The 263,808-nt window shown below is 51.3% G+C and overlaps 9 protein-coding genes across 21 annotated transcripts in view; 4 read left to right on the forward strand and 5 right to left on the reverse strand.

Moving 5' to 3' along the window:
- Nucleotides 1-11,547: 11,547 nt before the first annotated feature.
- On the reverse strand, nt 11,548-21,397 carry LOC138815958 (dual specificity protein phosphatase 7). Its single transcript, XM_070005372.1, has 3 exons — nt 20,653-21,397; nt 18,287-18,721; nt 11,548-13,643 (listed from the first exon to the last, which is right to left on the reverse strand). The coding sequence occupies exons 1-3, from the start codon at nt 21,188-21,190 to the stop codon at nt 13,336-13,338; spliced, it is 1,281 nt and encodes a 426-aa protein (XP_069861473.1). The 5' UTR covers nt 21,191-21,397; the 3' UTR covers nt 11,548-13,335.
- Nucleotides 21,398-29,638: 8,241 nt separating this feature from the next.
- On the reverse strand, nt 29,639-76,961 carry LOC138815961 (POC1 centriolar protein homolog A). Of its 4 annotated transcripts, none has more exons than XM_070005376.1 (11): nt 76,734-76,948; nt 73,086-73,170; nt 72,042-72,213; nt 70,840-71,019; nt 69,466-69,573; nt 68,637-68,752; nt 63,133-63,266; nt 56,346-56,414; nt 53,573-53,671; nt 39,914-40,054; nt 29,639-29,771 (listed from the first exon to the last, which is right to left on the reverse strand). In XM_070005376.1, exons 1-11 carry the CDS (start codon nt 76,749-76,751, stop codon nt 29,673-29,675), a joined length of 1,221 nt encoding a protein of 406 aa, XP_069861477.1. In that variant the 5' UTR covers nt 76,752-76,948; the 3' UTR covers nt 29,639-29,672. The 4 variants fall into 4 exon arrangements, with proteins under 4 accessions (XP_069861477.1, XP_069861480.1, XP_069861478.1 ...); XM_070005379.1 differs by lacking the exon at nt 29,639-29,771 and adding an exon at nt 30,615-31,068 and having other exon boundaries at nt 76,734-76,957; XM_070005375.1 differs by lacking the exon at nt 29,639-29,771 and adding an exon at nt 32,419-32,890 and having other exon boundaries at nt 76,734-76,961.
- Nucleotides 76,962-95,424: 18,463 nt separating this feature from the next.
- LOC138815959 (5-aminolevulinate synthase, non-specific, mitochondrial) lies at nt 95,425-110,515 on the forward strand. 2 transcript variants are annotated; one of them, XM_070005373.1, is made up of 11 exons: nt 95,425-95,507; nt 97,594-97,813; nt 100,399-100,629; nt 102,938-103,087; nt 103,995-104,217; nt 105,525-105,709; nt 106,216-106,395; nt 106,727-106,891; nt 108,386-108,654; nt 109,523-109,685; nt 110,197-110,515. In XM_070005373.1, exons 2-11 carry the CDS (start codon nt 97,615-97,617, stop codon nt 110,355-110,357), a joined length of 1,926 nt encoding a protein of 641 aa, XP_069861474.1. In that variant the 5' UTR covers nt 95,425-95,507; nt 97,594-97,614; the 3' UTR covers nt 110,358-110,515. The 2 variants fall into 2 exon arrangements, with proteins under 2 accessions (XP_069861474.1, XP_069861475.1); XM_070005374.1 differs by having other exon boundaries at nt 103,995-104,149; nt 105,529-105,709.
- A 5,628-nt stretch (nt 110,516-116,143) lies between these two features.
- LOC138815962 (toll-like receptor 9) lies at nt 116,144-120,463 on the reverse strand. 2 transcript variants are annotated; one of them, XM_070005381.1, is made up of 2 exons: nt 120,381-120,463; nt 116,144-119,195 (listed from the first exon to the last, which is right to left on the reverse strand). In XM_070005381.1, the coding sequence occupies exon 2, from the start codon at nt 119,056-119,058 to the stop codon at nt 116,284-116,286; it is 2,775 nt and encodes a 924-aa protein (XP_069861482.1). In that variant the 5' UTR covers nt 119,059-119,195; nt 120,381-120,463; the 3' UTR covers nt 116,144-116,283. The 2 variants fall into 2 exon arrangements, with proteins under 2 accessions (XP_069861482.1, XP_069861481.1); XM_070005380.1 differs by having other exon boundaries at nt 116,144-119,373; nt 120,381-120,459.
- Nucleotides 120,464-122,340: 1,877 nt separating this feature from the next.
- On the reverse strand, nt 122,341-135,081 carry LOC138815963 (twinfilin-2). The gene is made up of 9 exons (XM_070005382.1): nt 134,948-135,081; nt 129,078-129,155; nt 126,951-127,129; nt 125,962-126,057; nt 125,690-125,794; nt 125,462-125,587; nt 124,147-124,297; nt 123,917-124,038; nt 122,341-122,959 (listed from the first exon to the last, which is right to left on the reverse strand). Exons 1-9 carry the CDS (start codon nt 134,970-134,972, stop codon nt 122,792-122,794), a joined length of 1,050 nt encoding a protein of 349 aa, XP_069861483.1. The 5' UTR covers nt 134,973-135,081; the 3' UTR covers nt 122,341-122,791.
- A 227-nt stretch (nt 135,082-135,308) lies between these two features.
- On the forward strand, nt 135,309-144,861 carry LOC138815964 (protein phosphatase 1M). 2 transcript variants are annotated; one of them, XM_070005384.1, is made up of 10 exons: nt 135,309-135,352; nt 140,125-140,245; nt 140,580-140,834; nt 141,720-141,832; nt 142,436-142,520; nt 142,645-142,763; nt 143,085-143,148; nt 143,250-143,357; nt 143,457-143,605; nt 144,117-144,861. In XM_070005384.1, the coding sequence occupies exons 2-10, from the start codon at nt 140,228-140,230 to the stop codon at nt 144,250-144,252; spliced, it is 1,047 nt and encodes a 348-aa protein (XP_069861485.1). In that variant the 5' UTR covers nt 135,309-135,352; nt 140,125-140,227; the 3' UTR covers nt 144,253-144,861. The 2 variants fall into 2 exon arrangements, with proteins under 2 accessions (XP_069861485.1, XP_069861484.1); XM_070005383.1 differs by lacking the exon at nt 135,309-135,352 and adding an exon at nt 138,458-138,684.
- A 2,221-nt stretch (nt 144,862-147,082) lies between these two features.
- On the reverse strand, nt 147,083-167,556 carry LOC138815965 (WD repeat-containing protein 82). Its single transcript, XM_070005385.1, has 9 exons — nt 167,319-167,556; nt 160,020-160,117; nt 156,913-156,979; nt 153,771-153,870; nt 152,822-152,938; nt 152,402-152,557; nt 151,982-152,051; nt 150,419-150,561; nt 147,083-149,669 (listed from the first exon to the last, which is right to left on the reverse strand). Exons 1-9 carry the CDS (start codon nt 167,477-167,479, stop codon nt 149,640-149,642), a joined length of 942 nt encoding a protein of 313 aa, XP_069861486.1. The 5' UTR covers nt 167,480-167,556; the 3' UTR covers nt 147,083-149,639.
- A 9,850-nt stretch (nt 167,557-177,406) lies between these two features.
- LOC138815966 (glycerate kinase-like) lies at nt 177,407-185,460 on the forward strand. 7 transcript variants are annotated; one of them, XM_070005389.1, is made up of 5 exons: nt 177,407-177,529; nt 180,814-181,230; nt 181,935-182,086; nt 182,847-183,022; nt 183,662-185,460. In XM_070005389.1, the coding sequence occupies exons 2-5, from the start codon at nt 180,854-180,856 to the stop codon at nt 184,535-184,537; spliced, it is 1,581 nt and encodes a 526-aa protein (XP_069861490.1). In that variant the 5' UTR covers nt 177,407-177,529; nt 180,814-180,853; the 3' UTR covers nt 184,538-185,460. The 7 variants fall into 7 exon arrangements, with proteins under 7 accessions (XP_069861490.1, XP_069861491.1, XP_069861493.1 ...); XM_070005390.1 differs by lacking the exon at nt 177,407-177,529 and adding an exon at nt 177,580-178,069; XM_070005392.1 differs by lacking the exon at nt 177,407-177,529 and adding an exon at nt 178,811-179,741.
- Nucleotides 185,461-230,968: 45,508 nt separating this feature from the next.
- Nucleotides 230,969-263,808, forward strand: part of Col6a6 (collagen type VI alpha 6 chain) — a 56,895-nt gene continuing 24,055 nt past the window's right edge. The window contains exons 1-21 of the mRNA XM_070005293.1: nt 230,969-231,047; nt 233,059-233,655; nt 235,164-235,784; nt 237,031-237,591; nt 238,466-239,023; nt 242,175-242,750; nt 245,201-245,770; nt 247,103-247,446; nt 247,550-247,628; nt 249,514-249,671; nt 250,696-250,788; nt 251,551-251,604; nt 253,638-253,709; nt 253,806-253,832; nt 254,375-254,419; nt 254,527-254,580; nt 255,808-255,870; nt 257,801-257,866; nt 259,735-259,788; nt 262,369-262,404; nt 263,147-263,209. Of these exons, the coding sequence (XP_069861394.1) occupies nt 230,981-231,047; nt 233,059-233,655; nt 235,164-235,784; nt 237,031-237,591; nt 238,466-239,023; nt 242,175-242,750; nt 245,201-245,770; nt 247,103-247,446; nt 247,550-247,628; nt 249,514-249,671; nt 250,696-250,788; nt 251,551-251,604; nt 253,638-253,709; nt 253,806-253,832; nt 254,375-254,419; nt 254,527-254,580; nt 255,808-255,870; nt 257,801-257,866; nt 259,735-259,788; nt 262,369-262,404; nt 263,147-263,209 (4,758 nt within the window). The 5' untranslated portion in view covers nt 230,969-230,980. The remainder of the gene's footprint in view (nt 231,048-233,058; nt 233,656-235,163; nt 235,785-237,030; nt 237,592-238,465; nt 239,024-242,174; nt 242,751-245,200; nt 245,771-247,102; nt 247,447-247,549; nt 247,629-249,513; nt 249,672-250,695; nt 250,789-251,550; nt 251,605-253,637; nt 253,710-253,805; nt 253,833-254,374; nt 254,420-254,526; nt 254,581-255,807; nt 255,871-257,800; nt 257,867-259,734; nt 259,789-262,368; nt 262,405-263,146; nt 263,210-263,808) is intronic.

A 263,808-nucleotide genomic window follows, 5' to 3' on the forward strand; every position in this document is an offset into this window, starting at 1 on the left:
CTGTGGCTCAAGTGGTAGAGTGCTAGCTTTGAGTAGAAGAAGCTCAGGGATAGTGCCCAGGCCCTAAGTTTTGAGTTCAAGCTCCAGGACTTGAAAAAAAAAAAAAAAAGACTTTCCCTGGCTGACTTTGAACCGTGATCCTCAGATCTCAGCCTCCTGAGTAGCTAGGATGACAGGCGTGAGCCACCGGCACCAGGCCTGCCCCTTCCGTGTTGTTCTAGAAGCTTTGCTTTTGGCCACCTGCTCAAATATCTGCTCCAATCTCTGCTCACTAGACTTGGGAAAAGCTCTCCCGTGATGCTTTGATCTCTGTTCTGGGCCATCTCAGAGTTGCTGGTGTGATTTCCAGGAGACAGGTAAGAGAAGAGACAAAACTCAGAGCCAGCCGGGGGTGGTGGCTCACGCCTGTCATGCTAGCTACTCAGGAAGCTGAGATCTGAGGATGGCAGTTCAAAGCCAGCCTGGGCAGGAAAGGCCATGAGACTCTTATCTCCAATGAATGACCAGAAAACCGGAAGTGGTGCTGTGGCTCAAGTTGTAGAGCGCTTGCCTTGAGCTGAAGAGCTCAGGGACAGAATTCAAGCCCCACAACCCACAAACAAATACCCCCCCCCAAAAAAAGAAAACAACCTTAAAACTGAGAGCCATATCAACCATCCCAGCTTCCTTTGCTCAGACCACTGATTAGCTATGTGGTCCTGGATGACTCCAAGCCTCAGTTTCCCCTTTTGCAGAGAGAGCAAAGAGGGAGAGAGAGAGGATCGCTGTCCACACCCATGGCAGAAATTGGCTTGGGGACTCAGCTTATGGTAGCACTCAGTAAGGCCATCTGATCTATAGAACCCCAATGTGTCTGTCAGGTAGGGGCTGATCTTAGCATCTGCTTAGCCCCATGTGTACCCCACAAATCACTCCTTCCTGAGCTCTAGTGAGAACACTAACTCTCACACTGAGCCCTGCCCCTCCTCAAAGCCCATTTGAATTGTACACAGGGATGCTCACCAAATGAAATACTAATGGCTTGGGAATATCTCTATCTATATAGATCGAGGTAGATAGATATATTAAGAAAACAGTTTTTTTTTTCCTCTTCGAGGGGAAAACACGCAGGAGCTATAATTAGCTAGGAAGAGGAAAGCAGAATGGAGCGTGTGAATCACCAGCCCCAGCGACAGACAGATGGATAGAGCAAAGCAGAAGTTTTTACCATCCCTGTGTGTGGGAGGTTTGGGGGGGCCGGGGTGGGGGTGGGGGGCTGCTGTCCTGAAAGGTGGAGGGAATCCCTGGACCCTAGGCAGAGTACACGGACCCTTTTGGTATCATCTTCTCTCTCTTTTTTTTTTTTTTTTGTCGGTGGTGGGGCTTGAACTCTGGGCCTGGGCACTGTTCCTCAGCTCTTCAGCTCAACGCTCTACCACTTGGGCCACAGCACCACTTCCAGCCTTTTCTGCTTATGGGGTGCTGAGGAATCGAACCCAGGGCCTCATGCATGCAAGGCAAGCGCTCTACCACTGAGCCACCTTCCCAGCCCCTGGCACTAGTATTTTTATAAACATATATACACACACAGCCGGTTTCCTGCGCACTCGGCCTTGTCATCTTGTATGTGCTGCTTGGCCTTGACCCATGTGGCAGTACGAGAAGCAAGGCCGGACAGACAGGCAGCCGGGCTCAGCATATAATGGCCACCCCCACGGTGTTATGTGTCTGGCCCTTTAGACAAGAATTAGACACACCCAGATCCAATCTCTGACCTTGGAAGTTCAAGGTCTAGACACAACCAGGCCTAGTAAAGAATTCCTGTCCTTCACTATAGCAGCCAGCAAGATCCTTCCCAACCTACCTCCCCCCCCTTCCATGTCACCCATCCGGCCCTCCTCCACCTCCGCTCCCTCCCCCCTGCAAACCTACTCCACATTCTCAGGTTTTGATGGTCCCTCTGGCTATCTGGTGTTTACCCAGGATTTTTTCTCTTCCAGGAACATGTTCTTTTTTTTTTTTGGTCAGTCCTGGGGCTTGAACTCTGGGCCTGGGCGCTGTCCCTCAGCTCAAGACGAGTGCTCTACCACTTGATCCACTGTGCCACTTCCAGCGTTTTCTGCTTATGTGGTGCTGAGGAATCGAACCCAGGGCCTCATGCATGCAAGGCAAGTGCTCTACCACTGAGCCACCTTCCCAGCCCCAAGGAACATGTTCTTAACCAACCCTCTTCTACCTGTTGCCTCATGCTTACTCTGAAGAGCCAGCTTTTCCATCCCCCTCACGACCTCTTCCGGGGGCCCTCAAGACTAGGACAGGGCCCCCCCGAACCCACTTTGGTAGAGTGTCAATCCAAGTACCTGTGGAAGAAGAAGGAGGAGGAGGAGGAGGAGGAGGAGGAGGAGGAGGAGGAGGAGGAGGAGGAGGAGGAGGAGGAGGAGGAGGAGGAGGAGAAGAAGAAGAAGAAGAAGAAGAAGAAGAAGAAGAAGAAGAAGAAGAAGAAGAAGAAGAAGAAGAAGAAGAGGAAGAGAAAGAGGAGGAGGAAGAAGAGGAGGAGGAGGAGGAGGAGTAAGAGGAGGAAGAGGAAGAAGAGGAGGAGGAAGACAAGAAAAAGGCCAGTGGCTCAAGCCTGTCATCCTAGCTGCTCGGGAGGCTGAGATCTGAGGATTGAGGATCAAAGGCAGCCTGGACAGGGAAAGTCCAGGAAAACTGCCTCCAATGAACCACCATAAACCGGAAGTGGAATTGTGGCTCAAGTAGTAGAGCCTTGAGCAAAAAGAAAAGCTCAGGGACAGTGCCAGGCCCTGAGCACAAGTCTTGCTCAGAACTGACAACACACAAAATAAAGTCAGGTGGAAAGTAGCAGTGTCCTGAGGAGCCAAGACTGTGTTGTGATTGTGTTGGCATGGAGCTCTCTCTCTCTCTGTCTCTCTGTCTCTCTGTCTCTCTGTCTCTCTCTGTCTCTCTCTCTCTCTCTCTCTGTCTCTGTCTCTCTGTCTCTCTCTGTCTCTCTCTGTCTCTCTCTGTCTCTCTCTGTCTCTCTCTGTCTCTGTCTCTGTCTCTCTCTGTCTCTCTGTCTCTGTCTCTGTCTCTGTCTCTGTCTCTGTCTCTCTCTCTCTCTCTCTCTCTCTCTGTGTCTCATGGGTTTTGAACTCTGGGCCTGGGCGCTGTCCCTGAGCTCTTCAGCTCAAGGCGAGCGCTCTACCACTTGAGCCACAGTGCCACTTCGGGTTTTCTGTTGGTTCATGGGAGATAAGGGTCTCACAGACTTTCCTGCCTAAGCTGGCTTCGAACTATGATCCTCAGATCTCAGCCTCCTGACTAGCTAGGATGACAGGCGTGAGCCCCTGGCACCCAGCCCGCTCTCCACTTTAGATCAGGGACCCCAAGGGCCTTAAGCAGCAAGATGGATGCTAGTGTAGGACAGAAAGCCTTTCGGGAACCCGAGTCCCTGTCCCTAGGTCCAAGGCCCTAGGATCTTGCATCTCCATGCTGACGTGAGCAGACCCAGGGCTTTACAGAGCTATTCCTGGACAGATCGCCAAGCCCTGAAGGACACATTGACAACCCTCTCCACCCCCCCATCCCAGCAGGACACTGGGCCATTTAGCAGGGAGATAAGCAGAGGGCAGGCTGGTGAAGGAGCTGTCTGCGGGAGATAACTTGGGATCATTCAGAGGGCACCCGAAGGAATAGCACCCACCCACCCTGCCCCATAGATACGCTGTCTCTAGGCCTACTGGCCATAGACATAGCCCTACAGCAATCAGCACTGTCTGTGGGATACTGAGCCACTGGTAGAGTGGAATTAACCAGATTATAGATCCAGAATCCTTGGAATGATTTTTTGTTTTGTTTTGTTTTTTGTTTGTCGGTCGTGGGGCTTGAACTCAGGGCCTGGGCACTGTCCCTGAGCTTCCATTGCTCAAGACTAGCCCTCTACCACTTGAGCCACAGCGCCACTTCTGGCTTTTTCTGTGTCTGTGGTACTGAGGAATCGAACCTAGGCCTTCCTGCATGCTAGGCGAGCACTCTACCACTGAGCCACCTTCCCAGGCCAATGCCTGGCTTCTTCTACAGGGACTTTATAGGGGCCTGAGACACAGCACCTAGCTGTCCCTTGAACCAGAAGCCAGGCTCGGGTTCCTGTACAGCAAAGCCCACCATTAGGAATGGATGAAGGCCTAGCACCCTGTGCTGAGAGAACGGACAAGTCACATGACCCTCCTGACCACATGACAGTCACCAAAGCTTCAGAAATAACCTCTCCTTCTATTCTGCCCTGGCCCGGACACTGACTGAGCTCTGCTTTCCTACAGCACTCGCTCTGGTTTAATTAATTCTGGTGACCCCCTGAGGTTTGGACAATTATTAATCCCCGTTGTACAGGGAGGCCCGTGGGGGCTAAATCCCTCACCAGCCCTTCAGAGCCTCGCTAATCCCTGAGCCTAGAGCATGCCCTAGGCCAGGCTGATGCACTCTAGGGCGATTTCTCCCTTGCTCTCGGTGCACCTCTGGCCAGGAGCTTTGTTCTAGAAGAATCCTGGCACCGGTGGCTCATGCCTAGTCATCCGAGCTACTCAGGAGGCTGAGATCTGAGGATCGTGGTTCAAAGCCAGCCTAGATAGGAAACTCCGTGAGACTCTGATCTCCAATAAACCACTCAGAAAACCAGAAGTGGAGCTGTGGCTCAAGTGGTAGAGCACCAGCCTTGAGCTGAAGAGCTGAGGGACAGCGCCCAGGCCCAGAGTTCAAGCCCCATGACCCACCACCCCATGGTTCATTGGAGATAAGAATCACATGGACTTTCCTGCCCGGGCTGGCTTTGAACCGCGATCCTCAGATCTCAGCCTCCTGAGCAGCTAGGATGACAGGCGTGAGCCACCGGCGCTTAGGGAGCCTGTTTTACAGAGGTGTCCTTTGTGTTCAATGTTGGGATGTCCATGCCTGCTTGACAGAGCTCGGAGGCTTGGTTGGGGTGGGGGCAGGGGAGGAGGGTGTGTGGGGATAGAATTGAGCAGCCCCCACCAGCTCTGCAGGGGTGTTCATTATCCTCAGCACCTCAACTAGGACTTGGGATGAGGCTGGGCAGAAGTTTCAGCAGCAGGCGGGGGGGTGGGAGGGAGATGGGGGGGGGGAGGGAGGATCAGCTTTGCCTGGTCCTGGCAAATTCTGGGCAATGACTCCGGGCTGTGTCGGAATTCCAGGCACATGGGGAGACACCAGAGTGTGTGTGGCCGGCCTGGGGGTGAAGTTGGGGTGGGGTGGGAGGGGGGAGCAAAGCAGATACCCTAGCCCCTCCCCTGTGGGATCCCAACTGAGTTCAGGGGGGTCAGGAGGGGCGCACGTCTATGGATGGATGGGCAGGTTTCCTTGTTGGTTTTGTGTGCTGGTACTGGGGCTTGAACTCAGGACCTCATACTCTTGCTTGGCCAGTTCAGGGCCTGGGCGCTGTCCCTGAGCTGCTTTTGCTCAAGGCTAGCACTCTACCACTTGAGCCACAGCGCCTCTTCTGGTTTTTATCTGTGTCTGTAGTACTGAGGAATCAAACCCAGGGCGGCTTCATGCATGCTAGGCGAGCACTCTACCACTGAGCTACTTTCCCAGCCCCCCCAACTTAACTTCTTTTGCACTACCACTTGAGCTATAGCTCCACTTCTGGTTTTTTTGGTGGTTCATTGGAGATAAGAGTCTGAGGGAACTTTTCTTCCTGGGCTGGCTTTGAACCGTGATCCTCAGATCTCAGCCTCCTGAGTAGCTAGGATGACAGGCATGAGCCACCAGCCCGTTGCTTAGCTTCAGCCTTTGATGGCCAAAAACCAGGTGCCGGTGGCTCACGCCTGTCATCCTAGCTACTCAGGAGGCTTCGGTCTGAGGGTCCCGGTTCGAAGTCAGCCCTGGCAGAAAAGTCCAAGAGACTCTTATCTCCAGTGAACCACCGAAAAGCTAGAAGCGGAGCTGTGGTTCACATGGTAGAGCGCCAGCTTTGTGTGAACAACTTAAGGGCCAGTGCTCAGGCCTCGAGTTCAAGCCCCAGACCAGCACCAAAAAATTTAAATTAAAGAGACAGAGAGAGTGTGTGTGCTGGGAAGGTGGCTCAGTGGTAGAGTGCTCGCCTGGCATGCATGAAGCCCTGGGTTCCATTCCTCAGCACCACATACACAGAAAAAGCCAGAAGTGGCGCTATGGCTCAAGTGGTAGAGTGCTAGCCTTGAGCCAAAGAAGCTCAGGGACAGCACCCAGGCCCTGAGTTCAAGCCCAGGACTGGCAAAGAAGAAAAAAAAGAAAGAAAACTGAAGCTAGAGTCTGCACGATTGGCATCTGGGATAGAGAGGAGCAATCGACCAGGCTGGTGCGGGGCGGGAGGGGATACCTCTCCCACATTCTCCCTCAACCGCTGAATACTGGCCCACCCGGGCCCCGCACCCGCCTTCTTGTCTTGCGGTCCAACAAGCTTCTAAGTGCTCCTATGAGCAATGCCAGGGTAGCAGGCTCCGGGCCCAGGGTGCCAGGGCTCTGTTCCCTCGGGGCTCATTCTTCAGTCTGAGTCAGAGGAAGTGAGGCCGGGCAAAATGGGTGTCCCGGCTGCCACACTGCCAAGCCTGCTGGGAAGAACACAGCTAGCACCCCATCCTCATGTGTCCCAACCCCCACCTTAACCGGAGGAGCTGGGGGGGGCAGAAAGTGACTGCATGTGGTGAGGGGGGGTTGGAGGGGGAGTGGTCTCTGAATAGCCAGCCAGGTGTCTGGATCTGGGGTGGGGGTCTGAGGCTAGCCCAAAGGTAAGGTCTTAGGCTAGCTCATATTTGTAGAAGGTCTGTGAGAGGGGAAAGCTGGCCCAGGGCTGAGCTGAGGACTCTGAGGAATTGATCTCTTCTGTGATTCCATTCCGTTAGCACAAAGGGTGTGTGTGTGTGTGTGTGAGAGAGAGAGAGAGAGAGAGAGAGAGAGAGAGAGAGAGAGAGAGAGACTCATATGAAGCCTGGCAGCAGATGGAGGCCCAGGAACAGAGGCTGGCATCCTCTAGGGCTGGAAAGGAAGGGAAGGAAAGGGAAGAAATGAAGGGAGGAGCCAAGCATCGGTGGCTCACGCCTATCCTCCTAACTACTCAGGAGGCTGAGATCTGAGGATCGTGTTTCAAAGCCAGCCTGGACAGGAAAGTCTGGGAGACTCTTTTTTGTGTTTGTTTGGTCGGTCGTGGGGCTTGAACTCAGGGCCTGGGCGCTGTCCCTCAGCTCTTCAGCTCAAGGCGAGCGCTCTACCTCTTGAGCCACAGCACCACTTCTGGTTTTCTAGTGGTTTATTGGCGATCGGAGTCTCACGGTCTTTCCTGCATGGGCTGGCTTTGAACCATGATCCTCAGATCTCAGCCTCCTGAGTAGCTAGGATGACAGGCGTGAGCCACCTGCGCCTGGCTTTCCATGAGACTCTTCTCTCCAATAAACCACCAGAAAACCAGAAGTGGCGCTGTGGCTCAAGGGGTAGAGTGCTCGCCTTGAGCTGAAGAGCTGAGGGACAGCGCCCAGGCCCAGAGTTCAAGCCCCACGACCCCCCCCCCAAAAAAAAAAAAAAGCAAAACACACACACACAGAGAAGCTAAGCTCAGGAAGCACAATCCCTGAGACTCTGATCTTCAATGAACCACTCAGAAAACCAAAGGTGGTGCTGTGGCTCAAAGTGGTAGAGTGCTGGCCTTGAGCACTAATAGGACAGTGCCTAGGCCCTGAGTTCAAGTCCCACCACACACACACACACACACAGAAATTTAGGGAAGAAAGGAAGGGAAGGAAGGTGTCTGGGACTGATGTGGCTGGTCCATCTGGAGAGATGGTTCTGGGCTGTGACCAGGGCTGGGCTGTGGGCCTCCCATTGGTGGTAGGCTGGCGGGGCCGGGCGGGGGAGGTGAGGGGCAGGGGGGGTGGCTGGAGGGCCGTGGTTATAGCTCCACAATAATGAAACAAGGGCCTTTGTCCCGGGGCGCCAAAGTTGCTGTGACTGGAGGAGGCGTGACGTGAAAAGGCCTATTCTTCCCACTCGGGCAGCTACTCAGGGAGCGGGAGGACAGGTTTGGGCCTGGAGCCAAGGCCGCAGACTCTGCTTGGGTGTTCTGGGTTCTGAGCCTCCCACTCCCTGAGGGCTAGCCTGGGAACAGCTGGGTACAAAGGTTCCTCCCCACACACATCCTGTTTTCTGAATCACAATATGGCTGATCCTGAAGAAGGGGGGGGGGGTTGGGGGAGTTGGGCTAGGCAGGATGCCTGTGGATGTTATGGAAACCTTGGGGTGGTAGCCAATCTGAGCTACCTCTGGCCTGGAGATTTTGGGGTGTGGCGTGTTCAGGAATGGCTGGGTCTAGGCACAAGCTGGAGGCTTCTGCTCCCCATCCAAGTAGCCCAAGTGGTTCCCAATCCTAGACCTCTTCTCCCCCCTGGGATCCCACCTGCTCTTAGGAGCCGGTATCAGGCTCCGTGTGATCGGGGCTTAGTTGAAACTTTCCTCTTGGTCTAGTGGAGGTTTTTGGCTCTGTGCTAGATTTTTCTGTTTTCCAACCTGCTTCTTTGCTGCACCTCTCTGGAAGGCTGCGGCTAATTAACTGAAAGGGTTTAATGAATCAATTAGCATGGCCTCGGACCCCTCCACTTAGCCGAGTCATGGCTTTCTAAACAGGAACGGCCAGACCTTTCTCTCTGGCTGGAAAACAGCCCAGTGGAGGGCGGCAAGCAGGGTGGGCAGAGGTAGTAAGTGGTGGCCCCCAGATCCTCAGGGGAGAGAGTAGCTAGGGGACACAGTAAAGGAAGGCTTCCTGGAAGAGGAGGCTCAGGGAAAGAATAGACATGTAGGGGCTTGAATGAATGAATGAGTGAATGAATGAATTTAGGTGCCAGTATTGAGGTTTGAACTCAGGGTCTCCTTCTCTTGATTGGAGATTTTGTTGTTGTTATTTTGCTGGTCATGAGGCTTGAACTCTGGGCCGGGGCGCTGTCCCTCAGCTCTTCAGCCCAAGGCGAGCGCTCTACCTTGAGCCACAGCGCCACTTCTGGCTTGTTTCTGCTTAGGTGGTGCTGGGGGATCGAACCCAGGGCCTCATGCATGCAAGGCAAGCGCTCTACCTTCCCAGCCCTGATGGGAGGTTTTTGTTTTTTAAAGTCTCATGGACCTTCCTGCCTGGGCTGGGCTTTGAACTGAGAAAATCAGATCTCAGCCTCCTGAGGAAACTAAGAGGACCGGTGTGAGCCACCTGGTGACCTTTGCTCCTGGAAGAGGAAGGGCTATGCACACAAGCTACAGGTTCATCTGCACGGGAAGATGTCCGGCCTCTCTCCATCACTCCTGGCTTAGGCCTTTCTACCCAGGTTTTCCAGGCTTGTTCCCAGCTCTCCTCCTCTACCGGCCCCCCACAGATGCAGCGAGAAGCAAGCTTTCCAGGGGCTGGCACATTTGGGAATCGAGAGTTTGGGGGAACACAAATGTAAAAGCTCCAAAGGTCCCTTTAGTGTCTCAGGCTTGGAGGAGTTGAAAATAGGGGGGCTCTGCCAGAGAGATCGGGGCTCAGATCAGCAAGATCGGGGCTCAGCCAATGTGACCCACCCCCCACCCCCTTCCTGACAGGAGCCTTCCCTGCCGGCCTCAGCTCTGTAACCTCCCAAATGGAGGCAGCTGCCAGATGAAATGTTTATCATGCAGACACTACAGGAGCAAGGGCTGTGTTGGTCTTCTCATGACTCTAGCTGGCGTTACAGACACAGAAGCTGAAATGTCAGCGCAACTCCCAGGCAAAGACCAGCCACGAGGCGGGTTTTGTGGCCCAGGTAGAAGCTCAGATTAAGGAGGGGCAACTCGGAGTGGGATAAAGGGGTGGGGTCCCCCCAGGATGTTGCTGGACCCTCTCTCTCTCTAGTAGGTGCCAGGAACAGACAAACACTCAGCTTCCCTAAATCAATGACAGGAATAGTCCAACAGGAATGGCACATAGTCCCGGTTTTGCCATTTTGGAAACCGGGCTAGAACAAAATGGAGCACAGGTGTTTGCCCCAGAAATGCCAGTTCTGGGCATAAGGCCCGGGGGAGGGGGGGGCGGGGAGGGGGAAGAGGCGGAAATAATTCGAGATGCAGGGAAAACTTCAGAGGCACTGAAGGAGATAGTGACAATACCAGAGTACCAGTGACTACTCAGGAGGCTGAGATCTGAGGATCGAGGTTCAAAGCCAGCCCGGGCAGAAAAGTCCGTGAGACTCTGATCTCCAATGAACCACCAGAAAACCAGATGTGGTGCTGTGGCTCAAGTGGTAGAGCACCCGCCTTGAGCTGAAGAGCTGAGGGACAGCGTCCAGGCCCAGAGTTCAAGCCCCACGACCGACACACACACAAAAAAGCTGGGTCTGGGGCTGGAAAAGAGGCAGATACAGAAAGGGGAGGGGGGGTAAGAGAGGGTCAGGGGGAAAGGGACAGGATTTAGAATGCAGAGACAAAGCAGACACAAGCTGGGATGGACTCTGGGTGCTCAAAGCACAGGGGACACTAGCAGTAGTATCGTGGTCATTTGTCTGGTGTGGCTTGGTCCAGGGCCCAAGATGATAAATGAACAGGAACTCAGGGTACCCCCCAGGTAGGGACCCTGGGCAGGAAAGCCTGTGAGACTCTTACCACCTGTGAACCACCAGGAAACGGGAAGTGGCGCTGTGGCCCAAAGTGACAGAGCTCCAGCCTTGAGCAAAAGCAGCTCAGGGACAGCGCCCAGGCCCTGAGTTCAAGCCCAGCAATCGACAAATAGAAGAAATTCCTAGATGAATACACTAGAAAAGCCTGACTCCATATTGCATCGGAGGTACAGTGGGGTGACGTTGGCCCCCCCTGCTTCATGCACCCCCAAACCTCTCCCCGGTTCATGTGAGGAGTCATCTGAGGATATGACTGGTACTCCCCCCCCCACTGGCTTGTACTTGGGCAGGCTGGCACTGCCTGGCACTTACTCGGCCTATCAAAGGCCCAGCACCCGTGGGTTTCCCCAGCCTGAGCAAGAAGGAGCAGTGGGGGAAACAAAGGCTCAGTCTCTGCCTGCCCAGTGACCCCCACCCTCTTGCCCACCCCTGGCACAGAAAGACGAGGGAGGGAGGAAGCCTGGGTACAGAATCAGTACCCTGCCTCTTATCCCCACCCCCACCACACACTCCACTCCCCCCGCCTCTCCCCTGCATAGCCACGCCTCCATTCTGAGTGCTACACCAAGGCCTAGAGCTGGCATCATTCGGAGGTAGAAGAGGGGAAACTGAGTCAGCACCCAGATTGCTATCACCCCGTGATAGCAGGAGTCTCTGATGCCCCTGGGGTACGGACACTAGCCTCTTCCCCAGAGGTAGCCCCAGACCCCAGTCTCTCCCTCACCCCACTCACGCCCCGTACCTGCCCAGACCCATACCGAGCTGGCTGTGTAAGAGTAAGTCACGGTGATCTACGGAAGTTAAAGGTTTGGCAAACCCTCGGTTGGACTGACCTGTGCCCCCACAGAGGCAGATTCTGGGGTGCTAGACCACAGCACTTCCCCCTGAACTTGAATACCAGGACTCGGTGTAAAGAAAAAATAATATTTATTTGCAATATAAACAAAGTCCCGCCGCCGCTGGTTCGGGATATAGATAGATGTGTGTGGTGTGTGTGTGTGTGTGTGTGTGTGTGTGTGTGTGTGTGTGTACAGATGGAGGGTCACAAATTTTCCTTCATTCAGATCACAAAGCAAAACTGGCCACCCTGATAGCATAACCTCATGGATCCCATGCCGACGCGTCTTTCTGGGATTTTTCATTTTAAAAATAAAAGAGAGGAGAGAGAGAGAACCATATACAGCGTGGAAGAGTCTTGTTCACGTCTCAATGGTGGCAAGATTTGAACCCGTGGCCCCCAAAGGATCCCTGAAAAACCACACCTGGTGTGAGGTATGACGTGGTAGGGGCAGGATTTCCGTGGCCTCTGCTGGCGTGCTGAGTCCTGGGCTTGCCTCAGGGAACCCTAGCTCAGTGCCCCCCCCTTTACCTCCCCCCCCACAACCCCAACCCCCCCCCCAGGTCTCTAAGACCGCTGGTGACAGTTTGAAGCTGGAGGAGGAAACTTATGGAGGGGGTGTAAACGGAATCCGTGGCTTTGTGTTGTGGGAGGGCTGGGGTGGGGTGGGGTGGGGGGGACAATCACCCCACCAGCCTGTCTTTTTACTTGCTCTACCCCCTTGGGCTGACATGGGGAGCAGCCCCGGCCCAGTTACCAGCTCCCCTTCTGCCCCCTCCGACGCTTAGCTCTAGAGATGGAGATAGAATCTGTGGATACGGGTGTCAAAGGACCCAGGGCCACTGAGCCCCCGAGGATTCATGCTACTGTTTTGGCAATGGCCCCTCCACCAGGACATGGCAAAGGATGTCTCCGCCGCCATCTTCTGTCCCAGGGCAGGACTCCCAGCAAGAGGGAGAGATCAGACCATGCCAAGACCATCAGTCCGACCCATAAGCACACAATCAGCACATGGCCAAGGCTCGGCCAGGCCCAGTGGGGAAGAAGCCAAGAGTGATCAAGCTCGTTCTTCCAGAAGGATCTGCCGGGAGGAAATGGAGGCTTTCCACACATGTGCAAAAAAAAAAAAAACCAAAAAAAAAAAAAAAATACATTTGGTCAAGATCAACACGGGAGTTTGTCTCTTCCATGAAGAACAACATCATCATCAACAACGACAAAAAAACCCAAGACAAAAAAAAAAAAAAACAAAAACACATCCATCACCTTTTGTTTTTTTTTCCCAAAATGAGGAAGAAAAAAAAATAAGAAAGAAAAGAAAGAAACAGAAGAATATTCTTTCTCTCTCTCCTACATCAAGAAAGGGATGAAATACTGGGGTAATATAATCCGATGTAGCATGGTGCCTGGAAAATAATACTTTTTGTTTACAAAAAAAAAAGAGAGAGAGAGAGAGAGAGAGAAAAGGGAAAAAGAAAAATCTAGAAGAGTTCGAACACTCCTTGGGCTCCCCAGAGCTTGAGATTTTTTTACCTGCCAAAAGTAAAAAGTAAAACTCCCATCTGTGGATATGTCTTTTTTAAAAAACAAAAACAAAAAGAGCCAGATTTCACTGGCCTATCAGCAGAATGCAGGTGTCCTGGGTAAGAAATGGGGGTCCCCTTTCTCTGGCTCCCTCAAAACCACGTGTCATCTGAGGGCCACGGTGTCTTTGACACGTCCGGCCGATGGTCACGCTCGCTGACCAGTGAGCTCAGCCTTTGCGTGGGCCTGGTCTCTTGGAGCATAGGCCGATCGATGTGTGTGGGGTGCTTTCCCCTCCCTCCCCCCCCCAAAAAAAAGCAGGCCGGGGTGCGGTCCTCACGTGGATTCGAGCGTGTTGAGGGGGAACAGGTTGTGGTTGGTGGGCGTGGAGAAGTAGAGTTGCTCGCTGGGCGCGTGGTTATCGCAGGGACTGCTGAGCCCCAGTGTCCGCTCAAAGTCCAGCAGCTGTCCCATGAAGTTGAAGTTGGGCGAGATGTTGGATTTTTTCCTCTTGACGAAATCGTACGCGTCGTTGAGGGAAAGGTTCATCTTCTGCATCAGGTAGGCCACGGTGACCGTCACCGAGCGGCTGATGCCGGCCAGGCAGTGCACCAGGACCCCGCACTTCTTGGAGCGGGCTTCGTCTGAATGAAGACACGTGGGGGGCGAGGGTCAGGGGGATCGACACGCGTGGGCACAGGGGCCACCGATCGCGGCCTGGTGCCTCACTCCCCACCCTACCCCCCATCTTTTTCTTTTGTCAGTCCTGGGACTTGAACTCGGGGCCTGGGTGCTGTCCCTCAGCTCTTCGGCTCAAGGTGAGTGCTCTACCACTTGAGCCACAGCGCCACTTCTGGTTTTCTAGTGGTCCACTGGAGATAAGAGTCTCCTGGGGGCTTTCCTTGCCTGGGATGGCTTTGAACCTACATCCTCAGATCTCAGCCCCCTGAGTAGCTAGGATGACAGGCGTGAGCCATCAGCGCTGGGCCTGACTAACTCTTGTGTGATATATCTGGTCAAACCCAGGGTGGTAGAGCTGGCAACTTGGGGCTCTGCCACACTTGCCTCAGTTTCCTCATCTCTGCCTGTCCCGAGCATTTTTTAATAAGGTAGGTTGTGGGGCTTGAACTTGGGGCCTAGGCACTGTCCCTGAGCTTTTGTTCCTCAAGGCTAGCATTCTGCCACAGCACCACTTCCCGTCTTTGAGTGGTTCATCGGAGCCGGGTGCTGGTGGCTCACGCCTGTCATCCTAGCTACTCAGGCTGAGCTCTGACGATTGCAGTTCAAAGCCAGCCAGGGCGGGAAAGGCCTGGAGACTCTTATCTCCAGTAAACCACCAGAAAACCAGAAGTGGTGCTGTGGCGCAAGTGGTAGAGCGCCCGCCTTGAGCTGAAGAGCTGAGGGACCAGTGCTCAGGCCCAGAGTTCAAGTCCCACGACTGACTAAATAACTAAATAATTAAATAGTCTCACTGGGACTTTTCTGCCTGGACTGGCTTCGAACCTTGATCCTCAGACCTCAGCCTTCTGAGTAGCTAGGATGACAGGCGTGAGCCAACCGGGTGCCCGGCTCTCCTGAGCTTATTTTTGCACGCGGCCCTCCCTCACTGAGTAGCAGGAGCCCGTGGGCCTGACACTGTCGCTGCTAATCTACCGGTGGCACAAGCGACGTACGCACGGCGCTGGTGTCACCCACACATCCTTCTCGGGGTCCTCTGTCCCAGTGGCCAGTAAAAGCCCAGAGACAAAGTGACAAGTCTCAAGGCCACAGCCAACTCAAGCACCCACAGCCTGGTGGCCGGGGTGGGGGAGGATGCTTGTGTTCTTGATGTGGTTCCCATGGGATTCTCCCAGAGTTCCCTGGGAAGGGCCCCCCTCCCCCTCCCCCACCAGGCTGCTGCTCCGGAAGGAAGTGGGGCAGGCCTGGCCCTGCTTTCTGGCCACACCAGCATGTGTGCGCTGCCCCTGCCCCGATCTCCAGGGAACAGGATGTTTGCTGGCCATGCCTGAGGTTTGTCAAGGGGCCTTGCTTAAGCCCCGCCCACTTGAGTGATGCCTGGGCCGGCTCCCAGCATGGCCACGTGGCTCTAGCCAGTCCTGGATCCTCCTCCTCCAGCCTCCCCCCCCCCCCCCCAATGCTGTCCTAGGATACAGAAGCTCAGTGAGCACTGTCTGAGCTGCTAACCCCTCCAGGACCTGGCTGGATCAGGATGGGACAGCCCGATTTCTTTTGTTAGTGTTTGGTGCCGGTTCTGGGGCTTGAAGTCAGGGTCTAGACGATGTCCGCTCAAGGCTGGCGCGCTACCACTTGACCTTCACCTCCACATTGGGGTTTTTTTTTGGGGGGGAGGGAGATAAAAAGCGTTTCCCAGACTTTCTTGCCCAGGGCTGACTTCAAAGTGACATGCTCAGATCTTTCAGCCTCCTGAGGAGCTTGGATTACAGGGGTGAGCCACCGGGGTTCTTGAGATCTTCACGGACTCCAAGCCCGCTGGGAGCCACGCACACAGTTGGCACTCCATTAATGCTCTCCCATAAGATGAGGCTGCAAAGGCTCGAGAAGAGCATTTCTCCACATCTCCGCTCATCCCAGGCCTAAGCACATAATAGTTGCTCAATGTACTCTGAGGGACTGAAAGGTGTTCCCATGGCAGAACTGGCAGAGGAGAAGGCAGATCGGCCCTAGGTGGAGGCCTGCGGGTCTGACCTTGAGATCTGGGATGAGGTGGGAGGGAGGGATGGAAGGGGGGGTCCTGGGGAGAGGCCTGGGGGAAGGGGGCTGACACAGGGAAGCAGGCAGGCTAGCCCCTAACCCCAGTGGATCTTTTCAGGGTGTGGCTTGATCCTGTCTCCTCTATCTCTGCATCTTGTTCAGTCATTCATCTCTCCCCACCCCCCATGAGAAAAGAACTATAAAAGCAGCCAGGAGTTGGTGGCTCACGCCTGCATCCTAGCTACTCAGGAGGCTGAGATCTGATGATTGTGGTTCAAAGCCAGCCCGGGCAGGAAAGTCTGTGAGACTCTGATCTCCAGTTAACCACCAGAAAACCGGAAGTGGTGCTGTGGGTCAAGTGGTAGAGCGCTGGCCTTGAGCTGAAGAGCTGAGAGAGAGCGCCCAGGCTGAGTTCAAGTCCCACAACCAACAAAAAAACAACAAGCTGGATGCCAGTGACTCACACCTGAATCCTACCTACTCAGTAGACTGAGATCTGAGGATCGCAGTTCAAAGTCAGCCCAGGCAGCAAAGTCCGAGAAACTCTTCTGTCCCTCAGCTCTTCAGCTCAAGGCTAGCGCTCTACCACTTGAGCCACAGCACCACTTCCAGCTTTTTCTGCTTATGTGGTGCTGAGGAATCGAAACCAGGGCCTCATGCATGGGAGGCAAGCGCTCTACCACTGAGCCACCTTCCCAGCCCTGCCGTGAAACTCTTATCTCCAATGAACCACCAGAAAATCAGAAGTGGCACTGTGGCTCAAGTGGTAGAGCGCTGGCCTTGAGCTGAGGAGCTGAGGGACAGTGCCCAGGCCCAGAGTTCAAGCCCCACAATTGACAAAACAACAACAACAACAACAAAAAGAGTGGCTCACGCCTGTAATCCCAGCTACTCAGGAGGCTGAGATCTGAGGATCACGGTTCAAAGCCAGCCCGGGCAGGAAAGACCATGAGACTCTTATCTCCAATAAACCACCAGAAAACCAGAGGTGGCGCTGTGACTCAAGCGGTAGAGCGCTGGCCTTGAGCTGAAGAGCTAGGGGGACAGTGCCCAGGCCCAGAGTTCAAGCCCCATGACTGACAAACAAACAAACAAAATCCGCCTTCCCCCCCCCAGCCCGTTCCCCCCCCTCCCGCCCCCCCCCCCCCAGCACAGCTCAGATGCCTCTGGCTGTACTCTTACGGCAGGGTTGGAAGCTCTAAGCAACCCCAGTGGCGTCCCCTCCCCCAGACCCCAGCTTCCTTCTCTCCCCTGCCCCCCCCTGCCCCAGGCACCTCATTTTGCTTCTCAGTAAGCGGATGAGGCTAAGGAAGCCTCCCACTTCCTGTTATTAAAGCTAGCCCGGCCCAGCTGACACCAAATGCCCTCCGCTGGACACGGCCAGCCAGCCGGCCGCCATCAGGAAGAGGCTTGCTCTCAGGTCACCCCTACTCTGCCACAGAAGGCTGGACAGAAGCACTGGGGTACCAGGCCCGGGGAGGAAGGGGTGCACGCTTGGTCCTGGGCCTGCGTCCCTTTCCCCAGAGCCTCAGGAACCCCACAGGCCAGGGGAGATGGCCGAACCGCCTTCAGTTGGCCAAGAAGCCAGCTGAGGCTGGGAACCCTAACTGTTCTCAGCCTTCCCCGACTTTCTCCACATATCACCCCCCCAACCCTGCCCCTGACTCTAAGCAAGGCCCACAAACTGCTAAGCCTAGCTGGGGTCCTACAGAGAGAGGGGGGGATGGGGGGGCTACCTATTCCCATCGATGCCCACTGGGGTTTCATTTCTAGCAATTTCCCTCAGCTATAAAATGGAGCCCCAAGCTGGGCAACGGTGGCTCACGCCTGTCATCCTAGCTACTCAGGAGGCTGAGATCTGAGGACCACAGTTCAAAGCCAGCCAGGGCAGGAAAAGTCCATGAGACTCTGATCTCCAATGAACCACTCAGAAAACTGGAAGTGGCGCCGTGGCTCAAGAGGTAGAGCGCTCGCCTTGAGCTGAAGAGCTGAGGGACAGCGCCCAGGCCCTGAGTTCAAGTCCCACGACCGACTCAAATCAATCAATAAGATAAAATGAAGCCCCAAAGAGAGATACCACGCCAGCCCCCATCCTGCAGAGAGACGCATACATATACATCCACGGAGGCGTGATGCACACTGCAACCAAGCAAGCAAACGAACGAGACCCGTGTGAAGTCCCCCCCCACCTCCCCACCACCCCCAAACAGTAACAAAGCCAGGAAAAAAACAAAAACAAAAACAAAAGCAGAAGCTGGACCACTGAGCGGCCATGAGGCATCTCCCCACAGCTGGAAGGTGGGGATCCCAAGGCTGCTCATGGGGAAAAGTGGGGAAGGGGGGAGGGTCTGGTCAGGCCCCAACAGGTAGAGGCCTGAGGGCTTGTGAGTCACAAGAAGCGCACACCCACCCACGGGGGCGCGTGCTAGCACATGCCAGGGGCACACAGGTCTAGACAGGCTCGCAGGTAACCCAGATGGGCAGGGGTGACACCCAGCAACTCTGCACACACCTCGACGCCCACCCACCCACCCACCCACCCACCCAGCCCAGGCACACCCCGCAGACAACCTACCAATGAAGCTGATGGCCTCGGGGAAGAATTGGGAGAGATTCTGGCTCCAATGGTCAGAGATGGGAATCTGCTTGTAGGTGAACTCGCCGCCATGTTCGAAGGCGTTGGGGAGATTGGGGGTGACGTTGAGGATGTACTTGATGCCGTATTTGCCTAGCACATCCAGGTTGGTGGAGTCCTTAGCGCAGCCAAGGTAGAGGTAGGGCAGGATCTGGACGGGGAAGGCCGGCTGGCTGGAGGGCACGGGGCTGCCGTCCGACTCGGTGGCACTGCTGGGCAGCTCTCGGTCTGACTCGCCGTCCGAGCAGTCTGAGCTGATCCGGAGGCCCCCCAGCCCCAGCACCGAGGTGGGCGGTGAGCCGCTGGGCGATGATGAACTGTCCACGTTGGTCTCGCAGTGCTCTGAGTACTCGTTCTGGAACTTGTTGAAACCACCTGTGGCCAGGGGAAAAAAGATGGATGGGTCCCCGGGGTGGGGAAGAGGACTGGTCCAAGTCTAACTTAGGATGGGTGGCATGAGGTTACCCGGGGCCAGCGATCTCCTGTAGAAACCCCTCCCCCTGACCCCCTCCCCACGACCAGGGCCAACCAACGGGGGGGGGGGGCTTCTCAGTGTGTTCTGTCCATCGAAACCATGCCCACATTCCAGATGAGGAAACCGAGGCCTGAAGCCCGGTGCCTCGCTCCCATTGCCACAAATGCCCGGCTTCAGGGCATTTGAGGACAGGGCCCAGCTCTCTCTCTCTCTCTCTCTTTTTTACACACACACACACACACACACACACACACACAACACCTGGCAGGCTGCAAAGGCCTCTTCCAGATGAGACACATCTGGATCAATCCGGGAAGGACTTGGGGGGGGCCATGCCCATAACACACCCCTGAGAAGTTGGGGGGGGAGGAAGGGACCGTCTGCTCCCTTTCCCCGGAGCAGCAGTGGGTTTGTGACATTCATCCCATAGCTCCATTTCTTCACACTCCCTCACCCTCCAGCCCCTAGAGGAGGTTGGCCATGGCCGGGAGTGTGTGTGTGTGTGTGTGGGGGGAGACAGAGAAGATGGGGAGCGCCCCAGCTAGGCACGGGCCCTGGCGGCTCCCCCCTTGCCTCCTGCCTGCCCTGCTTGGCTGCTGCTAGCGAGAGGCCATTTTGGAATGTTAATTGGAAACACCGGCTGTAGCCATTCGCCCCCGGCCCCATTCCTGGTCTGTTGCCTCTCCCACCCCCCCCAACCTCCCTCCAACCCCCTTTTCCACAAGCTCCAGAGCAACTGAAAATCTGAAGGCCACGAGGAAACCTGGGCCCGAAGCGACAAGGGGGGGGTGCCCACTGGGGCACTGTCTAGATCCTTCTCAAGTGCCACTAAACAGGAGCAATCCCTGGGGCTGTACGGGGAGGACACAGGCATTGGGGACGATCAGAGAGAGGGGGGGTGGGCACCACCACCTTTTAGGGGGCACCACTTCCAGATTAGACTTTTTTCTTTGGGGGGGGGAGGAGAAGGAGGAGGACGGGGATGAAGGGAGGTCCCTGATGGTTGGGGAAGGTTTACAAGAAGAGGCCTTTCCCCCCCACACCCCCTTCACCTCTCTCCCTCTTTAGAAGAGAGAGAGAGAGAGAGAGAGAGGAGGGGAGGGGAAGGAAAACCCTGCAGGGGAGAGGGAGGAGGAGGAAGAGGAAGAGAGGGAAGGCGGATGCCCAGCCAAAGGGGCGACGTGGCCTGGTGGTGGTGGTGATGGTGATGGGGGGGGGGCTTGGCCTTGAGCACTGGGAAAACCTCCAATCTAGAGAGAGGTGGAGGTGGAGGGGGGTGTGTGTGTGGGGAAGGAGGTGGAGGGGGTGTGTGTGGTAGGGGGTGGGGGGGAAGGAGGTGGAGGGGGGTGTGTGGTGGGGGGAAGGAGGTGGAGGGGGGTGTGTGGTGGGGGTAGTGGGGGGGGGAAGGAGGTGGAGGGGGGGGTGTGGTGGGGGTGTGTGGTGGGGGGAAGGAGGTGGAGGGGGTGTGTGGTGGGGGTAGTGGGGGGGGGAAGGAGGTGGAGGGGGGGTGTGGTGGGGGTGTGTGGTGGGGGGAAGGAGGTGGAGGGGGTGTGTGGTGGGGGGAAGGAGGTGGAGGGGGGTGTGTGGTGGGGGGAAGGAGGTGGAGGGGGTGTGGGGGGTTGGAGGGGGTGTGGTGGTGGGGGTGGGGGGGAGGAGGTGGAGGGGGGTGTGTGGTGGGGGTAGTGGGGGGGGGAAGGAGGTGGAGGGGGTGTGTGATGGGGGAAGGAGGTGGAGGGGGGTAGTGGGGGTGTGTGGTGGGGGGAGGGGGTGGAGGGGGCAGTGGGGGGTGTGCTGGAGGGGGGCAGGAGGCAGGGGGATGCGGGGCGCTCACCTTGGAGGTAGTAGGCCTGGCAGCCGTCGTCCCGCAGCTTCTGCAGGAGGAGGCCGAGGACCGAGGCGGGCGCGCCGGGCTCGGGCTGCGGCCAGTCGGCCGTGGCCTCGTCGTAGAGCAGCACGGTGGCGGCCTTGCAGCGGGTGGCGAAGCGCTCCTTGTCGGCGTGGTTGGGGATGATGGAGCGGATGGGCAGGTTGCCCTTGCGCAGGCGGCGCAGCATGAGGCCCGGGATGGCCAGGTTGATGGCCGTCTCGATGTGCGACGACTCGAACAGCTCGTGCGGGCGGCAGTCGAGCAGCAGCAGCGAGGCGCCGCCGCGCGCCTCCAGCTCCGCCTGCAGCCACTCGGCGCTCTTACACGGCATGGCGGCCGCGGGGGACCCCGACCCCGGCCCGGGGCCGCCGCCGCCGGGGCCCGGGCCCCCCCCCAGCCCGCCGCCCGGCTCCGAGCCCGCCCGGCCCTCCCCGATCCCCGCCGTCCCCGAAGCCGACATGTGCGCCGCCCTCCACGGGGGGACGCGGAGCTGGTTTTTCATGGAGGGAGGAGGAGGAGGGGGGGGATGATGATGATGATGATGATGATGATGATGATGGAAGGTGTGTGTGTGTGGAGGGGACAGACAGACAGACAGACAGACACCCGGCCCCCCCTCCCCCCCCCGGGAGGAAGGGAAGGGAGAGCCGGGGAGGAGGGGGGGGGAGAGGAGGGGGGGCGCCCGGATCGCGGTGGGATTCTGACTCTCTCCCCCCCCACCCACCCACACGCACCCCCTCAAGCCCACCCCACCCCACCCCGAGCCCTCCCGACCAAGCTCCCGCACCCGAGCGCGCGCGCGCGCGGGCCGCCCCAGCCTTCCCTCACCCCCCACCCCCCCTCCACCTCCGCCAAGGCGCCCGATCCCCCCCCCTACCCCACCACCACCACCACCCCTGGCTCCCCTCCCGACCCCGGCCTCCCCTCTCGGTCTCTCCCCGCGCGCCCGCGCGCCCCGCGCGGCCTGACAGCCCCGATTCAACCGCGGCCCGGCCGGCCGCGCGCCCCGGCGTCCTCCACGGAGGGGCGGGGCCTGCGGGAGGGGCGGGGCCTGCGGGAAGGGCGTGGTTTGCTGCCAGGGGGCGTGGCCTCGCCGGCGGCACCTCCTCCTCCCCCCCTCCCTCCACCCGCCGGCCTTAAAGGCGCCGCCCGCGGACTGTCTTCTTTGAAGATTGTCCCCCTCACTCCCCACCGCTCCCCACCCGGGGCGGGAGTCATTAGGTGGCGGGGAGGGGGGGATCCAGCCTCACCCAGCAGCAGCCGTCCCCTGACTGGCTGGGACTCCCCCATATCCCTACGGGGAGGAAGGGAAGGGCCATCCTCATTCATTCTTTTCAAACCGGTGTTCATTCAACAAAATGGAAAAACTGAACGCCTACTACGTGCCCGGCACCGTTAAGGTGACCCCCCCCCCATTATTCCAGGCGGAGCGCGAGCCCTTTAAGAAAGCTTTACCAGCGGGTGAGTGTGTGTGTGCGCGTGCAAGTGTGTGTTCATTATAATCAGCTTTCCTTCTCCTGACCCACCTCCTCGCGGTGCCACCAATCACTGTCCTCGGTGGGCGGGCACGCGCTGAGCAAATAGCCAATCACAGTCGGAGGCGATGAGGTGGGGGGAGGAGGCGGGGCCCACCGTGGGTTCCGCCCAGCGCGGGGAAGTGGGCGGGGCCTCCTCCAGCCAATGCGGTGTCTGGACGGCTCCAGCGGGGCGGGGCCGGGCCGGGCCGTGGAGGTGAATGGATCCCGCAGGTAGGCCTGCGAACAAAGCGACTCAAGTGTAGTGCGCGTGCGCAGAGCTGCCCTGCACTCTTCCTACCCCCCCCTCACCTTCCTCCTCCTCCCCAGCCATCCCCACCCAGGGTGATCGCCCCTTGGGAGGGGGTTATCTACCTGGTCCTCTTTCCAGGTGGATGGAGGGCTTGAAGATGGTGAGGGTCCCTCTTCCCCCTCTTCTTCCTCTCCTCTTCCTTTTTTATACCAGTCCTGGGGCTTCAACTCAGGGCCAGGGGCTGACCTCTGAACTCAAAGGTGCACACACACACACACACACACACACACCCTCCAATCTAAGGATGGAGGATGAACTCAAAGGTGCACACACACACACACACACACCCTCCAATCTAAGGATGATGAACTCAAAGATGCACACACACACACACACACACACATGCGCGTCTTCCAATCTAAGGATGGAGAATGAACTCAAAGGTGCACACACACAAACACACACCCTCCAATCTAAGGAGGATGAACTCAAAGGTGCACACACACACACACACACACACCCTCCAATCTAAGGATGATTAACTCAAAGGTGCACACACATACACACACACACACACCCTCCAATCTAAGGATGGAGGATGAACTCAAAGGTACACACACACACACACACACACACACACACACACACACACACACACACACACACACACACACACACACACACACACACACACACACACACACACACCTCCTTCCAATCTAAGGATGGAGGATGGTGGACTCCCTAATCATCAAGGTTGAGGCAGCTGGGTTGCTGGTGGTTCACGCCTGTCACCCTAGGCTGGGATCTGAAGATCCTAGTTCGAAGCCAGCCTGGACAGGAACGTTTGACTTTTTTTGTTGTCGATGGTGGGGCTTGAACTCAGGGCCTGGGTGCTGTTCTTTTGGCTCAAGGCTAGTTTGTGCTCTACCACTTTGAGGCACAGCGCCATTTCTGGTATTTGCTTGGAGATCAGAGTCTCACGGACTTTCCTGCTGGCTTTGAACTGTGATCTTCAGACCTCAGCCTCCTGAGTAGCTGAGGGTGATGGGCATGAGCCACCGGCGCCATGGTCAGCCTGGGGCAGGTGGACCGGTGGGCTTAAAGGCCTTCAGGTAAGCCACAGCCATGGCACCACGTGGTCTCACAGCCTCAACTCTGCCTTGGCCCTCCTGCCCCAGTAGGCCAAGCCAGAGCTCCTTCAGCTGACCCTTGTACAGATGGGAAAGCTAAGGCCCGGGAAGGGAAGTGCCTTGCCCCAGGGCCTGGCTTTGGGCCCAAGTCAGTTACCAGGCCTGGGGTGAGTCACTGTGGTCCAGGTGATGGAAGGGAAACACACAAACACCGCAGGTGGGGAAGGAGATCTAGGGGAGGTGGAGGCTAGCCTGGGGCTGGAGTGAGGAGTTCCCACACATCCCATGGGCCTGCTCACCAGGTGCTGCTTCTGCTCTTTCCTTTCTTTTTTCTCTCCTTTTCTTTCCTCCTCCTCCTCTTCTTCCTCCTCCTTCTCCTCTCCTTCTTTTCCTCTCCTTCCTCTTTTTCCCTCCTCCTCCTCCTTCTTTTCTTCCTCTCCTTCTCCTTCTTCTTCTTTCCCTCTTCTCCTCTTCTCCTTTCTCCATCTCCCCCTCCTTTTTCCTATTCTTCTTTTCCCTCTTCTCCACCTCCTCCTCCTCCCTCTTCTTCTTCTTTCTCCTCTTCTTCTTTTCCTTCATTTTTTTTTTTTTTTTTTTTTGCCAGTCCTGGGTCTTGAACTCAGGGCCTGGGCACTATCCCTGAGTTTCTTTTGCCCAAGGCTAACACTCTACCACTTGAGCCACAGCACCACTTCCAGCTTTTGCTGTGATTGTGGTACTTGGAAATCAAACCCAGGGCCTCATGCATGCAAGGCAAGCACTCTACCACTGAGCCACCTTCCCAGCCCTCTTCCTTTTGTTGTGCCAGTCCTGGAGCTTCAACTCAAGGTTGGGCACTGTCCCTTACATTTTTTACTCAAAGCTGGTGTTCTACCACTTGAGCAACAGCTTCACTTCTGGCTTTTTTTTTTTGTCGGTGAATTGGAAATAAAGGGTCTCACAACTTTCCTGCCTTTGGTTGGCTTTGGATCATGATCCTCAGATCATACATAGCCTTCTGAGTAAGTAGCTAGAATTACAAATGTTGATTACAAATGTGCCCAGCCTACGTGAACCTTCTTATCTTTGTAAAGCCACTTGTGCCAGGAAGGGTCTGGAAGTCCATATGCGCTGAACAGCACTAGTGGGGAGGTAGGAAGGGGAGACCCCACAACACATACTCTCTCAGCCCAAGCAATGGCTCACGCCTGTCATCCTAGCTACTCAGGAGGCTGAGATCTGAGAATCACGGTTCAAAACCAGCCAGGGCAAGGAAAATCCATGTGATTCTTATCTCCAGTGAACCACCAGACAACCGGAAGTGGCACCATGGCTCAAGTGGTAGAGCGCTCGCCTTGAGCTGAAGAGCTGAGGGACAGCACTCAGGCCCAGAGTTCAAGCCCCACAACCCCCCCCCCCCCACACACACACAAATGCAATGGAGTTGGGGGTAGGGATACCTTGGTTCTATCTTTGTGAACCTTTACTGCCCCTAAGCTTTAGGATTCAGAGAGGTGGAAATTAAAAGACAAAAAATAATAAAGGAAATCTTGATAATGAAATCAGTCCAGGCTTTGAGGCCGGGTGAGTGGAGGAAGACAGGAATTCCCAGGACACCTGGCAGGCGGATGTGCCCGGGGCCTGGGCTAGGCCTGTCTCTGATGGGCAGGTCTCTGGGTAGCTGCTAGGGGCTTACTTGCCTCATTCATATCCTGCTGCTGCCTGCCTGGGCCTGTCTGGTCCCCTCCCTGCCAGCCCACGCAGCCCTGTTTTTCAGGAATCCCTCCTGTGAGCTCGTGACAATGACCTTCTTCGTGATGGGATTGCTGGGGAAATAGCCTGGGAACCAAAGCTTGGTGCCTCATCCCCTACAACCCCAACTCGAGTCTCACACCCAGTGCCATCATCCCACACAACCATCACCACTGTCCAGCTACTAGGATTCACTATGAACGTTTGGGGGGGGGATGGAGGGGTCCCCTGTTCTTGCTACATGCACCCCAAGGCTTTTCCCCCCTGGGAGAAGACTGAAGTGCTATTGGATCCTTGAGGGAGGGGTTCTGATGGGGGAGAGGGCCTCTGCTGTGGGGGCAGGGTACATAAGAGGCCAGATCTGTCAGATATCTCCTCGCCTCCTCTTTTGCCCCTCACTTTCTTTTTGGTCAGTTGTGGAGCCTGAACTCTGGGCCTGGGCGCTGTCCCTCAGCTCAAGGCCAGCGCTCTACCACGCGAGCCACGGCACCACTTCTGGTTTTCTGATGGTTCGTTGGAGATCAGAGTCTCATGGACTTCGAACCACGATCCTCAGCTCTCAGCCTCCTGAGTTGCTGTAGGATGACAGATTGAACAAAGATCTGACCCTCCAGTGGGTGTGTGCCCCGTCTTCCAGGCAGTGCTGGGTGGCAGGGCAAGATGGTACCATGGAAACTCCCAACTTCCTGGGCCTGCCTGGGCAGGCCCCACTGTATGGGAAAGGCCCGGGCCTCTGGCCCTGCCAGCTCAGCCACCTGCCTGTCTGACCATGAGGAAGAAAGGAGGTTAGGGACCAACTTGCAGTCATCAGCATCCCGCCAGATGGTGATCTGCTTCATATTCAATTCCCACTTTGCCTGGGAAACCAGCAGACAATTTGTGCTCAAACCTTTGGGGGCGGGGAGGGTCTGGACAATCGTGGGTCTTGAACTCTGGGCCTGGGCGCTGTCCCTCAGCTCTTCAGCTCAAGGCCAGCGCTCTACCACTTGAGCCACACACTGCACCACTTCCAGTTTTCTGGTGATTCATTGGAGATCAGAGTCTCACAGACTTTGCTGCCCAGGCTGGCTTTGAACCACGATCCTCAGGACGCTTGCTCTGGACATCCTTCCCATTCTCGCTTTCCCCCACCAGAGATCGGAGCTGGGAGGGGCCTGGCTGTCTGCTTGGGGCTCTTTTCTAGCAGCAGCGCCCATCGGCTCTTGCCCATCACCAGCAAAGGGCCGGGATAGAGGCTCAAAGGGGTAGGCAGCCACGTCTCAGCATGGGGGTGCTGTGGACAGGGCCCCCTCTCCAAGCCCAGGCCAGAGTTATGTTACGGGCCCTGAGGGTCCCCCCCTTTAATGACTTCCACATGCGCACAGATGCCTCTGAGAGGAAATGGGAAAGGGGCCGGGGAAGGGGAGAGGGGATTGGAAACATGTGCAGGGAAGAGGGGAGGAGGGAGAGGCAGGCCAACCAAGGCTTTCTCCCCAGAATCTCTGGGCAACCTCCCAGTATGGCAGCGACTCCTGAGGCCCCTCCCTGCAGGAGGCCCCCGGTCATTGGCCAGCTCTGGGGAGGGGGGGGGTAGATAGGCGGGGACAGGAAAGAGGCCCCTTTGAGGCCTGTTGCTTTCCCCCAAATCCTGGCTCTATGTGGCTGAATTCTGAATCATGGTGGGGCAGGGCAGGGCTGGGCAGGTGGGAGTCAGGAGATCAGCCCTCCACCCCCTCCCCCCAACCTGCTCCCCCCTCCCCCAGCTTGCAGATGGACAGGAAGGCTGGGAAAGTCGGGGGGGGGGCTGTGTGTACAGAGGCTCCTGGGTCAGCTTCTAGTGGCTAGACATCTCCTAGGGGAAAAGGTCAAGCAAAGCCGGGCATCGGTGGCTCAGGCCCGTCATCCTAGCTACTCAGGAGGCGGAGATCGGAGGATTGTGGGTTCGAGGCCAGCCTACTCAAGAAAAGGCCGTGAGACTCTTCTCTCCAAGGAAACACCAAAAGGCCATTAGTGGAGGTGTGGCTCAAGTGGTAAATGGTGGTCCACTGAGAGAAATTGGGGAAGCAGAGTCTGAGCGTGTCACAGGTACAACGGACCTCCCTCTCCGAAGCAATGGGAGTACCTACTTCCTGGGCCAAAGGTCACAGCCCTGTGGCGCCAAGAACAGCTCTGGAGCTAAGTGAGAATTGTCTCTGATCTTCCGGCAGCCCTGAGGCACCCCGTGCTATCAGCTAGTACACCACACCTCCCAGGTGAAGTCTCGCATTCCCTGCAGCAGAAACCGCAGGTGCAAAGGCCCTGGGGCGGGAAGAGTAAAGAGCTATTGTGGCTGGAGTGGAAAGGGTAGTGGAGGGTGAAAGTAGTGTCTAAACGTTAGGGTAGCTTTCAAAGTGGAGACAAGCTTTTTTCTTTTGTCGGTCGTGGGGCCTGAACTCTGGGCCTGGGCGCTGTCCCTCAGCTCTTCAGCTCAAGGCGAGCGCTCTACCACTTGGGCCACAGCGCCACTTACAGAAAGAGGCTGACAAGAGGAAGTTGTAGGAAGCACCACTTCCTTTCTGCCATAGTTTCGGGTCCTAGCACAGATTTCTCATGGCTGGCAGGGGTGAGGACAGAGGGGTCCCCGGTGGCCTCCTGGGCTTGCTCTACAGATAGGATCCTAGGAGGGTTCTTGTATTCTGACCTTTCATGGGTCAGGAAGAAGCTTCTAGAAGACATGATCCAGAAAGGCTGAGCCCACAGTGCCCAGGGAAACATGACTGGGGGCTTGGTGGGGACAGGACAGGGTCAAGGGGAAGAGGGGGGACTTTTGAGAACCACCGGGAAGCTTCTGGTCCCTTCTAAATGGCTACACACGAGTGGTAAAGGCTGGAGCCGGCGCAGGTGGGGAAGAGAGGGTTAATGGGGGAGCCGGGGCCGAGGCTGGGGTGACTCATGGGCTTTCTGGATTGCTCAGTGGGCTGGGTTTCCGGGATTCAGGGTAATCACTGACACCTACCCCCAAGTCTGTGCTGGCTCCAGGGACAGGGTTTGACAGCTCAGGTAGTTCCCTGTCTGTGCCAAGGGGTCACCGACCCATCCGTCAGGAGACACCAGTACAGGATGCCCTTAATCTGGGCCTGACGAAGCTTGGGGGGAGGGGGCGAAGGGGGGGGTGGCGGGGAAGGGAACCAGCCAGATGAGTCACATACAAGAGGCCCCAGGATCGGCAGCCTGGGCTTCCTGACAGAGACCCTTGAACAGGCCAGCTGTGGGTGGGCGTGGCCACTTGGGGAGGAGGGGTGGGGATGGGCTGTTCTCCGCCCCCCCCCATGTGTCTCTTGAAGCCCTTAAGATCTGGCAGAGGACTTGGTATCAGCAAGTTAAACTGGATATGCATATATGTATATTCTAACGTTAAGAGTTTTGTTGCTTTTGGTCCGTAGTGGGGCTTGAACTTAGGGCCTGGGAGCTATCCCTGAGTTTTTGTTTGTTTTTTTTTTAGCTCAAGGCTAGCACTCTACCACTTGGAACCACAGCTCCACTAGTGGTTCAACGGAGATTAAAAAAAAAAAAAAAGTCTCATGGATTTTTCTTGCCAGGGGGGCTGGCTTCGAACCACAATCCTCAGATCTCAGCCTCCTGAGAAGTGGTTTAGTGGTAGAGCGCTCGCCTAGCATGCCTGAAGCCCTGGGTTGGATTCCTCGGTACCACAGACACAGGAAAAGCCGAAGTGACGCTGTGGCTCAAGTGGTAGAGTGCTAGCCTTGGGCAAAAGGAGCCCAGGGACAGCGCCCAGGGCCTGAGTTCAAGCCCCAGGACTGGCAACCAAACCAACAAAAACAATCTTCACGCTGCTGCTCTGCCCACACAGCCTAACAGCAGGCCCTGGGGACAGTGGTGAGGTCTTGCTCAGAACCAGCCATTCTTGCAACAAGATCCGTAAAGTCCGTTTTAATGTCCACCTTCCGTCGCCAGGCCCCACGGCACGCACAGGGGACAGCAAGGCCGTGGTGCGGGGCTCCAACAGACTCCACTGGGATGGATGGGCCCACGGGGGTGGGGCTTTGTCAGAAGTGGAGCTAACTTGGCCCATCCTCCAGACAGAGCCGTGGGTTCTGCAAGCCGTGGGAAAGGCCAGGGGGCAGGGCCGGGAGGCGCGTGGGAACACAGGCCAATGAGAAGCCTACGTCCAGGCACGGTCCCGCCTCCAGCGTCCTTTCTCCAGGGCCAGGCAGAGCTGTGGGATCCCGGGCGTGCAGGTGATCCTCTCAGAGCCCATTCCCTTTGTTCTTTTACCCCAATCTCCTGGTACAGATCCCTGGCCGGCTGCCGCCCCCCCCCCCCGCCCTCCCCCAATCGAGTGAACTCCTGATTCGTGCCCTCCCCCCTGCCCCATCACGGTGTTTCCTTCTGCATGATTAGCTGCTGGTTCTGTAGACACTGCTTCAGTTTGTCTTCTGTCAGCGTCAGCCGCTGCTCCAGGATGGACACTGTCTGCAAGACAGATGGACATCTGAATCAGGACCCAGCTTCTCCCCCCCACCCCCCGCCAGCTTTTCCTCCCATCACATGTCCTCCCCCCCCCCCTTCTCTTTCTTTGGCTTGGACTCAGGACCTCCTGCTTTCCCTTGGCTTTCTTTTCTGAAAGCTAGTGCTCTACCACTTGAGCCACAGCTCTACTTCCAGCTTTTTGCTGGCGAACTGGACCTAAGAGTCTCTCAGATTTGTCTGCCCGGGCTGGCTTTGAATTGTGATTCCTCAGATCACAGACTCCTGAGTCGCTGGGATGACAGGTGTGAGCCAATTTGGGTTCTAAACAGGATGCTAGGGGAAACCTTGGCCTCTGCTCTCCTGGTCTCTAGGGGGCAGGGCAAGAGAAAGCAGGTGGCAAGCCCCTCAGCCCCTGGTCATTCCCTGGCATTAGACTGGCACAGATCCAGCTTTTTTGTTGTTGTTGGTTGTGGGGCTTGAACTCTGGGCCTGGGCGCTGTCCCTCAGCTCTTCAGCTCAAAGGGAGGGCTCTACCACTTGAGCCACAGCGCCACTTCCAGTTTTCTGAGTGGTTCCATTGGAGATAAGAGTCTCACGGGCTTTCCTACCAGAGCTGGCTTTGAATCGTGATCCTCAGATCTCAGCCTCCTGAGTAACTAGGACGACAGACTAGAGCCACTGGCGCCCGGCCAGAACCAGCTTTTTTTGTTGGGTGAGTAACTGGAGACCACGTGTATCCCAGGGTATACGACTCGGGCCCACATACACTTCCAGGCTGGGCTCCGAGTCCCCTGAGCCCAGTGAGGTCTCTGCCATCAAAGGCCAACCATGCCCAGGTGGAAGGTGCCCACCGCACATGCCTAGCTGGGCCAAGCAGCACTTCTGGAAGTTTCCACTAGCTGCTGCAAAACTCACAAGCCAAAATCACTCTCCACCCAGCCTCTCAGATGGACAGATGGTGGTTGGATGGACAGACAGACAGACAAAGGACTCGAGGCTGCTGTGAGGAGCTCAGCCTGTGGCGTTTCTTTTCCTCTGTGGTATTTTTTTTCTTTGTTGGCCATGGGGCTTGAACTCAGGGTGTAGGTGCTGTCCCTGAGCTCTTTTTGCTCAAGGCAAGCGCTTTACCAAATTGAGCTACAGCACCACTTCCGGTTTGTTTGTTTTTTTTTGTGTGTGTGGATCTTTGGAGATGAGAGTCTCAGGGCTGGCTTTGAACCATGATCCTCAGATCTCAGCCTCCTGAACAGCTAGGATGACAGGCGTGAGCCACCGGCGCCCGGCCAGTGCCAGATTCTATCTGAAAAAAAAAAAACAACAAACAACTACAGGGAAAGTAGTGGAGCACCTGCCTACCAAGTGCAAGGCCCCGGGCTGAAACTCTAGGGTCCCCCAAATATAAAGGACACAGGTAAACACGTGTCCATACCAAACCAGAGGACCAGGGCAGCCATTGATCTCCCCAGGGCTCAGCATGACCCAGGGGTCCCAGCCGGGCCTCAAAATGTCAGCTGCCCCTGACTCTCTTCCCCTCCCCTTTTAGGTACCACCTAGGGAATTCTGCCACAGGCCTTCCTTGCCCTGTGCTGGCCAGGCTGGAGAGCCTGCCATTCCTGCACTGTCCAGTCAGGGGGAACTTTCGAGAAAGGCCCTTCTCCAAGTGGCGCCCGGGAAGCGCCCGGGTCAGAGTACAGGTGCCAATGCGGAAAGCTCATGCCTGGCTGGGTTTGGCTTGTATACCAGGGTCACAGCCCAGAGCACAGGGTGGGTGTATGTTGGGGAATCGGGGGGAAGGGGAGCCCAGGGGGGCCCTGCACAAAGGAGAGACTGCTCTGCCCAGATGAACTCCCAAGATGGAGGAACTGAGGAAACCTGGGAGCGTGGCTGGGCAGCTCCAGTGGTCCATGAGCTGGGGGCCGGGTGGGGCTCCGTCATGACTCATCCTGAGTTCCCGCGAGACCCCCACCCTCCCACCCCCCCGCAGTGGCAAAACATAGCATGGGGTTATTCTGACCCACTCTGCCCTGCACCCCCTTCCTACACCGGGTCATGAAGGATTCTGGGAACCAAGCCCAGCTCCTGCCCGGTGTTGGTCCCAGCTAGCTGGTACCGGGCCTGGGATGCGCTCTCTCTACACGTCACAGGGAAGGGGACAAGGGTCCAAAGCTGCTGGGTACCTGTGGCTCATGCTAGCTGCTCAGGAGGCTGAGGGCTGAGGCTCATGGTTTGAAGCCAGCCTGGGCAGGCCAAGTCTGTGAGACTCTTATCTCCAATGAACCGTCAGAAAACCCGAAAACTGGAAGCGGTGCTGTGGGTCAAAGTACAAGGGCCTTGAGCGAAAGAGCTCAGTCAGGAACAGCGCCTAGGCCCTGAGTTCAAGCCCCAAGACTGACCCCCCCCCCCCCAAAAAAAAAAAAAGGGACCGGCACTGGTGGCTCATTCCTGTCATCCTAGCTACTCAGGAGGCTGAGATCTGGAGGATCGCAGTTCAAAGCCAGCCTGGGCAGGAAAAGTCCATGAGACTCTGATCTCCAATGAACCGTCAAAAAACTGGAAGTGGCACTGTGGCTCAAGTGGTAGAGCGCTCGCCTTGAGCTGAAGAGCTGAGGGACAGCGCCCAGGCCCAGAGTTCAAGCCCCAAGCCTGACAAACCAAAAATCAAGTCCAAAGTCAAATCAGCAAGTTGGTTACGCTGGGGTCTGGGGGACATCCACCCCCTGGGCCTCTCCGCTGAGCTGCCCCGTGGTCCTGCTGGCTCACTTCCCTCAGACCTCAGCAGCTGCTTCCCTTCCTGCCTGCGCTGCTTCCCAACCCTTTTGAGTCTCACCTGCTCCTTCTGACGCTTCGGTGTGTGGGGAGGAGGTGAGGGGAACAGAACCGGGTGTGTGTCAGGCCCATGGGGACTGAGCCCCCAACGGAGCTCACCTGCTTTGGGGTGGCAGATCAGCAAAGTGCCACCTCCGGCAGCAACAGGGACAAGGCAAGGTGGGTGGATCGGAAGTGGGTTCCCAGGGACGGCAGGTACAAAGGCCCTGAGGGCAGTGTGGTTGGCCTAGCGTGGCTGGGCAGGGAAAGATGGTGGAGGAGAGGCTGCTCAAGCACCTCTTAATGGTGAATGATGTCTTAGGGGAAAGACAGAAGCCAAATTACTAGGAATTGAGATCCTGGGCCACTTTGGACACCCAATTAAATCCTCACAAATACTTCCCTGTGTGCTGGTTTTACCTCAACCCCTCCCCTTCCCATGTACCCCCAACTCCCGCCCAGGCCCAGGGCAGAACTTCCCAGCAGCCCCTGCTCCCCTCCTTCTACCCCAGGAGGGAAGATGGCATGGAGGTAGACGGGGTGGCCGGGCCAGGGAGCTGACATCCAGACACATGTTCACGAGGATCTGGCTGGGGGGCAGAGGCATGGCGGGGGGGGCTTTCCAGCTGCCTTGGGCTGGCACAGACCGCCTAGGCACAGTTCTGATGGTAAGCCAGGGAGGGGCCTGGGAGAGGGCAATGGTGGAGGTGGGGCTCTGCCGGAGACTCCTTGCCTCATTGGGCTACGTCTGGACACCCGCTGTCCAATCAGCACGTGAGCTGGGAGGCTGCCCTGTCAGTACCATGTGTACCTGCTGCCTGCCCTTCCACCTGGGTCACCTCCTTTCCTGCTGTCTGGGCAAATGCTGGGCACTGAGCACTCTGGGAAGGCAGAGAACACACATCCCCCCACTCCCCACTCTGCTTCTTCTGTGTCTTCTCCCCTGTCTTGTCCAAGTCAGACTCCCCGACTGATCTCCGAAGGGCCCACTCTGGCTCCCCAGCCCCCTCCCCCATGCCCCCTGTACCCTAGCCCATGCACGGGGCCTGGGAACACCCCCCCCCTTCCCCAGCACGGGCACGAGACCTCAGAAATGCTGCCAGAGCAATTCTTAGTGGGCGAGAGCTCACGCTCCATGGCCTGGGTTCAAATCTGAAGTTGACTATGAACCTAGCAGACTCAGCCCTGGGCAAGTTTTTTTTTTTTTTTTTTTTTTTTTTTTTTTTTTTTTGTCGGTCGTGGGGCTTGAACTCTGGGCCTGGGCGTTGTCCCTCAGCTCTTCAGCTCAAGGCGAGCGCTCTACCACTTGAGCTACAGCGCCACTTCCGGTTTTCTGGTGGTTTATTGGAGATAGGAGTCTCACGGTCTCTCCTGCCCGGGCTGGCTTTGAACTGCGATCCTCAGATCTCAGCCTCCTGAGTAGCTAGGATTACAGGCGTGAGCCACCAGCGCCCGGCAGCCCTGGGCAAGTTTTATCTGGCCTGTCTCCAGTCTCTTTTTTCGGAGCAACTGTGGGCAACGGTGACGCCCCCAGCTGTTGCCCTGGCTGTGCTGAGATCTAAGCTAAAGGGGAAAGGCCTGGGCATAGACAGGGCTCACTGAAGTCCCTAAAAGGGAGGCCTGTCGTCCTGTCGGAGGGAGGGTCTGAACCATTGGGGCACATGGTGGTCTGGCTGCTTCTTAGTTCTCTGGTGATGGAAAGTTGCTGTTAATCATTTCCAGGACTGTGGCTGATTTGAGCCTCCTGGAGGAGCTGGGGTCTGCCAGCTCCCTTCCCCACAAACACAGGAAATCAAAGTTCAGGGAACAAAGGGTAGGGGCCCCCCCAAGTGCTCTGGGTCAAAGGGAAGGGATACAGTCACCTTACTCCACCACTGGGGAACACGTCCCTGGAAATGGCCATGGGCTCAACATACTTATCTCCATGGTGCTTTGTGCAAAGCCTAACTTGCGTTTGGCTTCACTGCAAAGAGGGGAAAATGTGGAATCCATCTCCCTCGTGGCTTGGTTTTGACTTCACTCGGATTCTAAAGATCCAAAACAGATGCACGAAAAGGGGAGTCTCTTGGCTGGTGGGGTCTTGGGAGCTATCAAGACATGGCAGTGGATGCTTTGTCCCCTGGTGTATGCGCGTGCACCAGTGTGCGCGCCCAGTGCTGACGGACGGAACGCTGGGGCCTGAACACCTGAACACTGCGGGGGGGGGGGGGAGGGGTGCAGAGGATAAGTAGAGAGCCTGGCTTCTGAGGAGCAGTTACCCTCACTGAGGCCAGGAGGCACCAGAGCCGGACAGCTAGCCTTGGGAGGGACCAGGCCCCCTGGCTTCAGCCGGAAGTGCAGATCAAAGTGGGTTGAGAATGGAGAAGAGCCCTGGCCCCGCCCTTTCCCATCTCAGGTCTGATTTGACGACGGATCCTGTACACTGACAGAGCCTGGGAGGGCACCCATCTGGGCCACACAACGGAAATATCTCGAGAGATTCCTTGCAATCCTGGGGCTCATCTTTAAGCATTCCCTAGGAGCCCGCAGTCGGCTGGACAAAACCCGAAGGAAGCTTTGTGCTCCTTGAGCTTGTGGGTCCCAGATTCTGTTTCCCATTATCTCAGGGAGATAACATTTCCCTGCCATTTCTGCCTCCCCAGCCCCCTCCTCCCCCGGGCTGAGGATTAGTTCTCTTTGGGAAGTACATAAAACAGTATTTTCTACCAGTAGATTACTACCGGATTAAGGAATCTTGGCTAATTTGCCTTCTTTATAAATCCTTTTTTAAATAAATAAGCACAGCTTGTATAGCACACTGCTTTCCTTAAAAGGAGAAACTGGTGTGTGTGTGTGTGTGTGTGTGTGTGTGTGTGTAAAAGCCAGGTGCCAGTGGCTCACACCTGTCATCTTAGCTACTTAGGAGGCTGAGATCTGAGGATCATGGTTCAAAGCCAGCCTGGGCAGGAAAAGTCCGTGAGACTCCTATCTCCAATAAAACCACTCAGAAAAACTGGAAGTGGTGCTGTGGCTCAAGTGGTAAGAGCGCTCGCCTTGAGCTGAAGAGCTGAGGGACAGCGCCCAGGCCCAGAGTTCAAGACCAACCACGGGCCCCCACCCCCCCCCCAAAAAAAATGTGGGACCGCACCACCACTTGTAACAACCAGAGGCTTCTGGAACCTGCGGAGTGACAGCTCATATTCAGAGAGGACTTGAAGCAGGCCACGGCCAACACAGGCCTGAGAGCTAGCCAGGTGTGTGACGGGGAGACAAGTGTGTGATGCTAGTGTTCTGCGGTGTTCTGATTCTAGAGCTAAGTGTGGGGTGACAATCCCACACCACCTTCTGCCTCCTGTTCTTTCTGTTTAGTTTGTTGGTCATGGTGCTTAAACTCAGGACCTAGGCACTGTCCCTGAGCTTTTTTCTCTCCAGGTTACTGCTGTATCGCTTGTTTTCTAGTGGTTCATTGGAGAGAAGAGTTTCACGGACTTGGCTGCTTTGGCTGGCTTTCAACCATGATCCTTAGCTCTCAGCCTCCTAAGTAGCTGGGATGACAGGCGTGAGCTGCTGGTACCTGGCTCTGCCTCCCATTTCTTCAGAGGCTGATCTCATGAACCATCCACACCAAGACCCCAAGGAACATGGTTACCCCAGGCCAGACAGCTCGTCCTAGGCCGGGGGACACCTGTGGATCTGAGCAGATATGGCTGCTGCCTTCTGCTCCATACAATCAGCACAGGCCTCCTCTGCCCTGCTAGGTGCTCTGTGATCCAGTTTTCTGGAATCACCAGCTAGGTCTAGATTAGAATTGCTCCCCCAACTCCATGCTGTGTTAAACTCAATAATCCTGCTCTCTTTCTTCCCTTCAGCCAAGGCTGATGTGGGTTTGATGAGCATCTATACCCGCAGGAGTGCTTTCTGGATCAGAGTGAGCAGAGGGAAGTTCAGGCCTGACTTGGCTGTAGGTGCTTGATTGAGGGGAGCGGGAGGGGGGGCAGGGGGGGGAGAGCACCGGGCCTCCTAGGCCTGTTTGGGGGCCACCCGTAGAGGTACTCACAGGCCCCTTGTGATCTCTTGGCACTTTCCTAGAGTTCCCTCACCTCAAGTTCTCACAAGTGAGTTGTTCCTGTATGAGCCTCATTCCACGCCCCCATCCTCCAGCACCCACCCCCCTCCACCTCCAGTAATCTCCAACGACCCACCGTGAATATTCCCAGGCTCCAGAGGTAACCGCGGCTGCTGGGGCCCAGCTGGAAGGCGGGGGCTTGGTTGGAGGGGGTGGAGGTGGTGTGCTTCCCGCCACACAACCGCAGACGGGGTAGAAAATGGAAAGCACGAGTGTTCTGCCAGATTCCCCCGTGGGAGCCGCCACCCGGCCCCCGTGCAGTAGCAAACGAGCCGGCTCTGGAGCGTGGTGAGCAGGGGTGGCCACATGCTCCCCTGCCCTGCTACTTGGGAAGGTACAGCTTCCCATGTACCTCTCTAGGGCAGAGCCAAACGAGCCCGTGCATAAGATGCTAATATGGAAGCGGTCTCTTTGATAAAGGGGAAAATCAGTCATTCATCCCTACACCCCAAAGCGGGAGGGTTCTGTGGCTGTGAACTTGACTGTGGCTGACTGGCTAAGTTCACTCTGGATGGAGGCGGTCCATCCCAGCTAGCAAGTGCTGATCTGGACACAGGGCTTTTTTTCTTTTCTTTTTCTTTTCTGGGTGCTGGTACTGGGGCTTGACCTCAGGGCTCGGATGCTGTCTCTGAGCTTCTTTTGCTCAAGGCTATAGCACTCTACCACTTGGGCCACAGCTCCACTTCTGGCTTTCTTTCCTTTTTTTTTTTTGGCAGATAATTGGAGATAACAGTCAGATGTTCATGCCCAGGCTGGCTTTGAACCGTGATCCTCAGATCTCAGCCTCCCAAGTAGAGAAATGGGGAAGGCCACAAGGGGGGACTTATCCTATATGTTTTGGTGCACCTCGGAGGGTCAAAAACCGGGTATTACTTTAAAATCTGGAGTGTGTTTCCATAGACAATGGCTAGCCATGGGCTGGAAAGGTGGCTCAGTGGTAGAGCGCTTGCCTTGCATGCCTGAGGCCCTGGGTTCGATTTCTCAGCACCACAGAAGCAAAAAGAAAAAAGCCGGAAGTGGCGCTGTGGCTCAAGTGGTAGAGTGCTAACCAGGAGCTGAAATGCTGAGGGACAGCGCCCAGGCCCACAGTTCAGGCCCCACGACCTATAGTAAATAAATAAGTAAATAAAACAATGGTTATGCTGGCCTGGCATAGGACATGAAGAGCCCCAAGTAGTGGTCCCCAGCTTGGCCGCAGCTGCCTGGGGTGCAGCAATCCCAGCTTCCCCATTGATGGGGAGCTGGCTACCTCGCGTGGGCAGCCCCCTTCTAATAGGGATACTGAGAGAATCTCAGAAAGGGAGGCAAAATCCTTGACCTTGATCAACTATGTCAACAGAGCTTGGTGACCTAGACATTTGTTAAAGAGACCCCCCCCCCCAACGAGGGTGGGCTTTGTTGCCACTCCGTGAATTTCGAGTCCCAGAGCCCAGAAGTTTCCATGAGTCACAGGAGCCTGAATGTGACATCACACGCAGGCTGGGGCCAGCCTGAAAAGCGCTGGGTGCCATAAAAAAGCAGTTGGAGCAAGGATTTCATGGCTCAGTATTTTTTAAAAAGCAAGCAAGATGTGAAACCGGAGTCAAAAATAACTTTGCTGTGGGCTTTGGAGGCCAAACCGCCAAGCTGCTAGCTGGGTCTGCGCCAGGCCCCACGGCGGCCTTCGGGGCTCTGGGACACTGTCCACATTGCCACACTCCAAACCTTCCCGTTTAGGAAGGCCTAGGACCTTTCCAGTTCGCAGACACCACCAGAACCGGTCACTCGTGAGGCAGAAAGGCTGGCCTCTGACCGATCATGGAGAAAGCCGCGGAAGACGACGATGGGGAAATGAGCTTATGCAGAGAGAGCAGCTTAGGTAGCTTGCTGGCTTTCTAGCATCTATGAAAACGACCTCTGTCTAGATTGCTTGGTGGCACCCAGCTACGCCTGGGTTCAGCCTGGAGCCACAATACAGGGGCCTTGTCGTCTGGGTTCAAGGCAGATGGGATGGGGGGCCAAGGGAAGGCCTGGCCCTTCCTGAGATGCTTGACCTACGCTGATCTCACGAGATCATGATGACAGGTGAGTGAGGGGGTGGGGATAGTCGGGTGTGGGGTGTCACAGGAGAGTCTTGGCTGAGGCCGAGACACGGGCTGCTTGCAGTTACTACCATCCTAATTGCTAACACATAACAAACCTTCCCTGCGCCGCCCCCCCCGCCCCCCCACCAGCGACAGGAAATGTGTGTTTCTTTTCTTTTTTTTTTTTTTAAAGTCTTATATATTCTCTCTGGATCCAGTGAAGCTATTTTTAACCTGTCTTCTCAGACTTAGTTCCCAATTTTATCCTATAAAGTTCTAATTGATTCCACCTTTCTTGATCTGTCACTTGACGAGGCTGTGAAGAACACTGGGCGGCTTTCTGATGGGTTTCAAGTGGGGTTTTTTTAAAAAAGTCTTTCCATGCTGCTCACAAGCTCTCCCTTAGCACAGGCTCCCCACCCAGGGGTTCACAGGCTTTCCAAAATGGTGGGACCTCATTCCCTGGAGCCTTCCCCCTCCCACGGCAGCCCCCCTTCACCGACACTTGGCATCTCCCCATGGGCTCCATTCTGTGGGACCCTGGACAGGCTGCTGACCTGTGATAGGGGGCAGGAAGTCTTCTCACTTAGCCCCAGCTCCAGGGACTGCTGCATAGGATGAAGAAATACAAGCTGGGTGTGGTGGCTCACGCCTGTCATCCTAGCTACTCAGGAGGCTGAGATCTGAGGATCAGGGTCAAACCCAGCCAGGGCAGGAAAGGCCTGTGAGACTCTTATCTCCGATAAGCCACTCAGAAAACTGGAAGTAGCGCTGTAGCTCAAGTGGTAGAGCGCTAGCCTTGAGGTGAAGAGCTCAGAGACAGCGCCTAGGCCCTGAGTTCAAGCCCCATGATGGGCCAAAAAAAAAAAAAAAAAGAGAAATACAACCAGGATTCCAGAGATAAGCACTGCTAGTTCATTAAATTCAGCTGGAAAATAAGTCCAGGGTAGTTAGGTTTGTAAGTAATTCTAGAATCTGCCCTGTGTGGTGCTGTACACCTATAATCTCAGCCCTCCAAGAGACAAGAGGATCAGGAGTTTCAGGATGACCTGAGCTACACAGTGAGACTCTGGCTGGAAACTAAAGCCAGCATCCAACGGGTCACCTTCCAATGGTCCAGATGCTGTCGACGGCCGGGGTGGGGGTGGGGGACGGCTCACATGGTGGCCTACCTGAGTGAGAACGTCCAACTGGCCCACAATGTGCTCCAGTGTGCTGGTCAGCGTCTGGGGCATGCTGCTGGGCTCCTGGGGTTTGTGTACCGACTCTAGACTCTTGACTCTGCCTGACGGGGCTGGCAAATCCACTTCTGGCTGAGGAAAAACAACAACAACAAAGTCCTTCGGTCTATTCAAATCCTTGAGGATAACATAAAAGAATATCCTCTCCAAAAGATGACCTAGAAAGCCACCAGGAAAACTTGAGAAAACCACGCACGAGTGATAGCAGTGTGACAAGTTCCCCTTAAGGCCAGATCCACGTGACCCAACCTTTCAAAGCCCATGTGTGAGGAGGTGGAATCGGTACCTGGCAGCCCAGGTTAGAAGGGGTCTAGGATGGGGGGCGGGGGGAGATGAGCTGCTGGGCCCATGGGTGCTTCAGAACCCCGAGATGTTTGCCTAAGGGGTGCTTTAGAACCCAGGGAAAACAAAAGATGTCTGGGGAATGTTCCTGGTCGGATGGTGTGGTAGGAGCGGGAATCCACAGCTTGGGCCGTTGCCAACAGAACTCCAGGAATGTGTGACACCTGGTTGTTTCGGGCCCACAGCTCTTCAGCTCCCCCAATCACCAAAGCTGCACTCCCAAGCTTACAGGAGAAAAGTCTCTCCTGATTTGCAAGCTGAGCTGAGCTTGGGGCGGGGCCAACAAGATGCCCAGGTTCTGGTTTTAGAGGCCACAAACTCCTTTGTGGGTTTGTTTCCTATCGGGGACGTCACACTCCCCAGCTAGCACCAAAGCCTCGAGGGACCCCAACTTTTTAAGGGGACTAGGCTTTTAAACCACTATGCCTCATGAATGGGTATTCCAAATGTGATGCCATGGCTAGCCCTGCCAGTCCCTCGGGGCTCTCTCTACCACCTTTCGGGGGAGAACTTGAGCCTTCTGGCAAGACACTCGGATCCAGCTGGCCCTCCCATCCAGATCTCGCACGCCTCTCCGTGGGCTGCCTTCCTCTCCCTGCTCCAAGCATCTGGCCCTCTCCTCCCCTCCCTCTCTCACTACTCTTAATCAGTGTTCCTCTGTGCCCCTATCTACCTGAGCCTGGCTCTCCAAGCAAAGGGCCAGGACACGTGACCGCATGAGTCAATGCTGGCCTACGGACCAACCCGTATGCATGTGCAAGGCTCCTTTCCTCCTCTCTCTGCTCACCACTCCTCTCAATTCCAGGGCTCAAACACTACCAACCACCCATGCGCCACAGAGGTAAGGATCCTTTAACTCTGAAGCTCCGAAGCCCCCCAGTGCCATGGCTGGTGAACTGTACTGGCTGTAACGAGCGCCTAGCTAGCCCCGACCCAGATGGCCTGCATCTCCTCTGAATCTCCCAGCTCTTAAGATGGATCCAGGAGCCCAGCGCTGGGTGGATGCTCTGCTGTGGGCATGCTCACCTTGGCCACCTCAAGAGTCTTGAAAAGGAGATTCCCGGATGACCGTGGCGGAGTGCAAGGCAGACTTTTAATCTCATAAACCACAAACTCTCAAGGGCACACTGACTTTGAACTTGGGAAAAACACAGGTCCTGATGGCTAAAGGAGAACTTGACTATGAGGTCAATGTGAGACTCAGGTAATTAACACTTGATGGTCCTTTAAAATAGGAGCTGGGAAGGTGGCTCAGTGGTAGAGTGCTTGCCTCACATGCATGAGGCCCTGGGTTCGATTCCTCAGTACCACATAAACAGAAAAGGCCGCAAGTGGCGCTGTGGCTCAAGTGGTAGAGTGTTCGCCTTAAGCTGAAGAGCTGAGGGACAGAGCCCAGGCCCAGAGTTCAAGCCCCCAACAACAACAACAACAACAAAAAAGAGGGATGGTTAGCAGGGTGCTGGTGGCTCCTGCTTGCAATTCTAATCACTTAGCAGGCTGAGATCTGAGGATCACGGTTCAATACCAGCCTGGGGCAAGAAAGTCTTTGAGACGCTTATCACCAGAAGAGGAACTTGTGGCTCAAATGGTAGTATTAGCAAAAAAAAAAAAAAATAATAATAATAATAAATTAAAAAATCTTAGGGACAATACTCAGGCCCTGAGTTCAAGCCCTAGCACTGGTGCATGCACACACATTAGAAGCTTCTCCTGAAGTAGTCTGAGGGTGCAGTTACAGCTGCATCTAGAAGCCTAGTTATAGCCGCCCTAGATGCCTACCCACTTCTGCTACTCTTGAAAAACACCTGCCCTTAGGGCATTTCCAGTGGGCCAAGCCCCAGGCTGAAGACATAGGCAGAGCGGCCTGAACCACTCAGGTACATGGCTGGACACTGACCATACGCCGTCATGAGCTGATTTGACGTAACACCCACTCCGGTGGGTAGAGTAGATAGATGCTGATCAACACTCAAGATGGAAGTTTCTCTCTTCTTTTTTTTAAAATCTCTAACTCTGGACCCTGGTCCTCTGCTCCTAAAACAGAAACTCTGGAGTTGATACCAACTATTGGCCAGCTAGGTGCCAGTGGTTCACACAACTGTAATCCTAGCTATTCTCAAGAGGATGAGATCTGAGGATCGTGGTTTGAAGCCAGATGATGGGGCAGGAAATTTCCTTGAGACCACTGGAAAAAAAAAACCAGGAAGTGGAGCTGTGGCTCAAGTGGTAGTGCACTAGCCTTGAGCTGAAGAGCTGAAGGACAGGGCCCAGGCCCTTTGACTTGTAGCCCCAGGACTGACACACACGCAAAATTCATATTGGAAGTGACTGGTGGATTGAATCTAGGCCAGAGATGGGAAAGAGAGGTGGGCTGGGGCCGCGAGGCTGCCGCTCCCCTGCTAGCCAACCGAGGCCTTGCTGAGCAAAGTGGGCAAAGGACACGGCCTCACATTCAGCTTCTCAACAGGAAGAGGCGGGCCCTTTTCTCAAATCAAAGCTCCCAAGAATCCCCGGGACTGGACTCCCCATACATATTTGCAGACTAAATACACTACCAGTTTTATTTGCCCTATAATTTGGGGTTCCGGTTCTGGAATCCAACATGAGGAAGAAGAAACTTCTGCTTCTAAACATAGCCTCAAGCCCAACCAGGAACTCTGGCTTCTCAAAATCGCCTAATTGTTTGGCAAACGCTATCACATTCTCGCCAGCTGGCAGGGGAGGCTGTGTCTTGCTTTGGACTGGGCTTGCCTTTGATCTTGGGGTATGAACATCATAGAGAAGGGCCTCTCTCATTCCTGGTGAGGATGAGGTGGTGGGCCAGTGCGGTAGTGGGAGCCCAGGGCCACAGACAGAGCCTGGGACCACAGCTGGCAGTCTCCAAACTCCAGTCAGTTACCCCACACCACAGATCGCAGGCCCCAGGGCTGCCCTTTGACCCTGGGAAACTGATAAGGCATCCTCAAGACAAGAGGAAGAGTGACCTACCACCATGAGGGTCCCAAAGCCTACAGGCAACGTGGGCAGGGTCCTGGGACTTGAACTCAGGGCCCGCGCACTTTCCTAGTGCCTTATTTTTATGTTATTTTTTAAATTTTAGGGTAAGGCTGGTGCTCTACCTCTTGAGCCACAGCCTCGCTTCTGGATGCTTCCTCCTGCCTCACGAACTAAATCTGTGCTTCACTGGCAAGCATTTCCAAGATACACACAGACACAGACACACAGACACACAGACACACACACACACAGACACACACACAGACACACACACACACACACACACACACACACACACACACACACACACACACACACACACACACACACACACACACACACACACACACACACACACACCGATTCTTCAAAAGAGCAAAAGGAATGTGCTGGTGGGCAGGAAATGGAAAGTTATTCTATGTCCACATATGCCCTCAGGAAGGGCTGGGAGGGAGATGTGACTTAGTGAAAGGGTAGAGGGATGGAGGAGGAAAGCCTGGGAAGAGAAGACAGCAAGACCATAGAGGGAGTCAGCTCCCTCTGCAGAGGGACCTCTGGCCCTCTTCCCTGGAGGGTCTCAGTAATCAGGAAAGCCACCACCACGTGGCAAACGTAGCCTTTTGGGACTGGAGCCCTCCAGACCACCACGTTTGCCATAGCCACAATCACACACTGAGAGCAGCAAGGCAGAGCAGGGGGGTGGGGTAGGGCCAGGATTGGGGAGGGGGGGTTGTTCTAGGACCACCCCCCCCCCCGCCACCTGCTCTATAGAAGGCTGAAGAGGAAGGATGGCCAGCAGTTAGCCCTGCCCTGGAAGAGGGGGGGATTTGGGAATGGCTCTTACCCCCAGGTAAGAGGAACAGGCTAGGGCTTCCCAGTAGGGAGGAGTCTGGTGTGGTCCAGTTCCACAAACCTTCCAGACCAGCCGAGTGTGTCTGAGTATCTGCCCTACCCAGGCCAAAAACAAACACACAAACAAAAAACTGACCCCCTTCCCCTCCCCACAGCAAACACCTTACCCAAGATAACAAGGGAGGGAGAAGATCAAGGATTCTGATTAAAAAACACAAAACAAAACAAAACAAAAAAGCCCATCAAAAACAACCACCCAAGGGTTGACTGTAGATTAAAAAAAAAAAAAAAAGAACCGCTTGGAACTAATTTTAGACTTGGAGAAAAGTAGCAGAAAATAGTACAGAGAATTTCCATATCTTCCTCCTCCCGTGTTAGTGTCTTACATAAGCAGAGGACAATGATCAGAAATGAACACTGGGAAATACCAGCAACCAAGTACCCTATGTGAACTTCTCTCGGTTCTTCCTGCCAGAGTCCGTGGGACTGTGGGGATCCAGAAGCCTACTGGGGGTTCATTCACATTTCACTCCAGATCTGGCCTCTTGTAGTGTATTTGTTCCTTTGTCCTTTTTGTTGTTGTTGTTGGTCGTGAGGCTTGAACTCTGGGCCTGGGCGCTGTCCCTCAGTTCTTCAACTCAAGGCGAGCGCTCTACCACTTGAGCCACAGCCCCACTTCCAGTTTTCTGGTGGTTAATTGGAGATAAGAGTCTCCAAGGGCTGGAAAGGTGGCTCAGTGGTAGAGTGCTTGCCTTGCAAGCATGAGGCCCTGGGTTCGATTCCTCAGCACCACGTAGGCAGAAAAAGCCAGAAGTGGCGCTGTGGCTCAAGTGGTAGAGCGCCAGCCTTGAGCTGAAGAGCTGAGGGACAGCGCCTAGGCCCAGAGTTCAAGCTCCATGACTGACAAAAATAAATAAATAAAGTCTCATACACTTTCCTGCCAGGGCTGATTTTGAACAGTGATCCTCAGATCTCCTGGGTGGCTAGGATCACAGGTGTGATCACAGGTGGCACTCAGCAATGACTTCTATACTCTGGAAGAATACTGATCTGTTAACTTTGTCAATGGAAAAGCGATGTGATGTGCAGGATCTCATGGGGTGCAGGCAGGCAGGACTTACTGCTAGGGGTGTGGCCTCGAGCCAGGGATCTCAGCCAGGTTTTCCCCCCAAGGTAAAGCTACCCTCTTTCCCTGAGGGCTTAATATTTGGGGCACTGGATTTTTAAAGGGGAATGAACACAGTGCCCGCTGCCCCTACTCACTCCCTCCGCAGGTCAGCCTAGCTTGCGAACCAGCGGCTGAGCGATGTCCCGGGGAGACTCCGAGGCTCTGGGTGACGAGGAGGAACAGTAGCGGTTTATTTATAGATCCACTTGAAGACAGCTCATTGTAACTACTGGAGTTGAATTTTGAAAACCCCGGGGAACAAAGGCCGGCTATTTTAAACTCTCCTTGCTCTTGGTTCAATGGAGAGGGTTAGAAGCCCACGGGGCTGTACCCTGGGCATCACTTCTGAAGCTCAGTAATTCATACTCTTGGGTCAAGACAGGTAGCCAGATTGGCTCTTGCCCAACTTGCCAATTTGAGGCCTGTCCTCTTCTTGTGACCCTTTGCTTTCCCAGGGACCAGGCTGTAACCAGGGGGAGGGGGGCAGGTGGGGGGAAAGGAATGTCTCACAGCCTCTTTTCTGGAAGATGCGGCTGTGCAAAAGAACTATGGGGCTGGGAGAGGGGCGGTTGGCACAGGTGACAGAGTGACACACACCTGCCAAAGCTTCTCCTGTGTTTATTTGAACAAAAAGCACAAAATGACAACGTTGACCCCATGTAGGCAAAGGTGACTACCATATATGCCAGTTATCTGATATGAAGCAATTCCTAATTCTTTTTCTTTTGGTCAATCCGTCCTGGGGCTTGAACTCAGGGCCCGGGCGCTGTCCCTCGGCTCTTTTGGTCAAGGCTAGTGCTCTAGCACTTTAAGCCACAGTGCCACTTCCGGTGTTCTGGTGGTTTATTGGAGAAGTTTCACCGACTTTCCTGCCCCGGCTGGCTTTGAATCACAATTCTCAGATCTCAGCCTCCTGAGTAGCTAGGATGACAGGTGTGAGCTACCAACACCCGGCTTGAATTGTTCATTTTGCTGGGAGGGATAAAATGCCTTGCTATTATATAACCAAGAAAAATCCTTATCTAAGGTAAAGTGATGTGTCTGGAATAAAAACAAAACAAAACAAAAAAACCCCAACACCACTAACTTCTAAAAAATGTGGGGAAGAAAGATGGAAATAAGACTGGGAAATGTGTGAGGAGTATGTGGTGGGTTGTTATATTTTTACTTTTTTTTCCTCTTCAAATTAATGCATATTTATGTTTAAAGCCTCCAGTATGTAAGGCATTATTGGCTGGTTGGTATTCAATACATCTCCCCCAAGTCTATCCAGGGTCATTTACACATTCTACATTTATTCTGCCTTTCTAAAATTATTGCTTTTTGTGCTAGTTTGAACATCTTTTGTTTGTTTTTGGTTCTGTTTTAATAAAATATGCTTTCCCAGTGACTGGAATGAGCCACGCTAGGGAGACCCCCAACAGGAAGCTGAGCCCCAGGGTCACTGGGGAACCTCCCAACACAGACGGCAGATGACTCCCCAAGTCCCCAGCCTTTGGCTGCCACCGAGAGCCCCTTATGGCAGCCACAGTGTTCATGGAACCCTCTAGCAATGTCCGGACCTTCAAAGAATCTAATTGTAAGATAATCTCCATGGAAACCATCTACTCTGACTTTTTCCCCCCTCATGGTAACCAGTGAGAAGATAAACACAAGTGTTATCCAACACACTTATGCCACATAGGCCTTACTTCTATCCAATCTGGAAAATAGAAACTGCAAAGGGTTTTTTTTTTTTTTTTTTAATTTTCCCCCATTTCAAATGAAAAGAAGTTCTGGAATTCTAGTCCAGACATGCAGATTTTACTACCCTTTGTGGCCTGCCCGCTGCTCTATTTCAGGGGCTGCAAAACTGACATGTGAAAACAAAACAAAACAATAACAACAACAAAACCCTAGGAGCTGGGTGCTTGGTGGCTCAGGCTTGTAATCTTAGCTACTCAGGAGAGGCTGAGATCTGAGGATTGTGGTTCAAAGCCAGCCCAGGCAGGAAGGTCTGTGAGACTCTGATCTCCAGTTAACCACCAGAAAACTGGAAGTGGTTCTTTGACTCCAGTAGCAGAGTGCTCACCTTGAGTTGAAGATCTCAGGGACAGTGCCGAGGCCCAGAGTTCAAGCCCCACAACAGACCAAACAACAACAAACACCTAGAGTCAGAGCCTGCCTCTCAATCTGAGCATCCGCAGAATTTGGCCCATGTCCTTTGAACTAATTTTTTTTTTGCCAGTCCTGGGGATTGAACTCAGGGCCTGTGCACTATCCCTGAGCTTTTTTTTTTTTTTTTTTTTGCCCTACCACTTTGAGCGACAGTGCCACTTCTGGCTTTTCCTGAGTAGTTTATTACAGATAAGAGACTCAGGGGATGTTCCTTGCCTGGGCTGGCTTTGAACGTGATTCTCAGATCTCAGCCTCCTGAGTAGCTAGGATGACAGGCGTGAGCCATGGTGCCTGGCTTTGAGCCCAGGATTTTCTGAGCACCCTGGCTGCCAGGCATATGTGAACCCATAAAACAGAAAAGGCCCCGAGGATGTAATGCAGGCCGACAGGGAATCACAACTCCTCCCACTTGCAGTGGCAGGAGAGCCGCTTTGCACTGGGCTGGCACCACTCAGCTCAGCCCAGCAGGCTGAGGGGCCTATGTAGCTCTTGTGGACATTCTTCAGGTAGCTTTCAGAGCCAGAAGTGTCCCCATCTTCCCATTCCTGGTGGTGTTGTCACCACTGACTGCCTCTCAGTGGGACAGCAGAGGAGACAAAAAACAACTAAGGAACATTTTTAACATATCTACAGCTTGGTGAGTGCTTCCATGTTATGTGCCAGGCATCATGCCAAGTACTGCTCTGGCATGCCACTCGTGAAATCTCATGAAGGAGGGGGCCGGCTTTTCTCCCTATTTGAGTAGAGGAAACCGGGGCCTGGGAGACTTAGCCGGGGGGGGGGGGGGTCAACAGGCCGCATGGGTCTGGGGCAGGATTCAATCTCAGGTTGGTCGGAAACCAGAAGCCCAGCTCTTTTAACCACACGTGAGCTCTGCTCCTTCAAGCTCACTGTTGAGGGGAGCCAAAGAAAAGCCCTCAAGGTTAATGTCGGAATAGGAGAACGGCCAACCCTGAGAACTCAGGAAGTGGTTTTGGTCCTTTTTTTTTTTGGCTTCTTCTTCCAATTTCATTGAATTACCTAGAACTCGGCGTTCTTCCTCGTCCGCCCCGCCCCGTCCAACCTTCCTGCCCAATTGCATAATGGGCCACAGGCCTCAAATAAGAGCACGTCACAAATAAAAGCAGCTTTGCTAAAAGTGCTTCCTGTGGTTGATAGAAATCTGACCTCTGTGTGGTGAGGTTTTGGGTGGGATGTGAACTCCAAGGTCAACCAAGACGTTGGGGTCTTTTTGGTTTCAGGGGTGCGCCCCCCCCCAGCAAGGCACAGACAGCAGGAGAAAGGATTTAGAGGGTCAAGCAGCAGACTCTGAAAACATCCGTTCAAGCACCTGCTGCACACTGGTTGGCGTGAGCTCTCCACCTCCCTGCTCTACTTACATCCCTAAGCAGCCCTTCCAACCTTCCTCCAGCCTCACCACCGGTGTGTCCCCCGGGAGTAAATGTGGGGCTCCCCCCCCCACCCCCCCCACCCGCAGCCCTGCGAGCAGAGAAAGTTCCTGGCCACAAGCCTTGCTCCGCCAGGAATAGAGGGAAAAAATGGAACCCATTATTCTCGTTCTGAATGGCTGGGGGAAATGGCTTTTGCTTTTCAACACGAAATGTGCCTAAAAATAAGCCTGTGAATCTCAAGCAGGAGTTGAAAATAGCTCGGCAGTGAGCAGACCGTGCCGAGTGGGCTCAAGGGCAGCCTTCAATCCAAGATCTGAGAGCTGAAGTGTGTGTGTGTGGGGGGGGGTAGGGGGGAAGAGGGGTCAGGGGCTGGGAGGTTTCTGGAGAGAAGGGGCTGTCAAGGCACACAGGGTCACCTCTGCCACGGCCGCTGGTGAGTGAGCACAGTGGGAAGGGGGGAGGGGGGGCATCCAGGAAGGGCTCTCCCTTCTAGCCTATTTCATGGGCAATATTGGGATTTGAACTCAGGGCCTTGGGCTTGCTAGGCTGGCACTCAGCCTCCTTTATAGCTAGGATTACAGGCGTGATCCACTGCTTCCCTATGGCTCTGTGCGCCCCCCCCCCCTCCCCGCCACCACCCCTCCGTCCTGGAGCTTCCATTCAGGCTTGGGTGCTGTCCCTGAGCCTCTTTGTACTCAAGGCTGGTGCTCTACCACTGGAGCCACAGCCCTACTTCTGGCTTGTTTCTGAGTAGTTTACTGAAGATGAGTGACTCTCAGACTTTCCTGCCTGGGCTGGCTTTGAACCCTGATCCTCAGATCTCAGCCTCCTGACTAGCTAGGCTGACAGGCGTGAGCCACTGGCACCTGGTCCCCTCTAGCTTTTTTTTTTTTTTTTTTGGGGGGGGGGTCCAGTCATGGGGCCTGAACTCTGGGCCTGGGCGCTGTCCCTCAGCTCTTCAGCTCAAGGCTAGCGCTCTACGACCTGAGCCACAGCGCCACTTCCGGCTTTTTTCTTTTTGCTTAGGCGGTGCTGAGGAATGGAACCCAGGGCCTCATGCATGCGAGGCAAGCGCTCTATCACTGAGCCACCTTCCCAGCCCCCCCGCCCCCTAGCTTTTGATGGCCATGGCGGAACAAGTTCTTGGCCATGAATTGAGCACCCCATGGACCTCCTAAAAATCTCGAAATGCCTAAGCGTGCTGTGTGAGGCTTCAGTGCCAGAGGTCCGGAAGGAGCTGAAAGGGCAGAGAGAGACATCCATACCCATGAGTTTGGGGTCATGGGTGTGGTGTTCAAGGGCTCTTTGAGAAATCAGGTGATCCTGGGTCAACCACTAGACCTCAGATGCTATCTGTGAGCTTGGGGCACCGCTGGGCAGCAAGGCAAAAACACACCCCAGCTTTCAGTGAAGAAAACCCAAGTCCTGAAGGGTAAACTTGCTCCAAGTATATACATCAATTGCAATTGTCATGGCAACCTCGCACTACTAATAGATGCTAAGAAAACTGTAGTCAGGTGCTGGTGGCTCACACTTGTAATCCTAGCTGCTCAGGAGGCTGAGGTGTGAGGATCATGGCTTGAAGCCATCCTGGACAGGAAAGTCCATGAGACTCTCATCTCCACTAAACTATCAAAAATGCTAGAAGTAAAGCTGTGGCTCAAGTGATAAGAGTGCTAGCCTTGAGCAAAAACAGCTCAGGGACAGTGCCTAGGCCCTGAGCTCAAGCCCCAGGACCAACACACACACACACACACAAAACAAATTCTCAGTCTGGGAGGATGAAAGTTCTAGATCTGGTTGGTGACAGTTGCATCTGCTTAAGGTCATGCTGAACAATGCCCTTAAAAATGGCTAAAATGGAGCTGGGCACAGGTGGCTCACGCCTGTTACCCTAGCTACTCAGGAGGCTGAGATCTGAGGATCATGGTTCAAAGCCAGACGGGGCAGGAAAGTCCATGAGACTCTTTATCTCCAATGAACCACCAGAAAACCGGAAGTGGCGCTGTGGCTCAAGTGGTAGAGCGCTCACCTTGAGCTGAAGAGCTAAAGGACAGCACCCAGGCCCAGAGTTCAAGCCCTACGACTGATCCCCCCCCCAAAAAAAGGCTAAAATGGCCCATTTTATATTAGAGTTATGTATATTGACAACAAAACATAACATAGAACACACCCCTAGCTCTCTTTCCTCTTCAGAGAGTCTCACACAATGTATGTTTGGCTGTGGCATGTCCAGAGGAGCCCCGCACATCCACTCAGGCCCTTCAAAGGGCCAGGGTGATGGTATGGTAGTGCACACCTGTATTCCTGGCACTTGGGAGGCTGAGGCAGGAGGATGGCAAGTTAACGACCCCTACAGCCTACCTATCATTGACAGCCTGTTTCAAAGAATAAAACAATACACGGAAAGACAAAGGGGTTTATGACAAACAAGCAAAGAGCCCCGACGCCAGCCCGGAATGACTGCAGGAGTCGCGGGTTGCTTGGGAGGCTGCAGGGGTGGCAGATGTTACATAGACATGAGGTCCTCAGAGCCTGCAGACACTTAGGACTGAGTGGGTACTTTGGGGGTTTTTTGTTTGTTTTAGCCTGAAATCCGGGCCTGCGCGCTGTCCCTCAGCTCTTCAGCTCAAGACTGGCGCTCTACCACTTGAGCCACAGCGCCACTTCTGGCCTTTTCTGCTTATGTGGTGCTGAGGAATGGAACCCAGGGCTTCATGCATGTGAGGCCAAGCACTCTACCATTGAGCCACCCTCCCAGGCCCGAGAGAGAGAGAAAGAGAGACAGAGAGAGAGAGAGAGAGAGAGAGAGAGAGAGAGAGAGAGAGAGGGTACTTTGCAGGGGGGCACATGGCAGGGTTCAAACCTACTTCCCGGACTCCAGAGCCCATATCTGGTCCCCCATTTAAGCCCTACACAGAGATGCTCAGTTGGCAGAGTTGTGACGCTGGCTCTGATCTGGGTCTAAAGGGGACAAATGGCTGTTTCAAGGCCAGCTGAGCTGTTCACACACCCACGCCTTAAAGCCCATCCTCTGCTCACCCCACCACCCCATGACTTCATCCCGACTTTCTGGACCCCAAAGCTTCTGAGACACAAGGATGCCCCAAACCCCATCTCGGAACCAGTACTGAAAGAACAAGAGGCAAGTCATGAAAGGTTATTTCCCTAGAAACTGTAAGGAAAAGAGCATGGAATTTACCCCACCTGGTGTTTGCTAAGCACTGCCAAGAGGCAGACATTAGCGCATGCTGCCACCTGCAGTGGGGACTTTGTTCAGCCCTGTTCAGGGGGGCCAGCACAGGTGTTCCCCACCCCCCCACCCCCAGAGACTGGAGCTGCATCTTATCCATTCACTACGATACAGGAGGAGCGGAGGAGCAGCACAGGCAGGCGGCTCTGCCGTGCCTGGCTCCGCTCAAGTGCCCCACAGACTAGGAAGTGTAGGGGAGAGGGCGGGGACGCTGGAAGAGCCTAACCTTATGGTTGGAAAGGCTTCTGCAGGTGGACGATGAACTGGCAGCAAGATCACCGCGCAGGCCCGTCATTTCAACAGACACAGAAGCCGAGGGCTAATTAGCAAGTGCCAAGGATGAATAAACCCTCCCAACGATGGCTGTCAACTAGAAGGCCCAAGCTTGGACATGGCTCTAAGACCCATCTGGATCTATTCCTAGAGGCAGCCCAGGGCATGGAGGAAGGGCAGGCTGAGGAGGCTTCCTTGCTCTATTCTGGGCCACAGCCTTGACTTGCTGGTGGATTTGGGCGGGTCACTTCCTGTTGTTCAGGCCAGTTTCCGCCTGTGGGGGAGGCCAGGCTGCCCGTGAGGTCCAATAGGGGAGAGTCGCAGACCACAGCCGGAGACCACATACACTTGCCACTCTCAGGGCTCTGCCATCGCCCCTTAACATTCATTTCAGCTACCGACGAACGTGACTTTACGTAAGGAGGCCGTACCCATGAGCAACTTTCTTAGATATTTGTCAAAATATATTCGCCGTTTGAATTCAAGAACACTGAATGTCCTTCTAGCAAGAGAGGGTAACTAAAAATGGCTTGCGGCTGAGGAACTTCCTCTCCATGGTTTTAAAAGGGAGAAGTAAAAGCAAAGGGGGGTGGGGGGAGCCCTTTCTCCTTTCCCCTGACAGTGACTAGGCCCTGAACCCTCTAGGAACCCCCTGCTCAGGTCCTGTGGCTTGGCATTGTTTTCCTCAGGTCTAAATGTTGTAACAGATTGTGCCACAGAAATACCGCCCCTACCCAAATTGGGGACAGGGGAGTTCCCGCTAGGTCCCTGCCACCCTTTTTTTTGTTTTTGTCTCTCGTGGGGCCTGAACTCAGGGCTTGGGCGCTGTCCCTCAGTTCTTCAGCTCAAGGCGAGCGCTCTACCACTTGAGCCACAGCGCCACTTCTGGCTTTTTCTGCTTATGTGGTCCTGAGGAATCGAACCCAGGGCCTCATGCATGCGAGGCAAGCACTCTACCACTGAGCCACCTTCCCAACCCTCCTTCCCCCCACCCCCCGCCAGCCTTTTATGTCTCCCTTGTTCGTTCTAGATCCAAATCAAGCACAAGGACCCAAATAGTATTTGGTACGTGATTAGATCTTACCAGTAACCAGTCCAAGCCTCCGGTGCCCACCCAATCACAGAGCCCAAGGTAACATACCAGCCAAACTACTTACCAGATTCCTTGCCGAGTCGGCCAGTGCAGCTGGGGGCCTCTGCCCTTTTATGATTTCTCCATAATCAACAACATCAAAGTTACTCTTCCAAACCATTACCTGCCAAGGTACAGAGAATAAGGGGAGAAAAATAGCCTTTTAAAAAGTGGTACAAAACTGGCAGAGCATCAGTGGCTCACACCTATAATCCTCAGCTACTCAGGAAGCTGAGAGCTGAGAACCACGATTCAACGTTAGTCGAGCAGGCAAGTTCACGAGACTCTTATGCTCAATGAGCTACCAAAAGCCTAGAAGCGGAGCTGTGGCTCAAATGGTAGAGCACTAGCCTTGAGCACAAAAAACTTGCCATGAGCTGAAGGGCTGAGGGACAGCGCCCAGGCCCAGAGTTTAGGCCCCACAACTGACAAAATATAAAAAATAAAATAAAAATAATAATGGGTTTAGCCTGGGAAGGTGGCTCAGTGGTAGAGTGCTTGCCTAGCATGCACGAAGCCCTGGGTTTGATTCTTCAGTACCACATAAACAAATAAAAGCTGGAAGTGACACTGTGGCTCAAGTGGTGGAGTGCTAGCCTTGAGCAAAAAGAAGCTCAGGGACAGTGCCCAGGTCCTGAGTTCAAGCCCCAGGACTGGCAAAAAAAAAAAAAAAGGTTTAATCATGACATTTTCATATAAGTGTACAATGTACTTTGGGTGTATTTCACAAACACACCACCATCACATTCCCCTCTCTTGCCTGTTCCCCCTGCCCCAACAAAAAGAGTCCCTCTTGCCGGGCACCAGTAGCTCACACCTGTCATCCTAGCTACTCATGAGCCTGAGATCTGAGGATCATGGTTTGAAGCCAGCCGAGGCAGGAAAGTCTGTGAGACTCTTATCTCCAATAAACTACTCAGAGAAAGTGGGGAGTGGTGCTGTGGCTCAAGTGTTAGAGAGCCAGCCTTGAGTACAAAGAGGTTCTCGGACAGCGCAAAGGCCCTGAGATCAAGCCCCAGGGACAGCGGGGTGGGGTGAGGGGGAAGGATTCCCCTTTATGCTCATGTTTCTTGTTTTTGCTGTTTGTTCAAGATTCCAATGACTTATTTCATTGGCTGAGGCCCTGGCTGCACCACCAGGATGGCATGCCCCTGTGAACACCTCTAGCCTCAGCTCTGTCTGGGGTGGCACAGATAGCGGTTATTTGCACCAAGTCAGTACATCGTCCCTGTCAACGGGGGAGGTGGTGGACACCAGACCAGATGGGTTAAGGTCCTGGCTCCATCCCTTACTGTGAGGCCCTGGCCAAGGAACTCGGCCCCATTGCCACAGAGCCCTCTTTTGTGAAAAAAGGATCCCAAGTCCTACTTCACAAGGGGCTGGGAGGGCCCCAGGACCCAGCGTGGCAGAGACCTGGTATCCTAAGGCTAGTTAGTATGCTGAGCCATAAACACCCCACTCTTGAGTCGCTCGAGTCTCCTCCCCAAGAGCTGCTGGGAGCCGCCCTGCTGGGGAGCAAGAGCACCCCCTGCTGGAGGCTTGGGGCCATGGCCAGCGGGGGAACTTGCAGGACCCCTTCCAGGACGGCTGCCTTAGGCCATCAACAGGAGTTGTGGACTGTGGCCAAGCAATCGTGGGAGGCCACAGCAACCCAGAAACCTACTACTCCACGTGCCCTGGCCACCATCCCTGAGACTGCACAGCTAACCACCCTCCCCAACCCCCCCCCAGCAACCAGAAACACTGTTCAGTGCCAAGCACCCCAGAAAAAACAGCCACCTAGGGGGGCTCTCATTTGTCACTTTACAAAAGAGCACATTGGCATACACGTACACTGTGCAGAACGAAGGCTGAATAAATTCCTAGCCACAGAGTGGCTGGCATGCATGTGAAGGAGTAATGCCCAAAGTCACTCCAGAAAGCTCTGGAAGCAAACTAACATAGGCAGCCAGGAGGGCAGGGGCATAGCTCAAGGGGCAAAGCACCTGCCTGGCAAGTGCAAGGCCCCAAGTTCAAATCCCAGAACCATAACAAATAAGTAAACAAGCTGGGCGCCAGTGGCTCACGCCTGTCATCCTAGCTACTCAAGAGGCTGAGATCTGAGGACCGTGGTCTGAAGCCAGCTTGGGCAGGAACTTCCCTGAGACTCTTATCTTCAATGAGCCACCAGAAAACCGGAAGTGGCGCTGTGGCTCAAGTGGTAGAGCGCTTGCCTTGAGCTGAAGAGCTGAGGGACAGCGTCCAGGCCCAGAGTCCAAGCCCCATGGCCAACAACAACAACAAAAAAGAAAATGCTGGCCTTCTGACCAGTTCCCCCGAGGGCTGGGGAGCAATGGAGCTGCAGGCAGGTGCTGATCCTAGCAGTACCACCTGCTAGGACCCAATTTCCTCACTTGCAGAGTGAGGAGATGAGGGTTTGTATCATAAGGCAGTCAGGAGCATTAAGTAAGGACATGCTGACTGTATTACCAAGCCTGAGGGCATAGCCAAAACCTTATTTGTTTATAATCAGGAAAAAAAATAAACAAAGAAGTAAAAAAAAAAAAAAATTCGGCTTTTTTTTTTGTGGTAACCACAACCCAGCCTCCTTCCCATCTATTGCTGGTTTCAACAGGAAAGGCTCCAAGACACTGTTACCAGGCTGCGGGAGACCTGCTCTGGGTAGCAAAGATACTCCTACCCCGAACTCCAACGGAGTCACAGAGAGCCAGTACCGCCTGCCCCACCCCCAGGCAACCTCTAGTCTTCTATTGGGTCCTCAGCAGCATCAGCTCAGATTCCTTGACGTTTTTTCTTACCTGTTCATCAGAGCCTCCAGAAGCAAAATACTCCCCTGTTCTTGAGAAGGCAACAGTGGTGGCAGGTCCCTAGCAGAAGATACAAAAGTGAACAGGTAGGTTAGTCTACTGCCGAATGGCTCATTCAGAAAGGGGCAGCAGGGGCTGCGGCACCGGTGGCTCACGCCTGTCATCCTAGGAACTCAGGAGGCGGAGATCTGAGGATTGAGGTTCAAAACCAGCCTGGGCAGGAAAGTCCATGAGACTTTTTTTTTTTTTTGGTCCGTATTTTTTTTTTAATTGTAAATATACTGTACAGAGGGGTTACAATTACATGGGCAAGATAATGAGTACATTTCTTATCAAGCATTGTAGCCTCCTCCTTTGTTTCCCCTTCCCATCCTATCCTCCCTCCGCCCCCCTCCATGAGACTCTTCTCTCCAATAAACCACCAGAAAACCAGAAGTGGTGCTATGGCTCAAGTAGTAGAGCACTCTCAACAGCTCAGTGACTGGCACCTAGACCAAATTCAGGCCCCACAACTGACAAACAAGAACTAGAATGTTGCTGGGCACTCAGGAGGCTGAGATCTGAGGATAGTGGTTCAAAGCCAGCCTGGGCAGGAAAGTCCAATCATCTCTCCAATTAAGCACAGAGAAAAAGCTGGAAGTGGAGGTTTGGCTCAAGTGGCAGAGCACTACTCTAGAGCAAAAGAGCTCGGGGACAGTACTTAGGTTCATAGTTCAAGCCCCAGGACCGGCCCACACAACGTGGAATGTCAGAGATGCATACCAACTTTGCCAAGAACGCAGCCCTGAGAGCAGAACTCACCCTTTGACTCAGGACCAATACTTCCCTACTGCTGGCAGACCTCAGAAGCCAATGGTTCACGGGACAAGGTACAATATGGGGTAGAGGTGGCAGGAAGGTGCTGAGCAGTGGACCAATATGACAGAGTCCCGTGACATACATGCCATTTTCCTTGTAATCAGGCCTTGGGGGTGGGGGGAGGGTAAAGGTAAAATGTGCCTATCTGAGCCGGGCACCAGTGGCTCACGACTGTCATCCTTGCTACTAAGAAGGCTGAGATCTGAGGATCAAGGTTCAAAGCCAGCCCAGGCAGGAAAGTCCATGAGACTCTTATCTCCAATGAACCACCAGAGAACCAGAAGTGGAGCTGTGGCTCAAGTGGCAGAGCGCTCGCCATGAGATGAAGAATTCAGCGCCCAAGCTCCACAACCTACCCCTCCGCAGGGGCTCAGGACAGCATGACCATCTGAAGAGGAGTGCTAGAGCCAGTAAGCATGTCCCGACTGGGAAGGGAAAGCCATTTCTTCCCCAGAGGAAATGAAACCCATTCCAGAAAAATGCCCCAAGCAAGAACTGGCCACCCCTCCACGCCTGTACCCCTCTTTTCCTCCCCGTCAAAATTTCATTATAAGCAGTGGCCGGCATTCCCCAGGACAGATCAGGAGAGCTCTTTCTTAGATGAGGGACAGCACCACTACTGTGACAAAGAGCAGGACAGGGAGAGGCAAGGGCTCAGAAGCCCACAAGGTGGGTTCCAGCAAGAGAGCCGGACCTGGAGACAAGGGGAGCCCTGGGAAGCTCCTGCACAGAATGCCAGAAAGGACCCGGTCTTGGCTTGAGCCAGAAAAGGGACGTGGAGGCCAGGGAACAAAGGCAGCTTCTGCCAGCTCTGGAGCAGGGCAGGCGGAGAGGCATCGCCTGGGACAGGAAGGCACATGCCCGCCCATGCTTCTGGAATCCAGCTATGCTCAGAACAGGATGACAAAGAAGACACAGTCAACACCACTTCGCCTGCAACTAATCCACCTCATCGGAGGCCAATTCGTGCGGTTAGTCTTCATGAATCGGGGAACAGAGCCGTGGGCCTATGCCTGCCTGCCTGCCTGCCTGCCTGCCTGCCAGCTGCCGCCCTTCGACGTAGGGGGAGCCCCAGGCTTGGGCACGCCCCATCCTAGCAGCCCCAGGAATCTTAAGCTGCCATTAACTAGGATAAAGTGGATCCACTTTTACTGGTGGAGAACAATGCCGACTAAACATCAGTGAGAGTCAGATACCAGATACCATGCGCCATGTGACTCCCTTTGCGTAACACTAACACTTGGGCCAGGGCGTGGGGCAGACACCCTTGCAGGTGGACAATAAAGGCCGGACAGATGGAGGAGGTGGAATCTCAGGTAACTTTTACTCGATTCCTGGAAATCTGTGTCATGCTCAGACCTTAAGTTTTTTGGTTTTTTTTTTTCTGGTGGTCCTGGGACTTGAACTCAAGGCCTACGTACTGTCTTTGAGCTTTAACTGCTCAAGGCTAGTGCTCTACCAGGTAAGCCACAGTTCCACTTTTGGCTTTTTTTTTTTTTTTGAGTAGTTTATTGAGACTCTTCTCATGGACTTGCCTGTCCTGGCTGGCTTTGAACCATGACCCTCAGATCTCAGCCTCCTGAGTAGGTACGATTTTCAGACATGAGACACTGGTGCCCAGCTATCCTTTAGCTTCTTAAATGAGTATATGGCATTATATTAAGACAAAAGCAAAACAAGCCAGGAGCTGGTGACTCATGCCTGTCATCCTAGCTACTCTGGAGGCTGAGATATGAGGGTCTCGGTTCAAATCCAGCCCAGGCAGGAAAGTCCAAAAGACTCTTATCTCCAATTAGCCACCAAAAAACCAGAAGTGGCACTGTGGCTCAAGTGATAGAGCCCTTGCCTTAAGCTGAATGAGAGTGCCCAGACCCAGAGTTCAAGTCCTACGACTGACAAAGGAAGGGGGGGGGAAGAGAGGGAGGAAGAGAGGGAGGAAGAGAGGGAGGAAGGAAGGAAGGAAGGAAGAAAGGAAGGAAGGAAGGAAGGAAGGAAGGAAGGAAGGAAGGAAGGAAGGAAGGAGAAGGAAGGAAGGAAGGAAGGAGAAGGAAGGAAGGAAGGAAGGAAGGAAGGAAGGAAGGAGAAGGAAGGAAGGAAGGAAGGAAGGAGAGAAAGAAGGAAGGAAGGAAGGAAGGAAAGAAGGAAGGCAGGCAGGCAGGCAAAACAACAAAATGATTTTAACCTTGAGGAAAAATAGAAGAGGAACAAAGAGAAGGGAAGAAAACCAGTATATAAGAGTTTCAAAAAAGATGGCCCTTTGCCTGTCTGTCTTTATGGAGTAAACTAAGACAAACAAAAGTGTTCTGCACAGACCCCACCCCAGCAGCCTAGAGCACTGAGAGGGCAGCAGTAAAGAGCAGTCTCATCGGATCGGATCACCAGTGTCCTTGTTACCCTCTGTTTGTACAAGTACTTGCTATGATGTTTGCCCAAGGATGAAATCACCCCATGACAAATTTCTTAGAGCATGTCAGCTTTGCTAAGCACTGCATGACTCTACAGATTGGACTCTCCAATGGTGACGCCTTTGAAGACCCAGATAAGTGAGGCCCTTGTCCACCTGCTCTTCTCTCCAATGCTCCTGCCCACCAGACGGCAGGCACATGGGCTTCGCAAAGGTCTTCTCTTTCTCCGGGCTCTCTATGTAGTGTCCGCCTCAAGTGAGCTCTTAAGTTGGTGATTTTTTGTTGTTGTTGTTCTTTAAGTACCTTCATTTAAGGCTATAAATCATCTCTGATTATGACTTCAGACCCAAGAAGTTTCTACGATGCAATGTTAATACATCAGGTCTCTGCTTCGGGCAAGGATGTTGCTGAATGCCTAACCTCTGACAACAGTGACCACAACAGCCACCCTGGCACAAGCCCAGCGAGGTGACCTCACCCGCCAACTCCTAACAGCTGGATGCCAGCAGCTCACACCTGTAATCCTAGCTACTTAAAGAAGCTGAGACCTGGAGGATCATGATTCAAAGCCAGACTGGCCAGACAAACTCTTGAGACTTTTGTCTCCAATTAACTATCAAAATGCCATATGGGTGGGGACAGGAGGGAAAAACTGGGAAAAGAGCAAGGGAAGGGGAGACATGGTTCAAAGAGATTTGTAAGCTGGGTGCCGGTGGCTCACGCCTGTCATCCTAGCTACTCAGGAGGCTGAGATCTGAGGATCGAGGTTCAAAGCCAGCCCGGGCAGGAGAGACCATGAGACTCCTATCTCCAATAAATCACCAGAAAACCGGAAGTGGCGCTGTGGCTCAAGTGGTAGAGCGCTTGCCTTGAGCTGAAGAGCTGAGGGACAGCGCCCAGGCCCAGAGTTCAGGCCCCATGATCGACAAAAAAAAAAAAAAGCTTTATGTTGATTTACACACACACCCTGCCAACAAACAGGATGTCACACATATGCCCCTGAGTCAGAGATAAAAGCTTAGTGACTATCAGACCCATGGGAACATGTGCTCAGACTGCTTCCTCTTCCAGCCCTAGAGGAGGCTCCTGCAGTTAACTGGAGCCTAGCAGGGCCACTGCAATCCCATGAACACAGAATGGCAGTGCGGGCTGCCCCGGGACAGCGCCTGGGCTGCCCCAGCAGCCCAGGACACTTGCTCCTAGCTCTTGACTCTGTGTGCGTGGCAGGAGACAGGGGGAAAAAATGAGTTCTTCTCTCTCTTCTCATCCCTTACCCTTTTCCAAGAAGAGCTCAACCATGTAGACTAACTCTCACTCTGCTGGACATCAGAATAACCCTCCAAAATGAAATGATAGAATAAGAACTCAGGGGAGAGGAGGACAATGGAGGAGAGACCGGGAACTAGTGACTCACAACTATGATCCCAGCTACTCTCAGGAGGCAGAGATCTGAGGATCACTGGTTCAAAGTCAGGTTGGGGCAGGAAAGTCCATGAGACTCTTTATCTCCACCCCCAAAAAAGGCCAGAAGTAGAGCTGTGACTCAAGTGATAGAGCACTAGCCTTGAGCACAAAAGCTCATGGATGAGCCGGGCACTGGTCCTCATGCCTGTCATCCTAGCTACTCAGGAGGCTGAGATCTGAGGATCATGGTTCCAAGCCAGCCTGGGCAGGAAAGTCCATGAAACTCTTATCTCCAAAGAACCACTCAGAAAACTGGAAGTGGCGCTGTGGCTCAAGGCGTAGAACGCACACCTTGAGATGAAGAGCTGAGGGACAGCACCCAGGCTCAGAGTTCAAGCCCCACAACCGACCCCCCCCCACCCCCCCCAAAAAAAGCTCAGGGATAGTGCCCAGGCCCTGAATTCAAGCCTCAGGACTGGCACAAGAAAAAAAAAAAAAAAGGCAGAGCCTACCCACAGTCACCCAACACACCAAGAACCACATTTCCCAGCCTCCTAACTCATGGCACCCTGCCCGCAGCTCTGCTGACCTCTTCATGGAGTTTCCTACTGCCTAGGCCTTGAGCCTCAGGCATAGGTACTTGGGGTCGGATGATTCCAAGGAGCCATTTCCTGTTCTCCATACCCCCCAAACCCTTAGCTGTCCCTCAGTCTAGTCCTCACATGTCCCGGTTTAACAAGGAGAGGCTCCTGGTCCCCATTTCATTCCTTTGTCATTGCTTTGTCTTTACGCGCTGAGTAATGCACCAGAACACCAGGAATGATATTTTACAACCCACAGGGAAGGGTCCTTGGGCTAAGAGGGGCATCAGCTGTTTAAAGGGCCCTCATAAATGAAAAGAAAAGAAAAAAACAAACACATACACAAAAAGACCCTCACAAAGGGAGGGAAAGTCCTGGGTGATGGCTCGACATGCACCTGCTAGCAGATTTCTCAGAAGTGCTTTTGTTCTATTCAGGGGAGGCAGAAGAGGTAGCAGCATTCACAAGGTCTGAACTGCCCTCCTGGTTCTAAGTACAAAATTGACTATGTGTCAATCTAACTCATCAGTCGGAAGGACTAACAGAAGTAGCCCTCAGGCGGCCGCCACAGTCACCCCAGCCCAGCGTGGCTGCACTTTGCAGCTGGATGTGCTGGTCCGGAGAGAACACCCTTGAGATGCTCCAGACTCCAAGGAAGCAGAAGAAAAGGTCCCGCCCCCACCCCACAGGTCTGGCCAACCAGCTCTCAGTTCCCTAACTCAGAAGGCCACAGAACCCCAAACCATACATGGCTCACAGAGGCTGCTGGGCTCAGGACACACGAATACTCCCAGGGCCGCCCTCAGCTCTTGGCGGCCTGACCTGCTCTTCGTGAGGTCTGTCTCCAGGTCACAGGTGGAGGAAGAGACAAACCTGAAATCTCTGGGTTCCACTCCCCCTGCCCTACTTGAGTGTGGTGATTCTATCCCAATGGGACACGGGCCTGATGACCCTGGGAATAACCAGTAGACCAAAGGATGCCTGGGCCTCTGGAGGAAGGATTAATCCATGAGAGAAAATTTGCTAACCATGCTCAGACCCCTCCCAACTTGACTTCCTTATTCCTCTCAGCCAGTCCAGCCAAGGTCACCAGCCAAGGTCATGGGAAGACCTCCATCCTCCCTGCCTCTTGGAGGTCACATCTCTGCACCTCCCTCTAATGCCCAGGCTGTAGAGGGCAATGGCAGGTAAAAGGGACAACCCTCGCTGAGCACCGGTGGTTCACGCCTGTCATCCTAGCTATTCAGGAGGCTGATCTGTGGATCATGGTTCGAAGCCAGCCTGGGCAGGAAAGTCTGGGAGATGTTTATCTCCAACTACCTACTAAAAGGCTGGACATGGTACTGTGGCTCAAAGTGGTAGAGCAAGGAACAGCCTTGAGCACAAGAGTTAGGGGCTGGTGCTCAGGCCCCGAGTTCAAGCCCTAGGACTACAAACAAACAAAAACCCATCAGTTGGAGCTCAGCGATCACACTGGCCTGGAGGCCGTGCCTGGCTCTGTGCCACTCAGCACGGGGCAGTGCCGCTCACCTGATGCCCGTGGAGCGTGTAGAGGAGCCGGCCCTCCATCAGGTCCAGGATCTTCAGGGTTGAGTCATTGGAGGCTGTGATCAGGTAGTTTCCCGATGGGTGGAAAGAGAGGGAATTCACGGCTGCGCTGTGCACTGGAAGGGTGGACAATGGGGTCAGGTGCTGGCTGAGGCCCCTCAGGTGATGGCAGATGTGGAGACAGGCAATCGGAGCTAACGGGCCCTTGGCACACGTCTGTCAGGGTTGCTCAGAAGAGTTGTGGGGAGCCCCAGGTGGATATCCCAGCAGAAGAACACCACCAAGGGTTGGGAGAAGACTGGTCAGCAGAAGGCAGGCAGAGGGAGACAAGGGGATGAGGACACAGATGTGCAAGCCAGGGGAAATCGGGGGATTTCTTCACCCTTTCCCACAACGCTGAGCAGTCAAGCTGGAGGGGCAATTACCCCAACATTGCCGAGACATGTCATTTACGTTGGCATTTTAGGAAAACTAGATGCTCAATGGTAGCATTGGCCTTCAGGAAAGGAGGCGTGAGGGACAGGGTGGCCAAAGGCTAAGATGCTCTCAGAGCCAGTCAGGCCTGGGTTCCCACCCCAACCTCCTCACGGGCTCACCTTAGGAGGCCTTCAACAAAACCCTTGACTGAGGCTGGGAAGGTGGCTCAGCGGAAGAGCATGCTTCGCATGCAGGAGGCCCTAGGTTTGATTCCTCAGCACCACAGAAACAGAAAAGGCCAGAAGTGGCACTGTGGTTCAAGTGGTAGAGCGCTACCCTTGAACTGAAGAGCTCAGGGACAGCGCCCAGGCCTAGAGTTCAAGTCCCACGACCAACAAAAACAAAACCAAAACCCTTGACTGCAGTGAGCCTGTTTCTCCACCATGTTAGGGGTGCTGTGTGCATGCTACCAAGTTAAACTCACAAAGTGAGCCCTAAAACTCAGTACCAGCATGGGACGTCCCTCTCCCTTCCCCCCTGGAGCTGTCCCATGCAACCTGAAATCTTTTCATTGTTTTGTTTTTAATTTTATTTTACTGTCAGGATTGAAATCCTGGTTGTTATTGTTGGTCGTGGGGCTTGAACTCAGGTCTGGGCATGGTCCCTGAGCTCTTTTTGCTCAAGGTTAGCATTTTACCACTTTAAGCCACAGCTCCAATTCCGGTTTTCTGGTGATTCATTGGAGATAGTGTCTCAGACTTTCTTTTCTTCCCCGGGCTGGCTTTGAACTGAGATCCACAGATATCGGCCTCCTGAGTAGCTAGGATGACAGGAGTGAGCCACCAGTGCCTGGCTGCAACTCTAAGTCTTGTTACAAACCCATTAAACCCATCTCCCCACCCCCACCCTCCCCACCCCCACCCCCCACCCTCCCCCCCCCACTCCCCCCCCCGCCAATTCCTGGCCATCTATTCTGGAGTTCCTCATTTTCCAAGACATGGCCATCATCCCAGTTTTGTGGGTTCTCCCAGCCTGAAGCCTTTTCAACCCCTTGGGTCTAAGTGCCTCCCTTGCCCCCCTGTCCCCTGACCGTCTGTTCTTCTCCCAAGGGAAGAGGCGCTTCCTGTGACCTCCCTCCTGGCTCGCCCTTCATTAGTCCTTGCAAAGCACCCCAGCCTCCCACCAAGTCACTCTCCCACGGTTCAGTGAAGCAATCACATTCACGCCTGCGTCACCCACAGAAGCGTGAGCTCCATCAGGCAGGGGCTTGGCACCGACAGGAGTGGGATTCAGAAAGTAGTTGGGGAGGGCTGGGAAGGTGGCTCAGTGGTAGAGCGCTTGCTTTGCAGGCATGAGGCCCTGGGTTCGATTCCTCAGTGCCACACACACAGAAAAAGCTAGAAGTGAGTGCTGTGGCTCAAGTGGTGGAGCGCTGGCCTTAAGCTGAAGAGCTGAGGGACAGCGCCCAGGCCCAGAGTTCAAGCCCCACCACTGACAAAAAAAAAAAAGAAAAAGAAAGTAGCTGGGGAGCACGTGCTGCTGCTGGGTACCCACAATCTCCCGTGGGCTCCACAGCCTTTCCTCAGGGCCAGGGGCCTGTTGTGTGCATGGAATGGGGCAGACCCCTGCAATCCACAGGGCATAGCGCTGTACCACCGCCAATCTGTGAACCTGCCCATCGCAGCCTTAGCGCTGCTGGAGCAAAAGATCCCAGGGCCTTTGTATCCACTGGCACAGGCCTGGTTAGGGAAACCAGTCTGGCTAAGGGTAACCGTGACTTCTGCCAAGCTGGCACTACCACGAAATGTTAAGGGCAGGCCCCAAGCCTTCCGCCTAGCAGCGAGATGCTAGACCAAGCACTGCGGGACCAGTAAACAGTGCTCAACAGAGCCCTACAGGGGTGCACGGAGCCCCACCGACGCCGACCCCGCTGGGTTTTGGGTGAGTGTGGAGATGTGTTCCCAAGGACACTCAGCAGAGCCAGCCAAAACCTGATGTAACACGGTATTTATATCTGCACAACCAGTTCCCATGCCAGCAGCTTCAGAAGGCAGCCAGGAGACGCTGCGAGGGTCTCCGGCTCCTGGAGGAGGCAGAACGTGGGGACCCCGCAGCCCGCACTGCGGTGACAGCCAACCCCCTCCACTCACCAGTAAGACCAGGCTAACAGAGGAACATCCAAGGAGCTGGGGGTCGGGAGGGAGGGCTCTAGGAGCCCCAGGATTTCCCCAGCACCACCAGGGAGTCAGTGTGTGGATACCACACTGGCCTCGCAGCTGGGCAGGCCCAAACATGGAGAAACTTTCCCTCTGAAGGACCACAGAAACCCTACTTGATGGGCTGGGAATGTGGGTTGGTAGTAGAGTGCTCGCCTAGCATGCATGAAGCCCTGGGTTTGATTCCTCACTACCACATACACAGAAAAAGCCGGAAGTGGCGCTGTGGCTCAAATGGTAGAGGGCTCGCCTTGAGCTGAAGAGCTGAGGGACAGCGCCTAGACCCTGGGTTCAAGACCCACAGCCAACAAAAAAAAAAAAAAAAAAAAAAAAGGAGGAGGAGCTGGGAAGGTAGCTCAGTGGTAGAGTGCTTGCCTTGCATGCATGAGGCCCTGGGTTCGATTCCTCAGTACCACATAAACAAAAAAAGCCAGAAGTGGTGCTGAGGCTCAAGTGGTAGAGTTGCTAGCCTTGAGCAAATGAAACTCAGAGGCAGTGCCCAGCCCTGAGTTTAAGCTGCACGACTAGCATTATATTTTGTTTTGTTTGTTTGTTTGTTTTTTGGTTAGTCATGTGGCTTGAACTCTGGGCCCAGGCGCTGTCTCTCAGCTCTTCAGCTCAAGGCTAGCGCTCTACCACTTGAGCCACAGCGCCACTTCTGCCTTTTCTGTTTATGTCGTGCCAAGGAATCGAACCCAGGACCTCATGCTTGCAAGGCAAGCACTCTACCACTGAGTCACCTTCCCCGCCCCCCATTCCACTATATTTTAATGTTCCTGGCAGTACCAGGGTTTGAACCCAGAGCCTAGTGCTGACCAGGCAAGCATTCTACCACTTGAACCGCACCTCCAGCCCCTCCATAAATGCCAAGAATATCTCTGGGACTTGTTACTCCTAGCTTGCCACACTTTGCCACTGGCTCTCTTTGCCCCCCGGCTTTCCTCCCTGTCTCTGTAGAGATGTAGAGAGGGACTGATTGGGGAGAAGAGGGTCCTGGTCTTTTTTTTTTTTTTTTTTGCCAGTCTTGAGGCTTGAACTCAGGGCCTGGGCACTATCCCTGAGCTTCTTTTGCTCAAGGCTAGCACTCTACCACTGGAGCCACAGTATCAGTTCCGGCTTTTTTCTGTTTCTGTGGTACTGAGGAATCGAACCTAGGGGCTTCATGGGTGCTAGGCAAGCACTCTACCACTAAGCCACATTCCCAGCCAGGGGGTCCTGGTTTTAAAAAACCATCACTGCACAGTACTCCCACAGGGGTTCCACCGCCCATGGGTGGGGAGGGGAAGGGACTAGTCTGTCTTTGTGTTTGTTTTGGTTTTTGTCAGTCATGGGGCTTGAACTCTGGGCCTGGGTGCTATCCCTGAACTCTTCAGCTCAAGGCTAGTGCTCTACCACTGGAGCCACAGCTCCACTTCTGGTTTTCTGATTGGTTTATTGGAGATAAGAGTCTCAGGAACTTTCCTGCCCGGGCTGTTTTTCAACTGTGATCTTCAGATCTCAGCCTCCTGAGTAGTTAGGATGGGAGGCATGAGCCACCAGTGCCTGGCTTAGCCTCCTATCTTAATATCCTGAACAACCTACTTTCCATTGGATGCAGAGCTTTCTGGAAACCCAGAGCTTCCATTTCCAAATCAAGCTTCTAGAAAAGACTAAGCCAAGCCTGCAGAAAAGCCAGCTGAGAGGAGACTGCCACTCCCAGAAGCCTGGGGAAAAGGACGTTCAAGGTATAACAATACAGGCAACTCCCGTGTGAGAATGATGGGCGGAAGAACAGACTCAGAGGCCCTGAGCTGAAGACCCAGATTCTTGGCTTCCCAGAAGCCTGACTGGGCAAGCCTCGTATACGCTGCTGGTGACGTGGGTGGGAGCCCTGCTTGCTGGCCACTGGGCCTGTCACTGGATCATGGACCCATGAGAGCCTGTCAGCCACAAAGCATTCTGGGTTCTGGGACGGAGGCTGCTGCTCAGATGTTTGAACAGTCTTAACGTGGGCTCAGAGCATATGGAGCCTAACCCACCTCTGTGGGTTAGGAAATCACGAGGATTCTCTACACAAGAAGCCAGAGCCAAGAAACACCCTGCTTGGGAAGACCCACTGCTCAGCCTTAGACAAACAAATGGTACCAGCCATGCCTCCGCTGGCATGGAAGGGGGGAGGCGAGGACACGCACCACCCTATCATCAACTAAATGCTCACATTAGAGCCCAAGGGCACTAGAAAGCAGTTGGGAAACAAGTGCCCGGTGCCTGTCCAAATCACCGCCAGAGTCCTTCCTGCTTGGAACCCATCCAATGTCACCAATCGATGCGCCTGATCCCCACACGGGACCAGGACCAGGGTAGAGTGGCCTGTAAGCCTGAAGGAAGAGACAGGCCACGGCCTCTCCAAGTGGAGAGGGTCTCCCAGGCTATTCTGTTCTGCAGCCTCTTCAGAGCATGGGGTGACCCAGGGCGGAGGTCCCCATGTGGGAAAGACCTGCTTCTGGTAGCTGGGCCCTGCCACCTGGTGGTGGTTGTCAGGAACTACAAGTCTGGACCAACCTGGGACAGCAGAAAATGGAGGCACAGCATTGCCCCCGGTTAACAGGTACCTTGTTCCCACTTTGTGCCAGCTGCTCTCTGTTCTTGACAAGAACCAACTCACAGACACCCCCCTCTCCCCCCCCCCGCCATCACCATCCTAGGAGTGACCTGCCAATGCCACATTCAACAGAGCCCATCTTCTGCTCCATGCTGGATTTTTCTCCCCGGCCTTGGAAAGTCGGCCCCAGGCTCCTCCCCGCTTAAGGCCCGTGGTAATGACCCAAACGCCTGGCACATGCGCAGTGCCCCCGTGGCCCTTTTGACACTCACGCTGGTAATGCTGCAGCAGCCGGTGAGTCCTGACGTCCCACAGCTTCACTGTGCTGTCCATGCCCGCGGACGCGATGCACGTCCCGCTCGGGTGGAAATCCACGTACGTGACGAAGCTGGAAAGACAGCCTGGCATCAGTTTAGGAGGTCAGCCCCAGCTCAGGAGGGACACACATCCCCCCACCCCCGTCCCCACCTACACACACACACCCATGGGTCCCTGAGCCCTGAGCACCCCCTTTCTGCCATGTTGCTTTGCCAGGTGGGCGATGGAGAGCAAGAAGCTGGTGAAAATAGTGGGCAGTAGCTAGCAAAGGTGGATTTACTATTCATTTTAAAACAACAACAACAACAAAAATCAGGTGGAAAAGTTGGTCTTCAGACCTACAAGTCAGAGGGCTGCTCTGGGTTCCAGAGCTGCTGGCCCCATCTACCTCCAGACAGGCCAAGTGCCCTCCATGGGCCCACAGGAGATATTCCCAGGAGGACCCTGGCCTGTGGGTCGCAGCCTAGATAAGGAGGGCAGAGCCTGGCATCCACTTAGGAACCCAGGAAAACGCCTTCCCTTTCTTGTTGAGTTCAACTGCTCATAGACAGACACCCGCAGCGCTAAGAACTACAAAGCGACGAGGTGCAGGGCATGAGATGGCTTAACGCTGAGCATCCCTGTTATCTGTGGATACAGATGAGGGATGAACTCTCCATCCACAGAGCTAACGCGCAGCAGGAGCCGTGGCTGCCACCCCCACAGTTCCAGCCCCGAAGGCTCCTGGGACTCCTCACACCGGTGCTGGTCACCTGTGGAGGCAGGGGCGCCTGGGAGACTCACCCGCCATGCTCACAGTACGAGTAGACACATTCCCGGCTCGTCTTGTCCCACAGCTTGACCGTCTTGTCATCACTAGCAGACACGATGAGCCGCCCATCAGGAGAGAACCTGAGCCGATGGTCACACTGCCCATTAGCCGACTCCCCCTTGTCCCCCACACCCCTTTTCCTCAACCACCTTCCCTTGGCAGGCCCAGTGCCAGCCTCACTCACAAGCTGGGGTTTGACCCCTGGCTCTGATGCCCTGAGTGCACAGGCGGCTTTTCTGTCTATGAGACAGGAAGGCAGCAGTGGCTACCCTACGGTAAGCATGGACTAGCACAATGTACCCCAAACCCCAGCAGGCACAGCAAGTGGCAATACCTAGCCAGTACCACCTGATGGCAGTATCAGCCTGAGGTCCTCCATCTACACCTGTGTCCTCCATCTACACAGGAAGAGGCCAAGCTTAAGAGCAGAGGGGTGTGGCTGTCACCCCCAGCCCCGGGAGGCATGGAGATCCTGGGGACCCACCACTCAAAGCCTGCTGTGGGCCTATCACACCATTCGGAAGCCTCAAGACATCTCAGGACTAAGGAGCTATGTAGGCAACAATGAGCCTGACCTGCATCTCCAAAGAAGACAGCTCAATAGCCCCCCAAACCTCTGGCTCCCCAGGACATCGGAACCCCCCTCCTCTGGAGCAACGAGAATGGACACAAAGAAGCTCTGTTGAAGGAGCTGGAATCGCTGAAGTAGGCTTATCTGTGCAGGCAATTTTGGGACCTTGAAAAGTCCTTTGGACACACACACACACACACACACACACACACACACACACACACACACACACACACACACACACACACACACACACACACACACACACACACACACACACACACACACACACACACACACACACACACACACACACACACACACCCCTCTGCTGCTGACATTTTACAGATAAGGAAACCAAGGATTGGCATGATTAGAGGCCAGCTAAGGGACAGCCTCAGGTCACAAGCAGCTCCTTCCAGGGTCTCCAGACAGGGCAGCGCTCACTGGAATCGCTGAAGTAGGCTTATCTGTGCAGGCAATTTTGGGACCTTGAAAAGTCCTTTGGACACACACACACACACACACACACACACACACACACACACACACACACACACACACACACACACACACACACACACACACACACACACACACACACACACACACACACACACACACACACACACACACACACACACACACACACCCCTCTGCTGCTGACATTTTACAGATAAGGAAACCAAGGATTGGCATGATTAGAGGCCAGCTAAGGGACAGCCTCAGGTCACAAGCAGCTCCTTCCAGGGTCTCCAGACAGGGCAGCGCTCACCTGGCACAGCGGACCCAGTTGATGTGCTGGCTCAGGGAGAAGAGGAACCTCTGGCGATGAGTGGACCACACCTTGACTGTCTTGTCATCGGACGCTGTCACCAGGGACTGGCCGTCACCGCAGAAGTGGACGCTCCTCACTGTGGCTGTGTGTGCACGGAACACGGTGGACTCGCCCTTGCTACAAGGATGGAAACTCGTGGTGGTGACCAGACACCCAGAGACTCATCAAAGCTCTCCCCACCCTTGCGAGCCCCTCCCAATGTCAGTCCAGGCCTAAACCCCTGAACGTCCCCAGGGAAGCCAAAGCACCTCCCACAGAGCCAAGCACCAGGAAGCAACTGGAGCCAGCCAGAATCCCTGTCCCCAGCAGAGAGGAGGGCCCCCACTGAAACCCCGGCCTCTGGAGGCACCTCTTTAGTGGTAGGGCGCATGCCCTCGATCTCGCTGCAAACAGCTCTGGCCCCAAGGTCCTAGACAATGATCAAGACCCTCACAGTCTTTTATTTTGCCAGTCCTAAGGCGCTGTTCCTTAGCTACTTCTGCTCAAGGCTAGCACTCCACCACTTTGAACCACAGCACCATACTGGGTTTCTGGTGGTTCACTGGAGACAAGAGACTCACAAATTTTCCTGCCTGGGCTGGCTTTGAACCATGATCTCAGCCTCCTCAGTAGCTAGGATTTCAGGGGTGAGCCAGCATTCGGCTCCCCTGAAGTCTTTTTTTTTTTTTTTGTCAGTTGTGGAGCATGAACTCTGGGCCTGGGCGCTGTCCCTGAGCTCTTCAGCACAAAGTGAGCGCTCTACCACTTGAGCCACAGCACCACTTTCTGTTTTCTGGTGGTAAATTGGAGATAAGAGTCTCACAGATGTTCCTGCCCAGGCTGGCTTTTTTTTTTTTTTTTTTTTTTGCCAGTCATAGAGCTTGAACTCAGGGCCTGGGCGCTGTCCCTGAGCTTCTTTTGCTCAAGGCTAGCGCTCTACCCCTTGAGCCACAGCGCTACTTCTGGCTTTTTCTGTGTCTGTGGTACTGAGGAATCGAACCCAGGGCTTCACGCATGCTGGGCAAGCGCTCTACCACTGAGCCACCTTCCCAGCCCCCAGGCTGGCTGTAAAGACCGACCCTCAGATCTCAGCCTCCTGGGTAGCTGGGATGACAGGCGGGAGCCGCGGGCGCCCGGCTCCCTTGAAGTCTTTAACTCACACGTTGGGTACCCAGATGCGGACCGTCTTGTCCCGGGAACCTGAGGCAAGCAAGTGTCCGGAGGGGGAGAAGTTTACACAGGTGACGGTGTCCTTGTGGCCGGTGAAGCGGTAGGCACGGGACTGGGGCTTCATGTGCCAGACCATAAGGCACGAGTCCATGGAACTGCTGGCTGAGGAGAGTGGGAGCTGCCATGACTCTTGGCTCTGGGGTCCCCGATCTCGGTAGAACTCTGGGGACAGCTTCACTAGGCTTCCACAGGGCGGGCCACAGGCCCCGCTCCACATTCCCTGGGGGCAGCCCACTTCCGGTGACACACACACCCCCAGTCCGACACCCAGGAAAACACTCATGGGGGGGGGGGTGACAACTGATAGCAGGAGAACACAATTCTCTTGTGTTCTCCCAACACCCTGAGCCAGCCTGACCCAGAGGGCCTTGTACCACTAAAAAAAAACTAAAGTAAAAATGGCCCAGTCGTCTGTCAGCAGCTGGAGAGCACCCAACGCAGAGCAAAAAGCGACTTTGCTCCCCTCGCTGTCTACAGCCGATTCCAGATGTGGTCTGCCTCTGGCTGACCACAGAGTAAAGGGGTGAGACTGAACTAGGGGAACCAGAAAGCCGAGTATGAGCCTTCCCATGGTCAATAAAGGGGTGCCCTTCCCCCAGCCACAGCCATAGGATGTGGGGGGAGGGGGGAGGGTCCTGGGTCTTCCCAGCATCCTGCTCGCTCGCTCGGTGCCACATTCACTGTGGGCAAGGGAATCTATGTGGCCACTGGACAGCCCACGCCACACCACACCTTTCCCTTACTGCCCAAGGCTGTGTGACCTTCGCGGCATCCCTGATCTCTCTGAGCTTCGCACTTTTTTTGGTATACAAAATGATGCCCATGAAGGCCAGTGCCCCGAGAGCTGGCAGGTGGAAACAAGATGAGATCTAGACAAAGCACCAGGCTCTGCTCCCCCACACCACGCCTCCCAGGGAGAGAAACTATCTTCTCAGCTCCTAGCCAAGGGCCTGGGCCAAGATGCCTTCTCTTACCCAGCTGCTTCGTGTTGAGACTGAAGTCCACGCAGGTGACTGCATCGCGGTGGCCTTTAAAATGTCTCTCCAGGGAGGGGTCCTCCTGCAGGACAGCCAAGGTCAAATGGAAGAGGACAGGGCTTTCCTAGGGTCAAGACTCTTCCTCCAACAACCAGGAGAGGTTAAAAAACCGTTCAAGGTATACTAGAGGTGACAACACAGATGCCTGTAAGCCCAGCAGTCAGATCCCATGCCTTAGGGCAAGGTTACATGGCAAGACTCAGTTTCAGAAAAAAGGAAGTTCCATGTAAGCTGGGCCATCTGTCATCCACGCAACTCAGGAGGCTGAGATCTGAGGATCGCTGTTTGAAGCCAGCTCAGGCAGAAAAATCCCCATGAGACTCTTATCTCGTATTAACCACTGCAAAACTGGAAGTGGCACTGTGGCTCAAGTGGTAGAGCACTAGCTTTGAGCTCAAAGAGGCTAAGGGACAGTGCCCAGGTCCTGAGTTAAAGCCTCCCAACCGACAAAAGGAAAAAAAAAAGTTCAACATGTGATCTTATATATAGAAAAAGCCTAAGGATCCCATTAAAAACTGCTAGAATAGGGCTGGGAAGGTGGCTCAGTGGTAGAGTGCTTGCCTTGCAGGCATGAAGTCCTGGGTTCGATTCCTCAGCACCACATAAACAAAAAAAAAGTGGCGCTGATGCTCAAGTGGTAGAGCACTGGCCTTGAGCTGAAGAGCTGAGGGACAGTGCCCAGGCCCAGACTTCAGGACCCACGATGGACAAAAAAAAAAAGAAAAAAAAAACTGCTAGAATAAATGAGTTCAGCAAGGCAGTAGGATATAAAATCAATACAGGAAATATGCAGTAAATTTCCATAAATTAGCAACGGGTGACATGAAAAATGAAAGTGAGGAAAACTACCCCATCTATGATAAATAATAAAGTACTCAGAAGGCTGAGATCTGAGGATCACAGTTCAAAGCCAGCCTGGGCAGGAAAGTCCGTGAGACTCATCTCCAATAAACCACTAGAAAACTGCAAGTGGAGCTATGGCTCGAGGGGTAGATTGCTCACCTTCAGCTGAAGAGCACAGGGACGGCGCCCAGGCCCCGTTCAAACCCCATGACTGACAAAAAAAAAAAAAAGTACTCAGGTTGGGCAGGATGTCACCTCCCTGTAATCCAGGTAGGATTACAGGACTGTAAATTCCAAGCCAGTCCCCCTAAACCAAGTAATAATAATAATAATAATAGTAATAAAAATATTGGCAAAGATGAGAAAAAAAATGGGCTGGAAATGTGGCTTAGTGGTAGAGTGCTTGCCTAGCATGCATGAAACTGTGGGTTCAATTCCTCAGTACCACATAAACAGAAAAAGCTGGAAGTGGCACTGTGGCTCAAGTAATACAGTATTAACCTTGAACGACAACAACAAAAAATCTCAGGGACAGTGCCCACACCCTGAGTTCAAGCCCCAGGACTGGAAAAAAAAAAAAAAAACTAAACTAAAAATAGAACTATGCACATGATTCCCCAGCTCTATGGAGGCCTCTGGTGACATCATCCTTATCTTTGGGCTCTATCCAAAGAGAAACAGTAGACCTGTTAGAGAACACTGCTTAGGAAGCCAACAGACAGAACATTCCAGACTCTCCCATTCACCAAAAGCTTGTATTTCAGCCCTTTAGGAGTTATGACCCCCAGCCATACAATGATCTTCCGCAACCTCAGAAAATGGTTTCCAGAGAACCCAGCAACGATTTTTCTTGAGGGTTAAAAAAAAAAAAAAAAATCCCTGAAGCAGAGCAAAGCCACTGTCACTCCATCCAGAGATTGCAATGAGAACAAAAGCTCCCTGGGCCCTCCACCCAGCCCCACCCCCTAACACCTGCAGGAGTCCCGCCCCTCCCTCCCCAACAGCAGGTGGAGCGGCAGGTGTGCAGAGAGGGCTTCCAACAAAACCACCAATTCCCCATTCAGCTAAGGAGTGCAACAGGGTGCCAGCTCTAGGCTCAGTGGGCCAGAAGCAGGTTCAGGTCCAGGATGTTTGCAACAGTGGTCTTCTCTCCGGAGTTCCCTATTTATGGACCTCACCGATGACTCCCCACTCCCCAGCGTGCAGAAGGACATCAGTCTAACAGTCAAAAAAGGGTGGGGGGTGGGGTGGACCAGAGGACTCACGCCTGTCATCCTAGCTACTCAGGAGGCTGAGATCTGAGGATCACGGTTCAAAGCCAGAAAAGTCTGTGACACACAGGCCCCCACCCCCCCCCAAAAAAAGGCCAGAAGTGGTACTGTGGCTCAGGTGGTAGAGCTCTCCCCTTGGGCACAAAAGCTCAGGGACAGTGCTCAGTCCCTGAGTTCAAGCCCCAACACCAGGGGGAATAAAAAAAAACAACAAACAAAAAGTCAATGATCTCTGGCCCAGGTTTCCCAGAAACCTAACAGGCCCACGGAATAAAAACCAAACTCTCCTAAAGGTGTTTTCTTTTTTTTTTTGGGGGGGGGGAAGGGGGGAGCTGGGAAGATGGCTTCGTGGTAGGGTGCTCTTCTCGCATGCGTGAAGCCCTGGGTTCGATTCCTTGCTGCCACACAGGTACACACGGGGGGGGGGGGGGGGGGGGAATCCAGAAGTGGCTGGCCCTGTGGCTCGAGTGGTGGAGCGCTAGCCTTGAACTGCAAAAGCAAGCTCAGGGAACAGGGCCCGGGCCCTGAGTTCAAACCCCAGGGATGGCAAATATATATATATATATATATATACACACACACACATATGTATATATGTGTGTGCATATATGTATATATGTATATGTGCGTGTGTGTGTGTTTTGGGGTTCTCTCCTCTCTCCCCCCCCAACTCCTTCCCCTCTGACCTCTCCCCTCTGACCCCTCCCTTCTGACTGGCAAGTGTGGTGTGTGTGTGTGTGTGTGTGTGTGTGTGTGTGTGTGTGTGTGTTTTGGGGTTCTCTCCTCTCCCACCCCCCCAACTCCTTCCCCTCTGACCCCTCCCCTCTGACCCCTCCCTTCTGACTGGCAAGTGTGGTGTGTGTGTGTGTGTGTGTGTGTGCGTGGGTGTTTTGGGGTTCTCTCCTCTCTCCCCCCCCCAACTCCTTCCCCTCTGACCTCTCCCCTCTGACCCCTCCCTTCTGACTGGCAAGTGTGGTGTGTGTGTGTGTGTGTGTGTGCGTGCGTGTTTTGGGGTTCTCTCCTCTCCCACCCCCCCCAACTCCTTCCCCTCTGACCTCTCCCCTCTGACCCCTCCCTTCTGACTGGCAAGTGTGGTGTGTGTGTGTGTGCGTGTTTTGGGGTTCTCTCCTCTCCCACCCCCCCCAACTCCTTCCCCTCTGACCTCTCCCCTCTGACCCCTCCCCTCTGACCTCTCCCCCCCTCACCCCACCCCTCTGAAGGGGGCCTGGCACTCAGAGAGGGAGGGAGGCTGGAGGGTTCCAGGCCCACCTCCATCCCAGCCATCCCCCCCCCCCCCCGGCCCGGGGCCTAACCCCGATCCTGAGGCGCACCAGGCCGCCCTGGGCCCGGCCTCGCCCGGCCTCGCCGCCCCGGGCCGCCCTCACCCCGCGCCACCGCTCCCTCCCGCGGCGCTCCCAAGCCCCAAGACCACGACGAAGGCCCCCGGCGACCCGGCCCCTCGGTGGCTTACCTGACCCGGCGCGGCCATGACGGGGCTGAGGGCGCCGGAGACGCCGCCGGGGGACGCCCGGCCGGGCGGCGGCGGCGGCGGCGGCAGTTGCGCCGGTTCAGTTTCCGCGCCCCCCCAACCGCCGCCAATAGCAACGCGGGAAGCGCCGCTTCGCCCCGCCCACCGCAATTAAAGGAGACGTGCCTTCGCTGTGTTTTGGGCCTCCGACGGGAAACGGAACACCTAACAGCGGACACTCTGGCTTCTGCACCCAGCTACGCCAAGCCAGGAGATACACAACCTGAGAGGCTAAAGGCCTCTGCTCGCTGTCACTCATTTCTTTCTGAGAACTTAATTCACAACAACCACAAACCCTGTTGAGGGTTTCACCCAACCGGCGCGTCGCCCTACTTACGTCATGGGGAGCATAGCCTTCTGGGAAATGTAGTCCCTGTTGTCCACACGCTGGAGGTCCAGTCTTGTGGAACTACATTTCCCGAGATGCCTCGGGAGGGGGGCTGTGGAGGGCGAGAGTGATGCTTCAGCGTTAAAGGATCCGGAAGATGTGGGGAACACCCAGGGTTACTGAGGAGCGTTCCTTTGAATCCGACCCGTCCAGAATCTCAACCATGGAGTGGGGAAGAGGTTCGAATCTCAGTTCTCGCCTGATTTCCTGGCACTTCCGGGATGAAATGCCTCTGCTTCTGTGGACCAGTTTGCTCCTTTGTGATCTGAGGGAATACGATGCAGCCCTGAAAAACTTACAAATGGTATGTCCAAAAGAAGGACAGCCAAGGGGCATGCCTGAAATCCCAGCAACTCTAGAGGCTGAGGCAGGAGAATCATGATGATGATCATGATGATCATGATGGAGGAGGAGGAGAAGGAGAAGAAACGGTCCTGGTTCTGGGGCGGCTCAGTGGTAGGATGGTTGCCTTGCATGCATGAGGCCCTGGGTTCGATTCCTCAGCACCACATAAAGCAGAAAAGGCTGGAAGTGGCACCATGGTTCAGGAGGTAGAGCGCTCGCCTTGAGCTGAAGAGCTAAGGGACAGCGCCCGGGCCCAGAGTTCAGGCCCCACGACCGACCAAAAAAAAAAGGACCTCCCATCACTCATCCTGGCCAGGCTGACTTGTCCCCTCTCCAACATTGATTAGGATCTAGACAGGCCCTCCCTGAAATTTCGTACCACACACATACCTAAGCCTCACCACAAACTATGTTTCTAGATGGGCGAGCCCCAACCAGGTAGGTATGGTAAACTCAGAAACTGGAACGTGGGAAGAGCTGGTATGGAAGAAGACTCTCTCGTGTGGAATTAGAATGTGAACAGATCAAAGGAACAGGCATGCCCAGTTTAATCGTGGTTTGGCACACAATTGGTTCCTTTGTGTTACAAGTGTTCTGGCTAATTTACCTTCCACATTAGAGAATCCTTAAAACTCGACTGCAGTTGTTCAACTCTATTCAAAGGACAGTGTTCAAGTTTTGCCACCAAACTTTCTTTTTGGTTGGTCATGGGGCTTGAACTCAGCGCCTGGGCACTGTTCCTGAGCTTTCTGCACTCAAAAGGCGAATGCTCTACCACTTGAGCCACAGCACCACTTGCAGTCTTCTGGTGGTTTATTGGAGATAAGAGTCTCACAGACTTTCTTGCCCAAGCTGGCTTTGAGCTGTGATCCTCAGATCTCAGCCTCCTGAGTAGCTAGGATGACAGGCGTGAGCCCCTGGAGCCCAGCTATCCATTTAACTTGAGTTGTTTTATTGTGAGGTGGGGTGTGTGTGTGCCACGTCATGCTGGCATTAGACACTCCTTTCATATCAGCCAGGTGAGGAACTGGTATCATTTGTTAGTCTGGATCGTTTGATAAGCTCATGGGCTTGGTTTTTCTGATATACTTGGGGATGGAGCTGGTACTAAGGGCTTGAACTCAGGGCCTGGGAGCTGCCCCTTAGCTTTTTTTTTTTTTTTTTCTTTCTCTCTCAAGAATGGTACTCATCACTTGGTTCAAAGCTCTACTTCTGGCTTTTTGGTGGCTCACTGGAGATAAGAGTTTCACCGACTTTCCCACCTGGGCTGGCTTTGAACTATGATCCTTCAGATCTCAGCCTCCTGAGTAGCTAGGATGACACACCAGTGCTTGGCTCAGATATTTTGATTGGCCCGTATATTCTTGTGTTTCTGATCCAATTTGACAAATTCATAGTAGTAATCGTTTATTTGCAGAAATAAGTTGTTGTTTTCAGTCTGTCTCATGGTATATGCTGGACACACTGTGGTGGTTCGCCTGCATAAATAAGACATAGAGCCAGGCATCTGTGGCTCACGCCTGTAATCCTAGCTACTCAGGAGGCTGAGACCTGAGAATCACTGTTCAAAGCCAGCCTGGGCAGGAAAGGCTGTGAGACTCTTATCTCCAATAAACCACCAGAAAACCAGAAGTGGTGCTGTGGCTCAAGTGGTAGAGCTCTCACCTTGAGCTGAAGAGCTCAGGGACAGTGCCCAGGCCCAGAGTTCAAGCCCCACTACTGACCAAAAAAAATGTAGAAGGGCTGGGGAGGTGGCTCAGTGGTAGAGTGCTTGCCTCACATGCAGGAAGCCCTGTGTTTGATTCCTCAGTACCACATACACAGAAAAAGCCAGAAGTGGCACTGTGGCTCAAGTGGTAGAGCACTCGCCTTAAACACAGAGAGGCTCAGGGACAGAATCCAAGCCCTGCATTCAAGCCCCAGGCCTGGGGTAAAAAAAGATATAGTGTCATTCAAGTCTTCCTTCATGACGAAGGGGGCTGGAAGGGGAGCTGCGTTTTCCAGGGAAGTTTCTCTCCCCTGGCAAAGCTCACAGGCGGATATGTTTCCCTCTGCACAGGCAACCAAAGCAGAGCACACAACATGGAGTAGGTTTGGTTCCAGGTACAGCCCCCTCTCCACAAACATCCCTGGTCTCAGGAGCTTATACTTTTAGAAAACTGAATTTTAAGCCAGGCACTGGTGGCTCACGCCTGTCATCCTAGCTACTCAGGAGGCTGAGATCTGAGGATCACAGTTCAAAGCCAGCCCGGGCAGGAAAGTCTGTGAGATTCTTATCCCAATGAACTACCAGAAAACCAGAAGTAGAGCTGTAGCTCAAGTGGTAGTACACTGGCCTTGAGCTGAAGAGCTGAGGGACAGTGCCCAGACCCAGAGTTCAAGAATCAAGACCCTCCCACACACACAAAAATAAAAATAAAACAAAGTCAGCCCAGGCAGGAAAGCTTATGAGACTCCTAACTCCAATGAACCACCAGAGAAAAGAAGCTCAGGGACAGAACCCAGGCCCTGAGTTCAAGCCTCAGGACCACACACACATATAGACACACACTTGTTTGTGGGATATAGTGGTGTCCCCAGCTCTTGTTCTGGGATGTGCCCATTCATGGGGTGGCAGTCATATACCAGCCCCTGGGCCAGGTTCACACGTGTGTGTGTGTGTGTGTGTGTGTGTGTGTGTGTGTGTGTGTGTGTGTACCCCAGGCAGATCCAGGAAGCAAAGCACCATGGGTACTGGGTCACCTGAGTTCAAAATTCAATCTGCTGTCCACTTGGCTGGACCTCTCCAGGTTCAGAGCCATGTCAAATTCCTACGTGGAAAAGGCCATCAAGGTCAAACCAACCGACCCTGGTACATCAGAAAATTCCTGGCAACCTCAAGCAAGGCTACTACTGACATCATACGTAAATTAAACAGGGCACCCGAGCGTCTCCGTACCCAAGGCTATTTTACACCGCAATTTTGGCACCATAGGGGAGGGCTGTGTAATACAGCCAACATGGCCACTTGTAAGGAGGGAGAGAGCTGGGATCAGGATACAGGATCAAACAGGTTTGGGGGAACCTCAGTGAAGATTTGGGGCTCTCAGAAGAATGGGTAACTTTGTGTGTTTGCCAGTCCGGAGGTTGAACTCAGGATTTTTTTGTGTGTGCTCAAGGTTAGTGTGGTACCATATGAGCCACAGCTTTACTTCTAACTCTTTTGCTGGTTAATTGGAGGTAAGTGTGCTACACACACACACACACACACACACACACACACACACACACACACACACACACACACACACACACACACACACACACACCAAGCTAAGCCTTGAAACCCAAAAAGATTGGGAGTTTGGAAGGTCTCCTCCCCATATGAACTCTCCGAATACTGAGAGTTTTCCTGAAAAGGTCTTATCAGTCCTGGTTTGTTTGATAGGAATTCAGATTTCTATCCTGGATGTAGGCTAATTCTACCCCAGACTTTTTGGGAGCTTTGGAATGGACAAAAAGCCTATGTAAATTATATGTCATTTACTGCTTACATCTATCTGTTTCTTAAGATAAATCAGTTATTTAAGGCTGGGAAGGTGGCTGAGTGGTAGAGTGCTCGCCTTGCATGCATGAAGCCCTGGGTTTGATTCCTCAGTACCACATACACAGAAAAAGCCAGAAGTGGCGCTGTGGTTCCAGGGACAAAGAACTAGCCTTGAGCACAGAGAGGCTCTGGGACAGAGGCAAAGATAAAGAAGTTATTCATCACTTGATTAAGGTTGTGCCTCATGATTGGTGCTTGTGACTTCAAGGATATGGTGACCTCTCTTTCTGCTGCAGTACCCTACTCAATAAATACCTTGTAAAATGGAACTTGGGGACCTGAAGCTAGAGCAAGGCTTCAGGCCCCTGGGGCCCCAGACCTCAATCCCACAGTCTGGTGTTCATTACTAGCTTGTCCCCAGTAGCAGTGGGTTGTATGCGACAGGGTAGAATCTCATGGCTGGGTGCTGGTGGCTCATGCCTGTACATCCTAACCTTGAGCAAAAAGGCTCAGGAGACAGAACCCAGGCCCTGAGTTCAAGCCCCACAACTGACAAAAAAAAAAAAAAAAAGAACTATCCTGCTTGGGCTGGCTTTGAACCTTGATGTGATTGTTAGATCTCACCCTCCTGCGTAGCTAAGATGACAGGAGTGAGCTATGGGTGCCCAGTGTTCTTCTTTATAACTCTGAGGCATTTGGAAATCGGGCCCCAGACCCTTGGAAGGGGGGTTGGGGAGGGTAGACCTACCCTTCTCAGAACCTTCTAGCTTCGGTCATGAGATAACCTAGGAAGCCCTCAGGGTCACCTGATGCAAAGCTGGGTGAGTTGAGTTCATCCTGTTCTGCCTTGACCTCTGAATGGGGAACAGGACGTGCTCAGGGCAGGTCTCTCAGTTCAGCACTGATAACATTCTAGAAGACTATAGGCCCACTCCTCTCTGCCTCAGTCGGTCCTCAGACAGAAGGGTGCTAGTTCTGGCGTGGGACCACAGTGTCCCCGCCCCCTTTGCTTTATCCTGTGCATTTGTCCCGGCTACTCAACCCTGAGAGGCCCCCACCCATTGAAAAAGCATTTCAAGCCCACAGTCAACAAGATGAAGTCTTTCTGCAGGGAACAGAGACGAAGAGGGGAGTCAGGACGGGACTAGGGGCTCACCCCTATCATCCTAACTCCTCACTGAGGCTAAGATCTGAGGGTCATGGGTTCAAAGCAGACAAACCCATAGGGGAGAAACTTTTCTCTCCAGCTAGCCAGCAAAAATGCTGGAAGAAGTGTGTAATTCGAGGAGTAGAGCTCCAGCCTTGAACTAAAAGAAAAAACAACACCAAGAATGCAAGGCCCTGAGTTCAAGCCCCAGTACCAGCACACACACACACACACACACACACACACACACACACACACACACACACACACACACACACACACACACACACACACACACACACACACGGGCCTCCAGCTGCTCTGAAATAGGATCAGTGATCTCTTGAGTGTAGAACAGAACAACCTGAGAAGTTTTCATTAGTCAGAAACCCTGGGGGTGGACATTAGAGCTATGAGGTAAGGACCTTTCATCCCCCAGTGATCGCTCACAGGACATAGCAACAATGCTGTGGTTTTTATTTGGTTTTTGTTTGGTTTATAGTGCTAGGAAGCCAGGGTATCACTTACACATGGTCAACAAGCACCACTCAACTATAATCCCCAACCCTCAAGTGCTTCTAGAAGACACAAACCCTGTCAGACCCCACCAAATGCTCTGAGAAGAACTGGTTTTGGGGGCTGGGAAGGTGGCTCTGTGGTAGAGTGGCTTGCCTAGCATGCATGAAGCCCTGGGTTCGATTCCTCAGTACCACAGAAACAGAAAAATCCAGAAGTGGCACTGTGGCTCAAATGGTGAAGAGCCAGACTGACCCCATCTTAAAGATTAGGCGCCATTCTGTGGGCATCACCAGAGAGTGACCCCGTGTGCAACTATAAGTTCCCAGAAAAAAAAAAAACACAAAGAACTCACCCCAGTAACAGCAAATTAGCAGTCAGGTGGAAAGTCCCCAAAGTTTCAGATGTTCCTAATAGGTTGCAGGTAGGCCCAGGTCCATAGCCAATAGAGACCAAGCTAAGTTTACTTGGTAAATATCAACCGATCATAAATCTGAAAACCCCTACCCTTGATATATGGGCAATAAAAACCCCTCCAAATCAGAAGTCGGGGTTCTCAACTCTGACCTACTGCGTCGGTGAAGGTTGTAAGTCCAGGCTCGAGCCTGCAATAAATGACTCTTTTGCTATTACATCGATTCTGGTCTCTGGTCTTCCAGGGACTCAAGAGCGACCACAACATTTTGGGGGGCTCATCCGGGATACCCTCCTAAGCCCACCCTGACACCATGGTCAGAATCGGGAACCGGCTGGTGAGTAGGTGCCCTTGTCCCCTTTTCGTGTCTGTGTGTCCTGCAGGATTGGATTTTGAGTTGGCATAGAAACCTTGGCAGATGCACTATAAGGTCGCCAACGGGGGTCTGTGGGAGACATTCCCAAATCTCCTGGGAACCGAACCGCCCTAAAGTATTGACAAGTAATGATTATTTTTTTATTCTCCTCTTATTCTTCTTCGATTTGACAACACAGGAGGAACTAACTATGAGAGTAGATCTCCCTGGGTGTCTGTTACTTTTGGTTTGGCTTTTAATGTCATGTCTCCGTGTGTCTTTGCTGTTTGTCAAATTGTACTTGAGGCGACTGTTCAGACTGATGTAATCATGGGACAGACTCAAACTACCCCCCTCTCCCACCTGGTAACCAATTTCAGGGATGTGAGGGAAAGGGATCACGATTTCAGTGTTGAAATTACAAAGGGAAAAACGTATTACTTTTTGTAGGTCTGAGTGGACCACCTTTGAAGGAGGGTGACCCCCGCAGGGCACTCTAGATAGAAATACCATACTGAAAGTTCAAACAAAGGTCTTTTTTTCCAGAATGAAGTGGACATCAGGACCACATTCCATATATTTTGATTTGACAGGGCCTGATAGTGGAATCACCCTTGTGGCTGACCTCTTTTTTGACCCTACAGGCATCAGAAACAAAAATCTTGGTGGTTAAGGAAGCCAAACTACTGGTACATCATCCCTCTGCTCCTCTGTATCCTGTTTTACAGGGAGGAACACTGGGGGAACTTTTCTTCACTCCCCCTCTATGTCAACCACCTCCCCCAACCCCTCTTGAGCCAGGAACACCTCCCTCATCAGATGAAGGAGTATCTGCAGGAGGAGGGAGTTTGCAGTGGCAGGGGAGGGGGGACTAAAGGGAGGGCGCAACGGGCCATTAAGTCCATCACAGGTTGATCCAACCATGGCCTTACCACTGGAGGAGATCGGATCCCCCCCACCACCATGCTACCAGCAATCCACAGCTCCAATACTGGCCCTTTGCTACCAGTGACCTGTATAATTGCAAAAACCAAAATGCCAGATTTTCAGATAACCCAAAAGATTTACTTTCTCTCTTAAATAGTGTTATGTTCGCCCACCTGGGATGACCCCCCCTTTGAAATTCTGTTTGGAATTCCCCCTTCTATTATCTCTAACCTGCAATCCCACCTGTTGACTGAGTACGCTGATGATGAACTTTTATCTTCCCTCCAAGTCCTGCAGTGGTCCACTAGGAGATCTGGCCAAAACTAAAGGCCCTTTACAAGACTGGGACCTTGACCAGAGCCTCACCGCTTCCCACCAGGAGACTGGGTCTATGTGAAGCGCCATTGACAGGGAAACCTGGAAGCCCATTGGAAGAGACTTTATTTACATCATGGTGCTGACAATGCCCACCACGCTCAAGATCAACAGAGTTTTGCCACCTGGATGCACTTCACTCGCGTCAAACCAATGGACCCTTTCCCAGCGAGAGAAGACTACCTATCTCAGTGGCAGATTAGCTGCAATAGAGACCATCCTTTAACCTTAAATTATGCCACAGAAAAACTTAGAATGCTAATGTTGTTGATAATAGCTATGCTCCTTGACTACAGCAGTCCTAACCCCCACCACCCATATAACTAGACTTGGACTGCCAGCAATCCTGAGACAGGAAACAGATTGATCCTGGCTTCTAAAATAGGGCTATTGCTTTGGTTTCCTGATTTGGTTTTTGACTTATGCCAATTAGCAGAGGGATCTTGGTCCTGCACTAGCTGGACTAGACAAGACTCCTACCCAGAGTGTAGATGGAGAAGCTGGTACGTATATCCGGGGTGCGGGGGGGAGGGGAAATGGACGGAACAATGCGGGGACCCCACTGATGATTACTGTAAGAAATGGGGGTGTGAGACAAGTACATATACCTATTGGGCCAGGGAAAGGAGGAGACCTTGTTATTTTTACCAAACCCAACGCTCAGGACTCCAAGATCAGAGCCCAATTTACATCCAAAGCAAAGAGTACTGGAGGATGGGACCTAGGAATATCTTGGGGGACTCAGGCTACACAGACCTGGTGGTAACCACAAAGGGATCCTCCCGACTCTTTAGGTTTTTTTAAATTACCAAGTCATGCCCCAGCCGTGGTAGGCCCTAATATATTGTTGGAGACCGCCTCAGATAGAAAGCCTGAAAACTCAGCCCCCCTACCCACGGCCCACGGTTACCAAAAACCTCTGACACTCAAGCCCGAACAGGCCTGGAGACATAGGCCAGAGCTTGAAAATGAGCCAGACCAACCCTTGGGGTTCCCTGTATGGAAGTTGTTAGTTAATACCTATGTGGTCCTAAATCAGACTAGCCTAGACAGCACGGAATCCTGTTGGATGTGTTATGATGTACAGTTCCCTTTATCCAAGGTTCTGCATTGGTTAAGGAACGGGTAAATACTGAGCAATTAATGGTTCTACGAACCCCATATCAGCCCCTGCAAAATGAGAACCTGAAAGACTCCTATTCAGACATAGAGATGCAACCACAGGGCCCATGATTGGCTCCTAAGTAACATAAGAGAAGTGGGGGGGGGGGAAGAAAAATCAGACTGACCCCATCTTAAAGATTAGGTGCCATTCTGTGGGCATCACTGGAGAGTGACCCCGTGTGCAACAATAAGTTCCCAGAAAAAAACACAGAATGTTCTACTAACAACCCACCCCAGTAACAGCAAATCAGCAGGTGGAAAGTCTCCAAAGTTTCAGATGCTCCTAATAGGTTGCAGTTAGGCCCAGGTCCATAGCCAAAAGAGACCAAGCTATGTTTACTTGGTAAATATCAACCAATCATAAATCTGTCAAACTGAAAATCCCTACCCTTGATGTACTAGCAATAAAAACCCCTCCAAATCAGAAGTTGGGGCTCTCAACTCTGACCACTGCATCGGTGAAGGTTCTAAGTCCAGGTTCGAGCCTGCCATCAATGACTCTTTTGCTATTACATTGACTCTGGTCTCTGGTGGTCTTCGGGGGTCTCGAGAGTGAGCACAACTGTGGTTGAGGGCTAGCCTTGAGCAAAAGAAGCTCAAGCACAGTGCCCAGGCCCTGAGTTCAAGCCCCAGGATTGGCCAAAATTAAAAATTAAAAAAAAAAGAACTGGTTTTCTTGCCGTTTTGTTTATACCTAGAATCCTAGCTACTCAGGAGGCTGAGATCTGAGGATCATAGTTTGAAGCCAGCCCAGGCAGGAAAGTCCGTGAGACTCCAATTAACCAGCAAAACAACAACAACACTGCAAGGCGGGGGCTGTGGCTCAAGTGGTAGAACTCCAGCCTTGAATGCACTTAAAGGACAAAGCTCAGGCCCTGAGTTCAAGCCCTAGTCCTGGCAGGCGCACACACACACACACACACACACACACACACACACACACACACACACACACACACACACACACACACACACACACACACACACACACACACTTCAAGGTTCAGCTGCATATGTGCATATGAACAACCAGGCATATTCAATTCGCTCATTCACTCCCCGCTATACCCCTAAACGTTCCCCTGCACACAGCCTAAGACTCCTGCCAAAAGCCACACAAATAAAACCAGCTCTCCTTTGTCCAGCCCAGGTGCGTTACATAATATACTTTCCGAACTTGATCATGGAATGCTCTAGAACACTCTTAGAAGGATCTGGTCGCGCTGAACAGATGCCAACTCAGAATGTTTGTGTGTGTTTGCTTTGGCTGGGGTACAGTACCATACCGTCCCGGGCACTGTGTGGCCCCCTCAACCACTGTCCTTTGAAGAATGTCCACATCTCCCCTCCTCCACTCTATTGCAGAATTAGCTTGCGTAATTTTCAAACCAACTGACCTTTTCCCCAAACTCTGGAGGGACTTGGCTACGGGCCCTCAAATGCTGACACTCTGAAATGAGAAAGGGAAGCCTTGATCTTAACCCAACAGGGGATATCTCGGCTTGAACTCAGGGTCTTAGCGCTGTCCCTGAGCTGTTTTGGCTCAAAGCTGGTGCTCTACCACTTGAGCCACACCTCTATCTCCCAGTGTTTTTTTTGTTGTTGTTTTTGGTGCTTCATTGGAGGTAAGAGTCTTAAAGACTTTCCTACCCAGGCTGGCCTCCAGTGGAAATCCTCAGATCTCAGCCTCTTGAGTAGCTAGGGTTACAGTTGTGAGCCCATGTCAGGCTACAAGACAGCTTCTCTCTATCTCTGTCTCTCTCTCTCTCTGTGTCTCTCTCTGTGTCTCTTGCTCTCTTTTTGCCGGTTCTGGGGCTTGAACTCAGGGCCTGGGCACTGTCTTTGAGCCTCTCTGTGCTCAAGGCAAGTGCTCTACCACTTGAGCTACAGTGCCACTTCTGGCCTTTTCTGTGTATGTGGTACTGAGGAATCGAACCCAGGGCTTCATGCATGCTAGACAAGCACTCTACCACTAAGCCACCCTCCCAGCCCAAGATACCTTCTCTAGAAGGCATTTTTGTTTTTGTCTTGCCTTGAGATCTATCTTGCAGGCCGAGCTGATAGGTCATTTACAGAAGCTTTGGGTGAGTCCTGAGGAATTGAAAATAGTTCATTTCCTTTGCCCCAAAACATCTGGCTGCAGTCCTGTTTTAGTGTCTAGAAGAAACCTGGAACCACCAATTCCACGGCCCTGTTGACAAGTAGAGAGCCAGGCACCAGTGGCTCACACCTATTATCCTAGCTACTCAGGAGGCTGAGATCTGAGGATCAGGGTTCAAAGCCAGCCCAGCCAGAAAAGTCCATGAGACTCTTATCTCCAATTAATCACTCAAAAACTGGAAGTGATGCTGTGACTTAAGTGGTAGACTGCTATCCTTGAGAGGCTCAGGGACAGCACCCAGGCCCTGAGTTCAAGTCCCACAATCAACATCAACAATAACAAAAGAGAGAAACTGAGTCCCAGAAAGGAAAAAGGTCAAATTGACTATTAATACCGCTGGGTCTATACTGTAGTTAGTTTGGAAGTTTTGTTTTGTTGGTCATGGGGCTTGAACTCAGGACCTGGGCACTATCCCTAAGCTTTTTTGCTCAAGGCCAGTGCTCTACCACTTTGAGCCACAGTACCACTTACTGTTTTCTGATGGTTCATTGGAGACTAAGAGTCTCATGGAAAGCTGGGCTCATGCCTGTCATGCTAGCTACTCAGGAGGGCTGACAGACAGCCCTGAGCAGAGTAGCTACAGAGCAGGCAGGGAAGACAGACAGATTTTTCAGATAGCATAGAGCCTATGGGTGCTGCTGGCTCATGCCTATGATCCTAGCTGCTCAGGAGGACTGAAATCTGAGGATCTTGGTTTGAGGCCAGCAAACTCTAGAGACTCTTATCTCTTATCTCCATCAGTGAAGGCTGGAATTGGGCCTGTGGCTCAGTGGAGCTTCAGCCTTGAGCAAGAAAGATAAAGCAAAGCGCATGATGCTCTGAAAACAAAACAAACAAACAAACTCTTGGAATGTTTTCTGCTCGGGATGACTTCAAACCTCGATCCTCAGGTCTCAGCCTCCTGAGTGGCTAGAATGACAGGTGTGAGCCACCACGCCCAACCTAGGCTCACTTCTTTATATATTGATTCCTGCACATTCTGCAGGTAACTTTCATGCCTTCGTTTATGCATTCAGTAAGTGCTCTTTGACTCCTTCTGTGGGGTTCACCAGTCCTGTTGACCTCTCTTTGTTCCCCAAGTCAGAGTCTCAACAGACCTCACGTGAACGGCTTCATCAAAGAGGAACCTTAGGCCCAGTAGGCTGGTAGCCGTTAACTAGGGGGGGGGGGGTGGAGCAGAACTTGTGTCACAACCAGGCTACTGCACCAAGCCGGATGGACTCTCAAAGTTGGGTAAATCTGTGGCTGTTCACCACCAAAAGAGACTCCAGGAATGGATCCCATCATCTTCCAGCAGAAGCCCAAGATTGAATCCCCAGATCTCAGAATGGTCCGGGCATCTCAAACCCCACAGAACGTCAGCCTACCTCTTGGCTGGCTCTCCCATTTCTTCCTTGGTCCCACATTTACCTTTTGCTGTCCTCTGTTTCCTTTCCACCAGCCATGCGAGATTCTGCGATCTCTGAGGCCAGAAGCTTGGTGCTCCCAGGAACCTGCCACCCCACCACCTCCCCATGTGCATTCTCCCCAGTCTGACTCCAAGCGTTTAGCTTGCTGAAGACTGCAGGTTAAGGAAACCCAAAGGTTAAAGGTCACGACTAGCTGGGTGCTGGTGGCTCACACCTGTCATCCTAGCTACTCAGGAGGCTGAGATCTGAGGATCTCAGTTCAAAGCCAGCCCGGGCAAGAAAAGTCTGTGAGACTCTTCTCTCCAATAAACCACCAGAAAACCAGAAGTGGCGCTGTGGTTCAAGTGGTAGAGCGCTCACCTAGAGCTGAAGCACTCAGGGACAGCGCCAAGGCCCAGAGTTCAAGACCCACAACTGACACCCCCCCCCCAAAAAAAAAGTCATGACTTAGCTAATATGTCTTATTTAGTTTTGTGCCAGTCCTGGGACTTGAACTCAGGACCTTGTGCTCTTGCTTAGCTTTTTTGTTTTTTAATCTCTTCTTCTGCTAAAGGCTAGCTAGCACTTGATGCATTGGAATCACACCTTCACTTTCAACTTTTTTGCTGGTTCATTGGAGATCAGAGTCTCTAGGATTTGTCTTCTTCAGGCTCCAAACCTCAATCCTCAGATCTCAGCCTCCTGAGTAGCTAGGATGACAGGCGTGAGCCACTGGTGCCCAACCACATTAGCTATATTTCCAAGCCCGCTTTAGGACCATGATTATCTGAGAACAGTTGGCATGTCTCAACCAACTGCTCTTGCACAAGAAGCTGGGCCTCTTGTCTTGCGTCCTGCACTAGGGCCTAAAGGCTTTCATTAAACCCAAAGGAAACAGAAATGGGGGTGGAGGAGAGACATTCATGGCTCACTGGATACTTTGATCAGGAGGCAAGGAGACAAAGATGCAGTGAGTGGTTTGGACGTGGGAAGGCTGGCTTGGCTTGAATCCTGACTCTGCTTTGAAACTTTGCAAGAATCACTTTTGGGTTTTTTTTGGTTGGTTGTAGGGCTTGAACTCTGGACCTGGGCACTGTCCCTCAGCTCTTTAGCTCAAGGCTAGCACTTTACCATTTGAGCCACAGAGTCACTTCTGGTTTTCTGAGCAATTTATTGGAGATCAGAGTCTCATGGACTTTCCTGCCTGGGCTGGCTTTGAACTGCGATCCTCAGATCTCAGCCTCCTGCGTAGCTAGGATTACACCATGAGCCATCAGCATGTGGCCTGTGAGACTCTTATCTCCAATGAACACACCCACACCCACACCCACATACAAAAATGCTGGAGGTAGAGTTGTGGCTCAAGTGGTAGAGAGCACTAGCCTTGAATGAAAAAGCTAAGGGCCAGTGCCCAGGCCCTGAATTTGAGAACACACACACGCACACACGCGCGCACACACACACACACACACACACACACACACCATGCTAGAAATAGCTTTTGTGGAGCAAGGCTTGACATTTTCCATCTGCCTTGACTGACCAGCTGTGACCGAGATGATGACGCAGACCGGATGAGAGGGAGAAAGAACCCACAGTATCATTCCTAGAAGAAGAATAACCTTGATTGAACCCCAGTAGTTTGGACTCCCCTGCCCAGGGTCAAAGAGGCAATCAGATGAGTTTATAGCTCCAGTTCTGAGAGGGGAGGGAGGGAGGGAGGGAGAAACAGAGAGGTGAAGAGAGGGAAGGAAAGGGAGAGGAAGAAAGAAGACAGGAGGGGAAGGAGAAGCAACAGTCCTGGGAGGGATTGCAATTGGTCCCTACATACCTCTCCCCTCTCAGTCTTCAAGAGAGGAGACTCACAATGCTCCTTCCAAAGATACAAGGTCTGGGGCTGGGAAGGTGGCTCAGTGGTAGAGCGCATGCCTTGCATGCCAGAGGCCCAGGGTTCGATTCCTCAGCACCACATAAGCAAAAAGAAAAAAGCCGGAAGTGGCGCTGTGGCTCAAGTGGTAGAGCACTAGCCTTGAGCTGAAGAGCTGAGGGACAGCGCCCAGACCCAGAGTTCAGGCCCCATGACCGGACCCAAAAAACCAACCAAACAAACAAAGATACAAGGTCTAAGGGGGACAGGGTCATTTCCTCAAGATCCCAAAATATAGCAGAGAGCTGGGCAGGTGGCTCAGTGGTAGAGTGCTGGTCTAGCATGCATGAAGCCCTGGGTTCCATTCCTCAGTACCAAATACACACAAAAAGCCAGAAAGGGGGAAAACGGGGGTGGGGAGAGTACAGTTGTGGAGGTGGGAGGGAAGGGATGGTAGGGGAAAATCAAAGGAGGAGACAACAATGCTTGATAGGAAATGTACTCATTACCTTGCTCATGTAACTGTAACCTCTCTGTACAGTGTATTTACAATAAAAAAATATATTAAAATTTTTAAAAAGCCAGAAGTGGCACTGTGGCTCAAGTGGTAGAGTGTTAGCCTTGAGTTCAAGGCCCTGAGTTTAAGCCCCAGGACTGACATAAAAAAAAAAAAAAAAAGATACCTTACCTTTACTATACCAGAAGAAAAGTAGTATGGGGAAAATATAGATTCCAGGGCCAGAATAATAAATGCATGGCCCAGGAATCTGCATTTTTAATCAGTCCTGAGGCTTGAACTCAGGGCCTAGCCACTGTCCCTGAGCTAGCACTCTACCACTTGAGCCACAGCGCCACTTCTGGCTTTTTCTGTGTATGTGGTACTGAAGAATTGAACCCAGGGCTTCATGCATGCTAAGCCAGCACTCTACCACTAAGCCACCTTCCCAGCCCCGAATCTGCATTTTTGTATGCTGGTACTGGGGTTTGAACTCAGAACCTGGGTGTTCTCTTCCATTCAAGGCTGGTACTCTTACTGCCTGAGCTACCTCTCCACTTCTGGATTTTGTTGATCATTTGGAGATAAAGAGTCTTACAGACTTTCCTGCACAGGCTGGTTTTGAACCATGATCCTCCGATCTCATTCTCCTGAGTAGCTAGGATGACAGGTTGAGGTACCAGGCCACAGTACCTTGGCTGGATGTGTACCATCCTGGCAATGGTTCTGTGAGTTCAGGACCAGCCTGTGTTACTCATGTACTGCCTCTCTGGTCTGACTTCCTGCCCCAGCTTCTGGCTGGATTCCTTTAACTCAGCTGTTGAAGCTGACTCATTCCATCCCCTACTCCACCCTTGCAGACCTGGGCCTTTCCCTCTCCACACAGCATCCAGAAGTTTCCCAGTGTTATTTGGATCCACCCTTCCAGCCAGATAGCATCCGTATCTTTTCTGGATGTCTTCCCTGGTTAGCATCTCCCTCCGGAGTTCTTGTTAGAGAATTTCATCTGCAGTTGTTTCCCACATTCGATTTCAGTTTCCTTTTGAGTCGGACTTCTCCCCACCCCCAGCCTTTCCCTACAATTAAACAGGAAATTCCCAACGGGTTGGAGACATCAACAATAAGATTCTGTAATCGATGACTTCATCCTGCCGGTGACCAGTGAGTGACAGGTCTGGGAGTGGTAACTTGCCCAAGCAAAATCTAATGTTGACTTTTTTTTGCCAGTCCTGGGGCTTGAACTCAGGGCCTGGGCACTGTCCCTGAGCTTCTCTGTTCTCCAGGCTAGCGCTCTACTACTTGAGCCACAGTGCTACTTCTGGCTTTTTCTGTGTATGTGGTATACTGAGCAATTGAACCCAGGGCTTCATGCATGCTAGACCAGCACTCTACCACTGAGCCACCTTCCCAGCCCCTACTGCTGACCTTTTACATCTCATGTTCCATATCACTTCAGTTGTTGAGTTCTTTCTCTTTCTGCTTTGTTGATCATCACCCATAAAACAGCCTTATAAGGAAGGTAGCCGGATATTAAAGGCCTCATTGCCCAGATTCAAATTTAAAAAAAAAAGCAGCCTGGAGTTGATGGCTCACACCTGTCATCCTAGCTACTCAGGAGGCTGAGATCTGAGGATCTTGGTTCAAAACCAACCTTGGCAGGAAAGTCTATGATGAACCTCCAATGAACCACTAAGAAAACTGGAAGTGGCACTGTGGCTCAAAGTGGTAGAGCACTAGCCTTGAGCAAAAGAGCTCAGGATCAGCACTCCATCCCCAAGTTCAAGCCCCATGTCTGACAAAAAAAAAAAAAGGCACAGAGCAGAGCATTCTACACTATCCTATCTTGTTCCCACTTCTAGCTGCTTTTGAGTCTGAGCTCAAGTGGTGACCTTTGCCTCCTTTCTCCTCCCCTCTGGTGAGTGGTGACTGCCCAGGACACTTTCGAAAGATGGGGGAGGGCAATGGTCTAGACTTCCACATCCTTCATCCTGGACCGATCTCAGTGTCACTGTGAACCTCAGGGACCTGCTCCACAGGTGCAGACTCACCTTGCCAGCTTTGCGGGTGGCTGGAGTTCAGAGGGAGGGGATCAGGAAGGACTTGGGCACTTGATCTCCATTACATTGGACTTTGTTCCTCTTATTTAATGCCTAGCCGAGGAAGGAGACAATCTGAACTCTCTCTTTTCTCCAGGTGGAGGAGGGCAGTTCTGAAGCCTGGCACAGGCCCAATCGAGCCCAGTCTGGGCCAAGCTGGGAAGGGTGTGAAGCAAGAAGGCCAAGTTTGGCATTCCTGAGAGGGGTTTGCCAGGCCCTACCAAGTCCAGGTATGATCTTGGAAGACTCCCAAGAAGGCCTGGGCTCAATTCTGAACTCTGGGTTGGAGTTCTAAGCTACCTCACTGGTTCCCGGGGTAGCCAGCAAAGACTTTGGACAACGAATGATAGAAAAGAAAAATAATATAAGTGTTAAACTGTAGGGATGCATGCCGCCACCCCACCCCCAGCTCAGAGCAGTGGGTTCCATCTAGCTGTTTTCCTTGATCCTCTTTGTATATCTCAATTTTGGACCAGAAAATACCAAACCTAGGGCTCCTGGCTCTTCTCCTTCCACAGTCATTATAGTCAATGGTGTAAAACTGGAATTATATAACTTGAGGGTAGTGGAGGGGATGGGGAAAAGGTGGGGGAGAAAGATGGAAGGGGTGATATGGATCAAAATGCATTATACTCATCATATGACTCTTAGAATTGAAACCCCTTTGTATAACTTGACTTTAAAAAGTTAGCAAAAAAAAAAAAAAAAAAAAAGCCAGGCTCATGCCCATCATCCTAGCTACTCAGGTGGCTGAGATCTGAGGATCACAGTTCAAAACCAGCCTGGACAGGAAAGTCCGTGAGTCTCTGATCTCCAATGAAGCACCAGAAAACCAGAAGTGGCGTTGTGGCTCAAGTGGTAGAGTGCTCACCTTGAGCTGAAGAGCTGAGGGACAGCGCCCAGGCCCTGCGTTCAGCACCCGTGACCAAACAACAACAAAAACTACCAGGACCACTCCATTCTCAGCACATCCAGCAGCACAGAAAAAGACCCTGGCCAGGGAACCTGTTGCATGTGCAAGCCATTTTTTCTTTTTTGCCAGTCCTGGGGCTTGAACTCAGGGCCTGGGCACTGTCCCTGAGCTACTTGGTGCTCAAGGTGAGCATGGTCCCCTTTGAGCCACAGCACCACTTCTGGCTTTTTTTCTGTGTCTGTGGTGCTGAGGAATCGAACCCGGGGCTGCATGCATGCTAGGCTAAACCCCTCGATCACTGACCCCGCCCTTCCCAGGCCTCGGCTACATTCTGAAAACCAGAATCTGCTGGGGGTGCAACACAGCTCCGAGCTCCCAGCCAGCCAGCCAGCCAGCCAGCCCCGCCCCGCCCACTCGGCCCGTGGCGCCGTGCGCAGGCGCAAAGCCGGGCCCCGCCCACAACCCCCCTAAGCCTGTTCCTCCCTCCTCCTCTCTCCCCCCGCCCACCCGCCGCCGCGCATGCGCAGCCGGTCGCCCCGGGTTGTATATTAAGGCGCCGGCGGGGTCGCGGCCTGAGGAGGCTTCTCGAGGACAAGGACGAACGGTTGGGTCGTCCCGTCGCCGTCTCAGCCGTGCAGGTGAGAGGGGGGCGAGGCACTTCCTACCCCGGGGGGGTGGTGGGTGATGGAGAGGAGGAGGGGGGGGAAAGGGATAGCCTGAGACACATCCCCCCCCAGCCCGGACCCCTCTGTCCCCTCCCCCCACCCCATACACCCCGGGATCGGGGGGGGGACCCCACCCCCCATCCCGCCCCGGACCCCCCCCTCCCCAACGTCCATCCTTCCCCAGCTCCCATTCCCCCCCTCCCCTTCTTCCTGCCTTCCATTCCTGGGGAGCCCCCCCCCCCACTCCCCTGTCACCCTTCCTCCCCCCCCCCCATCACCTCCATCCAGGCTCTCCTGAGGGTCTGGGGGTCCTTCACAGCCCCTGGATGTGTCCGATGAGCCACAACACGTCTCCCTCCACCCTTCTCCCCTCAACCTGGCCTTTTACCTGACACCCCTACATTTCCATCGCCCTCTTCCTGCCCTCCCCTACCCCCCCCCACCCTGAGCTTAGGGGCTCAGACCTCTCTCTAGACAAGCCTCAGGGACTCTCCCAGGGTGGAGGGGGGGGCAAAGCATGGTGACCCTGGAGAATGCCACCCCTTCCCCGACACCCCCCCACCAGTACCTGGTCCAGCCGCCTGGAGGGACATTCACACTGCCTTCTGGGAAACTGAGCCTCACTTCTGTCCACCTAGGTGTGTGTGTGTGTGTGTGTGTGTGTGTGTGTGTGTGTGTGTGTGTGTGTGTGTGTGTGTGTGTGTGTGTGTGTGTGTGTGTGTGTGTGTGTGTGTGTGTGTGTGTGTGTAAGGGTTCTTAACTACACTGTGCATCTCGGCGGGAGCCTCTGGGCTCCCAGACCTGTTTCTGACTTGTCCTTTGTCCCTTCTACCTCCCCTTGGGGGGGAAGGTGAATGGTCCATATCGACTTGGGGACATTATATTTGCTTATATAAGTGTATTTATTTATTTTTGTGCAATCCTGGCCCTTGAACTAAGGGGGGCCTGGGCGCTGTCGCTGACAGGTGGTTGTTCTCCAAGCTAGTGTTTGACCACCTGAACCCCAGCTTCTCATCTGGCTTCTGGTGGGACATTTAGAGATAGTCACACAGACTTTTGTCTGCACACTGTGATTCTCAGATCTTACCCCCCTCTGATTAGCTGGGTGCTCAGCTGTCAGCTTGAACTCTGGGCCTGGGCACTGTCTTCAGCATTTCAGCTTAAGGTGAGCACTCTACCACTTGAGCTACAGCACCACTTCTGGTTTTCTGGTAGTTTATTGGAGATGAGTTTCACGGACTTTCCTGCCTGGGCTGACTTTGAACCTCGATCCTCAGATCTCAGCCTCCTGAGGAACTAGAATTACAGGTGTGAACCACTGGCACCTGGCCTATAGGAGTTTTTATTTTCTTTTTCATTTTTTTTTCTTTCTTTATTTTTCTAGTCCTGGAGCTTCAACTCAGGGCCTGGGCACTGTCCCTGAGCTGCTTTTGCTCAAGGCTAGCACTCTACCACTTTGAGCCACAGCACCACTTCTGGCTTTTTCTGTGTATGTGGTGCTGTGGAATCGAACCCAGGGCCTCATGCATGTGAGGCAAGCACTCTACCACTGAGCCACCTTCCCAGCCCTATAGCTGTTTTTCTATGGAGCAGGAGAATGAAGTTGGTGAGCTAGGTAGAGGATAAATCACCATGCCCTCACTGAGGTAGATATCAGAGCTGTCCTTGATTGATTGATTGATTTAAGTGCCATGTTAGTTACATTGGATATAAAGCTGCCAGAGCCATCAGAACCTTGAAACCTCTTGTGGTGGTGTTAGGCCTGGTTATTAATAATCATGGGCTGGGTTAGGCACCAGTGGCTCATGTCTGTCATCCTAGCTACTCAGGAGGCTGAGATCTAAGGATCACAGTTCGAAGCCAGCCTGGGCAAGAAAGTCCATAAGACTCTTCTCTCCAGAAAACCAGAAGTGGCACTGTGGTTCAAGTGGTAGAGCGCTCGCCTTGAGCTGAAGAGCTGTGGGACAGCACCCAGACCCAGAGTTCAAGTGCCAGGATTGACCAAAAAAACAAAACAAAAATTGTGGGCTGTCATTCAAGATCTTTCCTCTTTCCGCAGGAACGAACACATTTTCTGGAGATGGAGACTGTAGTTCGCCGGTGCCCCTTCTTATCTCGTGTCTCTCAAGCCTTTCTACAGAAGGCTGGCAAATCGCTGCTGTTCTATGCCCAAAACTGCCCCAAGATGATGGAAGTTGGGGTCCAGCCAGTCCAGAGGGCCCTGTCCACTTCAGCAGTACAGGGCCAGCAGATCAAAGAGACTCATCCGACTAAAGACAGTAAGTAGTGTTGGCAGCAAAGGATCAAGGGGAACTTCATTATTATTATTATTATTATTTTTGGTGGCAATGCTGGGTTTGAACTCAGAACTCTGTTCTTGCTAGGCAAGTACCACTTAAAGCCATGTTCCTAGCCCTTTTTGATTGTTTTTTAGATGGGGTCTTGTGATTTTTTTTTCCCCCCTGCATGGGCTTCTGACTACACTCTTAACTCCTCCCAAATAGCTGGGATTATAGATACATATCACCACATACACACACAACACACACCCAGTTTGCTTTTTTGAGATAAGTTTTTGTTTTTGTTTTTTGCCCGGGCTGGTCTCTAACCAAGATCTTTCTTTCAATTCCTTCTTCCCAAGTATCTGGGATTACAAGCATTCACTACCTTGACCGGCTAGACCTTTGCTTTGAAAATACTGTGGGAGTTGTTTTGTTTCTTTGTTCATTTTTTTTTTTGTTTTTGCAATACTGGGATTTGAACCCAGGGCCTCATGCTTTCTAGGCAGAGAGATTTGTTCTGGTTTTCATTGCAGTAAAAAAAAATACACACAACAAAAAATCTTTTCATCTTAACCATTTTTTAGTGTATCATTCCACCACCACCATTGCCAGCTCTAGAATGTTCTGTGTCTCCCCAAACTAAGACTCTACACATTTAAACATTAACTTCCATTTTCTTTCTTCAGTTCTTTCCACCACCGGGGTCAGGGAGAGGGGCTTCCTGTAAATTGAATCAGTGTCTGGTTGTTTGTTTTGTAAGTCTCAGGGATCAATTTCATACATTAGCTCTTTTGTTTGTTTTTAATAAGCAGATCAGAGGGGAATTGTCAAGGTCTGGTTCTGCCAGGAAAGGAGGTGTTTCCTTTTCCACTTAATCCCAGAGAACATTTCATGTGACAGACTTTGCTTAGGTGTGGGCCTGTAAGAAAGGGGTGTATTTTTCTTTGAAGTAGGAAGGACTTATTCCTGGGTTAGGAGTAAGTTGTTTTCAGAGGCATGCTTGCAATGGTGCTGTGTTAAATCCTAAGACTTTGTTTTTTTTGCCAGTCCTGGGGCTTGCTGAAACTCAGGGCCTGAGCTTCTTTTACTCAAAGCTAGCACTCTACCACTGGAGCCACAGCGCCACTTTTGGCTTTTTCTGTGTATAAGTGGTACTGAGGAATCAGACCCAGAGCTTCATACGTGCTAGGCAAGCACTCTACCACTAAGCCACATTCCCAGCCCAATCTAAGACTCTTGTGTTGCTCTTTCTCTAGTGAATAAGTATCTAGTGAGTATGGAACTTCCATTAGAAAATTAGAAAAAAAAATAGGAAAAACTGTGTTGAATCACCTTGAAGAAAATTCATGAGTCCACATTGTAAGAAAGGCAAGCCAGTGACTCACAGGTGGATTCTAAAATGACAAAAGACTTTTCTAGAAGAAAGGTGAACAAACCTGCTTATTGGAGAGGAGAGGAGACTCATGGAAACTAGAAACATAATTACCAGGCAACCTTCTTAGTAGAATTGAGGGAGAAAGTAGGGTGGTGTGTGGATATGATTTACCTGTGATTTTGTGATATTTTTTTTTCTAGTATACCAATAGTTTGAACCTTATTAGACAGGAATCTAAAGATTAAGTATTAGTCTGATTTCTTTCTTTTTTTTGGGGGGGGGGGGTCCGGTTGTGGGGCCTGAACTCTGGGCCTGGGCACTGTCCCTCAGCTCTTCAGCTCAAGGCTAGTGCTCTACCACTTGAGCCACAGCGCCACTTCTGGCTTTTTTCTTTTTCTTATGTGGTGCTGAGGAATCGAACCCAGGGCCTCTGGCATGCAAGGCATATGCTCTACCACTGAGCCACCTTCCCAGCCCAGTCTGATTTCTTTTGTTTAGAAGAAAACTAGTAGTTTCTATGTTAAGCAACACCGAGCTTTATTACTCCATTTAGAAAGCATGATCAGAGGGGGGAAAAAAAAAAAGAGTGCAATAAGTACTTTTAATTACTTAGTGACTCAGGAGGCTGAGATATGAGGATTGCAGTTTGAGGCTAGCCCAGCCAGGAAGGAAAGACTATAAGACTATTATCTCTAATTAACCACCAAAAAACAGGAAGTGGAGCTGTGGCTCAAGTGGCAAAGAACTAGCCTTGAGCAAAGAAGCTCAGGGACACCACCAAGTCCCTGAGTTCAAGTCCCAGGATTGGCAGACACACATGGGGCTTGAACTCTGGGCCTGGGCGCCATCCCTCAGCTCTTTAGCTCAAAGCTAGCGCTCTACCACTGGAACCACAGCGCCATTTCCGGTTTTCTGAATGGTTTTATTGGAGATTAGAGTCTCACAGACTTTCCTGCCCCAGTTGGCTTTGAACCATGATCCTCAGATCTCAGCCTCCTGAGTAGCTAGGATGACAGGTGTAAGCCACCGGTGGCTGGCTAACCTAAATATTTTTGTTAGGTTCCCAGAACCTAATAAAAGTAAACAATGGGTCGTGATCATGGGTGGAATAGATGTCAAGTTTATCCATGAAGTCAAGAAGAGAGTAAAAAAGTCAGTGTCCTGTTCACCCAGAACTGATGGCTCACATTTTCCATTTCTCCCTCAGCTGACAAAACCACCAAAGCCAAGGAGCAGCCAGCTCCTGAGGGATGCCAGCTGAGTGTAGACGGCCCACAGCTGCCGTCCGGGCACCCCTTGCCTGCCCCGAACCAGGGCTCTGTGAGCAGGTGCCCGTTCCTGGCAGCCCAGATGAAGCAGCAGGGCAGCAGCGGCGTGTTTCGCAGAGCCAGCCTGGAGCTCCAAGAGGACGTGCAGGAAATGCATGCCGTGAGGAAAGGTAAGCCCAGGAAAGACCCACAATCCCCTGGGCCCCCTAGGTCCCTCAGACTTGTGTGAGGAGCTATTATTAGGGCGGTAGTTATGTAAACGCCTTCCCCTTTGCGGGCCAACGGGCAAGATCCCCAAGGGAGAGCTAGCTGGATTGCAAAATGTGGGACTTCCCTTGTTCCCTGGGTAAGATGTCACCTGCTTAATGGCTGAAAATACCAGCAGCCTTGAGCCGCCCTCTGGCCCTCCAACAGGCCAACAAGAAAGGCAATAATGGGCCGGGAAGGTGGCTTAGTGGTAGAGTGCTTGCCTAGCATGCATGAAGCCCTGGGTTCAATTCCTCAGCACCACATAAGCAGAAGAAGCCAGAAGTGGCGCTGTGGCTCAAGTGGTAGAGCGCTAGCCTTGAGCACAGAGAGGCTCAGGGACAGCGCCCAGGCCCTGAGTTCAAGCCCCAGGACTGGCAAAAAGAAAAAAAAAGGAAAGGGGAATTGGGAGGAGAAAGACAAAGAGGAAAAAAAGAAAAACGTAGCAATAAGTAAACTAAAAGAGAGTACTCAGTTACAACTTGCTTTAGTCATAAATCATTTTTTTTTAAATGAACTAGGTGATAAGCCTTCCTTCTTTGTATTATTTCACTTGCCTTTTTGTTCATTTTTGTTTTTGGACAAGGAAGGTCTCATTGTGGCATTCCCATACCCGCGTACAAGGTACCCCAGTCAGCCTCCCCCTGTCCCCCTTCCTCTCCCTTCCTTCTGCCCCCTTTTCTAAAACAGTATCAGTAGGTTTCATTGTATTTACGTCCAGGTGAATAGACTCCTTTGATCCTATTTATTCTCATTCACCCTTCTTCTGCTGGTACTACTCTTAATAGAGCCTGCTTTACTTTTCTGTTTGTGTGTGTGTGTGTGCACGCACGTGTGTGTATTGTACCAAGGGGTTTTACTATGGTATTTTAGATATGCTTTTTTTTTTAACCAGTCCTGGGGCTTGAACTCAGGGCCTGGGCACTGTCCCTGAGCTTCTTTTGCTCAAAGCTAGTGTTCTACCACTGGAGCCACAGTGCCACTTCTGGCTTTTTCTGGGTATGTGATACTGAGGAATCAAACCCAGGGTTTCATGCATGCTAGGCAAGCACTCTACCACTAAGCCATATTCCCAGCCTTTTTTTTTTTTTTAATTGCAAATTGGCCTCAAATTTGAGATCCTCCTACTTTAGCCTCTTAACTGTTGGGATTATAGGTGTACACCATTATGTCTGGCTCTAACAGGCCATTTGTGTGTGGATGTGGTGTGTAAGTGAGATGTATGATGTGTGCATGTGTGTGCATAGCTGATCTTGTGGCCTGTCCATGAGCTTTTTTGTTGTCATTGTTGATCGTGGGGCCTGGGCGCTGTCCCTCAGCTCTTCAGCTCAAGGCGAGCACTCTACCACTTGAGCCACAGCGCCACTTCCAGCTTTTTCTGCTTATGTGGTGCTGAGAAATCGAACCCAGGGCCTCATGCATGCAGGGCAAGCATTCTACCACTGAGACACCTTCCCAGCCCCTTTGTTTCCTTTTTGGTGTCATTCCTTGGGCTAGAACTCAGGATCTGAGCACTAACTCTGAGCTCCTTTTGCTCAAGGGTAGTGCACTACCACTTGAACCACACACTCCCTTAGAGATAAGAGTCTCAGGGACTTTACTGATGGGCTGGTTTATAACACAGTGCTCAGATCTCAGGCTCCTGAGTAGCTAGGATTACAGGCCACTAGTGCCTAGTGCCATCTTTTTCTTTTAATACAGTCATCTTTATTCCTTTTATTTTTTTGGTCGGTCATGGGTCTTGAACTCTGGGCCTAGGTACTGTCCCTCAGCTCTCCAGCTCAAGGCGAGTGCTTTACCACTTGAGCCACAGCGCCACTTCTGGTTTTCTGGTGGTTCATTGGAGAGAAGAGTCTTATAGATTTTCTTGCCCTGGCTAGCTTGAACTGTGATCCTTAGATCTCAGCCTCCTGAGTAGCTAGGCTGACAGGCGTGAGCCACCAGTGAGCCACCAGTGCCCGGCACTCAGCTTTATTTCAATGCATACATTTATTATTTGATCTCAGAGTTGTGTATACCACATGTATTTTCAGTAGAAAGCGCAAGCGAGCTGTCTGGGATCCCTATGGAGATGTAGCTATGTGTCTATATGATGACCATTTACAAATAGGACTGGCAAGGCCACTGGCTCCTTGAGGCTGCTAATGAGCTATTTTTGACCCCCTGCCTGGAAGGTATTGTGAACTCAGAATAGACGTCCATCTCATTTGCCTCCTGTCATTTTGGTTACAGAAGTTGAGCAAGCCTCTGTGAACACCGATGTGGTCTCGGTGAAGAGTGAGGGAGAGGATCCGAGTGGGCTGTTGAAGAACTTTCAAGATCTGATGCGAAAGCAAAGGCCGGAAAGAGTGTCTCACCTCCTCCAGGACAACTTGCCCAAGAGTGAGTCTCCCTGTTCCTTGCCTGAGGCAGGTGATAGGCTGTCACTGAAGCGTTCATCCAATCAAATAGAAGATTCATTGTGAGTTAACTTGAAACCACGCCCCCTGCTTTACCAAGCAGGTGCACTTAAGTCTCGGTGACTATAGCTGCCCTAGATAGCTGGCCTTTCTCTTTATTTTTTTGGTCCAAGACTTGAACTTGGTGCCTAATGTTTTTTGCTCATTGCCTGGCGCTCTTCCATCTGAGCCACGCCTCCAACCCTGGGCCTTTTCTTTTAATACTGTTGGCCTACATACTGGGCCTTGTGTCAGGTACTTGACACGTAATATGAGGACATCAAGGAACTAGTCTAAAGCCAGGCTCCAGTGACTCATGCCTATAATCCCAGCGTCTCAGGAGGGTAAGGTGTGAAGAGCCAGTTAGGACAGAAAATGACTGAAGACTCAAAGCTGGAGGTATGGTTCAAGTGGTAGAGTGCCAGCCATGAGCAAGAAAAACAAGAGCACAAGACCCTGAAAGGAAACAAAACAAAACAACAAAGAGGGAGAGAGAGCCAGGTGCTGGTGGCTTAGACCTGTAATTCTGGCTACTCAGGAGGCTGAGATCTGAGGATCAAGGTTCAAAGCCAGCCTGGGCAGAAGAGTCTGTGAGACTTTTATCTCCAGTTAACCACCAGATAACCAGAAGTGACACATTGGCTCAAGTTGGTAGAGTGCTAGCCTTGAGCAAAAGAAGCTCAGAGACAGTGCCCAGGCCCTGAGTTCAAGTCCCAGGACTGGCAAAGAAGAAAAAAAAAGAAAAGAAACTCCCCTAGACTCCCCCTGCTAGAAAATGGCAAAGCAAAAAATTAAACTTAGGCTCATCCTTCCCCAATAATCATCCCTACCGGCTTTTGTTTGGTTTTTAGCCATTTCCACTTTTCAGTATGATCGTTTCTTCGAGAAGAAAATCGATGAGAAGAAAAATGACCACACCTATCGGGTTTTTAAGACGGTGAACCGGAGGGCACACATCTTCCCCATGGCGGACGACTACTCGGATTCCCTGATTACCAAAAAGCAGGTGTCGGTGTGGTGCAGTAACGATTATCTAGGCATGAGTCGCCACCCACGGGTGTGTGGGGCAGTTGTGTAAGTAGTGCTTAGCTTTCACATATAACTAGCATGGTGTGGCAAGGCATGGATGATTTATATGGGTCGGCTCTTTTATGGGGGTTATATTGAGCAAGGAAAGTGTGCAATCGCAGGGCTGGGAAGGTGGCTTAGTGGTAGAGTGCGTGTGATGAAGTGCGTCATTTCCCGTCCCTCAGTACAACCATGAATGTGCTTGAACAATATGCAGCCTTGTGCAGATGTCTGGGGTTGTGGCTGTAGGTAGAGAAAGACAACTGTAAGCTGTCTCAGGAAAAGCTACTAAATGGGACATGTTAAAAAGACCATTGCCAGCCACCGGTGGCTCACACCTGTCATCCTAGCTACTCAGAAGGCTGAGGGCTGAGGATCACGGTTCAAGGCCAGCCTGGACAGGAAAGTTTGTGAGACTCTTATCTCCAGTGAACCACCAGAAAACTGAAAAGTGGCTCTGTGCTCACCTTGAGCTGAAGAGTTCAGGGACAGAGCACAGGCTCAGAGTTCAAGCCCCACAACCGACAAAAAAAATACATTTGAGGACTGGGAAGATGGCTTAGTGGTAGAGTGCTTGCCTAGCATGCATGAAGCCCTGGGTTCGATTCCTCAGTACCACATACACAGAAAAGGCCAGAAGTAGTACTGTGGCTCAAGTGGTAGAGCATTAGCCTTGAGCAAAAGAAGCTCAGGGTCACTGCCCAGGCCCTGACTGGCAAAAAATAAATAAATTAAATTAAATTAAATAAAAAGACAATTGAAGTTGGGCACCAGTGGCTCACGCCTATCATTCTAGCTACTCAGGAGGCTGAGATCTGAGGATCGAAGTTCAAAGCCAGCCCAGGCAGGAAAGTCTATGGGAAAAAAAAAGTCTTTTTTTTTGGTCAGTCATGGGGACTGAACTCAGGGCCTGGGCGCTGTCCCTCAGCTTCTTTTGCTCAAGGCTGGCACTCTACCACTTGAGCCACAGCGCCACTTCTGGTCTTTTCTACTTACATGATGCTGAGGAATCGAACCCTGGACCTCATGCATGGGAGGCAAGCGCTCTTACCACTGGGCCACCTTCCCAGCCCCTTCTAAACTCTCGATCTTGCTGGTCCCTAGAGATTCCTCTCCCGTGGGCGGTAGCTCCTCTACCCAGCCTGACGCTGAGGTCAGCGGCCATTCCTGCCCTCCTGTCTCACAGTGAGCGGGGCTGGACCATGCCCGTTTGCAGTCTTCTCTATCCTACACAGCGGAGCCATTCACCCATTCAGAACTATGAGTTGGAGTTTTATGTGTTTTTTTTTGTTTTGTTTTGTTTTTCCCAACAGGGAGACTTTGAAACAACATGGTGCTGGAGCAGGTGGCACTCGGAATATTTCTGGAACGAGTAAGTTCCACGTGGACCTGGAGCAGGAGCTGGCCGACCTCCATGGCAAAGACGCGGCCCTCTTATTCTCCTCCTGCTTCGTGGCCAATGACTCTACCCTCTTCACCCTGGCCAAGATGATGCCAGGTAAGGAAGCCTGGTATATGATTGTCTCGGGGGGCTTGGGGTTCTTTATGGTGACTAATCATGAGGGCCAAACACCACCTCAGAGATGAGAGTAATGATCTTGTCTGGGTGCATATCCCTTTTATTTATTTATTTATGTATTGTGGCAGTCCTGGGGCTTGAACTCAGGGCCTGGGTGCTGTCCCTGAGCTTCTTTGGCTCAAGGCGAGCGCTCTACCACTTGAGCCACATCACCACTTCCAGTTTTCTGGTGGGTTATTGGAGATCAGAGTCTCATGGCCTTTCCTGCCCAGGCTGGCTTTGGACCACGATCCTCAGATCTCAGCCTCCTGAGTAGCTAGGATGACAGGCGTGAGCCACCGGCATCCAGCAAGAAAGCTTTTTTTATTAGTGAACCTTTTTATTATTCAAGGCAGTACTGTCAGGAAAAAGGTCTGTTGTCTCTGTCAAGAAAAGTCAGTCGTCTTTGACGCAGATGGCAATAAAATAGCTTTTCCTCACATCAGGCTGTGAGATTTACTCGGATTCTGGGAACCATGCCTCCATGATCCAAGGAATCCGGAACAGCCGGGTGCCAAAGTACATCTTCCGGCACAATGACGTCAGCCATCTCAGAGAACTGCTGCAGAGGTCCGACCCCTCGGTCCCCAAGATCGTTGCGTTCGAGACTGTACACTCAATGGATGGTAAGCCACTGCACCGCTTCCAGTTTTCTTGAGTGGTTTATTGGAGATCAGGGTCTCACGGACTTTCCTGCCCAGGCTGGCTTTGAACCGGGATCCTCAAGATCTCAGCCTCCTAAGTAGCTAGCATTACAGGCGTGAGCCACCAGCGCCCAGCCTGAGCTTCTTTTACTCAAGGCTAGCACTCCACCGTTTGAGCCATAGTGCCAATTTCGGCTTTGTCTGTATATGTGGTGCTGAGGACTCGAACCCAGGGCTTCATGCATGCAAGGCGAGCGCCCTACCACTGAGCCACCTTCCCAGCCCCTGGGATTGACGTTTGGTCTTCCCTCAGGCGCAGTGTGTCCCTTGGAAGAGCTGTGCGATGTGGCCCATGAGTTTGGAGCGATCACCTTTGTGGATGAGGTCCATGCGGTGGGGCTGTACGGAGCCCGAGGTGGAGGAATCGGCGACCGGGATGGAGTTATGCCAAAAATGGACATCATTTCCGGAACGCTTGGTGAGTATAGTTTGTTCCCTTCGCACAGCCAAGGACACGCCGTTCTGATCGCCATCATGTTCAGGGACCATAAGCCCAGGCCTCTTTGTCTTTGGGTGAATTTTTCTTTCTTTTTTTTCTTTTTTTGATTGGTCTTGAGGCTTGAACTCAGGGCCTGGATGCTCTCCCTGAGTTTTTCTGCTCAAGGCTAGTTAGTGCTCTTCGAGCACTTTGAGCCACAGCACCACTTGCGGTTTTCTGGTGGTTCATTGGAGATAAGAGTCTCCTGGACTTTCCTGCCCAGGCTGGCTTTGAACCACGATCCTCAGATCTCAGCTTCCTGAGTATCCAGGATGACAGGCGTGAGCCACCGGCGCCCAGCTCTCTTGGGGTGGATTTTTATGCCCCAGTGAGTGGTTAGGCCATCCTAAGCAGAACCTCTTGAAATGAAATGACAGTAGTAACTTACTGCTGTCTAGCTGGTTTCAGACGTAGCTCTGGCTCTAACTTCATAGGCTGGGATAAAAGTCTCTGATTGTCCTCTTGAACTAAAAAGAAGCAGCCAGTACTCATCTGCCAACACAGTTGCTAAATCCTAATATTCCAGATCCTCCTGCTTTCCTCTGCTCCCGTGTCTCATGGTGACCAGAAGCCGTCCTGCGGCCTGAGCGTACCCCTCATGCAGGCCACACCCCCACCCTGCGCCCTTCAACTGGTAGTTAATCTCTCTACACCTCTGTTTCCTCATCCGTCCACTGGGAAGAGCCATCAGATCTACATGTGAATTCTCATTAAGAAGATAATTAAATGAGTCATCCGTACATCATTACTCTAGACATCGCCTTGGCCTGTTAGAACCCCTAAAGAAATGTAAAAAGGTGCTTGTGGCTCACGCCTGTCATCCTAGCTGCTCAGGAGGCTGAGATCTGAGGATCGCAGTTCAAAGCCAGCCCAGGCAGGAAAGTCCATGAGGCTCTTTATCTCCAATGAACCACCAGAAAATTGGAAGTGGCACTGTGGCTCAAGTGGTAGAGCACTCGCCTTGAGCTGAAGAGCTGAGGGACAGCGCCCAGGCTCAGAGTTCAAGCCCCACAACTGACAAAAAAAAAAAAAGCTGAGGCTGATATGGCTCTCGTACTTTGTTTGCTCAAAAAGGCTGGGATGAATTTTCCACTTGGGCCCACATGAATTGGTCACTAGAGACGATCATGTGGGACTCTCTTGAATTTCTTCAGTCATTCCTCTTGAAACCCGAGATACACATTCTATAAGTGAAAAACAACTGTAGCTCAAGACCAACTCTGAACAGGTTCAGTTTTCTTCCTTTGTGCCACTCCTGGGGCTTGAACTCAGGGCCTGGCCTCTGTCCCTGAGCTCTTGTGCTCATGGCTAGCACTCTACCACGCGAGCCACAGCGCCACTTCTGGCTTTTTGGTAGTTCTTTGGAGATGAGAGTCACTGGGACTTTCCTGCCCAGGCTGGCTTTGAACCTACCCCACCGCTGTCTCCCCGCAGGCAAAGCGTTTGGCTGCGTGGGGGGTTACATCGCCAGCACCCGCTCTCTGATCGACACGGTGCGCTCGTACGCGGCCGGATTCATCTTCACCACGTCGCTGCCACCCATGTTGCTGGCCGGAGCCCTGGAGTCCGTGCGGGTCCTGAAGAGCGCCGAGGGCCAGACACTACGCCGCCAACACCAGCGCAACGTCAAACTCATGAGGCAGATGCTGATGGACGCTGGCCTGCCGGTCATCCACTGCCCCAGCCACATCATCCCCGTGCGGGTAAGGTCTGCGGGTCGGGGTGGGGGTGGGGGGGACAGATGAGGGGACAGGGCACCGTGATGGTCCAGCCTTTCCCCAAACACCGACTTTCACCACACAGCTAGGCCCCAGAACACTCCAGAAGCCTGAGCATAGTGTAGCTTAGTTGTTTTGTTTTTGTGCCAGGACTGGGATTTGAACTCACAGCCTAACAGCTGTCCACTACTGGTATTTTTTTTTGTTTCTTTTTTTGTCAGTCGTGGGGCTTGAACTCTGGGCCTGGGCGCTGTCCCTCAGCTCTTCAGCTCCAGGCGAGCGCTCTACCACTTGAGCCACGGCGCCACTTGCAGTTTTGTGAGTGGTTCATTGGAAATAAGAGTCTCACAGACTTTCCTATCTGGGCTGGCTTTGAACTGTGCAGATCTCTTCTTCTTTAGTAGTTAGAATTACAGGCGGGAGCCACCAGTGCCTGGCTTTACTAAACTTAACTCAAGGGTAATGCTCTGCCACTTTGAGCCACAGCTCCATTTCCGATTTTTTGGTGGTTCATTGGAGAGAAGAGTCTTGTGGACTTTTCTGCCTGGGCTGCCTTTGACCTGCAATCCTCAGATCTCAGCCTCCTGCACCTGGCAATATTGATGTTGATCTTGCCAATCCTGGGTCTTGAACTCAGGACCTGGACACTGTCCCTGAACTTCTTTTTGCTCAAGGCGAGTGCTCTACCACTTGAGCCACGGCGCCACTTCCAGTTTTTTCTGTGTCTGTGGTACTGAGGAATCGAACCCAGGGCCTCATGCACGCAAGGCAAGCACTCTACCACTAAGCCACCTGCCCCGCCCTTTGATCTTGATCTTGTTCTGATCTTTTCTCCTGCTGCCTTTCAATTCAGGTCGCCAACGCAGCTAAAAACACCCAAGTCTGTGATGAGCTCATGAGCAGGCATAACATCTACGTCCAAGCCATCAACTACCCCACGGTACCACGAGGAGATGAGCTTCTGCGCATTGCCCCTACACCCCACCACACACCGCAGATGATGAACTACTTCCTGGGTGAGTTCTGCAGAGTTAGTAGCAGGGGTCTCTTGGGGACGGGAGGCCCATGGCGCCCTTAGAGGCCATTAGATGAGTTTCTTATTCCAAGTGGTTAAGACCCAGAGGGGCTGGGAAGGTGGCTCAGTTGGTAGAGTGCTTGCCTCACATGCATGAGGCCCTGGGTTCGATTCCTCAGCACCACATAAGCAGAAAAAGCTGGAAGTGGCGCTGTGGCTCTAGTGGTAGAGCGCTCGCCTTGAGCTGAAGAGCTGAGGGACAGAGCCCAGGCCCTGAGTTCAAGGCCCACGACTGACAAAAAAAAAAAAAAAAAAGAATCTCATAGATCCGTCTGTTCAGGTTGGCTTCAAACGTCAATGATCTTCCGATCTCAGCCTCCTGCGTGGCTAGGATTACAAGACTGAGCTACCAGTGTTCTGCTTAGGACGTAACATTACCATGTCCCTGGTGCAGGTCATAGGTGCAGGAAATATTACTCCCTGTAACACGGCAGCCCTGTCTCTCCTGACAGAGAACCTGCTGGCCACGTGGAAGCGAGTAGGCCTGGAACTCAAGCCACATTCCTCGGCCGAGTGCAACTTCTGCAGGAGACCATTGCATTTCGAAGTGATGAGTGAACGAGAGAAAGCCTATTTCTCAGGCATGAGCAAGATGGTATCTGCCCAGGCCTGACCCTGACCTCCCCCCCCCACCCTCTTATCCCACCTGACCCCAGGCCATTATCATATCCACACAGTCCCCACAGTTGTCTTTATATGTGAATTAAATTATATTAAATTTTAATCTATAGTGAATAACATAGTCCTGGAAATAAATTCTTGTTTAAGTGATGGACGTTTGCTGCTCTTGCCTACTGAATGAGAAAGCATTGATGGTATTATTATTATTATGGGGGTGTATAAGAATACCCAGACCCACTGGGGTGCCAGGACCGCCTTCCTGAGCCCAGAGCAGCCTGTGGCACCCCTGCAATATGGTCCCCCCCCTCCCCTGCATCTGGTTTTACTTTAATTCAGTTTTGTAAATTCCTATTATTCCTTTCTGGTGGTGCTGGGATTCAAACTCAGGACCTGGCACTTGCCAGGCAGGCGCAGCACCACTAGAGTTGAACGAATGAAAGGGGACCCCGTGTTTCTCCCCCTCCGAGCCTACCAGAGAACAAGTGGGCCAAAGACATGCCAAGCAGCTGGAGCCGAGGAGTTACATGCATGGGGTGGCTGGGATTACAGCCATGAGCCACTACACTCGGTTTGTTGGTTGAGATGGTCTGGGTCATTTGCCTTTTGGGGGGAATGGTATTGAGAAAGACTCAGTCCTCCACAGAGCTTTGTTCCCATCAGATAAAACCCACTCACGAAGGCAGCCAGTGGTGGAATGGAAATCACATCATCTGGGAGCCAGGAAATGGTTCTTCCTGCTCAGCGTTCCCGGCCTCCTTCCAGAACTTTCTCCATTGTCCCTCACATTCCCATGCCTGGAACATCCTCCACCTCCCACTGGGATTGGTGAGGGCTTGCTTCGGGTGGGGACAGTGTTTGGATGCTGGGAAGGAACCCCCACACACTTCTTTTGTGAAGCAGAGCCTGCAGGGTCAAAATGTCCCCCCCCCCCCCATGCGCCTCTCCCTCCCTGCCTCACGGGGTTAGGCGAACACAGGCCACAGCTGCAGAAAGTAGACGGAAGATGCTTAGAAATAAGGAGTTTAGCCAAGCACAGGTGGCTGAGCCCTATAATCCTCACTACTCAGGAGGCTGAGATCTGAGGATCCCGGTTCAAAGCCAGCCTGGGCAGGAAAGTCCGTGAAACTCTGATCTCCAATGAACCACCAGAAAACCAGAAGTGGCACTGTGGCTCAAGGGGTAGAGCACTCACCTTGAGCTGAAGAGCTGAGGGACAGCGCCCAGGCTCAGAGTTCAGGCCCCACGACCAACAACCACAACAAATAAAAGCTAAAGGACAGCACTCAGGTTTTTGAGTTCAAGCCCAGGGACTGGCATGTTTACACACAGCCTTGAGCAAACAAGTCTACTCCTGTAATCCTGGCTACTCAGGAGGAGTTCAAGGTGAGTGGAGCAAAGTGAACACCTTATCTATCTGAAAAGGCAAAGGTTGCGGGATCCTCATTCACCAGGCAGAGTGCTTACCAAGTATCTGTGAAGTCCTGTGTTCAGGCCTGGTACCATTAACAAACAAAAAAGCAAGTCCAATGGCAAACTGCCACGTCACAAGGCCTTTCCAACAATATTCACAAGCCTGAGACACTGGGTGAAGAGTTAACTGGGAGAAAAGGTGCGTATGTGGAAATTTCCATGGGCCTTTCAAACGGTTTAAGCAAATAAAGCTGGGACTGGGCACTGGTGGCTCACACCTGTCATCCTAGCTACTCAGGGGGCTGAGATCTGAGGATTGTGGTTCAAAGCCAGTCTGGGCAGGAAAGTCTGTGAGACTCTGATCCCCAGTGAACCACCAGAAAATCGGAAATGGCGCTGTGATTCAAGTGGTAGAGCGCTGGCCTTAAGCAAAAGAAGCTCAGGGACAGTGCCTAGGCCCTGAGTTCAAGTCCCAGGACTGGCAAAATAAAATAAAGCTGGGCACTGGTGGCTCTCATCTGCCATTCTAGCTATTCTGCTCAAGAGGAGGCTGAAGATCGGAGAATCATGGTTCAAAGCCAGCTTGTGCAAGACAATCAGAGACAAACAGCAGAGCTAGAATACAGCTGCTGGTGCTCTGCCCTGAGTCCTTCCTCTTTCTTGTCCTGGTACAGCCAATGGCATGTTAGTTAGAATGAGTGGTAGTGTGGAGGCCAGGCCCAAAGCCAGCTGTCAGCTCCCTTCCTAACCACTGTGCCCCATGTGTACAGCACCCCATCGTGCCCCACTGTGGCCCAGATCCCAACACCTCTAGGACCAGATTCTACCATCAGCCCCGCACCAAGTGCTACCAGTGGCCAGGACAGGGAAGGATGGATGCATGCATGCATGGATAGATGGGTAGATGCATGGATGGATGGATGGATGAATGGATGGATTAATACATTAATGGATAGATGCATACATGGATACATGGATAGATGCATGGATGGATGGATGGGTGGATAGATGCATGGATAGATGGATGAATGCATTAATGGATGCATGTGTGCACGGATAGATGGATGGGTAGATAGATGTATGTACGGATGGATGGATGGATAGCTAGATGGAGGTATGCAAGTATAAATGGATGGATGGATAGATGCATGTGTGGATGGATGGATAGATGACTAGATGCATGGATCCATACATGGATAGACAGGTGCAAGGATAGATAGATGCATGCATGGATGGGTAGATGCATGCATGGATGGGTGAGTAGATGCATGTGTGTATGCATGGATACACACATGGACAGATGGTACATGGATGCATGGATAAATGTGTGCATGCACGGATAGATGCATGGATAGGTGAATGAATGCATGGATAGATGCATACCTGCATGAACGGTAGATGCATGTATAGATGGATGGATGATGCATGTATACATGCATGGATAGATGGATGCATGAATAGATAGATGGATAAATACATGGGTGAGTGGATAGATGAATGCATTAATGGACAGATGCATACATGCATGTATTGTAAAAGTGGATTGACAATGGATTGCTCTGGGGTAGACTTGGGGTCCTGAGGGAGTGGCCAGTTGTGTCTCCTACAAAGACAAATCTAGGGTACTGGCCAGGGCCTCCACTTCCTGCTTCTGCCCGTGGCCTGGACAATCTCAGGGAGAGTTCATCCCTCTTCCCCTTCCTCCCAGGCCTCCAGCCTAGGGGAAAGGTCTTTTCGTGTTTGGTTTGACTCCCAGGTGAGCCAAAGAAGTACAACAGGTCAGAGTCCACGCGGGCCTTCCTGTGATTCTTAGGTTGGTGCATATCCTGCTGTCTTTCATCTGAGAAAGAAAACATACACTCTATGTTCTTTCATGATCCCCACCTCCCCCAGCTCCGCCCCGGCTGCCTAAAACAGAAAGAGGAAGATGGCTAATATTTCCCAACTGTTTCCTCAGAAGAGGGAGGAAGACAAAATCACACACACACACACACACACACACACACACACACACACACACACACACACACACACACACACACACACACACACACACAGAGGGAAATACAGTGTCCAGGCTACAATGTTGTGGTCAATTCCAGCCCTGGAGGCCATAAATGGCCCCAGGCTCCAAGCTTCCCTGGTCCAGACAAACTGGTTTGACTCTCCTGCCCAGCGAGGCAGATGACCAGTTTGCCCTCTGCTGCTCCAAGGGCAGGTTTGGTGGTGGTGGTGCCAAGACAGCGATCCCAGAACAAGGTGTCTTCACGATCCAGGTGTGACATGACCAACAAGTTGCCATAATGCCAGGACTTCTTCTATTTTTTTTTTTTTTTAAATCAGTTGTGGGGCTTGAACTCAGGGCCTGGACGCTGTCCCTCAGCTCTTCAGCTCAAGGCCAGCGCTCTACCACTTGAGCCACAGCGCCACTTCCGGTTTTCTGAGTGGTTTATTGGAGATCAGAGTCTCACGGACTTTCCTGCCCAGGCTGGCTTTGAACCGGGATCGTCAGATTTCAGCCTCCTGAGTAGCTAGGATGCCAGGCATGAGTCACTAGCATCCAGTCCAGCTTTGTTTTCCTTTTTTGATATTGTGGAGTCAACATTGTCCTGAACCAAGCCCTCTTGGGATTTTCATGGCTACAAATGAACTAGAATGGCAGCTTCTCCGCCCTCAAAGGATATTCTGTCCCATGAAGAAGGGAAGCTGCTACCAGACTTCCAGACCCAACCCTGGAATGTTTGTCTGGTTCTTCCCGAGAGGCTAAGGGAGGGAAAAAAATCGGGTGAGGCAAGAGCCCCCCTCCCTCTGCTTCCCCCCCCCCCACTCTCTTCAAGACCAAGTTCACATTGCGTTTCCATCTCTGACTCACACCTAGAATCCTAACTACCCAGGAAGCTGAAATATGGAGGATCACAGTTCTGAGGCCAGCCCTGATTAGAAAAGTCCTTGAGCCAGTTGCAGGTGGCTCATACCTGTCATCCTAGCTACTCAGGAGGCTGAGATCTGAGGATCATAGTTCAAAGCCAGCCCAGGCAAGGAAAGTTGGTGAGACTCTTATTGCCAATGAACCACTCAGAAAACCGGAAGTGGCGCTGTGGCTCAAGTGGTAGAGTGCTCACTTTGAGCTGAAGAGCTCAGGCCCAGCACCCAGGCCCCATGACTAACAAAAAAGAAAGAACAAACAGGGCTGGGAAGGTGGCTCAGTGGTAGAGCGCTTGCCTTGCATGCATGAGGCCCTGCGTTCGATTCCTCAGCACCACATAAGCAAAAAAGAAAAAAACCCGGAAGTGGCGCTGTGGCTCAAGTGGTAGAGCGCTCGCCTTGAGCTGAAGAGCTGAGGGACAGCGCCCAGGCCCAGAGTTCAGGCCCCACGACCAGACCAAAAAAGAAAAAAAAAGAAAGAACAAACAGAAAAGTCCTTGAGACTCTTTCCCAAATGACTAGCACAAAGCTAGGCCGGAGGCATGGCTTAATTGGTAGAGCAACAGCTTAGCAAGAAAGTCAGATACATGTCAGGCCCTGAGTTCAAATCTGGGTACTGAAGCCAGGCACGGGTGATTCATGCCTGTTCATCCTAGCTACTTAGCAGGCTGAGATCTGAGGATCATGTTTCGAAGACAGGCTAGGCAGGAGAGTTCATGAGGCTTGAACTCAGGGGCTGGACACTGTCCCTGAGCTGCTTTGGCTCAAGGCTAGCGCTCTACCACTTGAGCCACAGCGCCACTTGCAGCTTTTTCTGTGTCTGTGGTACTGCTGAGGAATCGAACCTAGGGCTTTATGCATGATAGGCAAGTATTCTACCACTGAGCCACATTCCCAGCCTCCCCCCCCCTTGTTTTATTATATATTTTTTCTGCCTGTTCTTTTTTTGGGTGTTGAGGATCAAACTCAGGACATTGAACTTGCTAGGCAAGCACTTCTCAGCCATTCATGAGACTCTCTTCCCCAATGAACCACTAGAAAAACACAAGTGCCACTGGGTCTCAAGTGGTAGAGCGCTAACATTGAGCAAAAGAAGCTCAGGAACAGCGCCCAGGCCCTGAGATCAAGCCCCACAGCCTAGCCAGGTGCCAATGGCTCACCCCTGTCATCCTAGCTACTCAGGAAGGCTGAGATCTGAGGATCACGGTTCAAAACCAGCCCAGGCAGGAAAAGTCGGTGAGACTCTGATCTCCAATGAACCACCAGAAAACCGGAAATGGCGCTGTGGCTCAAGTGGTAGAGCACCCGCCTTGAGCTGAAGAGCTGAGGGACAGCGCCCAGGCCCAGAGTTCAAGACCCCACGACCCTCCACTCCGAAAAAATTCTCCCTTCCCTCCTCCTACCCAGCCCTCCAGGAAACTCAGGGCTAGCAGTCTGGGAGCATTTATTAAGCACCTGCAGTATACTCAGCATGAGCAGGGGTGGGAAGGGAAAATAGTAGAGCAGTTGGCCAAAGTAAGTTAGACATTGCTCGTGTCCCAGCATGGAAGGGTGACTGACCCTTGATCGTCACCTGCCTTGAACTATTCCGCCGTGGGTCCCTGGCAGAAATTCCTGTTATAGAAATGGTGGTTGTCCCTGGTCAGCGCTGTGGCCAGTTGGGCCCAGAAGCTGCCCTGGCCACTGGGCTGATGAGGCCAGAAGAGGACGCTCTGACGACACAGACGCTGACGCAGCTGCACGTAACGGGAGCGGTGGACATCGGGACGCAGGATGACCAATACCACGACGTCCTTGCGGTCCTCCAGCAGGCGCTGCTGGACCAGCAAGAAGCCGGTACGCAGGAGGCCACTGACGCGATCGGTGTGGGCCAACACAAAGAGGGTCTTGCGGCTGCCATAGATGGAGGCCCAGAGGTTCTCAAAGAGAGTTTTGCCGGGGACCCAGTCCCGTTCTTCCAGGCACAAGCGTAGGGCCCGCCGTCCACGCCGCTCCTCTAGCTGGACCCGTAGTTCATTGTACACCCAGTCGGCCACGGCGGGCTGGGCTTTGTCAAACACCACGAACACATCGTAGGGCAAGGCGTGAGCGCCAGATCGCCTTTTCCAGGGAAGCCAGGCCTGGCAGAGGTAAAAACAATACCAGAGATCCCATCCATACACATGCTGGAGGATGGGCACTGTGATGCCCAGAGTCACAGCCAGCAGGGACAAGCCAAAACAATTCCAAGAGACGGTCTCATCCAGGCAGAGACGCAGGTCCTGCGCGAAGATGCTAAGACCCTGTAGTTGGTTGGGGCTGCCACATTTTACCTGACTGGGCAACCCCGGGACAGCGTGTTGGATCTCCAATAAGAACTCCACAAAGCAGGCCCCGCACGCACAGTGCAAAGGGTTGGTGCGTACATCAAGGGTTTGGAGGTTTTTCGCCAAAGATCCGAACCAGGAAGCCTCCACCGTCTTGAGGTAATTGTGGCTGAGATTGAGTTTCTGAAGTTGTACAGCCAGGACGAAGAAGCCGGGGGCCACAGACGTGATTAAGTTGTTGCTGAGGTCTAATACTTGCAGATGGCTGCTATTCAGGTGCGTGTCATTTGACAAAGCCTTCAGCTTGTTCCCTGCTAGATCTAGAACTTCCAGATTGGGCAAACAATCCAGGCCGGTCCAATTGAAAAACGCCAAGAAATTATCCCGAAGACGTAGCACCTTAAGGCTTTTGGGGAGATGGTCCAAGGTACGGGGCAGAAGGGTGTGTAACTGGTTCTTAGACAGATCTAGCTGTTGTAGGACTTTCAGGCCTTGGAAGAATCGGAGGTACAGATCTCCTTCGGCCCACATACGGCTCACGACATTGCCACTGAAATCCAGGGTGTGGAGCGAGGTGCTGCGCAGTTGGGGTGACACACGGCTGTTAATGTCGTTGTATGCCAGGCTGAGGATGCGTAGATGGGGTAGGAAGGCCAGGAAGCTAAGATTATGGCCTATGCCTTGCATACCAAAAGCCTGGTTGTTAAAGCTGAGGTCCAGGGCCTCCAATCGGGGTAACTCCTTGAAGGACTGGCTATAATACAAATCCAGCTTGTTATGGCTCAGATCGAGAACTCGTAGATTGACCAGAGGGGTAAACTGGGAGCCATTGACTGTCTGGGCTATGGAGTTGTGACTCAGGCTCAGGCACTGGAGATAAGACAGGTGGGTAAACATTTCGGCTTGGATTGTCACCAGATAGTTCCGAGAGAGATCCAAGGTGAATCTCGACTTCTGGCAGCTGGATATAAAGGTTTTAGGTTTGAGGGTGTCCAGCGGGGTTGGAAGGAAGTTCTCAGACCCCAGCTGGAATGGCTCTCCAGCCTCGATCTCTCCAGTGGTGGCTACCATCTTGTTCGTGCTACTAATCCGGTTGTCTGACAGGTCCACCAAGCGCAGGTGTCGGAAAGGCTGGAAAATGCTGAGCTGGGCATGTTTGATGAAATTCATCTGTAGACTCAGAGTGTGGAGGTCAGGGAGCTGGGCCAGAGGCTTTAGGGTGTGTTCGTTGAGCGATCGGAAGAAGATGCCATTCATGTGCAGTTCCCGCAGCGATGTGAGGCTCCCAAAGGAAGGAGCCAGCCATAATTGGGCAAAGGATACCCTCTTGCGGTAATTAAAGGATAGGTTGAGCTTCCGCAGTTTCGTTAGGCCTTGGAAAGCCGTCGTCTTATTGATGGATTCATAGAGAAAATTCTCACTCAGATCCAACACGGAGAGGCGAGGGAGCCCTTGGAACCATTGGGGGTTCAATTTGTGAAGAGAGCTGTCCTTCAACACCAGGCCTTCGAGGTGACTCAGGTGGCTAAAGGTGTCATTGTGCAGCCAGAGAGACCCATGGGGACATTCAATGCAAGGATTCCGGGCGTGATCACAACGGCGACAATTGCCCCCCACATCCAGGACGCGCAAGGCAGTCAGACCGGCCAGATCTTGGGGTCCCAGCTGGACAATGCGGTTGTAAGACAACAGGAGAGATTGCAGGCTGGGGGGCAGGAGTCGGGGTACCTGGGTGAGGTTGTTGTATTTGAGCGACAGCTGGGTGAGATTGCTCATGCGCAAGAAGACTCCAGGAGCCACATCGAGTGACCCACTGCAAGGGTTCTTATAATAGCAGTTACCATCCATGAAGAGGGTGCGCAGGGCTGGTAGGTCGGGCAGGCTGGATGAATCCAGCACCAAGATGTTGGTATGACTCAGGGTCAGGTTCACCAGGGATTTGGGCAGGGCGGGTACGGTGGTGATGCCATTGTAGCTCAGGTTGAGATCCTCCAGGGTGGGTACTGCCAGGAAGGTGTGGGGTTCGATGGTCATATGGCAGGTAAAGCGCATGGGGCTCAGGCCCCGCGGGGGACAATTCCATTTGAGGTTCAGCCGGCGCAGGCTGGGAAAGTGGAGGAAATCGGAGTCGTGCAGGTGGTGGATTCGATTGGAGAGCAATGAGAGGCTGGTGACGTTGTCGCGGGGGGCTGTGGCAGAGAAGCGGGGGACAGACTTCAAGACAAGCCAGTTGCAGTTCACCAGGCCTTCCTGGGGCTGGAATTCACAGGGGATGAAGGCGGGCAGGGACCCCAAAGCCAGGGCCTGTGCCAGCACTGCAGCCTGTACTAGGAGAGACAAGGGGAACTGGACCCCATAGCAGGAATCCTGCCAGGGCCAGGGACTGTGTGAGTACCCAGCCTAGCTCCACCTGGACCTGCACCATCTCCTAGGGAAGTAGGGGGTGTCTTTAAATAAATCTTGTCCCTCCTCCCCACTGAGCCTCCTGGCAATTGAACCCCTTTCCCATGCTTTAAGACCTTCTAAAGGGGGCTGGGGGATGTGGCTCAGTGGTAGAGAGCTTGCCTTGCATGCATGAGGCCCTGGGTTCGATTCCTCAGTACCACATACACAGAAAAAGCCGGAAGTGGCGCTGTGGCTCACATGGTAGAGCACTAGCCTTGAGCCAAAGAAGCTCAGGGACAGCGCCCAGGCCCTGAGTTCAAGCCCCAGGACTGGCAAAAACAAATAAAACGAAGGGACAACCTCTTGGTCCTGAGTTCAAACCCTGGCTCTGGCACTAAAAGAAAAAAAATCCCAAGAATTAGGCCTCGGCTTCTTCCAGGCTCCGTCTCTCTCCTCACGGCGGCTTCTCTTTCCTCCTGAGGAAAGCAGCCAGGTCCCCCCCACCTTTCCCTTCTCTAGGGCCCCCCCTGAAATCCTCTCTCTACTGCCATCCTCCACCCCTGCCCCCAGCCTCTCATCCCTCCGCGTTCTTTCCCCCTGACCAAGAAACAAGCAGGTGTTTCTTGCTAGAAGAACTTTACTGGGCTTTTCCCTTCCTGTCCCCAGCCCAGAGCAGGCCCCAATCTACTGTGGGCCAGAAGAGAACAGAGGGTGGGTTCCACGGGCAGCAAAAGGCAGAGTCTCCCCCCACACACACACCCCCAACTAGCCCTGGGCAGCCACATCTGGCCACGGAACCCCGGATCCCATCACCAACGAACATCCCAGGCCTCTGACTGCGCAGAGTCTCAGCGATCAGGGAGGCAGGCGACAGTCACTAATGTTCCTGTCCTCCGCTGCCAGATCAACTCTCCAACTCCATCTCCTCCCTCCCTCCCCCAGTCCCCCCACCACGATCATCCGGGGGGGAGAGGGGCAGCCCCACCTACCATGTCAGTAGTGGAGAGAGAGGTGATAATGGTGGGTCCGGCTGGCAGGCTGGCTAAGCAGTGACAGAAAACTTGGTTCCTCCACTAGGGTCCCTCAGATAAAGGAAGTGAGACTTTCTCTTATAAACTGAGACGCTAGCTTTCCCTACCACAAGCCGCCTGGCCCCCCCCCCCGCACCCCCCCACCCCCCCGCCATACACACATAGGCTGGCAGACAGAGCAGGTGTCCTACAATGATGAATCACAGGGCCATTTGCATAGCTAGTTGGCTCAGGGATACTCTCGGTACCCCTTCCTCTTTCTACATGCACGCCCCCCCGTCCCGCCTCCCCTCAGATAGCCCATGCCCCAAGAAGGCTTCACACATCTGTTGGGGGCAAGGGGAGAAGTCTGGAGAGGAACAAGCGCTTAGGTTTCACTGAAAATCAGGTTTCGGAGGGACTTGGGTGCTAAAGCACATACTGGGTCCCTCCCCTGTCCCCAAAGGGACTCTATGGCCTTCTGGTCTGTTCATATTGTCAGGACATCTGCCCTTTCCATCCTCTGACTCTGTGTGGCTTCTTCTTTTCTTTGGCGGAGGTGGGGCTGGAACTCAGGGCCTGGGCGCTGTCCCTGAGCTGCTTTTGCTGAAGCCTAGCACTCTACTACTTGAGCTATAGCACCATTTTCAGCTTTTTCTTTTTCTTTGCCAATCCTGGTGTTTGAACTCAGGGCCTGGGCACTGTCCCTGAGCTGCTTTTGTTCAAAGCTAGTGCTCTACCACTTGAGCCACAGCGCCCTTTCTGGCCTTTTCTGTGTATGTGGCACAGGGGAATCAAACCCAGGGCTTCCTGCATGCTAGGCAGCCCTATTTTCGGCTTTTTCTAAGTAGTTTTAATTGGAGATAAGAGGCTGATGAACTTTTCTGCTCAGGCTGGCTTTGAACTGGGATCCTCAGATCTCAGCCTCCTGAATAGCTAGAATGACAGCTGTGAACTACCAGTGCCTGGCATACTTGTCTCTCTTTCTTCCTTCCTTCCTTCCTTCCTTTTTTTTTTTGCCAGTCCTGGGGCTTGAACTCAGGGCCTGAGCACTGTCCCTGGGCTTCTTTGGTTCAAGGCTAGCGCTCTACCACTTGAGCTACAGCGCCACTCCAGGCTTTTTCTGTGTCTGTGGTACTGAGGAATCGAGCCCAGGGCTTCATGCATACTGGGCAAGCACTCTACCACTGAGCCACCTTCCCAGCCCACTTTTTATCTTTTTGTCAGTCATGGAGCTTGAACTCGGGGCCTGGGCTCTGTCCCTCAGCTCTTCAGCTCAAGGCGAGCACTCTACCACTTAAGCCAGAGCGTCACTTCTGGTTTTCTGGGTGGTTTATTGGAGATAAGAGTCTCACAGACTTTCCTGCCTGGGCTGGCTTTGAACCGCGATCCTCAGATCTCAGCCTCCTGAGTAGCTAGGATGACAGGCGTGAGCCACCAGTACCTGGCTTTTTTTTTTTTTTTTTTGGGGTCCGGTCGTGGGGCCTGAACTCTGAGCCTGGGCACTGTCCCTCAGCTCTTCAGCTCAAGGCTAGCGCTCTACCACTTGAGCCACAGCGCCACTTCCGGCTTTTTTCTTTTTGCTTATGTGGTCCTGAGGAATTGAACCCAGGGCCTCATGCATGCAAGGCAAGCGCTCTACCACTGAGCCACCTTCCCAGCCCCTGGCTTTTTTTAAAAAAAAGTTTCTAAATGTGTTTTTTTTTTTTTTGTTGTTGTTGTTTTAAACCGAAATCACAGAAAACTAAGACATGAGCGGGAAGTGCACAGGTGCTCCGGGATAGATTTCCCACTAACCTCAGGACCTGGGCAGGTCTGCGTTCAGGCTGTGTTTCGGGGGTGGGGGGGTGCGTTGGGGGAATGTCACACAGGCCCCCCCCCGTCCCCCCTAATTCTCAGGGCCAGAGGTGCGGTCCCACCACTCAGAGCCAGGCTGAGATGTTGATTTAAAAATACTTTATTCTTTAGAAAATACAGCATTCAATCCATCCTCCTGTCCTGCAAGGACCTTGCCCAGCCCTTAACTGACCCCACCCCACCACTGCCAAATTGGGCTTTCTAACCTGAACCAGGACCCCAGACTCCATTCTCCATCCCTTCTCCCCCTGGATGTCAGAGTCTCCCCGCTTTCTGTACCTCACCCCTACCAGGCTCCTTAGTCAGCCAGCAGGGCTCCTACACAGACGCGCTGGGCACACAGATGACAAGCAGGGGACAGCGCAGACAGAGATAGGGTACAGATGCCAGCCCAGTGGCCCCCAGCCCTCCTGGCCCCGCCCCCAAAGGCGGGACTTCCTGAAAGCCAGGTTGGGAAGAGGGAGATGGGGGGTGGAGGGGGATCAGGGGGATGGGGACAGACAACTCCATAGTCCACAGCCAGGCCTGGATGCCTAGCTGTCTTCTCCGTTCTCTCCCGGGCCTCGGATGAGGCGCTTGTGACCCCGCTTGCCTCCTGGGCCCCTGGGCTTGGCGAAGGCCTGTTTGAAGGCGTGTAGCTTGGGGTGTACTTCATCATACAGGAACTCGGCCGTCAGCTCCGCCCCGTCGCCAATCTCAATCTACAGGAGGGAGAGATGGGTATCACCTCCACACTGACCGCTCCCTGAGGCATCCCTTTGGACCTCTCCCACCACGGCTCTAGGGGGCTTTTCTGTTTTCCTGCAGGTGGGCCTGGACCTTGGGCCCAAACCGGCCCCCCCCACCCTGATTGTAGGTGCACCAACTTCTTTCTTTGGGGGGGTCAGTTGTAGGGCTTGAACTCTGGGCCTAAGCGCTGTCCCTGAGCTCTTCAGCTCAAGGCAAGCGCTCTACCACTTGATCCACAGCACTACTTCTGGTTTTCTGCTGGTTCACTGGAGATAATGAGTCTCATGGGGCTGGGAAGGTGGCTCAGTGGTAGAGCGCTTGCCTTGCATGCATGAGGCCCTAGGTTCGCTTCCTCAGCACCACATAAGCAGAAAATACAAGTGGTGCCGTGGCTCAAGTGGTAGAGTGCTCGTCTTGAGCTGAAGAGCTGAGGGACAGCACCCAGGCCCAGAGTTCAAGCGCCACGACCAACAACAACAACAACAACAAAAGTCTCATGGATGTTCCTGCCCGGGCTGGCTTTGAACCATGATCTTCAGATCTCAGCTTCCTGAGTAGCTAGGATGACAGGAATGAGTCATCGGTGCCCAGCAAGTAGCACCAAATTCTATACCACATTTTTTTGGGGGTACTGGGGCTTATACTCAGGGCCTAGACACTGCTCCTGGGTTCTTTTGCTCAAAGCCTGTGCTCTACCACTTGATCCACAACTCCATTTCCAGCTTTTCTGGTGGTTCATTGGAGATAAGAGTCTCACGGAGTTTACTGCCCGGGCTGGCTTTGAACTGCGATCCTCAGATCTCAGCCAACCTGAGTAGCTAGGATGACAGGCGTGAGCCACCGGCGCCCGGCTGACTATCTACGTTTGATTCAGAACTCTCGCAGCCCGCACCAAAGTGGGATCAAGAGCCCAGGGGACGGCCGTGTACCTTCTTGGAGATCTCCAGCTGGAAGTCCTGCTCTACAGAGTCTAGGAGGCGGCTCTTACAGCTCGAATAGAGCATGCGCTCTTTGATACTGCACTTATAGCCGGGCATGGAGTAGATGAACACTGGAGAAGGGGGTGGGGGATGGGAGGTGAGCGACATTCTACTCCCCCTTCCCCCCCTCCCCGCCCCCCGCCGTGGGCCCGAGCCGCAGCAGTCTGCCCACAACTCACCCACAGACTCAAGAAAGTCCCCCTCGTGGGTATGCTTGTAGAGGAAGAAGTGGTAGCGAGCTGTGTCTCGGGGCACCCGGGACGGCAGCTGGGTCACATCTGTGGGCTGGGTGTGCACCAACTCGATGGTTTCCCGCTCCAGGTCCAGCTTCTGTGGAGGGCAGGAGAAAGGGAGACATTGGCTGGGCGCTGGTGCTACCCCCTGGAAGTCCGGATATAATAGGATTGGCTGGCAAGAGCAGCCTAGTGGTCATGTCTTTCCTCCAGCACCTCCCTCCCCATGGCTGTCCTTCCATGGGGGGGGGCAAGGGGCGTCTCTCTGAAGAGACCCCCCCAATTCTGCGCCTTTATGGTTGCTAGAGAAGGAAATGGGCAATGGTGGCTCCCGTCTATAATCCTAGCTACTCAGGAGGCTGAGATCTGAGGATCATGGTTGGAAGTCAGCCCAGGCAGGAAAGTCGGTGAGACTCTCATCTTCAATGAACTACTAGAACAATGGACATGGAGCTGTGGCTCAAGTGGTAGAGTGTTGGTCTTGAACTGAAGAGCTGAGGGTCTGTGCCCAGGCCTAGAGTTCAAGTCCCATGACTGACAAATAATAATAATAATAAATAATGTCTATGGCTGGGAATATAGCTTTAGTGGTAAAGTGCTTGCCTAGCATGCATGAAACCCTGGGTTCGAATCCTCAGTGCCACACACACAAAAAAAAAGCCGTAAGTGCCAGGTGCTGGTGGCTCACACCTGTTAATCCTAACTACTCAGGAGGCTGAGATCCGAGGATCTTAGTTCAAAGCCAGCCCGGGCAGGAACATCTGTGAGACTCTGATTTCCATTAACCACCAGAAAACCAGAAGTGGTGCTGTGGCTCAAGTGGTAGAGCGCTCACCTTGAGCTGAAGAGCTGAAGGACAGCGCCCAGACCCAGAGTTCAAGCCCCACGACTGACCCAAAAAAGGAGAGGAGGAACTCTCAGCCCTGGGTAGGGGGGAAGGGGCTTTGACCTCAGGAAGCCTGGATCAAAGTGGGCACTAGGGAGGCTACAGACAGGAGGATGGGTGAAGGAGGCCAGGAGGGCAGGAAGGTATCTTGGGGCTTGAACTGCTGGCTGAGGATGTGTGCAGAGGGGAAATGGAGGAAGGAGAGAGTGGTCCCCAGACACACGAGGCTGGCTCCGAATGCCAGGAGGAGGAGGAAGAGGAGGAGGAGGAGGAGGAGGGAAGGGGATGTTTCCACAGCACACAGAGAGCGGAGGCTGGTGGAGACAGAGATGACCCGGAAGGGGCGGGGCCTGGGCGGGGGGCATGGATGCCCACCAGCTGGATATAGTTGACCGTCTTCTGCTTGAGTTGCTGTAGTGCCCGCTGGGCCTCGGGCTGCAGGGGGAAGGCAAGGCCCTGAAGGGTCTGGTGCTTGCTTTCCACGCTGATCTCTGTCTTCACCTGGTGGGGGGAAGCCATGATGAGGGGGTCATGTGATTTCCCCTCCCCTTCCCTGCCCTCCCCCCCCCCCCCCCAAACCATACCACCACCCGGCACACCCACCTCATTGATGCGAATCTGCTGCAGTTCCCGCTCGGCTGACGTGAGCGGAGCTGGTGCTGCGCAGGATGACAGATGCTTCTGGTACCCAGCGAAGGAGAGGTCATCCTGCAGGGATTGGGGTGTGTGAGGGGGGCGGGGAACCCCAGATGTATAAATAGACATCTGGGCCTGCAGTTCCTGGATTTCCACAATGTCCCCGGCTCCCCCCAGAGCCTGGCCCAGGCTTGCCCTGTTCACCATCCCAGCTTCCACCCTGCCATCCCGGACCTGACCTTCACCGTTCCAAACAGCTCATCTTTGATGTGGCCACCTCCAAACTCCTTCTTCACCGTGGCCCGCGTGGCTGCGTACAGCATCTTCAGCCGTACCTGAGGAGGGGGAGGGGAAGGGCAAAAAGGAGGGGTGCAAACTGTGAGACCCACTCACCATCCCCCACAGTCCACCTTCCCCAGAGGACAGACCCTTCCCAGAGCCAGCAGGAGCCCTGGGAAGAGAACCTGGCCATTGCATTGTGCCCCGCACAGCCAGCAGGGGGCGCGGTGCGGGACTGAGGCTGCTGCAGGGTAGATCCGGCCCGCACGGGGGAGCTCTTACCCAACCCAACCTCAGCTTCTCAGAGCCAGACTGATGATGATGCCCTGTACTGGGATTGAAGGGAGACCAGGCTCCAGAGTCCTCTATCAGACTTGCTAATCAATCAATCAATCAAGCAATTAATTTACTTCTCTATTTTTGTCAGTTGCGGGACTTGAACTCTGGGCCTGGGCGTTATCCCTGAGTTCTTCAGCTCAACGCGAGCGCTCTACCATTTGAGCCACAGCACCACTTCTGGTTTTCCTTGGAGATAAGAGTCTCACAGAACTTTCCTGCCTGGGCTGGCTTTGAACTGTGATCCTCAGAGCTCAGCCTCCTGAGTAGCTTGGATAACAGATGTGAGCCCGTTGGGGCCTGGCATAGGGCAAAGTCTTTTTTTTTTTTTTGGCCAGTCCTGGGGCTTGAACTCAGAGCCTGGGCACTGTCCTTGAGCTTCTTTGGCTCAAGGGTAGCAACTCTACCACTTGAGCCACAGCACCACTTCTGGCTTTTTTTTTCTGTGTTTGCAGTCCTGAGGAATCGAACCCAGGGCTTCATGCATGCTAGGCAAGCACTCTACCACTGAGACACCTTCCCAAGCCCATACAGTCTTTTTAAACCACTTGGGTCTAGCTGAACTTCCTTCCCCCCATTCCCAGTAGCTTTGCAGAGGTCCCTGAAGACTTACAGGAGAATTGTCAGGTGACCAGGCGAGAAAGAGCCACTCGAAACCCTGTGCATTCTGGGAGTCGAGACGGAAGAGCAGGTAGCAGGGCTGCTGGGCCTCTAGCAGTGGCAGCACACTTCTGTCGTAGTCCTGGTCCCAGCCACCCACCGGCTCCTGAGAGGCCCCCAGCACAAGCTGCTCTGGGGGACAGAGGCCGGGTGAGCTGGAGTGACCATCTCCCATCTCCCCCCACCCATTTTTTGTTTTAGTCCATCATGAGGCTTGAACTCTGGGCCTGGGCGCTGTCCCTCAGCTCTTCAGCTCAAGGCGAGCGCTCTACCACTTGAGCCACAGTGCCACTTCCTGCTTTTTCTGCTTCTGGGGTGCTGAGGAATCGAACCCAGGGCCTCATGCATGCAAGGCAAGCGCTCTACCACGGAGCCACCTTCCCAGCCCCTGTTACTCACATTTTTACCCAGGATGTTTACCTAAGTAGAACTCACAGCTTCCCTGGGCCGGGGGGAAATAAAATCAGGCTCTCTGGTCTTAACTCTGCTAGGTGTAGGGCACTCCAACAATGGTGCTGCAGAATGAACCCACCTGCAGATTCCTACCTGCTTACATCCTTCTGGTCTGGGATTGCTCAGGGAGGGCTGAAAACTAAGGCCAAAGAACAGGAGGTCTTCAAGCACTCAACTATGGACCTAAAACCCACGGTAAACTCTTGGCTGAGCAGCCCCGGATAGAGTGCACTGACTACCGGAGTCATTCACCATAGCATGGCTACTGGAAGGTTGGAAAGGAAGCACTCCGAGGTGGAGGGTACGGGATGGGGTGGGGGGGGTCTCAGTCCACACCCAGTCTTCCAGGATCTATGCCCCCACACACACACACACTGGAAAGGATAGGCCCTTGGCATAGAAAGCAAGAAGGAAAGAGAGTCCTTCTTACTCAATCCCCCACGCCAGCCTGGCTTGAACCCTGATCCTCAAACCCTCCCCAAGCTAAATCTCAGCTCAAGTCCCACCAGCCTACTGTACGACTCACAGGTCCTCAGGATCAAGGCCAAGACCCTGCCAAGCCTGGAATTCCTCCCCGCCCCCCTACTATTCTGTTGTCAGAACCAGATGATCATTGTCCCTTCTCCCCACATGACAGGGCATTTTCCCAAAGGAAGGATCACCTTATCTCCTTATGCCAGACTAAGTCTGCCACCCACAAACATGTGCTGCTCTCGTGTCTGCCCAACCCAGAACCCTGACAAAGCCCATCTCTAGGTTTAGGGGGAGGCTAGAGAGAATCTCAAGACAGCTGGGCAAAGGTGGCTCACGCCTGGCATCCTAGCTACTCAGGAGGCTGAGATCTGAGGATCGAGGTTCAAAGCCAGCCTGGGAAGGAGAAGCTGTGAGACTCTTTATCTCCAATGAACCACTCAGAAAACTGGAAGTGGTGCTGTGGCTCAAGGGGTAGAGCACAGGTCTTGAGCTGAAGAGCTGAGGGACAGCGCCCAGGCCCAGAGTTCAAGCCCCACCACTGACAAAAAAAAAAAAAAAAAAGAAAGAAAGTGGCACTGTGGCTCAAGTGGTAGAGCACTAGCCTTGAGCACAAAGAGGCTTAGGGACAGAGCCCAGACCCTGAATTCAAGCCCCAAAATCGGAATAAATAAATAAATAAGAGAACCCCAGAGCAGGGCTCTGGTGGTTCACGCCTGTCATCCTAGCTACTCAGGAGGCTGAGATCTGAGGATCAGGGTTCAAAGCCAGCCTGGGCAGGAAAGTCCATGAGACTGATCTCCCATAAACCACCAGAAAACCAGAAGTGGCGCTATGGCTTACATGGTAGAGCGCTTGCCTTGAGCTGAAGAGCTGAGGGACAGCGCCTAGGCCCAGAGTTCAAGTCCCACAACCAGCCAAAAACAATAAGAGAGAGAGAACTCCAGGACAGGGCTGGGCATGACAGAATTACCAACAGACACACACAGGATTCCCACTCCCCAAGAAACGTCCCCCTCCGAGTAGCCTCAGGCACAACCCCAGATGGGGAAACTGAGTCTTCAGTGGGGGTGAGAAGTCAGCATCCACATCTCCACATCTAGAAGCCACAGGGTCTAATCTCCAGCCTATGTCCCAGCTCCCAGGAGACACTCACCGTCTTCAATGATCACTTTAATGAGTCGGATGGAGCCAGCCCGGGCCTTGGCAAAGAATTCCTTCAACTCCTCAGTGGCTACGAGAACAAGAAACATGGTGAGGGAGTTTTGAGCGTGGGGCAGAGTGAGCAGGAGCGAGTCTGAGGCCCTTACTCTGTCCCTATGGGGTCTGGCGGCCGAGCTGGGGAAAGGCTGGTTAAAAACGATCTTCCCATGTGACTGGGGAATCTGAGCCACTGAACACAAGCTCCCAAATTTAGCCAGCAGGAGTGGCAGGCGGGTGGCGGATTTGGCCCAGAGGGTGCTGGTGGGTGGGGAAGGGGCGGAGATGGGCAAGCTAGGGCAGCTAGGACCAGCCAAGCTGGCCACAGTGGACAGTCCACACCAGGCCCCTGTTTCCAGGAGGAAGTGTGGGGGGGGGGATCTGAGATTCAATAATGACATATCCATATAGAAACAGACAAATTCTCCAATTGGACACGATATCCAATCACACACACACTGTCAAATCACACACAGTCTACCACACATGATGGTAACACACACCAGTGGGAGGCAGAGAAAAGTGGAAATGTGTAAGGGAAAAACAAAGGAGGAGGCAACAATGCTCGATAACAGTTATTCATGTAACTGTCACCCCTCTGTACAGTATTTTTACAAAAAAAAGTATATTAAAAAAAGTATATTAAAAGGGGGAAATGTGAATGTCCTTATTCATAAGCATTCACCCAACCGATCAACGTAAGTACTGTTGTTTTGTTTTTGTTTCTTTGGTGTCAGTCCTGGGGGCTGGAACTCAGGGCCTGGGTGCAGTCCCTGAGCTTCATAAAAGCTATTGTTAGCAGGGTGCCAGTGGCTCACGCCTGTCATCCTAGCTACTCAGGAGGCTGAGATCTGAGGATCTCAGTTCAAAGCCAGCCAGGCAGGAAAGTCCGTGAGACTCTTTTCTCCAATGAACCACGGGAAAACCGGGAGGGGTGCTGTGGCTCAAGTAGTAGAGTGCTTGCCTTGAGCTGAAGAGCTGAGGGACAGTGCCCAGGTCCAGAGTTCAAGCCCCATGACTGACAAAAAAGAAAAAGCTAGTGCTCTGCCATTTGAGTCACAGCTCCACCTCTGGCTTTTCTTTTTTTTTCTGGTGATTAATTGGAGATTAAGAGTTTCAAAGAGGGACTGGGAAGGTGGCTCAGTGGTAGAGTACTTGCCTAGCATGCATGAAGCCCTGGGTTCCATTCCTCACTACCACATACACAGAGAAAGGCCAGAAGTGGCCCTGTGGCTCAAGTGGTATAATGCTAGCCTTGAGGACAAACAGACTCAGGGACAGGACCCAGGCCCTGAGTTCAAAGCCCTAGGACTGGAGAAAAAAAAAAGTTTCACAGACTTTCCTGGTGGGGCTGGCTTTGAACCATGATCCTTGGATCTCAGCCTCCTGGAGTAGCTAGATTATAAGCGTGAGCTACCGGTGTCCAGCAGCAGGCATTTTTGTTCAGAGATAGGAACACTATACAGATAAAATCTTTTTATTTTATTTATTTTTGTCAGTTGTGGGGCTTGAACTCTGGGCCTGGGTGCTTTTCCTCAGCTCTTCAGCTCAAGGCCAGCGCTCTACCACTTGAGCCACAGCGCCACTTCTGGCTTTTCCTGTTTATGTGGTATTGAGGAATCGAACCCAGGGCCTCATATTCATGTAAGGCAAGCACTCTACCACTGAGCCACCTTCCCAGCCCCAAAATCTTTTTTTTTTTTAATTACTATTTGTGTGCAAGTGTGTGTGTGTGTGTGTGTGTGTGTGTGTGTGTGTGTGTGTGACTGAGGAATTGAACCTTAGGCCTCATGCATGCTAGGCAAGCACTCTACCACTAAACCACATACCCAGACCCCAGGTAAAATCTTGAGTTTTGCTAACACACATGCTTTTCTCTCTCTCTGTCTGTCTCTCTCTCTCTCAAACACACACACACACAACATAAACACAGAATCACAGATCCTCAGAACACACATACACTCAGCCCCACCCAGAGCAGCTGAACAGGGGACAAGTCCCAGACCAGGGAAAAAGAGGAAAGGTTTTCTGGAAAGAAGAGTGGCCCTTAAGAGATGCCATCTTGAACCTTGTGCCACAGAACTGGGAAATGACCAGGAAAGGACCTGAGTAAAGATGAATGAAGATCATGGTCAGGCCGGGCACTGGTGGCTCACGCCTGTCATCCTAGCTACTCAGGAGACTGAGATCTGAGGATCGCGGTTCAAAGCCAGCCCGGACAGGAAAATCCGTGAGACTCTGATCTCCAAGAAATGACTCAGAATACCGGAAGTGGCGCTGTGGTTCAAGTGGTAGAGCGCTCGCCTGGAGGCTGAAGAGCTGAGGGACAGCGCCCAGGCCCGGAGGTTCAAGTCCCATGACGGACCAAAAATAACAAAGAAAGAAAACCATGATTCAAGTGGGGAAGATCTCTGCTCAGATCTGGGTCTCTAGATGAACAGGAGCCAGGCCAGCATGACCTTGAAGGCTGACCTAGGGGTCATGAGGATCCCAGCAGAACACAGCTGGAGGAGAGCTGAAGTCAGAGAATATTTATAGGGCCTGGATTGGACAGCCCAGGAGCTGGGGGAGAGGGGGAGGGGGAGACTTTAAGTAAATAAACTCTAGTCCTGACCTCAGATGTCCCCCCTGGCAGAGTAACCCTGTGGCTTCAGGCTCTGTACTACCCTCCATAGCCACCAGGTGTCCAGGGGTACACTCAGCCCAAAAGTTTGTGGGTGGTTCAGAGCAGGCCCACTGGGTCAAGACAGAACTTCCCAATGAGCATCTCCACCAAGTAGTCCCTTGGGGCTTCAAGGCCTGGTGTCTACAGGACTTTCCCTTTGCTGTATGATCCTTGACCTCTGAACCCCAACCTCCTCTAGAAAAAGGAGATAATCAGCCGGGCACCAGTGGCTCATGCCTGTCATCCTAGCTACTCAGGAGGGCTGTGATCTGAGGATCGCGGTTCAAAGCCAGCCCGGGCAAGGAAAGTCCCTGAGACTCTTAACTCCAATCACTCAGAGAATCGGAAGGGGTGATGTGTGGCTCAAGTGGTAGAGCGCTTGGCTGGAGATGAAGAGCTGAGGGACAGCGCCCAGGCCCAGAGTTCAAGCCCCACGACTGACACACAAAAAAAAAAAAAAAAAAAAAAAGCCAGCCCAGATAGGACAGTTCATGAGACTCTTGACTATCAAGAAGCCGGAAATGACTCAAGTAGTAGAATGCTAGCCTTGAGCAAAAGAGATAAGGGACACCATCTAGGCCCTAAATTCAAGCCCCAGGACTAGCACAAAAATAAATAAGGGGCTGGGAAGGTGGCTCAGTGGTAGAGCGCTTGCCTTGCATGCCTGAGGCCCTGGGTTCGATTCCTCAGCACCACATAAGCAAAAAAGAAAAAAAGCCGGAAGTGGCGCTGTGGCTCAAGTGGTAGAGCGCTCGCCTTGAGCTGAAGAGCTGAGGGACAGTGCCCAGGCCCCACGACTGGACCCAAAAAAAAAGAAAAGAAAAGAAAAGAAAAAGCCGAAAGTGGCTCAAGTGGTAGAGTGCTAGCCTTGAGCTGAGGGACAGTGACCATGCCCTACAACCAGCAAAAAATAAATACATAAATAAGTAAGTAAAATAAAAAGGAGAATAATACCCAGGATACCAATGGCTCACGCCTGTCATCCCAGCTACTCAGGAGGCTGAGATCTGAGGATCACGGTTCAAAGCCAGCCCAGAGAGGAAAGTCTACGAGTCTCTTATCCCTACTAAACAACCAAAGTAGGAAGTGGCGCTGTGACTCATGTGGTAGAGTGCTAGCCTTGAGCATAAAAGCACAGGGACAGCGCCCAGGCCCTGAGTTCAAGCCCTAGGCCTAGCACACACACCAAAAAGAGGGAGATAATATTTGTAAACTCAAGAGTCGTAGCAAGCAGCAGAAAGGAGGAAGTACTCAGGAACTGGGCCTCTTAACCCCCATGTGTGTGCTGTAAAATACCAACAGCAAGGAAAAAACTGTGCTAAACTCTCTCCTCTTACCTGTCCAGACTTAGGCAAGGAAGGTCAAGAAATTCCCCCCACTTGGGACAGACAAGACAAGCGCCTTCTAACGTTACCAGGGCAAACTGACCCCCCCCTAGGAAAAGACATTGCTTCTTTACCCCACCCACTGCCTCCTCAGCCACCATCAATAATCCAAGGCCAGGAGCCTGGGACACCTGAGCCTTCATTATCAAAGATTCATTATCCACCCCCCGCCCCCATTCCAGTAAGCTTCGGGTTTCAGTCCCTCCCCCCGGCTCTACTCTGAGGTCAGCCAATCGACATCTATGTCCAGAGACAGGGCTGGTGTGTGATCCTCCTGTTATGGTTTCACAAGAGCAGGGAAATAGGAAGCAGCTTTGTTTATAGGCAGAAGGGGAGCTGGGGAGGGCAGGGGCAGCCCTGACCACAGTGCCCATCAGCAGGGGGCCGACAAAGAGGGAAGGCTGGGTATCAGTTCTTCACTTGGGGGGCACGATCTGTTCATGAAGCCCACCCTTCTAGTTCCTGACTTAGGCTTCTATGGTATCTGGTTCAGCAGGTCAGGGGGGACAGGGAGTTGGCCAGGAAAACCCTGGCCACTAAGTGGCCACAAACACCAAGCTGAGACTCAGGCGGTCAGGCTGGTCGATGGTGGTAACCCTGGGCAGGGGATCATGATGTGGCCACTGGAATGGCTGATGACCAAACCAACCCAGCTGTCTGGGCCCGAGGCCAGGAAACCCTCCAGGGCCAGTGATGGGGCCTGAGATGCTAAGGTCAAGGTAGGTCATCTGGCTTTAGGCCATTGCTTCTCTCAGCCTATCCAAGGAAGCAACATGGGCCAGGAGTATGATTGTGATGCTTTGGGCTGGAGAAAGTTGGAGAATCCAGGACCTGGACTTTCTCCACTACCCATTTATCTGGGTCAACCCCTCTATAACCGCTTTCCACCCTGTTTGCAATGCCAGCCAAGGCGGATTCAAGAGATCACACAGGAAAAGAAAAGGGTGTGTGTGGGGGGGGTGTCAGAGGCCAAGGTCAAGTGGGCTACTTTAACAGTGGTGATGGCTAGTTTCCCCCCAAGCCTGGCTCGCAGGAAGGTATTGGATCCTAAGGAGAAATAAAACTCCGAGATCCCTACACACATTCATTCACAAGCTTAACACAAGTCCTAAGAAGCCATGGCGTGCGTGCCTGTGTCCATGGTAACAAATGCACACCAAGATGCTCCCCCCCCCTCCACCAGGAAACTGGGCACACGCGCACACACCCCCACATACACTGACACGTGGTACACCCTGCCAGAAACCACTGATGTCTGAAAAGGATCCCAGGCCACCCCCCAACCCCTCCTTCTGTAGGGCTTCCAAATGGCTCCCGGGGGGCACAACCGTGGACACCCAACGATCCTACGTGTGCACTGTGCACGTCCAACTTACATCCAGATGTTCAGGCCTTAGGACCAGCCACGGGAAGATGTGGGCACACAGGAGTGTGTACCCCTACATACACACACACACATACTCCAAGCCCCACCACACACCACCCTAGAAGTGCATATGGGCTTAGCCTCCACCCACACCCCCACACCCCAGAAAGGAACAAAAATACCAAGACACAGGCACAATCACCCCCCCATCACCAGATGGCTGCACCCCCCCCAGCACCCCTTTAACCAGCGAGCTGTGATCCATCCCCCCCCCCAGAAGATGCCATTTAAAGAAGAAACAGGAAGCTTTGGCTGGCCGGATGAGGCGCAGGGAGGAAGAGGATGGGGTGGGGGGGGAGGAAGGCCTGACAAGCCTGGGGGTGGGGGAGCAGCCCGATCTCGGCTCTCACCGTGGATGCCCGTCTGATGCGCCATGGCTTCGATGTCTCAGCTCGGTGCTCAACCACTTGGCCCGGCCGGAGGAGCAGCAGCAGCAGCAGCAGCAGCAGCAGCAGCAGCAGCAGGAGGAGGAGGATGTGGCAGCGGCCGCCCAGCCTCTGGCACAGCTTCCCGGGGCGGTGCCGCAGGACACGCCCCCTCAAGGTGAAGCTCCGCCCCTCGATGGGCGTGGCCTCCGGGCGGAGGCGGGGACAGCGGGCCGTGCGCTCGCGCGCGTGCGCACAGCCTACGCCTGTGGCTGGTTGGTTGATCTGTCCCCGGTGGGCGGGAAGTGGGAGGTGGAAGGAGGGGGGTGTGCCCTGGGCAATCCTCGGGCCTCAGTGCGCCCCACTTCCTCCTCCTCCTCCTGGTGTTTGGTGAGCTCCAGGTCCCTGTGAGGGGGGGGGAGACTGTGTACCCTTCCCCTAGATGGGTTTGTCAGATGCACCCCAGTTTGTGACAGGGGGGGAAAAAAGGGGGTGGGGAGGGAGGGGGGAATCTGTGTGTCTGTGTGTCTGTCTTTTTATTTTTATTGGTGACAGTCCTGGGGTTTGAACTCAAGGCCTGGGCTCTGCGTCTGAGCTTTTTTTTTTTTTTTTTTTTTTTTTTGCACAGGCTAGCATCCACTTCTGGCCTTATTTATTATTTCTTCTTCTACTCCTGCTCTTCCTCCTCCAGTTCTCCTCCTCTGTCTCCTTTTTTCCAGTCCTGGGGCTTGAACTCAGGTCCTGGGCCTTTGCTCAAGGCTAGCATCCACTTCTGGCCTTATTTATTTTTATTTCTCTTCCTCCTCCTCCTCCTTCTCCTCCTCCAATCTTGGGACTTGAACTCAGGGTCCAGGCCTTTGCTCAAGACTGGCACTCTACTTGAGCCACAGTGCCACTCCCAACATTTTCTGTGTATGTGGTATTGAGGAATCAAACCCAGGGTTTCAAGCCTGCTAAGTGAGCACTCTATCACTAAGCCACACTCCAAATCCTTTTTCTTTGGTGATGGTTCTTTGGAGATAAGAGTCTCATAGTCTTTCCTGCCCAGGCTGGCTTTGAACCTCTATCCTTAGATCTCAGCCTCCTGAGTTGCTAGGATGACAGGTGTGGACCATCAGTGCCCACCTGAGAAAGTCTTTTTATTTATTTTTTTACCCTCAATTATTGTTGTTTTAAAGGTGATATACAGGACCTGGGAAGGCGGCTCAGTGGTAGAGTGCTTGCCTTGCATGCATGAGCCCCTGAGTTTAATTCCTCAGCAGAAAAAGCTGGAACTGGCGCTGTGGCTCAAGTGGTAGAGCGCTCATCTTGAGCTGAAGAGCTGAGGGACAGTGCCCAGGCCCTGAGTTCAAGCCCCATGACTGACCAAAAAAAAAAAAAGGACAGACAATTCAATATATGGAGTCTCAGCACTGGTTTTCTTAGAAGAAAACTTTCTCTGAGTTTTGACTCTTTTATCTATTAGCTAGATCAGGCATCATCTAACAAGACTTCGATTTGGGGGGTGGAGGGTACTGGGCTACTCAGACTCTCCTGCTTGCTCAGCTGGTGCTCTACCACTTGGGTCACGCCTCCAGCCCTGCTTTTGTCAGTCTTGAGGTTTGAACTGAGGGCCTTGGTGCTGATCCCGAGCTTTTCCACTCAAGGTTTATGCTGTACCACTTTGAACTATGGACCCACTTCCAGTTTTCTGGTGGTTTATTGGAGATAAAAGTCTCACAGACTTTCCTTCCCTGGGCTGATTTTGAACCATGATCCTCAGATCTCAGCCTGCTGAGCCACTAGGATTACAGATGTGAGCTACTAGCAGACCAGGAGTTGTGTCACAGATATTTGAAGAAAGTGGGGCCTAACTGGTATGGGCGTGGGCCTCAGGTAAAGATAGGGGCTCTTCATATAATCCCTGGGGCAGTGACCTGTAGGGTGTGAGAGACTTTGAGTTGGTTTCTTGGAGGAGGAAAGGGGAAGAGTAGGAGTGGGTAGTTTTCGAGTCAGCTACAGTCATAATGGGAGTAAGAGAACCATCACCAACTTCCCTTTTATGGGTGAGAGCGCTCCATTATGAAATGGAAGTCATCTTGCAATGGAACATAACACTGACGGAAGAGCCACAGGTGTGGACGTGAAGAGGGACATTGCTGCTGCTGAAAGTGAGCCAGGAGTCAAACCATCCCTGGTCTTGTAGCCCATTCTTTATTTCTTTTTTATTGGTGGTGGGGCTTGATCTCTGGGCCTGGGCGCTGCCTCTCAGCTCTTCAGCTCAAGGCGAGCACTCTACCACTTGAGCCACAGCGCCACTTCTGTTTTTCTGGTGGTTCATTGGAGATCAGAGTCTCACAGATGTTCCGCCCCACTTGGTTTTGAACCGTGATCCTCAGATCTCAGCCTCCTGAGTAGCTGGGATGACAGGCGTGAGCCATGGGTGCCTGGCTGCAGCTCATTCTTTATTTCCCAGGTCCGAACTTTGGTTCTCCCCCCCACTCCCAAATCTCATAGTTGAGCGCTGGTGGCTCCACACCTGTCATCCTAGCTACTCAGGAGGCTGAGATCTAAGGATCACAGTTCAAAACCAAGCCTGGGGCAGGAACGTGGGTGAGACTCTGATCTCCAATGAACCACCAAAAAAAACAAACAGTGCCCAGTAAGCTCTTTCTATCCATGGGGCATTCACACCCTGCCAGGACAAGGCATCAGGACCCCCCTCTCAAGATGGGGAGGGGGTCACTCCTTGGTGGAGAGTGAGGGGGAAACAGAGGCCTGGGGGGGGAGGGAGGTGGACAGGGAGGGGGGGGAATGGGGGGACACCTTGTTACCCAAGATGTGGGTGCCAGAGGCCTGGAAGGGACATCCTGTCCTATCTTCCCCTTGCACAACCCCCCACCCCGGGGGGGGGGAGGGGGAGAGGCCACTGCCCCTTCCACGGCTCCCTGACTGACCCAGTGCTGGGGGTGACACTGGGGGGGGTGTGGGAAGTGGGGGGGTGAAGGGGGGGGTGCAGGGACTTGAGGCTCTGGGGGGCGGGGGGTGGGGATGGGGGGTGCGGGGTGGGGGGGTGGGGATGGGGTGCGGGGTGGGGATGGGGGTGCGGGGCGGGGTGGGGGGGTGGGGATGGGGGGGTGGGGATGGGGGTGCGGGGTGGGGGGTGGGGATGAGGGGTGCGGGGTGGGGGGTGCGGGGCGGGGTGGTGGGGTGGGGATGGGGTGCGGGGTGGGGGGGTGGGGATGGGGGTGCGGGGCGGGGTGGGGATGGGGGGTGCGGGGTGGGGGGTGGGGATGGGGTGCGGGGTGGGGATGGGGGTGCGGGGTGGGGGGTGGGGATGGGGTGCGGGGTGGGGATGGGGGTGCGGGGTGGGGGGGTGGGGATGGGGGTGGGGGGGTGGGGATGGGGAGTGCGGGGGGGGGGGGTGCGGCCCCGCCCCGCCCCGCCCCGCGCCGGCCGCCGCTTCCTCCTCCTCCTCCCTCCGGCTCCCCGCGCCCCCCGCCCGGCCCCCGCGCCATGTCGGCCGCCTGGTTCCGGCGCCGCTTCCTGCCGGGCGCGGCGCTGCCCTCGCCGCGGCCGCCGGGGCCGCGCGCCAGCCCCGTGCCCTACCGCCGGCCCCGCTTCCTGCGCGGCCCCGGCCCCGGCCCCGGCCCGGCCGACGCCTCCTCCCGCCGCCCCGAGGCCCGGCCCGTGCGCAGCCCCGCGCGGGGCCGCGCGCTGCCCTGGAACGCGGGCTACGCCGAGTGAGTGTCCGCGCTGCCCCGCCCGCGCGATCCCCCCGCGCGATCCTCCCGCGCGATCCCCCCGCGTGATCTCCCTCGCGATCCTCTCCCCGCGATCCCCCCGCGCGATCCCCCCCCCGCGATCCCTCCGCGATCCCCCCGCGCGATCCTCCCCCGCGTGATCTCCCTCGCGATCCTCTCCCCGCGATCCCCCCCCGCGATCCCCCCGCGCGATCCCCCCCGCGATTCCCCCGCGCGATCCCCCCCGCGATCCCTCCGCGATCCCCCCGCGCGATCCCCCCGCGATCCCCCCGCGATCCCTCCGCGATCCCCCCGCGCGATCCCCCCCGCGATCCCCCGCGTGATCTCCCTCGCGTGATCCCTCCGCGATCCCCCCCCCGCACGATCCCCGCGATCCCCCCCCCCGCGCGATCCTCCCCGCGATCCCCCCCCCCCCCGCGATCACTCTCCCCTTGCGATCCCCCCCCCTGCGATCCCCCGCGCGATCCATCCCGCGAGATTCCCCCCCCCCCCCCGCGAGTGATCCCCCCTGCCCTGATCTCCCCCCCATCTCTCCTCTACCCCCTGATCCTACCCCATGCCCCTGATCCCCCCTCAGGCCCTGATTCCCCCCAGTGCCCCTGATCATCCCTCACTCCTGATCCCCCTTCCCCCATCCCCTGTGCCCCCATACCCTCTGATACCCCACCTCCTGTACCCCTGATCCCCCACTGCACCCCTAATTTCTCTGCCCCCCTGTGGTCCTGATCATTCCCTCCCCTCACCCCACCCCAATGTTCCGGGTCCTGGCTTCCACCTGCTCCAACCCGGGGCTCTGGGCTGACCTAGAAATCGTGTTCACCTTGAAACTCCTGACAGGCCTGCCTGCCTGCCAGCCTTTCTTTCTTTCTTTTTCTTTTTCTTTTCTTTTTTCTCAGTCGTGGGCCTTGAACTCTGGGCCTGGGCGCTGTCCCTCAGCTCTTCAGCTCAAGGCAAGCGCTCTACCACTTGAGCCATAACTCCATTCCAACTTTGTTGTTGTTGTAATTTAGTGGAGATAAGAGTCTGTCTAGGCTGGCTTTGAACCAGGATCCTCAGTCAGATCTCAGCTTCCTGAGTAGCTAGGAGGAACGGGGAGTTTGTGAGATTACCCCCTCCCTATCTCATCCTGGGGTTGGCCTTCTACAAAGCAGTTGAGGAAGAAGACAGGAAAAAGCAGTTCTGGCCTGGCCACCCTGTAACTCCTCGCTCTGAGTTAGCATTTGGGTCCCAGAGGGACTGGGCTCTGTCTTTGACATCTGGAATGTGTGTGTGTGTGTGTGTGTGTGTGTGTGAACATCACTCTAGCTGTTGACCTGGCTGGGTGGGAGAGGGGCATCCCGTGCCTATAAGGACATAGATGAATCCCATCCCTTCCCCTTCCCCTTTCCTACCCCCCCCCCACCCCCAACCCGGCCTCAGAATCATCAATGCAGAGAAGTCAGAGTTTAATGAGGATCAAGCTTCCTGTGGCAAGCTGTGCATTCGGCGCTGTGAGCTGGAGTCAGAAGACCAAGAATGGCTGATGCTGTGCCCAGAGGAGGTGAATCGAACCTGATGCCCTTTCTCTTTCTCTTTCCCTCTCCCTCCCTCTTTCTTTTTCTTTTTTCATTTTTGCCGGTTGTGGGGCTTGAACTCTGGGCCTGGGCGCTTTCCCTCAGCTCTTCTGCTCAAGGCAAATGCTTTACCACTTGGGCCACAAGCCACTTCCGGTTTTCTGAGTGGTTCATTGGAGATCAGAGTCTCACGGACTTTCTTGCCTGGATTGGCTTTGATCCTCAGATCTCAGCTTCCTGAGTAGCTAGGATGACAGGCGTGAGCCACCACGGCCGGCGCAAAGATAGGTTTAAAGCTGACATGGAGTTCTTCTTGTGCAGCTCCTGACTGGTCATTACTGGGCACTGTTTGATGGACATGGCGGCCCTGCAGCCGCCATTCTGGCTGCCAACACCCTACATTCCTGCCTGCGCCGGCAGCTGGAGGCTGTGGTTGAAGGTCTGCTGACTCCTCAGCCACCCATGCACCTTAGCGGCCGCTGCGTCTGCCCCAGTGACCCCCAGTTTGTGGAGGAGAAGGGGATCAGGGCAGAAGATTTGGTGATTGGGGCTCTGGAGAGCGCTTTCCAGGAATGTGTGAGTATGGTACCCCCACCACCCCTTCCTCCAGTCATCTGAGGAAGCAGATCATTCCCTCCCCCCCCCCCCCGTTTTTTTTTTGCTTGTCCTTGGGCTTGAACTTGGGGCCTGGAATCTTTTTGTTTTTGTCAGTCATGGGGCTTGAACTCTGGGCCTGAGCGCTGTCTCTGAGCTCTTCAACTCTACCACTTGAGCCACAGCACCACTTCCGGTTTTCTGGTGGCTCATTGGAGATCAGAGTTTCATGGATTTACCTGCTTGGGGTGGCTTTGAACCTCGATCCTTAGATCTTAGCCTCCTGAGTAGCTAGGATGACAGGCATGAGTCACCAGCACCAGGCAAGGGGCCTGGGCTCCTTTGCTCAAGGCTATAGCGCTCTACCACTGGAGCCACAACCACTTCCCGTTTCCTGGTGGTTCATTGGAGATAAGAGTCTCAAGGACTTTCTTTCCCCGGGCTGGCTTTGAACTGTGATCTTCCGATCTCAGCCTCCTGAGTAGCTAGGATGACAGGTGTGAGCCACCAATGCCAGGCCGTACCTGTCACCCCAATCAGTGGCTTGGGACTGGGAAAGCAAAATTGGGTTGGTTGGATCATTATTAGCCATCACACTATCATCATTTACTTCTCCCTATGAGCTAACTGCTCCCTATCTACATCCGTCCATTCACTGAGCATGCTTTAGCTCTCGGTTGCAGGGAGGGGACTTGGGAAGCTGGTTTCTCTTCCTCTGCTTTGAGTGGCACTTCCTTTGTCTAGGTTTCTGGGTCGTGGCTGGGTCTGCAGGCAGGCTTGCTGCAGGAAGAGATCTATAGTGTGGGGATGGGAGGCAATGGTGTGTGGTGTGGTATGGGCAGCTGACACGGCTTTGTTTTGCTCCAGGATGAGGTGATCGGAAGGGAGCTGGAGGTCTCAGGTCAGGTGGGCGGCTGCACGGCGCTGGTGGCTGTGTCTCTACAGGGAAAGCTGTATGTGGCCAATGCTGGGGATAGCAGGTGAGTGAACCCATGGAGGGTGGACAGGGTGTGTGTGTGTGGGGAGGAAGTCAGGCAGTGGTGAGGGTCCCAGAGGCAGTGGGGAACTAGGAAAAGATGGTTGAACGGTGGAATTAGAGATGGGAAATGTGTCAGGTGCCGGTGGCTCACGCCTGCCATCCTAACCACTTACACGGGAGGCTGAGATCTGAGAATTCTGGTTCAAAGCCACCCTGGGCAAGAAAATTGGTGAGACTCTTTTTTGAGGGTCAGTTGTAGGGCTTGAACTCAGGGCCTGGATGGTGTCCCTGAGCTCTTTTGCTCAAGGCTAAGCGCTCTACCACTTGAGCCACAGATCTACTTCCGGTTTTAAAGTGGTTCACTGGACATCAGAGTCTCATGGGGATTTTTCTGCCTGGGCTGGCTTTGAACTGTGATCCTCAGATCTCAGCCTCCCTGAGTAGCTAGGATGACCGGCGTGAGCCATCGGCGCCCGGCAGTCATGGAGGGTTTTGAGCAGGGGATCAGCACCGCTAGAACAGGCTCCTGGTGGTTGGTGGAAGAGTGGCCATGGTTTTAGGAGTTTGCCCTATCTCCTCCCTCCTTCTCTTCAATCCTATCTAGGGCCATCTTGGTAAGGAAGGATGAGGTCCGGCCCCTGAGCTTTGAGTTCACTCCTGAGACCGAACGGCAGAGGATCCAGCAGCTGGTAGGATCTCTTAGGGGGAGACCATTGGGCTCTTCAACTCCTAGAATCCAGAACCATAAGAGACCCTCCCCCCGCCCCCCTTGCCAAGGAGGAACCTGACCTGAGCATCGTCCTTCTACTTTAGGCCTTGGTCTACCCTGAGCTTCTGGCTGGTGAATTTACCCGCCTGGAGTTCCCACGGCGGCTGAAAGGCGATGACTTGGGGCAGAAGGTTTTGTTCAGAGATCACCACATGAGTGGGTGGTGAGTGGGACAGGATGGGGGGGTGTTGTTTGGACAGGGTGGGGACGGAGAGGATCCACAGCTGGGCTTGGAGCGATCCTCTTCAACTTGGGCTGATGTTTCCATTTACTTTTGTATTTCTGGTCGATCGTGGGGCTTGAACTCTGGGGCCTGGGTGCTCTTCAGCTCAAGGCGAGCGCTCTACCACTTGAGCCACGGCGCCACTTCTGGCTTTTGCTGCTTATGTGGTGCTGAGGAATCGAACTCAGGGCCTCATGCATGCTGGATAAGCACTCTACCACTGAGCCACCTTCCCAGTCCCCCTGTGTTTACTTTTGATAGGAGCTATAAGCGTGTGGAGAAAGCCGATCTCAAGTACCCACTGATTCACGGGCAGGGTAGGCAGGTAAGTGCCTGGATTCCCAAGAATGACTTAGCAGTGTCAAGGGCTGGCACTTGAGCAGTCATGGAACCATCCATCCACTGGTCCCCTTCCCTTGTCATCAGGCAAGGTTACTGGGAACGCTGGCTGTCTCCCGAGGTCTCGGAGACCATCAGCTTAGAGTCCTGGACACAAACATCCAGCTCAAGCCATTCTTGCTCTCCATCCCACAGGTAAGGAGAGATGGAGGAGGCCCCAAGGTGGTCCACCTGCTCAGAATCTACAAGCTTGGGGAAGGGAGCAAAAAGGGGATTCTCAGGTTTCACTTGCAGGTGACCGTGCTGGATATGGACCAGCTGGCCTTGCAGGAGGAGGATGTGGTTGTCATGGCAACCGACGGGCTCTGGGATGTCCTGTCCAATGAGCAGGTGGCACGGCTGGTCCGGAGCTTTCTCCCCGGGAATCGTGAAGATCCACACAGGTATTGCAGCTGCTGGGGGTTGATGCCAGCAACAAATATCAAAGAATCATATAGCTGGGTGCTGGTGGCTCATGTCTGTAACTCTGCTCTGAGGATCGTGGTTCAAAGTCAGCCTGTTTCCGTGAGACTCTTAATCTCCAACGAACCACCAGAAAACCGGAAGTGGTGCTATGGCTCAAGTGGTAGAGCGCTCGCCTTGAGCTGAAGAGCTGAGGGGCAGCGCCCAGGCCAAGAGTTCAAGCCCCAGGACCAACAAAAAAATAAGAGTACTAGCTTTGAGCAAAAGAGCTCAGGGACAACTTCCAGGCCCTGAGTTCAAACCCCGTGACCACCACCACTGCCACCATCAACTGAAAAACCCAGATATCCTCGGGGTTTAGATTGATTTCTATAAACCTAGCTTGTGGTCTCCCCGTCTTATTGCTCGCTGGGCCTGTAGTGGGGAGTGCATTTTTTGGGGAACTTTCCCCGAAGTGTCCAGCTGCGTACATCTGCAGGATGGTCTTTGCAGGTTCTCGGAGTTGGCCCAAAAGCTGATCCTGAGCACACAGGGGACAGACGGCAGTGCCCCAGGGGTGTCCTATGATGACATCTCTGTGTTCGTGATTCCCTTACACAGCCAGAGCCAAGGGGGCCGTGGCCCATGAGGATGCAGACTTCTGTGTTCCAGAACTTCTCCACGGTTGGCCACAGACACATTCTGTTGTTGGCTTCCACCTCAGCCCTCCTTGGGGGTACAAGTCAGAAATGGAAGAGTAGGAACAGTCTAAGCGTCTCCTCTGGTCGAGGAGAGACTCTTATTTTTGCCAGTCCTGGGGCTTGAACTCGGGGCCTGGGCGCTGTCCCTGAGCTTCTTTGGCTCAAGGTGAGCGCTCTACCACTTGAGCCACAGCGCCACTTCTGGATTAAATAGTTTCCTGGAGTATAAGAGTCTCACCGTTTCCTGCTCCAGCTGGCTTGGAACTATGTGATCCTCAGCTCTCAGCCTCCTGAGTAGCTAGGATGACAGGTGTGAGCCATAGATGCCAAGATGGCTTCATAGCCATCTTGAAGGTAGTTCCTGAGAATCAGTTCCGGTCCTGCTCTTCCACAGGATAGAGCACAGGCCCTAGTGAAAAGCTGTGGGGAACAAAAAGGAGAGGTACTTCCAGTTGGTGGGTATGGAGTGCATACCTTGTCTCTAGCCTGGCCTTGTAGCTCCTTGCTTCTCCCTAGCCCAGCCCTCCCCATTGTCTATTAAAGTCTGCCCTGCAGAAGAGCTCGTGTGAACTGTGAATTGCTTGTACAACATGGCTAAGGAGCTAGCTGCTATTTCTTGTGGCTTTCCAGTGGATTCTTCTTAGCTCCTCAAGATGCTGGCAATGTGGCTTAGTGGTAGAGTGCTTGCCTACATGTGTGAAGCCCTGGGTTTGAGTCCACTGTACCCCATAAAACAGAAAAAGCCAAAAGTGAAGTGGTGCTGTGGCTCAAGTGGTAAGAGTGCTAGCCTTGAGCCAAAGCAGCTCTGAGTTCAAGGCCCGGGACTGGCAAAAACAATAACAACAACTATAGATTTAGCTGGCCACAAGCTAGGACTGACTGTAGCTTAGAAGTGGTGGATTACAAGACACCTTCACAACCTCAGCTTTATCTGACTGTCCCTTACTCCTAGTTTACAGTTGCGGTAAGCAGGTACTGGTAGCTCCAATGTACCGCCAAAAAGCTGCAAGTGAGCCAGATGCTGGTGGCTCATGCCTGTCATCCTAGCTGCTCAAGAGGTTGAGATCTGAGGATCATGGTTCAAAGCCAGCCTGGGCAGGAACGTCTGTGAGACTTGTATCTCCAATGAACCACCAGAAGTGATACTGTGGCTCAAGAGATAGATCGCTCGCCTTGAGCTGAAGAGCTCAGGGACAGCGCCCTGGCCCAGAGTTCAAGCCCCAAGGACCCTCCCCACCCCCTCACAAAATTGAGGTGAATTTTCCCAGCTTAACTCAGCCATCAGCTGTGGTCTACCAGAGCTGATGGTGAGAATTGTCATCTGAGAGGATCTCAGAACTACCGGCCCTACTCCTTCATCTTATTTGCTGTAACCTGTCCAGGGAAGAGAGAAAATATCATACCACCTCGTCCTCGCTTTTCACATAGCTGGAATGTGTGGTCTGAACCTGTCTCCAGCTGAGCCCTGTTGGTCCCCTGAACCTGTGGGTGGGTGAGGCTTGAGTGCTACCCTAGCAGGTTGAAGTGTGACTTCCTTCCTCAGCAAGCCCTCCCCGCCTCCCTGAGTGAAGCGTGGGCACTTCCTGTGCGGGCCACTCAACCCACAGCAAGTGCTGAGCCAGCTTGCCCCCATAGCCCGTCTGTCCGTCCATCTATTCCTGCTCCTCACATGAAGCCCAGGGAAGTATGGACAGCCAAAGAGGGGTACAAAAGTGGTCACACAGGCCACATGTCACTCAGAAGCAAGGACTGTGGATCTCTCCTGCCAGGCTTCTGTGTGTGCACCAGTCCTGGAGCTTGAACTCAGGGCCTGGGTGCTACCCTGAGCTTTTTTGTGCTCAAAGCCAGCACTCTTATTAACCATTTGAGCCACAGCTCCACTTCTGGCTTTTGGTGGCTAACTGGAGATGCATCTCATAGACTTTCCTGCCTGGGCTGGCTTTGAACCACAAGCCTCAGATCTCAGCCTCCTCAGTTGCTAGGATGAAAGGTGTGAGCCACTGGTGACTGGCTATCTTGTCAGAGCTCATGAGGCTCTTTTTGAGTCATCATTTCCCAGTGTCACCATTAGTCCTAGCGACACTCTAGTGACAAGATCCAAGGTTTTTGGGGCTTGGCTGGGCTGAAGTGGGAAACGGCTCCTGCAGCTTTGAGAATGTTGGAGAGAATAGTAGGCTCCAGGAAATTACCAACTCACTCCTTAGCCAGGCAATGAATTACCATCCAACTGGCTAGACCATTCTTCTTGCCCTCCGTAAGACCCAGATGCCAGTGGCTCACACCTGTCATCCTAGCTACTCAGGAGGCTGAGATCTGAGGTTCCTGGTTCAAAGCCAGCCCGGGCAGGAAAATCCGTGAAACTCTTATCTCCAATAAACCGGAAGTAGCACTGTGGGGAAAAAAAAAAAGTTGCCAATCTGATCACTGTTTGAACAGTACAGACTAAAGGTGGTGTGCTCAATGATCTGTGTTGGGGTCAGATTTGCCTTTCCCACTCATTTCTGCCCCTGTGGCTGCTTATTAAGAGAGTCTAGGGTTCGGGTTCAAGGCTAGGTCTGACTGTACTTGGCAATCTACCTAGGACGACAGAGGGAGACCTGTATGAGCTAGAACCTTCGGCAGCGCCCCCCTCTCCCTCCTGCCCCCCTGCAACCAGGCAAACAATGCTAGAGAAACTCAATGGAAGAGGCTTACAGCCGTAACGTTCTGTTTAAGACTGATAACATGGGGGAAAAAAGTTTATATGTTTTAAGTACAAAAAGGACATAAAATTGTATGTACAGTAGAATAACAACTATGTAAACACGCCCCAAATCTATGCACAGAAATGTCTAGAGAAACATTTAACATCAACAGATTTAACATAATATGTGAGTCGCCCACAATTCTGTAATTCTCTCAAATTTTCCTTAGTAAGCAGTAATTATGATTACAACAGGGAATCATTTTTAAAAAAGAAAAAAAAATTAAAAGGAGGAAAAGAAAATACCCCACTGGAGAGCTGGGAGTGTTAGGTCACATGGTAGGGCACTTGCCTAGCAAGTGCCAAGGTCCTGGGTTCAATTCACACTACCCTAAAAAACAAAAGAAGAGGGTAAGGGAAGGGGAAAAACAAAAAAACCCACTGGAGTTGGGCATGATAGTGAATGCCTAGGATTGTACAATTGGAAAAGTGAGGCCAGCCTGAACCTACATTGTGAGACCTTGCCTATACACACACACACACACTTACTTGCACATGCGTGCACACACAGTACCCCACCACATACATAAAAGCAGTGGCTACCCACGCCTCACTTCTAGCTTGTCTCCCCAAGGCTAGCTCTGCAGTTTTCAGGGGGGCTTGTTGGTGGTGGCATGTTTTCTGAAGACATGGCACCTCAGATTTTGGACACAGAGGAAGTCAGATACGAATTGTTTTTTTCTTTCCTGATGCTGGGTAAAGTCAAGTCTTTTCTCTGAAAAGACTCAGAAGCGTTGATGCCCGCCCCTCCACACCGGGAGAGGTTCAAGTCTCCTACCGTGCGGGCACCACACCGTACCATGTAGCAGATTCTCGTCTGCTGTAACACAGGTGTCTGCCTCGTCTTTTCAGCGTGAATAACAAGTAAAAAAATAATTGCTTTTTTTTTTAAAAAAAAAGAAAAAAAAAGAAAAAAGTGCTAGTGATTCATAGCCTGTGATTGCTGCTCAACAGCAGCAGCCATGGCTGGATTGACTCCTGGCAGCTGTGTACCGCAGGGTGATGTATACACAACTTTGTTGGGCCTCAGTTTCTCCATGTGCAGGGGAATGCTAACCCCAGAAATGTTTGGGTGGGAACTTAAGTCACTGACTCTGCCGTAGCTCTCTGCCACCTGGGCCTTTTCTCAGAAGCAAGCAAGCAAGAGAGCACGAAAAGACCAACCAGCTAATGGGAGTAACCTATTCAATTGGCAAAGAAGCTTCGGACAAATGAAGAACACTGGTTCTAGCACCCTGTCCCCAAATGTGGCAAGCTAGGCACGGAAGCCATGCAGAAGTGACAGACACACACACACACACACAGGTGCAGACGGAGCATAACCAGGTGAGAAAGAGACTAATACTGTAGAGAGGGCCCCAAAGTGTGGGTTGAGGTACACACGGGGTCAACCCTTCACTTAGCTGCCAAGGGAAACAGCAAACACTAGAAGTTTTGCTTCATCGAGTCTCCCAAAGGGAAAAGAGGAGGGGGGAGGAAGGACTCATACTGGTGGCAAACACTTTAAGGGTGCAGGCCTCCCTCCTTGAGCTGGATTCCAAAACTATACACGAGAGAAGATAAGATGCCTGCACAAGTATATTTAAGTGGAGGTGCGCACGCTGTGCTAAAATACAAACAATGCAAAGGTCATATATAAAAAGGCTAAATAGAACATATAACACAGGCCTAGAGCCAGCTCGTTGGGGGGGGAGCTGGGAGATCGTTCTGGGGTGTCATCTGCAAACTATGTACACAGTTGGTGGTAGGCAGGGGAGGTGGCATCATTGTAAACAACACAGACTCGTTCCACAACACTGGCCCACCGGAGAGTGGGATGCACCGCAGGAACCAAGCTGGGCTCCTGCCCCGCCGCTTCTGTACAGAGCATGTGCAGGAGGCGCCCAAAAGGACGATGGGCTTAGATGGGTGATGGAGGACTGTCTAGCCCTTGGAACTCACCTGTCTGTCTGTCACTTGACCTACCCTACACCAGAGCCCCACACCCCCACAGATCTAACTTGCACCACACCATGCTTCCTTCGCTTCTCCTGTGCCTTCCTCAGACCCCAGACGCCCGTGAAGACTACTTCACTTCTGGAAATGTTTGGCACCTAAGAAACACGATGGCTGTGGAGTAATGCCACGAATACAAAAGGAGACCCCAGTAACAACACATGCAGGGTGAGGGCAAGGGCACAGAGCACCCCTGGCATCTCAAAACCACAACGGAGGCTTCCCATGCATTTATCAGGGGAGAGAAAGGATGTGCAGAACGGACCCCATCCCCGGCTCCTCGGCAGCAATTACATTCAAAGTTCCAGGCGCCCAACAGCCGGTGGCCTAGCCGTGAGTGTGCTCGGCCCGCAGGAGGAGCCGGAGGCGGTGCTGGCTGGAGAGGCCGCGTCCCAAGTCAGTCTTCAGCACCAGGGTCCATCTGGAGCAGCTCAGCACAGTCGCAGTTTTTGTGTCAGATACAGCACATCCGTGGGAAGGCATGGTGGAAAGATGGTTTCCGGCAGGGGCAGATGATCCCATCCAGGTCAGCTCAGTCCTCTCTGAGTTTTCCTGCCAGCACCCTCACAGTACACAAACAGCCAGGGGGCCTTGGGGTCAGTCATCAATGGTGGGCAACCAGAAGGCCTAGGGAGGAGATCATAAAGAAAAGCTCAAGCAACTAAGCCTCACCTCGCCGTGGGCTTCATTCTCCAACCCAGGGTGGTGGCATTCAACCCCCAATACTGGCAGAGTTATGGCTGGTGTCCCTCCCTCTTTTCCCATCCATCTGAGACCTACAGAGACAGAAAAGCTACCAAAGCAAACAACACCCTGAGTTCAAACCCCAGTTCCAATTCAGTGTAAAATAGGAACGGAAGACTTTAAGGTTGCAGTTGTTAAAAAGCCACTTCAGAGTACTTTATAAAGCAAAGAAGAAGCTGGGTGCGGGTGGCTCAATGCCGGTAGGGCAGGCTACTCAGGAAGTTAAGAGCTAAGGATCACGGTTCAAAGTCAGCACGAGCACGAAGTCTGGGAGGGGCTCTTAGCTCCACTGGAAAACCGAAGTGGTGCTGTGACTCAAAAGTGGAAGAGCACTAGCCTTAAGCAAAAAAGCTCAGAGACAGCATCCAAGACTTGAGTTCAAGCCCCATGACTGACCCCCCCCCCCAAACCAAACCAAACCAAACCAGGAGAAGCACCCTGTAGTCTCTTGGGAGATCAGGGGTAACCCTGTATATCACAGGCCAAGTAGAGATTCCTTTGACAAGGTGTAACGCAGGGAAGCCAGTAAAGAGTCATGAATGTGGCGCTTGGACCTATGTGCAATGCCACCTGCTAGGTTTGCTGAGGCACCCACTGAGGGGACCCAAGTGCACAAGACCCTGCTCACATACCATGTTGGAACAGGCGCTGGCAAAGGTCATGAACTTCGGGTTGAACTGCAAACAGGTAATGGGGCCTGTGTGTTTGCCATCCAATACAGCTACTTTTATGCCACTCTCTCCATTCCACACGTGGATCTTGCCATCTTCAGAACCTAAAGAGAATGATTGTGGACATGTATTACTTACTCAAAGACAGGAGAGACAGACACACAGGGATCAGGTCTAGAAAAAGATTGCCCATCAGCAGGAATGAGAGGCAGGAGAGTGAAGGGAGGACATTTTTGGAGTTGATATTTTTTTGGTTGGTTGTGGGGGTTGAACTGAGGGCCTGGGCACTGTTTCTGTACTCTTTGCTCAAGGTGAGCGCTCTACCACTTTGAGCCACAGCGCCACTTCTGGTTTTCTGGTGGTGTGTTAGAGGTAAGAGTTTCATGGACTCCTGCCTGGGCTGGCTTTGACAGCCTCCTGATTAGTTAGGATGACAGGGCTTAAGAATTGATCTTGAGGGGGCTGGGAAGGTGGCTCAGTGGTAGAGTGCTTGCCTTGCATGCAGGAGGCCCTGGGTTCGATTCCTCAGCACCACATAAGCAAAAAGAAAAAAAAAAGCCAGAAGTGGCGCTGTGGCTCAAGTGGTAGAGTGCTAGCCTTGAGCTGAAGAGCTGAGGGACAGCGCCCAGGCCCAGAGTTCAGGCCCCAAGACCGGACCCCCCCCCCCAAAAAAAAAGAATTGATCTTGACTCTGATTATTTGTCCTGGGACAAGTAAGTAATTGCTTCAGTCTCCATCTCTCTCTCTCTCTCTAAGACAGGGTCTCATTATTTAGCCGAGGCCAGCCCCACACTTTATCCATTTTTGTCTCTCAAAGTGCTGGGATTATAGGAGAAGCCTTACAGGTCATCTCCCATCCAACTACTTTTCCAAGCCACAAAAGGGCTTACCAGTGCCACAGCCAACTGAAGGTGGAGTCACACCAACAAGTTAGTAATGCTAACAAGGCAGTGCTTTTTACTTTTTTTTTTGTTGGTTGTGGGGCTTGAACTCTGGGCCTGGGCGCTGTCCCTCAGCTCTTCAGCTCAAGGCTAGCGCTCTACCACTTGAGCCATAGAACCAGTTCCTTTTATTTTTTAAATTCAGATTTTTTTTATTGGGCTCTATGATGGAAAGCATGAAGTTCAGTTCCAATGCTAGAATTGTTGGGAACTTCTACAAACGGCCAGGAACTGGACAGTGCAAGGCAGTGCTTTTAGAGATGAATTCTAATATTTGCCCAGGCAAGACCCAAGTTATTATGAGTTTTTTGTTTGTTTTTTTTGTCAGCTGTGGGGCTTGAACTCTGAGCCTGGGTACCGTCCCTGAAATCTCCAGCTCAAGGTGAGCGCTCTACCGCTTGAGCCACAGTGCCACTTCAAGTTTTCTAGTGGTTTGTTGGAGTCTCACAGACTTTCCTGCACAGGTTTGAACCATGATCCTCAGATCTCAGCCTCCTGAGTAGCTAGGATTACAGGCATGAGCCACCAGTGCCCAGCTCCAGTTAATATCAGTTCTGCATCATGGATCATTAAAGCTGCTCACCGATCATGATGAACTGGGAGTCCGGAGTAAACGAAGCCTCCAGCGTGACAGCTTTGCTGTTGGCATAACCCTAAAACGAAACAAGAGTTCTCTGGTTGTTACAGGGCACTAATAAAGACAACGGCTTAGGAACTCCAATCCAGTACACACATCATCTTTCTTTGACACAAAAGCCCCTCTGTTCCTGAGATGTTGTGAATATGGCTGTCACCATTTATATTCTACTCCTAACTCCATATTCAAAGGGGCAAGAAAAAGACTATTAGGATTAATTTCTAAAGGAAATAAGCTCACGTGCAGGAAGAAAAGGCAAACCTATGTCCTAAGTAAGTGACGGTTGACGGTTGCTCTTTCCCCATCCAGCTAATCACCCCATCCTCAGTGCAGAAGGACCAGCTATACTCAAGGCCAGGTGCTCACCCCAAACGTGTGCATCACCACACCCTTGAACGCATCGATGAGGCGAATGAAGCTGCCATTGGTGGAGATGAGTATGAGTTTGCCATCATTGCTGAATTTAAGCCCTGTCCATTCACAAGTCCGATCATACTGCATCTTAAAGGTCGCAAACGGTCCCTGCAAATGATAAAAGACAGCAGTCCCCATCCCCCGACCAAGACACATGAATAATAAGAGATGCCAAAGAACTATTGCTAGAGCGCAAGCATTATTTTATCCCTTTAGATGCCTTCTTGAGGGAGAAAGCAAAGGATGAAACACTGCACTGCCATTCTCTAGTATCTACCACATACTACTATCTCTACTGGGGGCGGGGGAGGGGGGAGGCTCTTAAATACCCACCCACACTTAAAATGACCATGATAGCTCAAATTCAGTTACCTTATCAAAAGAACGAAGATCATAAAGTTTGACCATTTCAGAGTTGACACCGGCAGCAAAAATTAACCCTTCTGGATCGAAAGAACAAACTGGCTTGCCCTGTAGATGCATGAGACCCTAGAGAAAGGAAGGAAGAAGTGAATGAATGCAGCGTTCACCACTGCACAACGAAAAACAACAAAGTGATATGAACTGCTACCCAGCCTACCCACAGAACAGAAATAGCAAACAAAAAGAGATTATCTGCAACTAAGGAAATAGGACAAGGAGATCTGTTGTGGGCACTATTTCTTAAAGGGAAGGGTACAGGTAGTATGATAGAGGGGGTGAAATTGACTGCAATACAAGGTAAACTTGTGGAGATGTAGCAATGTAATCCTCATGATATAATTATATATGAAGCAATATAAAAAAAATCCATGGGGTGGGTCATGGGGGAGGGGAGACTCACTAATGAATTCACTGTATAACCTACAAAATTAACAACAGGGAGGAAATGGGTAGGTTGGCAGGGATGGGTAAGAATGTTGAAAGGGGCGATACTGATGATCAAGATGCGTTGCATTCATAAACTGCTTTGTTGAATGGCAATTCCCTATACAACTACTTAAAGAAAAAACTCACTAGATGAGGCTAAAAAAAAAACAAAACAAAACAACCAAACAAACACCACATGGCTGATTTCTGATCAACTCTTAATAGCACCAAATCCCCTGAGACTGGTAGGGAGAACTCAAAGGTGCGACCCTGTACCACTTGATAAAATGCAATCTACACTGGATTGGGGTATCTCTTTACTAACTGGGAGCCTACCAAGAAGAGAAGGCTATGTTAAGAGAACTCTGGGATCCCAGAATAGAAGCACCGCTTCCTCCTTTCCTCCAGAGGGCAAATAAATAATGTCTTCCACAGAAAATGCTTAGAAAGTACAACTATGAGGTAGTATTACCTGGCAGTTAGGAGACCGGAGATCCCAGAGTCGGATGGTCTTATCAAGAGACCCAGATATGAAAGTGTCATCCACAGGTGACATGGACAAGGCCACCACCCTGCAATGCAGCAAGATAAACAGGAGGTGAAGTAAAATGTGAGCAAAAACTAGAGGTGAACTCTAAGCCAACTCTGCCGTATCTACATACACTTGTTCTCCCCAAACTGCCTTCTAGGGAACATGCACCACCATATCTAGGATAATCAAGGGCAACTTAGAAACCTTAGTATAAAAAAAAATCTATGAGCCGGGTACCAGTGGCTCATGTCTGTCATCCTAGCTACTCAGGAGGCTGAGATCTGAGGATCGCGGTTCAAAGCCAGCCCAGGCAGGAAAGGCCATGAGACTATCTCTAATAAACCACTAGAAAACCAGAAGTGGCGCTGTGGCTCAAGAGCTAAAGTGCAGGGACAGCGCCCAAGCCCAAAGTTCAAGCCCAGTGACTGAAAAAAAAAAGTGGAAGCTGTGGCTCAAGTGGTAGAGAACTCGCCTTGAGCTGAAGAGCTATGGGACAGCGCCCAGGCCCAGAGCTCAGGCCCCATAACCAGCAAATATCTATGGGGGACTGGGAAGGTGGCTTAGTGGTACCAATGCTTGCCTAGCATGAAGCCCTGGGTTCAATTCCTCAGTTCCACATACACAGAAAAGACCAGAAGTGGCACTGTGGCTCAGTGGTAGAGCACTAACCTTGAGCAAAAGCAGTTCAGGGACAGTGCTCAGGCCCTGAGTTCAAGCCCCAGGACTGGCAATAAGAAAAAAAAAAAACAAAAAAACAAAAACCACCTTTTTAGTTCTTTATGGGCTGGGAAGGTGGCTCAGTGGTAGAGTGCTTGCCTAGCATGCATGAGGCCCTGGGTTCGATTCCTCACTACCACATACACAGAAAAGGCCAGAAGTGGCACTTGGCTCAAGTGGTAGAGTGCGAGCCTTGAGCAAAAGCAGCTCAGGGACAGTGCCCAGGCCCTGAGTTCAAGCCCCAGGACTGGAAAAAAAAAAAAAAAAAAAAAAAGGAATGAAGTACTGAATCATGTGACAATATGGATGAGCCTTGGAAACATACTAAGTAACAGAAAAGGATACATAATATTCAATTCCATTTATACAAATATTTAGAATAGACACATCTATAGAGACAAAAAGTAAATTAGCTAGGGGAGGGAGAGGGCACTGCCAGTGGGAAAAGGGTTTTTCTTTGGGGAATGAACATATTATGAAATTGTTTTGGTTTTTTTTTGTCAGTTGTGGGGCTTGAACTCTGGGCCTAAGCGCTATCCCTGTGCTCTTCAGCTCAAGGCTAGTGCTGTACCACTTGAGCTACAGCATCACTTCTGGTTTTCTGATTGTTTATTGGAGATTAAGAGTTCCACGGACTTTCCTGCCTGGGCTGGCTTTGAACTGCGATCCTCAGATCTCGGCCTCTGGAGTAGCTAGGATTATAGGCGAGCCACTGGCACCAGGTTTGGAATTGGTTTTGAAGGGTGTGAACTGATGAATTAGTCAAAGAAATAAATGAGAGACAAAGGAAAAATCCCCTTCAAAGTAAAGATTCCTAGCCCAAAGATCAGAAGATTCGAACAGCCTCAGGGAAGAACAGAAACGCTCAAGACCAAAGGGGCATACTTTCACTGACTCCTGACTTCTCAGCAGCCACAATGCCTTTGAAAAAATGATTGCAGGCCTAAATTTCTGTGCAAGGTTAATTTAACATTTAAACTTATCATTCAGAAACATTTTCTGAGCTACCATGGTGGTTTAAGCCTATATTCCTGGCTATTTGGGAGGTAGAATTCTGGGGTCAGGAAATATTGTGATTTGATCAATCTGGGTAATTAAAGTTCATCAGAGTCCATTTTGACAAATGGCTGGGTATGGTTGCACTTGCCTGTCACCCAGTAACTCTGGAAGGTACAAGTAGATTATGGTCTAAGTAGTCTCAGACATAAACTGAGAACCTACCCCATAAAAAATAACCATCTCCGGCTGGGAAGGTGGCTCAGTGGTACAGTGCTTGCCGTGCATGCATGAGGCCCTGGGTTCGATTCCTCAGCACCACATAAGCAGAGTAACCCGGAAGTGGCTCTGTGGCTCAAGTAGTAGAGCTCTAGCCTTGAGTTGAAGAGCTGAGGGACAGTGCCCAAGCCCAGAGTTCAGGCCCCATGATGGACAAAAAAACAAACAAGAAACAAAAACAAACAAACAAACAACAAAAACCCCCAACCAACCAAACAAACATCTCCCAACAGACTAGCTGACTGGCTAAAATAGTAAGTAGAATGCCTGTTTAGCAAGAGGGAGGCTGTGGAATGACTTCAAGATGTCCAAACCCTGGTGCTATAATTAACATACCTAGAAGAAACACTCCTAAGCTGGAGGCTCAAGGGGCTTTAGGTCTTGGAGGGGAATGAGTGAGTAACTATGTCAGGGTCTTCCTTGGTTGATACAAAACATGAGGTTGAAAAAATATTCAAGGATGGCTTGGAGAAAGCTTCTTGAAGTAGTGTCAGGGTAGAAAGGAGGAGAAGGAAAGGTTTAGAAGGGTAGATTCTTGCTTATTTGGGGATAAGGGAATACTATTATTACCTAAAATGTTAGTCAAGTTAAAGTGTGTATTAAAAAAAAATTTTTTTTTGGTGCTAGTCCAAGAGCCTGAACTCAGGGTCTGGGTGCTGTCTCAGAGTTTTATGCAAGGCTAGTGCTCTATCACTTGGACCACAGCTCTACTTTTGGCTTTTTTTTTTTTTTTTTTTGGGGGGGGTGTTGTTAGCTAATTAGAGGTAAGTCTCATGGGCTTTCATGCCTGAGCTGGCTTTGAACCATGATCCTCAGATCACAACCTCCTGAGTAGCTAGGATTACAGGCATGAACAATCTGTGCCTAGCCTTATTCATATCTTAACAGAGATGTGAGTTATCTCTGAAGTCCTGTCCCTACTTCCACAATGTCAGTAAATTAAGAGTTGACAGTTATGAAGGATTAATAAGACAGAGACAAAGGCCAAACAAATAGCAGCAAGAAAGTAGCTTGAGTTCATTAATAAAGTCTCTCCTCTTCTATTTTACATTAACTCAAAAGGATAAAGTAATTTCACATTTAGGCTTACCTTTTGCTATGTCCTGGAAAGTATCTGATATATTTGTTGTCATGTAAGGACAAGTAACGTATGGTATCTGTAAGAAGACAAATAAAACCGGATGATAATGGACTATTTAAATAGAATTTGCATCTTCATTTTGAAAAGGCAAGGTGGAGAACCAAGCAAAGTATTGGTGAGTAACAGTCCTCCTAGGTGAAATGGGGTATGTGGACTCATAGAACTTAAAAACAGACAGCCCATAGGGCATTCACATTACTGGTTAGGGGGTCAAAGGATGTATCTCAGGGGTGGTTCATGAATTGTCTGGTTCATGAATTACGATTCCAATGTAATTTGCTCTGAAAATATACCTTGGCCAGGAAAAACAATCCAATATTTTAGAGACTTGGATCACTAAAAGGGTCCACAGAACAAACAACAAACCTTACAGAAAAACATCAGAGGGCTGGGGATGTGGCTTAGTAGTAGAGGGCATGCATGAAGCCCTGGGTTCCATTCTTAAGTACTACATAGACAGAAAAAGCCAAAGGGGCGCTGTGGCTCAAGTGGTAGAGTGCTAGCCTTGAGTTGAAGAGCTGAGGGACAGCGCCCAGGCCCAGAGTTCAAGTCCCACAACTGACAAGATTCTGATCCTGACAGGTGCCACTGGCTCATTCCTATAATTCTAGCTACTCAGGAAGCTGAGATCTGAGTACTGTTTCAGTTCATAGCCAACCTGAGCAGATAAAGTTCATGAGACCCTTAACTCCAATTCGCCACTAAAAAGCTGGAAGCCGAGCTGTGGCTGAAATGGTAGCGCACCAGCCTTGAGAGAAAAATCTAAGAGAAAAGCTCAGGTTCTGAGTTCAAGACCCACTACTGGCACAAAACAAATACCGGTGATGAGGGAATGAAGTACCATGAAGAACAGAACTGGAGGGCTGGGGATGTAGAGGAAAAAGTATAGAAAAAAACATTATGAAGTGGTTCGTTGAGGTGTGTTCCAGTCAGAGGGTCAGGGACCTAGGAGGGGACGAGGGTCATTCCTGTTCTGTAACTAACATCTACAAGTCTCTCAAGCGACAGGCACAAAGTATGTGTGGATAATCTGGTACTGGAGAACGACTCACCTGCCCTAAGAAGGAAAGACTTCCTCCCATTACCTGTATTCCCAGGGATGAGCAGGGCTTCACCGTCCTCTCTGCCCCGCTTGGTAGCTGGCGCACTGTTCCTGGCAAGGCAGTGGCCTGTACAGTTATCTCCTGTACCGGGTGGTATTATAGACCCTCAAACTGTACAAACTACTACCTCAGCCTGGAATCAGGCAAAAGGAAACGGAGCAGTGGAAGAACTCTTCAGGATGCACTTGAGATGCAGCAAAGCTGCAAGGGCCACGCGTGTGCCACCATGTGCCTCACCGTGTACCACATTTCAGAATCCTCATTTTATTGCTCAGAAAAGCAGCCCAATAGAAGACATATACCAGTCATTTAGATGAGCATATACATGTCTGTCCTTACCACCCTGATGTTTTATAATCTTGTCCAGATACATTAACCACACTGCTTCCTTCTGAAATACATGCTTAATTAGAAATGATACACTTTAACTAAAACTCAAGTACAGTATAGGTAGAAAAGTCTTATTGAAAGAGAAAAGTGCTAGGTGCAGTGGCTCATGCCTGTAATCCCAACTACCCATGAGGCAGATAACAAAAGGATCACAGTTCACAGCACAGTCTGGACAAAAAAAAAAAAAGAGATCCCATATGAATGAATAAGCCTGGCATGGTGAATGCACCTATGTTTCCTATGTGGGAGGCCTTAAGTTGGAGGATCACAGTCAGAGGCTGGCTAAATGCAAAAAGTGTAAGGCCAACCAGGCACTGGTGTCTTACGCCTGTAATCCTAGCTACTCAGGAGGCTGAGATCTGAGGATCTTGGTTCAAAAGCCAGCCTGGGCAGGAAAGTCCATGAGACTCTTATCTCCAATTAACCACCAGAAAACTGGAAGTGATGCTGTGGCTCAAGTGTAGAGTGCTTGCCTTGAGCTGAAGAACTGAGGGACAGCGCTCAGGCCCAGCGTTCAAGCCCCATGACCGACAAAAACAACAACAACAAAAAAAACCCACCCAAAAAACAGTAGGGCCCTACCTGAAAAATATCCAAAGCAAGAAACAGGAACATGGCTCAAGTGTTAATAGTGCCTGCCTATCAAGCATGAGGTCCTGAGTTCAAAATGCCAGTACTGGAAAAAACAAACAAACCCCCTAACCTATACTTAGATGGGATGCAAAGAAAACAGCAGTAACTTTTGATAAATGACATTAGAAATAGCCTGCTATAAAAAAGTGAAACAATAAGCCAGCAAGTCTAAAAAAAAATCCAAAATATGTGAAATAAGTTAAGTGTTACAGCTCAATTATCAAGAGAATATGCTAACTTAGAAGGCTTTAACCCAGGGGGAAAAGCAGGCAAAAAGACACTATTTATTACAGAAAGAAACACATTTTTAACTTTCATTTACCACTTGGGCGGCTTCTCCACTTCAGGCTTTTTTTTTGGGTGGCTGGAGAGAAGAGATTCATGAATTTTCCTTGGCTGGCTTTGAACTGCGATCCTTAGATCTCAGCTTCCCAAGTATAAAGGATTACAGGCACGAGTTACCAGTACCTAGTAGGGTTTCTCTTCTTTATTTTGTAAGTAGTCCTGGCTAGCCTAGACCTCCTGATATTCCTCAGGCTCTGGAATGGCAGAGTAATTTGGATCAAATACACATTATTTTGAATGGGGAGGTCCAAGAGCTTACCACTTACTGTGTCTAGTATTCTTCCCTTCTATTTGTAAAAATATTCTTTCAAGTTTCAAAAGCAAAAATCAAGTATAGCTTCTTCCTCCCTCCCCACTGTGAACTGAGATTTTTTTCCACACATAGTTTTGAGCCTTTGAAAAGTACTAGTGGCTGGCTTCCAGCATTCCTTCAGGTTTAACAATGTTAATTTCCACATCATAGGAAAATATTTAAAGTAACTATAACTGAAACAGAAGTAGTTACAAAGATCCCGTGAACAATTTGAGAAACCACAATTCAGAACTATTTAACAATGACCATAAGCTAAAGAGTGTCTTGCTTACCATCTATTTTGTTAGAGCTGTAAACAACCGTGTTTGCTGCATGCGTGTATCTGATGAGGTCTACGCCATATTTCTTACTGTACAGGGTTCTCTTTGGTCTGATAAGACAGAAAAAAAAATCACAATCATTCACAAAACTCTGAGATGTCACATAAAAACAACAGCACTTGAATAATGTGGCAGTAGTGATGATTCTTGGTATCCTAACATTTGAAAGATACCGAACTTATTCTAAAAGAAATTCAATCAATGGGCTGGGAATGTGGCTTAGTGGTAGAGTGCTTGCCTAGCATGTATGAAGCCCTGGGTTTGACTTCTCAGTACCACATAGACAGAAGAAGCCAAAAATGGTACTGTAGCTCAAGTGGTAGAGTGCTAGCCTTGAGCAAAAGCTCAGGCCCCGAGTCAAGCCCCAGGACTGCCCCCCCCAAAAAGAAAATTCAATCAACCAAGGGGTGTGGTAACCCGTATATCCTAACTACTCAGGAGGCTGAAGTAGGAGGATTGCTTAAGTCCAGGAGGTAAGCGTCAGCCTGTATAACACCTGGAAACTATTTTTAAAAGGAAACACCAACAATCAGGTATAACCACCATCTAAAGAATAAAAAAATTTGGGCTGGGAATGTGGCTTAGTGATAGAGTGCTTGCCTAGCATGTATGAAGCCCTGGGTTCCATTCCTCAGTACTACAGAAAGAGAAAAAGCCAGAAGTGGCAAAACCCAAGGCCAAGGTTACGGAGAAGTAAAATGCCAGGGGTTGATTTAGTTTCTACTATAATGTTCATTCAGTTTCTACTGTAATGTTCAAAAATAAGCTTCAAGGAAAGGAAACTGTCTATTTGAGAATAAAATTGTATGTGGCAATATGTAACAACACATGTCATAGCTTATGAAGAGGAATATGAAAATACCTCAAGCACAGTCATTTTTCTTAAGGCATTACTGTAGAAAGCTCTTTCTTTGGGGAAGGCCATTATCTGTCATAACTTAAACCAATTAGAAATAGCTTGCCTTCTTAAAAGAATCTGACCGTGCAGGTCCATAACACTAGCTGAGCCCTTTTAGAAGGTAACATGTAACTCTCCATGACAAAACTAGAAAACGGTTCTTTATTTTTACTTTTAGTGTAAAACTACACATTTCCAACCCACTCGTGAAATGTCCCTGAATGATTTTTCTCTACAGAACTTTGAAGATCAAGATCAAAGAAATCTAAGGAAAAAAAAAAAAAAAACTGATCAAGAAGCTACTCTGGAGGCTAAAATCTGAGGACCACAGTTCCAAGCCAGGCTGAGCAGACAAATCTTGTGACTCTACAACTAACCATCAAAATGTTGGAAGTGGCTGGGTACTGATACTTAATGCTTGTAATCTTAGCTACTCAGGATGCTGAGATCAGAAGGATCACGGTTCAAAGCCAGCCAGGGTGGGAATGTCCGTGAGACTCTTATCTCCAACAAACCACCAGAAAACCAAAAGTAGCACTGTGGCTCAGGTGGTAAAGAGCTTGCCTTGAGCTGAAGAGCTCAGGGACAGTGCCCAGGCCCAAAGTTCAAACCCCACTACTGACAAAACAAAACAAAACGTTGGAAGCGGAGGTGTGGATCAAGTGGCCAAGTACCAGCTTTGAGCAAAACAAAAAACTAAGTAAGAGTGTGAGGCCCAAGCTCTACTCCCACCACCAAAACAAAACAAAACAAACACCCAAGTAGGGGAGCAGGGCAATATACACCTGCAATCTTAGCACTCTAAGGTTGAAGTAGGAGGATCTTGAGTTCAAGGCCAGTATGGGCGATGTAAGGAGCTCCTGTCCCAAAAAGCACAAACAAAGCAAATCCCAAACTGGATCTTAGTGCCAGTCCAACTCTCCATATGCAGAAAGTAATAAAACAAGAAAGAAGCCGGGCGCTGGTGGCTCACGCCTGTAATCCTAGCTACTCAGGAGGCTGAGATCTGAGGATCGCGGTTCAAAGCCAGCCCGGGCAGGAGAGACCGTGAGACTCCTATCTCCAATAAACCACCAGAAAACCGGAAGTGGCGCTGTAGCTCAAGTGGTAGAGCGCTCGCTTTGAGCTGAAGAGCTGAGGGACAGCACCCAGGCCCAGAGTTCAAGCCCCACAACCAACAACAAAAAAAAAAAAAAAAAAAAAAAAAAAAAATAAAGAAAGACTTTAACCTCTAAACAAAACAAACACTAACCTAAGATTTGCTCCTTGTATCTATGCAGGCACCAGTGGCTCACACCTGTCAATCATAGCTATCTATTCAGGAGGCTGAGATCTGAGGATATCAGTTCAAAGCCAGCCCGGGCAGAAATGTCTATGAGACCCCAATCTCCAATTACCAAAATGCTGGAAGTAGATCTGGCTCAAATGGTAGAACACTAGTCTTTTTTTTTTCTTTTTGCCAGTCCTAGGGTTTGAATTCAGCCTAGACACTGTTCCCTGAACTTCTTTTGCTCAAGGCTAGCACTCTACCACTTGAGCCACAATGCCATGTCCGGCTTTTTCTGTGTGTTACTGAGGAATCGAACCCAGGGCTTCATGCCTGCTAGACAAGCACTCTACCACTAGGCCACATTCCCAGCCCCTAGAGCACTAGTCTTTGAGAGTACAAAAGCACAGAGACAATGCCCAGGTTGTGAGTTCAAGCTAAAGACAGACACAAAAGAAAAAAGAAAAAAGAAATCCATTACCTAGTTTCACTTTTTAGTCTGAAACTTTTTTTTTTGGTCAGTCATGGGGCTTGAACTCTGGGCTTGGGAGCTGTCCTTGAGCTTTTCAGCTCAAGACGAGAGCTCTACCACTTAAGCCAAGTGCCCCTTCCAGTATTCTGGGATTTCATTGGAGGTAAGAATCTTATGGACTTTCTTGTCTGGGCTGGCTTTGAACTGCAATCCTCAGATCTCAGCCTCCAGAGTAGCTAGGGTACAGGCCTGAACCACCAGCACCTGCCTCAGAAAACAAGATCTTAATGTATTATATCTAATGTCAAAGGGATTTACAAAGTCTATAAACAATAGCTTTTCAGGTATCGTTATGTGTTCCTTCTCAAGCTATCTGGGCTAATGTCATCGTACCACTTAAACTATGCCTTCAGCCTTGCTTTTTGTGGGTTATTTTATTGGAGATGGAGGCTAGTAAACTTTTCTACCTGGGTTGGTCTTGAAGCCTAACCCTCCTGAGCTCAGCTTCCTGAGTAACTAGGATTACAGGTGTAAAGCCACAGGTGCTCAATTAAAACTAACCATTTCATTTTCCTCCCCAATCCTAACATTAGTATCAGTTAATAAATGTATTTTGCCTTCCAAGGAAATATTTTCTTCTAACACTGTTTGTTCCAGACAAGTGGTATAAAAGTTTTTTGTTCATCGTTATCTGGTAAGAATTTTTTTAGGCCTAAAAAAATTATTTTTTGGGCTGGAGGCTTAGTAGAATACCAGCCTAGCAGAATCCAAGTTCTTTTTTTTTCCAAAGGAGTTCTTTGAAACACCAACACTTTATCTGCAATTCCGTAAAACTGCTACAGGTATGAATAAACTATTACTTGGATACTTCACCATTGTCTCTATTACCTTTTCAGACAGAAATTATGCCACCACAGAGATAAGCCCTTTAGAAATGTTAACCTCCCGTGGCTAGGATGTAGCTCAGTGGCAAAGTGTTTGCTTAGCAAGTGCAACATCCTGAGTTCGATATCCAGTCCTCCTCACCCCCTCCCCCAAAAAGACACGCACACACACACGCACGCACGCGCGCGCACACGCGCACACACACACACACACACACTACAGTTAGATATACTACCCCTAACCTCTAGACCCTTCAAATAAAGATGTGATTTCTACCCTCAGGTTTTGGGGAAGGTTCTATTCCATGCATGAACTCTACACATCGCAAACACACCAGCTTCAAATTACTTCTGGCTCCAAAACTCCACAATCACACAACCCTACCCCAGCTTCATTTTGCATCACTTACTCCCTCTTTCATTCCAAACAGATCCAAGAAGACAGACATGGACAGAAACCCATCTACTAAAGAAACTACACTGCCTCAACTAACCATCTGTCCAGCTAATGCTTCCCTCTCTCCCCCAGGGCCACCAAAGCCTCACTTCCTCATACCACCGCGGGCAGAGACACAGCCAGTGACATAATACTTTCTCATAGCCTCAGTGGGGAAACAACTGGGGAGGCTATCATAGCTCAGTCCAAAGCAGTGTTACTTAGGACCATCAAATCCACAAATGAATACAAAAGTTCCAAAGGGGAGTTAAAAAAAAATCCGTTAAAAAAAAAAAAAAGGCAAAAGGAGGGTTGGGAAGGTGGCTCAGTGGTAGAGCGCTTGCCTTGCATGTATGAGGCCCTGGGTTCAATTCCTCAGGACCACATAAGCAAAAAGAAAAAAGCCGGAAGTGGCGCTGTGGCTCCAGTGGTAGAGCGCTCACCTTGAGCTGAAGAGCTGAGGGACAGCGCCCAGGCAGAGTTCGGGCCCTAAGACTGACCAAAAAAAAAGGTAAAAGAAACATAGAAAAAGTAGAGAAAAATCCAAGAACACAAAAAGATGTGGAATAAAGCTATAAAATGAAGTATCCACTAAATACATCAAACACCCTCTCCTTGGGAAAACTGGTTGAAGGGAAGTAAAATTTAAACTAGTTTTCTGCTCCAAAGCAAAGCTACCATTTGCTAGGCATCTGGTGGTTCATGCCTGTAATCCTAGCTACTCAGAAGGCTGAGATAGGAGGATCATGGTTCAAAGCCAGCCTGGGCAAGGAAAGTCCTGGAGACTCTTATCTCCAATAAACCACCAGAAGAAAAACAGAAGTGGCGCTGTGGCTCAAGCCCCTTGCTTCACCATTTACCTGAAGCAAGCTCATAGTGGTGAGGGCAGCCTGACAAGACCCCCAAATGTATGGGAAAGACCAATTGCCCAGTTTATAAGATACTGCAAAGTAATAGGGGTGTAAGTGGTTCTACAAGTGCACACAACTTTCACGATCAGATTCAGAAATTCTGAGGATTTCTGGTAAATCACATAAGCTGCTGGTAGTTATTATTATTATTTTTTTGGTCCAGTCGTGGGGCCTGAACTCTGGGCCTGGGCACTGTCCCTCAGCTCTTCAGCTCAGGCTAGTGCTCTACCACTTGAGCCACAGTACCACTTCTGGCTTTTTTCTTTTTGCTTATGTGGTGCTGAGGAATCGAACCCAGGGCCTCATGCATGCAAGGCAAGCGCTCTACCACTGAGCCACCTTCCCAAGCCCGTTGGTAGTATTTTTGAGACAAGGTCTTTAAAACTTATCCTCTTGCCTCTGCCTCAAGATTAGAGGCATGGATCACCATGCTTGGTTAAACTCATTAAAGGGGAACCCCCCCAAGTGTACATCCCCTATGATGTATTTTCTTTTAAAGTGAGCTCACACTCAGGTCAGAGGGAAAGTCAAGTCTGCTTGCATTGGGCAAGGGAAAGTTTAGGAATGTTTATTTAAAAGTTCACTGTAGAGGTTGGGAATGTGGCTTGGTGGTAGGATACTTGCCTAGCATGCATGAAGCCCTGCATGATTCCTCAATACCATATAAACAGAAAAAGCCAAAAGTAGCACTGTGGCTCAAGTGGTTGAGTGCTTGCCTTGAGCAAAAGAAGCTAAGGACAGTATCGAGGCCCTCAGTTCAAGATACAGGACTGGAAAAAAAAATTCACTATAGGGGCTGGGAAGCTGGCTTAGTGGTAGAGTGCTTGCCTAGTATGCATGAAGCCCTAGGTTTGATTCCTAAGTACCACATACACAGAAAAAGCTAGAAATGGCTAGCCTTGAGCAACAGAATCCCCAGACCCTTAGTTCAAGCTCCAGGACTGGAAAAAAAAGAAAAAAGTTCACTACAGCCAGGTGCTTGGAGGCTGAGATTTGAACATGGAGCTTCCAAAGCCAACCTGCATAAGAAAGTCTGTGAAGATTCTCACGTCCAATTAATGACCAAAAAGCTAGATAGAAGTGGAGGTGTGGCTCAAGTGGTGGAGTACAAGCTTCGTGCAAAATAGCGTTGGGACAGAGCCCAGAGTTCAAGCCTCAGGACCCACACCCACACCCACGCCACACACACACACGCTACACACAGTTCGCAATCAACGTTAAGCGTCCAGTCTCAAGAAAATATTGAACCGGTAATTAAAGGCCAAGGAGTGAGGATGGAGGGGGAGCTCACAGGGTCTCAAGGACTACAGAGTGACAGCTAAGGATCACATCCCGCGCTGGCGCGAGGAGCAGAAAAAGCAAAATAAGGCAGCTCGGGGAAGCTGAGGGGCAGTGGGACGGGCGGGCGAGGTGCCAGGTCTCAATCGAGGTCACCGCAGGAGAGAGAGGAGGTGGGGGGGGGGGGAAGGGAGGGAGACAGAGAGAAACCAACGCGGTGGCGCGGGGCAGGAGAACAGCCTCTTCCAGTTCTGCGTGGAACTCGGGGAGGCGATCTGTGACCCCCTGACAAGCTTAAAGGAGCGGCAGGAAGAAGAAAAAGAAAAAAGCCAGAGAGGCTTGGGAGACCCCCGATGTGAAGTGTGTGTGTGTGTGTGTGTGTGTGTGTGTGTGTGTGTAGTGTGCAAACCGACAGGGCCTTCTAAAGGTCAAGGTCAAGGTGGGGCTGGGCCAGCATTGGCAGAAGTGCCCTGAAGGGGGTGGGGTGGGACTGGGGGGGGTGGTGTGGAAATCCAAGCCCAACAAAAACCTGGTCTGTCACCGGGCTGACGACCGTCATTATTTTAAAAAGCAACCCCCTCCCCCAAAAAAGGGGGGTGGGTGGGTGGGGTGTTCCCTCCAGATTTGTCTGCAAGGGAAAAGGCGGGGGGGGGGGGATGATCAAGTGCAAATATACATAAATAAATACACCGACTCACACACGTATCTATGTATGTGTGTGTGTGTGTCTATGTGTATGTGTGTATGTGTGTGTGTCTATATGTGTGTGTGTGTGTGTGTAGGCCGTGGCGGGAGTCTGGAGAGCGCGGGAAGCTGAGGCTGGGGGGGGGCCGGGAGAGGGGGGGGAGGATGAGGAATCCCAGGGCTTAGGCTATCGTGGGGGGAGGGCGGAGGGGGGGGGGGAGTCGACAGAGAGAGATTGGGAGGGAGGAGGGGGGTAGGAGAAAAAAAAGGGCGGGGGGAAGAAGGATTCTTGGGAACTCCCCCCCACCCCCCACTCCTGGGGGCCCTCCCCCACCCCGGCCCCAGCCCCCCCCACCCCTGCCCCCCCCACCCCGGCCCCAGCCCCAGCCCCCCCCCTCCTCCCCCAGGCCGCAGCACTCACTTGCCCTCCTGGCAGTCGTACAGCACGATGGAGTCGTCGTCGCTGCTGGAGATGACGGTCTCGCCGTTGGGGCTGAAGTCGAAGCAGTTGATCTTGTCCGAGTTCTCGCGGAACACCTTGGCGACGCGGAAGCTCCGCAGCACGCTGTCGGTCAGCTTCATGGCGGCGGCGGCGGCGGCGGCGCGAAGCCCGGGCGGGGCGCGGCCCAGCGGCGCGGAAGCGGGCGGGCCCCGACGGACGGACGCACGGACGGACGCACGGACGCGCGGGCGGGCGCCACCAGCCCCCACGCGCGCGCCCCGCCACCCCCCTCCCCGCCTCCCGCCGCCGGCCGTTAGCAGCGCCGCCCCGAGATGGCGACCGTTATCAGTCGGGCCTCCGGCGCCCTCTTTCTTCCTCCCTCCTTTTCCCTTCTTCGCTCCGCCAGGCGAGATCTCCTCCGTCCGGGGACGGGGAGGGGTGGGTGGGTGGGTGGGGGAGGACGGTCCCGGTCGTCCGCCGCCTCAGAACCGCCCGGCGCGGCGCCGCCGGCTCATTGTGTCCGCCATCTTGGGGCGACACCGAGGCGAGACGCCGAGGCGAGTTTCAGCCGCCGCCGCCGCCGCCGCCGCCGCGGCGCGAGCATGCTGGGAAAAAAAAGGAGAGAGCGCAAGGGGGCGGGGCGGGAGCCCAGGCGCGAGGCCGGGCGGGGACTGGAGGTGACGTCACTCGCGTCGCCACGCCCCCCCCTCGGGGGGCGGGGAAAGTGCAGTCCAATGGCCGGAGGTTTTCCTGCCTCGCGTCCCCGCCCTCCTCCTCCTCCTGGAGGGGGCGGGGCCGTGCTGTGGTGGCGGGAACCGCGGCTTCCGGGTCGGTCTGTGGTGGTGGTGGTGGTGGTGGTGGTGGTGGTGCCTGAATTCACTGGAGGATTTTGGGGGGTGTTCTTCACTCCTTCGAATGGGTGGTGGTGGTGGAGGGGAGGGGACCGAGCGACGTTCTGGGTGAGTGCAGAATTTCAACCGTTTCCCACCCACTCTCCCCCCCCCCCCTCCGACCCCTCTCCACCCTGGGAGACTCAGGCGACTCCTTAGGCCGCAGGTACTGGAGGCTTGGTTGTTTTTTTGTTTTGGGGGGGGAAGGAGGGGGAGGTAAGGGACACCAGTTTAAGTGAGGTGGAGGGGGCGGGGGGAAGACAGGAATTCTTTATTAGGGTTATTATTTTGTGGGTGTTGGAGGTGGGGGGTGGGGGTGTGTGGGGTGGGGGGTGGGGGGGCAGATCCTGGGCCTGGAACTCACTTGTCTCTGAGCTTTTTCACTTGAGGCTAGCCTACTGAGTCACTGTTCTACTTCCAGCTTTTTTTTTTTTTTTTGCTGGTGAATTGGAGATAAGAGTCTCACAGATTTTCTCGCCCCCAGAGCTTTAAGCTTTCTCTAAAAACCACAACAGCCACAGAAACACCGACTTTAAATCTACAACCTTGTCAACTAATATTAAACGTATAACCCCATGCATTGGTTGCGTATTTTGCGTGTGTGCTCGTACTAGGGGCTTCAGTTTAGGGCTTTATCTTCAGGCTCCACCACTTCATCAACTCCAGCCACTTCAGGCTTTTTGCTTCAACCCCTTGGTGAGAAGAATCCCAGGATTCTCCACTTGCAACTTTGATCTTAAGATCTCAGCTTCCTGAGGAGCTAGGGTTACAGGTGTGAGCTATCAGCACCTGGCTTCTTCATGATTTTTTTTTTTTTTTGCCAGTCCTGGGGCTTGAACTCAGGACCTGGGCACTGTCCCTGAGCTGCTTTGGCTCAAGGCTAGCACTCTTACCACTTGAGCCACACACTACTTCTGACTTTTTCTGTTTATGTGGTACTGAGGAATCGAATCCAGGGCTTCATACGAGGCAAGCGCTTTACCACTGAGCCACATTCCAAGACCTCCATGAATTTTGTTTGTTTTGTTTTAATTGAGGATTGAACTCTGGGCCTGGGCGCTGTCCCTCAGCTCTTCATCACAAAGCTAGGGCTCTACCACTTGAGCCACAGCACCACTTCTGGTTTCCTGGTGGTTAACTGGAGATAAGAGGAGACAGAAGAACTTAATGACCAAAGCAGGTTTATTCAGAGCAAACCTGAAACAGCCATCTGCCACTGAAGTTGAGAAAGTGTCTCTGACAGGCTGATTTTAGGTATTACTTAGAAGGGAAAGTGAGGACAGAAGCAGGAGACCTGATATTTGTGATTTGGCTGCAGAGCCAGGGGACACAGATTAAGAGATGAAACTTGGTTGAGCAAAACCTAACCGCCGAAAAGTGGTTTTGCAAAATGGTGTTAGACTGGTCCTGATTTCATCAGGTGAGACTCAGGTTCTATCCCACACTGGAAACAAAATCTTTTTTTTTTTTTTTTTTGTCCTGGGGCCTAAACTCTGGGCCTGGACCCTGTCCCTGACCTCTTCTGGTCAAGGCAAGGTGCTCTACCACTTGAGCTACAGTGTCACTTCCGGTTTTCTGGTAGTTCATTGGACATAAGAATCTCAGGGACTTTCCTACCCAGGCTGGCCTTGAACCAAGATTCTCAGATTTCAGCCTCCTGAGTAGCTAGGATTATAGGCGTGAGCCACCACATCCAGGCTGGAAACAAAGCTTTTTTTTTTTGGCCAGTCCTGGGGCTTAAAACCAGGGCTGTCCCTGAGCTTCTTTTGCTCAAGACTAGTACACTACCACTTGAGCCACAGTGGCACTGCCTGCTTCTTCAGTGTATGTATACTGACAAATTGAATCTCGGGCTTTATGCATGTTAGGCAAGCACTCTACCACGAAGCCACATTCCCAGCCTCTGGAAACAAAATCTTAAGAAGAGCTAGGAGATATTTACTCATTTGGCTATAGGAAGATAGGAGTGATATTCAGATACCTACCTGCAAACCTTGAGCAGTAGTTTAAAAATAAAAAAAGGAGCCAGGCACTGGTGGCTCACGCCTATCATCCTAGCTACTCAGGAGAATGACATCTGAGGATCACGGTTCAAAGCCAGCCCAAGAAAGGAAAGTCTGTGAAACTCTATACCTCCAATAAACAACCAAAAAACCAGAAGTGGTGCTGTGGCCTAAGTGGTAGAGTGTTCACCTTGAGCTGAAGAGCTCAGGGACAGCGCCCAGGCCCACAGTGCAAGCCCCATGAACGACCAAAAAAAGAAAGAAAAAAAGGAAACACTAGGATCTTGCAAATAATTGGGAGTTGTATTTTTAATCCCTTCAGGTTAAGAGAGAACCAAGATTTTAGCAAAGTCTGGGTTGTAGTTGCTTCCTGACAGAGAACAGATGACTTCTGGTTACAATTTGTTCTGGAAATCTGGAAAAAGCTGGTTTCAATGCAACCTGAATGGATGGCAACTTTCCAAAGGAGAGTCCTTTGTGCTCCAGAGTGAGCCACAATACTTATTCCTTTCTCCCTGCAGTGTTGTGTGTGTTTGCATGTGCATGTATACCTCTGTGTGTGTGTGTGTGTGTGTGTGTGTGTGTGTTTGTGTATGTGTGTCTGAGTCCTGGGGCTTGAACTCAGGGCCTGGATGCTGTCCCTAAGCTTTTTTGCTCAAGGCTAGCACTCTACCACTTGAGCCACAGCTCCATTTCCAGATTTTTGGTGATTATAAGGAGATAAGAGTATAGACTTTCCTGCTGGGCTGGTTTCTAACTGTGATCCGCAGACCTCAAGCCTCCTGAGTAGCTAGGATTATAGGGGTGAGCCACCAATGCCTGACCTGTGGTATCTTTGTGTAAGAAACTAGAAAGAAGGATGTAGAGCCTGCTCTGAATCTTTTTTTTTTCTTCTGTTGGTCATAGGACTTGAACTCAGGGCCTGGGTGCTGTCCCTGAGCAATTTTGCTCAAGACTAGTGCTCTGCCTCAGTGCCACTTCCAGTCTTTCTGGTGGTTCCTTGGAAATAAGAGTCTCACAGGGACTTTTCACCCTGGGCTGGCTTCGAACCATGGTCCTCAGATCTCAGCATCCTGAGTTGATAGGATTACAGGTGTGAGCCACCAGTACCTGATTGCTTTGAATCTTTAGATGGGAACAAGGTGACCTATGCTGAACTGCTGGGTAAACTAAAGTTCCCTGTAGAGCTGTATTATCTAATATTGCAGATCGTGTAAACTTTTGTGGCTGACCAGAAATACTGAGGAAAGATGGAATGTTGTAGCTCAAGAGCCAAGAATGACTTCAGCTTTAATAACCGTTTACCTTAACTTTTGTATCTGATGTAACAGTGAAGATCAACTTCACAGAATTTGTTCAGCTCAGCAGATTTCTAGCTTTCTACTAACCCCAAAGCTAAGAATATTATAATATTAGAAAACTACTGAAGAGATTTCCCTGAGCCTGGTGTTTGCTAGTAGCTCACTCCTGTAATCCTAGCTACTTAGAAGGCTGAGATCAGAGGATAGCCATTTAAAGCCAGCCCCTGTTGGAAAGGTCGTAAAAGCCACCAACAAACTCCCAAACAAAACACAGGAAGGGGCCCTGTGGCTCAAGTGGTAGTGGGCTAGCCTTGAGCTCAGAGGCTTAGGGCCCTGAGTTCAAGCCCCACAATTGGCAAGTAGAACAACAACAAACGAGATAGATGGAGTTTGAATGACCCAGAATGGCATGGACTGTATTGCCTTACAAACAGTACCAGACTTCATTTTTTGTCTTTAAATTTTTTTTTTTTGTTATAAAGGGATGTATAGAGGAGTTACAATTACATAAGTCTGGTTGAAGCAGGATAGACAAAGGAAAAATAAGGTATGATCAACTTAGAGCAAATACAGGAGATACTCATTCTTTTGCTTCCCTTAAGATTAAGGGGCCAAAGTCATTTAGAGGAAAATGAGGCAGGATGAATTGAGCAAAATGAGACCTGATGAAGGCAACTCAGAAATTGGGTATTTAGAACCTTAGACTTGGCATCTTTATTTCAAAGAGAGACAACAGGATGCATTCCTTCCTGAGGGATGCATTTCTTGCCCCAAGAATGAACAACTGGTCTGGCAGGATGTATGCTGCCTCAAAACTTAAGCAATCTGGGCTGGGAAGTTGGCTCAGTGGTAGAGCGCTTGCCTTGTATGCCTGAGGCCCTGGGTTCGATTCCTTAGCACCACATAAGCAAAAAGCAAAAAACTGGAAATGGCGCTGTGGCTCAAGTGGTAGAGCGCTAGCCTTGAGCTGAAGAGCTGAGGGACAGTGCTCAGGCCCAGAGTACAGGCCCCACAAAAAAAAAACTTAAGCAATCTACCCAAAATGCAGATAACAGGAAGCCTTCCTTATCTCAAGGATAAGGATCTGTTTTATGGCAGGATGCTTTCTTACCTGGAAAGAATGCCCAAAGCATCCAGAAACTCAGTAACACCTTGGGGTAACGAGAGCAAAGATAAACACACAGTCTTGAAGTTAGACCCTAGAGTCCCTACATTTAAAGGGAAACTTCACTAATCCTCATCTGTGTTGGATGACCAGGTGTTGAGTGCATTTCTGTGTGTGTGTGTGTGTGTGTGTGTGTGTGTGTGTGTGTGTGTGTGTGTGTGTGTGTGTGTGTGTGTGTGTGTGTGTGTGTGTGTGTGTGTGTGTGTGTGTGTGTGTGTGTGTGTGTGTGTGTGTGTGTGTGTTTTGGACAGGGCCTGGGTGCTGTCCCTGAGAGCTCTTTTGCTCAAAGCAAAAGGGTACCACTTCCATGAGTACATTTCTTTTTGGATAATGTCACCTTTGTCTTTTCTTTTTGGCCAGTTCTGGGACTTGAACTCAGAGTCTGGGCGCTGTCCCTGAGCTTTTGCTCAAAGCTAGCACTCTACCACTTGAGCCAAAGCACCATTTCTGGCTTTTTCTTTGTATGTGGTACTGAGGAATTGAACCCAAGGGCCTCATGCATGCTAGGCAAGCACTCTACCACTGAGCCACCTTCCCAGCCCTCATTAAAGATTTTACATTTCAGGGGCTGGGAAGGTGGCTCAGTGGTAGAGCGCTTGCCTTGCATGCTCGAGGCCCTGGGTTCGATTCCTCAGCACCACATAAGCAAAAAGAAAAAAGCCAGAAGTGGTGCTGTGGCTCAAGTGGTAGAGCGCTAGCCTTGAGCTGAAGAGCTGAGGGACAGTGCCTAGGCTCAGAGTTCAGGCCCCACAACCGGACCCAAAAAAAAAAAAAAGATTTTACATTTCAGGTTACAGAGTTTAAAATGCAATACATAGAAAGCAATCTTTTTTTTTTTTTTTTTGAGACAGTCTTTTTGTTGTTGTTGGTCATAGGTCTTGAACTCTGGGTCTGGGTACTGTCCAGGAACTCACTTGAGCCATAGCGTCACTTCTGGTTTTCTGGTGGTTAACTAGAAATAAGAGTCTCACCTCCAACTTTCCTGCCTGGGCTGGCTTTGAACCATGATCCTCAGATCTCTGCCTCCAGAGTAGCTAGGATTTCAGGCCTGGCTGAGACAGTCTTTTAAGTAGTCTCCTTTGACATCCTCAGATCTCAGCCTAGTAATGGGATTATAGATTTGCAATCCCAAACCGGATAACTGATCTAATGTAGAAAGCTCCCCAACAGATTGTAATTGCTGGCATTAAGTTTGTGACCTTGAGGCCCCGAGGCAAAGGCTTCCAGGCAGTTTGGTTAACTTCTGGGTAGAGCCTTGAAACAACTAAAATTAGGTGACTGTGACTGTGTGGGTGTGGGTGTGGGTGCTGGGGCTTGAACCAGGGCCTGAGGGTGCTTTCCCAGGGCTTTTTTTGTTGTTGTTCTTGTGCTAGTCCTGTACTTGAGCCACACTTCCACTTCCTGTTTTTTGCTGATTAATTGGAAATAAGAGTCGTCTGGACTTTTTTCTGTTGGCTTTGTACCACTTTTTGGTGTGTATCTGAATGTTTGTACTCCATGGTAGAGCATTTAAAGCTCCTAGGTTCTACCCACGTAGTAAAAACAACCACAAATCAGAGAAAATTGATAAAGAGAAAAAGCAGGCTATTGGGAACACTATTTTTTGTTGTTGTTGGTCGTGGGGCTCGAATTCTGGGCCTGGGCGCTGTCCCTCAGCTCTTCAGCCCAAGGTGAGCACTCTACCACTTAAGCCACAGCGCCACTTCTGGTTTTCTGATGGCTCATTGGAGATAAGAGCCTCACTGACTTTCCTGCCCTGGCTACCTTGGAAACCTGATCCTCAGATCTCAGCCTCCCGAGTAGCTAGGATGACAGACAGACGTGAGCCACCAGAGCCACGGTCACTTTGTATCTCAGTGTTTCAACACACCACAGAGACCCGTGGCACACCTGACAAATTGATTTGCTAAATGAATGCTTCCTTTTGCTTCCTACTAAGGAAGTAAAGGTGCTATCCCAGGCTGTGTAGCCCCCATAACATCTCGCATCCATTTGAAACTGTGTTCCCTTCTATGGAGTTAGAAGGCAACTCCAGCAATGGCTTTTATTCACACACACACACACACACACACACTACTGTTATAATTTGCATTGTTGATAACTGAACCCAGAGCTGTTTAAATACCAGGAAAGAGCTCTCCAGCCCATTTTAACCCGCCCCCCCACCTAGATTTTTAATTAATTTTTTTTTCTTTTGGTGCTACTGGTGTTGGAAATTTCAAGGGGCTTTGGTTGGCTAGTCAGGTGCTCGGTTGCTCACAAGCTCCTTGAACCAATCTTATTTTAATGATAAAGACTCAGTGGTTCTGAGAAGTTGTCACTTTCTCAAGGTCAAACAACCTGGAGGAACTAGAGATTCCAGTAACAGTACTTTCTTCTCTGCTACACTTGTATCCTGGGCTGAGAGTAAATAACCATTCATTGTTAACAAAGTCCATTGTGGGACTTACAATGCCTTTTTGTTCTGGAAGGGTGTGACGGATTTTCCCACTCAACCTGGAAAGCTCTGGGGTTGGAGGAGTTGTCTTGAGGCCAAGGATCTTCCTGGGTCCTCCTGCCAGTGGCTTTATCTCTTAAAACCACAAAAAAATAAAATAATATTTCCAAAGGTTTTCAAGCCTTTTCACACAGTGCCACCTACAGTCTCCTTCCCAAGGATTCCAAATCTACCTTTCCCAAAATGCCACTAGGCATATAATGGCTGTGTATGACTGTGTGGAGGACTTTTTTCCTTATCTGTGTGTGTGTGCATTTGTGTGTTGCATGCATGCCTATCCTGGGTTTTGAACTCATGGCCTATGTGCTGTTCCTGGACTTTTTTTTTTTTAATTGGTTATGGGGCTTGAACTCTGGGCTTGGAGGGCTGTCCCTCAGCTCTTCAGCTCAAGGCAAGTGCTCTACCACTTGAGCCACAGCACCACTTTCCGTTTTTTTTGGAGGTTAATTGGAAATAAGAATTATGGTCTTTCCTGCCTGGGCTGTTTTGAACTTTGGTCCTCAGATCTCAGCCTCTTGAGTAACTGGGATTATAGGCTGGAGCCAAAGGCTTTTCCTTATCTCCTTGACAATTCATTAGACAACTATTAATAAGCCATTTACTTTGTTAGGAATTATAAGTAATGTAGAGATGATTAAATGTAGAGGCCAAGGTTGGGCTAATGTAAATACTTTTTTTTTTTTTTTATGGTAGAGGCTTCAGCCCCAATGAGGTTTATTATGTGTAGAGGTTCTGAGACCACTTCTCAGTGGATACTGATGTCTAGGGATCACTGTATTCTGCTCTAGTGGCACATCATTTTCTTGTCTGGTCACACCTGAGCTGCTTCCAGGAGAGTGACTTAACATTCTACCACAATGCCTACCTGTACTCTCTTAACTGAGTGACCTGCACCTCTCCATTCTTCCACAGAAGTAGCCAGAACTTTAAAGTCCTTACCCTGAATTATAAGACTTTCTCTTCCTTTCTTTTCAATTTATTAGCTCAACTTTTGTTCCCCCTACATCCTCCTCTATTAAAATATCCTCTTATAACACACACACACACACACACACACACAGAATGGTGGTAGATGTGGCAACTGACACACACACACACACACACACACAGAATGGTGGTTTGGAGACCTGAGGAGAGATGTGGCAACTGCCAAAGCGGGCAGGTGAGGTAAAAATAAGTTTGAATAAGATATCTAGGAAATCCAATCTCTGATCTGTGATACAACAACTACCCTAGGCTCCATCAGTAAAAGCAAAGTATTCTTTCTAGGTATACTGGTGAACACCTGAAGTCCTAGTTTTTCCTTTTTTTTTTTTTTTGTTGGCCATAGGGTTTGAACCCAGGGCCTGGGTGCTGTCCCTGAGCTCTTTGCTCAAGCATTCTACCACTTTGAGCTACAGTGCCACTTGAGGTTTCCTGGTGGTTAACTGGAGATGTCTCATGGACTTTCCTTGTGGCTTTGAACCACGATCCTCATATCTCAGCCTCTTGAGTAAGTAGATAGGATTACAGGCATGAGCCATAGGCAACCAGCTTAGTCTTAGCATTTTAAGAGGCTGAGGCGAGGGGGATTGTAAGTTTGAGGACAGTCTGGTTTACAAAGTGAGAACCTGTCTCAATAAATACATGAAATAAACAAACCAAAAATCCCTCCTCATCCAAAAACCCAAAAAAACCCACAAGCCAAGCGTCGCCTTTTGTGGGTTTGGGGGGAGTCAAAAACCTGAGTTATGATTGTAGGAAGACAGCAGCGCTGTTCAAGGTGGGCACAGGCGAGAACAGATACGGAGACGGTGAGGAAGACCTGTGGGTTATTTTTTTTCACCCAGTTGGAAGATCAAGGAACAGGAATTTCTGGCAGAGTCAAGAGGTGGATTTGGGGGTGGGGGGAAGGGGGGGGCTGGGAAGGTGGCTCAGTGGTAGAGCGCTTGCCTTGCATGCCTGAGGCCCTGGGTTTAATTCCTCAGCACCACAAAAGCAGGAAAGAAGAGCGTGAGATGGGAGGAGCGAGGACACTGAAGCTGTGGCTCGCTCAGGATGTATTAAAAACGACAGCATCCCACGGGAAGCAGCGGGCCACTGCGATCCGGGGAGACTCCCAGGCTCCGATCTCCACGTCGGCCTCTCCCGGCCCCGCCCCGCTCCACTTCCGGGGGCTGGCTGCCCGAGGGCACTTCCGGTCTGCGGTACTTCCGGTTCCCCGGCGGCGTGGGAAGCCCGGAACTTCCGGAGAGTCGCTGTCGTTGCAGCGGGCGAGTCTGCGTCGGGAAGGAGCCTCAGGACCCCCCCCCCCCTCCGGGGGAACCATTCTGAGCCCAGGAGACAACAGAAAAGGTTCTCTCTCGCGTCTGCGGGCACACCTCGGCGGCCATCCCTCCGAAGAAGACGCGAGGGCGGAGCCTGGCGCGGCGTCACTTCCGGGCGTGTTCGGGGAAGGCGTGTCCGGAAGTGAGGTCATCCGGGAGCGCCGCGCTGGGGAGTGCGAGGAGGAGTCGGCACTTGGCTGCTGCTTTCTCGTTTTTTCCCCCCACCTGACACAGCGGAGGGAACTGGAGGAAATCCGGTCTGGTGACAGAGTTGGGGGACTTAGGGAGATGAAAGGAAGGTGGCTCAGTGGTAGAGCGCTTGCCTCGCATGCATGAGGCCCTGGGTTCGATTCCCCAGCACCACAGAAGCAGAAAAGGCCAGAAGTGGCGCTGTGGCTCAAGTGGTAGAGCGCCAGTCTTGAGCTGAAGAGCTGAGGGACAGCGCCCAGGCCCAGAGTTCAGGCCCCACGACCAAACAAACAAACAAAAAAAATACCCACCCAGTTACGTTGGAATTTGAGATCATCCATAAGCCAAGTAGAGACCTGGCATACCGATAACAAAAAAGGTACTTAGCTGAAATTCAAATTTAACTGGACGCCCTGGAATTTCATCCCAACCCTGAGTGTCCCTTCTGCCCTAGAACAAGATTGGGTCATCTGGGAAATAGGTACAAAGTTCGGTTGGGCTATGTGCCCTTAGCTCTAATAAACAAGCCCTGGAGATCCTCCTGGCTAAAGCGAGCGCCCCCCCCCCCCCCATGGCGGTGTCTTCTGGGTGACCTTTCAGCAGTTGTTGGGCAGGGCTAGGCTTTTAGAGGAAAGCAGAGATCCAGTGGGCTTAAAACCGCCCATGTCTGAGAGTTGCTAGTATTCTGGGTGTGAGAAACTGATGTTTGATGTTTAAGTGCTCTGTCACAGACGCGCATACCCAACTAGTGAGAGAGCACTAGGCTCAGTTTCATTCCACATCTTCTCATTCTGGGTACCTGCCCCAGTGAGAGAAATGGAGATTCCCTAACCACTCACATCTAGTTACTTGAGAGACAGAGATAGGGAAGGATGCTTACAGTTCCAGGCCAGGGCAGGCAGAGAAGTTCCCTTTTTTTTATTTTGGGTCCGGTCGTGGGGCCTGAACTCTGGGCCTGGGCTCTGTCCCTCAGCTCTTCAGCTCAAGGCTAGCACTCTACCACTTGAGCCACAGTGCCACTTCCGGCTTTTTTTTTTCCCTGCTTATGTGGTGCTGAGGAATCGAACCCAGGGCCTCAAGCATGCAAGGCAAGTGCTCTACTACTGAGCCACCTTCCCAGCCCGAAGTTCCCTTTCTTAACTGCTAGGTGCACACCATCACATTAAGCGTTCATCTTAGTTTGCGGAGGGGAGGCTGAGATCTGAATGGCTGCAATTTTTTGCCAACCCATATTGAAAAGTCTGAAAGACTCCATCTAAAGTGAAACTGAGGTTGTTTGTTCACACCTGTTACCCCAGGTACTGTGATGGGAAGCCTAAAATAGTCATTTCAGGGTCCAGGGTGTGCCTGGGAAGGAAGTGAGGTACATTGCAAAGGGCTGGAGATATGGCACAGTGGAGCTCCTGCCTTCCAAGTGTGAGGCCCTGAGTTCAAACCCAGGACCTTAAAGGGGGGGGTGCGGAGGGAGAGTGCACTATAAACCCACTTCTCAGCCTCCTTCCCCTGCCTCATCCACACTCGCTGATACAATTAGTTTGCAGCATTAATGGTAGGCATTGGTAAAATAGATGCCTTTTAGGGCTGGGAAGGTGGCTTAGTGGTAGAGTGCTTACCTATATCATGCGGAAGCCACTTCCTCAGTACGACATACACAGAAAAAGGTAGAAGTGGTGCTGTGGCTCAAGTGGTAGAGTGCTTGCCTTGAGCACAGAGAGGCTGAGGGACAGAGCCCAAGACCTGAGTTCTAGCCCCAGGACTGGCAAAAATAAAATAAATAGATGCCTTTTTAGGGAGTAGTGTTTAGCTCAGTGGTAGAGTGGGAGAAACATGGGAGAAAGCTCTTGGTTCAAGCCTTAGCATCCCCCCCCACACCCCCTTTTTAAAAACTTATTTATTTGCCAGTCCTGGGGCTTGAACTCAGGGTCAGAGCATTGTTCCTGAGCTTCTTTTGCTCAAGGCTACCACTCTACCACTTGAGCCACAGTGCTAGTTCTGGCTTTTTCTGTGTATGTGGTACTGAGGAATCGAATCCAAGACTTCATGCATGCTTGGTAAGCACTCTACCACTGAGCCACGTTCCCAACCCCATTCTCCCCCCCCCCTTTATAAATGAACATTTGTGGCCTTATTTTCCCCAAAGCCCGAAGCTTCTCAAGTATTTACTTTGCCCAGTGGGGTAAATGACTATCTGGGCTAAGTTATGGGAGTCTGGACCAGCCATTGGCTTTTCTCCACTGTGGGTGGGTATGACTGAGGACTTGTTTTGCTCTCCCAGAGTCAAAAGCGGTGTTCTTGGCAAGAGTGGGCCTGGCCCACTATGTGGGTAGAAGGGCGTTCTTTACTCCCTGATGTAGATCGAGCCCCATAGCACATGGCCTCTTGCATGCATGCAGTACCTGGAGACTTCGCTAAAGTTCCCAGCCCTCCAACAACAGCTTTAACTCTCAAAGAATTCAAGTTGGTTGCTACTTTGGATTTGTCCCCGGGCCTCTGAATTAAAGTTGGTTGCTACTTTGGATTTGTACCCAGGCCTCTTGCTGATCTGAGCTGGCCATGTGTCTTATACAGTCTCCTAACAGAGACCCAGTTATTCCCAGCCCAGTTAGAGCAGGCTGGAGGCCAGTGGGCTGGAGGTTAGTGAGTAAGACAACCAACAACCTCCTGGCAGCAGAAATGGAAAGGAGGGCAGGTAGGAGTTCCTGCTAGAAAGGGGCATGACCACTGGGCGAGGACTCAGAACTGCTGGCCGGTGGAAAAGGTGTGTGGGGTGGGAACCCACAGGTAAGAATCGTTCCCTGGGTGAATGATTAACTCCCAGCCCAAGAAAGTGACCTAGGGAGGAGGGTCCAGTTCATAGGAACTTTGGACTTGGGGTGTAATGTCCGGGGGGGGGGGAGACCAGTGTGTGGTCTGCAGAAGAGGAGGACTTGGCCGGGTGGCAGGGCTCCTAGGATTGGCAGGAGATCAGGTAGCTGTGGGCGTCAGGAAGTCTCCTGGAACTATCAGATGGTCCATTCTGGCAGCCGTGGCTGTGGCGTCTGAGCCCTCAGGGGTGGCTACGAGGGGGGCCCTCTTCTCTCTGGCCTCATTCTTGCTCTTTTTTTTTTTTTCCTCCCCTCTTAGGCAGCTATGGGTGTAAGGTGGTGCTGAGCACAAAGGGGCCATGGCTGCAGCCCTGCAGGTCCTGCCCTGTGCAGTCCGAGCCTCCTCACGTCCTTTCTCCTGGAGGGCTCCAGCGGCTCGGCTGGCCAGTGGCATGGCCTTGGCAGAGCATGCGCGACAAGTGTTTGACAGTGCCGTGGGAGCCGTGCAGCCGGGCCCCATGCTGCACAGGGCGTTGGCCTTGGAGCCCGGTGGCCAACAGCTGAAGGTGCGGGACCGGAGCTTTCAACTGAAGCAAAACCTCTACCTGGTGGGCTTCGGCAAGGCTGTGCTGGGCATGGCGGCGGCAGCCGAGGAGCTCCTGGGCCAGCATCTCGTGCAGGGTGTGATCAGCGTCCCCAAGGGGATCCGTGCTGCTATGGAACAGGCCGGCAAGCAGTAAGAAGCTGTGGGGTGGAGAGGTGGGGTGGGGGGTGCTGCTCCCCACTGTCTATTGGAAGGAAAATAGCTCAGATCACCTAAGCTAGACTGCAGGCCTCATCCCTACCACTAGTCTTCCTTTGCTCCTGGGTCTGACCTTCCACCCTTTCTGGGTGGGTGTCAGTGGCACCCTTGTTTATGCCTTTATACCCCCTTAGGAAATCAGGTGGGGTGGGGCTGGGAATGTGGTTTCTTGCTAGAGTGCTCACCAAGCATGCATGAAGCACTGAGTTCGGTTCCTCAGTACGACATAAACAGGAAAAGCCGGAAGTGGCGCTGTGGCTCAAGTGGTAGAGTGCTAGCCTTGAGTACAGAGAGGCTCAGGGACAGTGCCCAGGCCCTGAGTTCAAGCCCCAGGACTGGCAAAAAAAAAAAAAAAAAAATCAGGCTAGGCGCTGGTGACTCACGCCTGCAATCCTAGCTACTCAGGAGGCTGAAACCTGAGGATCTCAGTTCAGAGCCAGCCCAGGCAGGAAAGTCCGTGAGACTCGTATCTCCAATAAACCACCAGAAAACCGGAAGTGACGCTGTGGCGGTAGAGCGTTCGCCTAGAGCTGAAGAGCTGAGGCACAGCGCCCTGGCCCATGACTGACAAAAACACAAAAATCAGGTGAGAGGAGAGGTGTCCACCCTCTCTCTTATTCAGTTTGCTTCCTCCTCAGGGAGATGTTGTTGAAGCCACACAGCCATATCCAAGTCTTCGAGGGGGCTGAGGACAACCTGCCAGACCGTGATGCCCTGCGAGCTGCGCTGGCCATCCGGCAGCTGGCCGAGGGACTCACTGCCCACGACCTGCTGCTGGTGCTCATCTCAGGTTTGGATGCCAGATTTGGCTCAGGGCAGCTGGCAAGGGGGGGGTTGCTCCAAGTACCAGGTTATTCAGTGATTGGTCCATGCTCCCAGGTTAAAGTTGGCATCAGACATAGGGGAGGCGGTGAGGAACTTAGATGGTACTATCTGTGGCTTTGGGCTCCCCTCAAATTGATCTTGTTAGCTGGGTCATCCTAGCTACTCAGGAGGCTGAGATCTGAGAATCACAGTTCAAAGCCGGCCTGGGAAGGAATGAATGTCCATGAGACCTTTATGTCCAAGGATCCACCAGAAAACCGGAAGTGGTGCTGTGGCTCAAGTGGTAGAGCGCATGTCTTGAGCTGAAGAGCTGAGGGACAGCGCCCAGGCCCAGAGTTCAAGCCCCGCGACCGACCAAAAAAAAAAAAAAAGTTGCTGGGTAGAAAATGTCACTGCTTTTGGTGTTGTCTGCACAAATGTTATCCAGGGCGGGCACTCCCACGGAACCTTCTCCTAGGTCCTCTATCATTTCTCCCTGCTCTGAACCCTGTTCCAAGCTCATTAGGATTGGTTAGTTCTTCTTGTGGCTGCTAGGATCTGGGATACCCCAGGGCAAGCAAGCAGCCTCTCGTGGCTAGGGCATGGTGACTGTGAACACTCACTTTACATCCGCACGGGGGCGCTCAAGCCCCATCTTCCTTCACGGGTTTGTCTGCCATTGTCCACCCGGTTCCTGGATTGGGATGTGCCCCCCCCTCAACCTGAGACCCTCACTAACTCCGCAGGTGGGGGCTCGGCCCTGCTGCCTGCCCCCATCCCCCCCGTCACACTGGAGGAGAAGCAGACGCTCACCAAGCTGCTGGCAGCCCGCGGAGCCACCATCCAGGAACTGAACACCATCCGGAAGGCCCTGTCCCAGCTCAAGGGTGGAGGGCTGGCTCAGGCCGCCTACCCTGCTCAGGTAAACCCATCGCTTCTTCCCCTCACAGCCCTGGGCTCCCCATGTGTGGCAGGGAGAAGGCAGCCTAGACCAGAGTTCAGGCTGACGGTGGCCTGGTGTGAGATTCACTGTGGGGAGGGGGGGGTCCTTGAGAGAGGAGAGGAGGGGGTTCTCCTGGCCAGATATTTTTTTGGGGGGTCTTGAACTCTGGGCCTGGGCGCTGTCCCTCAGCTCTTCAGCTCAAGGCGAGCGCTCTACCAGTTGAGCCACAGCGCCACTTCCGCTTTTCTGGTGGTTCCTTGGAGATCAGACTCTCATGGACTTTCCTGCCCAGGCTGGCTTTGAACCGCAATCCTCAGATCTCAGCCTCCTGAGTAGCTAGGATGACAGGCGTGAGCCACCGGCACCCGGCCTCCTAGCCAGATGTTGAGTGAGCCTACCTGAGTGTGGTAACTAGATAGGGATGGAGGCGTGGCTCAGGCGGTAGGGTGCCTACCTAGCAGATGCAAGGTCCTGAATTCAAACCCAAGTCATACCAAACAATAAGTGAAGTGGTTAAGGATATATACTGAGTGCTGGATGCCCAGGGTCTGGGGAACAAGGAAAGAGGTGGACCAAGCCTGAGCCTGTACCTCGTGTCCCCCCTCCTCACCCCCCTAGGTGGTGAGCCTGATCCTGTCTGACGTGGTTGGGGACCCTGTGGAGGTGATCGCCAGTGGCCCTACTGTGGCCAGCGCCCACAACGTACAAGATTGCCTGCACATCCTCAATCGCTACGGCCTCCGTGCCGCCCTGCCGCGTTCCGTGAAGACTGTGCTAGCTCGGGCCGACTCAGACCCCCGGGGACCACACGCCTGCGGCCACGTGCTCAACGTGATCATCGGCTCGAACGTGCTGGCGCTGGCCGAGGCTCAAAAGCAGGCCGAGGCCCTGGGTTACCGGGCGGCGGTGCTGAGCACATGCCTGCAGGGTGATGTGAGGCTGCTGGCCCGCTTCTACGGGCTGCTGGCCCGCGTGGCTGCAGCCCGCCTCATCCCCTCCACCACGGCTGGAGCCGACGACGAGGACGAGGAGGAGGGCAGGCTGCACAAGCTGGCCGCCGAGCTGCAGCTTCCCGACCTGCAGCTGGAGGAGGCTCTGGGGGCTGTGATGGAGACGAGAGGCCCCGTGTGCCTGCTGGCGGGAGGAGAGCCCACGGTGCAGCTGCAGGGCTCGGGCAGGGGCGGCCGGAACCAGGAGCTGGCCATGCTTGTTGGAGCAGAGCTGGGGAGGCAGCCGCTAGGGCCCGTGGAGGCGCTGTTTCTGAGCGGCGGCACCGACGGGCGAGATGGGCCCACCGAGGCCGCTGGTGCGTGGGTCATGCCGGAGCTCTGCAGCCAGGCCGCTGCCCAAGGCTTGGACATGGCCACCTTCTTAGCCCACAACGATTCACACACCTTCTTCTGCCACCTCCAGGGCGGCTCACACCTGCTGTACACAGGGATGACAGGTACCAACGTGATGGACGTCCACCTGCTGTTTCTGCGGCCTCAGTGACAGCACGAGGCTGTGTGGTAGGAATCACACCCTAGCCGGGCGCCGGTGGCTCTCGCCTGTCATCCTAGCCACTCAGGAGGCTGAGATCTGAGGATCGCAGCTCAAAGCCAGCCCGGGTAGGAAACTCCGTGAGACTCTTTTATCTCCAATTAAAAACCAAAAACACCAGAAAACCGGAAGTGGCGCTGTTGGCTCAAGGGGTAGAGCGCTCACGTTGAGCTGAAGAACTGAGGGACAGCGCCCAGGCCCAGAGTTCAAGCCCCACGACTGACCAAAACAAACAAACAAAGAATTACATACACTGATGAGGCATAGACCCAAGGGCAGGGCCTTAGGGAAGGCAAACGTGGTCCCTTAGGGCCTGGCCAGGGTTTCCAACCCCTCTGCTCAGCCTTGGGTGCTTGGTTGTCTTCTTGTCCCATCCCACTCATGTCTTGCCATCACCTACGTTGGAAGATGGGGAACTGTCTTCCACGCCTAGCACTGGAGTGGTTGCAGGGCCCCCCGAGGACCAGAACCAGCCCCTAGGACTATTTTCTCCCTTCTTCCCTCTCACCACCCTCCCCTGGCCTGTCTCCTCTGCGGTGTGATGCTAGGAAGACTGAAAATATATGAAGGACCGTACTGTGGGCGTACCCTCCGCTGGGGACCCATTTCACTGAAATGGCACTCCGAAGCCAGGCACTGGTGGCTCACGCCTGTAACCAGAAGGCTGCGATCTGAGGATCATTTTATAAAGCCAGCCTGCGGCAGGAAAAGGCCTTGAGATTCTTTTTATCTCCAACGAACCAGGCAAAAGCCAGAAGTGGAGCTGTGGCTCAAGCGGTAGAGGGGCCACCTTGAGTGAAAAAGCTTAAGGGAGGGCGCCCAGATCCTGAGTTCAAGTCCCAGTGCTTCTCCATAAATAAATAAAACAAAACAAATAGCAATCAGTGCCTGTCTGTCTGGATCGTGGGAGGTTGTCAGGCTCCCAGCATGCTCTGTGGGTGAGTAGAGACCCACGGAGGTCAGGCCTGTGGACTGCTTCTGCCCTAACCAGGTTTTTTGTTTTGTTTTGTTTTGGGTCCAGTTGTGGGGCCTGAACTCTGGGCCTGGGCACTGTCCCTCAGCTCTTCAGCTCAAGGCTAGCGTTCTACCACTTGAGCCACAGCGCCACTTCCGGCTTTTTTTCTTTCTGCTTATGTGGTGCTGAGGAATCGAACCCAGGGCCTCATGCATGCAAGGCAAGCGCTCTACCACTGAGCTACCTTCTCAGCCCTTTTTTTTTTTTTTTTTTTTTTTTTGCCAATCCTGGGGCTTGAACTCAGGGCCTGGGTCCTGTCCCTGAGCTGCTTTTGCTCAAGGCTAGCACTCTAGCCCTGAGCCACAGCACCACCTCTGGCTTTTTCTGTGTACGTGATCCTAAGGAATGGAACCCAGGGCTTCGTGCGTGCTAGGCGAGCACTCCTTGGATAACCCTTCTTCACTTTGGTTATGCTGAAATCTGCCTCATCGTCTAGTCCTCTGGACTCCTCCAGGCCACAAGATTCTTTTTTTTTTTTTTTTTCTGTGCCAACTCTTCCAGAACATAGCTCAGATCTGGTGCTAGCCAGGAAATTCCAGTACTAAGTAGTGAGTCAGGACAATGAAAGAGTTGGGCATTGATGGGCTCATGCCTGTAATCCCAGCTACTCAGGAGACTGAGCCCAGCCTGGGCAGGAAAGTCTGTGAGACTCTGATCTCCAATAAACCACCAGAAAACTGGAAGTGGCGCTGTGGCTCAAGTGGTAGAGCACTTAGTGGGGCTGTGGCTCAAGTGATAGAGCATCAACTTTGAACAAAAAAAGATCAGGGACGGTGATCAGGCCCTGAGTTCAAGCTCTAATACTGGTGGGCGTGCATACAGACACACACACACACACACACACACACACACAGAGGCAAACGGAGAGGAGGGCAGCAGCAGAATGCCTCCTGAGCCTTGGCTAGCAGCCGCTGTCTGACTCCCCTAGAACCCTCCTGCTCAATACAAATGTCCTTGGTGTCCGCCGGCTATCCTTACCGTGCGCCACGGCTCCAATCCCTATATGAGTGAGCAGCAGAATCACATAGGAATAAAAAGCCATAGAGAACAGTGAGGCATGGGACTGTTCCCGTAGGCCCTCCCTCTACCTGCAGGAACCCCAGGCCAGGCCGGGCCCACCCTCCTCCTAGGAAGAACCTCTCTTTCCCTCGTGGCCTCTGTCCATCCTTGCTGGCAGGCAGTTCATGATGTGGGAAGCTGGTGCACCCAGGGTAGGTGCTGGGGACTGGAGACATTCTGTCCGGGTACCTAGGGGTGTGGCTGAGGGCCTGTCAGAAGTGTGTGGGCTTGGTCTTTGCTAGAGTCTCCTCTGCTCTACCTTGGGCCCTTTCTTTTTTTTGGGGGGGTCCGGTTGTGGGGCCTGAACTCTGGGCCTGGGCGCTGTCCCTCAGCTCTTCAGCTCAAGGCTAGCACTCTACCACTTGAGCCACAGCACCACTTCCGGCTTTTTTCCTTTTGCTTATGTGGTGCTGAGGAATCGAACCCAGGGCCTCAGGCATGCAAGGCAAGTGCTCTACCACTGAGCCACCTTCCCACCTCTCTATTTTTATTTTTACTTTTTGGGTACTGGGCATTGAATCCAGGACAAGTGCTTTGCTAGTGAGCTACATCCCAGCCCCTTCTAGCATCTGATTTGTTTTCCTTTTTTTTTTTTTTTTTTTTTGGTCGGTCATGGGGATTGAACTGGGGACCTGGATGCTGTCTCTAAGCTCTTTTCGCTCAAGGCTGGTGACTGCTGTAGCGCTTTGGGCCACAGCTCTGCTTCTGGTTTTCTAGTGGTTGCTGGAGATGAGTCTCACAGAGGGCTGGGAGGCCTTGCATGCATGAAGCCCTGGGTTTGATACCTCAGCACCACATAAGCAGAAAAAAAAAAAAAAAGCCAGAGTGGTGTTTTGGCTCAAGTGGTAGAATGATAGCCTTGAGCTGAAGAGCTGAGGGAAGGCACCCAGACCCAGAGTTCAAGCCCCACAACTGATAAAAGAAAAACACAAACAACAACAACAACCCCCCCTCACCAAAAAAACCCCAAAAAACAGAGTCTCACAAGCATTCCTGTGATCCTTCCACCATCCTTAAGATCTTAGGCTAAACTGGGTGCTGGTGGCTCACACCTGTAATCCTACTCAAGAGGTTGAGGTCTGAGGATCATGGTTCAAAGCCAGCCTGGACAGGAAAGTCCATGAGACTTTTATCTCCAGTGAACCACCAGAAAACTGCAAGTGGCGCTGTGGCTCAAGTGGTAGAGCACTTGCCTTGAGCTGAAGAGCTGAGGGACAGCGCCCAGAGTTCAAGCCCCACAACTGACAATAAATAAATAAATAAATCTTAGTCTCCTGAGTAGCTAGGATGATGCATGAACCACCAGTACCCGGCCTGATCTATCTTTATCTATCTATTATCAGTCTATATCTGTGGGTGTGGGTGTCTGTTTGTCTTCTAGATTATTGAATGAGGTAAGGCCCCCATATTTAGTAGGACAACTGCTCCCCCCCTTTTTTTTGCCAGTCCTGGGGCTTGAACTCAGGACCTGGATGGGCTCTGTCCCTGAGCCTCTTGCGGAAGGCTAGCACTCTACCACTTGAGCCACAGCGCCACTTCCAGCTTTTTTCTGTGTATGTGGTACTGAGGAATGGAACCCAGGGCTTCATGCATGCTAGGCAAGCGCTCTACCACTGAGCCACACTCCCAACCCAAGTGCTTTCGGCTTTTGGCTGCTGTCTTTCCTGGCTCAGGTTTCTGCTGACCAGGTACCCGCTTCATCTTCATGCCCGGAGGTTTTCCCTGCCTAGAGGATTTCACCCTGATTGGGCTTGACCCCTGTTTCTTGCCCCCCCCCCCCCGCCTGCACCTGCTCATAGTCTCTTCTGGATGGCCCTTGGCGATCAGCTTACAACACACCCCTTTTTCCTATAGCTCAAGACACAGAGAAGGCCAGATGGCTTAACCAGGGCTGTACAGCAAGTCAGCCAAGATCCCGGGTGAGAAGATCCTTAGGACCTGGCTGGTCATTCTTAGCACCCTCTGAGGATCACACACCCTGAAGCCTGCCGGGAGCTCAGCTGAGCCAGGGGTTGCTCTTTTGCCTTCCCTGCTGCTCCTCAAAGCTTTAGGGGATCCATCAGTAAGGCACATTTCGTCTCTTCCTGACTCTGTGTATGGCTTGAAAGGAAACCATGTGCACGGAGCCTCTGTATACAGGCGTGTGCCTGCAGTTGTATGCACATCAGTGTGTCTATGTGAGGATGTGTGTGTGCTACTGAAGAGATGTGCTACTTGAGCCATGGTGCCACTTTCTGGCTTTTTGTGGGTGTGTGGTACGGAGGAATCGAACTCAGGGCTTCATACATGCAAGGCAAGCGCTCTACCACTTGAGCCACAGTGCCACTTCCGGCTGTAGGTCCTAACTCTGCCCTTTATATCTTTCTTGCCTTGGCCTCAGTTTTCTCCTCTGTCTAAGGGGGACAGTACTCTTGCCAAGACCCTCAGTCTTTGGAAATGTGCCAGGGGCACAGATCTGTGTGTAAAGGCTGTGTAAGTGGAGGTTCGGGGAGAGAGAAAAGAAGGATGAGGTACTAGTGCCTTCCAAGGAGAATTGTGAGGCCATCTCTGCTCAGGAAGTCTCCGTTCTTGCCATGTGTGGCCAGAGTTAAGGCCAGCAGGGTACTGGTGTTTAATGACTGAGACCCAGAAAGCAATTTGTCTGTTTTGGGGTGCCTGGAATGGTGTGAGTGTGTGTGTATGTGTGTGTGTGTGTGTGTGTGTGTGTGTGTGTGTGTGTGTGTGTGTGTGTAAACTCCAGGGTCGGGACTGGGAAGGTGGTTTAGTGGTAGAGTGCTTGCCTAGCATGCATGAAGCCCTGGGTTCCATTCCTCACCACCACGTACACAAACAAAGCCAGAAGTGGTGCTGTGGCTCATAGTGGCAGAGTGCTAGCCTTGAGCAAAAGAAGTTCAGGGACAGTGCCTAGGCCCTGAGTTCAAGCCCCAGGACTGGCAACAACCACCATAATAACAACAACAAACTCCAGGGTCTCCTGCATGCTGGGCAAGTGCTGTATCATTGAACTACGCCTCTCATTCAGGGAATGGTATTTGAGGCTCTGATAACTGGTTTGTCTGACCCCAGTCTACCCCCCCACCCCACACACACACTCCCCAGAAGTCTCAGGAAAATAGACATGGCAGCCTGCCTTCCTGTGGGTCTGGGGTCATGCGTGAGGGACGTTGAGATCCAGACAAGGGGGTGGCGGGGAGGAGAAAAGGGCTGGATCGCCCCCAGACTGAGAATCCCCATGTGGGTGAGAGGATTTGGGGGTACTCTGAGGAACGGTGGATGATAGGCAAGGAAAGCAAGGAATGACTTTTAGGCAGTCTGACAGTGATGTGGGACCCACCCCAAGGTGCTATGAGCTGGGACAGCTTTTCTCCCAGATGCCAGAGAGTCAAATCCCTCCCCAGGGGCTTTACCCGATCCATTCCCACCCACCCTCTCCCCCACCTGGCTCAGGCTGGACCCTAGTAGCTGGAGGATGTGGCCAGTCCTGTGTCCACCACCCCTCATGCTGCATCTTTGTGCAAGTTGTTCCCGTAGCGGGGAACAGAGGCTGGGGAAGCGAGGAAGGGTGGGAATTGTAATGGCAGGGACCATTCTGCTTCAATAAGGAAGTTCAGGACAAGGGAGAGGGGAGGGGCCCTGCATTCAATGTGTCTCCCCCCCCCCACCCCACAACACTGCCAGGTCCTTAAACAGAGAAGCCACCATCCTTAGGCTGTCTGACCTGCTTTCCCCCCCCCCCCCCACTGCCAGCCTGGGGGCGGGCCCTCAGGATGTACCCACCCAATCAGAATGGGTTTTCCTGATGGTTCTCCCCCCCCCCCCCCCAACAGTGTGTGGCTGGAAAGGGGGCGGGGCCTGCCACCAGCTTCTGCCCTTTAGACCCCGCCCTCCCCGCCCAGCTGTAGGGCTTGTTCAGGGCCCTGGGTTGTCCCAGAAAGTCACTCAAAGAGCCAGGGCTCCATCTTCCTCCCGAACCTCCTACCCTGTCCCACTCCACCCCTGACCACAGGGCCCACACCCCCCAGGCTTCCTTAGCCAGCCCAAAGCTCTAGGAAAAGCTGATGCTACCATTTCCAATATAGACCTCCAATGGTGACCACCACTGCCCTGCAGATCTTCTTCGCCTGAGGTTCTGACTTGGGCGGGGAGCTGATCAAAAAGACACCCCTGCTTCCCAGAGAAAGGGGAGAAAAAAAATAACACGTCCCACTGTCCCCCACGGGAGTTAGACTGGAGGAAATCGGTCAGCCTGGGGCAGGCAAAGGCTCTTTCCTCTGCCCCGCCCCTCTACCTGGGCAGTGGGAAGCAGGGAGCTCCTGGCACATGCTGAACCCCGCCCCCACCAGGGACAGACACTCGTGTGGGGGGGGTCACAGACACCCCCCCAATCCGTGATCAGTGCTGCCAGCCACCACTTGACAGTTGTACAATCCCAGCCCAGCTAGGGGGCAGGGAGGATGAGCCCTGGGCTCCAGGACTTGAGTGGACACACTCTAGAGAATCTTCACCAGTAGCCAAACCCAGCCCTCACCCACCCCATCAGGTCCCCCCCCCACAAGGTCTCCCTCAGCCTAGGGTTACCCCACCACCACCGTAGTAGAAGCCACAGGGAAGGATCCTGGCCAGCCTTGCCCCTCCACCCTCTGCTCTGGCTGACCACAGGGGGCCGGTACTCTGTGCTTCTCAATGCACTGGGTAGAGAAGCCACCCGGGCAGGGACTGATCCCCCCCCCAACCCCACTGCGAGGGGGGGGGTGGCGGCGGGGAGGCTCCTGATGTCCCGTGCCCATGTCCCCCCAGTGCTCCCCCCTTCCCCTTCCCCGGCTCACCTCCGTGGCTCACCCAGAAGCCCCGCAGCAGTGTGGGAACTGTCCCGAGGAGACGGTTCTCAGCTGAAACAAAGAGGTGGGGGGGGGGAGGAAGAAGGGGGGGCCAGCAGGAGAGAGAGAGAGGGTGAGTGAGGCTGGAGGGGAGAGAGAGAAAAAGAGAGAGAGGATGAGACAAGAGAGAAGGATAACGGAACGCTGCTAGCAGCAGCAGCAGCAGCAGCAGCAGGCCACCCAGATAAAGCCTCATGGGTGGGGGGGCGTGGGGTGAGGGAGGGGGGACAGACCACTGAAGGCCCAAGAAAAGAGAGAAGAGGAAAATAAGCAGGGGTGGAGGGAGGGGAGGGACACAGACCGTGAGGGTGTGTGTGTGTGTGTGTGTGTGTGTGTGTGTGTGTGTGTGTGTGTGTGTGTGTGTGTGTGTGTTGGGGGGTGAGCACAGAGTAAGGAGGGGAAAGGGGGGGCGTGGTTAGCAATGCTGAGGTTGGCTGGGGGGGGGACTGAGGCTCCACCCCCGCCTCTTCTCCCCCCCCATCCCACCCCCCACCCGCTGTGCCGTGGTAGGCTCTTGTCTCAGGGGAGACAGCCAAGACTTGAGAGAGTAAAAGGCCAACGTGCAGAAGTGGGGGTTTGGTGGGGTGTGGGGGGGGCGGGTAGAGGGGGCGAGCAGGGATCTGGCCGGGGAGAGAGAAGAGATCACCTAGGCAAAGAGGGAAAGGGGAAAGCACTTCGGAGGAGGACGGGGTTGACCTGCCACAAAGGCAGGAGAACAAAGATACAAGATACGTGGAAGGGAGGGCTGGGGCACCCCCCCCCCCCGCTGGCTGCCGGTGCATCGGTCCCCCACCCCAGTATTTCAGGCTATCTTGAGTGGACTGGCGGCTTTAACTTGGGGTAGGGAGGAGGGTGGTATTGTCCCCTGCTCCCCACCCTCCCCCCATTGGAGCGGCGGCTTGGGAGTCTAGGGGAGTAGAGATGGGCTGGGAGGAGACAGATAGAGCCCCCCCCTTTATTTCCTTAAGAGCCCTGAACACTCCCCCCTCCCCCTCCCTCCTCTCCCCCACACCGCCTGGCTACACACTATATCTACATCAGGATGCTCCTGTTTGTGTTTTGTGTGTGTGTGTGTGTGTGTGTGTGTGTGTGTGTGTGTGTGTGTGTGTGTGTGTGTGTGTGTTTAATTGGAGGAAGGGACTGGTGCAAGGTACAAGATCTAGCTTGTGACAGAGGTTGGGGAAAGGGAGCTGCCTTCTAGGAAGAACCCCGTGGGGCCCCCCCCTGCCCTCCCACTCCCCAAGAAAGGAAGGGGGGCAGATGGAGGAAGGACAGAGAGATGGAGAAGCAAGGGGCTGTGGGGTTGGAAAAGAAGCCCCCCAGGGGTGGGTGTAGAGTCACCCAAAGCAGCTCCCCCTGACCCCTCTTGCTACTTCACAACCCCACAATTATTACACTGCCCATCGAATAATGATCCACTTTTCCACTCTGCGACCCTCTGGCTGCTAAGCGGGGCTGTGACAGGCAAGGGCATTTTTGCCTGGGCAAAGTCAGCTCCGGGCTATTTGTTGGCCTCAGCCAGGTATCAATGCGGTGCTGTGGGAGAGAAGGTTCTGGTGCCCCGCACACCGGCAGCCTAGGCTGGGGCCAACCTCCCCACAGGCTCTGAGAGGGCAGAAGTTTCATCTGCTCTCCTACCCCTGCTGGTCAAGGGAAGTTCTCCTAGTTAGCCCACTGAAAGCAACTCATGCTTGAACTCTGGGCCTGGCGCACCATCCCCCCGAACTCTGCAGCTCCAGGCAAGCGCTCTACCACTTGAGCCACAGCACCACTTCTGGTTTTCTGAGTGGTTTATTGGAGATGAGAGTCTCACCAGCTTTCCTGCCTGGGCTGGCTTTGAACCACGATCTTCAAATCTCAGCCTCCTGAGTAGCTAGGATTACAGGTGTGAGCCACTGGGGCCCCGCTTCATGCACATTTTCTAGAGAGCCATAAGAGGGGGAGAGAATCTTACTGAGGCTAGTTGTGACAGGGAGACTGGGAAATGGTCTCTCAGGCTCACCCACCTTGCAGGGAAGAGTAAGAAGATGTTTGAACTCTGCCCAGCCCAGCTGCTATTACCTCCTCCAAAGTCCTCCTGGCTTTGTGGTAGGAGGGCCACGTATATATACTATGGCTGCCACTGCTCCAAGCTCTTGCTCCTGTTCTTCAGCAGGAGCCCTGGAGAAAGGAAAGGGCTTTCCTTCCTTCCTTCTTTCTCTATTTACTTTTCATTTAGGAATAATTTTAAACTTACAGAAAAATTGCTGGGATAAGAATAGTATGAAAAGCCAGGCACTGGTGGTTCATACCTGTCATCCTAGCTACTCAGGAGGCTGAGATCTGAGGATCGTGATTCAAAGCCAGCCCTGGGCAGGAAAAGTCCATGAGACTCTTATCTCCAATAAACCACTCAGAAAACTGGAAGTGGTGCTGTGGCTCAAGGGGTAGAGTGCTCGCCTTGAGCTGAAGAGCTGAGGGACCGCGCCCAGGCCCAGAGTTCAAGCCCCACAATTGACAATTAAAAAAGAATAATGTGAAAAGCTGGGTGTCTGTGCCTCATGCCTATAATCCTAGCTACTCAGGCTAGGCTAAGATCTGAGCATCATGGTTCAAAGCCAGCTTGGGCAGGAAAGTCTGTGAAACCCTTATCTCTGATAAGCCACCAGAAAACCAGAAGTGGCGCTGTGGCTCAAGTGGTAGAGCAGTCCTATTACTGACCCCTCCCCCAAAACAGACTAGTATAAAAACATGGGTGAATATGGGACAATGAGATTGGGAAGAGGGGAAAGAGGAGGAAAGAAGGAGAGGGAGAAAGGGTGAGTACAATTAAGGTACATTATATACATCTATGGATATGTTAAAATGAAATTCCCTTGTACAACTGATTGTTGCTAATAAAAAAAAAAAAGGAAAGCATGGTGCTGGTGGCTCACACCTGTAATTCCAGCTACACAGGAGACATATATGATAAGTCATTTTTTGGGGGGGGTTCCAGTTGTGGGGCCTGAACTCTGGGCCTGGGCGCTGTCCCTCAGCTCTTCAGCTCAAGGCTAGAGCTCTACCACTTGAGCCACAGCGCCACTTCCGGCTTTTTTTCTTTTTGCTTACATGGTGCTGAGGAATGGAACCCAGAACTTCAGGCATGCAAGGCAAGCACTCTACCACTGAGCCACCTTCCCAGCCCTGATAACAGTCATATTAGTTGGATTCCTTAGTACCATATGAACAGAAAAGGCTGGAATGGTGTTGTAACTCCAGTGGTAGAGCACTAGCCTTGAGCACAGAGAGACTCAGGGACAGCACCCAGGCCCTGAGTTCAAGCCCCAGGATTAGGAAAAAAAAAAAAAAAAGGTGATATACAGAGGGATTACAGCTATGTAAGTCAGTACATTTCTTATTGTTTTTGTTTTTGTTTTTTTGCCAGTCCTGGGGCTTGAACTCAGGGCCTGAGCACTGACCCTGAGCTTGTATTTGCTCAAGGCTAGTATTCTTCCACTTGAGCCACAGTGCACTTCTGGCTTTTTTTCTGTGTATGTCTTACTGAGGAATTGAACCCAGGGCTTTATGCATGCTAGGGCAAGCCCTCTACCACTAAGCCCCCTTCCCAGCCCCACTTTTTTGTTGCTGGTAGTGGGGCTTGAACACAGGGCCTGGGCACTGTCCCTGAGCTGTTTTGTTCAAGGCTATTACTCTACCACTGTGAGCCACAGCGCCACTTCCAGTTTTTTTGTGTTTGTTTTTTTGGGTTCGGTCCAGTCGTGGGGCCTGAATTCTGGGCCTGGGCACTGTCCCTCAGCTCTTCAGCTCAAGGCTAGTGCTCTACCACTTGAGCCACAGCGCCGCCTTCTGCTTTTTTCTTTTTGCTTATGTGGTGCTGAGGAATCGAACCCAGGGCCTCAGGCATGCAAGGCAAGCACTCTACCACTGAGCCACCTTCCCAGCCCTTACTTCCAGTTTTTCAGTGGTTCATTGGAGAAAAGGATCTCACAGGGTCTTTTCTGCCTAGGCTGGCTTTGAACCATGATCCTCAGATCTCAGCCTCCTGAGTAGCTGGGGTGACAGGTGTGAACCACTGGCGCCCAGCTTTGGAGTTCATTTTGATAAATATTATTTTATATGATCAGAGTCAACTATTGTTAATACTTGATTGGTAGTATTTTGCTCCATTTTCTTCTCCCCCACCTCTATGCATGCATATGTTGTTTTCTTTTCCTGAGAAAGTGGTGGCTATTGGAAAGTAGGACCCCACACCGCTGTGTTGAATGAATGAATGATAGACAGCCTTGGGCCCGGTGGTGAATGAATGTATGGTGACATCCACGCATTCCTTTACCACCTGGCCAGCTGAGCTCTGGGGCTTCGCTCAAGCCACCCTGGGGGAGTTGGACCAGGTTGGGGTTGGGGTGCAGGGAATTGTGAAAGGCCTGTGCTCCTGGAGAATCAAATGAGCGAGTGCGCAGGCTGGAGGGAGGGAGGGAATGCCGCTCACCCAAGTGAGCATGTGGTGTTTGCTGGGTGTGGAGCTGTGGCATATGTCTGCGGAGATGACAGCAGGCAGGCAGGCAGGCTGGGGATACGGGAGGGGGATGGAGAGCGGGGATGGCCACACGGGGGCATCTGGGCATCCGTGGGAGAACACAATGGGTGGGAAATGACCCAGCCAGGATCCCACGAACGATGGGGGCCCTGAGGTCTCATCCCCGTTGAGTTGCTTAAAGAAGAAAAATGGGGGCAGCCGGGAGGGGGTACCCTTGGCTGCTTTCTGGCATGCACTCCTTTTAATTAATGTATTTTGTGCCTGGACTGGGGCTTGAACTCAGGGCTTGGGTGCTGTCCCTTAGCCCTCCCTTCCTTTTTTTTTTTTTGCTTAAGGCTCATGTTCTACCTATTGAGGCAAACCTCCACTTTGGGCTTTTTGCTGGTTAACTGGAATCTCATGGAATCATACACCCAGGCTGTTTTTTTTTGTCGGTCATGGGGCTTGAACTCTGGACCTAGATGCTGCCCCTCTGCTCTTCAGCTCAAGGCTAGTGCCCTACCACTTGAGTCACAGCGCCACTTCCAGTTTTCTGGTGGTTTATTGGAGATAAGAATCTCACAGACTTTGCTGCCTGGGCTGGCTTTGAACTGCGATCCTCAGATCTCAGCCTCCTGAGTAGCTAGGATGACAGGCGTGAGCCACCGGCGCCCGGCTCCCAGGCTGGTTTTATTTACTTATTTTTTTGGCCAGTCCTGGGGCTTGAACTCAGGGCCTAGGCACTGTCCCTGAGCTTTTGTTCAAGGCTAGCACTCTACTATTTGAGTTACGGCACCACTTCTGCCTTTATCTGTGTATGTGATACTGAGGAATCGAACCCAGGGCTTCATGCACGCTAGGCAAGCACTCTACCACTAAGCCACATTCCCAGCCTTGCCAGGGTGGGTTTAAATTATTATCCTCAGATCTCAGCCTTCCAAGTAGCTAGGATTATAGGCATGAGCTTTGCTTCCCCCCTGCCTGGTCTCTCTCTCTCTCTCTTTGTCTCTGTCTGTCTGTCTGTCTGTCTCTCTTTTCTTTTTGAGATGGGGTCTCCCCAGGCTGGCCTTGAACTTATAATCCTCCTGCCTCAGCCTCTTAAACACTGGGACCACAAACATGTACCACCACACTCTTGCTGTACCCCCAGTGTTCCCAAATGGCATTCCTGATTTCACCCTCCGATTCCCAATGAAGGTTGTGGTTAAGAAGCTTGTCACGTGCTACAGGTGCTGGTGGCTCACGCCTGTCACCCTAGCTACTCAGGAGGCTGAGATCTGAGGATCGCGGTTCAAAGCCAGCCCAGGGGGGAATGTCTGTGAGACGCTCATCTCCAATGAACCACCAGAAAACCGGAAGTGGCGCTGTGACTCGAGTGATAGAGCGCTGGCCTTGGGCTGCAGAGTTCAGGGATGGTGTCCAGGCCCAGAGTTCAAGCCCTACAACTGACCGGAAAAAAAAAAAAAAAAATTGAAGTCATGCCTTGAAGATGACCTGGGCTCGATGATCCCTTTCTTTCCTGCTTTGTCAGTGTAGTCTCCCTCCTCCAGGAAGCCTTCCTGATTTCCTCGGGGTACTCCAGGCCCCCATTAGCAGAGAAAAAGACCACCAGCCTGCCTTTCACCTAGCTTTCTACTTAGCCAGACTTCTTTCTTCCCCAGAAGCCCGGGGCACCCCTCTCCAGAGCTTCAACCCAAACCCCACTGGCTGGGCTGGGAAGGTGGCTCAGTGGTAGAGCACTTGCCTTGCATGCCTGAGGCCCTGGGTTCGATTCCTCAGCACCACAGAACCAAACCCCACTGGCTGACCCTAAGAATGGGAGGTTCCCACTTGTACATGTGACTTTCACGCCACCCATGGGAAAACCCCGGGGCTATGGGGTTTCCCTCCAAGTACCCACGACACCCCCCCAAAGTGATTTCAGCCAATTAGCACATACAGTATTTACTTAATTAGGGTAATGACATAATTAGTGTAACTTGGGCTCCATCACATGGCTTCAACATGCAATTAGGAGCAGTCAGCGGGGGGCGAGATTGGGAAAATGCTCATTCAATGCCAGTGGCAGCGTGGAGGCTTTGGCAGCTGCTTCTGCGCAGGAGGAAGCCGTGGGGTGGGAGAGGAGGGGTCCGCAGGCGGGCGCCCCACAGCCTAGCACACAAGAGTGAGCCCGACAGAATCCAGCCTGTTCACCTCAGAAATCAGCCAGCACTGGGGTAGCAGCGGCTTGGCTAAGATGGCCTCTCTGGCCTGACTGTCCCCACGGAGCGATCCATCTCTCTCTTACTTTCTCTTCTCTCTCCTTGAAACTCAGGGTTTCACAGTCTTCCTCCTCCTCCTCCTCCTCCTCCTCCTCCACCTCCTCCTCCCCTTCCCCTTCCTCTTCTTCCTCTCCTTCTCCTTCTCCTTCTCCTTCTTCTTCTCTCCTTCTCCTTCTCTCCTCCTCCTCCTCCTCCTCCCCCTTCTCCTTCTCCTTCTTCTTCTCCTTCTTCTTCTCCTTCTCCTTCTCCTCCTCCTGCTCTTCCTCCTCCTGCTCTTCCTCCTCCTCCTCCTCCCCTTCCCCTTCTCTTTCTTCTTCTCCTTCTCCTTCTTCTCCTCCTCCTGCTCTTCCTCCTCCTCCTCCTCCTCCTCCTCCCCCCTTCCCTTTCTTCTTCTCCTTCTTCTCCTTCTCTTTCTTCTTCTCCTTCTTCTCCTCCTCCTCCTCCTCTTCCTCCTCCTCCTCCTGCTCCTCCTCCTCCTCCTCCTCCTCCCCCCCTTCCCCTTCTCTTTCTTCTTCTCCTTCTCCTTCTCCTCCTCCTCCTCCTCCTCCTCCTCCTCCTCCTCCTCCTCCTCCTCCTCCTCCTCCTCCTCCTCCTCCTCCTCCTCCTCCTCCTCTTCTTCTTTCCAGTCCTGGGGCTTGAACTCAAGGCCTGGGCGCTTATTTTGCTCTAGGTTAGTGCTCTGCCACTTGAGCCATAGCACCACTGCCAGCCTTTTCTGTGTGTGTGGTACTAAGGAATCAAACCCAGGGCTTCATGCATGCTAGGCAAGCACTCTACCACTAAGCCACCTGCCCAGCCCAGGCTTCCCAGTCTTGCTGGGCTTTTTCACCCAGGACTGCTGCCCTACCATGTGAACCATTCCTCTGCTTCTGGCTCTTTGTTGGTGAATGGCAGATAAGAGTCTCAGCTTGGGGCTGGGAAGGTGGCTCAGTGGTAGAGTGCTTGCCTTGCATGCCTGAGGCCCTGGGTTCCATTCCTCAGCACCACATAAGTTAAAAAAAAAAGAAAAGAAAAAAGAAAAAAGCCGGAAGTGACACTGGGCTCAAGTGGTAGAGTGCTAACCTTGAGCAGAAGAAACTCAGGGACAGTGCCCAGGCCCTGAGTTCAAGCCTCAGGACTGGCAAAAGAAAAAAAAGAGTCTCAGATTTGGCCTGGCACTGGTGTCTTAATGCCTTAAAGTCATCCTAGCTATTTCAGAGGCTGGGATTCTGAGGATCCTGGTTCCAAGCTAGCCTGGCTTATTCTTATCTTATTATTTTATTTTTTTGTTGGTCGTGGGGCCTGAACTCTGGGCCTGGGTGTTGTCTCTCAGCTCTTCAGCTCAAGGCAAGCGCTCTACCACTAGAGCCACAGCGCCACTTCCAGCTTTTTCTGCTTATGTGGTGCTGAGGAATCAAACCCAGGGCCTCCTGCATGCAAAGCAAGCCCTCTACCACTGAGCCACCTTCCCAGCCCCCTGGCTTATTACTTACAGTCTGCGAGACTGTGAATATGGCTGACCAATGGGAGGTCTTGGTTTGCATGTTACGACACGGTGGAGTCTCTCCTATGGACTAATCGTCTTCCTCTTAAGTGTCTTCTGACTATTTGTCATTGGTCTATACTTAGGCTCTTGGCACATCTTAAGATCTGAGACAGGGTCCACATCTAAGGAACCCCATAAGCTTATCTACCTTCCTTCCTCCAGCAAAGATTTACTAATCATTACCACCACCATCATCGTCATTGTCATCATCATCATTTTTTTTTCTTTTTTGGTCCGTTCATTGGGCCTGAACTCTGGGCCTGGGTGCTTCCCTCAGCTCTTCTGCTCAAGGCCAGCGCTCTACCACTTGAGCCACAGCGCCGCTTCCAGTTTTCTGGTGGTTCATTGGAGATCAGAGTCTCATGGACTTTCCTGCCTGGGCTGGCTTTGAACCGCGATCCTCAGATCTCAGCCTCCTGAGTAGCTAGGATGCCAGGCGGGAGCCTGGCCTCAGGATTGGAGGGGGAATGGGGTGACTCTCTGAGCCCTTTTCCTGCCCTACCAGAGATCTGTGGGTACAGAAGCCAGCCAGGCCATGCTGGCTGGCACAGGCTCCAGGGTGGTTTTAACTCTTGGCTTAGTTAGGCAGGGCAGCTAAAATGACAGAACAGCCCTGTGGCTCCTGTTTCTCCACCACTAACTAAGACTTTAGGTCATTGGGTGGGGAGGGGCACATGTCCACTTTGGGCAGACAGTGATGACTCGTGGGTTTGTCCGTTGCTCGTGGGTGAAGAGGTACTTTGCCTCTGCTTACCGCCCAAACCATTTCCCGGGTTCCACGTGCTTTCATGCCAAGCACATTAGAGGATCATTAAGTAAAAATAGGCCTTCCGACCAGTGTTGCTCATTAAGGCTTAATTAAGTTAATTAGTTCCAGGTGTGGATGGCGAAGCCCAAATGAGGCGGCTGGCTGTTGTTTTGCTGTAATTGCATTTTCCAAGCAGTGGTGGCGGCGGCGGTGGTGGCGGTGGTGGCGATGGCTGTGTTGTAGCAGAGGTCTGCGTGGCTGCCACTGAGCTGAGAAGAGGGGTAAGGAGGAGGAGGGTAAGGCCAGAGACCACCTACAGAAAGGGGAGAGGGGTGACGGGGGTGAGGGGGAGAGGGAGGAAGATCCCTGTCTCCTAGGCCTAGGAAGATAGCTATTCTTTGTGTGCATGAGTGTGTCGATCCGTGGGGCTTGAACTCTGGGCCTGGGTGCTGTCCCTCAGCTCTTCAGCTCAAGGTGAGAGCGCTCTACCACTTGAGCCACAGTGCCACTTCTGGTTTTCTGAGTGGTTCATTGGAGAGAAGAGTCTCACAGACTTTCCTGCCCAGGGCTGGCTTTGAACCTCGATCCTCAGATCTCAGCCTCCTGAATAGCTAGGATGACAGGCGTGAACCACCGACACCCAGCTCAGGCTGCCTTTGAACTCTCAAGCCTCCAGTCTCTGGCATGCTGACATCACACACACCTTGAAAAGTGGAAGCAAACTATCAGCCGGATGCCAGTGGCTCACACCTGTCATCCTAACTACTCTAAAGATCTGAGGATCACAGTTTGAAGCCAGCCTTGGCAGGATAGTCCATAAGACTGTTATTTATATATTTACTTATATATCTTTTTGTTTAATCCAATCCAGAGCCTCATGCATGCTGGGCACACTACTACTAAGCCACCTTCCCAACCCTCCCCCAGCCCTGTGAGACTCTTTACCTCCAAAAAGCCAGAAGGGGAGCTGTGGTTCAAGTTGGTAGAGCTGGTAGATCATCAGCCTTGAGCATAAAAGTTCAAAGACAGCGCCCAGGCCCCGAGTTCCAGTGTCAGTGATTTGTTTTCTGCCTTCAGGCAGAGAAGGCCAGAAGCCATCTTGTTGATCATCCACCTCACGGCAAAGAAACATACTTCGCGTGATTGTTCTCAGAGACAAACATCAGGTGTTGTTAACATGGGGCCAGCTTGCAATGTGGTCTCAGTCCTTTCTGTCAGATGGCCAGGCTTCCTCCCCAGTAGATTTGGGTTGATGTCTCAGACTTGACTACTTCCTACTGAATGAAGACACCACAAAGGGAAGATGGAAGAGAACCATCTAGCCCAGAGGGACTTCAGTGTTGGTAAGTGTTGGTGGCAAATTTATAAATCTGAAGTATTACCCTTCCATGCATTAGAACAGCCAGATAAAGCAAATGCACCACACGCTTTTATGGTATTAAAGGCTCAATAACGGGTGCGTATGTGCATGCGGGTGTCCTGAACTCAGGGCATTGTCCCTGAGCTTTTTTGCTCAAGGCTGGTGATCGATCACTTGAGCCACAGCTCCACTTGTGTTTTATTTTTGGCCAGTCCTGGGGCTTGAACTCAGGGCCTGGGCACTGTCTCTAAGCTGCTTTTGCTCAAGGCTAGCGTTCTATGACTCGAGCCATAGCGTCACTTCTGGCATTTTCTGTGTATGTGGTATTGAGGAATTGAACCCAGGGCTTCATGTACCACTAAGCCACCTTCCCAGCCCCATTAAGGGGCTTTTTTTTTTTTTTTTGATAGTTCATTGGAGATAAGAGTCTCAGGGCTTTTCCTGTCCAGGCTAGCTTTGAACCTCGATCCTCAGGATCTCAGCCTCCTGGGTAGCTAGGATGCCAGGTGTGAGCCACCGGTGCCCGGCGCTTTTGCTTTCTAGAGCCACATTGGAGGAGAGAGGTGGACCATAGCTCCATGCACAGGTGGGAAAATGAGGCTGAGAAGAACCTGGAACTCAGCTCACTCATTCCGGGTTCAGCTTGAACCAGCCCTGAGGACCTGGCCAAGCAGCTCAGAGGAGGCTTTGGCCAGGCCCAAGCCTTGGAGCAGCTGAGGCTCGGCTCCCTTCCCCCTGACTCCCCAATTAAGGCTGGCCACAAAAGCTAGACCATGACCAGACAAAGGGAAGGGGGGGGGGAAGATGCCAGCGCTGGTTGTCATGGAAACCTGGCAGGGTTGCAGTGGGGGAGGGGCCCTGGCTGTGTGCCTGAGTGTTTCCCCCCCCCCCCCCCAACCTCCAATCCCCAGGACCTCTGAGCCTGGGTGGCCCTGAGCACCCCTCAGAAAATTCCACTTCTGCTCTCTGGCCCAGCAGAGCTGGGTGTACAATGAGAAACGTCACTCCCTCCCCAACCCACCCCAACACATACACACTGTAGGAGCAACACCTGCTCCCTGGGCCTTCCCTGGTGGGCTTATTATCCCGCACCTGCTGGTCCCCTCCTCCTGCCCTCCCTGTTCCCCTTCCTGCCCTGTTCCCCCCCCCCCCCCCCGGCCAGCCAAGGGGAAACAAGGGCAGGGGCAGAAGGTCTGGCCAGCAGTGTGAGTGTGTGTGTGTGCGTGCTTGCCTCTTTATAACAGACTCCAGCCGGGTGCTGGTGGCTCACGCCTGTCATCCTAGCTACTCAGGAGGCTGAGATCTGAGGATCGAGGTTCCAAGCCAGCCCGGGCAGGAAAGTCGGTGAGACTCTGATCTCCAATGAACCACCAGAAAACTGGAAATGGGACTGTGGATTTTGAGTGGTTGAACACTAGCCTTGAGCAGAGGAGCTCAAGGACAGCACCCAGGCAGGCCCCGAGTTCAAGCCCCACATCCAACAGCAAAAACCATAAAATTAAAAAACCACAGAGGCTGAACCAATTTAACAGTAATACTCACTAGATACGATATTGGAAATGAACTTTACAGCTTGTAGGGAGGGGTGGGGGGGAAAGTGGGAGAAATGAGGGAGAGGGTAACACTTAAAAAGAAATGTACTCATTAACTTATGTAACTGTGACACTTCTGTACATCACTTTTACAATAAGATTTGAATTAAGAAAAAAGATTCAAAGCCAGCCCTGGAAGAAAAGACTGAGAGTTTCTTGTTTGTTTGTTTTGTTCCAGTCCTGGGCTTGAACTCAGGGTCTGAGCACTGTCCCTGAGCCTCTCTGTGCTCAAAGCTAGCGCTCTACCGCTTGAGCCACAGCGCCACTTCCAGCTTTTTTCTGCTTATGTGGTGCTGAGGAATCGAACCCAGGGCCTCATGCGTGTGAGGCAAGCACTCTACCACTGAGCCACCTTCCCAACCCCACTGGGCATCAGCCAAGTCTCTATGCTTTTCCCTTTGTCAGTATTGGAGTTTGAACTCAGGGCCTTGATACTTGTTAGGCGGGTATATTATTTGAGTCATGCCCCAGCCCTTTTTTGCTTTAGTTCTATTTTTCAGAAAGGATCTCCACACTTTTTTCCCCCAGGGTCAGCCTTGAACTGTGATCCTCCTATTTTCCTGCCTCCTATATAACCGGGATTGTAGGAGCATATCACCACACTGGACACCCCCAAAGTTTAGTTTCTCTCTCCCTCTCCCTTCTCTCTCTCCCCCTTCCCCTCCCCCTCCCTCTCCTCCTCTCTTCCCCTCCCCTCTCCTTCATTTTTCCCCTTCCCCTTTCCCCTCCTCTTCCCTCCCTCTCCTTCCTTCCCTCCCTCTCCTTCCTTCTCTCTCCCTCCCCCTTTCCTCTTCCCCTCCTCCTTCTCCTCCTTTCCTCCTTTTTTCTTCTCCCCTCTCCTCTTCCTCCCCTTCCCTCTTCACCTCTTCCCTTTCCCCTCCCCCTCCTCTTCCCCACTCGCCTCCCTTCCTTTTCCTCTTCCCTCTCCCCCCTTCCTTTCCTCTTTCTCTTCTCTCCTTTGCCCTCTCTTCTCTTCCTGGCTCTCCCCCCTTCTTCCCTTCCCTTCTTCCTTGTACTGGGGCTTGATCTCAGGGTCAGGACACGCTTCCGTAGCTTTTTCACTCAAGGCTGATGCTCTACCACTTGAGTCACACACAGATCCACTTCCGGCTTTTTGCTGGTAAACTGGAGATAAGCGTCTCTTATGGTTTCCTGCCCAGGTTTGTTTTAAACCTTGATCCTCAAATCTCAGTCTCCTGAGAAGCTAGATAAAAGCCACAGGTGCTTAGCTTTCCTTTTCTTTGGTCAGTTGTGGGGCTTGAACTCTGGGCCTGGGCGCTGTCCCTCAGCTCTTCAGCTCAAGGCGAGCGCTCTACCACTTGAGCCACAGCGCCACTGCTGGTTTTCTGGTGGTTCATTAGAGATCAGAGTCTCAGACTTTCCTTGCCTGGGCTGGCTTTGAACCCCGATCCTCAACTCTCAGCCTCCTGAGTAGCTAGGATCATAGGTGTGAGCCACCGGTGCCCAACTGCTTTTCTTTCTCTTTCAAAAGATTTTTTTTAGCATATTCTAGTTATATTGAGGGGGCTAATTATAACACTTCCATACATGCATACGAAGTACCCCAATCAAACTCACCTCCCCGCTCCTATTTGCACATCCCGGCCCCACCTACCCAACCATGGTCTTGTTTTGAGCCCTGCATGTGCGCACGGTGGCCTGTAGGTGGCACTAGCAGACCTTTGGCGGTTTTGAGGGGGACCAAGGTGAGCTGGCTGCTAGTGTTGGAGGATTCTATCCGGCAGCCACCAGGTTATTTACTAAAAGAACAGGCAATGTCTGCCAACCCCCAATTAAATGGAATTGAAAACGATCTTTAGAAAGACATCATGTAAAAATCAAAGGCGCGTTTTTATATCATGCACGTGCACACACACACACACACACACACACGATCCCCTCAGTTAAATCTACTTACAGTCATTAGCTGTTGCAGACAGGGTAGATTTGGGATTTGGTAAGGAGAGGTATATGTGATCCTCCTGTCTCAGCCTCCTTAGTGCTGGGATTACAGGCATGCACGACCCATACAAGGTTTCCTTGGAGTACAGTATTGCAGTAAGACTCACTAGTGTGAGAATGTCTTTTGTTACTTTTGTTGTTGTTGTTGTTGGTCGTGGGTCTTGAACTCAGGGCCTGGACGCTGTCCCTCAGCTCTTCAGCTCAAGACGAGTGTTCTACCACGTGAGCCACAGCGCCGATTCTGGTTTTCTGTGGTTCATTGGAGATGAGTCTTATGTACATTTATGCCTGCATTGGCTTTGAATCACGATCCTCAGATCTCAGCCTCCTGAGTACCTAGAATTACTTTTGTTAGTTGGGAGACAGATTCCTGTGGCTTGAGCTTCACGGAGAAGCCTGCGCACGTAATAGCATTATACTTAGTTTTGATTTATTTAAAAAATATTTTTGCTGGTTGTGGGGCTTGAACTCAGGGCCTGGACTCTGTCCTTAAGGTATTTTACTCAAGACTAGTGCTCTATCACTTTGAGCTGCAGGGCCACTTTCAGTTTTTGAGTGGTTATTGGAGATGAGTCTCAAGGGCATTTTTCTGCCCTCGCTGGCTTTGAACCACGATCCTCAGATTGTAGCCTCCTGAGTAGCTAGGATGACAGGCATGAGCCACTGGTGTCCAGTTTACGTTTGTTTTAGTACTGGTACTGGGGCTTGAACTCAGGGCCAGAATGCTCTCCCTTTAGTTTTTTTTTTTCTCTCAAGGCCAGTGCTCTACCACTTAAGCCAGATATCTGCTTTTGGCTTTTTTTTTTTTTTTTTTGCTGGTTATTGGAGATAAAGAGTATAGCAGATTTTTTTCCCCTGTGTAGTCTGGCTTTGAACTATGATCTTCGGATCTCAGCCTCCTAAATAGCTAAGATTACAGGCATGAGCCACTAATGCCTGACTATAAAATTATATTTGTTAATGCATATGAATTGTACAAAGGAATGGATTTCACTATTGTACCCAGACTAAGACCCTCTCTTACCCACCCCCTTCATCCTCCTCCTCCCTTTCCTTTTGCCACATGTATGTATATGTATCTGTTTGTTTGTTTGTTTTTGGGTCCGGTCGTGGGGCCTGAACTCTGGGCCTGGGCGCTGTCCCTCAGCTCTTCAGCTCAAGGCTAGCGCTCTACCACTTGAGCCACAGCACCACTTCCGGCTTTTTTCTTTTTGTGTATGTGGTGCTGAGGAATCGAACCCAGGGCCTCTGGCATGCAAGGCAAGCGCTCTACCACTGAGCCACCTTCCCAGCCCTGTATATGTATCTGTACCTGCATTGATTTGATTTCTTCTCCTCCTCCTCCTCCTCCTCCTCCTCCTCCTCCTCCTCCTCCTCCTCCTCCTCCTCCTCCTCCTCCTCCTCCTCCTCCTCCTCCTCCTCCTCCTCCTCCTCTTTCTCCTCCTTCTTCTTTTGTCATGGGGCTTGAACTCTGGGCCTGGGTGCTGTCTCTGAGCTCTTCAGCTCTTCAGCTCTACCACAGCACCACTTCTGGTTTTCTGGTGGTTCATTGGAGATAAGAGTCTCACAAACTTTCTTGTCCCAGGCTGGCTTTGAATCACGATCCTCAGATCTCCGCCTCCTGAGTACCTAGGATGACAGGCGTGAGCCAGCAGTGCCTGACTTTCCTCACTCTTCCAAACTGTTATTTGGATTATCTTCCAAACTAATTGCTTGCCTCCAGGCTCTTAGGTCTAAAGGCATTGCTTTACCTAAGATGTCTACCTTTTTCCAAGTTTGGAAAAAAAAATTACAAGGGCTGGGAAGGTGGCTCAGTGGTAGAGTGCTTGCCTTGCATGCATGAGGCCCTGGGTTCGATTCCTCAGCACCACATAAGCAGAAAAAGTCACAAGTGGTGCTGTGGCTCAAGTGGTAGAGTGCTAGCCTTGAGCTGAAGAGCTGCGGGACAGCGCAGGATGCATGTCCTTGAGTTGGCCAGTAGAGGGCAGACTGGATCCACATCCTAGCACATCACCCTGCGCCCAGCAGTCTGAATTTTGATCTAAGCTCTCATCAGAGAGGAACAGAACCGTTCGCTCTTCACTCTGGCCATCCGTGAATCCATCCCAGCTTTGTTATTGTTGTTGTCAGTGGTGTGTCTTGAACTCTGGGCCTGGGTGCTGTCCCTCAGCTCTTCAGCTCAAGGCGAGCACTCTACCACTTGAGCCACAGCACCATTTCTGGTTTTCTAGTGATCACTGGAGATCAGAGTCTCATGGGCTTTGCTGCCCCGGCTGGCTTTGAACCGTGATCCTCAGATCTCAGTTTCCTGAGTAGCTAGGATGACAGGCGTGAGCTACCAGCTTTGCTGCCCAGCTGATACCATTGTGATGAGTAGTCTGGACCAGTGGCCTCTTTATGCCTTTCTTTTTACCTACCTCATCTCCCCATTCTTAAAGGGGAAGGAGCCTTCCCCTTTCCCTGCATGCCTGCACTCTATCTGGTGCAGGCTGGCAGTTTGCCCTCTCTCCAATAAACTCCTTTTTCCTTCAACCATATGGGATTTAAGGATCATGATTGGAAGCCAGCCTGGGCAGGAAAGTCTAGGAATCTCTTATCTCCAATGAACCACAAAAGGCTATAAGTGGCGCTGTGGCTTTAGCACAAAAGCTCAGGAATAGTGCTGGGGCTCAGAGTTCAAGCCCCAGGACCCACCGACAGACAGACAGACAGACAGACAGACAGACAGACAGACAGACACATCAGAAAAGCAAGGAGCTGGGTTTTTGTTTGTTTGTTTTCCTTTTGTGCCAGTCCTGGGGTTTGCATTTGGGGCTTGGGCGCTGTCCCTGAGCTTTTGTGCTCAAGGCTAGTGCTCTACCACTTGAGCCACACCTCCACTTCCAGCTTTTTGCTTCATTAGAGAGAAGAATGTCACAGACTTTCCTGCCTAGTCTGGCTTTGAACTACTATCCTCAGATCTCAGCCTTCTTAGTAGCTAGGATGACAGGTGTGAGCCACTGATTAATTTCCTATAAGACAACCAAACTTTAATCTTTGGGGACTCTCTACTAGACAAAAAAAAATTCCTTTTCTGTTTAACGCAATTGAATCTCTTTTTGAAGCCATAAAACAAATGAGCTCCAATCAGTTGTGAACAGTAAGTCAAAGAAAATGACATTCCCTGAGACTCCAAATGCCCTAAAGCGGCTTATTAGAAGTTGTTCAAGCATGGTATTAAAATGTCAAGCAATCACCCTTTGATTCTGTTCTAAGCCTTACATCATTTTACTTAACAGTTTCTTTCTTTCAAACCTCTATCAACAAGGGACCTGCTTTCTCTCTGCAGGGACTGTTAGGGTAATCTCTCCCAAACAGACACCCTCTTGCTACTGTGAGAGTCTGAGGTTAGTTCTGAGTTTCTTGGTGAACTTCATATATTGCCTCGCTTTATGCCAGACTTGGTAGCACATACCTGTAATCCCAGCTACTCTGGAGGTGGAGATAGGAGAATCGTAGTTGGAGGGGCCAGAACAGTCATCTGGAGACTATTTGAAAGGCAAATTAAGTCTGGGAGCTGGTGGCTCACGCCTGTCATCCTAGCCACTCCTGAGGCTGAGATCTGAGGATTGTGGTTCGAAGACAGCCCCGGCAGAAAAGTCCGTGAGATTCTTATCTCCAATGAACCAGCAAAAGGTTGCAAGTAGAGCTGTGGCTCAAGTGGAAGAACACATAAAAGAAAGAGCATTTACTGCATACTACAAACCTAAACCTTTTTTGTTGTTGTTGTTGTTGGTCATGGAGCTTGAACTCTGGGCCTGGGTGCTGTCCCTTAGCTCTTCAAGGCTAGTGTTCTACCACTTGAGCCACAGCTCCACTTCTAGTTTTTCTGAGTGGTTTATTGGAGATAAGAGTCTCATGGACTTTTCCTGACTGGGCTGGCTTTGAACTGTGATCCTCAGATCTCAGCCTCCTGAGTAGCTAGGAGGACAGGCGTGAGCTGCAAAGCAGCTGGCTCAAGCTTCAAGATTTATTGTGATGTGTCACTTGCCCTGTAAGATTCTCAGTGAGAAATCAAACATCTGGAGCCATACAGCCATGTGCATCCGCACTCCATACAGAGATTTATGCATGCAGACTTCCAGTTTGCAGAGATTATAGTTTCTTGGGACAAAAACCAAACCAAACCCCAATTCTTTTGCATGGGAGTCCCAGGACTGATTGCAGGGGGGGGGGTGGGGGGTATAGGACCATGTAGGAAACTCAAGTTTTCATGAAGAAATGGAACATTCAGGCAATGCCTCCAAAATGTGAGGTTGGCTTTCTTTTGCCTTGAGCTTGGAGTTGGAAAGGGTGGTGTCTGAACTTTGCCAAGCGCAGGGTCTCAGAGTGTGCTTATGCCATTGCCGTTTGGAGACCAGCTTTGGAATCCACTTGAGTCACTCAGCTTTCGAACAGGCGACTAGGGGAAGTAGGGAGGAAATGATACAGCTCCTTCTTCTGCTTGAAGTTGCAGACTCTCCCTTGAAGAGATGCCCAACAGTATTACAGGGAAATCATAGAGTAGATCGTGTGTGTGTGTGTGTGTGTGTGTGTGTGTGTGTGTGTGTGTGTGTGTGTGTGTGTGTGTGTGTGTGTGTGTGTGTGTGTGTGTGTGTGTGTGTGTGTGTGTGTGTGTGTGTGTGTGTGTGTGTGTGTGTGTGTGTGTGTGTGTGTGTGTGTGTGTGTGTGTGTGTGTGTGTGTGTGTGTGTGTGTGTGTGTGTGTGTGTGTGTGTGTGTGTGTGTGTGTGTGTGTGTGTGTGTGTGTGTGTGTGTGTGTGTGTGTGTTTCTTAGGGCTTGAAATCAGGGCCTGGGGGCTGTTCCTGACATTTCTTTTTGCCCAGGACTAGCACTCAACCCCTTGAGCCACAGCGCCACTTCTGTCTTTTTCTGTGTCTGTGGTACTGAGGAATCGAATCCAAGGCTTCATGCATGCTAAGCAAGCACTCTACCACGAAGCCACATTCAGGGCCCTAGTGCTCTAGTACTTGAGCCACAGCTCTACTTCTGGCTTCTTCTGTGGTAGTTGGAGACCAGAGTCTCACAGACGTTCCTGTCCAAGCGGCCTTTGAACAGCAATCTTCAGATCTCAGCCTCTTAAGTAGCTGGGATGACAGATATGAGTTACTGGCACCAGGCCTGTCCACGATTTTCAAACTCCTTAGGGGAATTGGAGTTAGCCTTTTTGTGGTTGTTGTTTGGTGGTGGTTGTGGGGCTTGAACCCTGGGCCTGGGCACTGTCCCTCAGCATTTCAGCTCAAGGTAAGTGCTCTACCCCTTGAGCCACAGCGCCACCTCTGGCTTTTTCTGCTTATGTGGCGCTGAGGAATCGAACCCAGGGCCTCATGCATACGAGGCAAGCACCCTACCACTGAGCCAGCTTCCCAGCCCCTGGAGGGAGCTCTTAAGCCAGTACATTGACCCAGCTCCTCAGAACAACCCACACTGAGAGCCCTCAAGCAGAGATGCAGATGTGTCTACGTTAATTTCCTTGCAGGTGGAGGGACAGAGGTTAACCCACAAAACCAATCCAAGCCACAGCAGTCCAGATGGATACCATTTGGAGCAAGCAGGCACAGAGAAGCATGGCAGGGACTGATGTAGCAGTATGGCAGCACTGAGATGTGTTTATAGTGTTGGATTGGGTCACGTGTGTCTCCACTGTGTTATTTCCCCCCCTGCTTTGCTATTCTGTAGATTGGAGCTAACATGCTGAAGACTTGAACTTTCTCCTTAGCCACCCTCTCTCCACCTTGATTCCATTGCCCAAGGCTGAGAGGCCTGTGCCCCAGGCCCAGCTCATAGCAAAGCAATAGATTTGGTAGAGAAAGAACTCACGGGTGCTGGTGGCTCACGCCTGTCATCCTAGCTACTCGGGAGGCTGAGATCTGAGGATCACAGTTCAAAGCCAGCCCCGGGCAGGAAAAGTCCGTGAGACTCTGATCTCCAATAAACCACCAGAAAACCAGAAGTGGTGCTGTGGCTCAAGTGGTAGAGCGCTCACCTTGAGCTGAAGAGCTGAGGGACAGCGCCCAGGCCCAGAGTTCAAGCCCCACGACCGAAAGAAAGAAAAAAAAAGCACTCATGTGTTTTGGGTTCAGTTTCCCAGGATTCTTCATTGGGGCTGAACGCCAGCAGCCCACGGGGGTAACTTGGTTGCTAACACACCCTTCATTGGCTGTCTTCCTATCTCATACCTCCTCCTCCCCACAGCTATGTCTTCCAGAAACATCTCCCACTTGAACCTTTATCTCAGGGTTTGCTTTTGAGTGCCAGTGGAGGCGGAGGGGAAAACTAGAAGCATCTCTGTGCCTAGCACGGAAAAGATAGTAAGGTTCTTTCTTTCTCTTTTCTCTCTTTCTTTTTTTCTTTCCCTTCCTTTCTTTCTTCCTTCCCCTCCCCTCTCCTCCCCTCCCCTTCCTTCTTCTTTCTCTTTCCTTCTTTTCTTTCTTTCTTTTTGTGGCAGTCCTGGGACTTGAACTCTGTCCCTGAGCCTTATTGCTCATAGCTATATTGCTCATGGCTAGCACTCTACCACTTGAGCCACAATTCCACTTTTTTAGTGGTTCATTGGAGATCAGAGTTTCTCAGACTTTCCTGAATGGACTGGCTTTGAACCGTGATCCTTAGATCTCAGCCTCCTGAGTAGCTAGGATGACAGGCGTGAGCCAGTGACTCCTGACAGTGAAGCGGTTGAATTGAATTGCACAGATGGACCTGTGGGAGATATTGTGGTAGCCATCTTTGAAAAGATAATCAAGGGCTGGGAAGGTGGCTCAGATGTAGGGCGCTCGCCTAGCGTGCATGAAGCCCTGGGTTCGATTCCTCAGTACCACTTACACAGAAAAATCTGGGAGTGGCGCTGTGGCTCAAGTAGTAGATCGCTATAGCCTTGAGCCAAAGAAGCTCAGGGACAGTGTCCAGGCCCCGAGTTCAAGCCCCAGGACTGACAGAAAAAAAGAAAACAAAAGACAATCCCTGCTCCTCATTTTGTACATTGCCTGCCTTCCTGTTTGGTTGCCTGCTGCCTGCCATCTTGACAGCCTGGTTCAGTGTTCTGAGTGTGAATCTTGGCTTTGGTGTCTTTGCAACTGAATTTGTATAGCTTTAGCTACAAAAGTAGCTACCTTTAATACAAAAAGACACCTTACCTTCCATGTTAGCTAATGGAGCTTGATATTTATTGATTATTATTCTCCAAGGCCTTTAGATCATTCTGTTTTTTTTTTTTTTTTTTTTTTTTTGTCAGTTGTGGGTCTTGAACTCTGGGACTGGGCGCTGTACCTGCGCTCTTCAGCTCAAGGCGAGCACTCTACCACTTGAGCCACAATGCTACTTCCGGTTTTCTGGTGGTTCATTGGAGATAAGAGTCTCACGGACGTTCTGCCCAGGTTGGTTTTGAACTGTGATCCTCAGATCTCAGCCTCCTGAGTAGCTAGGATGACAGGCGTGAGCCACCAGTGCCTGGCAATGCTTCTGTATTTCCTTGGCTGTGACTTGGGGATGAAGGGAAAGCTGTGATCTTTCTCTTGGACCAAATGGCCAAGGTAAAATACTGGGGGCTAGGGGCTGGAGGGTGGAGTGTTAATCTCATAGATGGAACAGATTTAGAGGTCAGAGGTCAGATTCACAAAGTCCAGATGCCCCCTTCCTTTGCCAAGTCTGGAGAATGATGGGTTGGTTTAGTCAGAGGAACCAGTGGTTTGACTTAGGGGAAAGTCAGAGAAATTGAATTCCCTGGTGGGTCTTTGTGTGTTTTCTGTTTCATTAAACATGGAATATTTGCCATCCAGAATTAAGATGAGAATTTAGAAACTTTTCTGCCGAATTCTAATTATACTCTAATGGTCTATAAAAGTGACCTGACCTCTCATAAATCAGACAAGTGGAATAAATCAAACAATGAAAGAATCTGGATGGATGTCTCTGGCTTCCTAACATTTATTTGACTAGTCAAAGAGAGAGACAAAGTCTTCCTTGATTCTGGCTTCATGACTGATTCCCAAATCATAGGGTTTGGCCACAGATGTCTCTGAATGACTCAGCCCGTGCCCAGATTGTACCAGGGCCCCCGATAAGATATGGTGTGTGGAGTCTGGAAATGAATTGGGTAAAACTCAAGGTTGCATTATTGTGAAGTTCAAGCTCCACGAACAACAACAACAACAACAAAAGAGCTATAATTTTTTTTTTTTGGTGTCGGTTCTGAGACTTGAACTCAGGGCCTACTTGCTGGTTTTTGTTCAAGGCTAGCGCTCTACCACTTGAGTCACAGCTCCACTTCCCAATTTTTGGTGGTTCCTTTGAGATAAGAGTCTCATGGACTTTCCTGGCTGGGCTGACTTTGAATGGGGATCCTCAGATCTCAGCCTCCTGAGTAGCTAGGATGATAGAAGTGAGCCACTTGCATCTGGCATTTAGAGTGCTTAGATATGTCTTTTTTTTTTTTTTTTTTTTTGTGGATCATGGGCCTTGAATTCCGGGCCTGGGTGCTGTCCTCTGCTCTTCAGTTCAAGGTGAGCGCTCTACTACTTGAGGCACAGCACCACTTCTGGTTTTCTGGTGTTTTATTGGAGATCAGAGTCTCATAGACTTTCCTGCCCAGGCTAGTTTTGAACTGCGATCCTCAGATCTCAGCCTCCTGAGTGGCTAGGATTACAGGTATGAGCCACTGGCACCCGGCTTAGATATGTCTTAAAATAAGTTCTCAGGGGCTGGGAAGGTGGCTCAGTGATAGAGTGCTTGCCTCACATGCCTGGATCCTAGGTTCTTTTCCTCAGCACCACATAAGCAGAAAAAGCCAGAAGTGGCGCTGTGGCTCAAGTGGTAGAGCGCTCACCTTGTGCTGAAGAGCTGAGGGACAGCGCCCAGGCCCGGAGTTCGTGCCCCACGACTGACACAAATACATAAATAAATGAGTACAAGTATCTCAAAGGGATTGCAACCTGCTGCTAAGGTAGCACAAGCAAGCTTTCCCATTGGATATGATCTTTGTTCTAGTCCCTCTGTGAGCTCATGATGTTCAAGAGCCCTTCTATGTGACTGCTTTTCTTATGGGAATACCAGAATAGGTGTTATTTGCATATAGGATGTACTTTTCAAAGTAGCTTCGGGTGGACTGATGATTAGCTAGAAACCCATCACCCAGGAGTCACATACCTATCTCTTTGATATGTTTGTACCGTGCAGCTTTAAAAATAATGCTAGGCTGGGAAGGTGGCTCAGTGGTAGAGTGCTTGTCTAGCATGCATGAAGCCCTGGGTTCGATTCCTTAGTACCACATACACAGAAAAAGGCAGAAGTAGCAATGATGGTTGGAATGGTAGAGTGCTAGCCTTGAGCTAAAGAAGCTCAGGGACAGTGCCCAGGCCCTGAGCTTAAGCCTCAGGACTGGTGGTGGTAGTAGTAGTAATGATAATAATGCTCTGGGTGCCATTGGTTCATGCCTGTAATACTAGCTACTCAAGTGGTTGAGAGATCTGAGGATCAGTAAGTAGTTGAAGCCAGCCTTGGGCACAAAAGTCTGTGAGACTTTCATGGGGCCAGAACTCTGGGCCTGGACGCTGTCCCTCAGCTCTTCAGCTCAAGGCTAGCGCTCTACCACTTGAGCCACAGTGCTACTTCCGGCGTTTTCTGCTTATGTGGTGCTGAGGAATCGAACCCAGGGCCTCATGCATGCAAGGCAAGCACTCCACCACTGAGCCACCTTCCCAGCCCCCTATGAGACTTTATTTCCAGTTGAGTAGCAAAAAGCCTAAAGTGGAGCTGTGGTTCAAGTGGCAGAATGCTTGTCTTGAATTAAAAAAATAAAGATATGCCCAGGCCTTAGTTCAAGCCCAGAACTGGCACACATGCCAAATAATGCTATATGATAATAGAAAAAACTTGAAAGAATTGGTTTGTTGTAATTTTAGGTGAAAACAATCCTAATCTGAACAATGTGAATATTGGCTCTTGTGTTTTTTTTTTGGTCATGGGGCTTGAACTCTGAGCCTGGGCCCTGTCCCTCAGCTCTTCAGCTCAAGGCGAGCGCTCTACCACTTGAGCCACAGCACCACAGTACACGGAAAAAGGGGAAGTGGACACAGGAAATGTGGGCAGATGGGAAAGGTCTTTACTAGTTAGGTTCGCTTGAGAAAGAAACTGAGATGAAAGATGTGGCAAGACTTCCTTCATTCATTCCTTCCTTCCTTCCTTCCTTTTTTTGTTGGCCGTGGTGCTTGAACTCAGGGCCTGGGCGCTGTCCCTCAGCTCTTCAGCTCAAGGCGAGTGTTCTACCATTTGAGCCACAGCGCCACTTCCAGTTTTCTGGTGGTTTATTGGAGATAAGAGTCTCACGGACTTTCCTGCCTTGGCTGGCTTTGAACTGCCATCCTCAGATCTCAGCCTCCTGAGTAGCTAGGATGACAGGAGTGAGCCACTAGCATACGGACTCTGTGTGTGTGTGGGGAAGTTCTAGAATTTGAACTCAGGACCTCACACTCACTAGGCAGGTGCTCTACCACGTGAGACATGCCTCCGTTTTGTTTTGCTTTTGTTATTCTTTCAGGTAATGTCTTACCTGTTTGCCCTGCTCTGGCCTCAGAGGATGAGCCTCGTTTTTACGGCCTCCCCCTTTGCTGGCATGGATTACGGGTATGTATCCTCATGTCTACATTATTGAGATGGGATCTCCCTAACATTTTGCCCAAGGCTGCCCATGAACCTCCATCTTCTCAGTCTATACCCATTTTAATCTCTTTCCATTCTGTGTTGTGTTCCAACCAGCTAGGGGTGCTGAGATCTCACCTTACCGTGTGTGTGTGTGTGTGTGTGTGTGTGAGAGAGAGAGAGAGAGAGAGAGATCTTCAGGCACAGATAAACGAAACAACAATAACAGAAGTCACTGCGTGGAGCAAAGAATAGTGGGCTATTCTAAGGGTGGGGAGGAGGTTCCCGAATTTGGAGCCGAGGGGCTCCTTGGCTAGATCTTGACCTCCTAGGCCAAAATAAAATTAAAAATAAAAGAGAGACCTTCCCACTGCCCAAAGACTCTCGGATAACTTCCCAGCCGGGCTGCTTTGTCCACAGAAGATCCACCAAAGCAGGCCAAGCAGCAAGCCAAAAGGACAGCAGTTGGCACCGTGGTCCGTGCGCCTTAGCGCACACGCCTAGAAGGGTGCAGGATCACCCCAATTTCCTCCCAGGGTGCCCAGCTGAGGGTTGGAGATAAGCCCTGAGGGTCGGGGGGGGGGGGTCGGGGGCAGTGGGAAGCCCCCAGGAGAAGCAAGCACTTGAGTCATCGTTGTCCGCCTGGGGCCTCAGTAGGGGCGGGGAAGTGGGGGGTGTCTGGCTAGGGGTGGGGGTGGGTGGGCGGGGAGACCAGGGTTTATATAGATCCAACCCAGGGGGGAGGCCCCGAGGGGTGTGGGAGCTGCAGGACAGCACGGCTCCGGACACCAGACGCTCGCTCGGGGTCTCCCCTTCTCTCTCCTGCGCGTCTCCACCCGGCATTGGCCGTGCGCCCTGGGCGCACGCGGAGCGGATCCAGCCCAGCCGCAGCTGGGGGGCCCAGCCGCAGCTCGGGGGCCCCAGCCCCAGCCCCAGCCCACCCGCGAGGTAAGTGTGGGCGCTGAAAAGTGGGCAGGGACAAGGGCAGCCGGCGGGATGAGTGGTGGCTGGTGCCAGGGCCAGGGGAGCGGGGCGGGCGCATCCCCAGGGGATCCCGGAGCTCACGGGGCTGCTGCGCTGCGCTTCTCTTTTCTTTTTTCTCTTCTCTTCTTCTCTCTTCTCTTTTCTTTCCTTCCTTCCTTCCTTCCTTCCTCCCTCCCTCCTCTCTCCCTCTCTTGCTTGCTTGCTTCCTTCCTCCCTCCCTTCCTTTTTTCTTTTCCTTCCTTCCTTCCTTTCTTCCTCCCTCCCTTCTTTCCTTCCTCTTTCTTTCTTTATTTTCCTTGCTTGCTTCCTTCCTTCCTTCTTTCCTTTCTTCCTCTCTCCCTCCTTCTCTCTCCCTCTTTCTCCCTTCCTTCCTTCCTTCTTTCCCTCCTTTCCCTCCCTCCCTTCTTTCCTTCCTCTTTCTTTCTTCCTTTCTTCTTTTTCCTTTCTTGCTTCCTTCCTTCCTTGCTTCCTTCTTTCTTTCCTTTCTTCCTCTCTCCCTCCCTCTTTCTCCCTTCCTTCCTTCTTTCTCTCCCTTCTTTCCCTCCCTCCCTCCCTCCCTTCTTTCTCTCTCTCTTTCTTTCTTTTTCTTTTCTTTCTTTTCCCTTCCTCCCTCTTTCCTTCCTTCCTTCCTTTCTTTCTTTTTTCCCTCCCTTTCCCCTTCCTTCCTTCCTTCTTTCCTCCTCCTCCTCCTTCCTCCTCCTCCTCCTTCCTCTTCCTCCTCCTCTTCCTCCTCCTCTTCTCCTCCTCCTCCTCTTCCTCTTCTTCTTCTTCTTCTTCTTCTTCTTCTTCTTCTTCTTCTTCTTCTTCTTCTTCTTCTTCTTCTTCTTCTTCTTCTTCCTCTTCTTCCTCTTCTTCCTCTTCTTCCTCTTCTTCCTCTTCTTCTTTTCTCTTCTTGCTCACCTCTTGTCTACCTCTGTTTTTTCCTTTTCTGCATCCAAAGGCTTGGAGAATGCACAGCACGTTACATTGTGCTTCGGGTGCTGCTTTCCTCCACTTGCACAGCTGGATGTCTGCAAGGATGGGAGGCCTCCCTCCCACCGCCCCCTGCCACAGGGCCTGGTCCACATGGGAATCAATCCTGCAACTTCCCAGCTTGTAATTAACAAATTGTTCTTCTGGACAGGGCCCAGGCCCAGAGTTCAAGCCTCAAGAGTGGCAAGAGGAGGAGGGGAAGCTAGTAGAAAAGCATGCATTTGTAATCAATGACGGTTCACACCGACAGGCTCAGAAAATAGGGTGAAGATCTCTGCTTCTCCTTATGCTTCTGAATGTTTTGTGAATTAGAAGATTTTTCTCAGTGTTGGCCATATATGTTTGTTTGGTTTTTTTCTTCCTTCCTGGTGTGTTTGTTAATATTTTCCCCCTGCATCCCCAGCATCACTTTCAGCTTTTTGTTTTTTGTGGTACTGAGGAATTGAACCCAGGGCTTCATGGATGCTAGGCAAGCACTCTACCACTAAGCCACATCCCCAGACCTTTTGGCATTATTCTTGTAAGCAATGGCTTAGCTTGGTTCTTAGCCAGACAGATGAGCTTGACAAAGTCACCTGAGCTCTCTTGAGTCTTCCTTCACTGGGGTGTGTGGCAAAAATAGAACCCAGGCTGGGAAGGTGGCTCAGTGGTAGAGTGCTTGCCTAGCATGCATGAGGCCCTGGGTTCCATTCCTCAGCACCACCTACACACAAAACGCCAGAAGTGGCGCTGTGGCTCAAGTGGTAGAGCGCTAGCCTTGAGCAAAAGAAGCTCAGGGACAGCGCCTAGGCCCTAAGTTTAAGCCCCAAGACTGGCAAAGAAAAAAAAAAGTGCATTCAGTGGTTTCTTTTGCTGTTGTTTCCACAGATAGTGATACTAAAAATAGCTTTCTATTTTAAGCAGAAGTAATTGGCTGTTAAAATTTCAAATCTCTGGCTGACAAATATTTCTTGTGTAAAACTGGAGCAGATGCATTATTTAGAAAATTTGATAATGTGTAAAATTTTAGAGTACTTTAAAAATCCATACCAGGTATATTTAAATTTTTAGAAGTGTGTGTGTGTGTGTGTGTGTGTGTGTGTGTGTGTGTGTGTGTGTGTGTGTGTGTGTGTGTGTGTGTGTGTGTGTGTGTGTGTGTGTGTGTGTGTGTGTGTGTGTGTGTGTGTGTGTGTGTGTTGCTACTGGGACTTGAACTCAGGCCTTTGCTCAAGGCTCTATCAGTTGAGCCACAGTGCCACTTTCTATTTTTTTGGTGGTTCATTGGAGATGAGTCTCACGGTCTTTCCTGCCTGGGCTGGGTTTGAGCCGAGATCCTCAGATCTCAGCCTCCTGAGTAGCTAGGATGACAGGCTTAAGTCACTGGTGCCTGGTTAGAGAAAATCTTTAATATACAAAATCTCCATCCAGCAAGATACCAGAAGTACCATTGCTTTTATTTGTGATCCTGTCTCTGAAATTCAATCTTGTGACAAGAACAACTGGTTATTATTATTGTTATTATTACTATTATTTTGTGCTGGTCCTAGGGCTTGAACTCACTGTCCCTGAGTTTTTTGTTTGCTCAAAGCTAGTGCTGTACTACTTTGAAACTTCCAGCTTTTTGGTGATTAATTGGACTTTCCTGTCTGGGCTGGCTTTGAACCATGATTCTCAGATCTTAGGATTCTCATATCTCCGTCTCCTGAGTCGCTAGGATGATAGGCTTGAGCCACCAATGCTGGCTTGACTCTAAATCGTTTTGCCTTCATGAGTTATCTTGTTTGACTGATAACTCTAAAAGCTGTCTTTTTTTAATGGTTCCATGTATAACAAGCCTAATGAAATTTACTGATTTAATTTTGGCATAGTGAGGAAGATTCTTTCCCCCCCTCCAGATGCTCAAATGATAGAAGAGAGAGAAGAAGAGAAAACCACATGAGAACTAACTTAGTTTTTATGAATGTAAACTTCAACAGCCGGAAACTTTAAATATATACTTATTTATTCTGTAACCATCAGCAGTTAAAGGACACTGATTTGACTCTAAAATATTGTGTGATAGCTAAGCGGATTATATACTAGAAGCTAGAAGAGAAGAATTTTGCCAGAGTTCTTTCTCCAACACATTTTTATCTTGGCTTGTAAAACCATAAGCTAATCTCTTATTGAGTCCCTTAAAAACAACTTGATGAATGTTTGGCAAGAAATTCTGACCCAAAGTCTCCATTCTGTGGGTCCAAAGGCAATCAGGCTTTGAAGATCATAAGCAAGTCAGTAATATTAGGCCAGTTTTTTATTTTTTAATTTGATTTTTTGGTGCTGGTCCCAGGGCTTGAACTCAGGACCTGGATGCTGTCCCCTGAGCTTTTTATTTTTGTCAAGGTTGACAATCTACTACTTGAACCACTGCTCTTCTGCTCATTTTTTGGTGCTTAATTGGAAATCCAGAGTCTCACAGACTGACCTCTGGGCTTGGGCGCTGTCCCTCAGCTTTCGAGTTCAAGGTTAGCGCTCTCCCACTTGAGCCACAGCACCATGTCCAGTTTTCTGGTGGTTTATTGGAGATAAGAGTCTCATGGTCTTTCCTGCCTGGGCTGGCTTTAAACCATGATCCTCAGATCTCAGCCTCCTGAGTAGCTAGGATGACAGGCATGACTCACTGGCTCAATTTCCTCTTTTCTTAGAATGATTCAGTGCCAAGCCCCTTTTTGTTTTGTTCTGTTCAGACAGACTCCTTTGATGTCTTGACCACCGAGTTCTTCCAGCCACAGGACATTGGTACCAGCCATCTCCACTTCTGCAGTGCCATATTGTTCTTGGCTTGGTAAATTCTCTGTTTGGCTGGGCATCTATAAAGAGTGGTACTATTGGGCTGGGAAGGTGGCTCAGTGGTAGAATGCTTGCCTCGCATGCATGAGGCCCTGGGTTCGATTCCTCAGCACCACATGAGCAGAAAAAGCCAGAAATGGTCTTGTGGCTCAAGTGGTAGAGCACTAGCCTTGAGCTGAAGAGCTGAGGGACAGCGCCCAGGCCTAGAGTTCAAGCCCCATGACCACCTCCACCACCACCAACAAAAAGAGTGGCACTATTATGCTAGCCATTTTGGAGGTTCTGTTGGGGGCATCTTGAATCTTGTGATACGTCTTAGCTTCTTTTCTTCTTTAGTCCAGGCTGCTTTAACTTTTCTCCCCATTGCTGAGTGTCAGGCTGGGTTCCAGAAGAGTCAGCCTAGGCCATCTGACTTGTGTCTTGTTTTGAAAGGTACTACAGATCATTGGCCAAAGGCAAGCTGCTCTACTTAATCTTCACAGGAGATGTTAGCCATTCACAAATGTCCGCTGTCTCCTAGAGACATTGTGGGTCCAATCAGCAGCTGGTCAGGCCAGCTCTGATAAAGAGGGAGAAAGGGTAGAGAGAGCAATCATTTTATTTTTTTTTTCGGTTCTCTTGGAAGGAACTAGAAGCCCGAAATGCAACTTTCTCAGGCTGTGAGGCTTTTCTTGGCCCTCTGCCTTTCTCATTAAATTCCTGATAGATAGGGATGTTTCAGTTGATGAACAGCTGGGGAAATTGGATTCTTGCTCAGTGCACACTTTTTTTTTTTTTCCAAACCAAAGCACTTTAGAATTTCTGTGTGACTGGATACGAATATTTAGCTCCATAATGCATAAGGAGGAAGTTCAGTCAGGGAGATCTCAGCATCTGCCACCCCTGAGGTTTCATCCAATGTCATTTGTTCTTTCCTTATTTCCCTCTCTTTTTTTTTTTTCTTTTTCAGTTGTGGGGCTTGAACTCTGGGCCTGGGCGCTGTTCCTCAGCTCTTCAGCTCCAGGTGAGCGCTCTACCACTTGAGCCACAGCGCCACTTCTGGTTTTCTGATGGTTCATTGGAGAGAAGAGTCTCACGGTCTTTCCTGCCTGGCCTGGCTTTGAACTGTGATCCTCAGATCTCAGCCTCCTGAGTAGCTAGGATGACAGGCGTGAGCCATCAGTGCGTGGCTTCTTCTTTTTTTTTTTTTTTTAATTGTGAAAATACTGTACAGAGGGGTTACAATTACATGGGCAAGATAATGAGTACATTTCTTATCAAGCATTGTAGCCTCCTCCTTTGTTTCCCCTTCCCATCCCTTCCCATCCTCCCCCCCCCCCGCCCCTCCACGTGGCTCCTCTTTTTATTCTTTTTTTCTCTTTTTTCTCTTTTTTCTCTTTTTTCTCTTTTTTCTCTTTTTCTCTCTCTCTCTCTCTCTCTCTCTCTCTCTCTCTCTCCTCTCTCTCTCTCTCTCTCTCTCTCTCTCTCTCTCTCTCTCTCTCTCTCTCTCTCTCTCTCTCTCTCTCTCTCTCTCTCTCTCTCTCTCTCTCCTGGTTCAGGGGCTTGAATTCAAGGCCTGAATGCTATAGCTCAGCATTTTTTTTTAAATTGTCAAACCATTTTATTTTTTATTTTTTTTAGCTTCTTTTTTTAAATTTTTTTATTGTAAAGATACTATACAGAGGGTTACAGTTACATGAGCAAAGTAATGTAGCTCAGCATTTTTGCTCAAGGCTAGTCCTCTACTACTTGAGCCACAGCTCCACTTCTGGCTTTTTCGGTGACTAATTGGAAATAAGAGACATGGATTTTCCTGCCCTAGTTGACTTCAAACAGTGATCCTTAGATTTTAGGCTCCTTAGTAGCTAGAATTGCAGGTCATCAGCCACATGCCAAGCCCTCTTCCTTCCTTCCTTTTTTTCTTTCTCTCTCTCTCTTTCTCTCTCTTTCCTTCCTTCCTTTCTTTCTTTCTTGTCCTGGGGCTTGAACTCTGGGCCTGGGCGCTGTCCCTCAGCTCTTCACCTCAAGGCTAGTGCTCTACCACTTGAGCCACAGCACCACTTCCACTTTTCTGAGTGGTTTATTGGAGATAAGAGTCTCATGGAGTTTCCTGCTCGGGCTGGCTTTGAACTGTAACGCTCAGGTCTCAGCCTCCTGAGTAACTAAGGTTGCAGGTGTGAGCCACCGATGCCTGGCTTCTTGCCTGGTTGTTTTTGTGTTGGCTCTCGGCTGCAAATTGGAGCCACCTTGGCTTACCCAACCCAGTCACCAGACCCTTCTGATCATGAGACTGGGGATTGGTTTGTTTGCGTCTACGTAGGCCCACTATTTAAGGTGTAGCTCTCAGCGTCAGATTGAATCTTGGCTCTGTGGCTGACAGACTAGTTGTGAAGAGTCTGTCTTGCGTCCTGCTGTGGGGGGCAGTGGGTGTGTACAAATGGAGTTGAGAAAAAACTGCAGCCAGGCACCAGTGGCTCACGCATGTCATCCTAGCTACTCAGGAGGCTGAGATCTGAGGATCATGGTTCAAAGCCAGCCCGGGCAAGGAAAGTCTGGGAGACTCTTATCTCCAATGAACCACCAGGAAACCAGAAATGGCTCTGTGGCTCCAGTGGTAGAGCACTGGCCTTGAGCTGAAGAGCTGAGGGACAGCACCCAGGCCCAGAGTTCAAGCCCCACGACCGACCAAAAAAAGCAGTGTCTGCAGTCAGCTTACAAGAGAGGAATGGTCACACTGTTTTCCAGAACCTGCTCCAAGTAAGTGAAGGGATTTGAAGTAGGTTATTTGTTTACAAGTTACATGCTTGCCGTGTTGCTGTGAAGATAATTTTGGGGTTTTTTGGTTGTGGGGCCTGAACTCTGGGCCTGGGTGCTGTCCCTCAGCTCAAGGCGAGTGCTCTACCATTTGAGCCACAGCGCCACTTCTGGCTTTTTCTGCTTATGGGGTGCTGAGGAATTGAACCCAGGCCCTTATGCTCTGAGGCAAGCTGAGTTGAATCTTTAAAATCAATTTCTTTCTTCCCCCAACCTCAAACACACATTGCTTGTCTCTTTGAAGATCTTGGAGCAATACCTGTTTTGTATTTGTAAGACTGGGGCTCTTGACCCAAAGAATTTCTTTTTTTTGTGTTGTTTTTTTTTGGGGGGTCCGGTCGTGGGGCCCAAACTCTGGGCCTATGGCTGAACAAGCTGGAAGGGGTGGAAAGAAAATCCCGTCTAATTGAGAAATGCTGGTACAGACAAATACAGGGGGAAAAAACATGTAGGAGCCTTTTCACCTTAATTTCTGCCCCCTGAACCTATGTTTACAGGGTGGCTCACAGCATGCCCAGGTACTCTGGTTATTGGCTTAATCTCCAACACCTGGCTGTACTTGGGGCTCCATTTGATCTTCTACACTTGGTTCTAGTTTCTGTCCAGCATCTGGCTAGAGTTGGGGTTCAGTGTCTCCTCTGATCCTCTGTTTCTGCCCTGTACCTGGCTAGAGTTGGGGTTCAGTGTCTCCTCCGACCATCTGTTTCTGTCCTGCATCTGGCTAGAGCTAGGGTTTGGTTTTCTCCGCCGCTCATTGGTTTTATCTCCAAAACCTGGCTCAGATGCTGGTCGCAGATGGCCTGCCCTGGACTTCCATCCTGATTTGCAGAGGGCAGCGTGGGGAATAAGATGTGACCCCACAAGCCTGCCTGGGGTCATGGCTCAGAACATTCTTTAGGCTGTAAATCTGGGGGTTCACCTCCTGCTGCAACCATTCCTCAGCTTCTATGAAATGAAGCCCAGAACCCCTACCTTAGGCCTAGTAATCTTTGTATCTATTTCCCCTGGCTGTAGTTCCCACTTTTCTTCCTATTTCATCATTGGGGGAAAGAAAGAGGTGGGAAGTTATGAAATCTCAGACCCCTGTGCTATGTGGACCTCTTTCCATGGAACCTTCTGGAAGTCGGGTGGCCCTGAAAAAAGATGAAAGAACTGGGTGGTTTGGCATCTTGTGGCCTTGGGGGAGGCCCTGTGGTGTGTTTGGAGTTTTCAGTATTCGGATTTGGAAAGGAGAGAGAATCGGTCGCCTTGATGCAAGGGTTATAAAGTCAAATGAAGCCCCGCACCAGTGGCTCACGCCTGTCATCCCGGCTCTGCCGGAGGTTGAGATCTGAGGATTTGTGGTTTGGAGGCAGCCTGGGCCGAGAAATCGGTGAGACTCTTATCTCCAGTCAGCAAAAAGCTAGCAGTGGAGGTGGTGGCTCACTCAGATGGTAGAGTGCCAACCCGAAACTGAAGCCGGACTGGTGGGGGGGGGGTGGGGGGGTGAGGGAGGATGATGGCGTAGGACAGAGACAGAGCTTTGACGGTTTGGAGAACTCAGATCGTGGCGGGCCTTGAACAGGGCAAGTTGGGAGAGGTGTGTGATTTGAGGTTGTGTTCTGAACTTAATGGAATAATCCGGTTGGATAAAAGGAAGAAAGTTGTCAAATTAGGTTTTTTGGTAAATCCAAATGAGATAGGGTCTCAACTTAGGGAGGAACTATAAAGGGTGTGGGTGTATATATATATATATATATATATATATATATATATATATATATATATATATATATATATATATATATAAATAAAATATTTATATGTAATATATACATATATTCCATATGTTACATATAATCTATAATACATAAGATTATATATATTATTATAATCTATAATCTATGGAATATATGTTATGAATTATATATAATATATGGAATATATATATTTACCTTATATGATATTTTTATACATTTATGCTTATATAATATATATTATATTTATATAAATTTTTACATATGTATATATATATATATATATATTTTTTTTTTCGGTATTATGTGTGTATGTGCCAGTCTGGAGGCTTGATCTCAGGCCCTGGGCACTGACCCTGAGCAATTTTTTGCTCGAGGCTAGTGCTTTGTCACTTGAGCTGCAACTTTACTTCTGGGCTTTTTGCTGATTAATTGAAGAGTTACAAGGACTTTCCTGCTCAGGCTGGCTTTGAACTTTGATCCTCAGACCTCAGCCTCCTGAATAGCTAGGATGACAGGTATGAGTCACTAGTGTCTGCTGCTTGTGTGTGTTTGTGTTTGCATGTTTGGGTATTTGCATGTTTGCCAATCTTGGGGCTTGAACTCGGCCTGGGAACTGTCCCTGAGCTGCTTTTGCTCAAGGTTAGTACTCTACCACTTGAGCCACAGTGCCACTTTGGTTTTTCTGTGTATGTGGTACTGAGGAGTCGAACCCAGGGCTTCATGTATGCTAGGCAAGCACTCTACCACTAAGCCACATTCCCAAGGCCTCTAAGGTGTTTTATTACCTCATAAAATAATCAAATATGTTTCACTCTAGCCAATGTCTTTGTTGACTTTTATGAGTTGCGTCATACGAGCTGCCCTTTTGTATTGTGGGCCAAACAGAAAACCAGAGCCTTGGAAATGTAGAATCTGTATTCGGGAGATCTAGAATCTGTGTTCAGGATTAATGGGTTCCTTTGTCAGTGGCAAGAGTTCACAGTAATGGGTCCCCATTCACTGAGAAGAAAGATACCTGAAGTAATCATTTCCAGCAAAACAATGTGGTAATTTGGAACACAGATTATCTGGAGGCTTGTTACACAGGAAAGAAAATGCCTTTCTCTAGAGTGCGAGATACGATGCAAAACTTTGCTTTAAGGAAAGCATTAGAAATGGTGAAATAAAACACTCCACCTGCATCCCAAGTGTTGGCTGTGATCTAGGGAAATGAATGGCTTTCCCGAGCCTCCAATGTTTCTTTGCAGAATATTTTGCCAATGAGAAAACGCATCAGATATTGTTTAAGCCTTGGTCTCAAATGAAAAAAAAAAAAAGAGTTGGGCAAATGGCTCAAGTGGTAGAACCACCTGACTAGCAAATGCTAGGCCCTGAGTTCAAATACCAGTACCAAAAAAAAAAAAAAAAAAGGAAATTCTCACCTTTTTCCTGATTTTGGTGGTACATCTTCTAGCTTCCTATCACTGTTGGCTTTTTTTTTTTTTTTTTTTCTGTTTGTTGTGGGCTTGAACTCTGGGCCTGGGCACTGTCTCTGAGCTCTTCAGCTCAAGGGTAGTGTTCTACCACTTGAGCCACAGCACCACTTCCAGTTTTCTGGTGGTTTATTGGAGATAAGAGTCTCATGGATTTTCCTGCCCAGGCTGGCTTTGAACTGTGATCCTCAGATCTCAGCCTCCTGAGTAGCTAGGATGACAGGTGTAAGCCACCAGTGCACAGCTTTGCTTTATATACTTAAGTGTTTGGTAAACTCAACTGGATCTACTGTGTTATCTTCTAGAAGAGAATTATGGGTTTCATTTCTTTGGTAAATATAAACGTGTTCAGAAGGTATGTTTTATTTTTGTGCCAGTCCCAGGTCTTGAACTGGGGGTCTGGGATCTGTCTCTGATCTTCTTTTACTCAAGGATGGTGCTCTACCACTTAAGCCACACCTCCAGTTTGGGCTCTTTGGTAGTTGATTGGAGATAAGAGTCTCATCAACTTTGCTCCCTGGGCCTGATTTGAACTGCAGCCCTCAGATCTCAGCCTCCTTCTGGAAGTAGAGCTGTGGCTCAAAGTGGTAGAGTACTATCCTTGAGCAAAAGACGCAGGGACAGTGCCCAGGCCCTGAGTTTAGTTCCATGACCCCCCAGAAAAAAGTCTTCTAAGACGTATTTCATCTGGGTTGTCTAATTTGTAATACTCCCTTTACCAACATGTTAATAGCTATTGAGCTCTCTCTCTCTCTCTGTGTGTGTGTGTGTGTGTGTGTGTGTGTGTGTGTGTGTGTGTGTGTGTGTGTGTGTGTGTGTGTGTGTGTGTGTGTGTGTGTGTGTGTGTGTGTGTGTGTGTGTGTGTGTGTGTCTACTACAGCTTTAACTGAGGACTTCAGGTTGTTGCTTGTGTTTTCCTATCGAATCTGGTGCTCTAGCACTTGAACCATACCTCTGTTTTTTGGCTTTTTGCTGATGATAGGGGATGATAGTCTCTCAGATTTGTGTACCCTGACTGGCTTTGAACCATCATCCTCAGATCTTCTGAGTAGGATTACAGATGCGAACCCCCACTTGCCTGGCTTTTGTATTTTACTTCTAACAGTGATTTATGTGCTTTTAGCCTGGCTAAGATATAATACGTTTCATTGATTTTTTTTTTCCCCCTTCCCCAAATTCGGTTTTTGTGGCGATTTTTTTTCTGTTGAGTTTTCTTGTTTTCAATTTTATTTATTTCTTCTCTAATACATATTTGCTTCAAATTTAATTTTGCCTTTTTCTTGGTTCTGAAGCGGAGATAACTTTTAGATGTGTCATCTGATACAGGCGTTCAATGTTATATAAATTGAAGCATTGATTTTTGAATCTCCCCCAATTTTGATAAGTTGTGTTTCTATTTGCATTTAGTTCTTAATACTTTTTACTTTTCTTGAGATTTAATCATCAACCTATGTGTTAGTTTGGAATATGTTTGATCTCTGTGCATTTTGGGTAATCTATCTCATCTTTTTATTTTTTGTCAAGTCTTGGGGTTTGAACTCAGAGTCTGGGCGCTGTCCCTGAGCTCTTTCATTCAAGGCTAGTGCTCTACCACTTTGAGCCACAGCACTACTTCTGGCCTTTTCTATGTGGTACTGAGTAATTGAACCCAGGGCTTCATGCATGCAGGGCAAGTACTCTACCACTAAGCCACATTCCCAGATCCTGTCTCAGCTTAAATTTTTTTAAATTATTGAGGTGTTGTACAGAGGGATTATCATTTCATAAGTCAGGTAATGAGTACCTTCTTTTTTTTGTCGGTCATGGAGCTTGAACTCACGGTCTGGGCTGTGTCCCTGAGCTCTTTTGCTCAAGGCGAGCATTCTATCACTTTGAGCCACAGCTTTACTTCCAGTTTTCTGGTGGTTCATTGGAGGTGAGAGTCTCATGGGGACTTTTCTGCCCAGGCTGGCTTCAATCTGCGATCCTCAGATCTCAGCTAGGATGACAGCTGGGAGCCACCGATGCCTGGCATTGGTTTTGATTTCTAGTTTAATTTGATTGTCCTCTGATAGTTGACATGTGTGAGTTCTTAGTTGAGATTTGTTAGGTTTATTTTTCTTTTATTTTATTGTGCTAGTCCTGGGCTTGAACTCAGGGCCTGGGTGCTGTCCTTCAGTTCAAGGCTAGTGTTCTACCACTTGAACCACAGCACCACTTCTGGTTTTCTAGTGATTCTTTGGAGGTAAGAGTCTCATGGACTTTCCTGCCTGGGCTGGCTTTGAACGGTGATCCTCAGATCTCAGCCTCCTAAGTAGCTAGCATAACAGGCGTGAGCCACTGGGCACTTGGTTGTCTGTTAGATTCTTATAAATTACCAATAAAATTACCAATAAATTACCAAAAAAGAAAAAAAAAGCCATAAGTGGAGCTGTGACTCAAGGGGTAGAACATTAATCTTGACCAAAAAAGTTTAGGGAGGTGCTCAAGCCCTGAGTTCAAGCCTTAGGACCAGAAAAAAAAAAGTTAAATAAGCAAGCACGCTTCTATGTTTAACCCAGTGGCCTACACCCAGTGTTGACCTTACAGTAAAACAGCTGATAATGTTGTTTCTGCAGAAAAAGGAAATCATTAAAAACAAAAACGTTGTGTCTTCCGTGTCTCCTTTTAAAGGAAAGGAATGACATTTGTCTCCATTGTCCTGAAGGCTCTCTGGTATCTCTTTAGGCTGGAAATATCTTTTGCACAGATCTGGCCTAGATTCGAAGTTGGCTTGTGTAGGTCAGACAGACATCTCCTGAAGCCTTTGGTTCCCAGAGCCTCAGCACAACACGTGTCTGAGTTCTGCACATTCTGGGTTTGCAGCCAAGGCCTGGGTGGTGTGGCTCCCTTCTGCAGCTGTAGTTTAAATGAGAAACAGTCTACCTCCTCAACAGGAATTTCAGAAGAATCCTAGATTTAGAAACAAGATTATTTTTTTCCCCTTTTATTGGCCATGAAGCTTGAACTCGGGGTCTGGGAGCTGTCTTTGAGCTCGTTTTGTTCAAGGCGAGAGCTCTACTACTCTAAGCCAACACGCCATTTACTGGTTTTTGAGTGGGTCGTTGGAGATAAGAGTCTTAGCTCTAGCTGGGTGGGCGCTGGTGGCTCACGCCTGTCATCCTAGCTACTCAGGAGGCTGAGATCTGAGGATCATGGTTCAAAGCCAGCCTGGGCAGGTAAGTGCATGAGATTCTTAGCTCCAGTCAACCACCAAAAAAAAAAATCTGGAAATGGAGATGTGGCTCAAGTGGTAGAGTGCTAGCCTTCAGCAAAACAAACCTCAGGAACAGTGCCCAAGCCCTGAGTTCAAGCCCAAGGATAGGGGAAAAAAGTCCTGTGTATTTCATTTAATGCTGATTTATGTTAGGTATCTTTTTCATTCTCATGATCAGGTTTTTCAAAATCCTGGTCCTATCTGATAGAACAGCATACAGATCATGCACACTTCATATTTTTTCGTATGTCTATTCTGCTTGCTAGGCAGGTGCTTTTACCACTTGAGCCACAACTCCCATAGTTTTTTTTTTTTGTCAGTCATGGGCCTTGAATTCTGGACTTGGGTGCTCTACCGCTTGAGCCACAGCGCCACTTCTGGTTTTCTGGTGGTTCATTGGAGATAAGAGTCTCACAGACTTTCCTGGAGGGCTGGCTTTAAACCATGATCCTCAGTTCTCAGCCTCCTGAGTAGCTAGGATGACAGGCGTGAGCCACTGGAACCCAGTTTGGGGGTTCTTATATATATAGGAGTCTTGATTCCCAAATAGCATCTGTAGTGATCTTATTATTTTTCTTTTCTTTTCTTTTCTTTATTTTTTGTTGTTGTTGTGATCTTAGTTCAGTAGCTTGTTCAGAGAGGTTTCAACTCAACAAGCCAGATTAGGGGTACAGTGCATCTTGTTCAAGTTCACCCCTTCCACCATTCTTCCCCCGTTTTCCAACCCCACCCCACCTCTCAATACAATGATCTCCTCACCCCCCCCCCCATGTTGATGTTTTTGTCTTTTTCAGATTTCAAGGTGGAGATTTTTCAGGTCCCAATATGAAAATGCTGGCCATTTTATTTCTTATTGCTGTTTGTTCCTACGTTTGTGAGAACCAAGATTCTGGTAAGGAAAACAAAATGGAGGGGATTCTTTCCCAATATTTTTACATATAACAACTAGATAATAAGTGAGTTGAACCCAATTAAATGATGTTCACCTTTTGATTTTGGTGCTAGAAAGCATAGGTGTTGAGAAACAGTTTTCTTTTCTTTATGCCAGTCTTGGGGCTTGAACTCAGGGCCTGGGCGCTGTCCCTGAGCATTTGCTCAAGGGGAGCGCTCTACCACTTGAGCCACAGTGCTACTTCTAGTCTTTTCTGTGTATGTGGAACTGAGGAATCGAACCAAGGGCTTCATGCATGTTAGACAAGCACTCTACCACTAAGCCACCTTCCCAGCCCCAAGATTTCTTGAAATTATATTTTTTTCCTTTGAAAATCCTAGACCTTATTCCTTAGTAACAATGAAAAGGCAAGAAAGGTGGCATTTTTGCTGGGTACTGGAAAGAGGAGGCTGAGATCTGAGGATTGTGGTTCAAAGCCAATTCGGGCTGGAAAATCCATGCGACTCTTATCTCCAATTCACCACCAAAAAGCCCAAAGTGGAGTCATGGCTCAAGTCGTAGAACACTAGCCTTGAGTGAAGAAGTCAAGTGAAAGGTTGGGGCCCTGAGTTCAAGTCCCAGTACTAGCCCCAAAAAAAGAAAACAAGGGGCTGGGAAGGTGGCTCAGTGGTAGAGTGCTTGCCTTGCATGCATGAGGCCCTGGGTTCGATTCTTCAGTATCACATACACAGAAAAGGCTAGAAGTGGCGCTGTGGCTCAAGTGGTAGAGTGCTAGCCTTGAGCAAAAGAAGCTCAGGGACAGTGCCCAGACCCTAAGTTCAAGCCCCAGGACTGACAAAAGAAGCAAGCAAGCTGGCATTTTCTCTTCTGAGTCAACCCATTTTAGGTCTGCTGGCAGGTTACATAAAAGTTCTGTGACTCTTAGGTTCAGGTCTCAAAAATTTGTAATGTCTCTGCTGCTTCTGTGTCAAAAGTCTATCTTGGCTACATGTTTACATTTTTTGTATTAACATGAGCAGTTGGCCTGTTTCTTGTAAAGAATATTCATTTTTCTTGTGTACACTCTGAAACGTTTCTAGCTGTCCACCATCAGCAGCTGTGGTTAGCAGTTTATATTCAGTGGAATTAAAGTCAGAACATTTGGTCTGTCCTTGCTCAGTTCTGCCTCTTCTAACCAATTTTCTCCCATGCTGCCTCCTTTGTGGCCAGCACCTCCCAAAATGGCTTTTATGCTGACTTAAGGACTCTGGCCTTGGAAGCAAATTTATTATTTTCTAGTCCTGGGGCTTGAACTCAGGGCCTGGGCACTGTCTCTTGAGCTTCTTTTGCTCAAGGCTAGCACTCTACAACTTGAGCCACAGCTCCACTTCTGGCTTTTTCATGGTTCATTGGAGGTAAGAGTCAATTTTTCCTGCCCTGGCCTGGCTTTGAACCACAGTACTCAGATCTCAACCTTCCAAGTAGCTAGGATGACAGACATGAGTCTACCAGCACCAGCCAATCAGCTAAATCTTTGCAAAAATGATCCGTGTAATTTTGGGATCCATTTCAACTGAGAAGATCTATGAAAGAAATAGCCCAAGACCTACATCTTTTCCCTAGAGGAAAAAGAATAGTTTTAAGCCATTATTTTCTAGTCTATTTGGAAGTGACTAAAAAAGAAAAAAGTAATTGAAAGAGAATTTTCTTCTTCTTTTTTTAATCATTGGCATGCTGGGTGCTGGTGGCTCAAGCCTGTCATCCTAGCTACTCAGAAGGCTGACATCTGAGGATCATGGTTCAAAGCCAGCCCGGGCAAGGAAAGTCTGTGAGACTCTGATCTCCAAAAACCACTCAGGAAACCTGAAGTAGCGCTGTGGCTCAAGTGGTAGAGTGTTTGCCTTGAGCTAGAGAGATGAGGGGCAGCACCCAGGCCCTGAGTTCAAGCCCCACAACCGACCAAAAAAAAAAACACCCCAAAAAATCATTGGCATGAAACATTTTTGTTTTATTTGTGTTCCTGGTGATACAGGCCCTGAGTATGCAGACGTGGTGTTTCTGGTGGATAGCTCGGATCACCTGGGAATTAAATCCTTCCCTCTGGTGAAAACATTCATCAACAAAATGATCACCAGTATCCCCATTGAACCCAACAAATACCGTGTGGCGTTGGCCCAGTACAGCAATACCCTGCACAGTGAGTTCAACCTGAACACCTTTCGGAGCAGAAATCCCATGCTCAACCACCTCAAGAAGAACGTTAGCTTCCTTGGCGGTTCCCTGAAGATAGGAAATGCCTTGCAGCAAGCGCACCAGACCTATTTCTCTGCGCCTGCCAATGGGAGAGATAAGAGACAGTTTCCCCCCATTTTGGTGGTGCTGGCTTCGGCAGAGTCTGAGGATGATGTGGAAGAGCCTTCCAAGGCCCTACAGCGAGATGGGGTGAAAATCATCTCCGTGGGGCTGCAGAAAGCATCTGAGGAAAACCTGAAGCTCATGGCCACCCCGGGGTTCCACGTCCACCTCCGGACCGCCAGGGAGCTCAGTACCTTCTCCCAGAACATGACCGAGATCATCCAGGCTGCCATCAAGCATCAGGATGGAGCAGCTGATGACATCCTTGTAGAAGGTAGGCCTTGGGGCTGCATGCGTGAGAATGCTGGGAAAATCCTCCTGATGCTGGTAATCACGCCTCTCTTCCTAGCTACTCAGGAGGCTGAGATCTGAGGATCACAGTTCAAAGCCAGCCTAGGCAGGAAAAGTCTATGAGACTCTGATCTCCAGTGAACCAACAGAAAACCAGAAGTGGTGCTGTGGTTCAAGTGGTAGAGCACTCGCCTTGAGCTGAAGAGCTGAGGGACAGCACCCAGGCCCAGAGTTCAAGCCCCATGACTGACAAAAAACAAAAACCATACAAGAAAAACAAGCTAAGGCAAGTTAGTAACTAAGGCAATTTATTATTATTATTGTTATTATTCAGAGGGGTTACCACTACATTGGTCAGGTAACGGGTATAGTTGTTAGCAGTAATTTAAATTTTAAAACAAACTCATATTAACCAACTTCATAGAAAGCGAGTAACATTTTCCTAAAATTAAAATGAAGACTTGGTGAGGAAAAAAGAATTATAACACCGTGACAGCAGAAAATTAAGTCTAAGGTCCTGTATGACTTCACGTGACTCCTTTTCTTTTCTTTTAAAAAAAAATTAACCATTATGAAGTTTATTTCTGCATAGCTCAGATATAGCCATAGTTCAAACACAGTGATGCATTCTTTTTACAATGGTTATTACAGTTTCGTGAGTCAGGTAATGAGTACATTTCTTTTTTTGGTCGTGGGTCTTGAACTCAGGGCCTGGGCGCTGTCCCACAGCTCTTCAGCTCAAGGCAACTGCTCTACCCCTTGAGCCACAGCGCCACTTCTGGTTTTCTAATGGTTTATTGGAGATAAGAGTCTCATGGACTTTCCTGCTTGGGCTGGCTTTGAACCGTGATCCTCAGATCTCAGCCCCCTGAGTAGGATGACAGGTGTGAGCCACCGACGCCTGGCTTTCTGGTTCATTTTGAGATAGGGTCTGCATTTTTTCTTTTTCCCAAATGAGTCTGGATTGCAGTCTTTCTACCTATGGCCTCCTTTGTAGCTGGGCTGACACAAGTTTTTTTTTTTTTTTTTAATTTTAATTTTTGCCAGTCTTGGGGCTTGAACTCAGGGCCTGGGCGCTGTCCCTGGACTTCTTTTACTCAAGGCTAGCGCTGTACCACTCAAGCCACAGAGCCACTTCTGGCTTTTCCTGCGTATGTGGTACTGAGGAATCGAACCCAGGGCTTCATGCCTGCTAGGTGAGCACTCTGCCACTGAGCCACCTCCCTGCCCTGGGCTGACAGAAGTCCGCACCCTACTCCTTGCTTATTTGCTTATATGATCAAGTCCTGTTTATTTATTTATTTTTTTGCTTGGACTGACCTCCACATGCAATCCTCCTTTTTCTCTGCCTCCCCCAGTAGCTGGGATTATAAGCTTGAGCTACGGTCCCTGGATTCCTCTTTGTTTCCATATACCCCTGAGTTTGGCTGGTGTTCAGTAGAGAGAGTGAACCTGGAGTTAAACCTGTCCTGTTCATTCCTCTCCACGCAGTGTGCCAAGGTCCTTTGGTAGCCGATCTGGTTTTCCTGCTGGACATGTCCCTCAATGACAGCCGGGAGAATCTTGACTCCCTGAAAGCCTTCCTGGAGGAGAGCGTAGCTGCCCTGGACGTAAAGGCAAGCTGCACACGGGTTGGCCTGGTGGTTTACAGCAACGAGACCCGAGTCATCAGCCATCTGAGCGCAGGCCTGAATAAGTCAGAAGTTCTCCAGCACATCGAAGACCTCGTGCCCCAGCCGGGGCCGGCCTACACGGGGGCTGCCATCAGGAAAACCAGGAAGGAAGTGTTCAACATCCAGAGGGGCAGTCGGAAGCTGCAGGGGGTCTCCCAGATCGCCGTGCTGGTGACCCACCGAGCGTCGGAGGACAATATCACCAAGGCAGCCGCTAGCCTCCGCAGAGAGGGCGTCACCATCTTCGCCATGGGCGTGGCAGGGGCCAGCCAATCCCAGCTGGAGAAAGTGGCCTCCCACCCTGCGGGCCAGCATCTCTCCATGCTGAGCACTTTCTCCGACCTGGCGGCCCACAACCAGACGTTTCTGAAGAAGCTCCGGAAGCAGATCACCCACAGCGTGACCGTGCTGTCCGAAAGGACACAGTCCCTGAAGTTTGGTGAGGCCTGGGCAGGCCGCCAGGAGTTTGTAGCCTTCTTCCCTTCCTTCCTTCCTTCCTTCCTTCGTGGTCTTGGGAATATCAGTGGTTCCCGCCTGTCATCCTAGCTACTCAGGAGGCTGAGATCTGAGGATCACGGTTCAAAGCCAGCCCCCGGGGAAGGAAAGTCTGTGAGACTCTGATCTCCAGTGGACCACCAGAAAACCAGAAGTGGCGCTGTGGTTCAAGTGGTAGAGCACCTGCCTTGAGCTGAAGAGCTGAGGGACAGTGCCCAGGCCCAGAGTTCAAGTCCCATGACTGACCAAAATAAATAAATAAAAATGGGGCTGGTGGGAACGAAACAGTTGGACAGAAGGAATTACTCCTTTTTAGCCTCAGGATTTAATCTGGTACTCCTGGCTGCTAGGATTATAGGCAAAAGTCACCAGTGCCCAGCTTTATATTGTGTGTGTGTATCTGTCTGTAAGCACTTCACCATGTGCTACATTCCCAGCTCTCTTTTCCTTCCTCTCCTTCCCTTATACCCAAATTCCAACATAGGGAATAAATGAAGTTTAGACAGAAGACAAACACTTGATTAAGTACCAGTCCAGTCTGAATTTAGAGAGGAGACGGGATGATGTATTTCGTCTGGATGCTCTCTGCATGGGCCCCCATGTATGTTATATAAATATTTCTACGGAGGGATATATACATTCATGTGCATGTATAAATTCTGCAGCAAATATTTGTATCATGCTTCCTCTGGATATGTCTTAGATGGGGTCATCATAATTGTGTGGGCGCTGTCCCTGAGCACATCAGCTCAAGGCGAGTGCTCTACCACTTGAGCCACAGCGCCACTTCCAGTTTTCTGAGTAGTTACTTGGAGATCAGGGGCTCACGGACTTTCCTGCCTGGGCTGGCTTTGAACCATGATCCTCAGATCTCAGCCTCCTGGGTAGCTAGGATGACAGGTGTGAGCCACCAGCGCCCAGTATGAGTGAAGAATCATATTTGACAGTAAAGCTGGGTTCTTCCTGTTTACCCAGATTCATGACACGACTCTAGATAAATGGTCTTGAAGGAATCAGAAGTGATTGTATTTGCTCCAATAAATGCTAAGATTCCCAGATTCCCCCCTCCACCCCACAACCCTCCAATTCTGGCCCAGCAGAGCAAGTAGCCTGTATTAAAAGCCCTTTCTTGTTTTCTGTCCATTCTTTCCCTCTCTGAACCCCCTTTCCCCCTTCTGGTCCTATTTCAGCTTGCGTGGACACCGAGGAAGCTGACATCTATCTACTGATCGATGGCTCGGGGGACATCCAGGCCGCAGACTTCCACGAGATAAAGTCCTTCCTGTCCGAGGTGGTAGGGATGTTCAACATCGCTCCCCACAAGGTACGAGTTGGGGCCGTTCAGTACGCGGACAGCTGGGACTTAGAATTTGAGATCGACAAGTACTCCAGCAAGCAGGACCTGGGGAAAGCCATAGAAAACATCCGTCAGATGGGGGGCCGAACCCACACCGGGGCGGCCCTGAACTTTACCCTGAAGCTGTTGCAAGAGGCCAAGAAGCAACGGGGAAACAAAGTGCCCTGTCACCTGGTGGTGCTGACCAACGGCATGTCGGAAGATAGCGTCTTGGAGCCTGCACACAGACTGAGAAGTGAGAAGATCCGGGTCTACGCCATCGGCGTCGGGGAAGCCAACCAAACCCAGCTGCGAGAAATGGCAGGCGAGGAGAAGAGAGTGTACTACGTGCACGACTTCGACGCCCTGAAGGACATTCGCAATCAGGTGGTACAGGAGATCTGTGCCGAGGAAGGTAGGAGACCCCTGGATTTCAGTGCCCATGTGCATGCCGGTTAGGTTAGGCTTTGGTGCTGTTGGAAGAGCATCTGGCTCACACCTGTAATCCCAGCCACTCAAGAGGCTGAGATCAGAGGATCGCGGTTCGAAGCCAGCCCAGACAGTAAAGTCTCCAGTCCACCAGCCGGAAGTTGCAATTGGGGCTGTGGCTCAAGTAGTAGAACACCAGCCTCAAATGAAAGAGCTAAGCAAGACTATAAGGCTCTAGTTGTTGCTTTTGTTGCTGTTGCTCATGGGGCTTGAACTCTGGGCCTGGGCGCTGTCCCTAAGCTCTTCAAGTCAAGGCAAGCGCTCTACCACTTGAGCCACAGCACCACTTGTGGTTTTCTGGTGGCTCATTGGAAATGAATCTCATGGATTTTCCTGCCCAGGCTGGCTTCTAAGCAAGATCCTCAGAACTCAGCCTCTTGGGGTAGTTAGTGGACATGTGTGAGCCACCGGTGCCCCGCTCTTTTATTGTCTTTTTTCTTTTTTTGTTGGTTGTGGGGCCTGAACTCTAGGCCTGGGAGCTGTCCCTCAGCATTTCAGCTCAAGGCCAGCACTCTACCTCTTTGAACCAGTTTTCTGGTCGTTTATTGGAGATAAGAGTCTCACAGACTTTCCTGCCCGGGCTGGCTTTCAACCATGATCCTCAGATCTCAGCCTCCTGAGCAGCTAGGATGACAGGCATGAGCCACTAGCACCCGGCTTATTTGCCTTTCTTTGTTGTTGTTGTTGTTGTTTTTACCTACTAGGTATCACTGCTGAGCACCTTCTTCAAAATAGAATTTTTAGTGACTCAGGTTTTTGAATAGCCTTGATTAACACCCCGATGTCTTCTTCCGTCACAGCCTGTAAGGACATGAAAGCCGACATCATGTTTCTGGTGGACAGTTCTGGCAGCATCGGTCCTGAAAACTTCAGCAAAATGAAAGTCTTCATGAAGAATCTAGTGAGCAGATCTCAGATCGGGGTGGACAGGGTTCAGGTTGGTGTGGTCCAGTTCAGTGACGTCAACAGGGAAGAGTTTCAGCTGGGCACGTTCACCACCCAAAGCGACATCTCCAACGCCATAGACCAGATGGCTCACATCGGAGAAACTACCTTGACCGGAAGTGCCCTGACCTTCGTGTCCCAGTACTTCAGCCCCACCAAGGGGGCTCGGCCCGGAGTCAGGAAGTTTCTTCTCCTCATCACAGACGGCGAAGCTCAGGATGCAGTGAAGGAGCCGGCCGAAGCGCTGCGACAAGATGGGGTCATTATCTACTCGGTGGGAGTCTTCGGCTCCAATGTCACCCAACTGGAGGAGATCAGTGGGAGGCCCGAGATGGTTTTTTATGTGGAGAACTTTGATATTCTGCAACACATCGAAGATGACCTTGTTCTGGGCATATGCAGTCCCCAGGAAGGTAAGCCTGGGCCTAGCTAGTCACATCGTGAACTTTCTCTCCAAAGACTGTGTCTGGAGGTGGGGTGGGTGGTTGAGGGGAGTACTGGGAATTGAACTCAGGACTTTATGCTTAATAAGCAGCTACTCTACCATTTTACCTCTTCTTCCAGATCTACCCCTCTCCCTTTTTTTTTTTGATTGGTTGTGGGGCCTGAACTCTGGGTCTGGGCGCTGTCCCTCAGCTCTTCAGCTCAAGGCTAGCGCTCTACCACTTGAGCCACAGCGCCACTTCCGGCTTTTTTTTCCTGCATATGTGGTGCTGAGGAATTGAACCCAGGGCCTCATGCATGCAAGGCAAGCGCTCTACCACTGAGCCACCTTCCCAGCCCCCACCTTCTTTTTTTAGAGGAAGAAATCGTTTTAAAATAAAACAATCATTTAAGTCACATACATCATGATAAGAAGCAGGCCTTTTATAAAAAATAAAATAAAAAAGATAACATTTTTTGTTTTGTTTTGTTTGCCAGTCCTGGGGCTTGAACTCAGGGCCTGGGCACTGTCCCTGAGCTTTTTTTGCTCAAGGCTAGTATTCTACCACTTGAGCCACAGCGCCACTTCTGGCTTTTCCTATGTATGTGGTACTAAGGACTCACAGGTCTTCATGCATGCTAGGCAAGCACTCTACCACTGAGCCACCTTCCCAGCCCCTATAAAAGATAACATTTTAACTAGCAAGCAACATCATGTGCACATATGCAGAACCGAAAAGGTGCAAGTATTTAAAGTCAATATTAATTGTGTAGTATGGATCAATTATGACTCAGAGGAAGCGTATTTGCTGGGTTTATTTATTTTTTGTTGGTCGTGGGGCTTGAACTCTGGGTCTGAGCACTGTCTCTCAGCTCTTCAGCTCAAGGCGAGCGTTCTACCACTTGAGCCACAGCACCACTTCTGGCTTTTTCTGGTTATGTGGTGTTGAGGAATCGAACCCAGGGCCTCATACATGCGAGGCGAGCACTCTACCACTGAGCCACCTTCCCAGCCCCTTGCTGGGTTTATTCAAGGCTTTTCTACTAAACGCAGGCAGTCCTGATCGTTCATTGCTCGGCATACACCAGGCCATTTGCTCTTAACCATTAGTTGCTGGAGATGCCAGTGCTATGTGTATCTCCCCTCCTCCGAAAACTCCAACTCCCACCGCAGTACACCAAGATCTGGAAAGAACACAGTGACTTTATGATATTCTTCTGAGTAACTGGAACAGAACGGGAGGTTACTGAAATTTGGAAATGAGAAGAATCAAGTATTCACTGATTTATTGAGGCTTTTATGCTAGACACAAAGAAGGAACTTGCACAGAGGTTCCTTCAAAGGCAGTAAATGAGGTCGTGACTCTTCCTTTGATCCTACAAGAGGATTAGAAATGGTCGAATGTAGCTGGGCGTGGTGGCTCATGCCTGTCATCCTAACTACTCAGGAGGCTGAGATCTGAGGATCACAGTTCAAAGCCAGCCTGGGCAGGAAAGCCTGTGAAACTCTTATCTCCATTAAACCACTCAGAAAACCAGAAGTGGTGCTGTGGCTCAAGTGGTAGAGTGCTTGCCTTGAGCTGAAGAGCTGAGGGACAGCGCCCAGGCCCAGAGTTCAGGCCCTATTACCAATCAAAAACAGAAAAAACAACAACAACCCACCCAAAGAACCCAATGCTGAATATGAGCCTAATAACAGTGGCCCTCTGCAAAATTTCTAGAAGGAGATGGAACTTACTGGAGTTCTAAGGGAGGAAAACTTCTTTCAAATCACAGTTCCATTAACTCCCACTAAAACATTTGATAAGACCTGGTCTGTGTCTTGTAGGAAGAAAAGGAAAAAGAAAGAAGTCTTCTTGGCTTTTTATTCCCTGGTAATTCCATCCGTAATAAATACAAACTCTCCGACACTTAGCAACCTTCAAGCAGTCTTAGCCCCAAGTCTCCCATGGGATGGCAGCTGGCTTCACAGCTCACCAAAGGGCCACGAGAGATCTGGGATCTTTTGGTGAAATCAGCTTTTCTGAAGAATCAGGTCTTAGGGCTTTGTCCACATGGCTTTGTGGACAGTGGTAAGGAGCTTTGGTTTTCTCATGTTCAGCAGCTTACCACGTGGCCTTCTTGTGACTTCTTAGGAAAGAAGCAAATGTAGGAGGCCTGTGTGTATGTGGTGTGGGGGGAAATACTTCCTGACAGTTCTGTTTCTCAGGAACGGTTGACATCATGTTTGGATCCTAGGTCTGGATCAAGATGGCGCCATATAAGGACAGGGTGATTAACCGTCTTTCGATCCCTCTTCTCCAACTTGGCATGGCTGAATTCCTTTCTGTGGGCCACTGTGTCCTTCCTGTTTGCTTTTCCCTGGCATTGACCTCCACTTTCAAACACTGAGGAAGACGGTGGGGCTAGGACCACTGAGTGAGGCCGAATAAGAAATGAGTTCATTTGTATCATGAGGTCCAATCATACAAAGCGATCTTTTAAGAAAGTCAAAAAGGGAGAAATTAGAAGCTTCCAACTGAGCTACGCGAGAACCATAAAAAAAAAAAGAGCATGGCCAAATTCATTTTTATTTGGTCATTTCCCCCAAGGTTTAGTTGGAGAGTAAAGTCTCAAGATCCCTAGGTCTTAAAAAAAAAAAAAAAGACAATATTTAAATAAATGAAAACACATGTTGGAGGAACCCGTTATAGGAGAAAAATGACACGGAACTGTGATTTTCCTTTTAGCCCCAAAGATTTAGGAATCCTTCTTGCCTTCCCTCCCTTCTTTTGCTCCCTCCCTCCCCTCCTCCCTCAAACGCAGGGCTTCATGCATGCTAGGCAAGCACTCTACCACTAAGCCACATTCCCAGTGGCTCCCCCCCCCCCAACTTTTTCATTCAGGCTGGTACTCTACCACTTGAGCCATACCTCCACTTTGGGATTTTTGCTAGTTCATTGGAGATAAGAGTCTCAAGGACTTTCCTGCCTAGGCTCACTTCAAACTTTGCTCCTCAGATCTCAACCACTTGAGTAGCTGGGATGTCAAGGGTAAGCCACCGGTGCCTGGCACCACCAGAAATGTAAAAACAAAGTCAAAGGCATCTCCCATGCTACCCAGAGCTGATCCCCCCCCCCCCCCCCGCCACTTCTCTTCCAGAATGCAAGCGGATTGAAGTTTTAGACGTCGTGTTCGTGATCGACAGCTCGGGCAGCATTGACCATGACGAATATAGCATCATGAAAGATTTTATGATCGGCTTGGTAAAGAAGGCCGACGTGGGCAAGAACCAAGTCCGGTTTGGCGCTCTGAAATACGCCGACGACCCCGAAGTGCTCTTTTACCTGAATGCCCTGGACACGAAATCAGAGGTGATTTCCACCATCCAGCACGATCAACCTATGGGGGGCAACACGTACACCGCCAAAGCGCTGGCCTTCTCCGATCACATGTTCACCGAGGCCCGGGGCAGCCGTTTGCACCAGGGAGTTCCCCAAATCCTCATGGTGATCACCGACGGGGAATCCCACGACGCCGAGAAACTCAACGCCACGGCCAAGGGCCTGCGGGATAAAGGCATCGCGGTGCTGGCCGTGGGCATCGCGGGCGCCAATCCCGTGGAGCTGTTGGCCATGGCCGGGTCACAGGACAGGTACTACTTCGTGGAGACTTTCGGAGGTCTCCAGGGCATCTTTTCGGACGTGTCTGCCAGCGTGTGCAACTCTTCTAAAGTAGGTAAGGCTCATCAGGAAGCCACCCCAACACCTTCTCCAGAGAGAAAATAAGGGCCAGGATGGGTTTGAAAACTTAGCACGGGACCAAGTAGCAAGCATTAGAAAGAGCTCCAGGATGGATGGATAGATCACCTATATCTGTCTGCCTCCCTTCCCCTGTCCTCCCCTTCCCTCTCCCTCCCTCCCCTTCCTTCCTTCCCTCCCTCTCTCTCTTTTTTTTCTTTTTTTTAAACTCAGGGCCTAATACTCTTGCTTGCTTTTTTTTTTTCTTTTATTGTGTTGAGCCTGAGCACTGTCCCTGAGCTTTTTTGCTCAAGGTGAGTTAGTGCACTTGAGTCACAACCCCACTTCCAGACCTTTTTTTTTTTTTTGCTGGTTCATTGGAGATAAGAGGCTCAAAGTCTTTCCCTAACCAGGCTGACTTGAACCAGCCCTGCTCAGATCTCAGCCTCCTTGAGTAGCTAGGATGACAGGCGTGAGCCACCAGCACCCCGGCTGCTTGTCTAGTTTACCTATGCCTTGTCTCCTGGAAATGTTTGATTTTTTTCTTTGGCCAAACTAACAAAATCTCTCTGGATCTTATTAAAAACAACAAATTTTTTTTTAACCTCTTGGTGAATGGCTAAAATTTGATCTATTCCTCTCAAGTGTCCTTGGAAAGTTGACATCTATTTTTGTGTTTCTAATTGGAAGTTCTCCTTGAAGCAGGAAAACAGTACTTACTTGTGGTTCCTTGGAGATACGAGTCTCACAGACTTTCCTGCCTAGGTCTAGCTTTGAACTGAGATCCTCAGATCTCAGCCTCCTGAGTAGCTAGGATGACAGGCGTGAGCCACTGGCGCCCAGCTCATATTCTTTTTGTATTTTCTATGTTAATACAGGGAAGGCATCATACTATATTGTGTTGTGTGCTCAAGAATATTTTCTCTAAAATAGGTAGTTTTGTTTTGTTTTGGTCTCCATGCACCACAAAGAGAGCTGATATAAGATGAATCCAAATAGATACACATCAGAAATCATGCTTTTACACTCTCCCTCACTTCTTCCTTCGAAATCGAGAAAAAAATGTATTGCTCAACTAGCCAAAGAGGCTAAGTCAATAATACACACCATCTGTTTCTATTTGAATCCCTACATGGATAAATGTCATTATTAATTATTATTAATTATTATTATTATATGCTATGTTACTACTAATCGTAGGCTTTCCAGAAACTTTAGACTAAAGCTAAGAAGTTCTTTTGTGTGTCATTCCATAACTAGTTCTCTGATTTTGCAGAAATGAAAATAGTGTAATACCAAAGTGAACAGGCCAAGAAAAATAGAAAAGGCCACGTGAGTGGTTTATCTCTTGTTGCCTTTTTAAAAGAATTCTTTGGACTTATTTCCTATCCAATTAAGTGCTTCACATGCTAGCATAAGATAAGACACTGCTTTGAGAAACGTGATTTATTATGTATGAATTTATTTTTGTCAGTTGTGGGGCTTGAACTCTGGACCTCGGCGCTGTCCCTGAGCTCTTCAGCCCGAGGCGAATGCTCTACCACTTGAACCACAGCACCGCTTCTGGCTTTTTCTGTGTATGTGCTGCTGAGGAATCGAACTCAGAGCCTCATGCATGTGAGGCAAGCACTCTACCACTGAGCCACCTTCCCAGCCCATATCGTTTATTTTTAAATTAAAATATTATCTGGTGGCTAGTGGCTCATGCCTACAATGGTAGCTACTCAGGAGGCTGAGATCTGAGGATCGCAGTTCTAAAGCTAGTCTGGGCAGAAAAATCCATGAGACTCTTTATCTCCAATTAACCACCAGAAAACTGGAAGTGGGATTGTGGTTCAAAATGGTAGAGCACTACCTTTGAGTACAAAAGCTCAGGGACAGTGCCCAGGTCCTGAGTTCAAGCCTCACAATCGACCACCAAAAAAAAAAAGAAACTTATCAGCATTAATTAGTTGAACAAAGGGGGAGTATTCACATTACCATACATGAGAACAATAGATTTCTAGCAACACCCTCCATTCAAATTACTGTCCAATATTCTTTCCTCCTTTAAGTTTAATTTTTGGTGTGCTGGTACTAGGCCTTGAACTCAGGGCCTAAGTGCTATCTCTCAGCCTTTTCATTCAAGGCTGGTACCACTTGAGCTATCTCTCCATTTCTGGGTTTTTGTCGGTTAATTGGAGAGAAGAGACCCATGGGCTTTCCTGACCAGGTAGCTTCAGACTACGATCCTCAGATCTCAGCCTCCTGAGTCACTAGGAGTACAGGCATGAGCCACTGGTGCCCGCATTGTTCTTTTCATATGTGCAAATAAACCGAGACCCATCCTCATCCTCATTTCACCCTCTTCATCGAAATCATTTCTATGTAGATGCAAATACTTACTCCTGAGGGGTGAAAGAAGTCACAGCTCCTGCTGCTAATTTGCTCTCTTCCTTCCTTTTCTAGACTGTGATATTGACAAGGTAGACTTGGTGTTCCTCATGGATGGATCCAACAGCATCCACCCAGAGGACTTCAAGAAGATGAAGGCGTTCCTCACATCGGTCGTTGATGACTTTGACGTCGGCCTCAACAGGGTGCAGATAGGCGTGGCCCAGTTTAGCCACATGTACCGCCCCGAGTTTCCCCTGGGCACCTTCACGGGCAGAAAGAAGATCGGGCTGGAGATCGAGAAGATCCAGCAGATTTTCGGGTACACTCACATTGGGGCTGCGCTCCGGCAGGTGGCTCGTTATTTCCAGCCAGACACGGGGAGTCGGATCCAGGAAGGTACTGCGCAGGTGCTGCTGGTCCTCACCGATGGCCAGTCCCAAGACGACGTGGCCCCGGCCGCCCTGGAGCTGAGACACCACGGTATCACCATCTACTCCGTGGGCATCGGGGACGTGGACCACCAGCAGCTCTTGCAGATCACCGGCTCGGCCGACCGGAAGCTGACAGTTCATAATTTCGATGAACTCAGAAAGGTGAAGAAGAGGATCGTTCGCAACATTTGCACATCGGGGGGTGAGAGCAGTAAGTATTTCATAAAGGTTCCATATCTATCTATCTATCTATCTATCTATCTATCTATCTATCTATCTATCTATCTATCTATCTATCTATCTATCTATCTACCTCTCTACCTCTCTACCTCTCTACCTCTCTACCTCTCTATCTCTCTATCTATCTATCTATCTGTAAAATTTCCCTTCTGTCTTCCCGGACATTTTCCTCCCCTCTAGAGCTTTTCCTAAAGTCGCTGGGAGAATTTCGATTGGTTGGCTCCGATTTGAGTAGGAGCTTTTTCCACAGTTATTGTGTGTGTGTGTGTGTGTGTGTGTGTGTATGTGTGTGTGTGTGTGTGTGTGTGTGTGTGTGTGTGTGTGTGTGTGTGTGTGTGTGTGTGTGTGTGTGTGTGTGTGTGTGTGTGTGTGTGTGTGTGTGTGTGTGTGTGTGTCAGAGACAGAGAGACTGTGTGTGTGACTTGTGGATATTTTGTGTCGTTTTCTCTTTATTGGGGGAACGTGAGCCCGCCCTTGTGTAGGAATGCTTCCATTTGGAAAGGTGTAGGACAAAGACAATTGCTTATGATCTCATTGCTTCCCATTTCTCCCTTCTCTTTCCTTCCTACCTTCTTTCTCTTCCTTCCTACCTTCTTTCTCTTCCTTCCTTCCTTCCTTCCCCCCCCCTCTCTCTGTCCCTGACTTTCTTTTGCTTAAGGCTAGCACTCTACCACTTGAGCCACAGCACCACTTCTGCCTTTTTTTTTTTTTTGCCAGTCATGGGGCTTGAACTCTGGGCCTGGGCGCTGTCCCTCAGCTCTTCAGCTCAAGAAGAGCATTCTACCACTTGAGCCACAGCACCACTTCCAGTTTTCTGGTGGTTCATTGGAGATTAGAGTTTCATGGGCTTTCCTGCCTGGGCTGGCTTTGAACCATGATTCTCAGATCTCAGCCTCCTGAGTAGCTAGGATGACAGGCATGAGCCACCAGCTCCTAGCAGCAGCTGCTTCTTCTTCCTTCCTTCCTTCCTTCCTTCCTTTTCTTTCTTTCTTTTTCTTTCTTTCTTCCTTCCTTCTTTCTTTCTTTTCTCTCTCTCTCTCTCTTTCTCTTTCTTTTACTTTCTCCTCTCTTTCTTTTTCTTCTTTGTAGTTTAGTGGAGATAAAAGTCTCACAGACTTTCCTGCCTGGGCTGACTTCAGACCTTGATCCTCAGATCTCAGCCTCCTGAATAGCTCAGATTACAGGTCTGAGCCACCAGCACGCAGCCCAACTCTGGTTTATAAAGAATAGACCGGGAAAGGGGGAAAGAATCAAATGAAAGTTCGCTGTTAATGTAAACACGCTTCTTTGCTTCAAATCCTAGATTGTTTTGTGGACGTGGTGGTGGGGTTTGACATCTCCACGCAGCAGCCGGGGCAGAATTTGCTGGACAGTCAGCCCTGGATGACATCGTACCTTCCAGAAGTCTTACGTGCCATCAGCTCCCTCAATGGGGTAAGCTGTGAGGTGGGTACTGAGACGCAGGTCAGCGTGGCTTTCCAGGTCACAAATGCCGTGGAAAAATACTCCCCCAAGTTCGAGATCTACAGTGAGAACATTCTACACAGCCTGAGGGGCGTGGCCCTGCGTGGGCCTGCGCTTCTCAACACACACTTCTTGACGTCGCTCTGGGATGCCTTCCAGAACAAGTCGGCCGCCAGAGGCAAGGTAACCGTGATTTTATTTTTCCTTACAGATCTGCAGTTGCCAAAAACAAAACAAAGCTCTACTTTGAAAAACATATATATTTTTCTTTTTGGAACGTGCGCAGGTGGCCCTCTTATTTTCAGATGGCGTGGATGATGATATTGAAAAACTTGAACAAAAATCCGATGAACTGAGAAAAGCAGGTACTGGATGAGAGGGAAGGGTAGAAAAGAAGGTGCGTGTGTGCGTGTGTGTGCGTGTGTGTGTGTGCATGTGTGTGTGTGTTGATACTGGAGCTTGAACTTTGGGCCCCATGTCCTCAGCTGGCTTTCTTGCCAAGTGGGAGTTCTACCACTTGAACCACGCCTCCAGGCCAGCCTTTTGCGGGCACATTGGAGATAAGAGTCTTCAAAGAAGCCGGGCGCTGGTGGCTCACGCCTATAATCCTAGCTACTCAGGAGGCTGAGATCTGAGGATCGCGGTTCAAAGCCAGCCCGGGCAGGAGAGACCGTGAGACTCCTATCTCCAATAAACCACCAGAAAACCGGAAATGGCGCTGTAGCTCAAGTGGTAGAGCGCTCGCCTTGAGCTGAAGAGCTGAGGGACAGCGCCCAGGCCCAGAGTTCAAGCCCCACGGCCGACAAAAAAAAAAAAAAAAAAAAAAAAAGAGTCTTCAAAGACTCTTTACTCCCTGGCCTTGCTTCAAACCGCCATCTCTCAGATCTCCTGAGTAGTCAGGATTGCAGGTGTGAACTACCAGTATCCTGTTTAAAATCCTTGGAATGTGAGAATGTGTCTGATCTACATATGCTCAATAAGGAGAAGGGCTCAGAGGAACATTCTGTTACCGGCTTTTCTTTTCTTCTCTTTTTTCTTTTTGATTGGTCGTGGGGCTTGAACTCTGGGCCTGGGCGCTGTCCCTCAGCTCTTCAACTCAAGGCTAGCGCTCTACCACTTGAGCTACAGCGCCACTTCTGGCCTTCTCTGTTTATGTGGTGCTGAGGAATTAAACCCAGGGCCTCATACATGAAGGGCAAGCGCTCTACCGCTGAGCCACCTTCCCAGCCCCTGATACCGGCTTTTCTGCTCATGTTCTGTGTGTATAGAACAGCAATTCCTGAGTGCCAAGTCCTGTCCTGTATTTCTTCTTCTGAGCCTTTACCCCAGCTGATGTACCATTGCTATTTCTGCTGAGTTTACAGTATTTCTCCTTCACCGAAGAATGTAGGAGTCACATTATTTTCTTCTAACATTAGAAATGTGGCTGGACAGTTGTTTCATGTTTCTAAAGCTTTTCTATCCATTCCTTCAGACCTCCAGATGGACCAACTGTGGTGTTTATGACCTCGTTAAAAACAAAACAACCTGGCTCTTTCTATTCTAAACCCAATGGTCAGTCTGACTTACTGTCTCTTCTTAATAAAACAAGGATGGATGGAGACTCCCTGCAGCCATGTGTTCTGGTTTCAATACGAATAGCAATCTGGAAGCCAGGTGCTGGTGGTTCACGCCTGTCATCCTAGCTACTCAGGAGGCTGAGATCTGAGGATCGGGATTTGAGGCCAACATAAGCAAGGGAAGTTCATGAGATTCTTATTTCCAATCAGCCACCAAAAAGCTGGCTGTAGAGGGTATGCTCTAAGTGGTAGAGCACCCAGCTCTACCACTTAAAAAAAAAAAAAAGCTCTGGGACAGCACCCAGGCTCAAGTTCAAGTCCAAGTAACAGTCCAAAACTCCAAACCAAACCAAAACTACAGGCATTCCCCCACTTCGTGGCAAAAATATAAGCCTTCTTTTTTCTTTTTCTTCCTCCTCCTCTTACCTTCCTCCTCTTTCCTTTTTCCTCTTTCTCCACCTTCACTCTCTGACTTCAGATCACCAGGGAATTAAAAGCTCTGTGCCAGTGTTCCCAGGCTCCAACTTCATTCCTTTAGGATGGTTGCATTCGCTGTACATCGTGAAGCTGGGTGAGGGGAGAGGGTGGATGGGATTCTCTCAAGGTCACTGGTCCCTGAGATGGGTCATTTCAATATGCAAATGAAGACCCACGTGGCCACGCCCACCTCACCCGGACAATTGTTGCACAGGCCTGAATGCCCTTCTGACTGTGGCCCTGGACAGAGTTGGCCATCCCAGCGACGACCTGGCTGATCTTCTCTACATTGAATTCGGGAAAGGACTTGATTACAGGACTCAGTTCACCATGGGCATGAGGGATCTCGGGAGTCAGCTGGCAAAGCAGTTGGTGAGTTAGTCACAAAGTGCTGATGCGGGGGGCGGGGGGGGGGGGGCTGAGAAGGTGGCTTAGTGGTAGAGTGTTTGCCTACCATGCGTGAAGCCCTGAGTTCGATTCCTCTGTCCCACATACACAGGAAAAGCCCGGAAGTGGCAGAGTGTTAGCCTGGAGTAAAATAGAAGCTCAGAGACAGTGTCCAGGCCCTGAGTTCAAGCCCCAGGACTGGCAAAAAAAAAAAAAAAAAAAAAAAAAGCTGATAGATTTACATTTTCAGTTGTCTTGTCTGTTGACTTCCTGTTTATGGGTTTGAATTGAAACTCACCCCGATCTCTTGAGAGCCAAGAAAGTCATCTTCTCTGAATTAACCAGCATGTTAAAAATACAATTGGAGCCGGGCCCCACGCCTGTCCCTCCATAAGGCTGAGATCTGAGGATCAAAGCTCAAAGCCAGCCAGGGCAGGAAAGTCCAGCGAGACTCTTTAGCTTTACTTCACCAGCAACAAAACAAAACAAAAACCGGGCTGGGCACTGGTGGCTCACGCCTGTCATCCTAGCTACTCAGGAGGCTGAGATCTGAGGATCACGGTTCCAAGCCAGCCTGGGCAGGAAAGGCCGTGAGACATTCATCTCCAATAAACCACTCAGAAAACTGGAAGTGGTGCTGTGGCTCAAGTGGTAGAGCGCTTGCCTTGAGTTGAATTGCTGAGGGATAGCGCCTAGGCCCAGAGTTCAAGCCCCATGACCAACCAAAACAAAACAGAACTGGAAATGGAGCAGTGGCTTGATGGTGGAACCTTGAACAAAATAGCTAAAGGATGCCATCTAGGCTTTGATTTAAACCCCGGGCACCATTTAAAAAAAAATTGGCATTATTTTTGGGAATTGTTCAAGGGGAGGAGAATATAGGACTTCCCCCACCCCCAAAAGGTGGGGACACCCCCTCAGAACATAATCCCTGAAGTGGTGACCAGGCCTCTTAAACTGCAGTAGAAACCTTAGGAAGCAAGTGCTGTCTGTTTCCTCCACTCCTCAGATCAATGTGGCAGAAAGGACCTGTTGCTGTTTGTTCTGCAAGTGTGTGGGTGAAGATGGCACCATGGGCCACCCTGGGACACCTGGGAAAAAGGTGATTTGCATGTTAGATCGCCCGCCCCCCCCCCCTTGATTTGGATGGTGGAATGCCTCTCAGACTGGGTTTTAGGAGGAAACAACGAATCTCTGTGCATCATGAAGAGCCTGAGACTTGGAATGACACAGACCCACATTCGAATCTGACTCCCTCGTTCCCTGATACACCTGTGCACCGAGTTGAGTAGAAAGGATCCCTTCTGCTGGCCCCTGGTGGCTTAGGTCTGTCATCCTAGCTACTCAGGAGGCTGAGATCTGAGGATCATACCCAGTTCAAAGCCAGCCCCCGGGTAAAAAAGTCCATGAGACACTTATCTCTAATGAACCACCAGAAAACCAGAAGTAGTGCCCTGGCTCAAGTGGTAGAGCGCTCGCCTTGAGCTGAAGAGCTCAGGGACAGCGCCCAGGCCCAGAGTTCAAGTCCCAGGACCAACAAAAAAAAAAAAGTAAAGAATTGTGTGTGTGCTCTATTTTATTATGTATAGCATAAATCCTTATTTTAAAAAATTGATTTTTTTTCTTAAAAAGGAAATTCTGTCAGGGGTGAGGATAGTTTTGTTGGTTGGAATGCTTGTCTAGAAAGGAACTTGAGCGCTGTATTCTGCCCCTGTGAATTATCCAGCTACTTATTTGGACAGTTCATTTCTTTTTATGAGTATAAATGAAGCCTGTTTTCTCGCACCTTGGCAATTTAAGATGTGCTTGGATAGTTTCTAAAACAGAAAATGTTCACGTTTTCCTTTTTTTTTTTCTTTTTCAGGGAAGCCCAGGTTTCAAAGGCAGTGAAGGCTACTTGGGAGAAGAGGGCATTGCGGTAGGTCCAGTCCGTCCTTCCTTCCTTCCTTCCTTCCTTCCTTCCTTCCTTCCTTCCTTCCTTCCTTCCTTCCTTCCTTCCTTCCTTCCTCCTTCCTTCCTTCCTTCCTTCCTTCCTTCCTTCCTTCCTTCTTCTTTCCCTTTCTTTCCTTCCTTTCCTTCCTTTCTTTTTTATTTTCTGAATTGCGTGTCTATAATATAAAATCTCACAGGTTGGGTATGGTTGAAGCTCTTTTAGAAATCTCAAGCTTGGGGGCTAGGAAGGTGGCTCTCAAGGGTTTCTTAAACTCTCCGTGAGCTTGGTCTCCAGCACTCAGCCGTCTCTGCGTTTTACCTTTTCCTCCATCATTCCCCACTGAACTTGACGCCAAGTGACCTTTTTCTCTGGAGAGTCAGAGCACTGCCCCCTTTCCCCTGTCCCTGGTCCATTCTGCCGAGGCAAATCGGAGCCAGAGATCTGAGGATGTCGAGATGGCAAGCTAGCTGGGGGCAGACCATGCCAGGGACTTCCTTTATCTCACAATGATCCAGCCCAAAAAGAAAAAAGCAAAAAGCTGCTGGACGTGGAGGTGTGCTGGAGCAGTAGAGTGCCACAGCCCTGAGTGATAAAAGACAAGATGAGCACATGGGAGGAGAGGCATGCGCAGGCGCTGTGCGGGGCTCTGACCCTAGCGCTGATAGCCGAGCCCTGGGATTTGTTTGAGTTCTTTATTTTATAAGCAAGGATTTTAGTTAGTTTGTAAACCACAGTCACACTCTCCTCCTCCTCCTCCATCTCCTCCTCCTCCTCCATCTCCTCCTCCTCCTCCTCCATCTCCTCCTCTTCTCCTCCATCTCCTCCTCCTCCTCCTCCTCCTCCTCCTCCTCTTCCTCCTCCTCCTCCATCTCCTCCTCCTCCATCTCCTCCTCTTCCTCCTCTTCATCCTCCATCTCCTCTTCCTCCATCTCCTCTTCCTCCTCCTCCTCCTCCTCCATCTCCTCCTCCTCCTCCTCCTCCTCCTCCTCTTCCTCCTCCTCCTCCATCTCCTCCTCCTCCATCTCCTCCTCTTCCTCCTCTTCATCCTCCATCTCCTCTTCCTCCATCTCCTCTTCCTCCATCTCCTCTTCCTCCTCCTCCTCCTCCTCCATCTCCTCCTCCTCCATCTCCTCCTCTTCCTCCTCCATCTCCTCCTCCTCTTCCTCCTCCATCTCCTCCTCCTCCATCTCCTCCATCACCTCCATCTCCTCCATCTCCTCCTCTTCCTCCTCCATCTCCTCCTCCATCTCCTCCTCCTCCTCCTCCTCCATCTCCTCCTCCTTCTCCATCTCCTCCATCTCCTCCTCCTCCTCCTCTTCCTCTTCCTCTTCTTCCTCTTCTTCCTCCTCCTCCTCCATCTCCTCCTCCTCCTCCTCCATCTCCTCCTCCTCCTCAATCTTCTCCTCCTCCTCCATCTCTTACTCCTCCTCAATCTCCTCCTCCTCCTCTTCTTCCTCCATCTCCTCTTCCTCCTCCATCTCCTCCTCTTCCTCCTCCTTCCTCTCCTATTCCTTTCTGTCCTTCCTTCTTCCCTCTCTCCCTTCCTTCCTTCCTCCTTCCCTCCCTCCTTCCCTCCCTTCCTTCCTTCTTCCTTCCCTCCCTCCTTCCCTCCCTTCCTTCCTTCCTCCCTTCCTTCTTCCTTCCCTCCCTCCCTCCTTTCCTTCCTTCCGTCCTTTCCTTCATCCCTCCCTCCCTCTCTTCCTTCCTTCCTTCTTTCCTTCCTTCCTTCCTCTCTCTCTCCCTTCCTTCTTCCTTCCCTTCCTTCCTCCCTTCCTCTCTTCCTCTCCCCCTCTCCCCTCCTTCCTTTTCTTCCCTCCTCCTTCCTTCCCTCCCTTCTTCCTTCTTTCCTCCTTCCCTCCCTCCCTTCTTTCCTTAATCCTCCCTTCCCCCTTTCTCTCCTCCCTTCCTCCCTTCTTTCTTCCTTCTTCTTTTTTGGTTAATAAAACAAATGGTACTGAGCGTCCACGCAGGCCCCCGGTTACCATCATCCAGCTCATCTAGACCTGTGTTGTTTCCAGGGAGAGCGAGGAGACCCCGGACCAGCAGGAGAGCCTGGCACCAAGGGTTGCCATGGCAACAAGGGTCCGAAGGTAAGCCCCTGCACAGGCAGACCCCGGAGCGAGATGTCTTCTCCAGCAGCTGGCTCCACCTCCTAACCACCGCTGTCCTGTCTGTTCTGTTGGCAGGGGTCCAGAGGACTGGATGGCCAGCAGGTATGGTGCCAAGCCCCATCGGGTTATCTGCCCCTCTGGTCTCCAGAAGCCGTTTGACGTGGGAGACGCTTGGCAATGGACGGATCGGATCACCAACATCGCTGCTGCCCTTCCTTTCCCCAGCGACTCATTTCTGTCTTTGATTATAGACTCTGTTTATGGCTTGCTTGTTGACAGTTCTTCTGAAATCCATCTTTGAGACTCTTCAGGCACTGCAGAACAGAGAGGCTGTTTTGTTTGAGAGAGAGAGAGAGAGAGAGAGAGAGAGAGAGAGAGGGAGAGAGGGAGAGAGGGAGAGAGGGAGAGAGGGGGAGAGAGGGGGAGAGAGGGGGAGAGAGAGGGAGAGAGAGAGAGAGAGAGGGAGAGAGAGAGAGAGAGAGAGAGAGAGAGAGAGAGAGAGAGAGAGAGAGAGAGTGTGTGTGTGTGTGTGTGCGTGCGTGCCTGGTTTTGTTGGATATCTGACTTCTTTCCACACAGATGTGACACATTGTATTCTTTCTTTTTTCTTTAATTTTATTGATTTCAGATTGTATTCTTTTCAGGGAGAAGCTGGGGAAAGTGGGATTGATGGCTTAAATGGAGAGCAGGTAGAATCTTCCCTTCTATTCCTCCTCCACCCCCAAACCCTTCTGAGCTATTTCCCACCCAGAATAATGGGAATTTGAGGTTTTCCTTCTCTTTCTCTCTCTTTTAGGGTGACAATGGTCTTCCTGGAAGAAAAGGAGAAAAGGGCGATGAGGGGTCCCAGGTAGGGTCTCAATAGAGGGAAAAATTCAAAACTCTACTTGAAAGGTATTATTTGTACAGTAAAAGAAATGTCCTAGGGGCTGGAAAAGGTGGCTCAGTGGTAGAGTGCTTGCCTAGCATGCATGAAGCCCCGGGTTCGAATCCTCAGTACTACATAACACAGAAAAAGGCAGAAGTGGCGCTGTGGTTCAAGTGGTAGAGCGTTAACCTTGGGCAAAAGAGGCTCAGGGAAAAGTGCCACACACACACACACATGCACACGCACATGCACATGCACACACACACCACACACACACCAACAACATGATGTCTTTAGTGGCTGAGGCATTGGCAGTTCTATGCTGACCTGGGCCCAGTTCTGGAGGTTGGCTGGGACTTGTGTTCACAGGTTTGTCATTCTCCTGGCCACAGCTGAGTTCCATAAAGCACGTAGAGACACAGAGCCTGAGGCTTAGACTTGAACCTTCACAAAGCAGCGCGCCTGTCTCTTCCCACAGACCCCCCCCATCAAGTCATAGAGCCGATCAAGGGAAGGGATCATGCCCACTCCAGTGGGAAACCACCTCCACCCCCTGGGAAAGAACCTGATAAGAGCAGGAATGAAGTTTGGGGGTCAGCAAAGCAGCTGCCCCACTGAGCACAGGAGGAGGGGAGGGCATTGGTGACGGGGGTAGAGGTAGCTCCAATCTAGAAGCCACCTCTAAAGCCATCTTTAGAAAGGAAATACCTGGCCCTACAACCTGCTTTCTAGTTGAAGCCCAGACCTTGGGCAACAGGCATGGTGACACACACCTGTAATCCCTGCACTCAGGAAGCAGAGATGGAGCATCCCACATCTGAGGCCGGCCGGGGGCTACTTGGAAAGGACTCTTGTCCGTCTTGATAAAGACATAAGTCGAGCCAGGCGCTGGTGGCTCCCGCCTGTCATCCTAGCTGAACTCAGGAAGCTGAGATCTGAGGATCACAGTTCAAAGCCAGCCGGGGCAGGAAAGTCTGTGAGACTCTTATCTCCAGCAGTGGCGCTGTGGCTCAAGTGGTAGAGCGCTCGCCTTGAGCTGAAGAGCTGAGGGACGGTGCCCAGGCCCAGAGTTCAAGTCCCACGACCGACCTTCCCCCTCACCCCCCCAAAAAAGACATAAGTCAAAAAAGTTTAGGTTTTTTTTAAAAATATGAATTTTATTAAAATTTCTCATGCTGCTTTTATTCTGATTTGTGTTTGTGTTGTCAGGGAAGCCCAGGAACACAAGGGGCTCCTGGTGATCGTGGAGCAAAGGGCCTTCGAGGAGACCCGGTAGGCACGTGGCTGGGGGGTGGGGCGGTGAGAGAGGGTGTTGATCCGACTGGCCCTCTGAGAGACAGACAGACAGATGCCTCTATCTGGAAGTATTACAGGAGAAATCCCAGTCCGAACTTTAGAGTTGAAAAAAGCACTATCTGTGGGCTGGGACGGTGGCTCAGTGGTAGAGTGCTCGCCTAGCATGCCTGAGGCCCTGGGTTCGATTCCTCAGCACCACATAAGCAGAAAAAGCCGGAAGTGGCACTGTGGCTCAAGTGGTAGAGCGCTAGCCTTGAGCTGAAGAAGCTCAGGGACAGTGCCCAGGCCCTGAGTTCAAGTCCCAAGACTGGCAAAACAACAAAAGGTAGTATCTGTGCTTGATCTTGTTCATAGGTAGGAATTCCAGTCCATGCCAGTATCTTCCATTATTGTCCGTCTTAGTACTGCAACATGTGAACTGAGTTATTCTTGGTCTTTGTATCTCTTTCTCTGTCTCCTCTCCTTATTGCTTCTCCTTTCCTCTCCCCTCTCTGCTCTCAGCTCAAGGCTGGCATGCCACCGCTTGAACCATACCTCCATTCTAGTCTTTTGCTTGTTCAATTGAGATAAGTATCTAGATTTGTTGGCTTGGGCTGCGTTGGTGCTGTGATCCTCAGATCTCAGCCTCCAGAGTAGCTAGGATTATAGGGGTGAGCCATAGTGATCTTTATTTTAAAAGAAATGTTCTATACCCTCAAGATGAGTGACAATTCAAACCACTGTGATGTGCTGGGTTTTTGTTTTTGTTTTGTTTAACCATTGCTGATGTTAGAGAGGTTTCAATATATAATGGTTCTTTCTATCCACTTGTGGTTTTAGTGGGTGATTATTTCAGGAAAAATCTGGAAGAACAAGGTTGATACAATAAATAGAATATACATACGATCAGATTAAAAAAAATAGGAGTGCAAGCAAAGGACACATTTTTTGGGGGGGGGGAGTTCCGGTCGTGGGGTCTGAACTCTGGGCCTGGGCACTGTCCCTCAGCTCTTCAGCTCAAGGCTAGTGCTCTACCACTTGAGCCACAGCCCCACTTCTGGCTTTTTTTCTTTTTGTTTATGTGGTGCTGGGGAATCGAACCCAGGGCCTCAGGCATGCAAGGCAAGTGCTCTACCACTGAGCCACCTTCCCAGCCCCAAAGGACACATTCTTGAAAGTCAAATCGGACTCAGAATTTTCTAGTTACTGGCACTTTCTATTTGGACTAGAAGTTTTTCTTTTCTTGGTGCCAGTCCTGGGGCTTCAACTCCAGGCTTAGGTGCTGCCCCTGAGCTTTTTCAATCAAGGCTGGTGTTGTACCACTTGAGCCATAGCTCCGCTTCTGGCTTTTTTGGTGGTTCATTGAAGATAAGAGTTTCACAGACTTTCTCATCTAAGCTGGCTTCGAATCGTAACCTTCAGCTCTCAGCCTCCTGAGGAGCTAGGATAACAGGCGTGAGCCACCGGTGCCTGACTCCTTTCTTTCCATCTCTTACCTTTACCTCCAAAATATAATTTTCCAGTCTTTTAAATTAGATAGTCTCTGTATAGTGTGTTTAGGATGCAACTATGTGACCAGGCGCCGGTGGCTCACGCCTGGCATCCTAGCTACTCAGGAGGCTGAGATCTGAGGATCGCGGTTCAGAGCCAACCCGGGAAGGAAAGTCTGTGAGACTCTTCTCTCTAATGAACCACCAGAAAACCAGAGTGGCGCTGTGGCTCAAGTGGTAGAGCACTCGCCTTTTTGCTGAAGAGCTGAGGGACAGCGCCCAGGCCCTGAATTCAAGCCCCATAACCAGCAACAACAACAGCAAAAAGGCAACTACTTGAGACTTTTAGAGGCTCACTTCTGTAATTTCAACCCATTTCTGCTTTCTTTCTCTTGTCAAACTCCAAATCTATTAATCTTCTATTTGCTATTTTTTAGGGGATTTCTGGATTTGACAATAACATACAAGGATCCAAGGGCTTGCCAGGAGAACGTGGCAGACAGGTAATTAATGACGTGGGCGTTGAAAATCAACTTGTCAGGAATGACAGGAAGGCTTAAGTTCTCAATCAGAGACTTGGAAATGCCTGATAAAAAAATCTGAAATGAGCGGGGTGCTGGTGGCTCACGCCTGTAATCCTAGCTACTCAGGAGGCTGAGATCTGAGGATCGTGGTTCAAAGCCAGCCCGGGCAGCAGAGACCGTGAGACTCCTATCTCCAATAAACCACCAGCAAACTGGAAGTGGCGCTGTAGCTCAAGTGGTAGAGCGCTCGCCTTGAGCTGAAGAGCTGAGGGACAGCGCCCAGGCCCAGAGTTCAAGCCCCACGACTGACAAAAAAAAAAAAAAAAATCTGAAATGAAGCCAGATACTGGGGGTTCACACCTGTAATCCTAGCTACACATGAGGTTGAGATTTAAAGTTTGAGGTTCAAAGCTAGTCCTGAGGCTTGACCTCAGGGCCTGGGTGCTATCCTTGAGCTTTTTTGCTCAAGGCTAATTCTTTACTACATGAGCCACAGCTCTACTTTTTTTTTTTTTTTTTTTAGTGGTTAATTAGAAACAAAAATCCTATGGACTTTCCTGACCTGGCTGGCTTTGAACTGTGATCCTCAGATCTCAGCCTCCTAAGGAGTTAAGAGATTATAAGTATAAGCCACCAGCACTCAGCTACCTTAATTTTCTTTTCTTTTCTTTTTTTTTTAAAGCTATTGAAGCTGGGTGCCAGTGGCTCACATCTGTTATCCTAGCTACTTAGGAGGCTGAGATCTGAGGATCATGGTTCAAAGCCAGCCCAGGCAGGAAAGTCTGTGAGACTCTTACTTCCAATGAACCACCAGAAAACTGGAAGTGGCGTTGTGGCTCAAGTGGTAGAGCACTTGCCTTGAGCTGAAGAGCTGGGGGACAGCACCTAGGCCCAGAGTTCAAGCCCATGACAGACACACACACAGACACACACACAGACACACACACGTGCTATTGACCTTCCCAATATTCAGAAAATACATAGTCTTAGAAGACATCTGTCATTAGCACATGACAGAACAGGATGTGGTCAGTGTGTAAGTCTCATAAGACAAGTCTCTTGGGATTGAACACATGTACTCTCACAAATTACAATTGGGTCATATTAGCCTGGTTTTTAGGATTAAAAAAAAAAAGTTACCTGGGTAATGTCTCTGGATCCTCTTGATGAGAAATGTAGGGGACAATTCTGATCTGAAGGAGACGGCAGGCCTGTGTCCTGCCTTAGCCCTGTCCCTTACCAACTTTGAGGTCTGGAGTGACTTTCTTTCTTTTTTTTTTTGAGTCCGGTCATGGGGCCTGAACTCTGGGCCTGGGCGCTGTCCCTCAGCTCTTCAGCTCAAGGCTAGCGCTCTACCACTTGAGCCACAGCGCCACTTCCAGCTTTTTTTCTTTTTGCTTATGTGGTGCTGAGGAATCGAACCCAGGGCCTCAGGCATGCAAGGCAAGCGCTCTACCACTGAGCCACCTTCCCAGCCCCTACCTTCTTTGTCTTGACTCATCAATTATCCCACTGTGAGTCTCGTGAGACTAGTGGTGTGAACACATCCATCACAGGTGAGCCAGGGAAGAAGTCTACAAGGAGCTATCTCAGCCGCTGATAGCCAATCTGTAACTCCTAGCTCTACTTGCTGGCCACCCAAGGGGGGCGGGACTTCATCTGCATACTCCATTAGACAGTGGTGAGGAGCCAGAGAAGCCAGGGCGTGGTCCTCATCCCTCATGTCCCGCCCACGAGGAGATGTGATTGGTGGCCAGTAGAAGCGACGGCCCATTCCAAAGGAAGGCAACACTGTCATTGGACTGGAGCCCATCATAGCCTCCTGTGTCTGTCTGTTCCTTTGACAGGGGAGAAGAGGTTGGCCAGGTCCCCCAGGAACACCGGGCTCCAGAAGAAGGACGGTAAGAGCCCTTCCAGACAAGTCCCATGATACCTGTAGCTTCTGCAACTCTACTACTCTATGGAAATGACACCTGATATCAGAACGCATGCTTACCAAATGTGAATGGTTACTCCTGTATGGAGGACTGGGGTGATGTATTTATTCTATTTATTATTATTTTGTCGGTTGTAGGGCCTGAACTCTGGGCCTGGGCGCTGTCCCTCAGCTCTTCAGCTCAAGGCTAGCGCTCTACCACTTGGGCCACAGCACCACTCCTGGCTTTTTCTGCTAATGTGGTGCTGAGGAATTGAATCCAGGGCCTCATGCATGCAGGCAAGCACTCTACCACTGAGCCACCTTCCCAGCCTTATTATTATTATTATTATTGTGGTGGTGGTCGTGGGGCTTGAACTCTGGGCCAGGGCGCTGTCCCTCAGCTGTTCAGCTCAAGGCAAGCGCTCTACCACTTGAGCCACAGCACCACTTCTGGTTTCCTGGTAGTTTATTGGAGATTAGAGTCTCACAGACTTCCCTTTGAACTGCAATCCTCAGATCTCAGCCTCCTGAGTAGCTAGGATGACAGACGTGAGCCACCAGTACCCAGATAGAAATGTCATTCAGGAAGAAACTGATCTCTAAGGTTCAGAATAAAATGGTAGAACCATCTGAGGATCATGGTTCGAAGCCAGCCTTGGCAGGAAAGTCTACCAGATTCTTATCGCCAATGAACCACCAGAAAACTAAAAATAGAGCTGTGGCTCAAAGTGGTAGAGCATTAGCCTTGAGCAAGGAACAGTACCCAGGCCCTTGGTTCAAGCCCCATGACCATTACCACCACCAACGAAAAAGAATAATATGGTAGAATGTATGTAGTCTCTGGGTTGAGTTGGTAGCTCAGGAGTAGAGTGATTCTCTAGCATCCCCAAGGGCCTGGGTTCGATCCTCAGGAACACTGAAAAGTCCATAGTGTTATGAAATGCTGGTGAATGGTTAAAGTGGTATACACCCAGGAACATCAGATGGACAGATCTGATCTTTATGCATTCCACAGTTATTAAACACCTAGAGTGCAACATCAAGTCCACCAACCATAGAGCTATGAAGCAAGCCAGGCATTGGTGGCTTACTCTTGTAATCCTAGCTACTCAAGAGGCTGAGATGTGAGGATCCTGATTTGAAACTAGCCCAGGCAGGAAAGTCTGTGAGACTCTTATTGTCAATGAACTACCAAGAACAAAAAAGCCAGAAGTGGGGTTGTGGCTTAAGTGTTGAGAATTATCTTTGAGCAGAGAAGGTCAGGAACAGTGCCCAGGCACTGAGTTCAATCCACAGGACTCACACACAAAGGATCTTTCCTCTCAAGGAGCTCAGTACCATTGGCACTTTGGGTGAATTGCTCCTGGTTGTCTGTGGGCTGTCTGTGTATTCTAGAATGTTAATATCATCCTGGACCACTGCTCACGGAAGGCCAATAACAACAAAAGAACAATACTGCCACAGGTCTTTAGTAAATGTAAATGATGTTACTTAAATACATCAGAGGACAAGCTAAGCTCTCTCTTCCAGTTGAGAAGTGGTATAGAGGGAAGACAGACCTGTAGCCTTTTTTTTTTTTTCCAGTCCTGGGGCTTGAGCTCAGGGACTGGGCCTTGTCCCTGAGCTTCTTTGACTAAAGGCTAGCACTCTACCACTTAAGCCACAGTGCCATTTCCGGCTCTTTCTGTTTATGTCATACTGAGGATTCATGCATGCTAGGTGAGCATTCTACCACTGAGCCACCTTCCCAGCCAGACCTGCTGGCTTAAGCTGCTATCAGCAGCTCTCCCTGGAGGCAGAGAGGAAGGATTCAGGCCAGAAAGCAGCCATTCTCATGAACTTTCCTGCCTGGGTTGGATTTGAACTTTGAACCTCAGACCCCAGCTTCCTGAGGTTGACAGCTAGGATGACAGGAGTGAACCATGGGTGCCGGGTGTCTTTGCCTTTTAACTTCCTGATCCATTGACATGGCTCCCCTTACCTTCCCCAGAATGAAAAATGCACTGATCGTTTGGTTGGCAATCTTTTATTAATAATGCTAAATTGAGTAACTCGTGAATGTTTCAGATGATTCATTTCTGACAGGCTTGGCTTTAAAACATTAAAAAAAAACCAAAATCCCCGCTCTTCTGGCTTGCTTTCCTCTCTGAATTCAAGCTATGACAAAGTTCCTGGAATTTATTCTGTTTTTTTTTCCCCTCTGGTCTCTGCTAGTCCACTGCTGACTTTTGGTGAACTTGGAGAAGAGAAAAAGAAACAATATTGGAAGCAGTCGATTGTGGGACTGGAAAGCAGCTGTAGTGAAAGTCCAATATAGGCCACATTGCTGCCCGCGGCCTGTCTTCTTTCCATTAGCTATGATTTTTGTTAGAAAGGCAGGGTTGGCACCATGTTGCTTGTCAGTGAAGTGGATGATTGAATGGTTTAAGCACCCTGTGGAAATTTATCTATTTGTTGGTGCTTCAAGGTAGTTATTCCTAATTGAAATAAAACTGTGAACTGCCTTTTGTCTTGTAAATTCACACTATTTCTTTTCTTTCCTTTTTTCTTTTTTCTATTGTAGGTAGCTCATGGCCCAAGAGGACATACAGGCCCACAGGTAACTGGGTTTTTATGTAATTATTTTTTTCTGGTCCTAGAACTTGAACTCAGGGTCTGAGTGCTGTTCCGAAGCTTCTTTGGCCCAAGGTTAGTGCTTTACCACTTGAGCCAGAGTTCTACTTCTGGTTTTCTGGTGGTTCATTGGAGATAAAGAGTCTCATGGACTTTCCTGCCTGGGCTGGCTTTGAACCCTGATCCTCAAATCTCAGCCTTCTGAGTAGCTAGGATTATAGGATTATAGGTGTGAGCCACCAACTGGTATTTGCTTTATGTTTTTTTTTTGTTTTATTTTAAAAACACATATTGCATTAAGAACAGAATAAGACTAGCAAAGTGGCTCAAGCTTATAATTCTGGCTACTGGAGAAATAGAAATTGAGTGGTCATGGTTTAAGGCCAGTCTGATCATCAATAAGAACAATTATGAAGCTGGGCACTGGTGACTCATGCCTGTCAACCTAGCTGCTCAGGAGGCTGAGATCTAAAGATCGAGGTTCAGAGCCAGCCCAAGCAGGAGGATCTGTGAGACTCTTATGTTCAACGAACCACCAGAAAATGGAAGTGGCATTGTGGCTCAAGTGATAGAGCACTCTCCTTGAGCTGAAGAGCTGAGAGACAACGTCTAGGCCCAGAGTTCAAGCCCCATAACCAACCAGAAAACAAAAAAAATCCTGCTCTTAAACCTATGGACCTCAAATTCCCAGGCCATAGAACTAACAGCCTAATTCATTCTCACCACAGGGTAAACCCGGGGTCCCAGGCCCAGATGGACCAGAAGGCTCACCAGGACTTCAGGGCCCTCAGGTATGCGTTGAGACCAGCCAAGGTATGGGAGCAGTACAGAGGAAATCTGAGTGTTGAAGAACCTTTTAAGCCTTGATCAAATAACTTCCAAAGCCAGGCACTGGTGGCTCACACCTGTCATCTTAGCTACTCAGGAGGCTGAGATCTGAGGATCCTGGTTCAAAGCCAGCCTGGGCAGGAAAGTCCATGAGACTCTGATCTCCAATGAGCCACCAGAATACCGGAAGTGGCGCTGTGGCTCAAGTGGTAGAGCGCTCGCCTTGAGCTGAAGAGCTGAGGGACATGCCCAGGTCCAGAGTTCAAGCCCCACGTCCAACAAAATAAAAAAAAAAATAACTTCCAGCTTGCACAATTCCAGAGGTTTCAACAAATAAAGAAGCAACCCAATCGGGCCTTGAACAAAGCACTAGATCTCTTTGATCTAAGTTGTGTCGTGGGCCAGAGAAGAAAAGAGAATGAACACAGAGGACTGCAGGCCCTGTGCAGGCTGGGTTCAAGGTGAAGAAATAATCCTGGGAACCCTTGGGCCAAAGGAAATGTTGATGCTCAAAACATCTGGGGCCTGGGAGGCTCAGTCGGTACAGGAATGGTTCCCTGTT

This window comes from Dipodomys merriami, unplaced genomic scaffold (genome assembly GCF_024711535.1).
Source record: "Dipodomys merriami isolate MVZ:Mamm:240054 unplaced genomic scaffold, mDipMer1.0.p SCAF_68, whole genome shotgun sequence".
Classification (NCBI taxonomy): domain Eukaryota; kingdom Metazoa; phylum Chordata; class Mammalia; order Rodentia; family Heteromyidae; genus Dipodomys; species Dipodomys merriami.

Bases quoted from the DNA above. Each gene is read 5' to 3' on its own strand.
- LOC138815964 (XM_070005383.1), top strand. From the start codon at position 138,458: ATGTCGGCCGCCTGGTTCCGGCGCCGCTTCCTGCCGGGCGCGGCGCTG. The intron at 142,521-142,644 runs GTAGGATCTCTT...CTTCTACTTTAG, and splicing joins GGCAGAGGATCCAGCAGCTG to GCCTTGGTCTACCCTGAGCT. The intron at 143,358-143,456 runs GTAAGGAGAGAT...TTTCACTTGCAG, and splicing joins TCTTGCTCTCCATCCCACAG to GTGACCGTGCTGGATATGGA.
- LOC138815965 (XM_070005385.1), bottom strand. From the start codon at position 167,479: ATGAAGCTGACCGACAGCGTGCTGCGGAGCTTCCGCGTCGCCAAGGTG. The intron at 153,871-156,912 runs GTAAGCCTAAAT...GCTGCATTGCAG, and splicing joins TTTCCAGGACATAGCAAAAG to GGTGGTGGCCTTGTCCATGT. The intron at 150,562-151,981 runs GTGAGCAGCTTT...CATTCTCTTTAG, and splicing joins CTCCCAGTTCATCATGATCG to GTTCTGAAGATGGCAAGATC.
- LOC138815963 (XM_070005382.1), bottom strand. From the start codon at position 134,972: ATGGCGCATCAGACGGGCATCCACG. The intron at 125,588-125,689 runs GTGGGTGTGCCG...TCCCCCCACCAG, and splicing joins AGCAGATTCGCATCAATGAG to GTGAAGACAGAGATCAGCGT. The intron at 124,039-124,146 runs GTGAGTTGTGGG...CCCCTTCTCCAG, and splicing joins GGACTTTCTTGAGTCTGTGG to TGTTCATCTACTCCATGCCC.
- LOC138815966 (XM_070005389.1), top strand. From the start codon at position 180,854: ATGGCTGCAGCCCTGCAGGTCCTGCCCTGTGCAGTCCGAGCCTCCTCA. The intron at 181,231-181,934 runs GTAAGAAGCTGT...CTTCCTCCTCAG, and splicing joins ATGGAACAGGCCGGCAAGCA to GGAGATGTTGTTGAAGCCAC. The intron at 183,023-183,661 runs GTAAACCCATCG...TCACCCCCCTAG, and splicing joins AGGCCGCCTACCCTGCTCAG to GTGGTGAGCCTGATCCTGTC.
- LOC138815961 (XM_070005375.1), bottom strand. The intron at 40,055-53,572 runs GTAAGTAGTTTG...GTTTTTCCTCAG, and splicing joins CCGACTCGGCAAGGAATCTG to CCAGAAGTGGATTTGCCAGC. The intron at 32,891-39,913 runs GTAGGCCACCAT...CTTTCCCCTAAG, and splicing joins AGTTGGACGTTCTCACTCAG to ACATCATTCACCATTAAGAG.
- LOC138815959 (XM_070005373.1), top strand. From the start codon at position 97,615: ATGGAGACTGTAGTTCGCCGGTGCCCCTTCTTATCTCGTGTCTCTCAA. The intron at 97,814-100,398 runs GTAAGTAGTGTT...TTTCTCCCTCAG, and splicing joins GACTCATCCGACTAAAGACA to CTGACAAAACCACCAAAGCC. The intron at 100,630-102,937 runs GTAAGCCCAGGA...TTTTGGTTACAG, and splicing joins AATGCATGCCGTGAGGAAAG to AAGTTGAGCAAGCCTCTGTG.
- LOC138815958 (XM_070005372.1), bottom strand. From the start codon at position 21,190: ATGAAAAACCAGCTCCGCGTCCCCCCGTGGAGGGCGGCGCACATGTCG. The intron at 18,722-20,652 runs GTGAGCGCCCCG...CCCTGGCCACAG, and splicing joins CCAGGCCTACTACCTCCAAG to GTGGTTTCAACAAGTTCCAG. The intron at 13,644-18,286 runs GTAGGTTGTCTG...GTCTTCATTCAG, and splicing joins CGAGGCCATCAGCTTCATTG to ACGAAGCCCGCTCCAAGAAG.